Source organism: Acinonyx jubatus, chromosome B1, assembly GCF_027475565.1.
Source record: "Acinonyx jubatus isolate Ajub_Pintada_27869175 chromosome B1, VMU_Ajub_asm_v1.0, whole genome shotgun sequence".
Taxonomy (NCBI): Eukaryota; Metazoa; Chordata; class Mammalia; order Carnivora; family Felidae; genus Acinonyx; species Acinonyx jubatus.
Window position 1 is genome coordinate 163,023,194 of NC_069382.1, and position 288,358 is coordinate 163,311,551.

The window sequence follows — 288,358 nt, forward strand, 5'->3', positions numbered from 1 at the left end:
TGGCGAGGAATCTAGAGTGCCAGCACAAAATGAGAAATAAGGAATAAGGTTGGAGTAATAATCAGGGACCAGATTGCTTATAGCCTTGCTCACTGTGAATTTTGTTCTAAGAGTGACAAGATGTCATTGAGGGTTTTGGGTTGGATGTAGCAAGATCTGATTTGTGTTTAACAAATAAGATTTTTATTTGTTAGACTAGATAGCACACCATGTAGATAAGTCCTCTACTACTCTAAAGTCATATAAAAACAAACAGACTCATCACTTAGTTTTCCGAAGAACGTGTCAGTTTTTAAAAATGTTTTATTTATTTTTGAGGTGGGGTGGAGCAGAGAGTGGAGGACAGAGGAAGCAAAGTGGGCTCTGTGCTGACAACAGAAAGCCCAATGCAGGGCTCAAACTCATGAACCACAGGATCATAAACTGAGCCGAAATCAGATGCTTAACTGACTGAGCCACCCAGGCACCTCTATTGTCATTTTTAAAGACGATTATATCATTGTCAGTTGCTCTATTGTTGAGTTTTTTTTTTCCTTTCAATTGAATTGACTTAACATATATACAGAAAAGTTATATGGATCATAAATGTACAGCTTAATAATTTATTACAAGGTAATTAGAACTGCAAAGGTATTGTTGTGTCAGGAAATAGAGTATTTCCATTGTTTTAGGAAACTTCACTTGTGACTTCTCCCAATCAGACTCCTTCCCTCCTGCCAAAGGTAATATTATCCTGACTTCTAAAAGCACAAATTTGATCTGTTTTAAAAGTAGAGATGGAATCATCGCAATAATTAATTGAGACCTGGCTTCTTTTGTTCAACATTGTATTTGTAGGATTTGGCATTGGAGACCCATCTCCAATGCATCAATTTATTAATTGATCTTCTAATCTTTATTGTGTTTCTTCTACATTCCTTTGTGTTCAGTTCTCTTTTTAATGCCAGAAAGTCTATTTTTTTCTCTTTGTCCTAAAATGTGTCCTTTTGGGCCCTGAACCAAACCCCAATGTGTTTACCACAGCCTCTAATCCTTAGTGGCCTCTTGACTGGAGTTTTTGTCCTTGCTGTACATGAATCTCTCCAATGCTGTGCTCGAATTCTCAGTCTCTCAGTGATCTTCTCTATAATTGGCATTTGCCTCTCGAGAAAATATGGCCCTGTATTCTGGACTTACCTTCATGGGTTTTCCTTTTCTCCTAGATCTTTACCTTACAATTTTCTGCCTTGGGAAGGCTTGAGCATCACCAAACAGGTTCTTTTTTGTTCCAGATTTTCTCATTCTTCCTAGAGAATGCAGATATGAACAAATGGGTTCACCTTTACCAGAACATTTTGATACAGTTTTAATCATTTTTTTAAGATAGCCAATATTCTGAGCACCTTGAATTTACTGTAAGTGTTGTCATCAATTTAGGATTTTACAGACGATTTTTAAATGGAAACCTCTTCATCCACAAATGGAGAGGCTTTCCAAAACAGTTAAAAACTGAAGAGAAGGATAAATTTTTTCTCATTTTTACTAATTCTGTTCTGGAAAAAAACTCTAGGAAATCGCATATAGGACTTCTAAGTGCTGAATTTAAAATTATGTTTCCTTGAAAAGAAAGGCAAACTTTAAGCATAATCTTTACAAGTATTTCCAGTCATTCAGAAATAAGTTTAATAGTGACTATAAACCAAATTAACTTGAAGAAGAGAACATCTTATATTCTAACACCTGATAAAAGATCTTGGAGAGAACACTCATATTAAGATGAAATGTGTCTATAAAGTGATTTCGTTCCACTGTGAACTTTTTTTCTAACTTCATAGATAAGCAAGGAGAAGTAATTCCTCTATGTCACACAGCAGAGACCTAACAGGGATGGGCTTCAAACTGTCCTAACTGCTATAAATATTCTCAGATGACTCATAGCATCACCAAACCCTCTTTAAATCTTGGTCCTTGCCTAGTTGCTATGTTCTTCTTTCCCAGTGTTTCCTAATAAAATTTCTTGAAAATAAAAGAGCAAGGCCTCCGCTGTGAACTTCCTCACTTCCTCTCTTCACAGTTGAACTATTAAGGATCACTTATATTCCTAAGTTTGGGGATTTTATGAAGCTCACCAGACAAATAATAATTTAAATCAATGGGTGAAGATATTAAAGACTGGATTCTTGCTTTAGCTGTAAGGTTGGATGAAATTATTTCAAGATCACCTGCCGAGTTCAATAGTATAATGTTACAACCAACTCCCAGTTGTTTTATTATTTAAAATTAATAATTTTAAATATTTTGAAAATAACAGTTTATAAGAGTGATAGTGATTTTTTTCAAATATAAGATGCATTAATGTGCAAGTTACTTTAATCATTTTTGAAATTTGTATGGACAACATAATGCTCCAGGACTATTTTCTCTTCCTATTTTACACTTACACTTCTCTTTCTAAATATATATAGTTTGTTTTGCTACAAATAGTCTATCTTTTGAGCCCAGCCAATATGGTATCTGATAATGACTCTCTGACATCAATCAGCAGTGCATTTTTCTCCAGAGTATGGTATAGTCTATGTGTAATGTATATTGTTTTGTGGTACATAAGTATCAATGTGGTAATTAAAGCAAATAGCCAGTGCAGTCATGTGCTATTAGGGGTTGGGATTAGAATAAAAGATGATTATTATATTAATATTTCAGGTGGCAGAATACATCTACAAGATGCATATACTGTCTTTCAGATGCATATACTCATCCCAGATTTCATAACTAAAAACCTAACTACATTTATCTAACATGAATCTGCATGACTTTCCCACAGACCGCTTGAGATTTGTTGGGTTATAGAGAGAAGGGTAGAAGGCAGAGTATAATACTGTAAGGGGAGAATCAAATCAAATAAACACTGAACCCTTCCATCTATACTCAAACAACAGGTTAGATGCTACAGGTTATAGACAGGTCAGATGCCTGACCTCAGAAAGCAAGGGGGCAAGACAATGCACATGCTTTTTAATTGAACATCACAATATAATAGTGTATTAGTTTCTTGTTGCTGCTGTGACAAATTGTCATCAACAGTGGATTAAAACAACAGAAATTTATTATCTTACAGTTCTGTAGCTTTGAAGTATCACCTGGCTAAAATAAAGACATCTCTCAGCGTTTTTATCTTTCTGGAAGCTCTAAGGGGAGAAATGATTTCTTCACCTTTTCCACTTTCCAGAATCTGTCTGCATTCATCCTCTTGGGGCTCCATTACTCTATCTTCAAAGTCAGCAATATCAGAGTTCTTTCTGAACCTTCTTCTATCATTGTATCTCCATCTGATATCAGAAGAGAAAGATTCTGCACTTTCAAGAACTCATATGCTTAGACTGGTCTCACCTGGATAATCCAAGGTAACATATTTCAATATTCTTAACTTTTATCATAACTTCAAAGTCCCTTTTGCTATGTAAGGGGACATTCCAGGTTTTGAGAATTAGAGCGTGGATATCTTTGGGAGCGATTATCTTGCCTACCGTAAGTCCTGAAAAGGTAGTTTAAAAACGAAGCTTATGTTACGGTTTGGAGAAAGAGGAGAGAAAGTTAGTTGGCAGGATGTAAAGGAAGAATTTATCAAGGAAGTGGAATATGATCCTTGAAAAGTGAAGTTTGCCTTTTGATGTTTCTTTTTCTGACTCTTGGATCAATTTTACTTCAGAAAAACCAAGTATTTTATCAAGGTTTTGCAAGCATAGGTGATAACATTATTTACATTATCTCATATTATGCTCAAAACAATCCTACTAGAGAGGTATGATTATTATCCTTGTTATATAGATAAAGAAAAATCAAGTAAATTACCCCAAATCACATATCTTGTATGTATTGAAACTGAATGCAAACTTACATAATTGACACCTGTGTCCACAGTTAATCACCATACTCTACACCCCTTGTTTACATTTTCCTTTGAATTTCTATATTTGTTGCAGTATTTTCTTAAGACAAAAGGAAAATTATTTATTTTTTATTTATTTGTTTATTTATCTTGAGAGAGAGGGTGAAAGAGAACACGAGCAGGCTCTAAGCTGCCAGTGCAGAACCCCATGTGGCACTCAAACTCAGGAACTGCGGGATCATGACCTGAGCTGAAATCCAGAGTTGGATACTTAACACAGTGAGCCACCCAGGTGCCCCTGCAGTATTTTCCTTTTTTTTTTTTTTAAAGTTTATTTATTTATTTTGAGAGAGAGAGAAAACATGTGTGGAGGAGGGGCAGAGTGTGGGAGAGAGAGAGAATCCTGAGCAGGCTTCTACCCTGTCAGCCCAGAGCCCAACGGGGGGGCTCGAACTCATGAACCACAAGGTCATGATCTGCGCTGAAGACAGACACTTAACCAATTGAGCCACCCAGGCACCCCTAGTATTTTCTTTTCCTTTCTTTCTCTTTTTTAGTGTTTGTTATTATTTTATTTTATTTTATTTATTTTATTTTTGAGACAGAGAGACAGAGCTGAGCGGGAAAAGGCACAGAGAGGGAGACACAGAATCTGAAGCAGGTTTCAGGCTCCGAGCTGTCAGCACAGAGCCCAAAGTGGGGCTTGAATTCACAAACCATGAAATCATGACCTGAGCCAAAGTCTGATGCTTAACCAACTGAGCCACCCAGGTGCCCCTAGTATTTTCCTTTTCAAAACCATATTTATTTTTTAGAGAATAAAATATGACATTTGATGTTCCTTACTTGATATTTTTGTTATTTTCAAATGTATTGGTTTGTCTTTTCATGTTTATAATTTTCCTACTCCTTTTTTCTTCAAAGTTATTTTTTTTCAAACATCTGGCGTTGAATGCTTAATTATTTTCTTCAAAAAGTGTAAGGCATGAAATTAACTTCGGAGTATAAATTTTAACATATTTCAAAAATATTGACAGGCAGTATTCTCATTCTATTTATTTGAAGAAGGTTGGTAATTATATTGTTGAAGGTTTTCCCCTGTGGCAATTCATGATTATTACAGACAAATAAAAATCAAGAAAATAAATAAATAAATAAATAAATACTCTTATCGCCTAGAGATCTAGAGATCTCAAAATTATTCTGGGTAGTCATTTGGTAAGCAGGCGTCAAAGACTTTTTTTTTTCTTTGTATACATTTACAGAAGTAACGTAACATGTAAAGTGCTTATAATGCTTCACTTTCCTTACAAAAATATATGAAAGAGATGCTATTATGTCAACAAATCTATCTTTTGTCATCCCTGCTGATTGCAAGATAAGCCTTCAATGAAGATTATTATAATGTATCTAACTAATCATCCATAATGAGGCATTTTTTCCCAATTTTTCATCAGTGTAAACAGCACAGCAATGAGCATTTATGTACTTCTGTCTCTGTCTGTTTATCTTTCCTCCCCATATATGTTATTTGCCTCTCTGATTATGTGCTTTGGATATAACAGTATATAGTATATAGCTGAGTATGTGAGTCCTTGCCTCCATGTTCTTGGAATTGAATCTCTTTACTGCCCACTCAAAATGTGAGTTTAGGCTAGTCACCTAGGCTCTCTGTGACTCAGTTATCTCATGCATGTCTAAGTAATAATATTGACCTCATAGGATTTTAGTGAGAATTAAACATGACAATTCATGTTAACTACTCACAAAAGTGCCTGACAAATATTGTCAATAAATGTGAGCTGTTATCATTTGGATTTATTTCTAGAAATGAATTTCAAAAGGTCAGAAAGAATTCACACTTTATCGTGATGTAAGATTGCTAACATACCATTTGAACACAGAAGATGTTTACAAGATAGTTTCTCCTACAGTAAATAGGCCCTTTAAAAACAAAAACAAAAACAAAAACAAATCATTGAAATGGAAGCTGCTTTTTTTTTTCCTTTTCTGGTTGTAGGCATTGAACCTAAAGAACAGTTCTAAAGTAATAGAATATATCAGGGAAAAGTATCTAGAGAAAGAGATGGAAAATTCTGCCAATTTGGGAATGAAAGAAAAAGTAATAACATATAAATCTAGAAACATCATTAATATTCAATATGTATTTCTAATTGTTCTATTGTTCTCAACCCAGTTAGTGCCCATATCATAATATGTATACAAATATCATCTTAGGGAGTCATTTCATCTGTCTGTAAGAGTATTAGGAGAATTTATATTTAACAAATAAAGCTTTACTTCAAATAATAGAATTGTTGCATTTATAAAGGAGGCTTATATTAAAGAAGTGTAAAAATACCATCTGTCTTTATTTTGTTAATACTGTTAATGCACTCAGTTAGCCATGGAATGTTCTGCTGGATAGGTTTTTGTCAGAAAAAGATAGAATCATTTCTGTAGATAGGCTATGATGTTTTCCAAAAAATCACTTATAATGCATACATTATATGCCAACAGTCTTAAGTAATAATCTAAATAAACATTTTTTGGACTAAATACAATTCATTGCCAAATGGTTAATTGGTCTGTCATTGTGGGTGAACCCTAGATTACTTCAGGGGCAGAGAGATTTATTGACATCAGGAAGGCCATGTATCTAACACTCTTATATCCATATGGAGTTCTCATCAATTTCACCATGGGCTAATGATAACATGACACACAGACTTTGTGGATAGGCCAGAGTATGATTTACTTTTATGTAATTAACAATTCATAAAAAAATAAATATATTGTTAAATGAAAGACATTTAGGTTAAAAGAGCATAATCAAAGAGCATTAAAAAAAAAACCTACATTTGCTTACTAAGTAAGCACAAGTGAACCTTTCATATAGACGTTAGGCTCTTCTGTGTACTTTTCTTCTCCCTTGTGTTAATGTTAGTAAGTGAAATATAATGATCTTATGGAGATAATTGTCTCTTTTATTCCTAAGTATAAAATGAACTCTAATTACTTGCTTTTATGACCTTAAATATATTTAGGTGGGGTTAATATCCAAGGTTTACTGCTAGAGATCACTAGTATATGTAACCATCACCATGCTATATTGCCTATCTCATTTAAAAACTGGTATCATATGACTTCTGCCACCAGCTGGGATAGAGTAACAGGGACTGGATTTACCCTCTTACTTGGAACAACTGAAATACTGTATAAAATATCAGAAACAATAGTTTCATGATTGTATATCAGGTAAAAAAAAGACCATGATCCTTGAGCATGGTGAGAGCTATAGTTGGCCCAGAGTAACACTTGGAGAGAGTTTCCAGGCTGCAGTACAGAAAGTGAAAACCAGGAAAAAGCCAGTGGTCTCCTGCATTGAGGATATGGGGCTGGAAGTTAGTTTTACTTACTAAATGGGGAGCAGATAGAGTTGGCAGGACAGAGTGGTAGAGAGGAGAGATTCATGGAAAACGAGCTCTGAAAATCTGCAGAAGGTCTGGATTCTGGAGTCTTCAGCTGATATGGATCAGTGGATGTAGGTCAAGAAACTGCCCCAGGCTGGGGAAAAAAGAAAATGCCCCAAACAGTAACAAAAAACAATACCAAGAACTCACACAGACCAGGAAAAATGCGTGTTCCCAGCAGCCAAAGAGGATAAATCTCATAATTCATCGGCAATGAGTAGTAGACTCAGACAAACTTTGCTTCAGGAATGGGGCAAAATTAGCCTTAAACTAAATGCTTTTCTGATCCTGCCAAGCAAAAACTAAATGTTTTGAAGTAAATTAACTTTATCATAAAATAAATTTCAAGAATACTTATAGATAAGTGCAACAATATATTTTACATGTATATACATATATATACACACACACATACATATCTATACTATAAACATAGTCCATATATGTATGCACATATATACACACTATATGGACAACTGATATTGCATGTTTTGATGAATAATACATTTTCAAGTAGATAACCACATTATAAATGAATACTCTATTAGAAGTGTGGTGCCTTCATTTCAATTTGCTGATTAATACTATTTTAGGATTCTGACCAAAAAAGAGAAGGGCAAATATGTGAATTATACCTCTACACCAAACGATAACGTGATACATCACACAAAGGATTTACATTGTAAAATGCATTTTGGCAGAATTATACTTTCATCTGGCACACTGAAGCCAGAACACATTGAACTAGATCATTTCATATAGTGCCACCAATACAGTTTATCACACTAAATTAATAATTTGCAGGATTAATTCAACTAGGCTTGCAGTGTTCTTTGCTTTCACCCTTAAAATTTTTATAGTTTTAAAGCAGTCATAAGCATAATAAGTTTATACCTAGTTTTATTTTTCTGCATGTCAGGTAAATAATTTCACTGAGACAACATGAGATTTTTTGAAAAAAATTCACATAGTAATTAATTTAGACTTTTACAGATCTCTTGTACTATATACATGGAGAAGAAGTTCCTACCATCCCAGAGGATGGTAATCATGTCTAAACACATTGTAACTATTAACTTTGGAGGAGAGTCTTGAATTCAAAGTGGAAATATGTTATCTCTTTTTGGTCTCTTGATAATTTTCTTCTTTTCTTCTATTAAAATGCAACTGTTTGGCATTCCATTTACTTTCCATATCTGTGCTATGTAAAGTACAAAACAAACAAAAACAAAACAAAAACTTGTGCCGCGCCAGAAATTTCAACCCAATATCTGTAGGAGATGGAGGTTTGGGGGAGGGTAGACCTCTTGTTTCCTCTTGTTACTAAAATCGTGCTTCCTTGCCAGTGTATTTCACTAGTGCAGCATCAGTGCAAAGAAACACAAAATCAGCTTGCATTCATTGGTGGCACGCAAGAAAAAATAGCCGTAGGCAAGTTAAATGAAAAGACGATTTATTAGGAGTCTATGAGACGACAAAAAACCTAAAAACCTGGCTTTAGAATAGAATGAAAATGGTAGCAGCCCCAGGGATCTAGGCAGGCAGGCAGTGGAGACAATCCCTTAAGAATACCCCCTTGGAACTGAATGGGCTCCATCCATGTGCTGGCTCTTATGCCTTCATAACAAAATTATGTCCATACTTAGCAGCTTAAAACAGCCATTTTATCATGCTTATGGATCTGCAGGTCAGAAATCCAGACAGGGCCCCTCATATTGAGGCCTTAGCTAGAAAGACACAACAAAACGTCTATGTCTGGATACTGAAATGATTTCCAGGCATCCTTATTCTCAGTTGACAGTTGATGCTAGCTGTAAGTTAGGACTTCAACTGGAGCACTTTCACAAAGTCTGTCCATGTGGCGTGGGCTTCCTCACTACATAAAGGCCTCAGGGTACTTAGAAATTTTGTGTCCACTCGGGGTGTCATAAAAAATGTCCCAAATACAAGGCAAAAGTTTCACTGCTTTTTAGAACCTAGCCATAGAAGTCATATAATGTCATTCCCACCATATTCTATTGGTTGAGTTAGCCATAAGTCCGTTCAGATTCAAATGGAAAAGATAGATTCCACTTTTCAAAGTGTGTGTGGTAACACTACCTATTAACGTAGGAGGCCATGTGGGTTGAGAGATGTTGCAGTCACCTTTGGAAAATATCATCTGTCAATACCTCTTTTTTCTTTACACAGAAGCACACATTTGATTCCAGTGGACATCTCAATGGATAGGTTTTATGTCTATATTTCTGTCTAGGATTTCACCTTCTTTACCAGGAAGAAGGTGCTTTGTGGAGAAGAAGGTCTTCAGATTTCGAGGAAGGGAAACATCTGAGGGAAATGGAGGCTGGAGGAAATATCAAAGAAGAGGGTTGGAGTCCAGTGTGCCTTTTGGTATCATAAATGTCACAGCAGCAGGCAAAATAGACCAGGGGCAATGACTCTATGAACTTCATAAGATTTCTTAAAACTTTGAATTTTCCTTTGTTTGTTCTTCAGGCTGTTTCCCCAAAGGGATTTGAAGTAAAAACCTTCATATCAACAAAGCATGCATTTGTTCAAGAAAATGTTGAGCTGGAGTAAAGACAAACCACTAAGGAGAAAATGTGAGAGGGGAAGGAGCCCCAAAAGAAAGTGGGTGTACTGCTAACAATTAAAGAGGAAGGAAAAGCAAGCTGGGTCTATGGGGATCACACAGGGAAAAAAGATCGTAACAGGAAATTGGCCTTCACCTCACACATAGCCCTGCAAGTTTTATAATCTGAAATCCCAAGAAAAGTGATACAATGGCTTAAAGCAAGTCTACCATTAACTATGCCAGCCACATCAAACTAGTTACAAAAATTTAAACATGACAGATGTCTGGATGTAAACCAGGAACTGTCTGCAGTGGCTAATGTAGCATTGTGATTCTTTTCTCTTAAACCTTCCCATTGGTTCTACCTATGTTCTCCTTTTCCCTCTTTCGTTTCTATACATCCCTTTTTTGTTTATTTTAAAGTCATTTTTAGTGTTTTCTCTCCTTTTACAATTAGTGAAAGTAGAAAAAGAAATGAAAATATTAAAAATCATCTAATGCAACATCTCATTTTAACAAAAAGGAAGCAGCCTCAGAGAAGTAGCAATGTACATGCTCAGAGTCGGTGTAGATTCTTGGTAACAGCAGAGATGCGAACCAACATTGCTGTACTTACCATTCATATGTTTCCTAGTTTATGAGACTGCCTTTCCAGCCTAGCTTGAGGCTGAAGTCCCAGACAAGGAAAATTATAAAACTATCAAAAGTTCCCTATGTCAGTTTGAGCTCTCTGGGGAAGCTGATGGCAAGACAGAATTAGAAAGGCATGAGATTTATTGGGAGAGGTACCTATGAAGCATAAAGAAGAATAAGAAGAATGAAAGAAAGGGAGAGAGGCTTCAGATCACAATGCTAGTCTGACACTGTGAAGGAGAAGGGGAAGAGAGAAGAGACTCTGATTGCTGTAGAGTTCTGAGAAAGTGTCAGCTCGGTTGATGGAGTGTCCAGAGCAAAGATTAATCTTTAGAGGAGTCCCACATTGGGCAGAAATGTCTCAGCTCTAATATCACTAGCCATTGTTCAGCCATTGGCTGAGAGGAGCCAGGGGTAGTAGGAGGAAGACAGGAGGGGTGAGAACACTGCAGTGGGTCCCCAAAGTGTAGTAGCTGCAGGCTTGGTTAACTACCCTCCTTGCAGCAGATTTTCTCTTGAACTAGGTCTGAGTCATACACTCTAATGACAGTCTTGGTTTGCTTCTGTATAACTTACTTCAAACAGGTCTGTAGTGAAGTGGGTAAGTGAATTAGTTGTCTTCTGCTGTGTAACAAATTACCACAAGCATAGTGGCTTGAAACCACATACAGGTATTATTTCACAGTTTCTATTGGTTGAGTCTGAGCCTAGCTTCTCTGGGTCTTCTTGATGGTTACCATTCAAGTGTCAGCCATGATTGCATTCTCATCTGAGGCTCAACTTGGGAAAGATATAGTTCTCCAAGCTCTTATGGTTGTTGGTAGAATCCAATTCCTCACAGATCATCCATTCATAAGCTTCAGTTTCTTCTTGGCTGCTGACCAGAGACTGTCCTCCGTTCCTTGCTATGTGGCTTTCTCAATAAGGCAGCTTGCTTTTTCAAAGCCAGCAAGGGAGAGATTCTTCTAGCAAGGTGGACATTATAATCTTATGTAATATAATAATGTCCACATAATTGTTTCTATCCCATCATTTTTGTTGTATTCTATTGGCCAGAAGCAAGTCACAGGTCCCACCCCTACTCAAGGGGAGGTGAATAGAGAAGGGCAGGAATACCAGGAGACGTGGATAATTGGGGCCATCTTAGACTGTCTGCTACAGTGAGAGGTTGTGTTCACTGCACCCAAAGGGCTACTGGGCTTTTGTATACTTGAGCACTGGAATTCTCCCCTCTGAGACTAAACCTTGAAAGATTCAAATATAGGGGTGTTGGATTCATGATGTAAAATTATTTTGAACATTCATGAGTAGGACAAGTTTATTCACTTGTTGTAAGTTATATACATTATCAGAATGGGTTTGATGGGAAAGTTGGAAGACATTGAGTATGTGAGTTTTCTAATGACTGAAAATATTTTTTCCTCTGCCCATTATATTCCACACCTGCTGATACACTCTTTCACTTAGATTCATCCAAACTGGATCAAGTCACTTAATATTCTTGAGCTCCTGTTTCCATACCCATTATCTCCTGCTTCCATCTTAGGAGTCTTAGGCACCTGAAGTTATTCCTTCAGCTATGAGCGCTCTCCCCAGACTTTGCAGTCATCTTCTATAGGTCATTTCTCAAAAGGCATTTTCTCAGTGAAATCTATCCAACCAATTTATTTTAAATTGCAAGCTACCCCTTCCTTCAATGCTCTTGATTCTTTTTACCATGCTAAACTTTTACTTATGGCTTTCAAGTACACCATGTATCATTACTCACTTATTAGATTTTTTTTACTGTCTGTCTTTGCCTTTAGAATGTAAATTTTATGACAGCAGAGATTTTTGCCACTTTTGTTCACTCATGTAGCTCAAGTACCTAGAAAAACAATGTCTGGCAGATAGTAGGTGCTCAACAAAAAATACATATAGAATGAATTAATGTCTTAAAACAACTCTCCATGATAGGTGTTATTATTATTTCCTTCAGGTTACAAAGCAGCAAACAGATGAACAAAGAGGCAAGAAAATTTCTCTGATTGTTCAAATAATAATTGACAGAACCCAAGTCAAAGGCAGATAGTATGATTATAGAATCTGAGTTCAAAAAAACGTGCAATATTGCTTTGCATTGAGAGAAAGGAAAACAACATGCAAACCTTAAACTTTCACATTGCCTGTAAAAACGGATGACCCTTCTTAACAATTTTGCTTCTCTGTCCCATTACCACATCCCATTACCATGTCCCCAGTTTAAACACACATTTGCAGAATTTTTAGAAAATTACAATATAACAAGAAACAAGTCCATCACACAGACGCATATTTTACATTTAAGTATTGTTAAAATTTCCCCTCAAATAATATAAGCAATATTATCCCTCCCAGAATTCTAACATTTTTCCTTTGTAATTGAAAATATCAAGAGTATAAAGAAAGCAACTACAATTGATGTGGTTCTTTTTAGTGCATCTTTCTAGATGAATCCTTAGCAAGAAGAATGACTGAGGAGATTTAATTTAATGACTGGAGGTTTTCAAGCAATTTATAGATCTCAATATTTGGTGTAGTTGATTATTCTTCATGGCTCTTACTCCCTTTCAGTAAAATATGCCTTTACAGTCAAGTTTCACATCAAAATCTGGGTCAAAATCATCTAAGATTGACCTTGAAGGAAACTACAAAAATAGGATGATAATGGCATTATCTAATCAGGGAATTCCTGAGCAAGTTCACTGTCACCATGAATGCTTTTAATAAATATCTTTCACAGGTAGTTTTCCTAATCCCCAACTACGCTGTGAGAATCATTATAGAAAAGTTCTGGATTAGGAGTCAGGAAACCCAATGTGTAATGTTGTAACTGTTGTTGTCTTATAGTGTGGCTTCATGTAAATAATTTTTCCTCTGTGGGTCTCAAATATTTCATCAGTTGGAGGGTTATGGTGTAGCTTCTACTGTGATTTCCAGCCCTAATAAGACCTATGAATCCATGAAAAGTGAGGAAGCCATCCTTAATAGTAAGGTTACATGAAGCAACATTCCTTGCTGAGACTGTGATTTAAAGTCTGCTACACTGAAATTTAGGATCTGTGTATATCTAAGAAACTGGTGAACAGATGGCTCCAGTTATCTACTGGCTTTATTTTCTGTGAATGATGGAAGGGGTCTCAAGGAGGACAGTTTGTTATTCACTTTCTTTAGATATTGTATCAGTCAGCCATTGTCAACAACAAAACATATAAAAAAAACACCCCAAACTACAGTGGCTTGCAACAAGAAAGATTTATTCATATGCTCACAGGTCAGGACATTGACTGGTTTGCTGATCTAAGCTGGGTCCATTGAGCAGCATGCTTCAGGCTGTGTATAAGCTAAACCTAGCTCTAGGATATCAGCTGGGTTCAAGGCTCATATTTATTTCATGTGGTTTGTTCTAGGGACAAGTTGATGGGGCATCAGCTGTTATGAAAAATTATGGCAGATTTCTGAACCACAAGAGGTAAGCCAAACCATGCAAAGTCATCTTAGGCTTCTGCTTCTGTTATACATGTCGGTATCACATGGGCCAAGGCAAGTCATGTGACCAAGCCTAATATTAAGGAGCCAGAAGGTATACTCTGTCCAGCATGAGGTATATGGCATGCATATTGATGTAGGGTAGTGAAGAATTATCAATAATGGTCCAATGTATCACAGAGGCAAGATGAAGGGAAACACACGTGCTCCTGAAACTAGCCTCGTGGAACAGGTTTGAACCATATCAAAGGAAAAATAAAAAGTTTTCCCAATTTGGAAAAACCTCACAGGATTTATCGAGATTCAGGCCTTAGTAAGGACTGGAGGTACATAGTGCTGTTTTGCTCATGGGAGATCATTACAGTGTTCTGTTTAAGGTGGAGGTGTCTGGGTGGCACCACCGTGGGCTAGGAAGCAGTGCAATGTGGGGCACCAGCAGCATCAGTGACACTGGTTTGTGACCCTCAGGTGCCTCTTAAAGTGGTAGCCCTCACTGAAGAACACCAGGACTTGAGCAGATTTGTTCATAAACCAATGTCTCTTTTTCCCACGGTGGTGGTGGTGGTGGTGGTGGTAGTCGGGTCTCAAAATTAAATGGAGAAAATAACAAGTGTTAGGACTGAATCATGTTGTTCTGCAAATTCATATGCTGAAGTCCTAACCCCCCCGACCCCAGAACACTTCAAGATGTGACTGTGCTTAGAGATAGCAATTAGGTTACATTAAATCACAAGGCGGGGCCCTACTCCAACAAGACGTGTGTCCTTGTAAGAAGAGGAAGAGACACAAGGGATGGACACGCACAGAGAAAGGCCATGTGAGGACACAGCAAGAAGGTGCTGTCTGCAAGCCAGGAAGAGATGCTTCAGGAGAAACCAAAGCTCCTGACACCTTGATCTTGGACTTCCAACTCCAGAGTTCTGAAAAAAATAAATTTCTGTTGCTTAAGCCACCCAGTCTGGTGTCTATTTTGTTGAAACAGCCGTAGCAAATGAACACAGATTTTGGTATTGAAGAGCGGGACGCTGCTGTAACCAATACCTACAAATGTGGAAGTGGGATGGGAGAGGCAGGAAGAGTTTTAAGGTGAATGTAGAAAAGACTGGATTGCCTTGATGGGACTGTTGGTAGAAGTCTGAGCATTTAAAGATGATGCTCATGAGCTCCCAGATGCAAATGAGGAATGTTAATCGGAAGCTGGAGGTAAGGCAATCTATGTTATAAAGTGGCAAAGCACTTGGCTGAATTGCGCTTACTGTTTTGTGGGAAGTGGAACTTGTTTGTGGTGAACTTAGATATTTATCTGAGGAGGTTTCTAAGAAAAAAAAAATGTGGAATCTAAGACACAAAACAAACAAAAAACAAACAAGCTCCTAAATACAGAGAATAAACGGGTGGTTGCCACAGGGGAGGTGGGTGAGAGTATAGGCAAAACAGATAAAGGGGACTAAGAAGCACAAACTTTCAGTTACAAAATAAATAAGTCACAGAGATTGAAAATACAGCATAGGGAACATAGTTAATAATAACATTGTATGGTGATAGATTGTGGCTATGCTTATTGTGGTGAGCAATAAGTAATGTACAGAATTATCAAATCAGTCTATTGTACACCTGAAACTAATATAACATTGTATGTTAATTTCACTTCAATAAAAAGTTTAATGAATTTTTAAATGTTTTAAAAATAAATAAAATTAAATTAAAAGAATAATACTAGTTCCAGGGGTGACTGAGATGTTAAAGGGACATTTTTCAGCATGAGAGTTTGTGTCCACAAACGTGATGTGGAAAGGCTTGATCTTGTGTTTTTTGGAGTGAGTTGAGCAGTAACTTACATTTGGTAGAAAGAGAGGAGGCTCCCCACATCCCATTGTCAATATTTCACAAGGGTTTTAATATACAGGTACTAAGCATCGTTGGAAAATGCTGCAGATCTCTGAAATTAATTGAAAACTGAGAGGAAATTTTTTTTGTCCATAGTAAGCTCATTGACAGCTTCTAAGGAAGACATTTATTTCAGTCGGATAATAAGAAAGTTCCAGCTTAATGGAGCCATGCATTAAAAGATGGTGTACTCTTGTCAGATACTCTTTTTGTTGTTGTTTTTGAGATTTTCTGTTCTGGATTTTTATGTAAAATTGCCATTTTTAAACATCAGGAAGTAGTTAGAATTAGGTATGGCGAAAGCAAAGGACAGTGTCTATGCCCATTTGTAATCTCTGGCTTGCAAAAAGTGATGGAAATGAAAAGAATAAGCAAGTCTCATAGACCAGGTAAGGTTGTATAGCATAGCAAAAATGTGTAGTGCAGCCTTTAAGCTTGGCCATAGTTAGCAGTATGGGTTGGAGCAAAGGAAATGGATGGCTCTACCTAACATAGAGGTTTTGTTATGAGGCACCTGGGTGACTCTGTCAGTTAAGCAGCCAACTCTTGATTTCGGCTCAGGTTAAGATCTCACAGTTCCTGAGTTTGAGCCCTGTGTCAGGCTCTATACTGACAGCCTGAAGCCTGCTTGGGATTCTACCTCTCTCTCTGCCCCTCCCCTGCTCATTTGTGCTCTCTCTGTCTCTCTGAAAATAAATAAATAAACTTAAAAAAATATCTCTTAAGAAGTTCTGGTTTGTGGGTCTGGCAGGTGGTTGAGAGACAGAATGGAATCTGTGTATGAAGGGAGGGGCATTCATGAAGCCCAGGGTTGGCAAGCTAAAACAGCCTGGAAATGCACTCTTTTCTCTTTCAAGGATGAACTTATAGAAAGGATAAATAATAGATAAACTTTCAGAGCCACAGAATGAGACACGTGAGTCCCCTAGAATACAAAGTTTAAGGAGGCACTTACTCGCAGGGTCATGAAGGTTGAGGGTCAGGGTTTGCACAAACCTAGGAGTGAATGCCTGCTCACATTGTGTTCCCTGGACGCCATCAGTTGCCTCGCCTCAGACCAGTTCTGGTGCTTACATTATGTTAAAAACATATTTATTTACTCTTTTCTCATATGATATGGCCATGTTTCAGGTTTGGGAATAGCACATCTCAATGCAGAGTAGTAATAAAAGAGTATCAAAAAGGAAAAAAAAAATCAGGACACTAACGGCCCATTTTGTGATGACAAATTTGCAATGATTTGTCCCGGCAAATCAATGTTTATTTTGTACTTATAGATTTTTAATTATGCCTCCAAACTGTATTATAATTTCACTTTCCTGGTTTATATATTTATTCATTCAAAGGTGTTTATTGAGTGCCTACCTAATGTGCCCGTCCTTGTGCCTAGCGGTGATTATGCATTGGTGAATAAAACGGAAAGGTGACCTCCCCTTTGGAGTGGATAAATGAGAGAAAAGGAGGCATTTAACATGTATATAAGTAAAATAACATGTGCTTATCACTGTGGTAAGGACAATAAAAGAAAAAAAAAGATGCAGGAATATCTACTGTTGTTGGTTCATATTACATAAAACTGTTAAGGATCACCTCCAAGACCTAAATAATGAGGGAGATCAGCCATATACAAAAAGTTTGGGAGTGTGGTGTGGTTGAAGAGAATTCCTGCTGGAAGTCTTGGGACCTTTGAGAAAGTAAACCATATAACATCTTTTCTTTATTAAATTTTTAATGTTTATTTTTGAGAGAGAGAGGCAGAAAGAGACAGAGAGAGACAGAGAGACAGAGTGAGAGAGACAGAGTGGGGAAGGGCAGAGAGAGAGAGGGGGAGACACAGAATCCCAAGCAGGCTCCAGGCTCTGAGCTGTCAGCACAGACCCTAACACGGGGCTCTTGAATGCATAAACTGCAAGATCATGACCTGAACTGAAGTCAGACGCTTAACGACTGAGCCACCTGGGCGCCCCCTTTTCTTTAAATATTAAAAATAAAATTGCAGTAATTCACACATGCTTTAAAAGATAGGAAGATATTTTTTCAAGTATGTAGAATAAAAACAAAACACATATGGTCATATCAGGAAGATACTACTATTAAAGTTAGTTTTTGTTTCTTTCTCGATTTGTCCCATGCCACACTTCAGTAAAATTCATATTATTCCTTGAATATTCTTCCGCTCTTCTCTCTTCTTTCACTTCCTTCTCCTACTCTTCCTTTTTATACTTACACATTAAGGACTGATATAATTTTAATTTTAATTTCTTCTCGTTTAAAGCTACTCTTGAACGGGGCGCCTGGGTGGCTCAGTCGGTTAAACATCTGACTCTTGATTTTGGCCCAGGTCATGATCTCACGGTTCATGAGTTGTGGCCCCAGATGGGGCTCTGCTGACAGCTCAGAGCCTGGAGCCTGCCTAAGATTCTCTCTCCCTCTCTCTCTGCCCCTCCCCCACTCATGTTCTTTTGCTCTCTCTCTCTCTCTCTCTCAAAATAAATAAAAAACATTAAAAATTAAAAAAAAAATAAAGTTCCTCTTAAAAATTTAAATTTTCATTACTGTTGTGAATGAGGTCTGGTCTCTATATTTTATTTTCCTAATTTTCATAATCTACATAGTCTAAATGTTTCACTGTAGAGAAATTTTTAAAATAGAGAAAATTCTAATGCAGAAAGAAAAATCACCCACAGTATGTTATCTGGTTAATGTTTGCAGCATAATCTTCAGGGCGTATGTTTACATTTATAAAATAGAACATCTTTGTCGGTCATGGGTAATGATTATATTTTGTAACTATTATTTACTTATATAAAAGAAAGTATTCAATTTTTCTATATGTTGCTTGCATATGCCATTATCCCATTGTGCCTAATCACTAATCAAGTGCATTATCTTCATCTATTGAAGTAATCATTTTTTTAAATATTTTACCAATCGATGAATAACAGATTAAATTTATAGATTTTTTTGGAACAGTAATGACCTTGCATTCCTGGGACAGAATGATCTATCCATCATATGTTATTTCTATTTACTTTGTGTAAATTTATATAGATTACAAAACTTACTACAATTGCAGATTCCACATGCATTATATGTCAAAACTGTTCCTCTTTACTTATAAGAGAATCTTCTAGTAGAACCTAATACTTCCTCCATGTTCACCACTTTTCCTTCAAAGGCTAATATTTCTTTGACCTTTCCATATCTTACTCTAAAGTCCACTTATCTGACATCAAAAATGTAATTTTATATTTTTAGCCATTTTAATAGTGGAATTGTACAGAATTCATTATTACAAATAGTGGTGTGCTGGAAAATGTTTCTCTTCAGAAAAAAAAGTCATAATTTATAACATTTGTTACCATGGTGTGAATACTCCCACCATGGCTTTTTTTCAAGCTATCGGTGTGACCTCACTGAACACAGATTTGAGACTTTCAGCAACTTGTAGAATCCAGCTCTAGCACACTGCTGAAGCTGATGGTGAAAGAATTAGCCATTGAGATGGCTGAATATAAGCGAAATCTTAACAGTCCTAATATCTCTAAATGGAAATGGCCTTATGCAGTAAGACAGGATTGTCCATATTTTATATAAATAATTCAAGAAGCTTTTGAAGGCTTGCTCATTCAACATATTGCAGCAAAAAAGGAGACAGGAACAGAACACCTAGACATCAGTTTGAACTTAACTACTGACTAGTATTACCTAAGCAAGCAACAAAAATTTTCTAATCTACTTATGAGAGAGAGAAAGAGAGAGAGATTGTGTGTGTGTGAGTATATATATTAAATATAAGTATACGTAGATATATAAGTATGTATATTAAATCTATTTAACTCCAAGTCTTTGTGAGTGAGACATACTCATATTCATTCTTTCATAGGCTGTACAAATTGACTATTTTCCAGTTATTATAGGAATTACAACTACTGGGTGGCACCTGGGTGGCTCAGTCAGTTGAGTGTCCGACTTCGGCTCAGGTCATGATCTCAACAGTCCGTGGGTTTGAGCCTTGTGTTGGGCTCTGTGTTGACAGCTCAGAGCCTGGAGTCTGTTTGGGATTCTGTGTCTCCTTCTCCCTGCCTCTACCCCACTTGCGCTCTGTTGCTCTCTTTCTCTCAAAAATGAATACGTATTTAAAAAAAGAAAAAGAAAAAAGAAACTACAACTACCTTTCAAGATTATACTCAGGTTCCTAAGTCCTTTATCAAGCCTTTCTTGAATATATAAAATCTTCCTTTTTATTCATTTTCTTCTTTTTAATTCTTACATTCATTTTCCCTATTACACAGTGCAACATGTATATATGTATCATTTACATTATTCACAGCTTCATACATCCTGATCTTTCCATTTCAGATAGATTTAAATCCCTTAATGTTTGGAATCATAAAGCCCCTAATATTTATTATGTTGCAACACATGTAGCAATTGTCCAATTAATAACTGTAAACTAAATATGAAAATAGAATGTAACCCTACACTTGAAAGAGCAAGAAAATAAAAATTCTTATGCAAAGATAATTTAGACCTGTGTTAGTTTTTGAACTTGAATTATGGCTGTGTTTTTGTTGATTGCTTAATGTAACAGTGTCTGACAAATTATTATACTTATCATTTATTAAAGGCTTCCTACATTGCCAAGAACCCTACTAGGAGCTTTTATTATCTTCTTCATCCTTACATTAACTCCAATAAGATAGGTTGTTTCATTCCTTATTTTTGAAACAAGGAAATTGTGCCTTAGAGATATTAACATGTTCAAGGTTATAAAGCTTAAATGATAGATCCAGGAATCAAATCCAGGTGTGTCTGACTACAAAGCCCATGTCTTAAAGTACTGTATCAGAAGAAGTGCCAAAAGTATATCCCAGAAGCTGACATTGAAATTAAGAATATATTCAAACTTATGTAAAAGAGAAATAAAATGCTCTGGGTCTAAATAATACTAATGGTTGACCATATAGGAAATCATAAGAGAGCTACTTGAATTTAACCTTACCCTAGAAAGAACTCTAATTCTAGCCAGCAAAATTGAATCAGCCATTAATAATGCAAGGTGACATGCAGAGAAAGACTCTTAGCCCATAAAAGTGATTCATGCACCCTCTTTCCGGAAACAACATTCCACTGGGGCAAATCAAAGCCATAAGCTGCTACTGAGGACACTATCTACATGAGCCAAAAATCATTGAAGTTCACTTTTATTTTTTGATTGCGATTCTAAAAGGTACTTGGCAAATGTTGCAGGATGTTCTGTACAAGAAGGCAAATGGTAATAATTGGGGAAAATTGGGCATTGCACATGAATGGACTTCTGAAGGATCTCTGGCATTAATTTTCCTTTTATTCTCTTTTATAAGTTTTAATTGAGGGTTATCAATAAAACAATTGTATGGAAAAAAGGTTGTGTTGCTTTAAATTCTAACCAAAAATACCTGGAAGAAAGATAAAATAAATATTGTAATAAGATGCATATGCAAAACAAATCTTCAAACTCTAGGATTATATTAATGTTTATTTCGTTTTCATAAACAAAGATTTCTATTACACATAAAATTAGCATTGAGGTTTATTGGTTTCCAATTTTTGATACTTTGACCTAAAAGAAAAGATGGAGCTAAGTTCACATTTGTAAGTTGCTCAACTTGCCTACACACAGCTATTCAAGAAGTGTTTGTTAAATGAATAAAAAAACCTCTGCCTATGAATACATGCATGTGTGTACATATATACCTATTTCATGCATATGTATGTACATATATACCTGTTTCTAGGTTTTTGCACAGGAAGAGTTATAAACACATATTTATAGTCACATATATTCACATATAACATGTATATTCAGTGTATATGTATGTGTGTGTGTGTGTGTGCGTGTTATCGAAATACAAGACCTGAGTAAGAAAAATACCAGATCCCTAGCCATCATGTAGTCTGTGCTATAGGGGAATAATAGATATTAGAGAAACACACTTGGCTTTGAACCCTGATTTGACCATTAACCACCACTCTCTAACCTTGAGCAATCTGTGTAATGTTTCTAGGTCCCACTTGTATCTGTCAGTTCACAATAATGCTACTTTTTCAGACTTTTCAGATTTGGGGGATAAGGATTTCAAATAGGAAGTGTAAAAGAATCCAGGTGACCCCAACATTTTAATGTTATGTGGTCTTAAGTTTTCAGATTTGATTGTGAAATATTTCAGAATTTCAGCATAGCCATGTAGGGCTTCAGTTCCCAAGTATGCTGCATCTTTCAAGGATATGACGTTTGTGATTCCTCCTATAATTTTTAATGCAATAGATGTATGATTATGAGAAGAAAAAGGCAAATACTGAAACTGTAGATCAATATAGCTGAAATATTACCTTCACTTCAGATTTTCAAAATAGGTTATTATCTTATGGGTTTGGATGTATATAGTTTGTGTTGAAATACATAAGCTCACCTGCTTGGTTCTTAGGTTAGCATACAACCTAGTAAGTTCAGATACAATTTCCTTTTTTAATATTCATGGACTAATTAAGTTGTTTTCCTGCTAGAGTTTAGGCCGCCTTTATTTTATTTTATAATAGAGTGTGATTCCAGACATTCTATCAAATTAAGTAGACTTGGAGAGAAACCAAATGTATAATTCAATGAGAAAACAAATCTTTAAAAAAATCGAATGAGCTCTTAGAATTTTACAAATAAGTAGCAGAAGTTTGAAACCAATAAGCATATACCATGATTCTGCATTTATAGAAAACTGGAAATAATATGATTGAAAACTGACTCACCATATAAGTGGATAATAATAACTTTAATTTTTAATTAGATAATTTACATTGGGCAGTGCTTTTCTTAATCTTTTAATTTGAATAAAAGTAGCACTGATAAAGCTCTGGTTCTCATCACATTTAATGAATCATTTCTAGGTGTATGTGTACTTTTCTTAAGATTTCTAATTCCAAAATAGTACACTACATTCATACTTCATTTCTTCTATATCTGTCAAACTCAGAAACAATAGAACCATTATCAAAAGAAATAAGTACATATCATGCCGGAAAGTAAGAAAGGGAACTATCAATAAACAAGAACTGAAATGAATTCCCCACCAAAATAAGGAAAGTAGAAGGGAACTTGCATCTACAATTCATGACTATCATTAGAAATAGAACTAACACAGGTATTTGAGGTCAGTCACCCCATGAGGCCCATGGCTGTTTTAGAAAGGTGCAGTTAAAAAAATGTGGAAAGTGTTGCAAATATGTGTTACAATAAACTTCATCACCAGGGGCATCTGGGTGTCTCAGTCAGTTTAGCAACCGACTCTTGATTTCAGTTCTGGTCATGATCTCACGTTTCCTGAGTTCAAGTCCTGCATAGGGTTCTGTGCTGACAGCACAGAGCCTGCTTGGGATTCTCTTTCTCCCTCTCTCTGCCCCTCCCCTGCTCATGTTCTCTCTCTCTTTCTAAATAAATAAATAAATAAATAAATAAATAAATAAATACTTAAACATTAAAAACAAATAAAATAAACTCAATCATCAAATATTTAAGAAAATCCAAGCTTAGAAAAGACTACCAAACTCAACAATTAGGATTTGCACTCAAAGAAATCGTTAAGAGAATAATTAGATGCTGCCTAGCCAGTAAACATATTTAGTGTGTCAGATAAATGAAGCAAGGACTTACACCCTTGGGAATAAAAAATAGGAGATTGTAAAACATAGAGAAGTGATGCTGGTAAAGAAGTCAATTCAATGTATGTGTATAATTGTTGAAATATATTTTTATTTGTTTTGAAGGTAATGTCAGAGAAAATGGTAGTCACTGGGCTTCATTCTTTTCTTCCATCTTTTCTTTCTCCTTCCCTTTCTTTTAAATTCCAAGATCCTTTTGTTTGTCATTTTTGGTGTGGTTTATTATTATTTTTTTGCCTGAAAATGAAATCCTCTTTATTCATTCATTAGGAGATTCCATGAATTTGCACATTAACTTTGCCTCTGTGAGTTATATAGATTTTGACTCTGTTATCTTATATTCTGAATATATAAATAAACAAAGGCTAAGTATAGCAACTTAGATCCAGATGCTTCAGTTTGAACCTTCTTCTACTTCCAATGACTGCAGTACAATCATCTAACTCTTTGATGCCAGCCTCAATTTTAAATAGGTATTGCATTTCCCTATTTCCTCCAACTTGCTCTCCTGTAGACACTGCTTCCTCTGCCATCCCCTTTGGGATGTAATTGACAAAACACAGACTCCAGACTAATTCTCACCTATGAGCTTGTGAAATGCCTTTTTATTTTTCCAGCTCTACAGCACTCCAGGCTTTCCTCTGAATAGCATTAGCTCATCTTATGAAATCCACATTAGTGAAGACTTCCGTTCCTGGTCCACAGACTCCTCCAATCCTGCTGCATCTCACTGAAAGTAACGTCTTCTCCAGCATCACTCATCCATCTAATCTCACCCTCTGCAGTCACCCTAACTCTCCCATTTCCATTTGAAACATTCCATCCTCCAACCCCAACATACTACCTTCCAGAATGCTTGTATAATCATTTATTTTCTTTCTTTGGCCTTATTGAGGTTTTCCACTCACTGATATCTCATTTTTCTCATTACCCATCACTACCACCTTTCTTTACCTCCTTCTCTCTTCAGATTAGATTACATATTCCCTTGTTTCAGTCACTCCTTCAAACCTGAAACTCTTTGCCTCTATTCCAATAAGCCCGCCTGTTCTCTCTATCTCCGCCTGGGCGAGTGATCATTGCTGAAGGCAATCACACAACCAGATTGGAATAAGATCATCCACAATTTTGGTTCACTAGTATAAACACTGCTTAAATTTTAAATGACGTTTTCCTATTTGGCTAATTGTCCTACTTTCCATAATAACAATTTCAGTTCTATCCATTCTATCCAGACTCCCAGCCTCTCCTACTTCACCATACTAAGCAGTTTCAGAAATCTCTTACTTCCTGTAGAAAGTAAAAGCCAGCATTCTGGAACTCCTTCAACCTCCCACCACTAAACATAAATACCTCTCTGAATCCTCAGCCATCCTCCTTTTTCCCATGTTTAAAATAGAGAAAACATTCTTTCTCAGGAGCTGCCTAGAACTTCCATTTTCTTTACATTTCTTCACTCTTTAACCCACTCCAATCCAATTTATTGATTTGAACATGGCGGATCCACTTCAATAAAACTATAGAATCTTAATTTAATGTTACTTAATTTTTCAACAGTATGATCCTTTGTTCCATAATACACTCCTCTTGGTTTTCTTCTTACCATTTCTTTACTATTCAGCCTTGTCTCTTGGCTGTTTTTTTTAAATTTTTTTAATGTTTATTTATTTTTGAGAGAGAGAGAGACAGACAGAGCATGAGCAGGGGAGGAGCAGAGAGAGGGAGACACAGAAACCGAAGCAGGCTCCAGGCTCCAAGCCATCAGCACAGAGCCCAACGTGGGGCTCGAACTCACGAATTGTGAGATCATGACCTGAGCCGAAGTTGGACACTCAACTGACTGAGCCATCCAGGCACCCCTATCTCTTGGCTGTTTTTATCTACAAGATCTTTAAATATCATAGTTCCTAAGTATTTTCCTACTTTCTTCTCTTAGCATAACCTCCCCACACACATCCATTTCCAGAACTTCAATCAATATATATAAACTGAATGTTTTCATATTTATATATTGAGTCAAGACTTTTTTTCTGAGTTATAGATCTATATAACTATTTGCCTCCTTGACATTTACACTTGGATTTTTCAGAAGCATTTCAAATTTTACAATGCTAAAACTGAACTCATGATTCCTTATTTCCCTGAAACTTCTTGCTCTCCATAATTTCCCATACAGGAGGACTCCAAACAAGTCCTCAATAAGAAATATGGAAATCCTTCTTGACATTAATTCACCAATGTTATTATGTCTTATCTATTTTATCTACTTTTATCTTATTTATTTCTTATCACTGGAAGTCATCATTTCTCCCCACCTCTACCCTACTCATCTATCTCCTAAACTACTACAATAATCTTCCAAATAGTCTACTTTTATTCAAATATTTGTTCCATCAATGACATAATAATTGAAGGAATGAATGAGTTATTCCAATTATCACTGTTGGAACAGCTTACATCCTACCTAGAAATTAATTAATCCTCTAAGATCTGGGACAAATTTGTTTCTTTGTACACTTAACAGATAGTGTGGCTTTAGCCCCTCCTTTTCTTGATATTATGTAACTCTAGGGACTCCTATTAAATTAATTCATGAAGTTATTCCCTCTTGTCTCTTTGCACACTGTATAGTGTGAGAGATAGACCTGGACATCTGTGTAGTACTAGGATGCGGACATTTAGCATTTGCCAAGGTCCATTGCTCTAAGCTTTAGGATAACGTCTTTTTCCATTAGAGAAATCAGAGTTCTAAGACCAAGATTAGTGAAGAAGCCTAGTAGAATTGTGCAGGTAGAACACATAATATCCTTTCACATAAGTTCTGGCTCTGCTCCCATGGTCAGGGTTTCCATGGAGGTATACAGAACTGACAGGTACTTGTCCTTTCTATAGAGATCCTAATATGCTCATCTACAGCAAGATTCAGCAGTTTGATGATTTGGGATTTGGGATTTGGCTATCTCTAGCTTGCTATCTTGAGATAATTCCTGAGATGATGGCTCTGTTTGACCTGGTCCTCACTTCCCCTGAGAAATGGAGATATCTCTGAAACCCATGGTTGGTGCTTGTGTCCTTGATTCCTGCTGATACTTTTGGTACGAAGTTCCAGCTAGGTTGGTTTTATATCCCATGGTACTACCTGGTTTCTCTGCCTTTATTTATTGCTAGAAGCTTTCTCAAAACTTTTTCTGATCTTGGATATGTTAGCTGTACTGATTTTGTCATGAAGGCTATGTTCCAACATGCAGGACCCATGGAATTTTGTGTCTGTTTATTTTGATCTGATTGAGATGATACTTACCCAATATAGAAAATTTGGAAGGTCTAGTAAAGCATTCAGTCACACTCACCCAACACAAATAAACATATATACTCATAGTCACTTAGAGGATTAGTGCTGAATTAATGTCAAAATGTTAAATTCTTGGATTTTAGGAAGATTTTGAAATCACTTGATGCTTTGATAACTGAATATACTGACACAAAATCTGACACAAAACATTATTACTGCTACTTATTGACCAAATGAAATGAATATGGAAGTAATGAAGTAATTTAATCAGCTGAGGGGAAAAAGACTCACTTGGTGACCCAATTAATATGGGTTTTAAAATTATTAAAAATATTGCTCATATTTTATCCAAATATTTTTTACAATTACATATGTATTTTTATTTATTTTGTTTTATTCTTTGATTTAAATTCCAGTTATTTAACATAATATTATTTTCAGGTATAGAATTTATTTAAAAAAAAAAATTTTTTTTTTCAACGTTTATTTATTTTTTTTTTGGGACAGAGAGAGACAGAGCATGAATGGGGGAGGGGCAGAGAGAGACGGAGACACAGAATCGGAAAGAGGCTCCAGGCTCTTAGCCATCAGCCCAGAGCCTGACGCAGGGCTCGAGCTCAGGGACCGCGAGATCGTGACCTGGCTGAAGTCGGACGCTTAACCGACTGCGCCACCCAGGCGCCCCTAGAATTTAGTGATTCAACACTTCCATACAATAAAGTCCTGTGCTCATCACAAGTGCCCTCCTTGTTCCCCATCACCTATTTAACTCATCCCCCCACCCACTCCCTTCTGGTAACCATCAGTTTGTTCTTTAAAATTAACAGTCTATTTTTTGGTTTTCTTTATTTTTATTTTTGATGGAATATAAACAGTCTACACATTAAAAAGATGGGTTCTCTACTTCAAAAGAATCTAAAATTTAAAATACATATAACAGGGAATAATAAAATCCAAGTGAAATAACTTAAGCTCATGCATAAAAAACAAATTCAAATAATACAAAAGGATGTGAAAGAATCTAGTCAACAAATTGATAGTTTTGTTATTTAAAGAATGAAAGAATATTTTAATTGACTCTTATAGTGGTATTTTAGGAGGAACTTCAGGTTAAAATGGAATATTTGTTATTTGGAGAACTCCAAAGGCCAAGATTTATTTATTGAAAGAAGGTTGATCCTCCTGTCAAATACTGTCACATTCCTTAATTGACATGGCATAAAACTACAGGGTTTATTTCATGCATTTTCTTAGAGAATAGAAAGTACCTTTTTTTTTTCCCCCACAAGCTTAGATCCTAAACAGGTATCAGAATCCAAGTAATGAAGTAAGTTGGCTTCTGATGGAATTAGCACATATTTTAGCCATCTTCTTCTATTATATTTTTCTTCCAAGATCTGCTCCTTTAATATATTTTCTGGAACACTTTACTATATATCTGCTTTGCTAAAAAATGACTCACCTATTTCTTGAGGTAAATTATGTTGCCTCTCCTACTTTGCAGCTGAGATGAACTGCACAGTAAGTAAAATATCCGAAATGGAGCTTTCAACTTGAACATTGCTTTGGAATTATGCCAGCTTTTCTTGGGTATTAACCACTCTACTAATGGTTGTCTAATTCTTCAAGAAGCAGTTTGAATTACGGCCATTTAAGACCTACAGATAGAAAAATTCAGATGTTTCACGGGGATTTGGAGAATTAATTTTCCAAGCCAATAAGATTTACTATGTCCTAGAAGAGGAAATAAGTTAAATATTTTGTACGGTTTAATAAGACTTAAAGAAGGAAAATGGGGTCAATATCTATATTTTCATAGAACTATCTTTATAATAGTCTTAAAAATTATAGTTTGATTTCTAATTTTCCCAATAGTTTAATTTGCTTTATCTTTCTTCTGCTTACCAAAAACAAAGCACTATCTAATCCATTCATTGGACTTTCTCTTTGGGTCCAGTGATAGGGAGAAAAGACTAGCCTTGTCATCTTCCCTGTGATACTCAGTGCAGCTTCATTGGAATTCAGTGATGGTTCCAAGTTCATTTTATTTCTTTAAGGCACAAAGTAGGATATAAAATGGGGCCATGCCTTCCTCTCAATGGAATTTTTAATGAATAGTTTAAATACCATACTAATTTGTGTTTTCTTTCTGCCCTTGGAGCAATGACCTAAGAACAGGGAAGAATCTGTTACTTAATCTCATTAAACCCTGGAGAAGAGGCTCATCATTGATCTCATCTTTCTTTTTTTGTTGTTATTTGTTTGTTTGTTTTTAGCTCTCTGTTGATGCTCTGTGGAATAGAAATAGAGAAGTGCCAGCACTAAAATATGGTTTTAGACTTCATTTTCACTAATGGCTTAATTTCTCTATTTAAGAAAGTAACTAAGTTGCTAAAAAACAAAACAAAAAGTGCTGACCAAGATTTATAGCATGTTCAGCAAACTTTTAATTGATGTCTGATAGTCTATTAAAGATGCTGAGTACATAACCTTGAATATTTCCTTTTTTGTAACTATAAGATTAAACTTCAGACTGACACAGCATTCTCTTCCAAGAGAACTCAGCATGAACCTCGCCCTTTCCTAGCAACTCCATAGGGATAAAGTTGTTCTACCTGTATCTGTCAGGATACGTACTTAAGTAGTGTGACCATGTGATCGTTGCTCTCATAAAGACACTTTAGAGAGGAAAACAGGATGCTATTAATAATTAAGTCAGGCATAAATAGATATGTTCCAAGAAAATGAAGACATAAAATGACAGTAGAAATCAGAATAAAGTAGGTCAAATAAGTCACTGAATTTGAATTCCAACTTGAATTGAAACCCGAGTTTCATGATCACCAACCAGATCTCTCTATAGATCCTACATATATATATATATTTCAGAATTACTTAAAGCCCCAGTTTACTAGTCCATACTTCCAACAATGAAAAATATTCTCTAATGTTGTCAATGAACATACTAAGCTTTTGCTTGACTCTCATGGGTTTCTCCTTGCTCTTTTCCAATAAGATTCTCTGTTTTATTGGCTTGTGTTAAATCAAGATCATGGGGGTATACATATAGTAAAATACACTCTTTAGATATACAGTTACATGACTATTCCCACCACATCATCAAACTATTGCATATATCTATCACAATACACAGTTTCCTTAGGCTCTTTAACAAGTCACTTTCCTCTGCCCCAAGTCAGAAACTGGCAACTACTTACCTATACCTTTTCTAGAGTGTCATATAAATGAAATTATATAGTACGCAATTTTAGAGTCTGGCTTCTTTCACTTTGCATAATGCATTTGAGATTTGCCCATGCTATTGCATGGATCAGTAGTTTGTTACTTTTATTGACCTTTTTGCTAAGTGTCATTCCACTGTATAGTGGCACCACAGTTTACCCATTCACCAGTTGAAGGGCATTTGTGTTTTGGGTAATTGTGATTACAACCACTATAACTCTTGCACACAGATCTTTGGGTGAACATTGCTTTTATTATTTCAGAGAAATACTTCCAGACAGGATCTTTGAGTTGGATGGTAAATGTATACTTAATTTTACAAGATACTACCAATTTGCTTTCCACTGTGACTATTCTGCATTCCCACAAGCAATGTATGGGAATTGCTGGTGTTTTTCACTCTCACCAGCAACTGATATTGCCATTGCATTGTTTTTTTATCCATTCTTATAGTGTGCTGGTATCTTATGATAGGTCTAATGGGCATTTCCCTATTGGTAGTAATGTTGAACATCTTTGCATGTGCTTATGTATCATCCATATATCTTCTTTTGTGAAGCAGCTGTCCAAACCTTTTACCTATTTTACTCATTATCATGAAGTATGATTTACCTGTAGTTTTTGTTGTTGTTGTTTTGGTTTGGTTCAGTTTGGCTTTGATTTTATAGATGCTCATTATCAGTTTGAAGACGTTTCCTTCTATTCTTAGCTTGTGAAGATATTTTTGTCATAAATTAATTGTTGAATTGTATCACAGATATTATCTGTTTCTATTGAGGTGGCTATATGTTTTTCTTCTTCAGTTTATTAAATGTAAAATTAAATTGATTCATTTTCATATGTGAAAATGCATTCCTGTATTCTTGACATAATGCCCACTTGTCATGATGTTTCATGCCTTTCTGGATTTAGATTTATAGTATTGTTTGAGGCTTTTTTTGTCTATATTCATGAGGGATGTTGGTATGTATTTTCTTTTCTTGTAATATCTTTATCTGGTTTCTGTATCAGTGTAATAGTGGTCTTGTAAAATGTATTGGGAGTGTTCTTTACCCTCTGTTTTATGGAGGCTTGTATACTGATGTTATCTTCCTTAAATGTTTGATAAAATTCACTACTGACCTATCTGGGCCTTGAATTGTTTTTGTGGCTTATTTTTGTTTTTGTGGTAGTTGGTGGTGGAAAATTATTAACTTATGATTATATTTCCTAAATAAATATAGAATTATTCTGGAAATACAGGATTCTAGTAATATATGCATTCTTGAATAATCTTTGGTATTGTGTCATTCAAGAAATTTGTCTATTTTATCTAAAGTTCAGAATTTATTAACATCAAATTGCTTATAATACTCCCTGATTAATCTATTAATATTATGGTGACCTGCTGGTGTGTCCCCTTCTTTATTGCTAATATTATTTATTTTTACATTCTTTTTTCCCTAAGCAATACTGCTAAGGTTTAATGATTATACTGATTTTTTTTAATAATCACAATTTGGTTTCATTTATTTTATTGTTTTTTTTAATGTTATTGTTTCCACTTTTTTCTTAATTATTATCTTCCTTTTGTGTGACTTGAGTTTAATTTGCTCTTCTCATTCTAGTTTCTTAAGATGAAAGTTAATGACATTGTTTTGAAACTTATTTTCTAATATCAGCATTTGACAGTATTATTTTCCTATTCATTAGCCACATCACACAAATTTTGATATATTATTTTAATTTTCAATAAAATAATAAATCTATTTTCTAATTCTCCTTGTGACTCCTACTTCAACCCATGGGTTATTTAGAAGTGTGCTGTTTAGTTTCAGGTCTACTGAGGAGCCGAGGGCAGATACTCTGGTTCTTTGTTATCAGGTTTTTGTATTTCTTTAATTTTCACTTGATTCCTCTCTATCATTTCTAATGTTCTGAAAAAATCCTCATTTGTTCATTCTTGATATCCATTTCTCTCATGAAAACCTTTAACATATTAATCATCATTATTTTGAATTCTCTACCTGATAGTTCCAACATCTGGCCATCTTTGAGTCCTTTCCTATTGATTGATTTGTCTCTTGACAATGTTTTTTTTTTTTTTTTTTTTTTTTTTTATTGTGTGTCTTGTAATTTTTTTACATGGAACACAATATCTTTTGTAGAACAGGTGATGATGTGGTAAATATTAATAGCTGGAAAGGACATGACTTTCCTCAAGAAGTTTATATGGATGATGGACTCAATCTAATTATGAACTAAGCTTTATTGTTGTTGTGGTCATCTTCAGAGCACTACAGACTCCAAATTCCTGTGACATGATGATGTCAGCAAAAATGGCATAATAAAGAACTCCAAAAGTTTGTACTAACATAAAAACAATGGGAAAAAAAAACTGGCAAAGTCAAATTTTTCAGACTTCTGCAAATTAATCGAAGCCAATGGGACCCTGTGAGATGTTTAATCAAAAAAACCCAACTGAATCTCAGTGAAGAACAGTGAGCTTTGTGGTTTCTAACACACTCTGGCCCCATCTACTGCTTTCTAACTCATAAGTGGCCCTAAAGAAAACAGCGTATGGGTACAGGAAGAAGTAAAATAAACCTCATGGGCCAAGAAATGTAGTTAGGTTTTTGTTGCTGTTGTTTTTGTTTGTTTGTTTTTACCTCTCTGGTGGCTTCCTGAAGGACCATTGCAAAGGGCTTGCTCACCCTACTCACAATTCCTGTAGTATCAGGCAGCTACTCAGGGGACATATGTTCAAAACTTTTACAGGCAATTATGTTAGTGCCTGTTGCCTTGGGAAGTAGATAAAAGTTGGAGTAATCAATAGACTAACCTAAAGTTTGGAAGGAAAAGCTGGGTATGGAGATGCTTTGGGTCATAAGGCCATGATAAGCTCTGATACATTCCTGGCAATCTAAAAGGCCGTGCACCTACCAAGGCAATGCTATTATTCTATGATTGGAGTGACAGTTGTTCACTGGTGGAGGGTTTCTCTCAAAGTTTGTGTTCCACTCTCAGTTTCAGCCATCTTGTATGCCTGTGTTACAGTGGTGTTCTCTCACACCACTCATTTCTCCTCCAAGGCTAGACTCTTGCTTGTACTTGGTGCTTTCTCTTGTGTGACATAGTTCACCTTCAAGTCTTAGATAAGCTCTGTGTGGCCTCAGAAGTAGGTTTCTTTCAATGTTCCTGCTCATCCTTCCCATAGTAGGTAGCCAACCTGTGACTTGTGTCTGTGGTAGGTATTAAGCAGCAGAAAGTTTTGTGCTTTTCCCCAGATGTAGAAAACCTCTACTAGTATTGGTGTAAGATAATTTCTCAGAGATATTAGCTGAGTCTTCCCCTGGGGTTAAGGGCTTTTTCCCATGCCTGGTAGTGACAGAGTTGGCTGTCCCTTCTTCAGAGATTTAAGTTTTTTGAGAGAAAGTTATGGGGTTTTGTGACTTTCCTAAGGGAAAGTTCCTGCATGCCTTCAATTAAAAAGGAGACCCATTCCACCTGTCCTCAGTCTTTCTTATGAGTACCCAAAGGCAGTCCACGGATGGATACAGGTCTACCTATGGTTTCAAAGTCCCTTGTTTTCACAGTTCTAGGAGTTCTACATAGTCATATTAATCTATACCAAGCCTTAATACATTTATAAAAAATTAGCTGATTTCTCCCTACTTGCTTGTGTAGTGACACTATCTGTTCTCATAGTCTGTTGGTCTGTGATAAGCCAGTCTTGTTTTTATCTTGGCAGAACCTGTCTCTTCTTGGATTTCAGGCTTCTTGTGTGATTTGGGAATTCAGCTCCCTGATGTGCTAAGGACAATTTATTTTGTGGTTTATCTATCTGGTTGTTTCTTGTTGCTATCCAGGTAGTGGCAACACTTTCTCCAGAACTTCACATTCTAGGTATAAAGGGAACCTCCAGTGAATTTTTTAATATTAAAAACATATGAAACTATTAAACAAAGGTATGGAGAAACTAACTCTTCTACATTATAGTTGCTGTTTCTCAACTGTGGAAATTTATAGAGAAGGTGTCTTCATGCCTTAATGATATATTTTTCTAGAATATTCCTCATGGACAAGACATCTGTGACACAGTAATTTCTTTCATGTGTCTTAAGTCACTGCTAAATTTATCTAAATTTAGTTACTCTTTACCACAGGGTATTTTTATTTTTATGATTCTATCAAATCATACTTCTTGCCTTAAGAACGGCTCTTACATTTTTTTTTTTATTTTTTAACATTTATTTATTTTTGAAAGAGAGAGAGAGAGAGAGAGAGAGCAGGGGAGGAGGAGAGACAGGGAGACACAGAATCCAAAGCAGGCTCCAGGCTACGAGCTGTCAACACAGAGCCTGACATGGGGCTCAAACCCACAAACCATAAGATCATGACCCGAGCCAAAGTCGGATGCTCAACTGACAGAACCACCCAGGTGCCTCTGTTCTTAAAATGTTTGTTATGCTTACAAAAGACATTTGGAGAGTAGAGGGAGGATCTGTGTGTCCGCATGCATTTTTAAATTAATGTAAAAAGCCTGGGTGGCTCAGCTGGTTGAGTGTCTGACTCTTGGTTTTCAGCTTAGGTCATGGTTGCAGGGTTGTGGGATTGGACCCCACATCAAGCTCCATGCTTTCACTCTCACCCTCTCCCCCCCGCCCATTTGCGATCTGTGTCTCTAAAAAATAAAAAATATATATATTTTTTTAAATACTAAAATTTCAAAATAACAGACTTTCACACATTGAATTGACTTGTCCACATTCTTCTCACTTGATGGTTTTGGATAATTTTCACCTCCAACAAAATAGAAACATTTTTATAGTGAAGCAGCAAGGCTTTTTAAAATTATATGCCAGACTATCTGCACATAAAACTCAGATCATCACCCTCAATTATTTTCCTTATTATTATGTTACCATTTGTTGAATTATTTCTTGATTCATGTCCTTTACTGTATCTAAGCATGTGTTTGAATATTCACCTTTACAGAAGGTTATTCCTGTCTTATACAATCTAAAATAATAGCCATCCTCCTAAATATCATCTATTCTGCTACATAGTCCTCCCATTTTCCTCAGAATATTACAACATGACATTATGTGTTTTTTCACCCAAGATATGGAACCTTTATGTTTACATAATTACTGTATGTCAGAAGTATGCAAGTGATCTTTCTTATAAATGGAAATGATTACCAGAAGAAACAATGGCAAAAACAACTGATACTTTATGTGAACCCATAGGAGCTTAAGTTTCAACCCCAGCCAAAAAGTTCGTTATAATGTCTTTCAGTTTTGCCTCTGACGGTTCTGAGATCTTTCCTTTAGTCCTGAAGTTGCCCAGCAGGCTTGGTGTTGGCCGACAGCATGAGCTAAGAGAGCATTCTCAAACATCATTATTTTGCCAGACGCCAATTTATCAAGATACCTGTTTACACCAGCATAGATGACAGCCACTTGTTCTTGGCCAGCCATGAGAGAACACTGTGCCTTTTTCAAGAGCTCAGTCACACACACACTATGAATCAAGAATGGTGCGTAGCAGCGTCAAGATCAGAACTGAACTGGGCAAAAGTAGTGACCGCATGATGATGAAGCAATTCGTCATAACTTCTACCTGGTTCCTAACCCTGGCCTGGGCAGCAGACCCAATGCAGAGAATAGACTCACCGACATTAACGGAAGGTGGATACACTTGAAGAACAATTCTGTCGCACAAGAATGAAAGTACAAGAGAGTTAGGATGTGTTGTGAACATTGACATATCTTGATGTTGCAAGAATGCCTGGTAGACAGGCAGATGTTTTGAGCAGATGCTTAAAAAGTATTCATTGGATGAATGAGTGAAATAATGTACAAATTCTTAGCAAAACTCATTTTTGTCTGTGTATCTTGATATGAAAATGGCTGAGAAGCATCACTCATTCTACATTTCCAGCACATTTTTAAGGTGAGTATAAGGCACTGGAGAAGCAAAATCTGGCTACAGAGTACATACTAATAGATAATAAGAGAAGAGATAGGTTGCAGGCATAACATAATTAGAGCAAGTATATATTTCAGAGATGCAAAGAAGGTAGATGTCAGAGAGCAACAAATATACACAGTGAGCAGAGAGGTCTGGAATGAAGAGGAAGTGAGAAATCTGGGACAAACATTTATTTAAGGATCTGGTAACAATAATAGTGTTTGGGGCAGGGATATTTTAGCTAACCTGTAACTGACATCAGGATCCCTAATTTCTATGTGCACATTACTATTCTAAGTGTTAAACATATGCATTAACACCTTTTTACACTATTAATTTGCCTTGCAGCATTTCCACCATATATATATACAATAGAAAACATTGCTATTACACATTTCAGATGATGATGTCACAAATGAAGGAATGAAAGGAAATATTAATTTTTCTAATGAAAAGCTATTCTTTCCATATCAGTTCAGGCCTCCTTATCATACTCTGGCCTCCAGTGATACAGAGAAGACAGTCTCTAGGGAATTTTATAGTATAGTCTTTGTACTATTAACAATTCTTTTGTTCCCTTTTCAGTTTTTTTCTTTAAATTCTAGTTAGTTAACATACAGTGCAATATTGGTTTCCAGAGTAGAATTCAATGATTCATCACTTACATACATCACTCAGTGCTCATCACAACAAGTACCCTCCTTAATATCCATCACCCATCTAGCCCATCTCCTACCCACCTCCCTTCCATCAACCCTCAGTTTGTTCTCTATCTTTAAGAGTCTCTCATGGTTTGTTGTCTTTCTCTCTCTCTCTTTTTTATTCCCCCCTCCCCATGTTCATCTGTTTTGTTGCTTAAGTTCCACATATGAATGAAATCATTTAGTATTCATCTTTTCTCTGACCGACTTATCTTGCTTGGCATGATACACTCCAGCTGCATCCATGTTGTTACAAATGTCAAGATTTCATCCTTTTAAAAACAATTTCTTTTTAATGTTTTTATTTTTGAGAGACAGAGAGACAGCATGAGTGGGGGAGGGGCAAAGAGAGAGGGAGACACAGAATCCGAAGCAGGCTCCAGGCTCTGAGCTGTCAGCACAGAGCCCAATGAGGGGCTTGAACCCACAAACTGTGAAATCATGACCTGAGCTGAAGTCAGACCCTTAACCAACTGAGTCACCCATGCGCCCCAAGATTCCATTCTTTTTGATGGCTGAGTAACATTCCAGTGTGTGTGTGTGTGTGTGTGTGTGTGTCCCATCTTCTTTATCCATTCATCAATTGATGCACATTTGGACTCTCTCCATAGTTTGGCTATTGTTGATACATTAACAGTTCTTAATGTCTATCTCACGGCATTGTGTGGGGAAGCAGTTTTCTATGCTACATAAATGGCAAGAAGTATTGTTGGTGGTATTCTTGAAGGGGTCATAAATGGCTCATTGTCCAAAATCATCTCTATCACCAACACAACCAAACATAATTACTTCTACATTATTCTCTCTTTTCTAACTTCATATAAATGCATTGGGAGACCAAAGAATATAAAAGCACATTTGCTTACTTCACAGCTTTATCTAGGCCTGACTTTAATAATCACAATGAAATGTTCTTTATTCAGAGAGTAAAGGACTCAAAACAGTCGATTCTGTGATCTTAGGTAGTCTCATGACACTTTGGGAATAGTAAAAGGCAGAGTATAATTTCCCCAATCTACAAATGGAGCCTTGGATAAAGTTATTAGTTTTCAAAGTCACAATATAGGGTGAGGGCCAGGTAGGTACTAGGACAACTGTCTCCTAGTGTTTTACTGACTGTTCCTAGGACTTTCCTGTACCAGTAATGTCTCCATAACAAAAACATAAACAAAACCCAGGCCTATAAAAGGTACATGAAATCAGGAGAATCATGGTCAAGTGGTCACATCTGCACATAAAAAACTGAGCACCAACCTATTATAAGTACCCTTGCATCCTTTCTTACATACATAATTCTTATAAAGCTGTTACTTTTGAAACTCCTTTTGGTGAACCAACTTATCCTTAGGAAGGTTCAGCCTGAAACAAATGGTTTTGTATTTTTACTGTATTTTTTAATGTTTATTTATTTTTGACAGAGAGAGGGGAGAGGGATAAAGAGAGAGGGAGACACAGAATCCAAAGCAGGCTTCAGCTCTGAGCTGTCAGCACAGAGCCTGAGGCAGGACTCAAACTCCTTAGACGGGAGATCATGGCCTGAGCCGAAGCTGGATGCTTAACCAATTGAGCCACCCAGGCGCCCCTACTGTACTTTTAGTAATTTGTTCTAAAAGCTATTACATGCATAATAATGCATTGGCAACACTAATAAGATTCAGTCTCACTAAATTAAGGGATTACAAGTTGTTTGGAGAGATCATATTAATATATATGAAATAAGATCAGAATGTTTAAAATAAACATACAAAATGTGATAACACTTACTAGTACTCCATGAATTCATAAAAGAAGTAAATCAGTGTGCCCTGGAAAAGACAGTGAACAGTGCACCAGGGAGCTGCTTTGAAGGAGTAGACCCAGGGTCTGATTTAGATCTCACTTCCTCTCCATGGTAGCATGCCTCACAACTTCCCTGTAGCAGCTTTTGAACATTGCTGTTGACCAATCCCTGTCATATGCTGCTTCTTTTTTCCTTTCTAAATTTGAATACTTACTAGTATTTTTATGTCCCCCTACTACCATAGGGTATGTTGTGGGCATATTTTAGTTCATAAATATATAAATCAAGAGGAACCATATCTTGACCTGATGTAGATACAGAATATCATAAGATTAGAGTGTTGATCTTGTGTGTTGAATGTTGAATTACCATTCTTGAAGAGGAAGTAAGTATATTTTGTGGGCAGACAAAAGTAAATATTTGTGACAAAGAGAGTAAACTGTAATAGACTTGATAAATTTTCAAAATACTAGCTGCTCCTCTTTATGGAAGTATTATACATCCCAGTTCTGTTGACACCAGGCTTAGCCATGGGATTTTCTGTGCCTCTTCATGTGAAAAGGCATCCTTTTCATGTTGTAATATGCACACATCAAAACCCTTCAGTTGTAGTCCAGATTACTGACATCCTATGGATACCAAGCTTCACCAAATGACTTACTTTGTCCAGAGAAATGTGAACGGATATAAAATGTTACACTTTGAGCAAAAGCTTTAATAACCCATGTTGCTTTTTGTACCCTCTGCAAGAAGAATGTCATTGTCCCACATGAGACTGCTCTGTCAGGTTGAGACTAGCATAAAGATTATGTAGAGAGAATCTCAGAGCAATTGAGATTAGCACAGCATGCGTGAGAAATAAACTTTTGTTTTTGTAAACCACTAAGAACTAGGAACTGTGTATTACAATAGTATAACTTACACAAGCTGACATTACCACAAGAGTGGTAGAGTTTGCCCTGGTGGAAAGAAAGATACATTCTCATATAACAATAGCTGATATGGTTAAAGAATGCAGCAAAATGTTTTTGAGGAGAAATGAAGAGGTAAGCCTGGGTAGAACAGAAGTGTTACAAAGAAGTGAGGTATGAACACATGTATATAGGTCTTCTTTAGGCAGTGGGGAATCTGAAAACCAGGCACAGGAGTTTAGACTTGAAATAGTAACACTGATGGACATTTAGGCTTTCAGTCAGGGGCTCACAAGATGAAAACCCATGTAATGATAACTAATTTGGCTGTTAATTATAAAAACTGGGTAACAAAGCAACGGAAATTCTGGAAAAGCTAAAGAAAGAGCTGTAATTATCATTTGATTATGAGTAAAATGTGGCCCATAACAGTGGAAATAGGAAGGTGAAGACCGAAATAATTCTCTATCAGTAAAACTATGGATTTCTCTATCTTTACAGAATATAGAGAATAGAGATAAGGAGTGAGTCAAAGATAACTTTATAGTTTCAAATCTAAGGAGCTGGGACAATGAAAACACCAGGAATAGGGACAGGTAAATTGGAAGACAAGGCTAATTTTGAGTGAAAACTTTGTGTTTGGAGTAAATATGTTATTTTTATTTATTATTTGAGATAAACCCTTCAGTGGAAAGTTGAGTAGCCTACTGCCTGGAACGGAGATAGGGTCCCATGATAGAAATATGATATGTGAGTCATCTTCATAGGGATTATCACTAAAGCCAAGAAAATGAATGAGTTACCTTGAATGAAAGAGTACAAAAATAAAATAAGTTTAAGAAAGAAGTTACAGTTGGGGGGGGGGGTGGAAGGAGGCAGAGAAGTTACAGAAGCATGAAATTAGATACACATGTATCCGACATACATGTATTAGCACAGAATTAACTTTTCCCCCAAAGATAGTTTAATTAGGATTATCCGAGCCATGATAGAGAACAATAGAGAGGATAGAAAAAAATTCATTAGAAGTATCAATTCTCAGAGTCTATTGAAAGAGTCATTTAGTAATGAAGAATTGAGAACCTCATGAGGTTTAAAGATAGCAAGCATACAATAAGCATTGAAAATCAAAGGTTCTCAGAAAAGAGAAAAGGAGAGAAGCATAGGAAGAAGCAGGGTCTTTTAAGAATGAAACATGGATGGGCTGGGGGACACAGGTGGGAGGATCAATTTGCCTTTAGGTGGGATAAGTGTTTTTACTTTATTTGACTATGTCATCTGGTGTGCAAATAATGAAAATAGCCAACATGTATTGGTCCCAACACGTATGTGTGAAGCGTTGTACTGAGAACTTGACATATATTATGTCATTGAATCCTCTAAATAACCTTATTGGTTAAGTAGTGTTATTACTATCCCATTTATAGAGAAGAAAACATAAGGCAGTGAAAAGTAAAATGAATTAACATAGGTCACTACTAAGTGGCAGAAGTGAGAGTCCAACTCATGAGTTTGGATTCAGAACCAGTACCCTAAACCACTATATTTAGAATGGAAGTGATAAATGTTGAATTTGAAACAAGGAAAAAGGGAGGTGTGGCCATTATAAGAAGCAAATTGAGGGGTAGCATTTTAAACAAAATGTCACTATATATATATATATATATATATATATATATATATATATATATATCTGTTCTAGTTCCTACCATTTCAAATACTGGAACGTCTCACAATAAAATAAATACTTCCAAAAATCCAGTAAGTGATTCAGCATAACTCTTCATCATTTATGATTCATCTATAGTATTTCATATGATTCTTACAGCAAAACTATGTAAAAAGTAATATTGGATTCTTCCCCCCCACAAATGAGATAAACTGAAGAGGAGAGGGGGAAGAGTTAATTTTGTCAAAGTTGCAGTAATAGAATGTGGCATAGCCCAAGCTCAAACCAAATCAATTCTCTTACTCCGAACTTGGGGTTCTTTCCACTTTGCTAACTGATTTTCTACCAAGCATCCATTCTTTTGAAAATAACAGCATATATACATTCTCATCATTTTCTAAGTCCTCTAAGTTTCTCTAATTATTCCTGAAGAAAGCATAATGTAAGAATCAGAGAAATCTAACTCTTCAAGAGATAACTTCCACTCTGGACTGACTTCCTGACTTCCCCCTTCTCTGCACAAAGTCCACTTACTATATTGAACAGAAACGCTGATCGTTTGTTCACAGGGAATGCTTCAGACTTATTTCTCTATTACTTTTGAGAACCAGTTCCCTGAGACAATAACAAAGCTCCTGTGCACCCCTTTCTTCACCCAATCCAAAATATAAAGTATATTGTAGCTTTGAAATTGAGCATCACTAGGGCTGGAAAGGCATAATTTATCCCATGTTCCTATGAGTCACATATTTTAACAAAGCTCGACTTGTAATCTTTTGTCACAATGTTGTAAAAGCTTTTCTCCAGTGTTATTCCTGTTCTTGCTTAAGTTATTAGGAATAATTTAAGCTATAATTAAAAATAACATTTTAGCTTCCATTCTTCCAGTAGGCCTTTGCAAATTATTTTTGTTTACTTCAATCCAGCACTGTGAAATTACCAGCAAATGTTTGGATTTTGGTCAAAACATAATACATTATTTATTAGGTACAAAATAAAGAAACATGAAATTTATTGCCGTTGTTCTTAGTTGTTTTCTTTTCCCCAAGATTGCCTAAATAATTTAGCTTCATAAACTATCATACTTCACTTTGGAAAAGCAGACCTAAAGAGTTTGTTTGTTTAACTGAACCTAGAAATTAGGTTTCCTGATTAACAATACATGAAAGTGAACATACATAAGCAGACGTTGCTTCATATCTTGTGCAGGGGTCTTCTGTGCTGCTGATCCAGTTCTCCAGACTCTAGCTGACCCCCAAGGAGATGCCAAATGAAACTCCAGCAATTTCCTATTGACACAGCTGACTGGAACCCCAAACACTCCATACATGCATAGCATAACCCCTGGGAGAATAAAATAATCTAGGAAGAGCTGAATTTAAGAAGAGCTTACAAAGCCTGGAATTATCTCAGTATGTTTAGAGCCAGCTGTGATAAGAAAATGTGGTGTGTGTGGTTCTTAGGCTTCTGGATCAATAACTTGGGAGTATGGAGGAAGATGGGCCATTTCATTTCTTCTGCACGGTAGGAGATATCTCTATCCCCAAAATAGCTCCTTCACTTAAATGGCAAAGTCATACCAACTGAAACTCCTCTTCCAGCTTCATTTGGATCAGTAGGTCATCTTTTAAAATGCAGATATCCTGGACAAATTAAGGAGTTAATACATTAGTGGAAAAAATCCTTCAGATCACTTTTTTCTCCCCAACATTGAAAAAAAATCCGTCCACTCTGAAGGACAGTTAAAGACCAAATTTCTGAGGATCTTGAAAGTCAAGAATCCTTTGTCTGAGTTGTGTTAGGCAATGCTGCACTTTCTTATACTTCTGCAAGAGTGAAGACATACTGTTTAAGCAAAATTAGTCAATAAGATGTTTGGATATGGGTTAGATAATTACAAAATAATAGACAAGCATAATTTCAGACCCATGAGTCCATGGACTTTCCCTATTCTCTGCTCTGTAACAAACCTACTATGTGATCATCAACAATCCATCTTATGTTTCTTAGTTTCAGTTTTACCACTTCTAAAAAGAGAGTGTTACAAAAAAAAGCAGACACCAACCCATAAATATAGAGAACAAATTGATGGTTGTCAACTGGTAAGGAAGGTGGAGGGATGGGCGAAATGGGTGAAGGGGAGTGGGAGGTACAGGTTTCCAAGTATAGAATGAATTAAGTCATGGGGAGGAAAGACTCAGCGTAGGGAATATAGTTAATAGTATCGTAATAGCATTGTATGGTGACAGATGCTGACTATACTTGTGGGGAGCATAGCATCGAGTATAGAATTGTCAAATCACTATGTTGTATGCCCGAAAGTAATGTACCATTGTGTGTCAACTATACTTCAATAAAAAAATAATAATCCTATCGATTCCCTGAAAATTACTGATTGAATTGCATTTCACAAGAAAAAAAATTTTAAATAAAATGAGGGTGTTTTTTATGTTTGTATCTATGCATTGATTATTTTACAGAGATTAACCTTCCTAAGGTCACTTAGCTAGTGAGCAGGGATTCACACTCAGAAAGGCATAACCCTAGAGCTCCAATGGTCAACCATGGAGCTATATCTACATTGTTAACTAGAGTCACAATAATTATTACCTATAGTCACCATGCTCCCCACAATGAGATACCACCTCATACCTATTAGAATGGCTATTGTAAAAAAAAAAAAAAAAAAAAGACAAGAAATAACTAGTGTTGAAAGGATGCGGAAAAAAATTAGATTATTTTAAGATTCCTTCTGGCCCAGATTAAAAATGAAAGTGATCATCACAGTAGAATCATAAAGCCATGGGCACTTAAAGTTAGAACATACCTCAGCAATCTCTTTACCTCCTATACAATTCATTTAGCAGATGGGTGGGAGAGGTCCATGGTTGACAGTTGGTTAACCTCTGTAAGCCTCAATGTTATCATTTATTTAAAAAGATGATATTATGACTATCATTAGTATTACTATTTTTGACAAAGACTCTCTCTTTGACTAAATTTTAGTTAGGCTTCTTTGAGCCCTCTTCTCAACTAGGTTTCTTGTCCATCTGTGCTAAGTCCAGTTGCAGCAAGAATTCTGTCAAGTCAGTTTATCGAGAATTCCCCACCCTTGGTAAACGTCACCCTGATAGCTGATGAAATCCCTCATCCCCACCCTTTATATCTAATCCCTCTGGTCCGCCTTCTGTAAGAATCCTATTAAGTAAGTTTAATAAGCATGTCTCCTCTTAGCAGTTTTCCAAATACTGACCCCCTCACTCTTCTTTTTGGTTATAAATCCCCAATTGTCTTTGTTGTATGTGGAGTTGAGCCTAATCTCTCTCCCCTGTTCAATACCTGCTTTGCAGTAGTCTTGACAGAAGTCTTCCTTACCATTTTAACAAGTGCCAAGATAATTTTTCTTTAACATTATATCCAATTATCAGAAAGTTCTCCGTCATGTTGAGCTGAGAACTTATCTATTATCACTTCCTCCCCACTGGTCCTAGCACTTTCCTTTCAGAAACATAAATAACATTTCTATTCCTTCTTTCACATGAACATCCTTCAAATACATGAAGGAAGAGATCACATGTAGCAAATCTTCTTTATTTTGGGTTAAATATGTCTACTTTCTTCAGAGTTCCAGATCATTACCATTTTGGTCCTTCTTCTATGAACATGTTTGAATTGTGACAGTCATAATACTTCAAAAGTGAGCATACAATCTGAGGACACAATGACACCATTATCTTTCTTGGTCTAAGCCCTACAATTCTATGAAGTTGACCTGAGATGTAGCTCAGAGACTCATTAAATGCTGGCAGCTGCGTCACACCTTGGCACACAGATACTGATATGAATCTGGTTTTCTCTAACCTTGACTTTTTTTTTAAACTAAGTATTGGATTTAAAAATAAGATGGAATTATTCAGGATAGGCTTCCCAAAAAAGGCATTTCTATTCATCTGATGACACAATGATGGACATGTGTCTTGTGAACTGAGGCTTGAAAAAGATGATGGACAGTAATGATGAAGTGTGAATATTTTCTAATAGTAGGGTACAATACAGAAAGGCATAGAGAAGGAAATTAAAGAAGGTAACATCTCAGTTAAAGCTGATTTATCATGATTCACTGCTTTGCTTTCTTCTTACCCTTCTTAGCCATTGGCTAATTCCTATCTCCATGCCTTTCACCCCTTTCTTCAATAGGGGGGAATTTGTCTCCAAAACACCTTAGACTCTGATTATGCCAGTTTTAAAACTGTGGTTTTTCAATATGTACTACTGTTTTTCTGGAACAAAAAAGCAATTTAGTAGAGAAAATTTGGAAGTATAGAAAAACATCTTTGATATGAATTACAAATATAGCCTTATATATATATGTGTGTGTGCGTGTGTGTGTGTGTGTGTGTGACTAAATTACATATAAAGACATACATATATATATTTATTTTACTATCTCTCTCTATATAGAGATGATAGATATAGATATGGAAATAGATATAGATAGATAAGTTATCTATCTATAATATATGCCTTATAGATTCCACTTCTCAGAGATAGCTATTGTGATTTATTTATCTGGGTCCATCCTCCTTTTAAGCTCTTAATTCCTTAAATATGTAAACGGAATTCAAGGTTGTTAAACCCACGATCAAAGATAAAGTCTTTATGAAGATGAGATATATTAAGTAGTAACTCCTCTTAGGCAAAATTTCAATATGCAATCAGTACTGCATATTACACATTATATGGAAGTAATACATAAGGGAGAGAAGGAGAATTCTCTACCTTATAACACAATTACCAGGTAAGTGAGAATATATTTTTACTTGAAAAAAACTTGGCACAAGCTAAGCATTCTTGATACCATTTCAACTTTGAAAAATTACTCTGGGAAAAGAGCTTAAGTTGCACCCTGGTAGAGGAATTTTGCCTGAAGACACAGTGTTGTTACCCTTTTGTGCATCTCAGCAGCATGCAACCGCACTAAAAATGAGAATTGGATTTAACTATAGCAACAAACATTGTCACATAGGGTAGACAGAACAAAAGTAACCAGGAGAACAAGCGTTAGAGATGATGAAAGCTCAGTATCTTGGCAACCTTTTGTGTTGCGTTATTTTTAAAAAATGGGTAATATTGTGCTCTATTTCTAATTTATTCAGCCACTTGCTGAGTGATAGGAACGTTATAATTACAGAAACTGTATGTCATCTTGACATTATAAGTCTTTCTTAAATACAGTAATGCTTGTTTTATTTGTTCTTGTTTAGTTTTGCTTTGGTGGGAAGAAATCTTTAAAGTAGCACTTAACTTGATTAACTCAATGATGCTGCCTGACAAGTCACTATTTTGTCCAATTTTTTTTTTAATTTTGGGAAATATTTCTTAATGTTTCCATTGGAGAAAGATCGGAGAAAATAGAACTTCAGCTTCCTCTTGTTAGCTAGAAATATGTTCCCAGAGTGTTCTGGGGTTTAATTTATTAGCCTAGGCATACCCGTGAAAAACGTTTACAAAGTGTATGGTGTAAAGGCATAAGTAAACAGGGTCACTGAAAGACAAACAAGTACTCAAGTTCAACCAATACTAAATGCCATGTCTGTGCAGGGCACTGTGCTGGGAGCTAGCTGTGTAGGTACAGATAAATATGAAAAAGCCTGGCCCTTGCGTAGTTCATGGACCAGTAGCAAATAATAATCTCTTATAATTTTTATAATTTAGATCTTTCAAAGATCTCTTATATCTACCGTGGGTGAATAGTTTCAAGTTTATTTATGCGTGATTCATACCTAGCTGACCTCTTAGACGTTGTTCGGAAGCAGCGCTAACCATCGTTACATTCATACATTTCTGCTCCTTCTCTTCCATCAAAGCTATGAACTCTGGGTGTTCAAAGCAGCTCAAAGGCAAACCAAAAACCTCTGTGAAGCATGCCTCCCTCTCTATTCCCCAAGTGCGAGTTGCGGGTTGAGTCAGACCAACTAAAATATTCTCCCAAATTTGTGAAAATCCGACCAGGGATTTCACACGAGGCTGTCATACATGTAGTGCCCTAAATTTCTTTTTCCTTCCTTTCTTTTTTTTTTTTTTTATAAAGGCATGAACACCTTTTCATTTTTTAAAGTAAATTCTACACCCAGCGTGGGGCTCAAAACTCAAGACCCTGAGACCAAAAGTTGCATGCTCTACGGACTGAGGCAACCAGGCGCCCTGTAAATTTCTTGATGAAGATTCTTATCCTCCTATAATCGGCATCTCATGTATCGTGATTTAATTAATGCGAACACATGTGTGTGTGCTCTTAATCTCCTTTTTGAATGTAATTTCTTTTCTCAGTTATTTCTTTTAACTATTTCAGCATGGTTAGCACAGTAAATATTTGTCAAATCTATAAGTGAATGAATGAACACACGAATGAAGGAATGAATAATAATTTTTTCTTTCTGCTCTTTGCTATTCTCTTTGAATATTGCCCCCATCAACACTGTAGTTGCCATTGAGAGTTTTCCACTCCCCCAGCCTCCCCCTGCCCAACCACCCCTGCTTAAAGGAGTGTCTCCAAAAGCCTTCTTATGTTGTTTCATTGTCTCCTCACGTTTCTCATGCGTGGGAGGTGTTTCTGTGTTTTTTGTTTTTGTTTTATGCAAAACATTCCACATCACCATGATTTCCAGGACCTACCTAAAAACATTTCTAAACCTCTCAACATTAAATTCTTCAATTTGTTTTATTATTTCAATGCTGTCTTCCCATGCAACCCCCCTTTCTGAGTCTTCAGATTTTCAAATTCTACCTCTCTGAAAATCTACCGACATATTTGAGCACTTTGCATATATTACCTCATTTAATGCTCACCGTAACTTCAGGATGCAGACACACTAGAGCTGTGAGTTAAGTAGCCCAGCCCTGCAACTGAGATTGTAAAACCTGACGTCAAAGGGGCTTTGCGCCTGACAAAGTGGGTGCTTTCCCACCGTGCTGTGCATCATCATCTGGCCCACTTTTTGCCACCTTCTGCCTTCACGTATTTGAAAGACAAAAACATGGACTGATAAAATACTTTGACATTGATCATCTTCTCATGAGACATACAAAACCTCCTCTTAAGTTTTCTTGCCCCCGTTGTGCTATGAGAACTTTAAATGATGGGCACTGAGGAGGGCACCTGTGGGGATGAGCACTGGGTGTTGTATGGAAACCAATTTGACAATAAATTTCATATTTAAAAAATTAAATAAATAAATAAAAATAAATAAAATGACTGTTTAATGAAGGAGCTGCACACAGTGGTGGGAACAGTGATGTGGAAACACGAATTGGCACTTGGCAGTGCTTAATTATATGTATCCGGCTTCCAAATAACGTTCAAATCCCCTCTGTTTATTTTCATCGTCTGTTCTCTTATTTTCATTGCACTAATGCCAGTTTGCGTCTTTTCCCTCTCCAAAGCAAGTCAAGAATCGCCAGTGGCCCAGCCTGCACTCTGAGGTTTTCAGTATCATCTCCCTCTGTCTCATTTGATAGCACTGTGCCTCTTGCCCCAGCTCTCCTGGGCTTTATCGATGTTAAATATTCACGTCTCGGGTTTGTCTGCTATTGTCAAAATGATGTTATCTGCATAAGGCACCTAGGCTTATTAACTAACCTCGGATAGCATCTCTTTTTTTAATCATTCCCATTTGTTTTCTCTCAGATTTGTTATTTATTTTCTTTTGAGAGGGTCTGCAAAACACACATGAAAAGAAAGGCCTGTGTGGGTAGACTTGCCTCACTCTCTTTGGCACATTAATTTATTTCTTCCTCCACCCATTGAGCATTAGAATGTGGGTCACTTTGATATATAACATCCTTGCTTATTTTAGCAGCTTATCTGGCAAACACTATTTTGGTTTGGGATTTAAGGGAAGAATTATTATAGTTAATCATCAAAGCCATATTTTTGAATAAGCTAATTAATAACTTTTCCCACCTCCCTATTTTGTCCTGTTTCAGATCTCCTCTGAAATTCACAATGAGCTATTTTTGGATCTCTGTGGCACATCATTTGCCCCGTGTGTCATGCCTTCTGCCGAGCCAACCTTTGCAATGAGATGTCTACATAAGTCTTGTGACCAGTGTTCATTCAGTTATGTTAGTGGTCTCTAGGTTCTAATGTTTCTACCCTCTCTTTCATAAGTATTATTGGTAATTTTCCTGTACTGACCTTTTATTAATATACCTTTAATCCAAAGGTTTTTTAGAACGCCTTTTGTTTAAAGAGCTGAAAGACTCAGCAGAGAACCCAAGAGAAACAAATATCAAATATCAAACCCAAGAGGAACACCAAACTCTACCTTAATTATTCTGTGCAATTTTTAAGTTGATATGTTTGCTGTAGAATAATTTTTGACTTCTTGATTAATTCCTTGGCATTGGCACACGTTGCTTTTCTTTCTTAAGGAACATTTCCTTCATTTCTGATCTCTCTTTCTCTTCCATCTTATTGTCCATTTTTTAATATGTTAAAACTAATTCTAACTTTCTCTTCTTTGCCTATTCTGTGTTTTCTGTCTGATATTTTATTCTTGTCTGACATTTTCTTTGTACTTTCTACCTTAATGATATAGACAAATTCTCTGACCTGAATTTAGATTTTTGCTATTTTACGTTTAACTGATTTTCTCTCTTTTTGCTGTTCTGTTATTACTGTCTCCATCAAATGCTTCTGCAGTCTTAGAGAATATTGACTTTCTTCTTGAGAGCCTTTCCTTTACTCAGCTCCTTTTAAAATCATTCCTCATATCACTTTTAACTTTTTCACTCACTCTGACATCTAAAAAGGGCATCCAAACTCCACTCTCTTAATCATCCTCCTAGAAGTTCTTCCTGTTCTAGCCCCGAATGGTTTTGCTTGGCAGGGTAGCGGCCCATTGAAATATGCATGCGCTTTTTATTACAAGTGGAGCTCTGGAGGGCGAGTCAGACATCACCTCTTTGGACAGACCTGTAAGAGAAGAATTGGGTCTGCAGCTCTAGCATCCTGACTTTGTTTTCTTAAATCTTTGGGCTCATCCTCGTCATCTCTCCCCTTCAGGTCCAATCAACTTTACTTCATTTCTCAAACGGACCAGATCTTATTTCCCCTTACCTTGGGGACTTCGTGTTGTTTCCTCTTCCTGGAACATTTTGGCTTCCCATCCTGACATCCAATTATTATACTTCATACATCAGGCTTCAGTTTAGATAGGGTCTTTTCTGTTCTCATTCTTTAGGTTGGATACTTAGTATATGTGTTCTCATAATACCTTAAATATACCCCAACATAGTTTTTGTCATGTTTTATTGTAACTATTTGGTTCCTTGTGCCTGTCTATAAGTTTTCTGAGAGCATATATATGCTCATCAGAGGCATCTTCAACATGGTGGCTAGAGGTATAGACTAGAGTTATGCCCCCTATGACATCTACTGGCTTATGGACTTGGGGGAGTTACCTCTCTGTGACTCATTTCTTCACCTATAAATCAGGGATATTATCATACTTGTCTTGACATTTTTTGTTTATGATAATCAAATGCTTAGAAAAATTCCCAACAGGACTCATAGTAAGTGCTCTGTAAAGTTTCTATAAAGTTTACCATAATAATAATTATTACATATAATTATATATTGTTATACATTATTGTATATGGTATATATTATATGATGTTATTATTATTATTATTTATCACAGACACATTCTCAGGATATCTAGCACAATATTTGCCATAGAATAGTGCTAAATCAATACTTATTGAATAAATAAACTATTGAAAGAATGAAGGATATTAAAATAATGCATTCAGATAAACAACCTGGCAACACAAGAGAATGTATATAACCTAGAATATGTAAGGGAGCAGACCTTCCAGGGGAAACTTCACCTAAAAATAGCTGGGCATTGATAATTAGTATGTGCTTTAGTGATATCCTTTGTTATCTCAAGAAACTTCCTTTCTGGCCTCTTTCCAAATAACACTTCTGCCAAATTTCTCAGCTTATGGGAAATTTCTGCTTTTCCTATGGCATTGTAAGAAAAGGGAACTTCTTTTATATTTTACAATCCTATGTTCTTTCAAGTTTCTAGATAATTTTTGTATAGGCTATTAGTTGTTGCTATTATTGTTTTCATTCCTATTGCCTTTATGAATAAGCAACCAAAATCTTCTCAGTTGGTTGTATGCATAAAAAAGCAGGATGCTAGGGCACCTGGGTGGCTCAGTTGGTTGAGTGTCCAACTCTTGATTTCGGCTCAGGTCATGATCTCACTGTTCATGAGTTTGAGCCCCATGTTGGGCTCTGTGCAGACAGTGCTGGGCCTGGTTAGAATTCTCTCTTTCCCTTTTTCTCTCTGCCCCTCACACGCTCGTGCTCCCTCTTAAAGAAATAAACTTTTAAAAAAGCAGGGTGCTTATATATTCCTCATTCTTCCTGTTTTTTTTTTTTTGACATACATATACATTCACACGTCCAATCACACATCAAATTTTCCCTGAAATTACTGTGTCCAAATCTCAATTTTCCACAATGCGCTTTTCCATTTTGCATTCATTGACTTGATATCTGTTGAAAACTTACCATGTAGTATAAGGAAGGTATAAAAGAAGTGTATTGTCTTTTGTAATGTTAATTTTATGGTGCTTTGCATATATAATAATAAATGATAATAGTAACAAACATTCTAGTAAAAATAATATTTATTTAGCCTTTTCTTGTGCCAAGCATTGTTCCAAGAATTTTACATACATAAACTCTGTTTTCACAAAAAGGCTGTAAGTACTATATTTATTCCACTTTATAAATGAGGAAACTGAGTAGCAGACCCTAACAATTGCTTGTTATTATACATACATTGAATAAAAATATGTAAAAAATAAATATTAAGGGGTACCTGGGTGGCTCAGTTGGTTGAGCATCCAACTTCAGCTCAGGTCATTATCTCACGGTCCATGGGTTCAAGCCCCACACCGACCTCCACATTGACAGCTTAGATTCTGGAGCCTAAATACTTAGGAAAAGTAGGCATAAAAACAAAATTGTCATAGTACTTTCTTGAACATTTGGGATTTAAGATACTTTTTAGTTTTTAATACTTGCTTCTATTTTCTAAAATTTCCACAATGAATAGATATTATGGCCATGTTTGGGGAAAATTGGAAAAATTAATAAAAATAAAAGTAACTCATATGTACAATTGCTAAGAATATTCTTACATGAGTAGTTGCAAATAGCTGCCTTCTCTCTGGAGGCCTCCAGCCTAGCACAAGAGATGAGAGAATCATCACTAAGATAGGGCCCTGGCTTCCTTTCCAATCTCCTCGCCCAGCCCTCTCCCCCTTGTTCAGGTTTCTAGCCACACTCCCCTTCTCTCCTTGCAAATAAACCAAACTCATTCTGTCATCATGGCCTCTACATTTGCTTCTCCCTAGAGAGCCCCTCCTCCAGATTCTCACATGGCTGACAACTTTGTCATTCAGATCTTAGCACAAATGTCACCTCATGAGAGATCTCTTCTGACTCCTCTGTGTAATGTTGTACACTATCACAGTCAGTTTCTATAACATTTTCCTGTTTTCTTTTCTCTTTGCACATACCACTATCTGCTTTATTTCATCTATTTATATTCTTATTGTCTGTGAGAAGTAAAAATCCATGAATGCAGACTACTTATCAGTCTTCTATCACTGCTCTATCTTGGAACATTAGACAATGAATAACAAAGGATATATATAGAATGAAGTGTGTATATGTGTGTGTGTATATATACACACACACACACACACACACACACACACACACACTAAATGAATAATAATTGTTTCAATTATAACATCAATGTGTAATGTTATGTCCACATTGACACCTTGAAGAATCCCAATAAAAAACCAATTCCTTCTGGAAAAAGCCTCTTTAGTTAGCAGAATCCCTAACGTTGTGTTATCTACTGACAATTGAATTTTAAATTTAACTGTGCCAGTGATGGAGAAAGTCCATTATATCTGACATATTAATATTGCCTGTGAAAGCAAAATATGCAACTCTAAGCAAATTTAGTGCAAATAATTAAGAAGAATTTCTTTGAAAAATCATAAACAGTGATTTCATTGTTCACTAACAATGTTCTAATTTTCTGACCACATGCTGATGATTGGACAAAATGTACGAATGTGTACCTAACCAACATCAACAACATACATTTATTAGATATCTGATTTGTAAAAAGATACATGAGAAATGTTGCCATTTTCAAGAACAAAGAAAATGAGGGAGAGAGATCTGTGTAATCAGGTTGTAAAGATGAAATATAAAAATAAAATGCATTGCCAATATAAACGTAATATACTATAATAGCCAAATTTATGTTATGAGAATCATATCCCCAAGTCTTAACTGCTAATGGGAGAAAGCTAAATATTCTTGAAAATCAAAATGAAACTAAGTTTTTGCAACTTAATCTTTTGCCTATGGCATCTGAACTTTGCTTTTAGAGGAGGACAGATAAGTGTCATAGATTCTGGGTCTGGAGTTCTCTCTTGTCCAGCAAGTGAGTGGGATGCAGGATTGAAAATACGAGAGAGGCTAATGTCCAGGAAGAGACAAGAGCCACGAGTAAGGGTCCTTGCTCCTTTTTTATTAGGATCAGAAGGCTTACAAGCATGATGGGTGTGCACAGAGAGACAATGAAACTGTGAACATTAACTCATGGGTGGGGAAAAGTGGGTTTTGGAGATATGTGGTTTTAGCGGTTTGGATCAATACAAAACAAGATTCTGGTGCTGGGTGGAAGGTTGTTTACAGCAAACATGAGGCCCCACCTCTGTTTACCTAAACTGGCCTAAGGGACAAGAAAGATAGAGCAAGCCACCTCATGGTCAACAAGGCATCTTTCTTTTGCTAATCAGCTCTCCTCTGGGCAACTTCGCCCTGCTGAAGCCTATAGCCCTATTTACCTGTTTACCTAATTTGGTCCTTCCTTCCTGTGAAAGCAGATTTCTGCTTTTGTCCTATACTATACTGGGGGCCTTTGCCCCATTTACCTAATCTTATTTAGCTAATCTTTACCCAAACTCAAGTGTGTACATCCTATGGCTTCCTAATTTTTCATGCCTTGTTAACCCATTGGTGCCAGCTCAGGGAATTCCAAAATTTATTCCCCACAGATAAGTTTCCATGGCTTAACCAAAAAAAAATTTCTTACAATCTATTATTCTTCAGGACTAAGACCTGATTCTCTTCTTCAAGTTAGAGTCTTGGGAATGTTGTCTCTGATTCCTCCTTTTTTTTTTTTTTTTGTATAATCGATGTTCATATAATATCATTCAAAATACGTAAAACCAGCTATTGTCAAAAATTAATTTACTGGATTTAAGGCATTCAAAAAGCTAAAAATGTACAGGAAGAAGCAAATTTCATAGATTTAGGGCAGCTATAGAATTTTACCCTTTTTCTAAAAGTCTTTATCTGTCACATGCCCTTCCGTTTCTTTCAACTCTTCACAGTTCTTATCTCTTTTTTTTTTTTTTTTGCATACATCCACTTAGATTCAATATCAATCTCCTTTTTGAAGGGTCCATTCTTAAGGATTAAAATTTAGGATTAGTGTTAATTAAATGAAATTCCCATGAAATGCAATGGGTGGAGGAGCAGTGCACTCCATGTCCAGAAGCAGGACCACCCAACTTTGTGGTCCCAGAAGGTTATTTACAGTCCTATCATTACTACTTTGACAGATAAGATGTTTCTGTGTATACTTGTGGTAATGTCTCTCAAAAACAGCATTCACAATACAATTTACTGTAAGGATTCTCTTTTAATTTTTAAAATTGTGTTTGTTTTGGAGAGAAAGAGAGAGAGTACACACAGGAAAGGGGGGGTAGAGACTGAAAATCTTAAGCAGCCTTCACACTTAGTGAATTTTTAGAAACCAAATGCTACATTTTCTCTTCCAACACTGCCACAAAGTCAGTTATGCCCATTAAAATCTGTTTCTGGGGCGCCTGGGTGGCTTAGTTGCTTAAGCGTCCAACTCTTGATTTCGGCTTAGGTCATGATCTCACAGTTATGAGATCAAGCCCCATGCTGGGCTAAGCGTGAAGCCTTCTTGGGATTCTTCTCTCTCTGTCTCTGCTCCTCCCCTGCTCATGCTCATTCTCTCTCTCTCTCTCTCTCTCTCTCTCTCTCTCAAAATAAAATAAACATTAAATTTTTTTTAAAAAATTAAAAAAAAAATCTATTTCCAATCCTTCCTGTGGATAAAATGAACAACGCTACTGTATTCCCTGTCCCCCCTGTAGTCATCTGGAGCTGTGTGACCTATCAATGTCAGGTGAATGAAAATTATGTGTGCCCCTTCAAGGCCTGGACCATAAGCACTTTTACCCTTCCGAATGCCAACTGAATGTCGACCCAGGCTGCAGAAGGTTGCTATTTTCAATGCATTGCTCCCAAACTACCCAGTCCGTGCATGAGATGTGAAGCAAAGGAACCCCCAATCCTCCCACTGCCTATAAATTCACCCAACTGTGAAAAACGAACTACTTATTCCTTTAAGCCACTGAAATTTCATGGATTGTGTTTTATCTTTGTGACTAATGATAGTAAATAATACGTAAGTCTACAACAATATGTCTAACAGTATTGATCGCCAGCTTTTCTTCATGGCCATCATTAACTCTCTTACATTCTTTAGCCATTTGCCCAAATGAATTTGGAGCAGTGTAATAGAGAAGAAAGAAGATCTGTTCATCTCTTCAGTAAATACTCATTGGCTATCTCCCTCATGCTAAGCATTGCGTCTCCCGGACACACGAAGATGAACTACATAGTGCTGGTGCGTATTGTAGCCGAGGCTGCGTGGTTCTGGGCCACTAATTGTGATACCAGTTTGCTGACTCCATGGGCAGCACTCGTATGATGTCACAGCAGCAGCAGCAGCAGCAGCAACTTTGGCTTCTATTTCTGTAGCATCTTTGGGAATTGTTCTTACTGAGATATAGTTCTTTTGACCTCCCAGTGACTTTGAACATTTAATAATTCTCTGTACTAAATTGTTTTCTGCTTAAACTAGCTTCAGTGGCTTCTATTCTCTGCAACTGAAACCTGCACCCCAAGTATTCAGCATTCCAAGAACGCGTTTTCAGATGCCTCAGTCTCTGAACTCCAGTTTGAGAAGCATTGAAATTAATGTTAAATGCCATTATTTTAGAGTTGGTAAAGGACATGTTATTGCAAATCCCAATTCCAAAGCAGGAATGAAAACTTTTCAGCATTCAATTATAAGATGATCATTCAGATAATTCAGAATAAGTTCATGTTTTGTACTAATAACATGAAATAGAAAATTAAAAAAAAAAAAAGTAACGTGTAAATTTGCATACACCTGGGGGGCTCCTGATCCAAGATGGAAAAATCCAGGTTGAAAGCATATAGCTCTGTGGTGCTTGGCACATTCAGGAGAAAGCACTCAGTCGGTTGTTCACAATTTTAAACATGATGTTATTGCTAAATATCAAATGCGATAATAATGTAGAAGTTACTTTGTAAGGCAGTTAAGTGCTGTACCCATTGTTGAGAGTATCATCTACATAAATGTTTCACATTTCCATAGTGCCATAGTGACAATCGTCCAGTGTCCCGTTATTGTAACTGAAGGATAATACACTGTATATTTTATCTATTGAAGGCATGGATAGAAATTACATAAAGGACCCTTTGCTCTACAGACAAGATTGAAGTTAAGGAGCATTAGTATAAACAAAAGAGGAATTCAATAACTGAATGACCACAGCGATTCTCTAGGTCAAGATAGAGCCCTACGTGGAGAACAGTTTAAATTACTGCTTCTCATGTTCTAATTTACCTGGGGGATCTCAAGCTGCCATTATCACACCTTTCACCAGACCGAACTTGCAATTGAAAATAAATCAATCTTGAGGTGATTGAAATTACTGTTGCCTGACTTGTCTTACTTTGTCATTCCACAGGAAGCCAGTATCGGCAGTGGATAGAGAATGAACTGGCATTTTTGTTGCATCACAGGCTTCAGGAAAAATTAATCAAAATGTTATTTTTTCTATGACCACTAACACATGAATTACAAATTTTAGTATATGTTTCCCATCTTTATTTTAAATGTATTTTCCTCAGCAAATGTTCTCTGAACTCAGTATTAAAATCTCCTTTGTGGGGTGCCTGGGTGCCTCATCGATTAAGTGTCCAACTCTTGATTTTAGCTCAGGTCCTGATCTCAAGGTCATTGAACCCACATCAGGCTCTGTGCTCACAGCAAGGAGCGTGCTTGGGATTCTCTCTCTACTTCTTCTCTGTCTCTCATTCTGCACCTTTCTCACTCCCATGCACTCTCTCTCACTCAAAAATAAACAAAATAAACATTTAAAATCTCCTTGAGTTCCAGACTTTACAACTCAAAAACAAAAAAAAACCTAACATAATATTTATATGTATGTACCAATATATAACATTGATAGGGTAGATTTATATATATGTAAATAGTGCAGATATATAAATATTAATATCACGGGTGACCTAAATTTCATAGATTATTTTCTTGATTAATGTACTAGTTAACTATCTTCCATTTTCTTTGAATTCCTTAATCCTACTTTTATTCTGCATAGAATCTACACATTCACCATAGAACTTCGTTTTTGTCCTCACTGACTTCTTTAAGCCCTTTTCTGCCTTTTTAAAGCTTATATATATATATGTACTTATTTTTACAGTTTATTTATCTTTGAGAGAGAAAGAGAGAGCAGGGGAGGGGCTGACAGTGCAAAGCCCGGATGCAGGGCTGGGACCCAGGAACCTGGAGATCATGACTGAGCCAGTCAAGAGTCAGACACTTAACTGCCTGGGCCACCCAGGTGCCCTGAACTCTTTCTGCTTTTTAAAGACAATAAAGAGAAAAAGGCTAGTTAAGTGGCTTTCACTAACTCATGGCTGTTTTTGTCCCTCCCTTTTGTTCGTTCCTTTATATCTAAGCAACCAATATGTTCTTTTCATTTGATTCATTGTCTCAATGCTTCATTGTCTCTCAGACTGCACCCCTTCTTATTTCCTCTATGCCATGCAGGTCTCATCCTGACACCTGAAGGAAGGATTTAGCCACCTTGCCAATTTTCTGACATGATTCTCTCTTCCCCTCTCCACCTCCATAGATTTCTTTCACCAGGTTCCAGCCTTCCCTCCCAAAGATGATATTTACCAGGTTGCAAAATTGTTCAAGAATCTGTACTCATTCTCACTACCTCTTGCAAATGTTACCAAACCCTAAAATGGTTACTCTTATGAAAAAGAGCTCCGGGACTAAAGTGAACAAATGTAAAGATGTTTCTTTGCTCTACAATGGCAGAGGAACTAAGATATGCTAATACTTGTAAATTGCCAGGAGGGTACAGAGTAGGTAGCAGTTCCCAAATAGAATATATTATTTTGGAGGGGAAGTGAGATAGCATTAATATCTAACAGAACGCCAATGTGTTTCAAATCACCATGAGGGTAACTGGGTGGCTCGGTCGTTTGAACGTCTGGGTCCTGATTTCAGCTCAGGGCATGATCTCACCGTTAGTGGGATTGTGTCCCACTGTACTGACAGCATGGAGCCTATTTGGAATTTTCTCTCTCCCTTTCTCTCTGGCACCTCCCCCTAACACTCCATCTCTGTCTGTCTGTCTCTCTCTCTCTTTCACTCTCTCTCTCAAAATAAATGAACATTAAAAAAAAAAAACAAACACCATGAAAGGAAAGCTAATGTTTGAAAATCATTTTGAAAAAGCCTACTGTTTAAATCTATCAGCTCCCCCATTTTTAAAATCTCAACAAGTGTCATGAGCCATAGTCTAGGTGGTCCTGTGATATGGTCTACACAAGGCTTATTCATTTCCATTTCTGCGACTTTGTGCATGAATCATTTCCAGAAAAGGTCATCTTCCTTTTCCCCTCCCCTAATTATTGCCAGGATTGCTACGATTTAGGTCAAAATCCCCCTGTCGCCAAAGGCCTTTCTTGATGATCTCCATTCTAGGCTATTATGCTTCATTTTAGAGCCATAGTAGTTATGCAAATTTTTACTCTTCCGTCTAAGATTTATATCCTTTTATATATCAATATTTCTGTTTGCAATGTATGCTCCTTTTTGAAGGATGAAATTTCTAACTTTTTGTCTTAATCCTTACTGTTGATTCATGCTTCTAAAATGAGTGCAGTCATAATTTTTTTATGTGATATTTTCCTCTTATATTATTTGTTTGTATCTACGAATGTAAAATATCCTTCTAGCTGCTATACGGAGTAAGCACCCTGTCAATACCGCTGGGTACATTTCAAAGGGATTGACGGTAGCAGCATGGTAAGCTAACAGCTGACAGTGACAGGATGGCAACAGACATTCAGTACTTTCATGTAAGTGAACATTATTCCTGACAGCTTATGCATGATGCAAGAAAACAACTTGCAATATGCTATAAAAGAAGGGGCTAAATGGTTTTCAACAGGCACTTCATCAATGTTTTATAAGCTAAGGCACAATATATGCACATATCATATGTACAATATATATGTATAGTATGTATGTATCATATGTATAAATTATGTGAATTAAGTGTGAATGGATTAATGCATTTAAGAATGAAATATATTACACTTGTAACATTTGTTCATTCTGAGTGATAGATATATGAAGGAGTATTGTGTTCTTTGTAAGTTTCCATACCTTTATATCCATCAAAATGAAAACCATTCTACATAATTAACAAGTTGTGTGTGTGTGTGTGTGTGTGTGTGTGTGTGTGTGTGAAATCAATACCAATGTATAACTTGATGCTACTTTATTTGAATTCTATAGATCATTTTGTTTTGAGACTGTATTTTTCAGGCAGCTTTCTGATTCTGTCTCCCTTAGTGATCTAAGTGTACTTCTTTGCATGAGTTATAGTTTTCCTTTTAATTAACACTTTAGCATTTTGTTACATACAGTTGAACGTGATGATTAAGGGTGCTAACCCTTACTGACCCAGGTGGTTGAATCTGCATATAACTCTTGACTCCCCCAAAACTTTACTACTAATTGCCTATTGTTGACCAGAAGCCTTACTGATAGCATAAAGAGTTGATTAGCACATATTTTATATGTTATACATATGTATAATATGCTATACTCTTCCAATAAAGTATGGTAAAAATGTTATTAAGAAAATCGTAAGAAAATGAAATACATTTACAGTACGGCACTGTATTGAAAAGAGTCTGCACATGAGTGGACCCACAGAATTCAAACTTGTATTGTTTGTTCAAGGGTCAACTATACATTTCTCTCTGTGCACATGAGTCTGCTCCAGACAGAGAGATCCATTCTTGACGTACTTAAAATTTTTCCAGCTTTGTGAGTCTGTAAGGATGTGAGTCAGACTCTTTAGCAGTGTTTCTCAAAGTTTGGTCAAGGACAACCTACAGCAGAATCAACTGGGCAAGGGTCTGGCTTTTAGGTCTGGTAAGTGGGAGTATTCATGCGTGAATCCCAGGCATCTCTGTCCATATTCTCACTCATGTGTGAAGTAACATTGTCCCTAGATCACTGAGTAAAGGCCCCTTGTAAGTCTTCTTACTGTAAGGATAAGGCTTCTCTTGGTAACACTTCAATCTTAGCAAATTATTTTTTATTGCAACTACATTAAAACTTTCTACTCCATGGACACATTGATGCAAAATTTCCTGTACAACTCTTATTATCAAATATTAAAAATAGAAAACTCTTCTATTAAGAGCAGAATTCTGTAATTATAAATCATTATTTTACACGAAAAACATCACTTTATTATTATACTTGTGGTATCATAATTTCTTTATAATTTTTAAGCTTAAGCAAATTACCATATTCACTGTACAAAATTTTTCTATATTAGTATGTCATCTCACTAAAATTTTACGAAGGCACAGTTAACATTTTTTTTAAAGGAGACAATAAAAGTAATACAATTACCTAAGGATTAAAACATATATAACTTTATTTCAGTGCCTTGGACTTCATGTATTTATCCAGACATTAGTTTAAATTTGACTCTTCCCTGAAAATGCATTGGCACAGTGTAAAATTGTATGATTTAAAAAATATTTTCAAGGCATATCATTCAAGGTACGTTCTGAAAGAACAAAGGTACACTCTGAAAGAGGATATTTAAGATTTCATTTTGACTAACATGTGAGAACCAATTAGCATTGCTCTGTGTTCTAAGTGTCTTGTCTCTTAGAGGCTCCGTGCTAAAAGAGCAGCATAGAAAAAGCTACAATGGAAACTTTTCTCAGGAATAGTCTACTATTGTTCCTGTATATATAATCCTTTTCTGCTGAAGGGCAAACCTTAAATAATTTTAAGTAGAGTAGAAATCTAGAAAGTTTATTTTTATAAAGGTAATAAATGAGGTAAGTTTTATCAATATGAGAATGTAGATCATAGATGTTTGGCTTTAAAAATTTCCTCATAAGGGAGCCTGGGTGGCTCAGTCGGTTAAGCATCCAACTCTTGGTCATGGTCTCCTGGTCGTGGAATCGAGCCCCATGTCGAGCTCCATGCGGGGTGTGGAGCCTACTTGGGAATCTCTCTATCCCTCTGCCCCATGCACTCTCACTCTCTTGTTTCTCTCTTTCTCAAAATAAAGAAATACACTTAAAAACATCTCCTCATAAAGATACGAAATACCATCATTATTATATTTTACATAAAATGCATTCTTTTTTTGGTTCAAAATCATTTTAGCTCAGTGTCCACACCACTCTGACGGCCTGATATCTTGCTTTCTCCATGATAAGGAAATTTCACTGAGAATTTTGAGTTAAGTCTTCAAAGGAAAATACTTCCAGTCTTAAAGTCACGTTAGGATTTTAAAATATTTTATGTAAGTATCAATTCTTTTTTGTGATGAAATCTATTACATTTCATTCTGAAGCTTCAAGTCCATCTTTAGAGGACATGATTTTTTTTTTTCCTCAATAACATTGATGTACATGTTTCGAGGAGGCTGAGGTAAGGCTTGCAAGTCTGTCTTTCCCTTTGTGGGGAAAGGGGGAAGGGAAATGTCAAGCCGGAAGCACCCGTGCAAATTAAAGAAGATCATGATATGAATGTCATGAATCACTCACCTCCAGCAATGACATGAACCACTAGAAAGCTGGGTGGTTAGGTAGCTAACTACTCTGATACCTAGACAGCTAGACAGCTAGCTAGCCAGTTAGTTACATAAATAGCAGAGAGACTATATAAACACTATAAACACATGGACTTACTATCTTTACTCACATTGGGATATATAACGTTTGTTTATTATTCTTCGCGCCTGCCAACGAAATGAATGCATTGTTGGTTTTTGTTGTTGTTTGTTGCTTTTCCCTTTCCCTCCCCAGTCTCTTAGGAGCAGAGGTTAATTTAATCCTAAGGCCTAGGTGCACTGTTGTTGTAGGTCGGTACAAGGTCCCTCTCCTGTTTGCCACCCCCTCCACCCCAGATCCTCATCTACGTCCTTCTCTTTCTTTCCAGAGTACCTTCTACAATGCATTTGATATATTTTCCCGAATATATCAGGTGAAGAAAATTTATTTTCGTGTTTTAAAGTCTAATTTTATTTTTTTATCATTCTTTTTTTAGTGTGTGTGTGTGTGTGTGACATAGAGAGAGAGAGAAACATAGTGTGAGTGGGGGAGGGGCAGAAAGTGAGAAATACAGAATCTGAAGCAGGCTCCAGGCTGCCCTGTCTGTCAGCACAGAGCCTGACGCAGGGCTCGAACTCACCAACTGTGAGATCATGCCCTGAGCCGAAGTCAGATACTTAACTGACTGAGCCATCCAGGAGCCCCTAAAGTCTAATTTTATTAAGGACTTAAAGAAGTGAATGGTTACATCTAAACAGATAATTTCTTTGACCAGTTTGATGGAACTAATCAGTTGTTAACATTCGGTTCAGCATTTACCCAGGTCTTACCCAAGGAAATGCAGGAATGCATATGTGCTGAGAATCTTCCAGGCTGTGTTTTAGGCCTCTTCCAGAAATTTTTTCATTTAATTTTCGCCGTAATTATAATTCACTTTGCTAGGCCACATATTAGACATGAGAAAACTAAAGCTTGGGGTAGCTAAGTGACTTTTTCTAATTTCAAGTAGGAAAAAGCTGTGGTAGTTTCATGGTAATAAATCCCTTTTGAATGAATGAAATAATGCCCGCATGCACAAGTAAGTGAATTAATATGAAACATCCTGCCTCTAATGAGCTTATATTTACCATCTGGGGAATATTTACTATCTGAGGAAAGAAAAGCAATTGGGATACAATTGGGAAATTCAAATCTGACTGATAGTAAAGACCAAATGTATTATTTAGATGAAATGGGTTATATGAAATCAGGGGAGGTGAGATCAATGTGAGGCATTTTGCAAGTCACAAACATATGCACAGTTGTGGATTTGTGAACGAAGCCTTTAAGGCGAGGTTGGAAGAGCACAAAAAGTATTAAGGAAAAGTAATGTTATTTTCTTGTTTGCTTTTTGCTTTGTTCAACGTGCACAAAGCAAATATCTGCTGATTGAAGCTCACTTATGCCTAAGTCAATAAAATGGATGGCAGGACAGCAAGCAAAGCCTTTATGGTTCACAATGCCAATTTCATAATCAATAGCAGCAGCGAAAGCTGCAGTGATTGGTATTGACTATTAAGATGCACAGAAATGACCCATGTGTGTTATTTTCCATACTTAATCTTATTTTCCCTCCCTCACATAAATATGTCCTCATGAAGTGGGTTCATTTACTATGAGTCTGGCTGGGCCTTAACCTTTATTAACCACCCAATTTTCAAAAATTTCTATGAAGTGATTTACAGAGACTAAACTCTGTGCACTCAGTTCTGTTATAGATAAAATTTAGTCCATTTATAAACTTTCCAACAACAAGCTTCCTACACAACTTCTGTACATTACTATGTTTGTATGAGCCTTTGTGTAAAAAATAAAATCATAATATTGGTTTTGCTACATTCGAATTGAGCGAATTGTTTGGACAATTTATATACAGTAGGAATATGCAGTGATTAAACTAATATTATATAAATACATGATTGTTTATAGATGAACCTTCACATACATGTTTGAACCACTGTAGACAGGACATGCTTTTATATCATTCCTCTCACCTAGATTTTAATTGTTATTAATGACCTGTTGAGAGGGGAAATTTTTTTCTCTGCCCTTAAAGATTCTTCTGGCTGATATAAGACTCAAATTGACACGAGACAGATTAACAGAAGAAAATCAAATTTAATTACATTATATCTGCACAGGGAATGCATATAAACATGTGAGCTTCTGAAAACAGTCAGGCAAAATGAGGTGTATATGTCCTCCTGAACCAAGGAGAAGAGGTAGGGGTCTGAGACTTCAAAGGGAAGGAAAACAACTTATAGGAAGATGAAAAGAGGAAACGCTTGGTAAACATATGTTTGCTGTATCATACAGAAATAATGGGACACAGAGAGGAATTTTAACAAACTGTGCTAAGCTCCTCACTGTCGACCATTCCTAGCTCATATTGTACTATAGCTATCTCTGGTGATAGCTCCTGTCCTGGAGCAGGTGCTCTATCTAAATTCTTTTAGGTAGTTGGGGGAAAGTTTAAAGCATCTTCCTGAGTTTTTCAGACCTTGATTGTTTTCAGCTTGAAAAATATGTATGCCAAAATGGAACATCTTGGGGTCACTGCTTTTGTATGCCTACAGACCTACAACCTTTGTTAAACTGAAATAATTCTTTCTTAGACATGCTGAATAGTACAATAGGTCAGAGAAGAAATCTGGCATCAGACAAACCTGGAACTGAATCTTGACAATGTTATTTATTAGCTTTGTGCAATACACTATACTATTTTTTTTTCACCTGAAACAAACAAACAAAAAAGAAGAAGATAATAAGAAATTCATATATGTTTCTTTTAGGTTCAAAAGAGTTAATGCATGTAGTCACTTACCAAAGTACCTGGCATAAGGAAACACTCAAAAGTTATAGCTTTAGAGCTGTCTGTATTATTTTTCTTATTTACTAGAAGCTGGCTCATTCACAACTAATAATCAAGTCACAATTTATAAAAAGATGTTTGAAATTGAAACAAACTATCTGGACAATTCAGATTTTACAATTTGGATATGAAATACAATGAAATTGAAGTACTGACAAAAAAATCAATTACCTATTTAAATTCTGGCCAAGACATGACCTAACTTTGTTAAAATGCAGTCAGACAGACAGACAAAATATGTGCATTTATAGAACAGTTATCACTTTGGTGTTGCATTATTCATTCTCCCTCATTTGTTCTCTAGCACTTGACAAGCTTTTAATGCATTTTTAGTTTGGGCATTTTATTAATTGAAATTTCAATTAATCTAAAGTTATCCAGGAAGACTGGAAGCTGCCAAATTTGTTTTTTTTCTTTGAAAACTTCATTGTGCAGTAATATTCATAGCTACACCCACTCTCCAGCAATTTTGAGTTGTGTGGAATGAGTCATGCAGACATATGCATGTGTATTTTTATCTGGCTAGAAAATGTCATGCCCACCGAATTCTCAGTCTCCCAAATACATGCACTTCTGGGCTTCAATTCTCTTTCTCACATGCATGGAATGCAAGATAGGGAATGCTGTTCTATAATGTATGTAAGTTATTTTTTAAGTCACCCAATGGAAACTATTTGGTGCTTTGAAATGTTCTTTTAATGAGAACTACCATTGTGTTTATAATTTTTTAATAAATAATTTTTTAAAAACTAAGAGAAAACTACATGCAGGTCATTATTTGAGAGGCTGCCTAATAATTAATATAACTTACTATTTTTATTTGATTTCACATACTGCATAAAACAACAGAAAATGTGTAAAGATGGACATTTTACGTTTGGATATTTCTAAGAAAGTTGAATGAAGACATGATCAAATTGATCAAAAGCATTTTTGAATGATAAGAATTTTTAAGTTAAATTTCCACACTGATTAATGAAATACCTGCTATTATTTACTATCATAGTATATATCCTATAATAGATTGGTTTGGCTATCTTATTTCATCAAAACAATGACTTCTATTTATTACTTTCACCTTTTGAAAGTAATTAAAAATGTTTTCCCTAAGTTTTATTTATTTACTTTGAGAAAGAGAAAGCACGAGTTGGGTAGGGGCAGAGAGAGAGGGAGACAGAATTCCGAGCAGTCTCCACACTGTCAGTGCACAACTCCATGTGGGGCTACAACTCACCAACCATGAGATCACGACCTCAGCTGAGATCAAGAGTCAGATGCTCAACCAACTGAGCCACCCAGGTGCCCCCAAAATAATTTTATATTATTAGCTTTGCTTAAAGGTCTTTGACATTTCCCTCACCCTGACACTTCTTAAAATCTTGAGAAAATCAAAAACCTTGGTTCAAGATTATCTTACAGTCCACATTAACCATTTAGTTATTTGAAGCAACCTAGTCTTGCTGATCTTACATTCTAATTTCTTTAATCATGCTCATACAAACCAAAAATAAAGATAGCTTGTTTTTTAGACACAAACCATCAAAACATTGCAAAAAATAGAGACTTTTCCCCCCAACACATGCAGAGCCCACCTAGGCACCCCCACCTCTACCAAAAGTCAAACTGATTTGACTCCAGGCCAGAAGTTAAACTTACTCTCATGAGACTCAAATTTTTCTGCATTCTGGCCACAATCACCTTTCTAGCTTAGTCCCCACTACCCTGCAGGTAGCCCTCCCCTGTCCTCAAACACTCGACACTTCCCAGCTTCTGTACATGCATAGTCGTCAGAGGAAATGCGACATTGTAAATTGACTGGAGTACTGGTTACATGCCTCGAAATGGGGGGAGATAGCACTGGAGAGGTGAATTGGATCCAAAGTATGAAAGGTTTAGCTATATATTTTGAGTTGCTTTTATTAAGCAGTGGAAATATTTATGACCGTATAGTAAGAAAGTGCTGGAGAAAGGTAGCTAGACAGCAGTCTACCAAAAGTTTAAAAGGCCCAAAAAAGTGATAAAATCCTGAATGAGGAGAATGCATCTCTATAGAAAGGAGATGGACTACAGCATATTGGTAGGAGCATAAATTCATATTCTTGTTGCACTCCTTACCAGCAGCATTGATTTGTAGAAGTTACTCAGTTGCTCTAGTCTTTACCTCATTTTACAAATGAGGATAATGTAGCCACTACATATGGATTTGTATGAGGATGGGGATTGAATGAAAAATACAAAGCGTTTAGCACAGAGTCTAGCTCACAGTAGGTCCTCAAGAAATATTGCCTATTTCATTATTGTCATTGTAAAGTCAAATGAGTTTGATATCATATTGGCTATGAATACCAAGACAAAAGAACGAATAGAAAATCATTCTAAAATTTCTAGCTTGAGTGCCTGGAATAAGAATGACGTCAACAGAATTTGAGAATGCAGGAGGCAAAAGACCTATAGAAGAGAAGATAATAACCACATTTTTTGTTACATCTTTTCTTTGAAAGGGTTGGTGGGATGTCCAGATAGGACTTATTCAGTAGGCAGTTAGAACTAATGGCCCTAATAGTTAGGAATGAGCTGCCAACTCACCATGTTGTAAGAAGTTAGGCTATGACAAGATCCAAACAGATAACCATATTTTTAATTGTGCCTTTGATTTTTATCCAGTGAATTAGTTTTCATTAAGCTGATCATCACGATCATGCAGGAATCAAACTCGGTCTGGAATGAAATCTAAGCAAAGAGATAAACTCTTTCACAATCAAGCCTTATAGTCTCATGGATACAGACTTTGAGTCATTTCCTACACTTACATAATCGCATTGTATGTTTTTATTTTCAGAAGAAGAATGCAGGCATAATTTTGGACATTGTCATCTACAAAAAAAAAATGTTTCTATTACCTCAGGAACAGTAAAGATGACTCAGGGAATCTCCCCATAATCAATTCAGGGAATTTTCTCAATGTTGATGACTCCAAGAATTGAGCTGTGCTGTTTGGCTCTAGCTGGGTTCTCAATGAAAATAACATTATTCATATCTTGATGGTTTGCCAACACATTCACTGTAACAATTATTCTAAAATATCCCTTCCTTCTTTCACCTCTCCATTCCATTCCTTTACCTGTCCCTTTCAGATTATCACATTTCCTTCTTCCTTTGAAAATTAAGTTTGATGTCTCAATATTGTCTATTTTATGTAGAAAAATTGGTATGATCTCTGTCATCTTCTCCAATCTCTACCTCGCTTTAAGATTCTCACGTTATGACTTTTCTCTTCTGCCCATTTATAAGGTACATGTTTTGAAAATGTGACCTTTCAGAACAACTTCAAGATCTGGCCCCCTAGTGATTTGTTTCATTTTAGCACCTTCAATCTCACTGCCTCTGCCCTGAAACATATCTGGTCTATAGTTTCTGAATCATTGCTCAGTGCATATGTATCTCATAACAGGAAACAGCAAAACCACTTCCCCCAAAGATTGGAATGCCCAGGATAACTTTAATAATGAAGAAGTGCAAATAAGAAGTTATTCATATTTACTTTCATCCCCACTCATAGAAAAAAAAAAGTGTTTCTTCTCCCCACTAAGCGTTTTTAGTTCCTCTTTTCTGCATACCTCGTAAGATGCTGGTCCTACAATGCCTTGTGTTGGACTTATTTCTATGCTGTCTTGCTACATAGCAAGCACCTTGAAACCTGGCTAAATTTGTTATATATCCTTGTATAAGTATTGATCATGATATAATGATTGAAGATGATTTATTTGAAGCAGGTTGCATTATTATCCTTATTTTTAAGAGAAAGCTTTTAAAAGCGAAGGTTATATACATAGGGGGTAATAGCTTGGCTTTTATGTGAACAAAGAACACAGTAACTCCTATCATCACGATATTTTCAGGCATGCTAGGGGAAGGGAAAAGGAAATAACTATATTGTCTTCATTATTCTTTTTGAGTCCTATCACCTGATTATACATGCCATCTGATTTAGTCATTTCATAAACACATTAAGATGGGGCTGAGAAGTTGTCCTTCCTTCCTATCTCCTTCATAGACTGACTTTTTGTCATTAAAAATAATTTCTTTCTGAGGGTATAAGAAGATGAGGGGACTGCTGTGAAATGGGTACAGAGCTTCCCCAGATGGAAACATTCTAGAGACTGTTGTATGACACTAGGCTTATACTTAACAATACTGGACTCTGCACTTAAATGTTTGTTAAGAGAGTAGATTTCCTGTTACGTGTTTTTTACCAGAATAAGAAAAATAATTTCTCTGAAATTATTTAAGGCCTTTCAAGTCTTCACCAACTCACGTATAAAATGCAAATGTCTCTAGAAAAATCATACATTCCATCTCCAGTGGTCTATAATAGTGCTGCACAAAGTGTGGACCAATTAACTGGTGCTGGTCTGTGAACTAATGTTACTGATATGTAATTAGTACAAACAATTGAGAGCATGCACTTAGAAATTTTTACACAAGTTTGACATTGCTGCATTTCAAAATTTTATTTTTCGACTGCGTCTCTTTACAACAGACCAGGGAGAAATAGGAGGAGAAGGTCTTTCTTCACAGATAATTTGCTTCTCACTGGGGACTTGTTCCCAAGATCCTATAAAACTAGAACTTATGGGATATAGCTTGATGCTTGAAGGATTTTTAGCACAAGAAAATGGAAATAATTACTTTCTATAATGGACAGTAGCCTTGTGCAATTCAATGCCCAGAATATACCATAAGCTAAAAACCTAAGTAAGTGTAATAGATATGTAAATAAATTTAAAGTTGGTGAAAAATTATGCTATATCCACAGTTGTGGTAAAGGATGGCCCAGAATTATGATTAATTTTTAAAGCAAATTTGGGGCCTCATAGACCCCTTTGAGAATCTAATGAAAAACATTGTTCTTAAGGAAAAATAAAGTTTAGAAGGTACATATGAACAGACATTTGCATATAATTTTGGGATATTTGCAGTTGAGTTGGAACTAGTATAAGTATTATACATATACTAGGAGAGTAGATCTTAAAAGTTCTCATCACAAGGAAAGAAACTGTAACTTTGTATGGTGATAGATGTTAACTAGAATTATTGTGGTGATCATTTCTCAATATTTACAACCATTATGTTGTACACCTGAAACTAATATAATGTTATATGTCACTTATACCTCAATAATAAAAAAAAAGAAATACATAGGAAGACTTTGGGCATTCAGGTGTCTACCCAATGGGAGTTTGGTTTAACTTTGAATGGGAATTGCTTTCTCACCACACAGTGAATATGGCAAATCATGCTTTAGGTGCCACAGCATGGCACAGAAATTGGTGCTTGGGGATGAGGAAACACTAAGATAAGGCAGAGGAAACAACAGGCTTCAAATTGAGAGAAAATACTGCTGCAGCAAAAATTCATTAGTAACAGATGTCGTTGAAAGAACTGTCTTCCATAAGCTCTGCTCTTAATTTCCCCCATCCTTACCCATGAATTAGACCCTCTCTTTCACCCTCCCCTCCTTACTGCTTCAGTTCTTTGATGACCCTTACTCATTGTTCATGACTCGGAATAAGAATGATGGTAATGATACTATAGTAATAACAATGATGATAATTGATAACATTCATTGAGTGGTTTATTAGGTAAAGGTCATTATATACACACACACATCACAGGTATATGAAATTTGCTCTTTATAATAGCCCCATAAAGGAGGTACCATTTTATAGATAAAGAAAGTGATACACAGAGGGAACAATTAATTAATTGTTCAAGATAACATAGCTATTAAGCGACAGAAATAGAATAGAGATATCATTTTTGCTGGGAACATTTCTGAGATAGGCTTATTCCCTTTCCTGTGTGCTCTCAGGTAGCCTGTGTTGATTGCATTATAAACCTTATCACTGTTACAGTTTATGATAGCCTCAAGTTCATGGGATACCTCCCTAACTAGACTATGAATTCCAGAGGGGAAAGAGGCTATCTTGTTTATGTTTTTAAGTACCTCCAGTAATGAGCACAGAAAAGCTAGCACAGAAGAGGCAATCAATAAATATTTGTTGAAATAAGTATGAATGAATGGAATAAGTTCTTGGATGAATGAATAAATGCTTGGATGAATAAGTGAACCTAATAATTAAAGACTGTATAATCAGAGACTGAATAAATGAATCTCATAATTAAGGACTGTAAGTAGTAACAAAAATCCAGTTAGGAAGAAGTGACATCTTTGTTTTCCAACTTGGTTAATGAAGGTTATTTCTGTTGTTTATGGAACAATGGAGCTGCATTTCCCTTGACTACTCTGGGCAGATCCTACAACCACAAATTAACAGCAACAATGGAATGAAGGACCAAATGCCATGGATCTGCATTTCTCTTTCTGTATCAACTGGAGACTCCCATACTGAACAAGAAGCTCTATTACAATAATGGTAATTTTCCAGAGAGAAAAATCAATCAATATATTGCTTATTAATCAACATGATATCAAATACCTTGCACTTGGTTTTCTTCTTTTACTGAATTGTCAATCTCCTTCAAGTCAATTTAGTTCTATTTAGTGACAACCTTGCTTAATGATGTGAATTATGAGCTTAGCTTTTGCTCAAGAGAACAGATTTTTGCAACAGCTTATTCACTGCATCCTGCTTCCAATTCTTCCCTTCCAATCCTTCACACAGACATCAGATTTTTCTTTCAGGTAGATTGTTTTCAGTATTGTATTTCCCTGTTCAAAATCTCCAATTACTTTTTCACCTATAGGATCAGGGTCAGACTTCTTGCTCTGATGTCCAATGGTTCCAGAATTAATCTACACTTGTGTGCTTCTCTTATTTCTGACTCCTTTCTTATATCATCCTTGTTTTATGTTCCTGTGAACATACCTGGTACAGTTGCTGAATAAACTGGGGAGACCCTGGATCCTGGGATCTCGACACAGCCAGAAGGTGTCACTGAAAGTTTGATCTTGTCACTAGAATTTAAGGACAGAAACACTGCACAGTGGATGAGTAACACAAGTGGGAAAGTTTATTGAAGGGAAAAGTACACTCCAGAGATACGAGAGAAGGTGAGCTCAAGAGAGAGAGCTGTGTGCCCTGGGGGTTGGGTTTCTATCCTGTCCTAGTTGTTAATCGGGAGTTGGAGTATTTACTATTGGGGGCAGAGTTGAGGGTTTTGTACTTTTTTCTTGCTAATTTGGTCAGGGGTTTTCTGTCAAGGCATCTGCCATCTGGGGCTGTCTGGTTTTATCCAGCTGCTTGTGGAGTACGGCCAGGACAGGCCTCTGATCTTCCTGATAGCTGGCCATGCTTTTTCAGTGCTGGCCTCCAGGTATCCTATTAGAACCTAACTACCTGCCTCCTCTAACAGTTCCATGCAGAGTTAAAGAATAACACTGAAAAATCTTTTCTCTTCCTTTCTGAATCTCCCTATTCTACTTGTCTAATAGGCCTACTATAAACTCCATCATCGCTGAGTGCGCTAGATTATGTATTTTTTCTCTTTTCAGTTTGTAGGATATATTTCTGACACCATTTATTTAGCACTTGGTTTTATGCCATCTATGATATTCTTTTCATGTATATATGAAATTTATTTTTTTATGCTTTCTTCTGTTAACTTGATGGTCAGCATCATAAGGGCAGAGATCATGTTTTAGACTTATGCTATATTCTGTATGATTCCTAGTTTCTTTTTTTTTATTGTTTTTATTTATTTTTGAGAGAGAGAGAGAGAGAGAGAGAGAGAGAGAGAGCGAGCAAGCAGCGAAGAGGCAGAGTAAGAGGGAGACACGGAATCCAAAGCAGGCACCAGGTTCCAGGCTGTCAGCACAGCCCGACGCAGGGCTCAAACTAACGAACCATGAGATCGTGACCTGAGCTGAAGTCAGACGCCCAACCAAACTGAGCCACCCAGGTGCCCGGACTCCTAGGTTTAAGAATGAGTGTCTAATAAATATCTGCTGAATGCATGTACTTATGCTCCTGGGATAAATGTTTGATGAGTGGTGCTCAGAGCAGCCCATAGTTCCAGACAGGAAACTCACCAGGCTGAGTCATTGAGTAAGCTGCAAACATGTTTGCAATCTATTTCCTTATCTGGGTATGAGAATTAGGAATAAAGGAATCTCAGTTTGAAGTGTAGTGAATAAACGTGCATTTTGTGGCTTCGTGTAATTTAATTATGCATCTTAAAAATTATTTCTATTTATGATTCTTCCCCCTGATTTTCTATAATGGAGTTTTGGCTGCAAGTAACAAAATAGCATCAATAATGAGGAAAGAATCACACCAAAAGAAAGAAAAAACAAAGAAAAAGTTCAAGATAGAATGGTTTCAGATTTGGTTAATTTTGTAAACCAGTGATGTCATCTGGGGCAAGGTTTTTTCCATCTTTCTGTTCTCATGCCTCCTACTAGTGTAGTACCCCCAGGCTGAGTCTCTTTTTAATTGCAAAATGGCTGTTACAGATTCATCGCTTCTTTGAAAATGTCACAGTGTTTAGTGGGAGAAACAGAATCATTTCTTCTTTGGTGACTCTATTTAGGCATGAAGAAGCATGTTCCAGGAGCCCCTAGGAGACTTCCTATGTCTTATTAGTTGAAATTGGATTACTTCCAATAGATGGAAGTAAGAATACTACTACTATGTTTCTTAGTTCTGGACGAATTCTGGCCACATGGGGTGAGCAGATGGATATTAGGACAAAACCGAAGCTTTTCAGTGTGTTAGAATGTCTACTAGTAAAGCAGCCAACAGTGGGGCTCAGATTCAAGCATTACTGGCCCTTCTCAAAACCAATGGCCCTTCTCAAAAAGGTGAATAGTGTTCTTCCTTCTCAAGTTGGTTTTCAGAGGATTGCGGAGGCCAATGCATATCCTGAGTCAGGGAGATACTATCCAGATGATCAGTGGCTGGAATCCTCTGCCAGAACATTTTAATTGTCTTAATGACCATACATTACATATATTGTTTGCATTAAAATATTGGCTATGACTAAGCTTAAAGTTCTCTAAGTCACCTTTTTAAGTAATAAATTTTAGACTAGATAACTTCCTAAGCCAATTTGTAAATTAGAGAGATCTTACACTCAGTTATCCTCACCTCTCTGTTTCTTTCACTTAACCTTCTTAATCTGTCTTCTATCCTTCCTCCAGAGGCCCAAAGCTATGTCAGAATCTGTTTATTGGAAATTTTCTGTTGCCAGTCAGTTATGCTGGAGGGTGAATTTGAAATGTGTGCCTCCATCTGAATTATGTGATTTAAAAACTTATCTTTATGTGATTTAAAAATTTAATTAATCCTAAAAAGGATGTTTTGTTTTTATGTGCCAAAAATTGTAGATAGTAGCTAAGAGTGGGTACCATAACTTAAGAGAATTTAGGAGTTTTCTGGCACCCCAAGCGACTCATTGTAAGTTAAAACTTGTTGAAAACGTATTTCAATTAACCAGGTAAAATCTGTGTGTTTGCGTGCATGCACATGTGCACGTGTATGTGTGTGTTGGAAATAGAATGGAGGAAACAATGTTGAGATGCATGTTTTATATTGTGATCCTAATTAGTTTCATATATGCTATTTCCATCAGTTTATAGAAATTTTACTTTAAATGCATAGACAAAGTAATTAAGCTGAATATATAGGAAAAAATATATATAGTATAGTATATATAGTATGGTGTTTTTAAGCCACTTGGAAATAATTTTGTTTCTTGTCAACTGCTTCTAAAAAATACTTCTCAAGGATTATAAAAAAGCAATGTCATTAAAATATTTCCACTCTATATTTCTTTCTTTTTAAAGTCTGTTTCAACCTATATCATCTGCTTAGTTGAGCTGAATGCTACACATAAAACAGCCAAAGTCATCAAAGTGTTCAGATTTGCCTAGTGAATTTTGTGTAAACATTAAAAAAAGAACAAAAACTGAAACTCTGGTAATGTAAGATATCTGACATGTATTCTGCCTCACTAACTACATTGTATTTTTTCTACATTTCCTTTGGATAGACTGATAAGAAAACTACTTGTCTCTAATCTTTTGAGAAGGAATACTAAGTTGAATGAAGTTTTCAACAGAATAAATTATAATTTCTGAGAATAAATTATGATTTCTTTATCAAGCCAATTTATAAGAAGTTAAAAGACATACATTATATACAGAATTTTAGCTAAAAGATTAATTTGGCACAAGAATCCTTTGTGAAGTCTTCCGCAACTCAGCTCCATCGAGCATAGTATGAGCCCTTCCCGATTTGGGTTCCACGAAATACATACAGGGTATGTACACACATCTATTTTACTTACCACAGTGCACTATATTTATTTCAGTGTTTTCCTCCACTTCAAACCTTTGAAACTCAAGGAGCATTTCTTTTTTCTTTTTTCTTGCTTTCTTGCTTTCTTAGAGTGAGAGAGAGAGAGCAGGAGAGGAGGCAGAGGGAGAGAGATAATCTTAAGCAGTCTCCACAGGTGACCCAGGGACCATCTCTAAATCATCTCTGAGTGTTCAATACTCAGCCAAGTACCCAGCTTACACTAGGTGCTCAATTCCCATTAAAAATGCATCACTTAGGGCACCTGGGTGGCTCAGTCGGTTAAGTGTCCAACCCTTGGTTTCTGCTGGGGTCATAAATCCAGAGTGGTGGGTCCAGCCCCACATCAGGCTCCATACTTGGCATGGAGCCTGTTTGGGATTCTCTCTCTCCCTCTGTTTCTCTCCCCTGTGCATGCTCTCTCAATCTCTCTTTCTAAAAATAAAAATTAAATTAAATTAAATTATTAAATTAAATTAAAAATTAAAAAAAAAAGAGATGCATCACTGATGTTTGGCTCCTTACTTTGTTTTTTATATATATAATTTATTGTCAAGCTAATATATAGTGTACAGTGTGCTCTTGGCTTGGGGAGTAGATTCCCGTGATACATCACTTACATACAATACCCACTCCTCATCCCAACAAGTGCCTTTCTCATTGCCCATCACTCATTTTCCCCACTCCCTTTCTCCTCTACCCCCATCAACCCTCAGTTTGTTCCCTGTATTTAAGAGTCTCTGGGGCTCCTGGGTGGCGCAGTCGGTTAAGCGTCCAACTTCAGCCAGGTCACGATCTCGCGGTCTGTGAGTTCGAGCCCTGCGTCGGGCTCTGGGCTGATGGCCCAGAGCCTGGAGCCTGTTTCCGATTCTGTGTCTCCCTCTCTCTCTGCCCCTCCCCCGTTCATGCTCTGTCTCTCTCTGTCCCAAAAATAAATAAACGTTGAATAAGAGTCTCTTATGGTTTGCCTCCCTCTCTGTTTTTAGTTACTTTTTTTTCCCTTCCCTTCCCCCATGGTCTTCTGTTAAGTTTCTCAAATTCCACATATGAGTGAAAACATATGATATCTGTCTTTCTCTGATTGACTTATTTCACGTAGCAGAATACCTCCAGTTCCATCCACATTGTTGCAAATGGCAGGATTCCATTCTTTCTCATTGCTGAGGAGTATTCCATTGTATACACACACACACACACACACACACACACACACACACACATATATATATATATATATATATATATATATATATACCACATCTTTATCCATTCATCAGTGGGCATTTGGGCTCTTTCCACAATTTGGCTATTGTTGATAGTGCTGCTATAAACATTAGGGTGCCCCTATGAATCAGCACTCCTGTATTCTCTGATAAATTCCTAGTAGTGCTATTGCTGGGTTGTAGGGTAACCCTATTTTTAATTTTTTGAGGAAGCTCCACACTGTTTTCCAGAGCGGCTGCACCAGGTTGCATTCCCACCAACAGTGCAAGAGGGTTCCCATTTCTCCACATCTTCGCCAACATCTGTTGTTTCCTGAGTTGTTCATTTTAGCCACTCTGACTGGTTTGAGGTGGTATCTCAATGTGGTTTTGATGTGTATTTCCCTTATGATGAGAAATATTGAACATCTTTTCATGTGTCTGTTAGTCATTTGCATGTCTTCTTTGGAAAAGTGTCTATTCGTGTCTTCTGCTCATTTCTTCACTGGATTATTTATTTTTTCGGTTTTGAGTTTGGTAAGTTCTTTATAGAGTTGGATAGTAACCCTTTATCTGATATGTCATTTACAAACATATTCTCCCATTCAATCGGTTGCCTTTTAGTCTTGTTGATTGTTTCCTTTCTTATGCAGAAGCTTTTTATCTTGATGAGGTCCCAATAGTTCATTTTCCCTTGCCTCTGGAGACATGTCAAGTAAGAAGTTGCTGTGGCCAAGGTCAAAGAGGTTACTTCCTGTTTTCTCCTGGAGGATTTTGATGGTTTCCTACCTCACATTTAGGTCTTTCCTCCATTTTGAGTTTATTTTTGTCTATGTTGTAAGAAAGTGGTCCAGTTTCATTCTTCTGCATGTTGCTGTCCAGTTTTCCTAGCACCATTTGCTGAAGAGACTGCCTTTTTTCCATTGGATACTCTTTCCTGCTTTGTTGAAGATTAGTTGGCCATAAACCATAAAAGACTTTTAAATACAGAGAACAAACTGAGGGTTGCTGGAGGGGAAAGGGGGTGGGGATGGTTTAAATGGGTGATGGGCATTAAGAATGGCACTTTTCAGGATGAGCACTGGGTGTCGTACGTAAGAGATGAATCACTGGGTTCTATTCCTAAAGCCAAGACTACACTGTATATTAACTAACTTGAATTTAAATTGAAAAAAAAAATGCACTGACTAATAACAATAGTTGCCAATTGCTCCCACACATAGGCTTCTCTCTACAATGTCTGTGCTCTTCTACTCCCTCTAGGATTAGGATGTTTCTCAAGACTGTCTTTGTTCCCAATCCGTATCTGCCAATTGTACTTATCAAGGCAATACTTAACTTGATGAGATATTCATAAACTGATATTACATGAAAACAATGTAGTGCACTGTTAAGTGTGGATGACTAAGGGTTGCTAAAATAAGTCTGAGGATTTGGTGTTGGAGAGATAACTAAAAACTAGGATGGAATTATAAAGATTAATGAAGGATTATAACCAAGTCCTGAGTTGTAATCAAGTTTGGAATCCAGATTGTTTCACCTGACTTTTCAAGCTCTCATTAAACTGGAAAGAGTGGAGGGAGGAGGTCCAAAAGGAGGAATGGAAGGTTGCAAACAGAAATCTGTGAAGAAAGTGAAAAAAAAAAAAGAAAGAAAAAAACAAAAAAGAAGCAAATTGGAACAAAAAATGATGTATTTGGGATGTGATTCATGTAAGAGGGACAATGTAAAACTTTAATTAAATCCAGAGAAAATGCCATATTTCTGCATCTCTATATCAAATATTCACCAATAAATGCACATGTATGTTTTCAAAGTTAAAACTAAAATGTTTAAGAATTGTCTGTATCATTTTTATTGGATGCACTGTAAAACTAACTTTTATACCTACCACTGATTTTCTTATTGTATTCGTATTTATGTGTATGTATTTATTTCTGGCTTAGAATGACTGATTAGTGTTTTTTCAGTAGGCTCCACACTCAATGTGGGGCTCAAACTCACAACTCTGAGAATAAGGGTCTCAGGCTTTTTCTACTGAGCCAGCCAGGCACCCTAATAACAGATTAGTTTTATTTTAAAGGGTCCAATGTTGCTGCAAAACAACTCAGGCAAAAATAGTTTATGATGAAAGAATTTAAGAATCAGTTGACCTGCGTCTTAGAACCTTTCATCCTATTCTTTTCATTGCATATGCATTTATTCTTGTCATTATATATTCATGTAAATAAAGTTTAAATTTAAATTTGAAATATGTGAGGTACTCTTTACAAATTTGGCTTTAACAGTATAAAATCATCAAGATTTATCAGTTTCTTATTTGTTAATTTTGAAAAACATTACATAAATAATATAATTGAAAATGCTTATTTGGAAAACATGTAGTAAAACAGTTGAGTCTTCCAAAAAATAAAAGGCGAGAAAATTGATTCAGAAGAAGAAATGGAAGAACTACAAAGAAAACATGCTTCCTGTGTCATTTTCGAATTCTCAGAGTAGAATGCATTTGTGTCTAGTTGGGTAGAGAATTGTGCAGACTTTCATGATTTTTTCTAATTTGCAAATCTGTGTTAACCAACTTTTATGTGATTTAGTAAAGAAAGAATAGCCCAGTTCCAAGCTTAGTTTTATTGTGAGTCCCCTTTGAGATAGCTCCCATTTTCGAGTATTTACTCTAAGTCAGGCACTATAAGTAACCCATTTAATCCTTCTAACAATCCTTCCAGATAAATATTGTCATCATTTTCTACATGAGAATTAGAGGCTTGGAAAGAGGCAAAACACACAATCAATGGCCAAATAGGGGTGTGAGCTAACCTCTGCCTGATAACAAAGCCTGCCTATTTCACCACACCCCGAACTGTCTCATTTCATCTGTTCAGGTCTCAATATCATCTTCTATAAATTTGTGGGTAAAATCATCTGCCTTCCCCAGAGTAGGTCAAATGAAATGAAAGATGAAAAAAAAAATTATTGGTGTTTTGCAAATGTCAGGTAATGTGTATTATGATTATGATCTCTCAAAGAAAGCTGGAAAACAGTTGGAGAAAACAGAGTGGAGGGGCTTGTCTTAGCGTGTTTAGCTCTCAGTCTTGGCTAGTGCTTCCAATCTGCCCTGGCTTGTCACCCCTATGCTCCCAGCAAGGGCTCTGTTGGGCTGGACCCTGCATTTTTTCTGCTACCTATCAATGGTTCAGGGAGTTGTCAGATTAACTCCCCCAACAACTTCCTTTCATAACAAGGAAGAACTGGAGGTTGTGTAAGTCCCAGTTTCCTTTTTTTTTTTTAAGTTTATTTATTTATTTTGAGAGAGAGAGAGAGTGCTCAAGCAAGCATGAGTGGGGGAGGGGTGGAGAGAGACAGAAAGAGAATCTCAAGCAGACTCCACATTACCTGCACAGAGTCCAATGTGGGGCTCAATCTCATGAACCATGAGACCATGCTCTGAGCCGAAACCAAGAATCTGATGCTTAAACAACTGAGCCACCCAGGCACCGCCCCCCCGCAAGTTCCCTTTTTAACAGGAGTCAGTGACCAGCTTTCAGCAAGGGTGGCTGCTCCCGATGAAAAGAAATGATAAAATGAACACTGCAGAGAGTTATTTTACTGTCTGTTGAGTAAAAGTTATGAATACTAATTTTAGAATACATTTGAACACATGCCTGGCTTTATTAAAATGTGCCCTCAATGATGACATCTTTGTAATCTTCCTAAAAACACAAGCAAAAACAAAAATTCCCCCTTGAATTACTTAGGAAACAAAAAATTCTGAGAGATGACAAAAATTTAGTGTCTTTTTCAATGTAGTTTAATAAATCAGTTTTTAAAAATTTGTCAGTGAAATACATGGTTCTTGATTATATCAGCAGAAAAAAAACGTTAACAAAGCAAAAAACAAAACAAAACAAAACAAAACAACCATCCAGGGATTACAAGTTAAAATGAATGGCCAGATAGAAGTGGCGTGGGGGTAATTATAATTGAGATTTTACTGAACAGGGTTTAAGACGATGTACCCCAGGAGTGAGTTTTAGGTCAGACAGTGTGAACAATATAGTGTTTAGGTGATAGTATTATGTAAAGTATTTTCAGTAGCATGTCCTTTCAGAAACTCTTCATTATTTTTTTGAACATAATGTATTAGTTTTGACTTGACACCTCAGGAAGCAGAGGGGCTAGAAGGCGGCGAAGGGAGGGTTAAGATATATATTAAGTAAATAATAAAAAACAGAAAAGAGAACTGTTCAAATTCCCATCCTTGGGGGCCTGATTTCACGGTATCAACAGATGGTGTTTCTTCTAGTTTCCCACCGTGTCCTAAATGGGAAAGTTTTCAAGATACTTAGCTGAAAAAAAAAATCGGAGTTTTCCATCTAAAATTCAAGTCAAATCACCAAAGAAAATAGAAACAATATTTACAGGTGAACTTTTTTTTATGTGCTTGACACATAAGGACTGTGATACGATTGTGAAAGAAAATGCTCTACTTGTCAAATTCTCAAATGGCAATGTTCTGTCAGATTTTAGTGGGAGTACATGTCAGTGATCAGACACGCTTAGGAATTTGTATTTTTGTTTTATTTTGGTGATTCACAGTGCATGAGAAGTTGTTCTGTAAAGAAATCAGTCTAGCTTTGTTAGTACCTCTATTTTCTATTTTATTTCCCTGCAGTACACTTAAAAAAAATTTCTACATAAAACACTAAATAACAGCTTCCTGAATACCTACAGATATGGTTGTCATGCATTGGAACTCATTCATCGTATCTCTCCCTGCATTCTTCCCTGTAGGTGTTGTATGGCAGGGAATGCCTTCTATCTCCTCATATATGTTTACCACCTAGTACAGTGCTTAGCATATAACAGATGCTCAAGGAATATCTGTTGAATTGACTTGAACAAGGCAGGGTATTCCTTGATTGATATTTAGTCAGGCATGTGGTCCTAATGATGAAATATTCACACTTCACGCACACGCACATGCATACTCACACATGGAGCTCACATTTTAATCACAGGTTGGAGTTTACACAATAGTTTAAGGTGTATTATCAGCTTTTATGTCCATAAACATCTGTGAAAGAATGCAGAGAAGATGGCTAGCTGCCCACGAAATTTCTATTTCTTCATCTGTAACATAAAGTAGTTGCTGAAAAGTGACTATCTACACAGGACCCCCTTCGCTCTCATTTGGCTGGGACTATTTTTCAATAGTTACCCTGACGAAATAAAAACAGCTATTTCTACTCTAGTATGTTATAGAAGGTGAAATGTGGAAAAGTTAAATGACTTAATTAAAGTCAATTCATGAAAAACCCGTTTCCAACCCAGGTCTTTTCAATACAAAGGCTGTGCTCCTTTGAATAGTCTATGCTGCCTCCCAGCTAAACAGCTAACTGGTGTTGGCTAGGCAGGGTTACTGGTAGAGGAGCCCCTTCTTTCTGACGTCTTGAACTTAGTATCTTGCATTCATGAAGTTGATTTGACAACTCAACATGAGAATGGTAATTTTAATAATGATAATAATAAAGGGGCGCCTGGATGGCTCAGTCAGTTAAGTGTCTGACTTTGGCTCAGGTCATGATCTCACAGTTTGTGGGTCTGAGCCCCGTGTCAGTCTCTGTGCTGACAGCTCAGAGCCTGGAGCCTGCTTGGGATTCTGTGGCTCCCTCTCTCTCTGCCCCTCCCCCACTTGAACGCGCATGCATGAGTATTTTCTCTCTCTCTCTCTCTCTCTCAAAAATAAGTAAATAAACATTAAAAAATAATAATACCATCATGTATTTTTAGTGGTTTATAGTCGATCAGGTGTTTTCTTATATTTAAGCTTCATAATAACTATACACGGTATATAGAAGATTTTTCCTATCTCTGTGTTATATGTAATCAAATGAATCTTAACTAAATATTTTTGTTGCAAATTTTATTATTCAGTTTAGGAGAATGACGACTCCAGCAAGAAGGTCCTTACGAGGGAAAGGAAGAAGAGAGAGTCTCAGTAGAATACCTGACATCATTGAGTGTTTGAGGCAACATTTGAGGATATAGCCAGCAAAGTGAAAAATAATTAAAACTTTAGGGAAAAAGAAAATACTGTGAAAGAAAGAAAATGGAATAAGAATTACCCTACTTGGCTCTCTAGAGCAAAATATTTACGTAGCCATAATCGTGTATGTACTATTTATTCATTCAACTAGATATAGTGATAAAACCAAATAGGGCCTGTGAGATAGAAAGGTGAGGCTGAGTTGTAAGAAGTCTAAATCTTCACAGCAGGAACTCTGTGGATAATGCTTGAAACCAAACAATCAGAAAACATCAGTCTGGGCATGTTGCTTGTATGAAGAGAAACAGCTGCCAGAGGAAACCAGTGGGAAGGGTTAAACCTTGTTGCCTCTGACGTGGTGCAACTTATGAGTGGGAAGCAGGGTTTAGATTCTCAGTATACATCTCTGTAATACTGGAAGTTTTAATCACACATATATATTACTCGAATTAGAAATAACATTTATTTTAAGTGATTTAAGAAATGAGAAATACTTAATACTAGTCAGAATGATACATATTTATAGATCTGGCATCCACTTCTTCTCCCAGGAGGACAGGTGGTACAGTTGGCTTCGATCCCATGGCTGGGGCTAGAAGTGGTGAAAGCACTTCTTATACAGAAATGCAGACATATAGGGACTAGGCTGTAGGGAGGCATGAAGAGATGCTGAGAGAACATTCAGCAGTGACTTTCATAGTGTAAGCAACAGAGTTTAAGCCTCGACTAAACAATAGAATCAGTGAGCATGGGAAGGACTCTAGTTTCAAAGGCAGAAACAACAGACTTGCAGATGGACTGGATATTGACTCTGAGAAAAAGAGGGGAATCAACAAGGACTTTACAGTTTGGATCTGTACAACATAAATAATTTAATTGCCATTTATGGAGAAGACTGTATGAGGAACATATCTGGGGGATTAAAACCAGCGGTTCTGCATTGGACATGAGAAACGTGCTGGACCTACCAAACATCTCAGCAGAAATGTCAAGTAAGTCTTCAGACATAGGAGTCTGGAATTTGGGAATAGTTCTAAGATAGAGATACAGACTGGAGAGACAGTGTATAGATGGTATTTAAAGCCATGAATGAATGAGGTCACCTAAGGAGTGAGCATAGAGAGTAAAGATATACTGTCTGAGGGTGGAGTCCTAGTCACTCTGAAGTTTAGAGAGAGGTAGGGATGGTGAGAAGGATCTAGCACAGGAGACAAAGTAATGGCTTAGTGGTACATGGGACATAACAGAAAAAAGGGCCCCAGTTTCTGAGGACTACAGGCAATTTAGCCCTCCGTGCATAGACAGATTTCAGACTGCCTCCCAAGAAAAAGAGTGCCAATTTATCCTAGTTTCTAATTTTTAAAAAGTGTGCTATACTATATGTATATCTCCTGTAGAAATAAGGACTTGTAATATTTTCTAATAATGTAAAGTAGACAAAGTGTAACTTATATGTGTATCTTTATGCATTTGTTCTCTGTTATGTTACAAGAATAAAAGGAAAACAAAACAGGTTTCAAGAAACATTAATCTATTACGCACACCATTACTTGACTGTCAGGCTACTTTCTTTGAATTTTGTTAACTTATATCTTCTACGTTAGCTCAAGTTTAAATATTCTTTTTGTCACTTAATTATTCGCCACTCAGCGCTTTGCAAACGACTTCAGCGTATTTTGTTAGCAATAACTGCCTTTGGCTCCTTTGCCAAGTAGTTGATATCCAGATGCTCGTAAGCACAATGATGTGTTGGCATAAACTAATTATCTGCCATGTGCAACTATTTATACATCCTCACTACATTGGTAAGATATGAAAGCGATTTACAATTCACTTTAAATAGCCACATGCACCTGCAGGCAGTTCAATAATACAGAGATGAATGATAAAGATAGGTTAGGCGTCTTTGTTCTTTATGGCTTTAAGAGTTCAAACGATTATGAACAAAACATTTTCCTTTCACTTTGCAGCACTGCAAACACTGTGACAACTTTCTTTGTAAATTCTTGAATTAATTCTGGAGTGTTGTTCTTTGGAAGCAAAGAAACCAGAGTTCTACCTCTCATAAAATTCAGGCAGATGAGTTTGTTATATTATTATTATTTTTTAATTTGGGAGAAGTGGGAAAAAATGTGAGATTGGTGATTTGATGGTCAAACTGAGAAAAGTAAGTGGAAGAACATGGCTTCTGAATTCACTTCATAGGACTGAGTTTGAATCCTGTGGCTGTATGCCCAGCATACCTCTGAGGCACTGTAGGCATGGTACTTGGGCCCATGCTTTTTTTATTTATTTTTTTTATTTTTAGTGATTCACAAAATATTTTGATTTTAGTTTCTCTTAAAAATATTTTTAATGTTTATTTATTTTTGAGAGACAGAGAGAGGCAGAGCACAAGCAGGGGAGGGGCAGAGAGAGAGAGGGAGACACAGAATCCGAAGCAGGCTCCAGACTTTGAGCTGTCAGCACAGAGCCGGATGCAAGGCTCAAACCCACAAATTGTGAGATCATGACCTGAGCCAAAGTCGAATGCTTAGCAGACTGAGTCACCCAGGCACCCCGATTTTAGTTTTTCTTAAAAACAGAAATAAAATCAGACCTAGCCTGGATAATAAGTCTTTATACTTAGGCAATTAACAAAATATTGCTTTTATTTTCTATCTATCTATCTATCTATCTATCTATCTATCTATCTATCATTTATTTACAGAGGAAGGGGTCCACAAAGGTAAAACAGCCTGGGGCTTATGAAGTTATAATATGTATCTGAGTGGCTCTATCACCGTGAATGAATAGCTTAACCAGGTTGAACCTTATTTTCCTAATCTTTAAGGCAGAGCTAACATCTGAGAGGGCTATTACAAGAAACTGGTGAGATGCTATATATAAAGTTCTTCATATAGTGTCATGCACAGTGTTGATGCTCAGTAAGTGTGAAATAGTATTGTTTTAGTAAAAACGGGGCATTTGCCTCCATAGTAAAATGGCTAAAGAGCTCCATTTCTCTGTCTCCATTTCTTCCTTTTAACACTACATTGCTGCTGGATGAAGCTGATTGAGAGGGTAAGTAAACTCAATCAGAAGAGTTCTTTATAAAGATAACTGATGGCATTAAACTGAAATGTCTTGTGCTACACAATCAGGTTCCTTAGCTTATATGAAGCCCATGTACTTTATGAACTGTGTGTCAATTTACATTATTTTTTTATTTTGATGATTGATAAATGAGTGAAAAAATAAATTTTCGACCAAATTCCTAAAAAAAGTGACTACAGACAATTTATTTTAATTTGAAAAAGGATTGTGTATAAACCTTACATCTACCATATGAAGTATGCTAGAATTCTTGTGAAAAGGAATTGAAGAAAATAAAATCATAGTATATCTTTCCTTCCCTGGCAGCCAGAGTTTTGGCCAAATAGAAAAAAACCGAAACATTCCTAATTTTATTTGCTGCTTTTTTGATAAAAAGATGATGGAAAGTGAAGGGAAAGAGTGACCTGAACATTAATCTTCTCCAAACAGACTCTGATATAAATGTCAATCTGCACATGGGGACAATGTAGACCTTCTCAAGGTCAGATGGTTTAAGACTCTGTGTAGTTTCTGTTCCTGCAATTTCTGTTCCTGTTTCTAACCTTCCCAATTCTGGTTACTAACTCATTAATCATGCCCTCCCCCAAGTAGAGAATCTAATACTAATAGTATCAAATGGTTTCTTGGCCAGCAGCTTAGACTTACTAACTTTTCATCGTTTTCTTGAGCTCTGATTTGTGGCTATAAATCTGTTATCTTTTGATTTCAATCCTACTCATGCTAGCATGTGCCATGGTGAGGCTTCTTTGGGGAAAGATACTAAGACTTAAAATATCTTTGGCTCTGACTTATGTACCAACCACCATGTTCAAGAGTTGCTTTCCATATTATCTGCAAGTGTTCTAGAAATAAAACACCTTTTCTGCCCCAAACTCTCCTACTTATGTTGTAAGTTTCTTTCCCCAGGGAAGCCCTGTCCAAATTTAAGAGCCTAGGCTCAGATGTGAGTAAGCCTTCCCTTTCTGTACCCACTCCAGCCAACTTGTGTCACTATTGCTACCTTTAGCCCTATGCCAACTATAAAGCCCTGGCAACATTTTCTTAAACACCAGCTGCTCACTCCTTGTTTTCTCATTTTCAAACTCTACAGTTCCTTTGAACAGTTCCAAATTACTCAAGTGTGCCAAAACCAATTCAGTCCTTCAGTGAATGTCAGGTTTTCTAGGTAAACATCAGTAACCACCTCTGGTTAGAGGCAATCCCCACCCTGCAACCTCTCTGGCAGATGTTAATCACAGTGAAAACAAATCTTAGGCCAAAATCTGCCTGCCCTATAAAAGACATTCATTAACAAGCAGACATAATCACAGAACTTTTTAAGCTTAATTAAGAAAGGTTTGTTCTTTTGCCCCCTCAGGTTCACAGATGAGCATCGTCCATGAAAAACACTCACTCTGAGTAAGGCACAAGAGGTTCTAATGGCAGGATATGCAGGCTTTGTAACTGGAACCAGTGGCAAAACGTCTCTGGGTAAAACATCCTACAGATGGAGTGTTGCACTCTGGGTGTTGATTGTTATTGAGCTCAGTTTTCTCATACTTTATTCATGCAAGGATCTTAAACTCCTCTTTACTTTTCATATATACCAAATCCCATTACTATCACCAACAAAAGGTTATTTCCTATAGGTCTCATGTAAATTAATTAACCCAAAGGGGTTGATTGATAGTGAGACATTTCTTTGGCTAATTAACTCTCTCTAGAGTGTTAGTTAAATTTAATTTGTCCATACACATGTCATACTACTTATACTGAAATATTTAAAGTTAATCACACCCAGAAAATAAAGTGAACAAACTAGCTGGTGAGAGGATTCTTCAGTAATGTCCTCCATGACTTAATAAATAAAGTCAATGGAATTTGAGGTTATTCAGCTTTATAGATCAGACATACTCCTAGGTAGAAGAGGTTAGTAGAATAGGTATAGGTTTCTTGCAACACTTAAGTCTATGATTCTCTAAAGTCAGTGTTTTTCTTTATCCATTAGGCTTTGTCAGCCTTTTCTAGGATTGTGCTATTTTATGGGCCAGACCCTTTTTCACTGTTACATAAAACCCTAAGAAAAGGCAAAGGAACAGAATAAACAACGACAAAAAAAATAGGAACAGAGCTAGGGAGACACACAGTTCAAGACTGTGATTTGAGCTCCCAGAGGACAAAAAAGAACAAAATGGTAACTGATTCTTTAAAGAGAGGGGATATTAAAGAAGGATCCAAAGCCAGAGTCAGGTGTGAAGTAATAAAGTGGGATCCTGCTTACCAGAACCAAGTATTAGTTGGGAATTAATCTCAACCGAAGAACTCTATTACTTACTACAACTATAAGGACAGATCAGAATGGAACCCCAAGTAGGTTGACTTGAGGTCTGGTCATCAAATTCTAGTTCCAGGATATTCTACATTATTTTGCTCTAGTTATTTTCTGAGCCTAGGGTGGGATCCATCCTTGGGAGCAGTTAAATGACCTACAAAAATTTTACAGGAACAAAATAGCACCTCCTTGCTTTCCCCCCAAAGTTCTGTCTATTCTTAACTTTGTCTATGTTAAGAATAGTTAGGTCATTACACTAATATTTTCATGTAGTCATCCAATGTTCCTACTGTATATTTGAAGGAAATCTCTCTCTCTATTGCTGCCTCCATGTTTTATTTAGATATCTATAACTTCCACCAAATAATGGTAGAAAAGTCAAAGCTCGAGAGTTCATATTCATCTGTAGAAAGACCAGCATACTAGAATTTGATTTTGAAAAGAATCAATTGTTTGACAATTGGCAGGAAATGATACCTGAATAAAGAATTCAATCTGCTCTTGTTTATTCAATTTAGTTTTATCTCTGCTTTCAGGTACTTTGGTAAAACTTCAGTCCATGTGAATGATGGTTGTTGTTCTGTTGACTGCATTTGGTAAGTTAAATAGTAGAAATGTTTTAGGACAATTCTGTGACAAAAGAAAAACTGTGCTAAAACACCAGGAAATTCCTACATTGAGTGCAGGTAACAATGCACAGCTGACATCAACACAAGTATTTATAGAATTATCAGGTAGGAAGATGTTTATCTGTACAAAACATATTTTCCACCTCTTCAGGCCAACTTGTTTCAGGATATGACTGATGGCTGGCATAATCATACAGAATATCAATGTTCATTTGACCTAGTCATCCATCCATATACCCATTTATCCATTTTTTCAACAAATTTTTATTGAGAACTCATTACTATGCTATACAGAAGGGGACACAGAAATAAATCATTCCACTTGGGGAGATGGGTGAACATATTTTGCCAATGTAGTGTGATGATTTGAGCAGAGGGTGGTATGGACACAGAGGGGAAGGGCATGCACCAATATGGAGGATGTATACAGACCTTTTAGTTTTTGGTACAAATCACATATTCTTTCATCAAACTGTTTGTTGAAGAGGTGGTGACTGTTTTTTTTTTCTGTTTTTAATTTAAAATAAGGCCTACCATAGTGCTTTACATTTTATAAATTGTACACAAAAATATTTTTCAATTCTTCTTTTGAAAAACAAAAAGATAATTACTTAATTATCCAAATCATTTTTTTGATACTGATTGAACAATATTTCCATAGGAGCTAGCTAGAAAGAAGCCTTTTAAATAGTAATTGTCAAAGGAAGATATAAAAGAACCATCTTGTTATGCAGTTCAACGTACAACTCTTTCACTTAGTTCACTTAGTTCAGAGGCTGGAAAATTTTTTGTCTTAAAGGATCAGATAGAAATGTTTTAGGCTTTGTGGGCACATGGATTCTATTGCAACTACTGGGTTCTGCCATTATAGCACAAAGGAGCTATTAGATAATACATAAATAAATGCGCTTGGCTATGACCCAGTAAGCTTTCATACACAAAAGCAGGTGGCAGAACATATTTGTGCAACAGCTATTTACTGGCTCCTGTCTTAACTAACTAGTACTATGGTAATTACTATAGTACTTATCATGCTATAAATGTGTGCATATACAGACATATAAATATTCCTTTAGTTATATATTTAAGTAGAAAACATTTCTCTGAACATACACTTGGATTTATAGGGATAAAGAACAGATGAACAGTTCATTTGACTGAAGACCTTAAGATATAGCAATAAGTGATTCGAAAGGATAATTATCATTTGTAATAAAATTCTTAAGAAAATTAGTCTCTTAGCAGATAAGGAGAATTTTTCTAAAATAAGAATATATAAGTGATAAAAGGCATCTTATAGTTCATCCACTGCAACTCCTTCATGACAAAGATCTTATAGAATAATTGTTGATTTTGCATCCACATGGTTCAGCTATAGGGCAGCTAATTAGTCCTATATCCCAGCTAAATAAGAATGCATCATCCCATTCTAGGCAGAGAATACTAAGGCAAGGTTTACTGGAATTCTCTATTCTTGAACACTGGAAAATACATGTATATGGTCTTATCCTTTGAAGTCGAGAATCCATTGACCTCTATAATTACCAAATACACCACTGGATAAGCAGAAACAGCCTTCCGTGTTGTGAACCAATATATTGTTAACTTTCTTATCATTTTCTTTTGCTGGTCTACCTTGATCAAACTACTTTCCAGCACCTTGCTATCAATAACATGTACTTTCTTCTCATTTCTCATGACATGTCTTCAGCCATTAATTCTCCATAGACTCTATGAATGTGGCAACAATCCAAGTGACTGAATTGCAGTATTTATTTTCAGGGATATGAAAAATTTTTAAATGTTTTTATTTATTTTTGAAGGAGAGAGAGAGAGAGAGAGAGAGAGAGAGAGAGAGAGAGAGAGAGAATGAGCAGGGGAGGAGCAGAGAGAGAGGGAGACACAGAATTCGAAGCAGGCTCCAGGTTCTGAGCTGTCAGCACAGAGCCTCATGCAGGGCTCGAACTACTGAACTGTGAGATCATGACCTGAGCCGAAGTCGGACGCTTAACCGACTGAGCCACCCAGGCACCCCTGAAATGTTTTAAAAGTAACATTACACATTTAAACCTATGTGTGCTATACATTCATTTATTCCTTCATTTTTTTTTCACAACAGCTATTTATTGAGTGCTTACTCTAAGTCAGGCAGTGCACTAATTGCAGGGGATACAATGTTAAGTAAAAATAAGCATGGTCTCTGAACTCCTGTAACATATAGCATAGTTGGTTAACAGATGTTAATAATCACACACAATGATAAACAGAGACATGAAAGACAGAGACAAATCCCCAACAGAAAGTACATATAATAAAAGAATCTAATGGAGACTGGTGGGTAGAGGATATGTCAGGGAGACTTCTTGAGTAAGTGCTTCCTAATTTTTTATATAAAGGATGAACAGGTGTGTAGATGGGCCAGGAGCTTTCCAGCAGAGAGAACTTGCGCTACAATGCCTTATGGCAGGAGAAGAAATGTCAGTAGGAAGCCAAGTACATTCCAGGAACTGAAAGGCTGGTGTTTATGGAGCAAAGAAAACAACGGTTCAAGGCCAGGCAGGAGTCAAGGTATCCAGGACAAAGGCCATGATAAGGATCTTCATCTTGACCTTACAAGAAATAGGAAATACCAGAAGGATTTTAAGTTTTGCAGTGATATGAACAGGTCTGTATTTTGGAAAGATCACTCAGACCACTGCATGGAGGCCAGCCTGGAACATCAACATGAATAAGGGGAGAACAGGAGCTACAGTGAACATTTACGAACTCTTTGACACATACTTGCGGTAATTTATTAATTTATTCAATTATTTATCCATTCATTTATTCTTCTATTAACACTTACTGAACCCCTACAATATGAGAAGCGTGGTAAGGGATAGAAAAAAAAAGAGAGACAAATCATAGTCCCGTCTCTAGTCCCTCAAGAGCTTATTAAAAACTTATATAGTTTTCTTCTCACAATGTGAATGTTAAATTGTTTTAGTGGTTTGTATTTGAATGATGTTGATGGACTATCTAAAAGCAGTTTGAACCTAGAAATTTTTGGTCCAGTGAGTTGTGTAATGACAATAGCATAATTCGTATTAAAATCCATGACTAACTAGCCTTTCCTACCTTGTTGAAAAAATCTCTGAAAATGCTTTGAAATTTGCGCACTCTATATTTAGGTCAGAGTCAATTTCTTTTGTTTTTCATTATGAAATAGAGATAGGGAAATATATTCCTAACATGAATTTCTATTCAGAACCAGTCTTCTTACCCATCTCTCTTCAACTTGAACATCTAGCACTTGCTGGGCCGGTTAGATATCTTTTTTCACCCCTTCACTTTTTATAATTTTTCATTCCATTTATAGGACCTGTTGGATGTTTGGCAATGTGAGTTCCTGTTGGAATTTAATGAATACTACCATCCCTTTCTCCTGCCACCACCCCTCTCCCCCCAAAGTCCCATTGCCACCACTTTCAATGTCTGGCCACCATGGGGATAATGAACTATTTTGAACTATTTGTCAAAAATAACCTCAGACTTTGTCTCAATCCCTCTGAGTGCTTAGATACAGAAAGACAGCAAAGGACCATTAAGAGATGGAAACAAATCACAGATATTACTGAAGATCAGTTGGTTCAGACTTAAGCAAGTGACCATTTATATGCTGTGATTTCAAGATCTTTAAGAAAGTCTCCTCTGCCTGAAAATATTTTATGTGCCACTCCATCATTCCATAGTTGGTATTTTAAAAAGATACATAGGGGCACCTAAGTTGCTCAGTTGGTTAAGCATCCAACTCATGGTTTAGAATCAGGTCATGAGCTCATGGTTTGTGGGATCAAGCCCCACATCAGGCTCTGCACTGACAGCATGAAGTCTGCTTGGGATTCTCTCTCTCTCTCTCTCTCTCTCTCTCTGCTCTTCCCCTGCTTGCTCTCTCTCTCTCTCTCAAAATAAATAAATGGACAATTCAAAAAGAAGAAGTAAAAAAACACACAACGAAATTTCCTTTTCATCTTTCAAAAGTCAGACCAAGTTATTTTGTGATTACATATCACCCCAAATTTTAGAGACTTAAAACAAATGTTTATTTGTAGTTCACACTATAATCCAATGAAGGTCAGCTAGGCCTCTGATCTTTGTTGTCCTCACTCAAGGTCCCACTGAGTGACCGACATACAGAGTTCTCACTGGCCACAAGCAGACAGTAGGGCAGGAGGCAGCACGGTGAATCTGACACTGGCTCATTCAGCCTTCATCTAGAAATGCCCCATGTCTCTTGCTTTTCATTGATCAGAGAAGCAAGTTTCATTGCCACCTGTAATTTCAAGGAGAGTGAAGTAATTCAATCTGTTCATACACCTAGGCTGCAAAATGGCACTGTTTGCTGGGTGGCACTAATGTCTGTCGTAAGTCTCTTTGAAAATATCTCTCTTCAAAAGGAAATCATTTTAAGTATTAATTTGTTATCTCCTAACTCATAATGCCGAGTTCCTTTATTTATTGCTTCCAAATGAGTAGCATAAGGATACAGATACCGAGAAGTTACACATACACAAAAAGGAAGAGCAGCTTGTAACCATATTTTAATCGAGGGTATGACTAGGACAATAGCAGGAAGCTTCTATGTTGATTACTGACTATGGCTCTCTGCATATTACAGATATGGATCTCTTTTAAACTGAAGATTCAACATATAGCAATTTCTTTGTTGCAGGCAAACCAGGAGCCAATTCAAAAGAGAAAGTCACCTGACTTTTCTATTCAATTCATACAGCGAATCAATAAAATACACTTGAGCAGATTTGATACATGACTTACACAGAGACCTACACACCAAAACACAGACAGGGATGCCCATGCCTTGGCAGGGCCGGCATTCACATTTCTATGCCTAAAGAGACACTTCCTTATCCATATCTATTCTTCTAACACACCTTCTTCCATATGCCAAAAGACAAGTGTACACGCAAATGCAGACGTATGCTGTGCATGAATCTTACTGAGAAACGGAGAGGAAAAGGGAACGATAGAGAACTAATAAAAGAGGGATGTGCAGGCCAAGCTGGAATGAAAAGGAGGGCATGGTATACTAAAAAGAGGATGAGGAAAAAAGCGCAGGGAAAAAAAAGAGAGAGAGAGAATGAGGGAAATAATGCATTCATGAGAAAATAAAAGACACCATAAGAGAATGTGGGGAGATGAGGGTTTTGACTGACTGCTCTGCAAAGGTGGGCACGTGAATGTCACTGGGAAAGAGCGGACGGGAACAGATGGAAAAAGATGAGTCAGAAGATTCAATAAATTTAATAGCATCTCATCTCATCTACTACACGTCGAGGCAGTGAACTAACAGCTTTCAAATACTTCAGTAACATCAGCAAACACTGTGTAGTATTGTCTATGATCCAGATGCTGTCCTGTGCACAAATATTAACTTGCAGAGTATTCACAAAGATCATGTGAGGTGGACTCACAATTACTCTTATTCTACAGGTAAGAAAACTAAGGCGTAGCAAAGTGAAGGAATTAATCCAAGGTTGCATGGTGAGTAAGTAGTAGATCTAGGATGTGAACTAGGATGTGAACCTCGCACCAGAATCAGAATTCTTAACGATAACTGCTTTTTTGTACTGCATCTCATTTCCTTGGAAGAAAGTACCATGGTTCTCATGTCCATATGAAGGCACCGATGCTCACGTAGGCACTTATTTATTCATTCGGTTGTTCACTCATTCATTGATTCCTCAAGAATCTCTTGAGAGATGACATATGCCCAGTTCTGTGCTAGACACTTGGTAGGTAAAGATAATTGAGATGAGTTCATTGCTTTAAAAGGGCTTACAGGCTAATAGGGTAAGATAGAAAAGTTAGTAAATAAGTTCAATGGGGTGGTCTTTAGGTTTCATGTTAAATGCCTGTACAAAGTCCAGCAGGAGTACAAAGGCTGGGATGGGCAATTTTATCTGGAAGGGTAAGAAATAGTTTGTAGGGCTGAGGTCTGAAGTGTCACCATGCAGACAGTGGCATATTCCAGTTGAAAGCGGGAATGGGAAACAAGAGCATAGAGGCATGAAATATTTAGTTGTTGAGAGAAACACAGACATTTTCCTTTGCAGGAAGCAAAGAGGACAGAGTGATGTTGAAAAATTAATGCTGGGGTGCCTGGGGGGCTCCGTCGAGTGCCTGGCTTCAGCTCAGGTCACGATCTCGCAGTTTGTGAGTTCGAGTCCCGCATCGGGCTCTGTGCTAACAGCTCAGAGCCTGGAGCCTGCTTGGGATTCCGTGTCTCCCTCTCTCTCTCTGTCCCTCCCCTGCTTGCACTCTGTCTTTCTCTCTCAAAAATAATAAACATTAAAAATTTTTTTAAAAAAAGAAAAAAATAATGATGATTATGGAGGGTGTATGTGTATACACACGTGCACATGTCTGACAAGATGTGTGCAGAAAGAGCAGAGTTGAGGCTGGAGATATAAACAGTACACTGGTGATATGCAAAGGAGCTCACACCTTATACTTTTATCAAGAAAGGATTTTAGATGATCAAATGACACTATCAAATTGGTTTAGGAAGACTCATGTTGGCCCTATAGAAAGCCAATTAGAGAAAGCAGAGATTGGAGGAGAGAAACTAGTTAGCAAGCTACTGCTTACTTGTAATGCAGTAGTTCAAGCAAGGAAGGGGCTAAGGCTATGGAATTGGTAATAAAGGGAATGGATCAGAGACAATGGATAGATAGGAGGCATTTTCTCAACAGCAGCAAATGAGTGGTGGTGGTGGTGGTGGCTGTGTGTGTGTGTGTGTGTGTGTGTGTGTGTGTGTGTGTCTGTTACAAAAAAGAGTCTAGAATGACTCTCAGTTTTCAGGATTTTGGTGGCAGGATGGTGCTAAGATAGAGAATACCAGTGGAGATTCTTTTTGAGAAAAAAAATGTCTATTGGTGATGCATAGTGAGCTTTTAGAGATAGAGAGCTTTGAGACTTTTCAGTAGATATTATAGCCGAGGCTACCCAAGGTCATGCCTCTGGTACTAAGACTCTCAATTTGTATTCTAAAGTGCTTAACTCTACAAAGAAATCAGCAATTATTTATTGTGCATCTATGAGCAAGTCCCTTTGGCAAATACAAAGAGGTTTGTAGCAAGGAGAAATGATCTCCATATTATTATTTAAAATCACTTGATATCCATAATTAATTTGCCATGGCATTATTCACTTTTTCTTAGAAGTAATTGGTTTCTATTTTCTCTTTCATGTCTTTTTAACTGACCACTAAATACTCATAGCCTGATTATATTTTTAATTTATTTCTTTGTAATTCATATACTCTCTCTTCCTCTCAAGATGGAATACTTTTGATGCTAAAAATAATGATATTGAAATAATCCTTCATTTGGGACCAATCTTAGCCCACTTGAAATGTATGTAAATGGGCTCAAATAGGGTCCTGGATTCCTTCTATCCTCTGATTTTGTTGTTTTTGTTATTAGCTTCTTCTGCATAATTTTGGCTGATGAGGTATTATTCAGAAAATATCCATATCATACAGGGGCCCCCCGGTTGGCTCAGTCAGTTGAGCTTCTGACTTTGGCTCAGGTCATGAACTTGTGGTTTGTCACTTTGAGACCAGTTCTATGCTGACAGCTCTGAGCCTGGAGCCTACTTTGGGTTTTGTGTCTCCCTCTATCTCTGTTCTTCCCTCTCTCACACTCTGTCTCTCTCTCTCTCAAAAATAAAGATTAAAAAACTAAAAAAAAAGAAAAGAAAAGAAAACATCCATATAAAATGGGAATTGTTTTCATTCTGGACATGAACTTTCCCAGTCCTGGGAGTTCTTAAGTGTCCTAGAAAATGCTTACTTATGTTCTTAGTAATCATCCATTTATTATTATATGGGAACAACTAAATTTGTAAATCATTAATTAAATGTAAAGCCTCTTTTTCTCGCATTCTTTTTCTTAAGCTGCATGTTACTCCTTAGTGAAGATAGTGTGAGTTTTTAGAGTATATGTGGAAGCCTTGGTCTTATGTTACTTCATGCTTTTCAATTTGCTGTAAGCTCTCTGAGGGTAGAGACCATGCCTTAATCATTATTATATCCAGAGTGGTACAGAATAGAGTGTCTGGTAAATTGCAGATACTCAGCAAGAATTGTTGAATGAATATTTGGCTATTATTCACAGACTTACACTGCCTTCATAACACCACCATGTTAACAGTTAAATATCTTGCCCAAAGCTTCAATGGTATGATAGTTAAGCATGGAGACTATGGAGCCGTATTACTGGACTCTACCAGGAGGAGACTTTCAGCCAGATTAAGCTTTCTGTGCCTCAATTTTTCATCAGTGAAATGGGAATAATAAAAACCTAATCCTTACTAGTTAAGATTAAATAAGTAAATACACGCAAAATATTTGGAATGGGATCTATTTATTATACAAGTGAAGATATTTTAAGTTTATTTTTATTATTCATTACTGTAATTTTATAAAACATGCCTCAGAGGGAAAAGCTGCCAATCACATAGCTTCATGAAAGGCACAGTAAATTTTTGTTTTGCGTTACTGTGTTATCTTTGTTTTAGGAAGTAGTTGAATAACTTGAGAATAAATTTTATCTATAATTTCACAAAATGAAGGTAAAAGGATTTCCTTACAAATTACTCTTTATAAGTGTTTGATGTAAATAGTTTTCAAAGTCTCAGAAACCACCAGGATGTCCTGAATGAATTATATATTTGATTTGCAACTTAGGTAAGGATCTGCAAACTTACTTTATTAACAGAGTTACTCTGTTTGAAGAAGGTGATATGCATACTATATCCAAGCTAGTATACATGATATATTTAGTTCGAATGAAATGTGATCTAAATGCATTGGTGTAAGAGAGTAGTTTTGGAATTATTTGTTTATAAGGCTGGTTACTCCCCCTTTCCAGCTGTTTCTTCTTTCAGAAGCTTGGAGTCTAGTGCACACATTAGAACCGTTCATCTAAATTCAACTTACAGGGAAAAAATGGAGCTTGACCAAACCACAGTTTTGACCTAAGAATTACCAAATTGGTATTCGCTCTAGCTTTTGTTTGTTTGTCTGCTTGTTTTGTTTTTAATGATAATGTGGCCAATATATGAGAACAGACTAGTACTCCAAGCAAACTTTGAAATTAGTAAAGCATTCTGGGGAAAAGTACAGGATAGTATTTAATTCTGTGAAAACAGGAAAATTTATGCTTTAGTTCTTAATTTTTCACAAATTTATATTCTCATTCAAATGGATGACACAGATGGGAAGGTGTAGTTAAAGTGTACATAAATTTATTAGAATACATGCTTAGAATAGAATAAATTTATTGTGGAATACATGCTTATATTTTAAAATTTGTAAATATAGTGAGAGGCTATTCTTGCTGAATTCTGGTACTTCTTTTCAAAGTATGTAAAAATCACCCTGATTAAGTTATGTTAGTGAGACTAAATGCATTTTGTAGAAATGCATTATATAAATGCTATTCTCATTAAAATGCTTATGCCTATTTTTATGAGTTTAGATACCTATCTTCTTACAGATAAATATCTGTATATCTGTATGCATGTATTTGTGTATATTACATATATGTGTGCGTGCATTATATATAATATACACATATTACCTTATGTAACTTAAAGATTTATGAGGTCGCCTAGGGCATAGAGAGTGGTAGTTCCCTGGAACAGTAGTGCAAAGTCTATATAGCTGGGCCCTAAAAGGGAAAACTCTACAAAATGTCTGTTCAAGAGCACAAACGGTTTTATAATGAATTTTAAAACTGTACAATATTGTAAGATATCAGGAAAGAAAAATCAAACAAAACCAAGATCTCGCTAATTCCTTGCCTTTCTTTTATTCTTATTCCTCATGTGGAAATCCTCTTTCAGATTTGGGAGTTAAAGATGAGGAATATCTAAGAAGTGACCCATACCTCCCAATCTAATCTGTAGGAGGGTAATTCAAACAAATTCAAACAGGAGGTTTTGCACTGCCCTAGCCTGGGCAGGAACAAATTTAGATTTACTGGCAACCAATTAGTTGTCAATTCTTCTACAGGATTGGTTGCCTTAAGACATGCTCCAGAAGGAGTGGGTAGGAAGAGCTTAGTCACGACCTACCCAGGCTAGCTCTCAAATCACAGTTCACTGTGCTCCATCACAGAGAGGAGAAAAAAATCAGACTGGATTTATTAGATATTTGTGGGACAATCCTAGAAGATATTCAGCTGGACTAGCAACACAGTGAAATACCAGTAAAGATACAGCAGTAAAAGTAGAGGTCCACTGCCTGCAATCAGCTTTTCTGATTTTCATGTCCTTTAAGGTGCTTTGAAGTTTAAATCACAGCTACCCAACTTCAGTAAAATTGCAAAACATTTTGTGGGGAAGAACTAAAAATTATGGTTTATTTTGTATTTTAATTTTTAAAATATTTATTTATTTTTGAAAGAGAGAGAGAGAGAGTGCCAGAGGGGTAGGGGCAGACAGAGAGGGAGACACAGAATCCCAAGCAGGCTCCAGGCTCTGAGCTGTCAGCACACAGCCTGGGCTGGAAGTCATGAACCACGAGATCACAACCTGGGCCGAAGTCAGGTGCTTAACCGACTGAGCCACCTAGGCATCCCTAAAAATTTCGGTTTATAATGAAATTTTGGAATCTAGTTTCTACTGAGTCTGTCTCAAGTAAGTGCATAGTCAAATCTATAGCCAGTTCTAACATACAGTTAAAAAAGTAAACAAATGGTGAAAATCATCCCAAATAGCACGAACTTTGTCAAGTTCCATGTAAATGGGTCATATGGCAATGAGATTACAAATTTATTAAGGGCGCTAAAGGGAAAGCCTAATTTTTTAGGACAAATCATTCAAATAGATACAGATTTTGAGATAAAACAAACCTAAATATTGTAACTCAGCATTAGAATCCGGGGGTTGGGGGGGAATACTACAGCGGTAAATATGAAAATAATCTATGAAGGTATTTGTAAAAATTGTGACATTGATAAAAGAGAAGTTTTGTTGGAGCATAGCAATTAAGGTCAGGAAGAAACCATGAGCTGTTCAACTTCCATTATCAAAATATAAACAATTTAGTAGTAATGTAAATGGCAAAGTGATAGAGATCTTAATGAAGACTGACTTATAGAAATGGAAAATGGGAAAATACAGCAGGAAGTAAGGTGTTCACACCAAGTAGATGTTTAGATTCCCTAGTTGCAAGGTTTTAAATGGCAAGCTTTTTATCTTTGTGAATTTCAATTAGATTCTGCAACGGGCAAGTCAGGAAGGGAATATTAATGATGGAGAAAAAAGCTGGGTGGTGTTCCATTCTCCACAGAGCCAGCTACATAAGAGAGCAAATGTTTGTTTAGGCGGTAGCATATTCAGCGCTCATTCAGAAAGTGGTGATTAATAGGTTAAAGAGAACAGCTTGAAATATTTACAAGGTAAAGGTTTTACTCTCCTCACATATCTTCAAGGCAAAGCTAAAACTGACTGTAGATTAGCAGTGCCCGTTGTTAAGAAAACTGCACCATCTAGGAAAAACGTCTGAATTTCTGGTTCATAACTAACGAAATTGAAGTGTTTGGCACATATTGACTCCAAATGTAATATGAGAAAAACGTATCAGCATACTTCTCTTTTCTGCCCTTTTAAAGTGTCTAACGTTTATAACAACTTCTTGAAGAGATAAACACCCGCTCTGTTTTGCCTTAGTAAGATACAAGCATAACATTGTTATGTGCAGTACAAAAAGGAAAATGTCTTTCTCTCTCTGTCTCTCTCTTTTTTTTTTTTTTTTTTTTTCTGGTTTTTGGTTCAAGTTGCACGTTTGGATTTTATCGCCTCAGATAAAACAGAAGAGAAAGGAGACAGATCAAACACGACGCTCAAAGTGCACTGTAGGACTGGAATTACAACAGGTCCCTCCATCACCAAAAAGCCCTACAGGGGGAAAAACTCAAACCCCACTACACCACATCTCCTTCCCGCCCCCTTACTCCTCCCCCCCCCCCCCCCAAAGAATTGCAGACGTAGTAGAAGCACAACAGGTACCTTTTTGCTTGGGGTGGTGGTGGTGCGGGGTTGCAGAATGTAAACTTTTTTAGAGCTGTGGATTGAATTTGATCACCACGAAGGGAGGACGCCTGTGAATAGACGTTGGGGAAAAGAATGGTTGAGAGTGAGCGGGAGGTTTCCCCAGGTGCATTATCTGCAGACGGACTTTCCCGACCGGCTGGAGGGAGGTCTCCAGCCCTCAGGGCTTTGTAGGGAAACTGGTCCTGACTGCAGGAGTGTGAAGGAATGAGTGGTGTATCAAGACGGCTCAGGAAATCAAAGAAACTTCCTGCTGTCTGATTCCACGCAACATGCGTTGAACTTGCTCCTGCGTGGATGCGCTGATGACTAAGTACAGGCTGATTAGAGTCCCCTCGCCCTCCAGCGGGAGTGGTATCTCTTTACCTCTCCTCAGCAGCCACGTCGCTCCAGAGCCAGGGGATGTTGGGGGGCGGGCGGCAGGGCGAGGCCCCGGGGATCTAGGGCCGCGCAGACACATTGCGTTCCCGACTCTGCACCAACACCCACCGGCAGCCACCCCCCCCCCCCAGGAACCCCTGGGCCTCGGGGGGAGCCCCAGCGGGCTGCCGCCGGGAGCAGTCCCGGGTGGAGCGTGGGCTCCGTTCCTCCGGCGCGGCGTGGGCGCGGGCAGCAGCGCTCGGGGCGCACCGGGGAGCTCGCCGCCGCCCCGGGCTGTACCGCTGCAGGTGCCCGGCGGGCGACGGGGCGGTTACCTTGGACTGGGGCGGGAGTGGGGAGGGGGGGTCCCTGCGTTCCCGGGAACCTCGCTAGCCTTCCTCCCGGGCCTGGCTCCTCCTCCTCCAGGCGTGGGGCTCGTGCCCGCCACTGCCGGCGCGCACCGCGCCTGGGCTCGCGTCCCCCCCCCCCCCCCCCGCCCGCTCCTGCCAATGCTTCCCCTCCTCCTCTTCCTCCTCCTCCGCCCATCACCGCCACTACGGACGCCTTCGCCTCCATCTACTCCCCGCGCCGCGGCCGTCGCTCTCCGCGCTCGCTCCGGCTTCCACCAGCCCATCGCTGCCCGCTCGCTCGGCTGCTGCAGTCGCTCTCTCTTCTCTCTCTCTCACTCGCGCTCTCTGTCGCTCTCCCTCAAGTTTCCCGTCTCCTCAGATCAGGGCAAAGGGAGGAAAACACCCGATTCTGCCTGCTGTCTCAGGTAAGGTCGCGCACGTTGGCCCCAGCAGGGACCCCTTGGCGCCTGCCTTTGCCTCGCGTGCCTGCCCCGTCTCCCCCACCCCACTCTCCGATGCTCCCTGCAATCCGAGGCGGTTCAGCTCGCCTCCTCCTCCCCAACACGTTTAAAACATAATTTCGATACTCATCACCAGAAGCGCATCTGCAACTACAATAAGATCCTAGACGCCGGCCCGCCCGCCCGCCCGGCAGGCAGCGCGTTAGCCTGGCTCTTTTATAGTCTGCAACTTTGCACACTGTGATTGCCGCTGCCTGCCTGCCGGTGCTGGATCCGGGAGCCTCACGCTCCGATTATGGTCTCGGCTCCGGAACAGCTGTCCAACGCGTCGTTTCGCAGCAGTTGAGCCGAACCCGGCTGCCTCCGAGACGTGGTCTCGGGCAACTGTGCACGGGCGGGGAGGGAGCTTCTTTTATTTTATTTTCTATTATTTTAGAGGGAGCGAAGAAGTGAAGACGCGAGGGCTGCAGTTCCCTGTAACGAAAAGAATAATCGAAAAAAGTGGGCTGCCTGCCCCTTGCTTTTCCCGTTGGGGTTGCGGGGGTGGTCTTGGCTGAGGGGGCTGTGGCACGGGGGACCCATCTCTCCTCCCCCTTTTCACTCCCCCCCCCCCGGACCCGTTCTCTTCTCTAGCTCCTATGTCAGTCAGTTCAGGGTCCCGTGTGTTGTTGTTACGTGTGTGTGTGTGTGTGTGTGTGTGTGTGTTTGTGTGTGTGCGAGCACAAAACAGTGTTTGCTGACGATGGGGCTGGGGGAAGTTCCTGGCAGAGCAGTCTGATTATTTGGTCATCTTACTGCCAAGATAAAAAAAAAAAAGAAAAAAAAGAAAGAAAAGACTCTCGCCCCCCCCCCCCCAACCCATTCATCACACCCCACACTGCTCCAGTGGAATAATTCAATAGCTTTAACTCCAGTTCTCACACCAATTGACATTCTTTTGGGCTTTCTGGGACTGAATGTAATTTTAAGTGTATTTTTTTTTCCATGGCTTTCCAAAGAGCGACAATGAAGACGAAATTAAACACCTACAACATGCATTTGCTTCTTCTTGTTTTCTTGGTGTCGGACCCAGCCAGGTGAGACATTTATTTATTGTATTTGACTTTTTAGATTCAGGGTAAAGGTGTGTTTCTTGAATGTCATCAATGCAGGGCTGGCCTTTGAGAAGCTGAAGTATTTTGAAGAATCAATTCTAATGAAGGGGAGAAAAAAAAAAGCTTGTATCAAGAAATTGAACTATGAAGTGGGAGAGACTATCAAAAGTTCACTGCTTCTGGATTTTAGTGATAAAATACGCAAGTGATCAGGAACATTTTCTTACAAAAAGAAAAGAAAATCACCAAGGAAAAGAATATCTTTTGGATGGCATATTCTTGCAAGTTTTGAAGTGGTTAAGTTGTATGCGTTTATAATGACACCAACATTCAGTAAAGAAGCCAACAGTGTTTCTTTAAGCCAAACAGAAAAGCAGAAGCTAAAATGGTTTGGTTGTTACGTTGATTTTTTTTTCCTTCCTTCCTTCCTTCCTTCCTTCCTTCCTTCCTTCCTTCCTTCCTTTTTTTCTTTTCTTTCTTCCTTTTTCTTCTTTTTTTTTTTTTTAGTGGTCTATGCTCTTCAGTCAACATAGAAAACCTAAAGGATGTGTGAGTCTTTAACCTCTAGGTAGAAGTAGTATACAACTTCACAATTACAAACAATAAAACAAAGCTTGATTTATTCTTCAACTTTTCATATTACTGATTTAGAGATCTTTTATTGCTAAAGTGGTCACTGTCATAAACAGTACTTATTTTAAACATGTAACTAATTTTGCTTTGCCTGTGTTCTACAAACATAAAATTAATTCTTATTGCTTTCCATAACATCATCTTAGTTGCAGTCTTTTCTGATTTTGTATTATCAATGGACATTTTTTATTTTGTCTGAACTTAGGATATGATTTTCAAAATATTAGAGGGCTTGAAATATAAATGATAAGAATGTTCATCTAATCATTCCTTTTAAAAAATAGTATCTTTATTATGTCTTTATTTGCCTTTTAATTTTTCATTTTCCTGTCAAGTAATTGTCAAAGAATGAAAATATTTTGTGGAATTGAGAAGAAATCTCTTCATAAAGGCTTATTTTTAGTTTGAAAGTAGCTCCTCATTTAACATCTTAATACTGAATTTTGAAAAAGAATTTGACATATGATTAAATACCACTTTTCAGTGAAAACCTCTGTGTGGAACTTTACAATTATTGTAGTGATTGGTTTTAGAATTAGCTTAAGGTAACATAGAAACTTTTGATGCTGGAGTTTTGATAAACTCGTTTGCTGATATAATTTTTAAATGTTTACCTGTATATCGGTGTTTCAGTATTTTCTGTGCTCTCAAGACGATATTTGTTTGAAGTTGGTTACCAATTTTTTAATGTGTTATGACTGTTTCTAGCTGTGTAATCATTTAAATACAAATTGACTCTGTCAATGATACTTTACACGGTACACCTTGATCAGACAGCTCTCACATATAGTCTTTGATTTTGAAGGAGTGAACCTACCATGGTCAATTAGTGATCACTGAAGGTCCTCAGTGCTTAACCATTATTTCCCTCTACTAGTTTTCTGTTCTATATTTGACCAGTAATGCTCATGCCAGTATTTTATTCCATTATATAAATGATTCTTTTTTGGGGCCAGTAATTTAAATCTCTGAATCATTCTAGGGGAAAAAAAATGGCAGTGAAAAGGGACATTCTGTTTTATGCGCCAAATTGCTGGATGTCACAAAATCAGGTCTCTGGCTTTCTGATGGAGAAATAATGGAGAAAATCACTGTTTCTAACCCTTTTCTGGTGATATTTTAAGACCATTTGTTTTCTCTGCAAATTTATCACACACACACACACACGCACACACACAAGTAGCAAGATTTTTAATCTTTAGGTAACCCTTAGCGCTCTCCTCAGAGACCAGACAGGAGGGGTATGCCTCCAGGGTTGTCTGTACCCCTGTATGTGCCCCTGCTCCTTTCAGAGCCCACTTCCACCACCTGGCTACAGTGGAGCCTGGAACACAGCCATGGAGTTTCCCTGATGTCTATATTGCACTTGGCCATTGGGTGGCGGTATACCCAAAGTAAGGAAATAATCTCTGAAAGAGAAAAACGACATAAAGAAAAAAGGAAAGGCACTTATGAGGAAGATTGAGAAATTTTCTGCCTCCAAGGAGGCAATTTATTCTCCAATTAATATTCAAATCGCTGCAGTAGTATTTCAGGAGTCGTTTTGTTATTGTACCTTTCTTAATGCAGAGTCACATTACTAACAGTGTCAGCATGTGGCCATCTACAATCATAATATATTCTAGGGGACGGATTCTAGAAAATGAATATTCCACACTGGGTGCTAAGTGGCAGAAACCTGAAATAAGTTTGACGTCAATCTTTCTGATAATCTAGTATTTAGTATCCATTTTCAACAACATATTTATCTTCTCCATAGACATACTGGTATTTATAGAAGTGACCAAAGAAGGAAAATGGGTGGTCCTAATAGCTTAGAGAGACTTAAAATTCAAATCAAGGAAGTAGAGCATGTTGGTACTGGTACAACACACATACGTATATATATGTATATATATATGTACATATATATATATATATATCAGCTTCTAAAATTATCTGTTTAGGTTGGTGCTGGCTAACATCCAAGAAGATGAAGCTAAAAATAACATTACCATCTTTACAAGAATTCTAGACAGACTTCTGGATGGTTACGATAATCGGCTTAGACCAGGACTGGGAGGTAAAAGTAGTTTTACTTTTTTTAAACTCTTACAAAATAATGCTTCTAAAAGTTAAGAATAATATACATATTTTAATACACTCTATATATGAATGCATGTATTAAATAACTGAATAATAGAAAGTAAGGTATATGAAATAAACATTATTTGTGTTTCTTTTCTACACACACAATGTGTTTAACATATTTTTGTAGAATGCCTGAAGTCATATAGAGCCCAGACTTTCTGCATCAGGTTTTTAAATTAGTTTATATATAATGGCTAAGTTTTTAAAACTTAAAGTATATTAAAATGAAACATTGTCGGGCAGACATGCTCGTGTAGTATCTTCACATTTTACAGACGTTTATTTTCACAGCAGTACAGATATGAAGAAATGAGGTACATAATAAAAAGTATGTTAGGGTTATATTTTAACAAATACACAACTTAGGATTCTATGATGATATTTCTTTATCCATGCTTATGGTATTTCTAAAGTACAGCACAGGTTTGGTGTTCTTGAAACTCTCAAAGACATTTCAGGTATACATTGGCTGTAGGCCTAAGTTTATTGGACTGGCATAGTTTGATTTCAGATTTAAACATTAACTTTCAATTGAGAAAAACAAATCTGTTTTAATCCATAAAGATAAAGGAAATTAGGCTTGGCTAATATATTAATTTTTTAAAATATGTTAAATTTTAATTAACTTCTATTTATCCTTAGGTGATACTAAGGAAATTAGCTAAAAGTAAAGTAGGTGTGTAATTTCTAAAGGATTCTGACTCAAAATATTGTTACTTTTCAATTATACATACACACATTTCACACGTGTATGTTATACTTATTTGGATGTTCAGGTTAACCGTTAATTAAAAATAAACGAAAATTAGTTGGACAATTGGTACTAATCAAAGATTTATATAGTCATATAGTTAGCTAGTTTATTATGAGGCTGACAACTTTGTAATATTAAATTGCTTGTAAAGATGCATATTGATTAATGCCTAGGTGTTTACATAAATACTTTCTTTGAAAAATCTAGGTTGTTGTTAATTCTATATATATTTGCAGGTGTATGGTTTGGATTGTCCAAGAGTCAGAAAAAGTCAGGAAAGACCCAACTTGTTGTTAAGTAGTATACTATTTAATGCAGTTAATTTTTCTTGGAATCCCTGAGAGGTACCTCTCATTTTAGGAGAAGTACAGGGAGGAATAATGTTCAGAAATAAGGCCTATTGTATTTTTCAGAGCAAACTCAGTTGTTTATTATACACTTGGTTTTCTAAAAGGAAAAAAAAAACTAAAAGGAAAATAATGCTTCTTTAGTAATTAATATCTCTAATGAGCATGAATATAAGGAATCAGTCTCCATGTTAGCGTATGAAAATGAACTATTGCCAAGCGTAAGGGTATCCTAATTCAGGATGGTGGTTTATGAGGAAGATTACACTAAGGCAGACGTTTGTCCTAAATCATAGATTTTATTTTTTAAAATAAATTATGTGCTGTCAAAAATCTCAATATTTGAGCAAGACCTTGAGTTTTGTCTCTGTGAGTTCTTAGGGGAAATATCTACCTTGTGGGTGTGTGGTTGGGGAGTAGAAACTACCTGTTTCAGGACGTGGCTATTGCCACTTAGCTCTTCATATTTTTTTCTGTAATATCTCTTACATTCTTTTTTTACTTCCATTGTCACCACTGAAGCATAGATCCTTGTCACTGTATTATTTGCATTATTGCAATAGACTAAGCAGCTCTTCTTGTCTAGGGTCTTCCTCAATCCTTCTCTGATATTGGGCATATGCTAATATTTCCCATTCAGATAGTTTTCTTTTATTCTTACAATGCTTTCCACATATCCCTCTCTTTTCTTGATCATCTTTTCTTGATCCCCCATGTTTTCTGCACCAGATCAACTGTTTTTCATCTAAAAGGGCCATAACACAACTACCTTTCTGCCTTACAGGATTGTTGAGAGAATTCTATAAACAAAAAGTACATACAAAGCCGGGGCCCCATAGTAGGAATTCAACAAAGATCTAGTTCGTCCCTCCTCCCTTAGATTCCTAGTTTGCCAAGTAAGGTTTTCTACATTCTACTTCCTGGCTTCGTTTGTATTTTGCCTCCTTTTCATCCTGCACTTCAGATGCATTTGTTCATCTTCTCTTGATAATCCATTCACATCTGTTCCCTTGGCCTTTGGTCGTATTATTTCCTCTCACTGGAAGTGTTTTTCTCATCATCTTTGATGATCGAAACCCTTTTTCTATAAAGACCACCTCAACACTGGTCCTCTAGTAAAGATCTTTCTTAAGTGAATTGAAACACCCAGATTCAATTTTCTCTCTGTTGAATTTCTTTAGCAGTTGTTGGCTCTATATCTCATCTGGAACTTATTATGTGCTATCTTGGATTATTTATTACCTTTTTGTGTGCCTCTTGTTACCTTAACAAGATTGTAAGCTCGTTGAGGCAAGACATTGTATCATAAATCCTCTATGCTCTCAGCAACTAAATATTGATTTGCATATTGTGGCCATCAAATAAATGTTGATTGCTTGACTAACTTTTCTACGACCAGTTCATCATCTGTAAAATGGGGTTATCCATACTGGCCGACCTTTTGGTTAGGAATGTTGAGTAATATGTTGGGCAGCATGCTACAGGAAGGTAACGAGGCTTAGTTAAGACCTAGCTTTAGATTTTGGAGATTTAGGTAAAATCCCAGCTCTGGTCCTGAGCGGTCCAATGACCTTTCAATACTTTGCCTCTTTAGGTCCACATCTGTCATCTATAGAGTGTGATTACTCATACTGTTCTTAGAGCATTTGATGAATATTAAGTACGATGATATATGCTAAGAAGTTAGCACAGTGCCTGGCATATGGTAGAGAATTAATAAATAACAGTACCTAAAAGACTTTCAGAAACTTTCTAAATGTACTGTTGTAAATTTACATCATTATTGTGATTACTTCTGCATCCAAAATTCTTCTCCTGCTTGTTCATATGTCATTTCACATAGAAAGTCCAAGGAAATTACTTGTGTCATTATGTCCCAGAAATTAATAAGAAGGAAAATATGGGTTTGATTCAATTTTAATATATCAAACAGAACATCTCTATTGATGAAAAATTGGATAATTAATTTCAATTATCATTTCTTTCCTTTATAACTAATACAAATCGCTATATAGGAAAGCACACTCGGTTTTGGACTGCGAGTTAAAAAAAAATTGTTCTTTTCACTTGGCTTGACCACTTACTAGATTTTACCCTGGCCAAGTTCCTTAGACATTCTGAGCCTTGGGATTTCCCTTGGGAAAATGGAAATAATGGTTTTTTATGCTGAAAGGAGGAAGGTAAATTGAGATTCATATATATGATGAAGATCATACAATCCATTGAGTGAATGAAAGAGGCACCTGGGTGCTTCAGTCGGTTAAGTGTCTGGCTCTTGATTTCGGCTCAGGTCATGCATGATCTGGTGGTTCATGAGATCGAGCCCCACATGGGGCTCTGCACTGACAGAGTGGTGCCTGCTTGGGATTCTCTCTCTCTCTGTCTCTCTCCCTCTCTCTCTGTCTCTTCCCTGCTTGTGCTGTCTCTCTCTCTCTCTCTCAAAATAAATAAACATGATAAAAAATTAAAAATACATTGCGTGATAAAATTTTAAGATATTTTATGATTAATCATGGAGTTTCTTTAAAATTTAAGTTGTATCATGCCATTCAACTGCTCAAAATTCTGCTATCTTTTCTACTTCATTCAGAATAAAAATTGGGTTTCTTGTGGTGGTCTCCAAGGCCGTGCATGATGATCTGTCTCCTTATTCTTTCTTTGACCTCACAACCACTCACCTTCTTGCTCATCCTGCTGCAGTCACATTGGCTTCCTTTCTGTTCTTTGAACACACCAGGATACTCTTTGGAGCTTTTCCTCTGACTATTCTCTCTTCCCTGGGTATCCCTTGATCTCTCCTCCTCAATGAGGCCTACCCTGACCAAACAAATAAATACTGTAAACTGGATACCTCTTAATAATTCTAATCTCCCTTAACCAGCTTATTTTCCCCCCTTATTTTAATATATAGAATAATTTATTTCTTTATTACTTTAGTGGCAATTGCTTATTTTTGTCTCTTTTGCTAGAATGTAGGCTCATTGAGGTCAGGGATTCTTGTCTATTTTGTTGCTTTATTCACTGGTGCATCATCTGTTCCCAGCATCTAGAACAGGACCTGGCATATGGTAAGCACTGAAATATTTCTTGAAGGATTTTAATTTTATTCATGTATGTTATTATCATTATTATCATCATCATCATCATCATCATCATTATTATTATTTACTGTGTTGCCATGAAAAGAATCAACTATAGAACTCACCTTATCCTTAAAATTGGTGGAGGAGTTATCATTTAATTCACACACTGACCTTCCACTATTAGCATCAGCATATTTTGGGATGACATCTTGGTGAATTAGAGCTATTATAACCCCAGTTACTCAAATCCTGACTTGTGTTAGTTGTGATTCTGCCTTTGAACTGTGTGATTTGGGGTGATTCATTTATCCCACATGTGACTTAATTCACTCATCTATGAAATGGCAAGAGAGGATCCACTTATTCTGTTTATATCTCACAGAAATATGATGTGGTTCAAGTAAATTAAAATTCTTAAGAGAGCGTAATGTGACACACAATTGATAAGTGTTAGTGTTGCTAGGAGTACGAGGAGAACTCTTCAAGAAAAACATCTTAGGAGGTAGTGTTCTTTGAAAACGTGCCAAGGCAATATTGGTAGTTCTTGTACATTTGGTAGGCTTACTTCTTTGTGAGCCTGTAAACCTGAGATGGGTTTGCCTTGATATGTTATCTGTTGAGACCATGCATTTAGCGTAGCTAGAACTAGTAACTGAATCAGTTTTTCCTCTTCATTTTAGTCATTAGAGCCAACAACTTGGAGTATAACACATATATTTTTGTATTCCATAAGAAGCTTTCAAACTGTTAACTAAATAAAAGGCAGCATTTGTGTTTTGGACCAGTTTTATGGGGTCATTGGAAAAATGAATGTGTAGACAGGCCTTGGACATTTATGACAGCTAGCATCCACAATGCTCAACAGTGACAACTATCCGAAATGACAAGGCTTGGTATCTAAATTATGGATCCAATCTGGAAAATCTAGATTGAGTACCATGCTTAACTGCATTTTGAAAAGCTCTTTCGAAGAGGTCGTCTAGATAGATTTTTTCTTTCCATGTTCTTGTTTTATACTCTGAAACCTTGAAGAAACTTTATGCTTAAAGCTATGAAAAATATGATGTCAGATCGTAGGCTTAGGGTCTGAGGGTCGGTTTCCAGCTTTGCTCACGGATATTTACTTCAGGTTGTAGACAGGTGGATGACAACATGTTTCTATGGATTTTACTACTCTCCAATTTATAAAAAATAAAATATAGGCTATTCAGTGGGAGAAATTAATAAATAAAAATCTGATCTGTCCCAGAACCTAAGAGGGATTCTGTCCTCAAAACAGCATGGTATTACTTTATAAAGTAGTGCTTAAGATCAATGTCTCTAGAGACCAACACCTTTGGATTTGAATTCTGTTGCCACTGTAAAATAACTACAAAACTTTCAGGATGCTACTCAATCTCTCCTTGCTTTGGTTTCTTTATTTGTAAAATAGGAGTAAAAATATGTGACTTTTCGTTTTGTTAGAGACTTTTTTTTTTTTAACATTTAAATCCTTTGGACAGTATATGGCAAGCAGAGTAGCAACTCAATACTTGTAAGTGTTATTGCTGCTGTTGTTATAATAGAATGCGATACAGGGCATCACTCTGTTTCACTTAATCTATAAAAGCTATGGCTTCATAAAAAAATGATAAGTTTGTGGCACACATAACCCAGTTTTAAAGTCAGGAGAGGTTGTATATTTCTTATGTGATTAGTTTCATTTTTGTAGACACACCTTTGTATATGTACAGAATCTCTGAAAACAAAACCACTCACAGAAGAGGTATGACATATGTATTGCTCTTTATAATTTATTATCATGACATGTAATAATTTGGCATCATCAATTCATGGTGATGAATTTGCCTGTAGGAGAAAAAGATATATTTTACAGAGTAAAACTTGGCTATATAACATTAATGATGATTTTAGGGACATAAAACTGAAAGCATGCCCATCAATCTAACCTGGGATGTGCTAGGTACTTGGATGGCAATTGCTCTGGAGTGGGTCTTGCAGCCACAGAGTATATGTCTGATGCTTGACAGTGTCTTAGGAAGTGACGGGCGGTGGAACCACTGGGACTGAAAGAACGCACGAAGAATAGTCTGCAATCTCTAGGTAGAATTGGAAGTGGGGGGAGGGGGAAAAGTGGATTGTGAGATGAGCAGGAAAAGAGAGATTGCCTGTTAAGAAGTTCTTGTCTCAGATGGAGACAGAGTAAACACCATTACTGGGGTCTCTGCTCTCTGTAAAGCTGTGATGTTTGGCATTCTCCTCATTCAGCGGCTGTGGTTGGGACCGACGTTCCCAAAGAGGCCTGAGGCAGCTGAGAATCTTATCTCTCTTCCCTTCTAACTCAGGCTCCTGGGGTTCCCTGCAGTGCTGGAGTAGGACATCCTTCAGAATAAGCTGTAGGCAAAAGAAGATTTAAGTCTTTCAGTGCTCTCGGCTACGGCTACTGTCTTCTCCACTCACTTAAGTTTGCCTAAAGGTCACAGGGAACAGTGCATTTGATTATTTCATGAATGAGAAAATAGAAATAAGTTGGGGAGATTTCACACAAGTGTGGAAAAGAATTTTTGCTAAAAGTGCAGAGGGCCATTATCAATTGTCATTTCCTGTGTAAAGTTATCGGAGGCACGAAACACAAAAAAGCAGAAAGGTACTCGGCTGCCTGAAGTGGGGTGCTATTGGGAGGCTGGAAACTCCGGGTCTGACTTCCAAAATCAGTTCCTTCAGTTTTGTCTGGGGTCTGTTTGTAGTGTTCTCCTTCTGGTGTGGACATAGTATGGGCTTTGCCACAATGCATGCTACCTTAAACTGGAAGCATGGTAATGTTATGTACAGGTTTCTGTATTCTTCTCAGTATTTCGAGGCAAGACCGAGGAACATCTTAGCATTTCTGCACACCCTCCCTAACGCTGTGCTGCTTGTCCACTCCCCGGCAGAGAATGCTACCAAGACAGGCTTCTTCAGAAATGGTTAGGTTGAGGTAGTTTTGCAGAACTCTTTCTTGGTCCGTTATTTGAACTAGGTACACAGCTTGTGATTTATTTGATAGGAAAGGCAAACTGGATACACGGCAGCAGAGGTATGCGTTGGATTAGATGGTGGCATTTTCTTCCCAAACAGCGTCTCTCCAGCAAAACTCATGGTGACATCACTGAAGTACATGACCAAGAGAATATATTGCTCATGTTTTCGCAAACTAAGGCTTTGTTTTCAACTTAAAACGTACTTGGTTAATAGCAGTTTGTTCTCTCAACCATCACTGCTGGAAAAGCATTGCTCTCAGTCATAATTTTGAGGGACTGTTATTTTTGCTTTTTCAGGCACAAGCGTGCCTCTCACTAGCATTTAAGCTCAGGTGCAATCAGTGTTTCTCTTTGTACCCCCTTAACACAGTGGATAAATTGGACCATAAGCATGACCGATCCATTTGTTTTGGTGTTATTTTTTGATTGCTACAGCTCAATCATATTGTAGAAATCTATATTGGTAGTGGAGGTGGCCAAGTGAACAGCTTGGCCAGTCAGCAAATCATTACTTTCCAGTGTGTTAACATGGAAAGAGTCAAATTAAATTATTCTAGTATTCTGTTTCTTAATCCATGTCTATTGAAGGCTGATGATGTGTCAGACATTCTGCAGAATATAAAGATGTACAGGGTGAGGTATTGGTCTCCGGTGGTTGAAGTCCCTTGGAGGACAGATAAGGTAGATATACTATGATTCTTGAAATAGCTTGAAATAGTACAACATATGTTTCATTATAAGAACATGCTATTGAAATTTAGAGATGTAAGAAATCACTTTTCTTGTACTATAACTGGAGTTGGCCAAGTTCTATGTCTATAACATGATTCATGCATTCAACTATTTCTTGCTAACGGCCAAGTATTTTCTGGGTTTTATTTGAAATGCTGGAAATATTTTGATGAATAAGACCTAGACTTTGCGGAAATTCATTTCACACCATATTTGGGGGCTTTCTGCCTTTCAAGTGTTGTAGACATTGGTTTCTTCTTTCCCTGCCTAATTAAAAATACTGTATAACTACCCTGTGTTTTCTTTATTGGACATTATTGTCTTTTCTCATAGTGGCAAGAGTGATTTGGGGTATATTTACTGTCAGACTGAGAATTTTATCTGTAGAAGAGTATAACATCCAGAGAGCATGCCTTTCTGCGTATGTAGCAGAGGTGTTGAGGGTATCTATGTTAAGAAAAGCTTTCTCAGAGGTAGTAAGGTAAGTGTTAATTCCAGTTGAAATTTCTGGACAATTGTCAGTTCTCTTTCTTTTTTTTTTTTTTTTTTAATGTCTATTTATTTTTGAGAGAGAGAGAAACAGTACAAGTGGGGGAGAGGCAGAAAGAGAGGGAGACACAGTATCCAAAGCAGTCTCCAGGCTCTGAGCTGTCAGCACAGAGCCTGATGTGGGGTTCGAACCCACGAACTATGAGATAATGAGCTGAGCCGAAGTCGGATGCTTTTAACCAACTGAGCCACCCAGGGGTCTCTTCTCAGTTCTCTTTGTAAAGAAAACTTTTCTTTCTGCCTTATTTTAATTTCTTTTGAGCTAGAGATGAGTTAAATAATAACTAGACATTTCCTGTGAAATAAAAAAATAAATTACATGATGTGTAATGTGATGAGTATTCAGTTTATTTCTTTTGAATTTTTAATGGTCCCGACCCAACACAGAATTCTGAAAACTTGTTTTTAACTTGAAATACCCTCATCCCTTGAGGTACAGAACTTATCATTTAAACGGAATGTGTAAGAATACAATTAATGTTTAAATCTAAAAGTATTTCATATAGAAGCTCGTAAAATTAAGGATATCACTTACCATAAAATGTAGATCTCTCCAATTTCCACTAGTTTATTGCATTTTTAGTAACTTCGATTAAGTAGTAATTTGATATCTTTGTATGTTTTCATTTTACCTTTTTAATAAACTGAAAAACTAGTATGTAGAAAAATATGAGTTCATATGAGGTCTTAACTTGACCTAAGTTGTGATGTTGGTTTTTGTTTTATCCTTTTATGTTCCTTCTTGTTTATTTCAATATTTAAAGTATGTCAAAACAAAACAAAAAAAAGTTTTCACATAAAATTAAAAAAATAGTACTCTTATAAAAGCATCATTTTCAAAAGTATCTTTATTAACATTTGGGATCTTAGTTCTTTTTTAGGGGAATGAATGCAAAATGTAGTACAGAGATTGTTCCAGGAACATGTGTGGTGACATTCTTTCTGCATAAAAGTATTTCAGCATTCTTCAAGGATATGTTCAGTTAGGGCATTGTTAATTTGATTTAAAACACAGTAAAAGAAAAAGTATGGTTCTTCTTTTGATATAGTAGCCATAGGAAAAATATATGTCAAAAAGAAGATAATTGCTATTTCAACTATTTTGTGGAGGTGGTTAGTGAATTGTAATCGATTTGGGGGATATTTCATGATTATGATATAGTGAGTAGTACAGTTGAATTTTGTGTCTGAATAGAAGAGTGGAGTTATGTCACAAGGTTAAGGAAGGTTGAAGAAAGGATAAAAATTATAAACGTTGGGGCGCCAGGGTGGCTCAGTCAGTTGAGCATCTGACTCTTGATTTTGGCCTACGTCATGATCTCAAGGCCATGTTGGGCTCTGCACTGAGTGTAGAGCCTGCTTAAGGTTCTCTCTCTGTCTCCCTCTGTCCCTCTCCTGGCGCATGCTCTCTCACTCTCTCTCTCATAAAGTAGTAAATTACAAAAAATATATGAATTTATATATATATACACATATACAGTATCTTTTAATAGCATCCCCAAGCCCATATTTAGATTATGTTTTTTGGGATGCCTATGGTATTTTAGCAAGTATGTGGGAACCATTTGATTTTCATTAAGAAGGTAAAAGGATCAGGTGGTTTTAGAAGGGTATATGTTAAAAAGTTTTCTGGGACCTAAAAGATCTCCAGACTTGAACTGGAGGAGTGGTTTGAAGAGGAAGAGGGTGTCACTGGGGGGCTTTTAGAAAAAGATGAAAAGTCCATTTTACCTCTAATTCCTCATAAGAAGATTTCAGCATTTGAAGCAAGATGCTGACTTCCTACTCATATATTTGGGTTGGAGAGTCCAAATATATTCAATTATATGAATTCTTTAGAAGCCTTTACAGTGGAAATTAAGCAAATCAGCCATAGTCAGAAAATTAGGGTACATAGAAAAAATTCATTTTTGTTACCAAGATTACATAAACTCTCCAATTTCTCAAGAAGGGACAGAGTGGGCTAAAATGCCAGCTAGGTTTACAAGGAAGATTAAAGTTTGGATACCAAGAGAGAGGAAGTCTTAATTAAAAGAAAATGGAATCACATGGCTGGTGTTCAGGTCGGGTAGAGGGGAATATGGGAGGGTAGATTTAATTAGTTATCTAGGGCATGTGAGAAGATAATCATTGAAGCAAAAAATGTGAGGCTGATGATCGTGCTTTGTAGAACAGCAAAAGAATCCGTCCAGCAGATAACAGAAGAAGAGAAACTTTACACTCTTAGGAGAGTAAGTGGGCTGGTTTCGGGTGGTGAAAATGTTATAAAAGAATGGGGGTGAATGTAGACCCATTTAAAAAGAAGTCATCATTAGGGCATTGCTGGGAGATACTAAGTCCCTCGATACTAAGAATTAAAACTAAGCTATCCTTTCATCATTTTGAGTAGCTTTTGCCTTAATAAGGATAACAGAATTGTAGGATCAAAGATAACTAACAAGAAAGCTATATTTAGAACCATATGATTAGCAGTGCTTATGTTAGAGTATGTCACCCTTTAAAATAGTTTAAATATAAAAAAAAAATGGACTCATTATCCTTGAAACAGATAAATTCGAGTAACAGTGTCTGAATTCTTAAAGGAGAGGACCAGGCAGATAAAGGAGTGAGGGGACTGTGGGTGCAGCCGACTTCTTTTCAACTTTCCTTGTTTCAAGGTTCCCAGATAATCTGAAGGGCTCTTGGAGGTATTTTTGGCTGCCACCAAGCTGATGGAATGACTCATAACTCTAGCAGGCAGGGTGGGTCATTTAAGATTTACATTACTCTCCGTGAAATACGGGGGTGATGGCAAGTCCCCTGGGACCCAGCTGCTGACTCAGAAATGCATACATTTCGATGCAGTTCTGTGTGTTACACTGCTGTTGCCCGCCTTTGTCACTCCTCTTTGACTGCTGCCACACCCAATCTAGACCTTGCCATTTTTGGTGACAGCTTCTAATACGGGCATCTTCCTCTCAGACATCTGATTGCCACCAGGTGCAGAGGGCAGCTGCAATTTCTGCTGCTGTTGCTGTTGCCTTGGACCAGCTGGGAGGTTAAGCAAAGTGGGCAGGTGCGTGTTTAAGTGAGTGGATATGAAAGCTAGTGGAGTGGAAAGCACATGTCTCTTCATCACATCCCTTCCTTTTAGGGAACTGTTTTATGGCCTGTCGTTTCTATCATTTCCCCCACCCGGTCAGAGAGGATGGATGACACTTTACGTGCTTCTGCTTGAAGACGTTAGAGGAGGATATAGTAATTCCGAGTGGCTTTTTAGGGTGCAGATTTAATGCCAGTTGGAAATAAAGGAAACCTTGCTTCCTAGTGTTGGAATAAAACAATAAAATATAGGTGAAACAATATTATTATGGCCTTTATCAGTTAGGGATGTGTTTGCCGGAAACTAACAGAAAACTCTATCTATGGTGATTTCAGTGGCAGTCAGTTTTTCCTCACAAAGGTCTGTAAGTAGGTGGCTCCAAATGAAGACTGAGTTCTTAAGTGATGGCGTCAAGAGCCTCAAGAACCCAGATTGTTTTTATTTTACCACTTCCTCTTCCTTAGGGTTGGCTTCTGTCCTTATGCTGTCACCTCGTGATCCCAAGATGGCTGCTGCAGCTCCAGCTATCATATCCATGGTAAAGGCTGGAATAAAAGGAGGGGATGGCACTATCTCTGTTAGTTCCTTTCATTAGAAAAGGAAAGCTTCCCAGGTCTTGCAGCTGATTTCCACATTTATCTCATTGCTATTTCAAGCTAGGAGAGCGTCTGGGAAAATTGGAGATTTATTAGAAAGATGCGTTGGATATTCAGTATGTATCTAGCAATGGCTGTCACATCTACTGATGCTAATAGAAAAATTAATCTCTTTGTGCCTCAATTTCCTGCTCTGTAAAATGGAAAACATGAGTTCCAATGAGTTGATTTTCCTGAAGTATTTAAAAACTTTAATTTGCATATGAATAACTTGGATAGTGATTGTTAAAAATGCAGATTTTGATTCCATATGTCCCTGTGGAGCTCAAGATGCTGCATTTGTAACAAGCTCCTAAATGATACCAATGCTGCTGGTCCCTGGGGTGCACTTTGAGTAGCCAGGAGGTACTCATTTATGGCTACCGTGTTGTACAACATTAGGGGCATTCATAAAGAATATAATGCAAGGTGGAGATTCTTTAAGTGCTCATTAAATGTTGTTTTGTTGTTATTATTATTATTACTACTATTACTATTTTCATGCTTCACTCTGACAATTAGAAATTCATAATTTCTGTTTCTAAAGGTTGTGGTGATAAACCTTATTTTTATCAAAAGTATAATCATAGACCGATTTATTCCTTATCATATGCTTTCATAAGATTCCTAGTAAATTATTAGATTGACCACTGATTTCTGTGAATATGCTGCATAATATTAAGTGAAGTTTCTTTATCAGCTATGAGTATACCTTAATTCTACCATAGTCTATAAGTAAGAACGTATCCTTATATTTATTGAAAAATTAACACTAATCTCTGGTAATGCCATGATGATATTTGAACTCTGCTTCATTAAAATGTGTTGGATATTGCCGCACTCACTAGTTGTGGAAAAAATATTATTAACATGAAGGTTGTAAACTAAGGTAGTGTAAATAAGTGATTATAAAAGAACTAATTTAATCCTTAATATAGAATTGTGGTAAATAAAATTTTACTACGTGTGTAATCTCCAGGGTAAAAATACAATAGAACCCTCTCCTTGTTGTACATTCTATTTAAGATGCTTCAAAATTTTCTCTTTGGACAGATAAAAAGTGAGATTTCCTTTAAAAAATATTATACATGGTTTGTATTCTAGTGCCTGACAGAGACAAGGTTATAAACCTGGAGGATCCTAAATTCTTAAATAACTGTTTATATTTTAATTTTAAAGACACTGAGAGGGAAAGGGCCTCTGCCTTGATCAGAAGAGGCTGTGATGGCAAAGCAGTGTATAAAAGCATAAAAACCACTATTTATATATGAAAAGCCCCATTTTCTAAAATAAAAGCTCTATGACCTTGAGCAAGCCAGTCATCATCTCTGTGTCTCAGTTTCCCCAACATGAAGAGGGAGAGACTGTAGCTGAGAACGGCACTGGCCCCGCCATCTGAAATTTGTCTCATCTTTTGTGGCTTGTTTCAAGGCAAATAGAGTAGAAAATAAGGTTCTTGGAACAGAAATCTAAAACCAATTGTTTTCTTTATTGTAGAGAAATAGAGTACGAGCCCGCATACAAGCTAGCCCAATAAGGCTGCTAAACGGCTCCAGTCTGGCCTGCCAAGGAAAGTACAAAGGCTGTTGGGTTTTCCCACTGCCAGCAATTAGGAGTTTGCACAAAACTAGGTAGTTCCATTGCATGAAAATTTCAATCAAGAGCTTCTCTTAAAGCTGGGTACGGTTTGGTGAGGAAGTGACTGCCACAGTGAGGTAGCAATAAGTGTACAAAATTATATTTACCGATACTGGTGTTTACGTTCCTACACATTGCTCTGCACGCTTTGTGTCAGTGATACGAACCGCGGCTCCTTTTCAGAGCTCACCCTCTGTGACTTCTGTGCTCTGCTTGATATCATAGATCTGCCCTCTCTTGAAACTCTTTCCTCTTGGTCTCTTTACCCTTCTGGATCTGTCTCATTCTTTGGTTTCTCTTTATTCTCTTCTTAAATGTGCTCCCCGAGGTTCTTTACTTTCAACACCTACTGATTAGCACTTTTAATGATTTTCTCAGAACATTCTCATTAAATTCCATATCCTCAAATATTGACCCATATGTAGATTTTTCTCTGGTTCTGACGCTGTTTTCTGACGTGGATTTGCTTGTCATTGTCCAGATGGACTCCCATCTGTGTCCACCCACCACTTTCAGGAGCAAGTCTAGAGCACGTAGGGTAGTCAGTCCCTCCAGACTCTGGCCTCTGATCACCTTTCTGTCCTCATTTCTCACTACTAATCACTACCTTTCACAAAGTGGTTTAGATTCACTCTCCTTGTTTCAGTTTTTATGTTTTAATACATTTGGCTTTCCTGAGTCTGTGGACCCTTACACAGGCTGTTACTTCTCTTGGGGCATACATTTTCCTTTCTTCAGGCTCTAACGTAGATGTCACTACTTACATGACTCACCCTGTCATACAACACATATCTATGGAACAAGTCATCCATTACTATATTTGGCACAACATGAATGTACTGTTTTGTAACTCGGTGCCCCACCTATTAGAATCTAAGATCTCTACAGGCAAAGATTTGTGACCCCTTGCCTCTTGTTCTAGCCCCAGTACCACATGTAAAGCTTCGAGGAGGGAGATAGTAATCATAGTACCTGTTGCATAGATGATGAATTAATGAGGAACTGATAAACTGTGTCCTTTTGTATGAATTTCTTAAACTTCCAGAAACGAAATGCGAAATTTTGTCACCTAAAACTGGTTTTCATCCTGTAGTTCTTCATGGAGTCCATATTTGTCAATCTACAAGGGCTAAAAATCCATTGAGAACAATTTTTCAAATTCTCTTGACTTCTTTCCAGTCTCCCGGCTCCAATTCTGCTGTCCCCTAATACATAGATATAAACCCAATTGATTGGCGTATTTTTTTGTTTAAAATAAATAATCAACTTAAAGCATTTAGAAATCAGGACATTTCCAATAAAAATGTGGATTTCTGTCTTCTCTTTTAATAATCGCAGAGCTGCTGAGCCCAGGCTGAAATTCCTGATGACAGAAACTGAAATAGAAATTGAACTGATGATAGCAATTGAAACTAAGTAACAGCTTTGCAAATGGAGGAGGTATGTCCTTCACGTTTAGCCAGAGATCTCATTTAGTCCATGTCACTGAGTCAGGTCACCTGCCTGGCCAGTAAATCATGTGCTGTCCCCCCAGCCCCAAACACTTGAGTGTGTAAACCTAGCCCTAGTCTTATCTTCTATATTTCCAGCTTTTTATTTTTTAGTTAAATTTGATTATGGAATTCTTTTGCTCAACATTCTTCAGTGATTTTCCTCTTTCTCACTTTCCGGAATACAATTTCCAATCTATAAACACAGCAGTCAGAAATCAGAATAAAGGGACCAAACTCCATTATTCCCTGGGGCAGGTCAAATAAAAGAATGAGTTGACATTATGAGCCGAGAACTGAGAGAACTGAGGCACGAGCATGTCTTATGCAAAGGTGGCTGAGTTTTACGTAAGTGTTTTAGATAAGAGCTGCCGGATATTCTAATTAGTTTTCGAAAGCTGGAAATACCAGTTTTTTGAGAAGTTTCTTAACACTTAAAGGCCAACCAGTTCTAATTCAAATCAAAACAAATAAAATCTTGGTGCATCGCAAACAAAACGCACCTGAGCATTATTAGTTTACAGCCTCGGGCCACACACCAGGATTTTTTATAAAGGTTATGAAGGAATCAGTTGGGGAATTTGTTAAATACCAATTTAGCAAATCCTCAAAGATTTAATCAGCTTTGGCTTGGGTCCAGGAATCTGCATTTCATGAAATGTTCTTGATTCTGACGCAAGTGGTCTGTGTGGACTCACTGGACTGAATCATGCGTCTTCAAGTGTCTGTTAAAAAATGATGGTATCTCTTTCTTTTCTCTCATAGTACTTTTTTGTGCCCTCTTAGTGAAAAGTGAGAAGTCAACGTGTATAGGAGGATCAGTCTGTTACCAGCATTTTCCTCAATAACTTTCAAGAGGGGCTTTTTTGCACGACTCTTCTGAGCCAGCTCTGTTTTATAGGGTCAGAGACCTCCTTTTGTTTCCTAAGTGTATGAGTCTGAATTAACTGGCTTAGGCGTCATTAACAACGCTTAGCTTAAAACATCAGGTGTTATTCCTCTCCCATTTACTTTGCTCAGGACCTACTGCTGTTCACTGAGGGTGGATGGGTGTGTAGGGCCTGAGCCCTCCGAGACATCAGCCTCACTTAAGGTCTCAGGCTGCTGGACTTACGCCACCTAAAATATTGCTGGACGCTGTGTCAGGGAAAGGACGTGTGGTCCATATTGTTACTTAGAGGTTGTGCCCAGATGTGACACTGTGTCACCTCTGCTCAGATCCTTTGCTCAAAGGCAGGCATATAGATATGCTTAACTTCAAGGAGGAGGGGAAGTACAACTCAGAAGTAGAATCGAAGATCCTTGGCAGCTTCATATTTACCATAACTTGCAAGAAGTACCCATTTCTCAGGGCGCAGCTATCTTCAGTCGTGACACACAATACACCATTTGGTGGCACAGGTCATATCTTCTTTCAAGATGTATAATTTATGAACTGTGTTTTGTGTATAACATACACAGTATGTTTATTAGTTAATTGTTAATACTTTTTTGAGATATTGACTTGATATGCCTTCAGGGCCCCTGCCAGATCCCAGGAATAAAGAGTTTTGCCACTTGGGCTGTAAAACCATAACCTGAATTGCAGGTGTTTAAGAGGAGCTAGTCATTGAAGTGTTAGCCTGAATTCTCAAACCTCTGTGACAGTAACTGCCAGGGAGAGTGCAATTAAATGGGCAAGGAGCAGAGGCCACGTCATTCCAGTTCATTACTAGGTCCTCAGGGGCTGGCATAGTACCTAGAATTCATTATTTGCCAATGATTATGTATGGGAATCCAACACTCATATATATAAAAATACATAGACACATCCTTAGGACAGTTACTTATTTTGGGTTCCCATATACGTTGTAGGCATTTAACAGTCAGTTTTATCTTTAAATTTTAGTGACTTAGACTTCTGACATCCCTTACAATGAGTCATCTTTCTCAGAAACAATGTTGATTGATAAATGGGTTCGGTGGCTATGCCGAACTTTGAATTCAGTAGCACATGAAGTTAGAACCATTAGGATGAGCTTGTACTTAATACGGTAAAGTAGACTAATGTAGTGGCCCTTGCTGTTACTGAATTGGGGACCATATGAGCGATTGTCATGGACAGAAGACGGCGTGGGTTCTGTTTTCTGTAGTGCTTGGGGCGCTGCATTCTAAGTCTGAAACCAAAGCTCTGGAAGAGCCACTAGTTCCATAAGAAAGAAACAGAAACAAAACTGCAGAAATGTATTTCAAAAACCTGGGTAGCCTAAGTCTAAAACATTTTTTTGTGTTAAGATTATGCAACAACCATTATTAACATTATGCAGTCTGTTCAGATTTCTCAATTGTCTTGTGGAGGTTAATTAAATATTATAAAATATTGCTAATCATAATAAATTACTACTAATATCTAACATGTTCTGGGTAATAGGTAATATGCTAAGCACTTTACCTGTGATTTAATGCTTGTTATTAGTCCCACGAGGTAGGTAATTTGGTGACCCTTACCTTCCTAGTAAGAAAAAGAGAACCAGAGGCCAAATGTTTGCCCTTTGTCACATAATTATGTTGAGATAGTGTGGACATTCCAATGGATACATCTTTCTCCACAGCCTTTGATAAATCAGAAATCAAGCACTCCCAAATCCTGGGGCGCCTGGGTGGCTCAGTCCATTAAGCATCCAACTTTGGCCCAGGTCATGATCTCACAGTTTGTGAGTTCAAGCCCTGTGTCGGGCTCTGTGCTGACAGCTCGGAGCCTAGAGCCTACTTCAGATTCTGTGCCTCCCTCTCTCTCTGCTCATCTCCCACTCATGCTCTGTCGCTCTGTCTCTCAAAAATAAATAAATGTTAAAAAAAAATTAAAAAAAAAGAACTCCCTAATCCAACAAAGGTGCCGAATAGCAATGAGAATATCTCTGCTCTGGAAGTCGGGAGGTCATTGTTTATTACAATCATGTAACCATTAGCTTCTGGATAAGTACCTCTGGAAAGAGAAGGATGGTTTGCAACACTACTCATCTATTTGCTTGGGGGTTCTTATTATCACATTTCTTAGTCAGCCTTGACATTGACATACGTCCTGGACTTGGATTTGGCTTTAGATACGAAGAGACAGAAAGAACATTTATTAGTAGAAAATCTCTTAGGGCATTGGTGAATTAAAGCCAGAATCTTTGATTTTCACTCTGCTGCTTTTACCCCTTACTTGATGTGAGTCAGAATTTTTCCTGTTTCTGTGCTCAAGAGTAGCTAATGATGACATGAGAAAAACATGTGGTTTAGGTAGATAATTCAAACATTATCTGATACATAGTATAGTGGTACTTAGATTATTTGTGGAATTAGTGCAATCATTCATACAAATTTCCACTTTAATTGGCTTATTGTAAGTTAAATTTAAAGAATATGACATGGGAAGAAGGTGTAAGTCTATGAAAGCCAAAGGAATGAAGGATTATTACATGCAAGAAGCCTTTTCCTTAGATGCATTTTCTTTTGCCACTATTTGACTCATGTTAATCTTATGAGGCAGTGCAGCGTACTTTGGAAAGAGATCAGGCTTTGGAGTCTGATAAACCTAGATTTCTATTCTGGCTTTAGAATGTTCTATTTATGTGGTTTTTGTACACATTAGTTACCTTCTCCGAGCCCTAGTTTCTTCATGGGTAAAATAGGTATTAAAATAGGTGCCCTACCATTGGGTGGCTTAGTGATTCAGTCGGTTAAACGTCTGATCTTGAGATCAACTAAGGTCATGATTTCAGTTCATGAGATGGAGCCCAAGGTCCGGCTCTTGCGCTGACCGCGTGGACCGGACACAATCTGCTTGGTATTCTGTCTCTGCTCCTCTCCCACTCGTGCTCTCCCTCTATCTCTCTCTCAAAATAAATCAGTTACCTTAAAAAAAAAAAAAAAACTACCATTCACAGCAATGTTAAAAGGATTAAATGAAATTATGTGTGTAATGTTCCCATAAGAGTGTCTGGCGTGAGGTAGGTAGGTGTTCCTTGGTGGCCAACTTCCCAGTTGCCCTTTGGTTTTTGCTAATATGTCATCCCATGGAGATTTGTTCACAGTTTAGGAAATAACAAATTTAAATGAGAGATCCTTTAAAAATAGGGCATGAGTAGCTATTTTTTAAAGAGAATTCATGAAGTTGGATGATCTTTAACTAGTTACCCTAGGGTTACTTGTGATTAAACTTTTCCTTTATGGTATACCTTTCCAGTAAAAGTTTGTTACAGAATTAAACTTTAGAAGTTTGTCAGAATCTGTGAATCACATGGTATTTCTTGCCACACATTGGAACCTAATGAAAAGGAATTTCTGGCTTTCAAGATTATGTCTATGGAAGTGTAGAACAAAACAGGAGAAGAAGGTGTTTCTGGGAAAACATGAGCTGGCAGGTAAAAGGTAGTTTCTTCTGGATTTTCTTTAGAAATTCAAACTCCCATAAATATGTTGTATCTCCTGTGTATAAATATACGTAAACATTAAATTGGTATGACAACCTAAGGGGCTTTATTAGGCTTCTCACCCTAATTACCTATTTCTTCGAAACTTAAAGAAAGGTAACTTTTTAAAAAGATTGAAAGTGTTATCCAATAGACAGTTATTAGGACTGTTACCACAACTATGGTGGTAGATACAATTCTAAGGTGTCCCTCATTATTCCCGTAGCATGTTTTACAAGTCCTTTAAAATCCCTGGGACTGTGATCTTATCAGTCTCATGAGTAGACTTTGTTATATGGCACTTTACCTTTAAGAAAAGACAGATTATTCGGGTGGACTTGACCTAATTTTATAAGCCCTTTAAATCAGGTTCTGGAGGCCAGAGGTGCAGAAGTCAGGGAGAATTCAAACTGGATAGGGAGTTAATGTGAAGGAGATTCTCCACTGAAGGAGTGGAGCACACAGCAAGGAGCATGGACAGCCACTAGGGGATGAGACATGGCAGCCGGCGAGGATATGGGGACCTTAATTTTACAACTGCAAGGAACTGAATTTGGTGAACAATTTGAATGAGCTTGTAAGCTGATCTGTCTGTCCCCCAACTCCAGAAAGGAACACAGCCCAGCTTGATTTCCGCTCCATACACTGAGCAGAGAACACAATTACACCAAGCTGGGCTACTGACCTACACAGCTAAGAAATGTGTGTTGTTTCAAGCTGGAATAATTTGTTATGCAATATAAAATTAATACAATTCCTATTGCTAATTAAAATATACCATTTTTAAGAATTGTTTAAACTGTGCTAGACGGTATACTTTACAAACACCACTTCAGTTAATTCTTATAAAAACACGGTGAGGTTAGCATTCTAAAACCTATCTGTAAGAAAATTGTTAACACGTACAATTTAAGTAATGTGCACAGGTCTACAAAATTATTAGTATATAACTCTGATTTGAACTTAGATTTCTCTGATTCTAAGTTTTAGGATACTATATGTCCACTTATTGTGTAGGAATGGACATTTCATGGAGGTGGTAACATGCCATGGATAGGATGAGATACGGCATTGATGTGATACATGATCTTCAAAATATCTTCTTTATGAAGCCTTAGCAAGAGATAAAGAAATTCCATTTTATTTTTCTATGTGACAAGATTACCAGCTGTAGGTGTTGTAGTTTTAAGCCATTATATGTAATGCATTTTTCTCTTAAAATTGTTCTGGAAAAGTTGAATTAGGTTTAATAATGTTTTTTAGATGTCTGTTGTTGCTCACAATTGACATTCATCTGAATAAAATGACATCTTCTGAAATGACTGAGTTTTAAAGTGCATTATTGATAATTCATAGTAATTATTTTTATTTTTATCACCCTTGCCTATATTGAATAAATGTCTTTGGAAACCATTTTAAGATTGTTAATGGTTTTGCATCTTTATTAAATATTTTATGAAATCTCAGAATATTAATTTTATAGTTGAAAGGCTAAACTAATGCACATTAGAAATTCTATATAATAAAGTGCATTTTTTTCTTTAAGCATTCCATTGCTAAATTGATCTTTAAATTAGTTAAAAGTCATTATATATTCTCCAGTAGGCCATTATCTTGTCGTGTTATTATCCGTGCGTTTCTTCCTCTTTTCTCTCTGATGACCACTTACTTCTCTTTCTCCTTCCATCCATGTAGATATTTCTTGCTCTCATTTTCATTCTTGACGGTGGTCTCGTCTATTCCCAGGGACTTAGCTGCTCTTGTGTGTTCATGTTTCTAAAGTCTTTTCTTAACTTGGAGGCTTCATGCCTTCTGCACCTCTGCAGGTGTAAACATCTCCTAGCTCTGCCCATTAATGCTTACCTATTAGCTATCTCCACTAATTTTTAACACTCTCCTTGCCACCTGTCTCCTTTCTGGCCTTTTGAAATACTTTATTCTTTAATTCCTTATATTCATTATCCATGCTTTATCATTTATCGTATCCATTGCTGCTTCACCCATTTTCAAAAACACCTGATTATGGATGTGTCTTGCAGTTAGTGCATCTATAACTTGTTAGACTAGACGAGCCAAGGATGGCTCAAAGGATTTTGACTTAGGCAAATTTGGTGGAAAAAAACTGCTGACTTTTACTTAAATAGGGAAGATCTGAATTACTGTTATTTTTGTACATGCCTTAGCTTCCTGAGAAGGTTATGAATTTCTTGACTGTAGGAGCTAAGTCTTCTTGATTGTTTCATCCTTACAGCACTGAGCACAACACCCTGCATAGAGTGTCACTCAGTAAATGTTTAATAATTGAATAAGCCGGTGTAACTTCATCATCTTTGTCTGTTGGCAAACCATAGCTTTGCTGCATGTGAGTCTGCTAAGACTTGAATTTCTCTCTTCTTCAACGTTTATTTATTTTTGGGACAGAGAGAGACAGAGCATGAACGGGGGAGGGGCAGAGAGAGAGGGAGACACAGAATCGGAAGCAGGCTCCAGGCTCTGAGCCGTCAGCCCAGAGTCTGACGCGGGGCTCGAACTCACGGACCGCGAGATCGTGACCTGGCTGAAGTTGGACGCTTAACCGACTGTGCCACCCAGGCGCCCCGAATTTCTCTCTTCTTAATAATGACCAGCAACCATATGGTAGATGCTTATGACCAGTCATTAAAACTTTAGAAAGAATCCCAAGTCATTTGCTTAGTAGCTTTTTATGGTTTTGTTGTGATGATACCATCTAAAGATTTTTGAATCTAGTTCTGCTTCTAAACTGTGTTTTCTTGTTGGATGGAATAGAAGTTAACCTTTGCCATACAAAACCTTTTTTACTTTTAATGAAGTTTCTTTTTTCGAGCTTCAAGGAATGCCATCTTTATTATTGTTGGATTTCCTGAATGTATCGCATTCCCAAAGAGCTCTGAGGCACTGTATCTAGTTTCATTGCTCCAGTTTCATTCATTCACAACTGGTAGCACAGGAGAGGGCACTCTTGTTTTCCCCAGTTTTTCTTCTTTCCACCCCTATCTTTTCAGGGATGTGAATGGAGATCCTCCTGCTCTTGAGGTCATTTAGCATTGCATTGTAACGTAAAAATAAAAGTCACTGTGTGAGGAGTCCTTTCATGCTGAAAGTAATTACTTTAAAAAAAAAAAAAAAAAGAATTCCCAACGGCAGAAAGCTCATCAAATGTTTTCCAAATATTTCTTGGTTTATTAAAAATATATTAGAAACAGGCAGCTGTAGATACGCTGTTTAACATATAGAACACATAACCAAGTAGAGGATGGGACACTTATCGGTTGGTTATATGTGACAGGACTGCTACTTTGGGTCCTACAGAGCTAAGAATAATGAATATCATGAGTGGCCACTATAAAAAGTGGGCTCTAAAGTGTCAGAAATGTTAAGTCCCATTAAGCGGTAGTTTACGAATGTCTCCTTAAACTTGAAGTGTAAGTGGAGACAACGTATAAAAAGAATGTCAGGTATCGTAAGGAATTTGTTCCACAATACCTTATTCAGTTTTCAGTGAATGATTTTCATTAGATTTTAAAACATGAATGGCCAGCCTTTGACAAAACTCTTCAGCCCAGCGTCTGTACTTTGATAGACTTCGAGTCAGGAGGAACATATTTTAGTGAATGTGTCAGCCACTCATCATCTTTATGACCCCATGTACACTACAAGATTCAAGTTCTCCAAGTTTTGATTTCCTGTTTAAAAATGAAGACAAAATTGCAGATCACAACATTTGGAAATAACAACACGGGTCTTGGTGGTTGAACGGATGGATGAAGAAATGAGCTGTGTTTGATAGTTAATCCATTACCTGTGAAAACAATCCATCAGTCCTTCTGTATAGAACATTAGTGTGGCTGATAAATAGGTCTGTCACAGATGGTTAAACAGGAATCCAAATGGACGAATTCTAACAAGTAACCAAGCTACTACATAAGATCCTCATAACTGTCATGGCGTGTAGATAAAAGGATTCGGAGAGAAAAGTACGCAGAGAGTTCCACCTGAGACAAATCTAGACCAGTTGCATGGGAGAACATGGCTGTACGTGGACCTAAGGTCAGGAGTGTGTTAGTGTAGCCATTTCTATACCAGAACCAACCCAGCATATATGTAAGTCTGGAATCCCTCACTGGCCAATGTGTGTAACTGAGATAATAATTAGAATACTCTTAAAGAAATGCCAGTTCCGTGTGCAAAAGTGCTGGGCGGGGTGGCGGGAGGCCCAGGGGCTGCTGAGCTCTGTGATTGGGATGAAGCTTGTGAGAAGGAAGAGGAGAAAATCCATTGAAGCCTAATGACCTGTCTCTGCAATGGCAAAAACAACTTGAATGGGCCAGTAATTGTACAAAGGCCTCTGAGATCTTCACCACCCCCCACCCACCAAACATCTTCCTTCTCTCTCTCCTTTCCCTTCCCTTCCTCTCCCCTCCTTCTTTCTCTGCACTTCTGCCTGGTTCCTTTGACAGTTAAATAAAATCCTAGATCATGAGTGTAAAAAAAAAATGCCAGCTCTGTTTGTCAACATCCGCGTTGACTGCATGGTTGTGTGTTTATTTAGCAGTGCCCTACTGTCCTAAGGAGACTATGAGAGAATAATTTCTTCAATATTGCCACCACAATCCAATTAAAAGTATAATATACAGAGGATGTTTTACTTGAATGTTGCAAAACAAAACACATGCCAAATGAAAGTCCTGTATTTTCAAAGTCAGAAAAATATTTCCCCTGACCCAGCATGGTATATTAATCAACAGTGTTCTCTAAGGAGCCAAGCATAGGGTTTGCAAGTGTAGTTGAGAAATCAGGAGTGAGAAGATATTTTCACCTGAGAAGCATCATTACATCCTGGGGCTCTGAAACTCAGAGATAATCACAGAGAAAGAAGAATGCATTAGTAGCCAGAATTGCTCAGTTAGGGTTGGCATTGCTTCCCTAACTGGAGGAAAGAATATCATCATCATCAAAGAAGAATCCCAAGCAGGCTCCACGGGGTCAGTGCAGAGACCAATATGGGGCTCGATCTCACCAGCCATGAGATCATGACCTGAGCCAAAATGGAGAGTCAGAAGCATGACTGACTGAGCCACCCAGGTGCCCCCTGTAGGTGCATCTTACATACTAACCCAGTTAATCCTCATACCGACCATAAGTCATACGGCTATTTCCATTTTACAGAACGAAAGCTCTGTGAATGCAGACATTTTAGTCTGGTGGTTCATTGTTTGTGCTCAGACCCTAAAACCGTGCCTGGCACTTGTTATGTGTTCGTTAAATATTAGTTGAATGCACAATTGAGGAAACTGAGGCACTAATTAAGTGAAGTTTCACATTTGGGGTGAAAAGTACATGTAATTGCTCCTTGCCAGCTGTTGAGGGTTTGTAAGGCCAGTATGAAGACTCTTTTTTTCCCCATCCTAAATCCCAACTCAAAACCGAGACATAAAGAGCACAAAATATCAGTTTTGTTACCGGCAAGTCTAGATTGGAGAATATCGCTTAGGTGTTGGTCATCCTCAGTCTCCCTAATACTCCACCCTAAGGAGTATTTGGGCCTGAGGAGGCACACACATACCCCGGTCACCGTTCCAGGTGTGTAGAACGACCGAAAGTAGAACCAGAAGGGGACACTGTCAGCTGTGTCTCTAGACGACAGGCTTATGCCTGATGTACGCTTGTCATGGGAAGAAAAAAAGAACACAGGATGTGGCTGTCCCGGGGCAGGTAGATGGTAAAGCAGAGAAGGTGGCAGAGCTGATATCTTCAGTTCTTGCTCCCAACCTCACTTGCCATAAAAGTTACTTGTCTCTCAGGGAGGTATGAACACGTAGTGAATGGGGCTGGAAATGTTATTTCCTTCCCTGCCCAGTATGCTTCTTTGGATATCGTCATCATCATCATATTTGAGTATAGAAGACACCCATGTTATATTAGTTTCAGGTATAGAGCATAGTGATTCAGCATCTCTACCCTGCTATCCTCACCAGAAGTGGAGCTAAAAGTGGTATTTCAATATTACTCCCACTTGGGAGGGGAACGTCCATGAAAATGTGAGGCATGAGGGATAGGGGTTCCGTCTAACACTAGATCAAACCACCGCAGGGCAGCAGTTTTGTCTTGATCCTCCTGCCTCCCTAGGAAATTAGAATATGCTAATTCAGAAACCATTAGATTTGTCCCTGATTGTCCTGTGACAATCTCTGCAGACCCAGGGTTCGCGTAAATCTTGGTGATTTGGATATGCAGATTCCAGATCCCTCAAAGGCATACTTAACTCTGATACAGCTGCCACCAGCCCCTGTGACTGCCTGATAAACATCAAGGAGAGGAGCTGGTCGATTTCATAAATTTGGGAAGCTGGAAAGCAGTGGCCACTTTCTGCTCAGCGGGTTTGGTCGTATCCCCCAGGTAACTGTGAGGATGCTTTGTACCTGGGCAAGCATGTAAAGAATCTGTAGCAAACAGATTCTTGAATGGGAGATTTCAAGAAAGTCACAAAATTGACTAGCTGCCTGGCTTTGGCAGATTCATAGAGAAGGACTGGACAAGATAAAATCAGAAACCAGAGGTCTTGGGAAAAGAGATTACAACTGAGCAAAGGAAAGCAGATTTTGATTTTTAGAGAACTCCAGAATTGTTAACGTTTTGCGAGAAGCATAGTAGAACAGTGGTCGAGGAAATCGATTTTAGGAGCTTCAAAGGTGAATTTGGAAGTAAGTGGTATACTTTCATGAGGATTGATGTGGTCTGGAGCACTGGGAGGTGTGGTCCAGCCAGCAGCGAACAGGGACATGACGTTGGAGATTTACAGGAAGCAAGAGATGTTACATTCGAGCAGTTTCAATGAAGCTGGAGAGAAGTGCTCATGACTCTTGGAATAGACAATGCATCGGTGCCATTATGAGAATAATGGAAGAGCGACGTAAACAAAAGTGTAACCACATTTAGTTCCAAGTGGTCTAATAAGCTGATGAAGCATATATTTAGAAAGAGCCGTAATGAGTCTTACTGTTGAACTGCCATTCTTGATTGACCTAGTTATATTTTAAAGTGATGCAGAAAATTATAAAGAAATGAAAACAAGGCAGAAAACGTGTAGCATATTAGACTGTGATGTAGTTTCTTCCGGTGGTGTTCTGGTAGTGCTGTGCCGAACATAGTCCTGATTGTTGGAGGGCTCTTATGCTCAAGGGGGCATGTTTGGCAGTGGGAAAATCAGGAATCCTGCATATTTAAATGAGCCACCCTGCAGGAAGTGCTGTCGTGAATGCTTTGTACATGTAGCAATTCATCTCTTATTTTCTTTAATTTAATAATAACTTTGATTTAAAAAGAAATTTGAGAATCCATTTAAGAAAAGTTATTTGCAATTAAAGGGTCTACTGGGGAGAAAATGGAGCATAGCCTGACCCCAAAGGATGTATTATCTCTTCACTGAGCTTGCGAAGGAAGGGACAACTGCTGTTTAAGGCACCATTTAGAAAGACAATCTGTTGAAGTATTTTTAAAGCATGATGGATGTTTAATCCTAAAAAAAATATTGTTTAGCGCATTGAAAATAGTAGGAGTCTATTGACTGCCATACATTCCTCCCTGTTTCTACTGTAGGAAGTGAACAATTGCAGTTATAAGGACTATTCAAGTTAAGGAAATACTGGCAAAAAAAAGAAAGCAAGAAATTGGGATTGAAGCATTTAATATAAATTGCCAGCACTGATATGACTCACCAGGCAAATGAGAAAGAAAGTGAAGTGTTGGTGTGGGTGGAGGGTGCCTCCGAAGGGAGTAGACCAGGATATTTTTATCAGAATGCACATATTAAGAATCTGCTCCGTTGATGGCTGCCTGTAAGGGATATATCAAGTGAGTTAGTGTGCATAGTTATAGTTAGGCCTCTCCTCCTCCAAGGAATTTTGGGATCTAAGACACAAGTGGTGCCAGGTCTGGCATGGATGGGGCGAAACTGGATGGCAGATTCAAATCTGAAATGAGATCATGTGCACAAGAAGAGGGAAGGTATAGATAGGTATGGGATTCACTGAAGGTCAAGAGCAGAGGTCAAGCATTAGAGAAAGTTAGGAATAATTCCCAGGAGAAAACTGAGAATCAAGATATAAGGAAATGAATTAAAAGGATAACAAATTAAAAATAATTCATGTTCCCAGTGTTTTTCTTGCCTTTTTCTATGAAACATTGTGAGCCAGTGTCTTGTTTTGAAAATTGTTGTAAATTAGGATTAGACTCTGGGAATAACCTATCTCTTGATAATTACTTTCCACTTCCCAGTCTACAAAGCTTAAATCCTTTCCTAATCTAACAGAGTTTATGATTATGCAGAGCTGAGTAGTGAATCAAGTGCTATTTTCAGCATGTCACAGTGCTAACATCCAAAGTCTCAGAGTTGGGCATGAGTTTCAATCCCGGCTCTGCCACTTACCTGCTGTGTAACCTTGGACAAGTAACAAACCTTTTTTTTTTTTTAATTTTTAAAAAAAATGTTTAAAGTTTACTTATTTTTGAGGGAGAGAGAGAGAGTGGGGAGGGGCAGAGAGAGAAGGAGACACAGAATCCGAAGCAGGCTCCGGGCTCTGAGCTGACAGCACAGAGCCTGATGCGGGGCTCAAACCCACAGACCATGAGATCATGACCTGAGGCAAAGTTGGATGCCCAACCAACTGAGCCACCCAGGTGCCCCAAGTAACAGACTTTTCTACATGTCAGTTTCTGCATTTGCCAAGAGGAGGAATAGTACCTACCTCACGGGGTTTTATGAGAGGAGGCAAGATAATGTATGCAAAATACTAAGCAGAGCACTGGCATAGAGTATGCATTCAGTAAAAGCTATTTTTATTCATTCTTTCATAAATTTAGTCATTCAGTTAATAAGTATTTATTGGGTGCCTAGTATTTATTACCAGCAGTTGTTTTAATCCATTGGCATACATCAGTGGCAAAACAGATTCCTGCGCCTGCTTACATCTTTGTGAATTGAGCAGAAATAAATAAACATAGAAAATAAGTACAATATATAGTCTGGCTATAAGTGATGAATACTATGGAGAAAATTAAAAACGAATACAAAGTAGAGCAGGGACATGAATAGTGAGAGAAAAGTGGGAGTAAGAGAGCGTTTTCCAGTTTATACAGAGTCAATATGGGCCACATTGAGATACTGACATTTCCATGAGGGTATCAAGAAGGTCAAAGAAGTCATCTATGTGTACAGCTGGGAAAAGAGCAACTTTAGGATGAGGAAGGGTGCAGTCAGTTCAAAGCCTGTAAGGTGAAAGTGTGCCTAGAGCAAGGAGGCCAAGTTGATAAAGGGGGAAATTACTAGGAGACAAAGTTAGATATGTAATGGGGAGGATGGCTCACATCACTTAGGGCTTTGTTGGCCATCATATGAGCCTTGGCATTTACTCTAAGTGAAATGGGTAATAAATCTCAGAGTTCCAGGAGAAACATGGCAAGATTCCATTTTCTTATGTTTTATAAGATCTACTCAGTGTGATGTGATGAAAGGAGACTCTATGAGGGCAAAGATGGAAGCTGGGGGACCGGTTAAGAGGGCATTATCGTTATCAAGGTGAGAGACAATGATGGGGTGGATCACAGGTGGACAGGTGGTAGGATTTGGGATATATTTTGATGACAGAGCCAACAGATTTCCTCATGGCTGGATGTGGGTATGGAAAATGAAAGTCAAGGATAATTACAAGGTCTTGGCCTAAGCATCTGGAATGGTTACAATAAATACAATGATTATTATTATCTTAAAATTTGTAGCTTCTCGTTTTACACACTTAAAAAACAAACAGTGAACTCACCTGTGCTTCTTTGCATCTTCTTTGCTGCATTTCACAGCACCATGAAAATGATATGCACAAAGTTGGTGCTGAATAATTGTTGAACCCTTGAGATGTATGGGGGCAGCTCTGTTACTCAGAGAAAGCAGTATGCATGAAAAAATAACAAGGCCTTTTGGAGAAAATTTCTTTATAGCTTGATCTAGGTCCAGCCCTGCCTATTCATCCCCCATCAAGTTGTCTGATCCAGGCACTTGCTACAGACATTCTCCAAAATCAATATGGATGCCCACAGCCTTCTTGATTGCAGAAAATAGTCTCCCTTGTTAAGAGCCTTGGTAGTGATCTGGCCTCATTTTTTTATGGCCACATAGAGGCAAGTACTATGCAGTCAATGGAAATGGACAATGGATGAAATTACCTGACTAAATAAGTCCTAAAAAAGTCTATCTAAATTTCCTCCTACATGGGCAAAAGGGGACCTTAGCTCTTCTCTTTATGTGGTGATACATCCTTAGGAACTAAAGAGAACTGCCCCAATATTTTCTGGAAATGATGTATTTTCTCTCTGCATTGGATTTATATTCTTGTGAATACTTACAGATGGGATACATAAAAACTTTCACACTGAGAGGAGAAGCAAACATTATTTCTGGGAGGACCAAAGGAAAAATAAATTCTGTAGCTCACTTACTAGTTCTGTTTTTTCATCGTAATCAGTGAGTCACAAATATAAGCAGAATGTTGAAGCTTAACAGTTGTAAATAGAGTTCAGAGATGTAGTGTCCGTTCCGACCAGCAGAGCTGTGGGTGAAGAAGCATATCAGGGCACAAATGAAATACCTTGATTTAGCTGTAACTGTCCCTGTGAAAATAAACCGGCTGTGTTTTTATTGCATGAGGTGCAAAGGCTCATTTGTCAGTGATTCTCTGCCCTTCCAGCAAAGGGCTGAGAGTCCTACATTCTGAGCTCAGTGAAGGCAAACATGGGGTGAATATCTTTGATCTGTTAGCTGGGGTTGTACCACAGCTGCCTTTTAAAACTGTCTGGAGAGTTGAAACAGCAGTTTAAAAGACTACCAGGAATGACTGGAATAAGTAAGGGGGAACAGGGAGAATGATTTTCTGGGAAAACCCCAAATGTATCAACTGACAAATTTATGTAACAAATACTTTTAGTGCTGGAGTCTGACTTTAGGGTGGGGTGGGGATCTCCTGTTGATAACATTGTATCAGAGCACAGAAGGAAAAAGGATAAAATTTAAGTGCAAATACAAAAGGTATAAAGCAACTGGAATATTTACATTGAAATATTTTATGTGAGACATATGATCAGAGCTGAGAAACTAAAAGTATGCTGTAGACTAATAAATCACTATTTTAAAATGTCAGTTTTTCATACATAAGTCTTACATGTTATTACATATGTATATCTTCCCAAGTATTCTGACTTTAAAAAATTTTGGTTGTAAAAAAAATTCTGGCATCTCTACATTGCAGTTGTCTAAAATAAAAATATTTTGCTTGTTCTGAAAAATATGCAGATGTAATTAGTATTCAAGGATAGATCTAGGACAGATCAAAGTAAAATAGTGTTGCGAATCACAAAGAATGATGAATTTGGGAGCTTGAATTAAATGAAAATGAGCATTCCTGACCACATCTAGGTGCAGCATCCAAAACAGTTATAAAGACCACCAGAAAGTTCTAGATCACTTTAATTTCATAGTTAATTTTTAAAAAATCCTCCCATTTCTCTCTTGCATCTAATGAATCATTTGAGCTTCTTCTACTACAGGTTTTTGCACTCATTTTTGAGGCACAAATTCTATAATTCCATAATCTACTTGCCTAATATTTTCTTCCTCGGGAAAAATCCAGGTCTCCTAAAATTTCACCCAAAGGGCCTATCACAAGTATAAATATTTTAGTAAAGGTAATAGGTACCCCTCCCCTTTCTTCTTAGCTTGCAGCTGTGAAGCCCTGTAATCAAATGAGGTGAAGTGATAGAGGGAAAGGCTCTGAGACCAAAAGAAAAAAAAATGAGTAAAAAGAAGCATGCTTTGTAGATAGAAGGATGGCTGGGGCGCCTGGGTGGCTCAGTCGGTTAAGCATCTGACTTCAGCTCAGATCATGATCTCACTATTCAAAGTTCGAGCCCTCTATCAGGCTCTGTGACAGCTCAGAGCCTGGAGCCTGCTTCCAATTCTGTGTCTCCCTCTCCCTCTGCCCCTCCCCAGCCCCCCCCCCTCAAAAATAAGCATTAAAAAATTAAAAGATGAAAAAGGATAGCTTAAGAAGCCTCCTCTGACTCCCCAGCTCTGACTGCACTGCGTCCTGTCTCCTCACCATCACGTTTCCCACATCCTCACGCCGCACCTTAGCATGTTTGACCATCTTTACCGTTTGTGCACACTTCATGGACAATAATCTGTTTATTTGATTCTTTTCCCTCCAAGATCACAGTGGCCACATACTGTTCCTGGTCTTTTATCTAAGAGAATTACATAGTGTAACAGGCACTCAATTATGTTTTATTTTGAAGGAAGAAAAATAGGAAGAAAGAAACAAGGCAAGAAAGAAAATTCATGTATCCATTTCTCTGTGGCTTTCTACATATAGCTGTCTTCAGAAGTTCCAGATTTAAGCTGGAATGATATGTGTTTTGATTTCAATATGGGGGCAGTTCAGCACCAAAAGTTATATATTGGTATGTGTACACACAAAGGTACATATAACACATGTTAATATATATATATATGTATATATATGTATATAATTATATATACACCAACATGTATATGTTATACCTACCATTATATAACACACGCATATAGCATGTATTGTGTATATACATGATAAGATACATATATCATATATACGATAAGATGAAAAACTTATGTGTGTGTCCTATGCATATCCATATAAACTTTTCATATTGAACTTTAAATGACATTATGTTTTGCATAAAGCTAGCACTGATTACTGAATTGGACGGCAGGTTTCTTTACTGTTATTTCTATATTATTATATCTTTCTATATATGTATACCCTGAGGCTCATGTTTGACAGATGTGTAGTAAATGTATATGGTTTGATTATACTGGCACTACCCATGATACCAAACAGTCTGAAACTAAATGAAAAATCTTTGAATTTTTGAATGACATTTTATTATTGAGTAGTTATGAGCATAAGATTTAAGCTAGAGAAAAATGTTTTAGTGCAGCTCTGTGTCTTATTAGCTATTGAATTTAGATGAAGAATAAATTGAATATAATTATGTATAGTTCATAGGGTGATCCTGAAAATAAATTTTAATCAACTATATATAAAAATTTAACCTAGTCCAGGCATACAGTAAATGCTTAATAGACAGTAAGTTCCTTTTATTATCACACAATGAGAATTCAACAGATAGGACAAGTATTTAAGAGTTGCTATGGAAGTTTCTAAAAGTTTCTAATTATAGGTTAAATGTAGAGTAATCATAATATTTTTCAATGCACATGCCATCAGGAAATAGCATCCAGTAATGGGTGATAAAGTTAATTACTTCAAAAGATTTCTTTTTCCTTCCATTCTACTTTAAGCCAAATTTAGTTTTAAGAAGAAAAGTGATACTATCATCAAATTAGAATATCAATAAGCTCTATGTTATAAGTACAGTTTCTTTTGAGGCTGATCCAGGAGATTCAGGGAAAGATAGCAAGGGTTTGTAATATTGCCAACAAGGCTCCCCATGCATTTAACTCTGGAATGTTGTAGATGGAAAATGTTGGATTTTTGAATGTGAGAACTGCATTCTACTTGAAAAGAAAAGAAGAAAATGAACTGTTTTTAGCATCTAAATCCAAAAGTTTGCCTTAAAATTTTTTCCAAATATGATTAATGTAATTCAGCAATTTTAGCATCATCATAATACTCCTTCCTATGTGTAATTTATTTCAGAAAAAAGTTATCTAAGTTATAAGATATTCCTTGATTTATTTCATATTTAAGTGTGTCAGGATTGGTACTGGCCTTATCCTTGATCATAATCTGCTATCCACTTAGAGTTGAACAGGAAGATCAAAATGAATTTCCTACTTAAGCCGTATCTCTAAAGAAAACGTAAATTGCATGATAGAAAACAGTGAATGATAAATGACTTAAATGACTGTTGTTAGGATGTTGCTTTATATCATTCTATGATTATCGATGACACTCTATGGTACTCCTATAAAACAAAGTTCTGGGAGTTGTAGAGTGGTGAATTAGAGTATGGAACACAGGACGATCTGATAACTTCTCATGCATTAAAAGTTGCAAGGTGATTTGATTACTTCATTTGAAGGAGTAAAAACTCCTGGAACCAAGAGAAAGACTAATTAAATACCCCAGGGATGGTAAGGGCAGCTTCACTTGAACTGTTATCTGAGCTCAATTTTTAAGAACAAGCATTAATTGAGAGGACATTTTATATAGAGGAAATCGCAAGTGTAAAAAAAAAAAAAAACAAAAGAAATGAAGGAGAATGACATGGAGTGTTGTATGGTTAAGGTACTCATTATAGAACAGCAATGGGTGAGAATGGAAATGTGGACAAAGATCATGAATGGTCTTTTGTGCCATGCTATAATCTTCAAACTTGACCCTTAGGTAAAGGAGAGTCATTGAGAAAAAGATTGATCAGATGGTCAGAGAAGAAACATCACAATTTCTACTTGGGCGAGAATACTCTACCAGTATCACGGAGGGTTGATAGGAGTTGGCAAAATGCCCAAGCGGCCATTCCGGAGGTCATTGCCAGTGAGATGTGGATGAAAGGAAAATTCAAGAAATCTGTAGGAAATGTAACTGACAGAGGCTGGTGAATGATGAAGATGTAGAATATGTGTAAGAAGGTCAGACTGAGTCTAAGAGAGTGACAATTGACATGGTACCTTTCACCAAGACTGGAAATAGAGGAGGCAGAATTTTGAATATTTGAAAGCCATGTTCAATATAAGCTTTTGAAATTGTTCGGATTGTATTTTTCAATAGTTATACTTGTATTACATTTAAACGCTTCCCTTTTACAAAATAGTGAAGAAAGAACAGAAAAGTTATTTTTCAAGGTGAATGTTATTTTGCTGTTGACAGCAGTATTCTACGGGGATGGTGAAAAGATCTTTAAAAAAAACTGTCAGCATTTTATAATAAAGAAAATGAATATAGTAAGATTTTTTCAATTCCATGATGTTAGTAATATATATGAATTATATTTCTTAGTGCATTAAGAATTTTCAATTCATTTTGGCTTATAAAATAATTCACTCTTAAAAAGATGAAAGTTTATCCTTAGTGTATATTGAATATGAGAGTCCTTATTAATGTGTATTTGGGGAGCAAAGTATAAATTTATATGAGCACAGTTTTTATTTTTAAATTCTCACAGCTTAGTTGTTAATCTCGTTTCTATCAGTACTTAGAAAACAACTAAAAAGCTCCAGGTCACTAACTCAGGAATACTAGATTTGTAACATCCTGTGCCCAGACTCTTTATTTTATGGACTCTTTATTTTATTTCATTTTTTTTATTTTACAGAGAGCTGCGAGAGAGGGGCAGAAGGAGAGAGAGAAAGAGAGAGAGAGGGGGAGAGAGAGAGAGAGAGAGAGAGAGAGAGAGAGAGAGAGAGAGAATGAACCCAAGCAGACTCTGTGGTCAGCAGGGAGCCTGGAATGGGGTTCAATCCCACAACCCTGAGATCATGAGCTGAGCCAAAATCAAGAGTCTGATGCTTAACCAACTGAGCCACCCAGGTGCCCCTGGAATATGGACATCCCATGTGCTGTGTATGTCATCTTTTACAATCTGAAAGGATGGGGGTCACTAAATTTTTTTCACAAGGGAATAAGTGGGAGTAGTAGTAGTGATATTTTGGAGCACATCTTCTGTCTTTTGCTTGTCAGGGTTCCAGGCTGAGAATGTAGCAATTGCTTGATGAAACATTACCTTGAGGAATGTAAATTGCTTCTGGTGCCACATACAACTTCCCTTCGGAAACATTCTCTCACTTGTCTGTCAGGCTGTGGATGTCTCTGAACTGTAGTTAGTAAACCCTTAGTAGCTGTTTGTTAGTTGGACCAAATGGCACCACTAAACTGATGGGAATCAGGTGTCTTCAGTGTCTCCTTCCCTTTCCTATGTGATTTCTTTTAGTAGTGCTTTGGGGAGAGAGGTGTGGCTTCAGCTTCCTCACCAGAGTAAGCGGGATCATTAAGTATTAAAGAAAAGACATTTCAAAGATGGAGAAGGCACTACAAATGTTCTACCTGGCCAGAAGAGTCCCAAACTCTGTTGGGGACAGACCGTACCTACAGGGATCTTAATTCAGGTTCATTTGTAACCCATAATCAGTGACTGTCATGATTGGATGTATTTAGTTTATTTCTTAAGGACTTTTTGTGTCCTCTTCATAAGCATATAGTCATCTTGCTTCTTGTTCAGGATTCTTAAATAGGTAATTTAAAAATTACCTATTAAACTAATACATTTTCATTAGTAGGAAAAGATCACAGTAAACAAAACTACAAAAACAAACAGAATATATAAAGAAGCAACAGTTAAAAAGCACCAGGGATCTTAACACTGAGAGGAAATTTTATATATTTAATATATGTTGATAATTTAAAATTTCCAAATCCTCACAAAGAATCAAAGACCAAAATGTAAAGCTATAGTGAAAAATGATTGTATTGAAACAGTACATACTGGTTTTATTATTGTTCTTAATCTTCCTGCTTTTAAAGGCATTTTTGCTGACCATTTAAATGCAGCACTGTACTGGTCATCATTCCTTTTTTAAAAAATTTTTATTAATTTTGTTAATGTTTATTTATTTTTGAGAGAGAGAGATAGATAGAGCATGAGTGGGGAAGGGGCAGAGAGAGAGGGAAACACGGAATCCAAAGCAGGCCCCAGGCCCTGAGCTGTCAGCACAGAGCCCGACATGGGGCTCAAACTCTTGAGCTATGAGATCATGACCTGAGTTGAAGTCAGATACTTAACCAACTGAGCCACCTAGGTGCCCCACTTTTTTTAATGTTTATTTCTTTATTTTGAGAGAGAGAACAAGCGAGCAGGGGAGGTGCAGAGAGGGAGAGAGAGAGAGAGAGAGAGAGAATGAATCCCAAACAGGTTCCTTGTTTTCAGTGCAGAGCCTGATGCAGGACTTGAACCCAAAAAACCATGAGATCATGACCTGAGCCAAAACCAAGAGTTGGAGTCTTAACCGAGTGAGCCACCCAGGCACCGCATGTACGGGTCATCATTCCTTTTTAAAAAACATGTATTGAGTGTCTACTGGGAGGAAGATGTTGGACAAGGTGCAAAAATTCCTTTGTGGTAGAATGGCAACATATTGTATTAACAAATGCAAAGTTTACAGCTTTTAATAGAGAACGCTAAATGCCTTATACCCAAGTTACTTAGTATTTGTTGACTTTAAGCAAATTGAATGATGACAAATGGCACATGTAGGTGTGATGAGAATCATCCCAGGAAGCAAAGTGTCTTTGTTGTTGCTGAGAGAGTTAAAGTAAAACACAGCAGTGACTAACTTGTTTTAAAATATATGTGTGACATTCTATTTGTGATGCATGGTAAGCAAAATTATTAGTATGATCTAATTTCATCCACAGTTTGATTTTTCTGCCAGTATTGTAAGTTAGTGTCCTTATTAATATCACTATTAATATCCAAACTACAGACGTAAAGACAGTATAGCTTATTGTTTGGATGGTTAGCTCCAGTGAATACAATTAAGATCTTTCCCATGTCTTTCATTATTATCATTTTTTTCTTCTTAGAATAACTGAATAATTTTGCATTTAGCTTTGGTTTCTCTCAGAAGCAGACTCTCAGATAAGCATTAACTTTGGAATTAATATCAGGAGGTACTAGAAGAGGAGACAGCTAAGCAACACAGGGAAGAGAAAGGACCCCAAACAGGGTATGCTACTGAGCAGGTTACTGCTGAGGGCAACTGGGGTTTAATTCCCTCTCGCCCGCTGAGTTTTCTAGGAAATGGTGTGGGACAGGACTGAGAGTTGTCTCCAGTGAGGAGGAGTGAAAGCTGCGTTCTATGTCCTCCCACTGCCATCAATCAGTGATTGATGGTTGTTCCCAACTTCCCTGCAATTCCAGTCTGGCCTGCACAGCCAGGGAGAGCCGTGAGGCAGAGAATCAAAGGTGCTTGCGTCAGAATACCTTAGCTCTTAGGAGAATTGTCATTGTCAAGGGAGTATGGACAAAGAACTGGCAGCAGACATCACTGTGGTCTTCAATGCATAGGTACTGTTTTAAATGTTGTTACTATAATTGCTGAAATATCAAACTTTTTGCTGGAATCTTTATCTATTATACTGAGAATGAGGTACAGATATTTTGCACATAACATTTCTCTTTTATCCAGTAACTTACTTTACCCTTCTGCCACCAGACCTAAAAACCTACTTCCATTTATTTCCACACTCTGTTCACTCCCAGTGTAATCAAGGATATTCCCTCCTCCTTCTTTCTGTGTATGCGTTGTCAGTCTCTTTTAATGCATGCACTGCCTGCTTACTCAGAAATGTTCCTCTATCACTGATCTTTTCTCTCTACCTCAGTCCCTCCATCTGTATTGCCATCTGCTCAAACATCTTCCACCTTAAACAAGCAAACAAAGAACTGTCTCTTCCCTCTGCACCTTCCTCTGTTGCTAGAGTTCTCTTCCCTTTACAGTCAAACGTCTTAAGAGTTGTTTAAAATCACTCCAGCTCTTTCTTCTTCTCTCCCATTTCTCCTACTCCATGTTGGCCTCTGTGCATATTCTTTCCTCCATGAATGGCCCCCATGTCTCCAAATGCAGTGAAAATTCTAGACCTCAGATTGCTTCGTCTTTCACCAACAGTGACTGTCTATCACTCCCTTCTTCATAGGGGTGTAAATTGCCTAACACTCCTATCTCTAATCTTTCAGACACCATATTCTTCTCTACTTTTGATTCCATTGCTTCTCTGGATTCTCCTTCCTGGCTAATCATTTTCTTTTAGGAGGAGTGTTTTGTTCCTGTTGTGGGATTTTTTTTTTTTTTGGTGCCTCTTAATCTCCTTTTTCTATATTGCTTATCCTTCCACCCACCGTTCCCCCAGAAAACTACCAGTTTGTTCTTTGTATTTGAAAGTCTGTTTGTTTTCTCCGTTTGTTCATTTTGTTTTTAGATTCCACATATAAATGAAATCGTAAGGAATTTGTTTTTTTCCTCTCTGACCTATTTCACTTAGCGTAATACCCTCTAGGCCCATCCATGTTGTTGCAAATGGCAAGATCTTTCTTTTTTACGGATGAGTAATATTCCATTCTTTATATACACCACATCTTCTTTCTCCATTCATCAGTCATTGGGCACTTGGGTTGCTTTCATATCTTGGCTGTTGTAAATAATGCTTCAATGATCTTACAAAAATACTCTAGGGGGATATATTTGTATTGCATTTATAGGACATGAAATTAAATAACCTAGATGAATTGGACAAATTCCTAGAAAGATTCAAACTACCAACACTCACTCAAAAAAATTGAAAATCTGAATAGACCTAAATAAAGAAAGAGATAGAATTAATAATAATAATATACAGCTTCTGTCTTAGCAAATTACAGGTTTATATGGCTTCACTGATGAATCTTGCTAAACATTTATAGGAACATTAACACCAATATTTCATAAATTCTCCTTTAAAAATAAGAGAATACTTATCAGCTCATTCTTTTACTCCAGTATTACTCTGATACTAAAGTAAGACAAAGGCATTACATGAAAAGAAAACTACAGACCAGTATCCGTTATGAACATAGACATTGAAATGCTCAACAAAATAGTAGCAAATTAAATCCAGCAACATATAAAAAATTATGCACCCAAACCAAGTGAAACTTATTCCAGGAATATAAATTTGCTTTAATACATGAGAATAAATTGGTGTAATATGCCATATTAATAGAATAAAAAGGGCAAATAATTTATCTGCATATTCCATAAAAAGTATTTGGCAAAATCCAACACCGTTTCTTCAGTTTAAAAAAAAAAACAAAACCTTTCTATGAACTAGGAATAGGAATAGAAGGGATTCTGTTCATATGATATGTCCAGAATAGGCAAATCAATAGAAACTGAAACTGAATTATTAGTTTTGAGAGCCTGGAGGAAGTAGGATAGGGGATGTGTGCAAGGCTTCTTTATGATGATAAAAATGTTCTAAGGTTAAGCATGATCAAAAGATCATGGATTTTCAGACACCAGGTGAATTGGGTATTTCCAGGAGTCTCATATGCTCTTATAGCATATTATCATGTCAGTAATTGTATATTTATTTGATTTTGCATAGTATCTCTCCTCAATAGGCTATTGCATTATGATAGCAGATGCAATGTCTGCTTTAAATGACTCTGAACTAAGAATGATAATTCATGTATTAATTTATTTGAGAAAAATTTATTAAGAAAATGCACTATGCCAGGGGTTGTTCTGTGCTACGGCTTTACTTTTCTAAACAAGCAGAAGTCCCTGTCTTCATGGAGTTTAGCTTCTAGTGGGAGGATGTAAACCAGTATTATCTGATAGAACTTCCTGCAACAATAGAAATGTTCATCTGGGCTGTGCAATGTGGTAGCAATAGTTATTAATGGATATAGACAGTAAACAGTGAACATAAGTCGGTGAACATGTAAAGCCAGGGAGAAACATTGTGGAGCACTTGCACTTTAAAATAGGATGGTAAGAGGGACCTCATTGAGGATGTAATGATTTCCAGTCCTCTCTCATTTGTTTTATGCCCTACAATTCTATGGCAACTGCTCATTTTCAGGTTCTACAGGTCCTTTGTACCAAACAAAAGGTCCTATTTCAGCATCTTTTAACAATACTACTGGGGCACCTGGGTGGCTTAGTCGGTGAGCATGTGACTTCTGCTCAGGTCATGGTCTTGCGGTTCTTGAGTTCTAGCCCCACATCAGGCACAATGCTGTCAGCACAGAGCCTGCTTCAGATCCTCTGTCCCCCTCTCTCTGCCCCTCCCCTGATTGCACTCTCTCAAAAATAAAGATTAAAAAACAACAACAAAAAAAACAGTACTACTTTACAAAACCCAAACTTTATTCTCTTGATTTCTTCTACACTTTCCTTTTCTCAATGTCATGTTTTGTTTTGCTTTGTTTTGTTTTTTCTCTCTTTAGCTACTGCAACATCTCCCAAACTGGATACATTGTCTTCAATCTCCATTGATTCAGGAGAACCACATTAAAAATGTAACATAACATTTCCAGTATAATAGCCTTGCAACTAACATTCTCCCAGAGTCCTTCAGTGAATTCCCTGCTGCCATATATGTAGAGAGAATATTCTCATCTTTGTGACACGTTGTATCTCTTTTGATACAACATCTGTCTTTCTTTACAACTGATGCCCCACATTCCTACACATGTTAACTGTCTTCAGGAACCAAACTTAGCTATTTGCAAAGGATTTTAAAAAAGTGAGTTTGGTTTTTATTGTATGCTGCATTACTCAATGAAGAACAGTTTTATCAATGAATTTAAGCCCTTCTTAAAACTATTGATATGTTCATTTTGGATAGCCTTCAGGGCCATTTTTGCTATTTTTTATGAAGTATTTCAAACATTCAGTAGAGTATAGAGAATAGTATCATTTATTTCATGTCAAGCTTTATCAAATCTTAGAATTTGCCAAAATTAAGATGAATTTTAAAAGAAGGAAAACAACAGAATATATTAGAAACCCCCTCTGTAACCTTGTGCAGATTATTCCCTTCTCTCTCCCCAGTGATAGGTGCCTTTCAAATCCTGAATTTGATGATTGTTCCTAAGGATCACACCTTTGTTAACGTTTACTGCGTGCATTCATTATTTCTCCTCAAGTACCTAATATTAACCTCATGTTGTTTTGCCTTTGGAAAAATCTATATAGAAGATCCTCTTTGGCATATTATGCTGTTGGCATTTCTAAAGCCAAGAATTTAGCTTATAAATAATTATTTTGAGGTAACTCATGGTATACATTTCTGTTAAAAGTCGCTTACTGATCAGCAGTTAAGTCTTTGTTTCCACTAAAATAGTGCTTTCTCTAGGTCTATTCTTCCCTTTTCCTAGATTTAAATTTTCTTCACTGGGATGCAATTTCATATGCTTTCAACCTCCCTCTGTCAGTGGATAGTTTGGGCTCTGTCTTCACTAATGACAGTGCCCATTTAGCTATTCATGGCCATTTGTAATGTTGATGAGATATTTGGGAGAAGGTGTATAATCTACATGAACTATAATTAGAAATTATTTGTTAGTTCAAACATAAAGCACCTAATATGTGACAGGCATTGTGCTAAGCACTGGTGATAGAACAGTGGACAGAAATGACATAGTCCTTGTCTTTTTGTGAATCTGAATTGGGTTGGGGAGATAAACCAACCAACCAACCAAACAAACAGAAACCCTAAAAAATGAATACAAAAATTAAGGAATAAAAATAATGACAAATTCTAAAATATCTTATGAAAAAATGAAGTGTAAGAGGAAAAAAATGAGGGAAGTAGACTTACCTTATACAGGGGGCAGAGTGGACCTCTCTCGGAGGAGAGAACATTTAAATAGAGACTTAGAGGCAGATAAGCAATCAACTAAGAAGGGAAGAGAAAGAGATAATAGTCAATGTGAAAGCAGTGAGTCAGGAGAGTCAAGGTGGGTCCACTCAATTTGATCAGGACTTGAGAAGGTCTTCATAGTCCTTAAACTGAAGAGACAGGGGTTGCCACCAGATTTTCAGTTCATTTGTTTACTCTAGTAGACATCTGTCCATGTGAATCAGAATATTATAGCAGGTATTAACCACACAATTCAACCCTGTTCTAAATCCATATGGGGAAACAAAAATTAACCAGAAGATACTATGGACCTTGACATATTAGTGTCACAAGATACCAAACTAACTTATACTCACAAAATCTCATTTCTTCGCTCCTCCTCTCCCCTCCCCTTCCTTCCTTTCCCTTCTCTTCTCTTATGGAAAGGCAAATTATAATCAACAACAGCATTTTGAATGTAGAACCTTAGAAAGCTGTGTTAGATGTATTAGATATCTGTAGTCATCACAGCAAAATGTTTTACTTTTTCACGTTTGTTGTTTACAACTCTTTTCCCACAACCAAGAATCACGTTCTCGATCTCAGACAGCTCTTGGGTATTCATGGTCCGTGTTTGCCTTGCTGATATTCCTTCTTTTGAAATTCCCTAGCAGGAGAATATTCCCTGCAATGCATACGTTCTTTAACTCTGCTTATGAAGTTAATAAACCATGAAATCATTTATTTAAGGTAATTTTGCATATCTGTGTCTTTAGGTGTTGCTCTTACTGCTTAGAGCTTTGAGGGTAATCTTATTTTTCTCTCTTTGGATTCTTAGCTGGCACTTTCCTGCAGCCACGAGGTACTGATAACACTCTTCTGTACTCTTTTCTTGCCATTTGGCATATAGGGGATATTCCTCATATCCTTAGCATGAATATATTCACACATTTTGTCATCTCTCTTCTCTAACTTTACTACTCCAGACTAAGGAGAGTAATTTCATTTGGCTCTATTTGGCTGAAGACTACCACAGCATTTACGTTTTTCTTCTCTGGAACATTTTAAATCGATATCTATAGTGACTAAAGTTGTATTCAATTGCTTATTGAATAAATGTGACAGTATTGATTTGGTATGAATAAGAGGAAAAAGCAAAGAAACCTGAGTCTCATTTCCGTAAGTTCTTTCTAATAGCACATATAATTCACGTCTAGGACCAGCTACGTAATTTGTGCAGCCTAGTCCAAGATGAAAATGAAGGGCCCTTTATTCAAAAGATGAGTAAGAAATTTCAGGAGAGCAAAAACAGGACATTAAACCCAAGTGGGCTTTTCTGAGCACAGGGCTGTATGACACTGTAGGAGCTGCATGCCCATGAACTTGACCCTGTTCAGGTCTTTAGGGTATCTGGTGGCTAAGAATTAACTTTATAAATATATTTGTGTCTCATGTGAGTTTTATGGTAAAATTTCATGAAAACAGTTTTGGGAATCAACTAGGATAGAAAAATAATAAAGCTGAATAAATGCCTTTATTTAGAACACTACATGTTTTTTGGTGCAGAGTATTACAACGAACAGAAAGTTAATGAGAAAACATTTTTAGTTTCAAATGTATTATTGACTGTGGTTAGTGCTTTGGTTTATTTACCCTGACGGCTTAGGAGCCTGATTGCTTGGGTTCTAAAACCTGGCTGTTTTCCCTCTACCATGTGTGGTCACTGGGCACATTTCCTTACCTTTATGTATGCACATCAGAGTACATGTATAGTGAGATGACAACAGAGATACTACCTCGTAGGTCTGTCATGCAGGTTATTATCTTTCAAGCCTTTGAAGCATAAACATTCAAAGCCTCCTCTGTTACTTCAAAATCCTTTTTACTATTAATTTTTGCCTCAGTAGAAACAATACCCCAAACTTCATTTACTCTCTCTTTCATGGTGGTGACTTAGTGTCCAGCATAATATTAAAAATAGTCTGTGATATTGTTTGCGTGGAATTACAGATTTGACAGGAGAGGAGACACTCAATTCATGATAATAAAAATTAGGGATTTATTGTTTTTTTTTAATATAAGTACCTTGGAAGAATTTTTCTTTTGAAATCTTTTCTTTGAGCCTTTCCCCCATCACCATTTGGCTTATTTAAAACCAAAGATCTAAATCACCTGGTTAAAAGAACAATCTAGTTAAATGTGGTATAGTTAATAAGTTGCATAACTTTTGAATCTAATTCAATTCAATCTTAGCATTTCATACATTCCTAAGGACATGTAAAGGCAAGTTTGTTTGGAAGTAATCCATTGTGATTAATGTGTTATTTGCTTTTGTTTTTAAGGCACTGAATAATTATGCTTTTTATATTAATTTGAACTACTTCTAATGATTAATAATCCATTTTTATGCTTTATTGAGAAGATATACTAGTTTACAATCTACAAACTAAACCTGTACCATCATGAAATACCATCTGAAATATTTACTTTAAAAATAAAATTTAGGACTATATCAAACAGTAACCATACGAACCATACTTTATTTTTAGCACTGATAGTAAATTTATTGTAAACTAGTTCATCGAAGATAGATTCTAAGACATTACTAATTCTCAGAACTATGTTTAAAACGAAATGCTCTAAATCCAGTGTAGTTTCCAAGTAAGAATGTCATAATACTTCTAGGCGTTTAGCATTTATGATTGTGAGAACCTATAAAATAATTGAGCAATGTAGAAATGTTTGTTGTTTGTGAAGGTTGAAAAGAAAGTAAAGACCAATATTCCTAAGTATCACACAGCCTTCTAATCATTCCATGTACTTGACCCCTTCTCTTTCCGTGGCTCTCATTATGTATTATCTATGTTTAATCTCTTTTTCTCATGCCAGACAGTATTACTGAAGTCTTCACTAACATCTACGTGACCAGTTTTGGCCCTGTCTCAGATACAGATATGGTGAGTTTTTCATTAAATAGTATTTTTACTTCATAGAAATAGTATTTCTATGTATATTTATGTACTAGAAATAGTATTTTTACTTCATAGAATGTTCCCGTTATATGGGGGGAAGTTAAAATAAACAGGCAATTTTAGTGTTGTAGAATTATGTGTCTGCCTATTTAGTCTATCCCAATACTTGGAGAATTAAAGATACTTGTTTATATCAATACACTACCCCTGCTTGAGTGTTTATATTAACACTTTGTATTTCATATTCTTTTCATAGCTTGTACCTAGCTACAGTGTGGTAAACAATTAGTTAAATAAAAATAATTATATTACTGAGGACCATTTTCTAGGATTCAAGGACCTGCTTGGAGTTTGATAAGTAAAATCTGGACAGTTTTGTAGACCACTGTCTATTTATTTATTTTTAATGAGATGAGTGTAAGAGGGAAATTGTTAAGTTGGGTTACAAACTGGTGGGCTAGACACATCGTAGATAATTATTGATTAAGCATAAATATTTTAGTATTAACTCTTCCATTTCTACTGCTAACTATAGTGCTCAGTTACAGAAATTTTTGTTGAAATACTTTTCATCCACCTTCCTTATGGCCCAGGAAGTGAGAATTAGAGGAAATGCCCTTATCCTTTCTTTGTCTGGTTACCCTCCACCATGTCACCCTTCCCTGACTTCTTTCTCTGATAACCCATGGGGAGGGATGCCAAATGTGGAGGTTTTTCATTAGAATAAACAAAAAAACCAAGTTTTCCTTTAATGCGGACAATTATAAACGTTAGCCAATTCGTTGGGACCTCTCTACCTTTCCTTCAGGAAGCAAATATGCTACTTCTATCCTTTAAGAAATTTGCTTTGTCTTCCACCAGAATCACTTGTTTGACCTCACAGTACTTTTTAAAATTTTTAATGTTTATTTACTTTTGAGAGAGAAAGAGCACGCACTCTCACCCACATGCACTTGGGGGAGGGTCATAGAGAGGATCCAAAGTGGGCTCTACCCTGACAGCAGAGAGCCCTGGGGCTGGAACTCAGGAACTGTGAGATCAAGATCATAACCTGAGCTGAAGTGAGACGCTTAGCTGACTGAGCCACCCAGGTACCGCTCATGGGCCTTTTCATAAATTGACTTGGACACCTGAAAATGAAAGGTGGCAGAGGGGTAATGATCCCCAGCTTTGGGGATGGGCTTGATACCGAACACTGGCAAGTCTCTGAAGTTCTTTCGTATTATAATGTGCAGATTTAAGTGCTTTTTTCCCTCTTAACTCCAGGCCTTAGCCACAATTGTACAACAACAGAAAAAAATACTACTCTTCAACATAATCCTCCTCCCTCCCTTGCAGTATCTCTATTGTGATCTGAAATATTAATCTGCCTCTTTCTACAGGTCAATTTTAAGTGTACAGGAACTTGAAAAGATGGCAGAGACCTATTTAGCCTGAATACATCTTCCAAACATTACTGGTTGGCTATAAAGACAATATATCTGTACACTTGGTCTCGGTAGATGTTCTCAAATATTAGAAAGAGAGAGAATGAGCACCTGACCTCTATGTGGAATCAGAGTCAGAATTTCGTCAAGCACTACACTGAAAAACTAGCAGGATAGTATATAAATGGAAGTTCTTTTAATGTTACTTTTGATGTCTTATTATCAGCCAAATCAGAAAGGCAAATAAGATAGGACCCCAAATATCAAATTTTCAATGTTGTGGATTTTTTGTTGTGAATATTGGTGCTTACAGTTACTTTTAATGTTTTTGCTTTTTTGTGTTTTTATTTTTGCAAAGTTTATTATTCTAACTAAAAAAATCAAAAATAGAAAAATATGTACTTCTTTTAGACATATGAAATGTTTATTTTCTGGAGGTTTTATAAATTTTTTTTAATGTTTATTTACTCTTGAGACAGAGACAGAGCGTGAACAGGGGAGGGGCAGAGAGAGAGGGAAGACACAGAATCTGAAACAGGCTCCAGGCTCTGAGCTGTCAGCACAGAGCCCGAAGCGGGGCTTGAACCCACGAACTGTGAGATCATGACCTGAGCCGAAGTCAGACACTTAACCGACTGAGCCACCCCAAGCGCCCCTATTTCCTGGAGGTTTTAGACACACTCACTCATATATTTTTGGCAAAATGTTTAAGTTGACTTTTTTCCAGTGGTGACAATGGATTAGACTAATCCTCCTTCTTTTTCTTCTGACCATACTGTGGGATACATTTAGAAAGCAGGGAGCTCCAACTCAAAATGGATTAAAGACTTGAACAGAACACCTGAAACCATAATGCCCCTAGAAGAAAACATGGGAGAGAAGCCCTTTGACATCAGTCTTGGTAATGTTTTTTTGGATCTAACAACAAAAGCAAAACTTAGCAAGTGGGACTACATCAAACTACAAAGTTTCTGCATAGCAAGAGAAGCTGTCGACAGAATGGAAAGGCAGCTCTACACAATGGGAGAAAATACCTGCAAATCATATATCTGATAAGGTGTTAATAGCCAAAATAACTGACACAACTCAATAGAAAAGAAGACAAACAGTCCAAATTATAAAGGAAGACCGAATAGACATTTTTATAAAGAAGACATACAAATGACCAACTGGTACATGACAAGTGCCCGACATCACTGAGCATTAGGAAAATGCAAATCAATACCACCTCACACCTGTTAGTATGGCTGTCATTAAAAAGACAAGAGATAAGGGTTGTTTATGATGTGGAGGAAAGGGAACCCTTGTGCACCGTTGGTGGAAATGTATATTGCTGCAGCCACTGTGGAAAACTGTAAGAGGGTTTCTCAAAATTTGAAAAGAGAACTATTGTATGATTCAGCAATTCCCCCTCTGGGTATATATGCAAAGGTCATGAAAACAGGATTTCAAAGAGATTTCTGCACTCCCATGTTCATTGCAACATTATTCACAAGAGCCAAGATAGGGAAACATTATATATATTATACACACATATGTAATTCATATAGATTTGTATGTGAATAATATTTGGCCATGGGGAAAAAACAAAAATCTGGATTTTCAGCAACAATCTGTACCTTGAGGGTATTATGCTAAGTGAAATAAGCCAGACAGAAGAAGACCAATACCGCATGCTATCTCTTGTATGTGGAATACATTTAAAAAAAATCTCAGGGGCGCCTGGGTGGCTCAGTCGGTTGAGCGTCCGACTTCGGCTCAGGTCATGATCTCGTGGTTTGCAGGTTCAAGCCCCGCGTCAGGCTCTGTGCTAACAGCTCAGAACCTGGAGTCTGCTTCAAATTCTGTGTCTCCTCTCTCTCTCTGTCCCTCCCCGACTTGTGCTCTGTCTTTCTCTGTCTCTCAAAAGTAAATAAATGTAAAAAAAAATTTAAATAAAAATATTTCAACCTCAGAAACAGAGGATAGATAAGTAGTTGCTAGGGGCTAGGGGTGGAGGAAATAGGGAGAGGTTGGCGAAAGAGTACAGATTTTCAGCTACAAGATGAATAAGGTCTGAAGATCCAATGTAAAACATGGTGACTGTAGTTAATAACACTATATTTTATAATTGAAATTAGCTAAGAGAGTAGTGCTTGAATGTTTTCTCTCTCTCACACACACACACAAAGAGAAATATAAGTTGATAGATGTGTTAATTAACCACATGGGGGAAGCCTTTCACAATGTATATGTATATCAGTCATTACTTTGTACCCTTAATTGTCTTATAATTTTATTGTCAATTATACCTTACGTAAGCTGAAATTTAGAGGAAAAAAAGAAAAAAGGAAAAGAAATTGTGATCATTTGGTGTTTCATGCAGGAATTCCTTGCAGGCATTTGTTGGGAAATTTATGTTTTTTCTTTTTGTTTTTTTTTGTTTTTAATTTTTGTTTTAACGTTTATTTATTTTTGAGACAGAGAGAGACAGAGCATGAACGGGGGAGGGTCAGAGAGAGGGAGACACAGAATCCGAAACAGGCTCCAGGCTCCGAGCTGTCAGCACAGAGCCCGACGCGGGGCTCGAACTCACAGACCGTGAGATCATGACCTGAGCCGAAGTCGGCCGCTCAACCGACTGAGCCACCCAGGCGCCCCTGTTTTTAATTTTTAAATGTTTATTCATTTTTGAGAGAGAGAGGGAAGGAGAGAGAGGGAGAGAGGCAGAGCATGCATGAGGGAGGGGCAGAGAGAGGGAGACACAGGATCGGAAGCAGGCTCCAGCCTCTGAGCTGTCAGCACAGAGCCTGACGCGGGGCTCGAACCCACAAACCGCAAGATCATGACCTGAGCCGAAGCCGGACACTCAACCGACTGAGCCACCCAGGTGCCCTGGGAAATTTATATTTTTTTTTACAAATCCTAAATTCTGGTTCAAGTCAAGTAAGAAAAAAAAAAATGGAAAAAAGCATTACGATTCTCCTGCAAGAATTAAAGCTTAGCATTCGACATTAGGAATCCACGGATGTCAAGTTGAAACCAAGAGCAGGGAGTGCTGACATGTGAAGTTGAAGACTGAAAGGTTAAGGTCAACATGCCCCAGAACTGGGCAGGACCATGTGTGAGTAAAGCAGTCATTATCTGGGAATCCTAATCCTAGCAGTTACATGCCTTTGGTTCTGTTTGCTGCAGTCATTCTTAACAATAAGGTACATATTAACAAGCTGATGCACAAAAGTTAAAAGTAAAAAGCTGGTAGCTGTTGTTAGGTGTGCAGTCATTAGCAACAGAACAAATTTAAGCTCCTTCATCTGAATTGAATTAAAAATTTTGCCCTCTTCAGTGAATCTAGCTCAGGAACTTTAAAACAATTCTAGCCGGCTCCAAATACGCTTCATATATGGGGGGCCCTGCCACGCTTTGTATTAAACATTAAAATGCACTCAGGATCCATATGATATAGGTTAAATTGAGTTGAGTGGAATTGAAGTTGGCAACATTTAAACAAAATTACTTATTTTGATTTTTTTACTTTCCCTTTTCTATTTTGGAGTGTGTATGTGTGTGTGTACATGTGCACTTTTATACGGAGATATTCCCTAAACTGAAGTACATATTTAACATCTTAGTAGGCTCTTGAGACACTTGAAGGCCCTAGACCTTTTTCCTAATGATACATTTTCCTTGAATTACCTAGCCTATTACGGTCTATAGAATTATTTTGGTTATGTCAGATTTTCTACATTATTTCCATCTTTATTCACCTTGCTTACTTAATCTTACCAATAGTTGGCTTGGAAGAAGTCTGATGAATTGCAAGACCACTGAGTGGATACATTCTTATTCTGTCATCAGACCAGTTCAGTCAAACCAAAGGAGCTATAACAGAACTTGAACACACAAAATCTAATAAAATGAATTATTAGCTAGAACAGGTGCTTTAATAATAGAACAGGGTAGGGGTGCCTGGGTGGCTCAGTCAATTGAGCATCCAACTCTTGGTTTTGGCTCAGGTCATGATCTCATGGTTGTGGGATCGAGCTGTGTGTTGGGCTCTGCACTGGGCATAGATCCTGCTTAAGATTCCCTCTCTCTCTTTCTCAAGGAAAAAAAAAAAAATATATATATATATATAATAAAACAGGGTAAAAGAAGACTCTAAGCAACACAGAACTAGCAAATTCAGAAAGCAGCATCTACTTCTAGGAGTGAACCATCATGAACAGGCAAGGAACACCCCCCCCCACACACACACACATGTGCACAGATACACACATACTTTCTCACAAAAAAGGGGAGCCTGGATGGAAGCTGAGAGTTGATACACTGATAATTGGTGTACATAATAATGTGTGATATGGGAAGGATTCTGAGTGAGAGTCAAGAGGTATTTTTGTCAGTCATCAGGTGCTGTTTGATATTAGTTCAAATCTAAAGAAAGAAGGTGGGAAAAATTACAGTTGAGTGACCTCTATATACATATAACACATGCACGTGCACACACACACACACACACACACACACGCATATTGTAAACCTATTAGGAAAGACAGAATTCAAAAACATATACACATTTTATGAAAAGGAATTATTTGGTCTTCATGATAACCAAATGGAATTATTTTCAGTATTGATATTACTTTTCCTGAGAAGCAATATATAATGAGGAAGATTTTGAATTTGTGTTAGTATAGGTGGCCAAGAAATGAAACTTACATGTGACACTCTAAAGAGGAAGACATTTATTATATATGGAAGATGCACTTATATTACTATTACTCATATATACAGGTAGATATGAAGATATTTAAATCATATCTTATAGGAGCAACTTGGTAATGAGAAAAAAAAGTAAAGAATAAGTCTAATTTCACTTATAGTAGCTTAGCTGATACACTCATTTATTTCTATGTAGTGTGCATAGACCCAAACCCTTACGTCCTGTTCAGGTCAGTGATGCAGATTTGTTGTGACATTAGCCTGAGAGGAAAAAGCAGCATAGCAAAAAGAATTAAGAACCAAAAGAACAAACACACATGCACACACACACACATACACATATACACACTGCTAGCTCAGAATCATTAACTAGTGTAATTGTGCAAAGAAAGTTGCATATCTAAATTATAATTAAAGATTCTAATTACAGTGTCTGCAATTAAGTTTAAAAATCTTTTATTTCAACATTTAAAAAATTCATGAGTAAGAAGGTAATTAAAGTTGGGAATGTACTAGTAACTGACAGTTGACAAAGTTTGTAGTAGGCATGTGCATTTTAGCAATTTGTAACTCACTCCTCTGTGTTTTGTTTTTCTTTTCTTCTTGGTTTCTATATAGGTCTTTTTTCATATTAGTAAACATTTTCTCTATATGTGCATATTCTTCAGCTTGAGCTACCAATTACTGCACTAAAAGCTAGACTAGAACCTCAGCCCAAACGATAATCTCTTGCAGTGCTAAGTGTTAGGGTTAGAAATCGAACAGTACAAACTTTGAAGTCACCTCCAGGTTTCTGAGCCAAAGTTTCCCATTAGGCTGTTAAGCAGCAAGCAGTCAGGTAAGCTTTGACCTTGATTTGTTGATCATTTCAGTCCTTTGGTTGATACTTTTCTGTCTCTATGAAAACAGACTGCATTATCTCTTAGACTCCCCAGAAGCTAGTGAGATATAAAGTATTCTGGTAGTTAACATCATAGGGAGGTTGAGAGTTATTAGATCTTGACATTTGGTCAAAAATTGACACCAGACTTAGGTGATAACCCTTATCAACTTGTTATTTGTCAATGTAGCTGGATAAGGAGACCTGTTATAAACGTGGTGAATTCTGTATACCGTATCACAAGTAAAGTAATCATCTTTTCTCACTTCAAAGCTAGCATGTAGAATTTGGTTACTGGAAGGGTATTGATATTTGGAAGGATAGAAATTAGACTTTGAGAGCATTCATTCAGTCAGTCAATATTTTTCAGTATCGTCTTAAAGGTTTGTTTGTGTGATGTTTGTTTTTGAGAGAGAGAGAGGGAGAGAGGGAGTGTGTGTGTGTGTGTGTGTGTGTGTATGTGTGTGACAGAGAGAGCAGGGGAAAGGGGCAGAGGGAGAGGGGCAGCGAGAGAGAGAAAGAGAGAATCTCAAACAGGCTCCAGGCCCAGCACGGAGCCAGACAAAGGGGCTCAATCCCACAACCTTGGGATCATGACCTGAGTCAAAATAGTCAAACGCTCAACCGACTGAGCCACCCAGGTGCCCCTCCTCTTAGAGTTTTTAATAATGTTCCTTAAAATGTTATTCAATAGGCACTTGGATTGGATTGTTTCCTGGGATCCTTCTACAATCTGTGCGATCATAATTGCTAGTTGTGTGGGATGCCAGTCTGCATTTTAACAGTTTAAGGTATTTGATTTTATGCTGAAGGCAGCAAAAAGTCATTTTTAGGTTGGGGGGGTTGGGGTAATACAGAAGGCATGTGATGGAGTCAGATTTTCTTCAATCCAGTAATTTGTATTAGAGGATAGGGAAAGGAAATGATAGTTTGAAAGCTGTTTTATTCCACTCAAGAATGACTCTGGACTGGGCCTGAATTGTGGTCCCAAAGATGGAAAACCTGAAAAGATTTATTAGATCTCCACATGATAGGATCTGTAAGACTGGGTGATCAGTTGGATGTAGGAGTTGAAGGAAAAGCACAGGATGAAGTCCTGGGGCATTGGGTTGATGGTACCACTCACTGGGCTATGACAAACAGCAGGAAAAATTTTAGTTTGCTTTTGTTTTGGTGTTTGGGGAATGAGAACTTATGCCTTGGGTCACCGAGTTAGGGTCTCTGTGAGAAATGTAATTGGAGATGTCTAAGTGCAGGCATATATCCAGAGCTCAGAAGAAGGGCTGGAGTGCAGATAGTTTGGGAAGCCATTTGATGGTAATTGAAACCATGAGCATGCATAACATTGGGCAAGGAAAGAGATTTCAAGTGAAATGGTCATCATGCTTTCACAGAAACTCTAGAATACAATAATATAAATAAGATTTTGGGGGGGGGGCAGAGGGAGATGGAGAGAGAGACTCTTAAGCAGATCCCACTTCCAGTGTGGAGTTTGACATGGGAGTCAATCTCACGACGGTGAATCATGATCTGAGCCGAAATCAGGAGGTGGATGCTTAACTGACTGAGCCACCCTGGCACCCCAGAGAATAAAAAAAAAAAAAATTAAAGGAGACTGAGAAGCAGCCATGGATATCTGTCAACATGAAGGGGGAATTCTCTTCTCTGAAACAGACTATGTTTTGATCCTTAACAGCAGAAGTTAGAAACTACTGCCTTTTATTCCTCCTCAGATGCAGTGATGTGCAATAGTCATATATTTGTATCACTTACAGGCTTCTGTCAAGGTAGGATTCTGTATACTGAAGGTGGTATTGTTTGTTCCGTAATGAGAAGAACCCAAGGGTGTTGCTCAGAGTAAAACCTCGGGGGTGTGGCAAAAGTTTCAGAAAAGAGGGCAAATAAAGACGGTGTGACTAGTTTGACTCCATCCTACCTTCTTGCAAGAGGGAGGTTTCAGGAGCCAAATACATCAAGTCGCAGGTGTCTTGGCTTCCTAAGTAGACGGGTATTGCTTAATATTTGCCCATTCCTTTTATAAACCAAATAATAAACAGCTATGATTGTTGAAAATGAGTGATTTTTTTTTTCAATTAAAATCGCTGAGGTCGCGTATTCTTTCCTCAGGTTTCAAGAGTGGAATCTGTCTTTTGGGGAGAGCCACGTAGAACTTGTTTGCCTTGGTCAAGAATAATGGATATTATCTATTGGGGCTACTCCCATACATTTTCCCGGGGTTACCGTTGCATGTAGATTGTTGGCAGACACAGAAGGTCTCGGATCCCATGGTGAAGATTTTCCCAATGGTTTCCTACACCACCAGGAGAAAATAGTTTAATACCAAATGCAAAGGATCAGTGCAAAAGTAGGGAGAGAACAACAGTGTCATGTGTTGTGGTAAAGCCAAGAAAAGGATTCAAATGTGTCATTAGATTAGGAACAAGGAGGTATTTGCTGATCGTGGTAAAAGCAACCAGATTGCAGTGGGTTGAGCATGTGGGAGGTGAGGAAATTCAGAAATTGTGGAGGCAACATTTTTAAGCAACATGGTTGAGGAGAGGAGGCGAGACAGAGGGCAGTAGCTTGTAAGGCATTATAACTATCGGTGAGGATTTTATTTTTAAAGACTACATTGAACTTCTCACTGTTTTCTGAACATGCCATTATCTTTAACAACTCCGTGGAGATGTTTTTCACTTTTCTTGTTAGGCTTCCCTTCTCCTTTGCCAACTGGAGATCTTTCATTTATTCAAGGCCAAGCTCAAATTTCATCTTCTCTGGTGTCTCTGTCGGCTACTCCAAGTAGGGTCAGTCCTTTTTGTCCTTGTGTTCTATCACAGGGTGTTCACACGTTTTTATGTCTTTATATACTGGAATATAAAAATCTTTACATGCCTTTCTTCTTTACCACCATCAGAGTGACTACAAGGCATGAGTTGTGTTTGTTCATTTCAGCAAGATTTACTAAGTACATGCTCTGTGTCTGTCACAGTGTGGGAGCTGAAATACCTAAGTATAACCAGTGCTTATCCTCAAGTTGTTCACAGTGATGTGGGGAAACAGCTCAGAAAAGTTATCAACTCTAGAACAGTGGGATCACGCTTTTATTGAAGTACTTATGGATTAATATAGAGCAGAGGGGATGTGGGTATAGGATATCTCTATCTGAGGTTTCCAGGAAAAGAACATAACCAAAGAGGACAAATGAGGGGAGAGTTTTAGCATAAATTGGAAGAGCCGATTGAATTTAGTAAAATGCAAAAATTCAGTGTGACTAGAGCTTGGAATGCTTCAAGGGATTTGGGGTGAGATGAGGCTAGAAAAGAACTCAGAGCCAGATCACGAAGGCCTTATAGCCAATTGCCCAAAAAATAAAGCTGCAAAACCATCCACAAACGAAACTTTAAAACATAGTAGATCGCTTTTCCCAGAGCATTTGTTATGGCATGGCTTTTTTGAGATGTGCCAACATAACTAAATGTAACTATTGTACACAATGAAGAACTACTGTGGTTATTTTAATATAGTTACACAGACACACACATGTAAACATGCACACTTCACACTTGTGAAATTAAGGATTGGGGTATTGCATGCAGGTAACTGGTTGCTGCAAGATATCTGAGAGCTTTTCTACCATCTGTCTGCTGATGACTTTCTCTTTATAGATTTAGAGTTGTTTTTGCCCAGAATCCTTGTTGCTACGTTTAATTTCTTTTTATTCTTATTTTTATTTTTTACTTATTTACTTATTTTGAGTGAAAGAGAGAGATACAGACAGACAGACCGTCCCAGGCAGGCTCTGCGCTCCAACCCATGAACCATGAGGTCATGACCTGAGCCAAAATTAAGAGTTGGACATTTCACTGACTGAGCCATCCAGGTGCCTCAACTACATATCATTTCTAATGATGTCTCTCATTCACTCATTCATGGACTAATTGTTGTTTATTTCCTATGTTCCAGGCAGTTTGTTAGATGCTGGTGATACAGCATTGAAGAATGTGTTCATAGTCCTTGTTCTCAGTGTGGAATAAAAGTTGGCCAAATGTAGGGACTGGCAGGGAAAAGCCGCTGCAGCAGACATCAGTGAGTTTGGGTAGTAAGGTGGAACATGGCACATCAGAGGCAGTATCCAGCATTGCTACAGGCGGAGTGCAGTTGGAGGAGCGACTGCTTAACACCAGGCTAGAGAGGAGAGGGAGGGAGAAATCATGCTGGGACTTGGATGCTGTGAAGAAAGTATCTGGACATCCCCCCCAAGGGCTTTAGAGATTCAACCGACCAAACTCACCAACACTTCATTTTTGGATCTCCTTTTCCCACATCATGACAATATCTTGAGCGTACCCTGTAGCTCTCCATTCACTCAAATATCAAAGGGTCCAAGACAGTCCGATTTAAACATCAGTCTTTTATGCTAGTTAGATCATCTCCCCTTTTCTCAGCCATGTTCACAGCTAAGGCATGTGCCGTGGACAAAAGGCTCTTCCTCTCTTCTTTCTGAGTCTTCCAGAGTTGGGGCAAGGGAAAGAGAGATTATACAAAGGAGGAAAATATGTTTCACTTATAGCTTACTCTGTTGGTTGTTCTCTCTTGGCAATTAGTGCCATTTGTGTGGGTGACATATGCAGGTTCTCTCATGGGACACAGTTGTGATTTCTTTGCAGTTACTTCTTTATTGCCCCCCACACCAAAACACAGGTAGCTTATTCTTTAGTGGGCTTTTTGTGACCTTTCGTGGCTCAGCCTGTGCCCCTGGCACTTTACTTCGTGATCTTTTGTTGCTGAGTGTCTCTTACTTGTCCCACTGCCCTTTTGTTGAGTCTGGGGAATGGGGGGAGAAATAGATTTTGAAGGTGATTCATATCAGGCTACCCCTCCTGATGTCCAAACTGTTTCTAAGAACTTCACACATATTATTTAACTTGATCCTTGTAAGAAGTAGGTTTTATTATTATCACCATTTTATAGATAAGTCAACTGAAATAGTAAGATTAAATAAACTGGTCAAGGTCAAGAACCCTAATCAATCTGACTTCAGAGCCCATGCTCTTAACATCTATTTTATATTACCTAACTTATTATTTTTGTTGTCTTTTTATCTAATGTTTAAGTCAGTTTTGAATGTGGAAAGAAGACTTTGGCAGAGATTCTAAAGCTTCATTTTCAGCTCTGCAACTAAATTCTCCCTATAATCTCCCATAATCCGTGACTCTCATCTGTTTATTGGTCTAAAAAGACGGAAATTTCACTCTGACGTCCTGCCTCCAGTGATTATTTTTATATATGGTATAACAAAAGAGCATGGTATTAGAAAGCATAATTGAGTGCAAAGATTGGCATTCTCTCTTTTTTAATGAGTATGGCTTCTGAAGTATTTTCCACTGTGAAATGGGGATATTTAGCATATTTAATAAGGTTATTGTGAAGTTTAAATAAACCATTATATTAAAGTGAATTGCAATTAACTATTATAACTATTAATCATTTTGAATATTTCAATTAGATAGATTTTAACAATCCGCTATCAGATTCTGAATCTTCATTATCAGTTTTTAATTTTTTCATGAAACTTACCCGACCTCTGGTTCCAAGTAGAAATCCCAGACATCTATCTTCCTTGCACAGTGGTCAGAAGATGCGGTAGCTGTGGTATTCTGCAATCTCTGTTTGTGTGAGCTTGCATAGTAGAGTTTTATGGTCTTGTATTAATGGGGTTGATTGGCACTCTGCTGCTCTGTTCTTAAGCTTCTCTGTTTTTGTGTGTGTGTGTGTTTTTTTTGTTTGTTTTGTTTTGCTTTTGCATTTTTTGCAATGCTAATAGTGGGCTACATGTGTTGTTCACACCCTTTTGAGTACCAGCTTGAAGTGTTTGAGCTTAACCATTCCATATATTCCAAGGGTATCGTTTCTTTAATAGCTATATACCTGCTTCATAAACCACATTTTTCTTTGTTACAGAAGAAATACACTGGTTGGATTTACTCAGAAGACACTAGTCTTTATTAGCAAAAAGGGTAAAACAAAATTAATTTTGCTACTTTAAAATACGTTCACTAAATCAAAGTAAATGAGAAATCACCCCAAGAGCAGCCTTGCAATTTGGTTATATTTCAGTGAGTAGATATAATTCTTCAGAAATTGGCTACATGCATTGACTTATAATTAATGTAGTCAGGCACTAAAAAATATGCTGCCTCCGCTGACTTAACATGGTCTTGAAATCATGTTTATACAATGAACTGCAATAAAGAGTGACTTCCTTGTTTGCAATACAAATTATGGAAGCCATACTTATTGGTAGTTAAAATATTGGATTGGAAATTATATCCTTGTCTACATTCTGCCCCTACCAAGCATGGAAACAGGAAATTGACTCAATTTATCTATAACTGCATCTCTAAGAAAAAGAATTTGGATTAAGTTTCCTGTAAAGAATTTTTCAATACTTGAAGTGTGTGGATTCTTCAACTCCTCAGTCTCACCTCACAGTCAGACTCACGTCTCCTGAGCATAGGCCATGGGACAGCTGCATGCTGCTACATCTTTGTGAATTGTTTGTTTTTTTCTAAATTTGCTTCTTAGTTATTTGTTTATTGAGGGATTTTGTAGTTGATCTTGTTATTGTTTATTTCTTTCAGAATCTCAATTCATGGGTCTGAGTCTTAGGATGTATGAAGAAATTGCATTTTTCTGTACTTCTGGCAATATTCTTGTACACACAAATCAAGCAATTATTTACTCTGTTAGCACATACTCATGGCAAACCTGAAGTTTATTTTAAGGAATCTTTCAAGAATTTTTTTTCATATATTGAGAATGTGCATTTTATATGCATATTCAAATGCAAATAATTTGGAAATCCTTTTTTTCTTAGTGGATATGCAATAAATATTATTTGATTGAAATATTTACTGGGGTGCCTGGGTGGCTTAGTTAGTTAAACATCCGACTTTGGCTTAGGTCATGATCTCAAGGTTCGTGGATTTGAGCCCCATGTCAGTTCTGTGCTGACAGCTCAGAGCCTGGAGCCTACTTCAGATTCTGTGTCTCCTTCTCTCTCTGCCCCTCCCCAGCTCTCTCTCTCTCTCTCTCTCTCAAAAACAAATAAACATTAAGAAAATTAAAAAAAAAGAAATATCTCCTTACTCTGCCTTTTTAATTTAGAAAACAAAACCACAAAAACTAGTGAATCAATTGTTTTTATTTATATATTTATATATCTTTATGCTTTTATATTAACATATGAAATATTGTGAGATAAGCACTAAAGTAGAAATTGGAATAATATAAAGTTAAAATATATATTATTTCAGAAATAGTTATATTTATTAATAAAATAGATTCATTTTTGCTCTCATTTAAGATTGCTGTTTATAATATTTTAGCAATCTGTTTAAATGGACTTTATTATTTTTAAGTATCTTTCTTAAGTATTTTAAAATAATAGCAATCAAAGTCTGATTCTAAATTTATATTTTAATATATATTTTGATAACTCATGAATGAAAAAGATACATAAATTCAAACTTAAGAAGTACATCATTAGCTATTAGTTACTGAACCATTATGACAATTTTTAAAAAGTCATCCAGAAATTCTAGATGCTTGTCCTTATGTTCTGGATGTTTAGTTTTTAAAACAACTTGCTGTTTGCAACCTTATGGCACAGTAACCAGTATTTCAGGGTACAGCATGTGCTTAAGATGAATGTTAGCATTAAAAATAGTGGGTATACCATAAGAAACTCTTAAAAACTGAGAACAATCTGAGGGTTGATGGGGGGTTGGGGGGTGGGTGATGGGTATTGAGGAAGGCACCTGTTGGGATGAGCACTGGGTGTTGTATGGAAACCAGTTAGACAATAAACTTTATATTAACAAAAATAGTGGCTATAAACTCATAGTTTAAATAGCCTCATTGATAATTATAAATTTGCTTTTGCAGATTTCTTTTTAGAATTGATTTGTTCATCAGTCTTTATGTGACTACTGAAGAGCTCAGGTTAAGCATAGAACTGACCCCTGATTTTGTTGTTGTCACTTGTGCTCGTGTGATTATTTGTCTCTTCTTCAATCCATGGCATCCTGTAGCAATACTTTTTGAAGCCACTTGTCTATTTTTATTAGACTTAGTTTAATCAAAACTAGATATTGTAACTTGCAAATTCACCCAGTTCCAAATCACAGTGCACTACAAGCAAATGAATGAGACATCACTTGACCATTTTCTGTGCCTTCTTTTCCCATAGAATGGCTTATGGGTGCACTGAGAGTGCCAATATCATTCCTTATATTATCTATTAGCTATTATCTATGTGAACTATTAACAAAGTTTCATTTACTTCTTAGATTTGGATAAGAATTTTATACAAAAAAAGTATTCTCTATTTTCTTCTTACACCTAAAAGAATGTACATATGCCACTTGGTAAACCACTGCTCTAAGCTGAATATCCTGTTTCTGCTCACAGTCTCTCTCTTCATTTATTACAATACAGCTGATTGTATTATATTTACTGACTTAAAACCAAACTGCCTCCCTGATATTAGGCCCATGTAACTTTCTTTAGAGTCCCTAATGAAGTAAAGTCTCAGATTTTCTCAAACTCTTCATTCATGCACAAAAACCTTTAATTTTCTCCCACATGGGCTGGTGTGATAGGTTGCAGTCATAGCCCCCACTCTTTACTCCTTTTTATGTACACATCTTTTTCCATTTAACTGTATAATGCCTTTCCACTGAGACTGGACCTACTATAACAGGGTGACCTGCTATAACACTTGTCACTGAATTCAACCATGTGACTTGCTTTGGCCAATGGGATGTTAACAGACATTACTTACGTAAGTAAAGACTTGAAATGGCATTGGGTTTTGCCGTTTTGTACTTCTGCCACTGTCATGAGAAAGATGTGCCCGAGGTAGCCCTGTGGCCCCTACAGGAGGATTAGAGGCACATGGAGCAGAGCTGAGTTGCCCCCGTGGCCCTACACAGTGGCAGCCTAGATCAGCCAATGGCTGCTACCACAGGAGCAGAAACAGCTGAGATCAGCAGAGCCCAGGTGACATCAACTGATTCCCGGTCTCATGTCTTCTGAGGTAATAATACATAGGTGCTGTTATAAACTACTGCATTTTAGGTGTTTCTTACACAGCAGTAGCCAATTGCTCTTAAGTAGTCTCTAGATTTTATGGTTAAACTGATTTCCCTTAATGGCATTTACAAACTCAGGAGTAGGGAGAGTACTTTAAGCTTCCCCCATTTGTATCTTCTGTTCATTTCTCAACCCATTGCATTCTGGCTTCTGAACTCTTTTCTAAACTAAGATATGCTGAAACATATCTTAAGTTATATGTCACATGAAATAAAGTGGTTCTTTAAGTTTTCTTTTCTCTTAGTTTGGTATTTTCTTTTCTTCTACGTGTGTGTGTGTGTGTGTGTGTGTATTCTTTTATGGTTAATTTTCTAGAGTTTGTTTTTCCTTATTTATTTTCATCAATCATGAAAAATATCTATATTAGGGGTGCCATCATAATTATCATTTTGTCACTGCTCAAAACAGTATAGCCTGGGGACATGTCTGATATATTAATAATCACATGATATGTAAATGAGCTCAATTACCATTAAAAGACAGAGATGGTCAGATTCAATAATAAAAGATCTCCCAAGATGTTGTTAATAAATTGGAAATGGTATCTTCAGAACATAGTTTCCTGTTACAAATGCAGTAAAATTAAACATCAATGACAAAAAATATAAATAAAAGAAACCGACACATTTGGAAACATAAAAACACTTCACATTATCTCCTACATATAGAAAAAGGAAAGACATAATGGAAATTATAAAATGTCTTTGAATAATAATGAAAATACTATTAATTATGCTTACTAGATAGCTATAGCAATCATGGCTTTGGAATTGATGCTTGGATAGACAAACAATAGAAAAGAAGAGAAATCTCAGTAACATTTTCATACCTATATGCACACTATATACATGAGAGAAATGCCATTGCAGATCTATAGGGAAAGATGGACCAGTCACTAAATGAACTAGAAAGTTGTTTTCTATTTGAAAACAAACAAACAGAGTAGAATCTTTGTTTCATGTGACACATAATAATTCCAGGACCTAAATTTTAAAAAGCAGGACTTTTATCTTTAGAGGAAATGTACAGGGATATATTTGTGATACTTGTATATCTTTATAATCTTAGTATAATTCTTACTGAGTAGTATATTTAATAAAATATATAATATATATATAATGTAAATAATTTCTATAACTCAATAAGAAAAAGATAACCTAAAAGGAAATTGAGTAAATGAAATGAACACTTCATAAAAGAGAAAACTAGAGTACTTAATAAACATACGAAAATGTGGTAAATTTCATTATTAATAGAGAATGGTAGCACTATGAACCATTCACACGAATCTTAATGGCTAAAATGAAACATTCTGTTTATACCGGGTTGTACAGAAACAAGACTTCTAGGATTTCAACTTGAAAATATCTTGTTGAGGATGCACATATAGTACATTCTAGTAATACTACTTGTAGATTTATTCTAGAATAGTGGTGGCGTACCATGGTCCATGGGTCAAATTCTGTCAGTTACTTATTTTTATATATAAAGACTTACTGGAATATAGCCACACTGACTCATTTAAGTACTATTTGTGAGGACTTTCACACTACAATAGCAAAGTTGGGTGGTTGTGATACCATATATAAAGCCTATAATGTTTACTTACTGGCCCCTTATGGAAAAGTTTGCTAACCTCTGGCTTAGAGTAACTCTGGGGCCTTTGTCCTAAAAGCATTGTATAATAAGGCTCTTTGCAGTATTGCTTTGCAATAGTTACAGTTTGGAAATAGAAAAAAAAAAGAATATAGAAACAGGATGAATATTGTGAAGTATTCTTAAAAAGTCATGCTATGTAGCAATGAAAATGAGTCCAAGTACAAGATACATTGCCATGAATGGATTTCAGTAATATGACTAAAAAGTCAGTGTCAGAAATGTATGCACTGTATAATACCATTTACATAAGTGTTAAAAATGTGATACAGAAACATATACTTATGTAATAAAATTTTAAGCACGTGTAGGAGAATGATAAACACCAAATCCAAGATAATTATTTCCTCAGAGAGTAGGGGAATGTGATTGAGGAGGAATAAACGAGAAAGAAGGCTTCAATAATATTTGTGATGGCATTTCTGCTGGTGATGGTTCCAAGATGTTTATGATATTCTTTATACTCTTGCATATGTCTGAAGACAAGCTAAGATAATACACAAAAGAAAGCCATGGTGCCTTTTGTGAAGATTTGCAAGCTTGTTGGGAGGAACAAACATACAGTTGCAGTATGGGATCTGAAAGTAATGGAAAGCTTTAGGAGTAATGAAGATACACAGATAGCTGACTGGGTATTTTCCAGGTGTTCAAGGGACTGGGAATGTGGTTGTGAGTAGTTCCCCACTCAGGCAGGTAGGAAACTTGCTTTAGGTGAGGCCTGGTAGTGTGGATTATTAAAATTGCCTACAATATAACACGAATGCCTGGTTAGGGTGGGGCGGGGGAGAAAGAGTCAGAGATTACTCTCTGTAAGAGGTTGGCAGGCACACCTGGGACACCATGAATGCTTAGGAACAAACAGTATTCCCGAAAGCAGTTTTTAAAAAGAACTCACCTGAAACTTACTGTGTATAAAGCCTACATATCTCCTATGTGTTAGATCTGCAGGAAATGATTGCCATAGAAATAGCTTCTGAAACAGATAAAACCTATCCTAGTTTTACAGAAATGGAAAATCTGAATTTGATGTTTTATAAAAAGTTACAAAATGCATTCAGTTTGCCTGGACAAGTAAATATCCTATGTATTCACGTTAGGCTTGGATTTGATGGAACCGTGGTTGGAAAGAAACACGTGCATAAAAACTTAAGATAACAAAGACTCATCTCTTAATCTAGATCTTTCTTTAAAAAATTGGGTTACACCTATATGAAATTAAACATTTTTAAGAAAGGACTCACTGAGAGCATCAATTCAACCGTGAGATTTTCTCCTAAGGATCAGGGACACAGCCCAGAGCCTCTCCTTATTTTCCGTTCGTATGTCATGACCTATGGCTGATACTTACTGTCTTCATCCATTCAGTTTTTGAGAGTTCACTGAGAATCATTTGTTTGATTAAGGTTTGTGCAAATGATTTGATATTTTCATACGTAGATGGTCTTTTTCATCTATCCTTTTTTACACGCATAATTGTAGTTGAGTGAAACTGCCAATTGCTAAGGTGTTAATTTCAAATGTGATGACTGTGGCTTTGGGCTCAAAAGACAGTTTCTGATTTTCCAGTCTCGGCTGTGTAATTGAACATTTTGGTGATCTATCATGTGAGTTTGCACAAACATATATTGACAAAAGTTTTAATATCTAAAGATTGTCAGTATTAATCACAATTGTGAATTGTACCTCTTGTCTAAAATGCATACATTCTCTTCTGAGAGAGAGAGAGAGAGGAAGTCAGGGAGTGACTTCTTAAGTCAGGGAGCTTAAGAAAGAGATTGATTAAGCTAACTTAAAGTGTTAGAGAATCATAATATAGGAATTGATCACTAGCTGTCTGTATGAATATTTAAAAGTATGTTTTAACCTGAGGGAGTTTATCTGCAAAATATTTGTATTTTAAGTATTCAATAACTTGTCAAGTATGTTTTTTATGACTAATTTTATAAAATAAATTCTGTTGAAATAATCATCCCCTAATACTTCTTGCTAATGGTATCTCACCATTTTTCAAGATTAAAAAAGAAATATGATATTTTATAGTTCCTTTGGCAACAGCAGATGATGACTCATACAGATTTGACAGTGTGTTTAATAGTTATTTCTTTTTTCCTTCTTTTTTTGGGGGGCGGGGGAGCTACTAAGAAGGCCACCTGCTTTTTCTTGAGATACTTAGAATAATCACCCAGACCCTGGCCAAACATGCCCCCTTTCCTATACTTGGAAACTATAGGATTCAGTAATCCCATTTAAAACCTTGTTCAGTTTAAAGAAGCCAGATAGATTTATTCTTTTCTTTTAATAGTAATATGTAGCTAATTATATAAACACAATACTTATCCCATTGTTAAGTGTCAACATTTATTGATAAAGAAATAACCTTTCAAAACTTCTGTCAGTATAGTGTTCCCTCTTTATAAACTATTGATATTATTTTTGGTAGAATTTTATAGTGTCCTTGTATCTGAAACATTTATTATTCTCAAAAGAATTATATTTTATATTTCAGGAATATACAATTGATGTTTTCTTTCGACAAAAATGGAAAGATGAACGGTTAAAATTTAAAGGCCCAATGAACATTCTTCGACTCAACAATTTAATGGCTAGCAAAATCTGGACTCCTGATACCTTCTTTCATAATGGGAAAAAATCAGTAGCTCATAATATGACAATGCCAAATAAGCTTCTTCGAATCCAGGATGATGGGACTCTGCTGTACACAATGAGGTATGTTTTTAAGTTTGATATGTTGCATTTAGGGGTGCCTGGGTGGCTCAGTCGGTTGAGCCTCTGATTTCAGCTCAGGTCATGATCTCGCAGTTGGTGGGTTCAAACCCCGCATCAGGCTCTGGGCTCACAGCTCAGAGCCTGGAGCCTGCTTCGGATTCTGTGTCTCCTTCTCTCTCTGTTCCTCCCCAACTCATACTCTCTCTCTCTCTCTCTCTCTCTCTCTCTCTCTCAAAAATAAATGAGCATCAAAAAAAATTTAAATACTAAGAAATCCATATATTAACAACCAACCAACCTAGTCATCAAGTATTAACACAAGTTGAACATTTTTATAACAGATTATGGAAGTACTCATAGTATGCTTTGTAAATCTCTGGATATTAAAATAAGGTAAAATAGTATTTATGAGATTGATTCTCATCTTAGTGTTAAAGCTTAAACATTACCTTAATTATTAAGAATTGATTATTTTTGGGGTGCCTGGGTGGCTCAGTCAGTTAAATGTCAGACTTGGTTTCAACTCAGGTCACGATCTTATGGTTATGAGATCGAGCCCTGGGTCAGGCTCCTCACTAGACATGGAGCCTGCTTGAGACTCTCTTTCTCCCTCTCCTGCGCCTCTCCAGCATGCACCAAAATTAATTAATTAATTAATTAATTAATTAATTAATTAATTATAAAATAAAAATAAAAAAGAAGATGACGAATTGATTCTTTTTGGCTATTTCTTTTTGACACTACATTTTAATTAAGTGGAGTTTAAATATCGTGATTTAAAATTTCCTTTATACCAACCTGTAATTTTATTTTTAATATTTCATCAGATATGCCATCAAAATTTTAAGTGATTTTTTAAGCTAACTTTTACTTAATATTTTGGTCCTCCTTATAGAAGTTACTCTAAAGAAAAAAATATTTTTTAAAGAGGTAGTTTTTATTCAATAAGGCTTACAGGTACCATAATCACATACATTAAGTAATCTGAATTGCCATTTTGTAAATCAAATAATATCGTGTAGTGTCAATTTTATGTGATTCAACCTTTCAAAAATCATATAAAGAAATATATAGCTGTTGACTTTAGCAAGTATTCCATTAAACTCTTCTCATGAATTAATCTTTTAAAATAAGTTACTTATATAACAAAACAATCACAAATCTAATTAAGTGGTGTATAATCTAAAATGTAAATGTTTAATAAAGGCTTTGAAGCATTGGTAACTATCAGCATTAAATACAGATTAGTCATGGGTGCCTGGGTGGCTCAGTCGGTCAAGCATCTGACTCTTGATTTTGGCTCAGGTCACGATCTCATAATTCGTGAGTTCGAGCCCCGTGTCAGGCTCTGTGTTGACCGTGCAGAGCCTGCTTAGGATTCTGTCTTTCTCCCTCTCTCTTTGCCCCTCCCCAACTTGCACTCTTTCTCAAAATAAATAAACTTAACTAAATAAATATAGATTTATCATATATTTGAGACATTTGATGTAAGATTATTTCATATGAAATGTTAAGTGGTGGATTTCGGTTGTGTAAATTATTTAAGAAGGGGCAATCATAGAGTCCTCATCTTTAAAGAAGAAACTCTTAAGGACTCACTAAATGACCATTGCCTAACACAGAGATGCTAGCTATTCTCTGCCTCTCTCTCTGAATCCTCCAATACAGATGCATTACCCCTGTTGAACGTATACTTTGATCATTCCTGTGGGTTAATCCAATGACTGGAAATTTTGGCTTTAAACAAATAATTGGCAGAGAACACAGTTTTGGAAAATATTACATGGAGTTCTACTTAAATACTCTCTTAGAAGTATATAAGCTATAATTAAATTGTTGGCCACATTTTTTTATTGTGATAAGAGTCTTCTATAAGTTCAATTTAATACCTTTTCTATACACTTTACCTATGTGAGACATGGAATAATTGATAGTCTTCTTTATAGCAAGTTTGCTGTGATTACTCTTTAATGTGATCATGTAGATGCAGAAAAAAATATTTGTTTAACAATATGTGTCCATAATTTAGCAAATAGTCTAATTTCAACAAGATATTTCTAGGAGGCACAGTTATATATGTACCTCTTTCTACTTCTACATTTAAATTCATGTACCTAAATGTAGTATGTGATACTCATTTTACATATTTTTGAAGGGAGCTCCTGTGAGCCGATATTGAATTCTTGTATCAGTTTTGCTCTGTGGTTGCTGAGGAGCTGATGGGTGAAAGTCGTGTTCTTTTTATAATACAGATTCTTTTCTTTTTTTTCTCTAGGATTTCAAATGTTAATAGTGAATGTTATTGTGCAAATAGCCCTTCAAACATATATATATATATATATATATATATATATATATATATATGTATATGTAACTTCTTCTTAACAAATCACAGAGTACAAATTGGTTAAGAATATTTATTTGTAAATAAATATTGTTATTTGAGCTCAGATTTTGTATATGCTAATGTCTTCTGAAGGATCACCTAAAAGTGAAAGAACAAAAACATTTCAATGTGAATTAGCCTAATACAATGCTCTAATGAAGATCCCACCTCATCACTGATGCTGTTCCCAACAGTAGGGAATGATTTGTCGTCACTTACCAATTTACTTAAACAAAGAGTGAAATTTTCGCTTTTAGGCTTACAGTTCAAGCTGAATGTCCAATGCACTTGGAAGATTTTCCTATGGATGCTCATTCGTGTCCTCTGAAATTTGGCAGCTGTAAGTATGGGGATGGAGGTACATATTTTGGGTCTGTATAATCAAGGAGAGCTTGCTGCAATGCTCAACTATAGATTTTCTTCTAGTATTGTGAAATGCTTAATATTTACCCAAAAAGATATAGAAGTAAAAGACTTGCTGATTTCCCTCAAGGAACTAATTTGCTAGCCCTGTTGTACTCTCAAATATCATTATATTTTAATCATGGTGTTTAAGTTATCCCTTGTTTTACTGCTGATAAAGAACATCATGTGTTTTTATACATGGGAAAAGGTAGTCTAGTAGCTCCTTGTCAAGGTCCAGACCATGTCATTTACCTTCTTTTCCAAGTTCTAGCACACTAAAAATGCAAAAATAATTTTTTTTGATAACTAGGAATGAATTGTAAGGGTTAGATTCTGTTGTTTATTAAAGCAATAATCAGCGTGTTGCAAATGGCAGGCACAGAAGCTGGATCTGTGCAATTATCTTCCTACTTTTCAACTAAATGGAAGTGATTTTTTTTAATTTCCTAAAATAAATTTGAAGGGGATGATGCAGTTGGATTGCTGCATGCAGGCACCTTCTGTGTACATGAAATATTTCAGAAAAGGCTCTGTGTATTTGGCTATTCTCTGGGTCACTGAGGTTATATCTTGTATGTCAAGCAGAAACATCCACTCTGCTGGAATAATTGAAAAGAGGGAAGGTCAAATCATCTCCCAAGGCCCACAAAGCATTTAGGGCAGGTTTGGGAAAAATTCATGGAGAGGACTGTCACAGCTTCTCTCTTGTGTTAGCCTGTCCCATTACCTAAGCTTTTCAGAAACCTACCTTGCTCTTTCAGGTATCCCCATCTTTGTCCATTCAGGGCACCTTTTGAATTTTCATTCCCTTGAATAGAAATGAAGTGCTCTCACCTGGTTAAAAAGATGCATGATTGAATAAGTGCCTTTACCCTACAGACTGTATCAAATGAAAGAAAAGGGAAGAAAGATAGCTAATATGAATGCAAACTCCTCTAAGTATTTTGATGACCACAGTCTTGTGGACTGAGAAGTTCAATCTCGTTTGTTCTGTTCATTCTGACAAAAGGTGTCAGCTCTCAATTTTCTTTGAGACTCTCTTCTTTAAGTACAAAGCCTTCTTTTATTGTCATGGAAACCATCACTTCAATACTGGCATTTTTTCCAAAATTATTTAAGATAGTCAATCATGTTATACAACATAAACATGATGCTGAAAAAACTACAGCAGATGCAGCAGAGAAAACCTCATTTGCATTACATAAATGGCATTAAAGAGAAAATTGAAAAGGCTTGATACCAAGGAAAGGATTTATTCAAAATGCAGCAACGGCTCAAGAAAGGAAGGAATTTTTCACTGGGCAAGTCAGTACCATTAAGGCACCAAATATAAATGATTTGATGCCTCCATTTTGAATATGCAATAAATATGCTTAAAAATATGTTAAATGAAATTTAAAAATCCCCTGTAGTGTGTCCACAGAGTAGTGAAATATTGCATGCTTGAGAACATGGCTTTCTCCATCTCTAAGTGATACTGACAACATGCAAAGTTTATTGTTAGGCATTCTCTAAGTAATTGCTTTTGGATTTCATTTTCTTCATGTTTGTTTTCTGACACTTTGAATGAACAATTTGTATATTCTTTTACTGATCCTTGACGATAGTAGGTGCCTGATCCATAAGTGTTAAAAGTATGGACATTAAGCATGGTATAAAAAAACCAACCCAAACCTTAAAATGTTGGCACAACAGATTTTGGCAGAAACAGCCATTTGTTTATTCCTCTTCTGCTTACAAGCCCCCTTTTCTCCCCTAAAGTGATAGAATTTATGGAAACTTATCATTGTCCTCGAATTAAAGAAGCATCTTTTGTATAAATGTACAATTTTGAATTCATTTTTGTTTGGCTTTATTTCTGTTGCCTTACCTCTTTATATATTTTCTTGCTATTTAAAAGTTCCTGAATGGGAGTCTGGATATATTCTGTCCATTAGTCCAAAGGAGATTGTAAATCATCTTCTGGGATAAAAGTTAATAATTAAAAATAATTTGGGGATTTTTTTCTGGTTATCAAATATTCAGAATCAAGTCAAGGTGCATTTGATGTTTAGTGCAGATTAGGACTCAAAAATGGGCTAGTTACCAGAATTAAATGTAATTATTTAATGAAAATCCAATTTAGAGATAGAGTTTATAGTAAAATGTGTAAAACAAGCTATGTTTCTCTCCTTTTTTACACTTTACTGATAAACACTGCAATGGTCTCCTGGTTTATATGTGTGTTTGTGGGCCAAGAATGCCTTTCTGGTCTTTCATAACTTTCTGCTTTGTCTTCTCTCACCAGTCTCTAAAAACCATATTCCTGTCTGACTAATGAAATGCTATCATTGCTTTTTCATGAAACACATGGAAAGTATCAGTCACTTTCTTTAACAGATTCTTGGGCTCCTATGCAGATTTCCATCTTCTGTAAAATTAAATAACATAAGAAAATATTACGAGTTTATTGATCAATCTAGCAAGAATGAACCAAGAACTTTTTCTGGGTGACAGCCTCTGTGCCAGGTGCAAGCAGTATAGACATGAGCAAGATAGAGTCCCTGCCCTTCAGGGTCTCACTAGCTCCTCAAAAGTGTCACTTCACTTGTAGGGTGTTATTTTCTCTTATCGATGTTTAAATGTTAAACATCACAATTCAAAAGTAGAATGATTACATGTAAGAAAACTTCATAATTTATTAATATTCACAACTATTGATGTATATTCATGGGGAAAACAAAACAAGCCATTTGATGATCTGCAAATGGATTGCTAGTTATCCACATTACCAATGTTACTTATTTAATCATAATAGCAGAATCATCAGTGATTAACTAATTGAAATTAATACAGACTTAGACTTTAGAGTAACTGGAATTCATATGCTAACTATGGGAATATAACTGCTATTAAATGTGTATACACACACATACAAAGATATACATACATATATATATATATATATATATATATATATATATATATATATATATATTTAGAATCCTATTTCAAATATTGGTTCACAGAATATAATATAATTATGGATATAGGTGAATATGGAAACAGTGAAAAGAGTATTTCACTGATACTAACATTTAGTAGTAACACTCAGAAACCAGGCAACATTGTAGTATGCTATTAAAGACCACACAGAAAATAAGATGCAAACTCATAAACATTCACTTTATTGTTACTGATGCTTAAGTGTGAATTTATTTGTGATCTCAGACCTTGGATCAACGTAGGTAGCAGGGTCATCCCAGAACAATGTTATCGAACTAGAAACCTTGTCAATGGCATGTAAATGAATTTTCCAGAATCCCAGAGAGCTAGGGGCAAGGATATTGCTGGAGACAGCTAATCCTTTCTCTCTTCTAATTGACAACGTAACTCTAATGCTGAGGTTTGCTCAAGAACCAGGAGTAACTAATGCTTCTAAAACATTCCCATGAGCAAAAGTACATAGAAGGTCTTCAACAGGTCAGTAGTATAACAAGAATTATCTGTTAATTCAACTGCTGGAGAGACTATCTTCATGGAGAGGTCATAACAGCTACAGGGGAAATGCCGGGGCCAGAGAAAGGCTAAGACAAGATATGCTGCCTGCCCTCCAGCACTAGAATCATCTAACTTCTGCTAAGTTCTGTATCTTTGGCCAAATAAATCAGAAGGTTATACCGGGTCTGTATATGTTTTGTCTATTGCCAGTCCATAAATTAACTGGGATGCTATAAAAGTATAGTCCAGTGAGATCTATGTGCATTGATTTTAAAATGAACATCTTTTAAGGAGTACATATATCTTGATGAGATTATGGAATTCTGATTTATTTTACATGTTCTGCAATAACTAGTTCTCATTCTTCTAATGAAATGCATTGAATCATGAGAGCCAAGTCATTTAGTTCTTAACCAGGGAAAGGTTTTGAAGAAAAACTTACAAAACTAACTACAAAAACAGTCCTTAAACTAAAAACAATGCAATTCATCAGTATTCTCATATGGTAATAAGTTACCTTTATGTCCAGAGAGTGCTATCATTTTGAATTATAAACGTTATTTCATAAGAGATTGCTATTGCTATTTCGAAGCAAGCCATTTAAATGGACTTTGGGTATTTAAAAGCTATTTATTACAATGTCTTCATCTACTACCTTGGAATTATGGAAGATATTTTAACCATCTCAGGGCTCAGTGATTTTTGTAAGCTCTGAAGAGATATTTGCTGTTCACTTCTCAAAGTGATTGCAATGAAAATACTCTGCGGTCATGATTTTCTCTCTTGATCTGCTTCAACATTCTTCATATTGAAAGTTGTAAAATTTCAAAGACTTTTTTTTACTCTATAAAATATTATCTATAAATATCAAGTTTTATAATAGTGTTTCTATGTAATATATAACTTTTGATGTTGCAGTATGTTGATGGTTCTTAACTAAAGTGCTTAATTTTTTTTTTTTTCTACAGATGCATATACCACTTCAGAGGTCACTTATATTTGGACTTACAATGCATCTGATTCAGTGCAAGTTGCTCCTGATGGTTCCAGGTTAAATCAATATGATCTGCTGGGCCAATCAATTGGGAAGGAGACAATTAAATCCAGTACAGGTTAGTAAAATAAGCCTAAAAAGGAGCAACTTTTTTTTTAATGTTTATTTATTTTTGAGACAGAGAGAGACAGAGCATGAGTGGGGGAGGGGCAGAGAGAAAGGGAGACACAGAATCCAAAGCAGGCTCCAGGCTCTGAGCTGTCAGCACAGAGCCCGACACAGCGCTGGAACTCACAAATTGTGAGATCATGACCTGAGCCGAAGTTGGACGCTTAACCAACTGAGCCACCCAGGTGCCCCCTGCAAAAAAGCACGTTTATAATAAAATTGATGGGTTGAAGTCATTGGAAATACGTTAGTTTGCTTAATAACTTTTGCTCCTGGGCTCAAGAAGTAGCAGCACAGATTGTAGGAGCTTGTTAGATATTTACAGTCTCAGACCTGACTTCCTACTAAGTCTGGATCTGCATTTTAACAAGATTCCAAGGAGATTCCAAGGAGGTGTGCATAAAGTTTAGAAACAGTGGTCTAAAATATACTGCCAATTCAAAGAGTGCATGTCTTTTCAGACAAGACAATTTTACCCTCAAACAGTGTTACAATTTCCCCAGTTTTCTAATTATTTTCCTCCTATTTTGGGTAATTTATGACTATTCAACTCTTGATTTCTGGATAATTACTACTGGCCTGCACGGGAAAGCTGATGCCTTTTCTTTCTTAAAAAAGAAAAAAATATTTTTTACCGTTTATTCAGTTTTGAGAGAGAGAGAGACAGAGCGTGAGCAGAGTAGGGTTAGAGAGAGAGGGAGACACGGAATCTGAAGCAGTCTCCAGGCTCTGAGCTGTCAGCACAGAGCCTGATGCGGGCTTGAACTCACAAACCATGAGATCATGACTTGAGCCGAAGTCAGACACTTAACTGACTGAGCCACCCAAGGCACCCCAAGCTGATGCCTTTTCTAAGGGCCACACTCATCTAAGAAAAAGCAGCCACATTGAACTAATGATTGTATAACTGTCAGGTGTAATCTCAGAGACCAGAAAGGAAGGTAGCTCTCAGGACTGGATAGAAATAATGGTAGTGAATTAGAGTACACATACAACATTGAGACAATCAGAATGGGTGACAGGGTCAAAAGTGGAAAATTTGGGCCAAAAGACCGGGTCAGTTTTGGAGATGTGACCAGAGACTGGCACTTTAAAAAAGCCGGAGAGTTAGAATAATCAGAGCAGAGACTGGAAGTTGGTATCAGTGGGGATAAGAGACCTGAGCAAGTAAGATAATTCATGATCAGAGAGCATTTGTGCATCCTGTATCCCCTTGGTCAACAAGCATGACCTGGAGAGAAAGAGAAATGCCGTACCTCAGGCATGTAGTGCAAGTTTCTTGGTAATATTAAAGTTCACTTTAAAAAATCCTTGCTATGCTAAAGAGGCATTTAAAGGTTTATACTTTTCATGGCGTATATGTGATAAATTCTTTTTTTTTTTTTTTAAATCAGGGACTGTTCTTTCTCAAATCCGTTCCATTTCCAAAATGTTCAAACTATTGACTATTACAGTTCCTTAAGCTTCTTAAATTTTTCTTCTAGGTGAATATACCGTAATGACAGCTCATTTCCACTTGAAAAGAAAAATTGGGTATTTTGTGATTCAGACTTATCTGCCTTGCATCATGACTGTCATTCTCTCCCAAGTGTCATTCTGGCTTAACAGAGAATCTGTTCCTGCAAGAACTGTGTTTGGTGAGTGAATAACTACACACTTTCTTGTACAGCACATTATGTTTTGTAGCAAACTTTCAAAGGCATTATCTCTCTTGATACTCACACCAGTAATTTGTGGTGTGTGGGGCTGGGCATATCGGCTCCTTTTAGAGGTGAGGAAGCTGAGGCTCAGAGAGTTAAATACAGAGTCAGTGCCACCCTGTTAATAAGAGATATAAACACTACTCAGATTTTCTGGAAATATATTCAGTCTTTTTTCTGTTTTGCTCTTCTTTTATTGTCAGATTGGTTTCCATACAACACCCAGTGCTCATCCCAACAGGTGCCCTCCTCAATGCCCATCACCCACTTTCCCCTCTCCCCCACCCCCCATCAACCCTCAGTTTGTTCTCAGTATTTAAGAGTCTCTTATTGTTTGCTTCCTTCCCTCTCTGTTTGCTCTTCTTTTCATTTTGCTTTCATCATTTGTTTCCATGTTAGCATAAAGAGAATATTCTTAGAGGCTTTGACTTGGAGTATAACAGTACCATATTTCTGGGTTTTCTATGTTTATTTCTGCTTTGTTCTCTTTTTAGATGGACAAAGATGATTTTTGTATTTCAGGTTAGACAGAGAAAGGGAAGAAGAGAAAGAGAAACAGACCCCTCATTCACTACGACTAGTGTGTTTAATAAAGTAATTTTCTTGATTTTAACGATGCGGGGAATTACTGCTTTTTGGATGAATCGAAGTAGGCTGAACACATTTTGTGCAAAGTAGATTACCTTTGTGTGTTTGTTCCCCTCGTTCATTTAACGTTTTATTGAGGATACACTCTGTTGGATATTGTATCAGGCCTTAGAGCTCAAATACATATAACATATAGTCCCTGCATTCAACTAGTTCAGTAATAGCGGAGGGCAACAGAATAAGCAGAAGAGGTAACGGTGATACAAGATTAAGACATTATAAAAGAGGTATATAAAAGTTACTACAAGAAAGCAGCAAGGATCCTCTCTAAAAGAACTGGTTAAGTAGTTTAGTTAACACTTGAGCTAAGTCTTGAAGGATGATGGGAGCTTCCCAGACAGATGGAATTAGGCAGGAATCCTACCAGAAAGGGAGACTGTGACATATCATCAAGGGATGGAAGCACATAGTGTGTTCAGTTGCCATGAACTTCTTCAGTGTTAGTGTAGATACATACAGATAGAAGTATTGTTTGAGGCCTAGATGACAAGAGCCTTGTAACCCAGGCTAGCACAAGGTATCTCTATCTTAACAGGCTACAGCAACTCATTTTAGTATTTTGAAGGCATGTAAAATGTTTAGAACAATGACTGACATTTAATACGTGCTATATGATGTTAGCTATTCTTATTATCAATGCACAAAAATTGGTTTGATTTTCAACACCAGCAATTAATCATTCAAAAGGAAATTAAGGCAATGATTCTATTTACAATGCATTGAAAAAGAATAAAATACCTAGGGATAAATTTAACCAAGTAGGTGAGGGACTTGTCCACTGAAAAACTAAAAAAACTTTGCTGAGAGAAATTAAAGAATACCTAATTAAATGGAAAGACATGTACATGGATTAGACATGTACATGGAAAGACATGATCATGGATTAGAAGACAGTACTGTTAAAATGGGAATAATCCCCAAAGTGGTCTATAGATTCAATTCAATACCTGTCAGAAGTCCAATGGCCTTTTACAGAAATGGCAAAAGGCAATCCTCAAATTCATAGGAAATTATAAGAGGCTCCAAATAATCAATATAATATGGAAAAAGAAAAACAAAGTTGGCTACTACACATTTCCCAGTTTCAAAACAGTACAAAGAAAGCTACATTAATCAAAACAGTGTGGTAGTGGCATAAGGATAGACATATAGATCAATAGAATAAAATCAAGAGAGAAACAAACATTCACGGTGAATTGAGTGTATTAACACCACTCTAGGGACTTTTGGCAAGGGTACCTGCAGCTAGAAGACCACCACATACAAAGAAATGAAGTTGGACTCCTCCCTCACTCCAGATACAGCAGTGAACTCAAATGGATATAAAACTTTAATATAAAATCTAAAACCATAAAGCTATTGAAAGAAAGCATATGATAAATCTTTATGATCTTAGGCCTAGCAATGGATTCTTAGATTTGACACCAAAGGCATGAGTGACAAAGAAAAAATAAATAAATTGGATTTGTGAAATTTGAAAACTTTTGTGCCTCAAGGAACATTATCAAGAATGTGAAAAGACAACTTACATGTGGGAGAAAATACTTTCAAATTGTATATCTGATAAGGATTTAATATCCTGAATTAATAAAGAACTCTAAGACTCCAAAAACAAAAAACCAAAACACAAAAACAACCCCTAAAACCAGACTTAAAAAATGGACAAAGAACTTGAATAGACTTTTTTCTAAAGAAAGTATACAAATGGCAAACAAGAACATGAAATGCTGTGAAACAACATTGGACATTAAAGAAATACAATTCAAAACCACAATAAAATACATTTCACACACATTGGGATGGTAATAATAATAATACTATCAAAACAAAACAAAACAAAACCACAAGAAATAAGTGTTGGTGATGTTGTGGAGAAATAGAAACCCTTATGTATTGCTGGTGGGAATGTAAAATGATGTAACCTCAGTGGGCAGTAGTTTGGCATTTCCTTAAAAAGTTCAATATAGAATTTTTTCCCATATGACCTATGGTTCCACCTTGAGGTATATACCTAAGATTAGTGAAAACATATGTTCCCATGGAAACTTGTATGCAAATGTTTATAGCAGCATCGTTTGTAATAATCAAAAGGTAGAAACAACACAGATTTCCTCCAGCAGGTGAGTGGATAGCCAAAATGTGCTTTACACTTACAATGGGACATTATTCACCGATAAAAGTGACTAAACACTGATAGAATGCTACCACATGGGTGAACTTGAAAAACGTGCTAAGTGAAAGAACGTGGCCACAAAACGTCTTTGTATGATTCCTTTCATAAGAATTATCCAAATAGGTAAATTCATAGAGATGGACGGCATTTAGTGGTTGCCAGTAAATGGAGGCAGGGAAAATGGGGGGTTGGTTGTTCCTTAATAGGAACAGGATGTTCCTCTAGGGTAATGAAAGGGTTTGAAACTAGAGAGAGGTGGTGGTTTGCAGAACACTGTGAATGCATATATGCCGCTGAATTGTATACTTTAAAATGGTTAATTATATATATATATATATATATATATATATATATACACACACACACATATATATGTATATATATATATATATATATATATACACACACACACATATATATGTATATATATATATATATATATATATATATATATATGAATTTCATCTTAGTAAAATACTTTTTAAAAGTCACGGATTAAAAAAAAAACCAGCAAGGAATGATCACATCAAAGATTTCCCAGGATTTAGACTCAGAACTATCTTCTCAGATACCTATTTCAAAAATTGCAAATTTTTGAGGCAAAAGCAGAAAAAAAAATGATGTGGCAAAAAATAAGAGAAAACTTCCATTCAGATAGTTTAAACAATAAAGGTGCATGATTTTCAGAGCATAAGTAATACAGAAAAAAATTTAGGATAAAATTACATAATTGTTACTGAATTAATATTCCAGAAGGATCTAAATTTATATGTAAATATGTGTCAGATAAAATAGAATGATGAAGTATTTGTTTAATAGAGGTTGTGAAGAAAATAAATTGAGGCAAATAAAGACAGATTTCATAGTATAAATGACATAGATGTATACATTAAAAGAGGCCAACAGGACTCTAATTAAATATACAGGAGAGATATATACATGAATAAATATTTAACTTTGAATCAATGGAATGTGTTAGAGTCAAGGCTGCTAGGTTGGAGTATAACAAATGTACCAAAGCTTTTAAAGATTGGTTGTAAAAGTTAACATGTATAAAATTAAGAATCCAGGCTATATTTGAATGTGTACACTTTATGTGAATTATTTGCACTAAAGATGTAGGGATCCATCCAAAAGTCAGATGTTCGTATCAATTAAAAACATTAGGTGGTAAGAACATTTTTAGTATTATCTCTACAAATTATTCTGTGTAAAGTTTTGTAATAAATGTAATCCTGTGTGAGTGTATGTGTTATGTGCGTGTGCACAAGTAGAAGATAAACAAAAATCTGATGTCTTGCCTCAGTGGAACTTGAAAGCTGCGTAGCCATCCTATTCCACCTTCATTCCACCATTGCCTGTTTTCTGCCTCTATCTGTATCTGAACATCATCATCTGACTGATACAGAGCAGATACCTAAGCCAAACTCTAACCTCTTCAGATCTCTGTCTCTGAATTCATAGTCGGGTTTACAAGCTAGTGAGAGATCATTAAATCATCTGCCCTCCTCATGCTTGTAAGGCCTTCTGTGATGGATAACCCACTCAGGTTAAAAACTATCACAGTTAAGAAATTAATATGCCCTGAGAGACAGAAGTCAAATTTTTCAACCTTTGAGATCTGGCTTCATGCTATGAATAGAATAAGAACAGAGTCTGGAGCCTGATTCAGATCTGTGTCTCCCTCTGTGCCCCCCCCCCGCCCCCCCCCCCGCCCGCCAAATAAATAAACATTAAAACAAAAAAGAAAAGAAAAAAAAAGAAAATAGAGCAAACAAGATAGTAGGCATAGGAATAGAAATTACAATATGGGGGGCGCCTGGGTGGCTCAGTCAGTAAAGCATCTTCTGACTTCTGCTCAGGTCATGATCTCACGGTGAGTTCGAGTCCCGCGTTGGGCTCTGTGCTGACGGCTCAGAGCCTGGAGCCCACTTCAGATTCTGTGTCTCCCCCTCTCTCTGCGCACCCCCCCATGCTCATGCTCTGCCTGTCTCTGTCTTTCAATAATAAATAAATGTTAAAAAAAAAAAGAAAGTATAATATGTATCCCTTGGTATTAGAGACTTTGTTCCATTATATTGGGCTTTATCTGTTCAGGTTTTTGTCTATTGCATTCATTTTGTGACTGTAGAGCCAGCTTGATATTTTTCAAAGATCTTTTTTCAAAGGAACTGCCCGTGTATCTTGCGATGACAAAAGCCTTCTTTGATATTTCTCTGAGTGTTCATGCCCAATTCATTCAACACCAGCGAAATACTTACTGAGCATCTATTTATCAGCACTGTTCTAGATCTTTGGGGGATGTACCTTAATAAAAATCAAACACAGCTCCCTTCCTGATGAGGTAACTGCCCCCTGTTGCCAATAGAATAAGAAAGCACTTGGGTGATTTTAACCTTACATCTCAGGCTTTGTGCTTTCAAAGCTCCTGTGAGTAGACAGTACATTTGCAACATACCAACCTCGTTTTGTGTTTGTATAAACATATCTATACATTTCTTTATTTTGTGAAATTGTGGCCCTGGTCCTTTCAGCTGCTTAACATCCTTCAGAACTTTATATAAATGAGAAATAATCATAACAGATTGGTCAATTATTACCTTTATATTTGAATTCAAATCACTTTTCAGATTTATTGATAAGTTTATGCCTATATGACTAAGTTTATATAAAAGTTTATATATGAACATATAAATATATGAATAAGATTATATATAAGAAATATATATTGGTATTTTTGTCTTAATATTATATTCAGCATGGAAAAGAGGGCTTTCTCTATTAAAAACTAAAATCCAATAACAAACATCTGTTAGGGTGTAAGTTTGTCGGGTAAAAAAGTACAGGGAGGTCAAATGCTTTATATTTCATGCTTCATTCATGGCATATACAAGGGCCTTAGCTGCTTGTCTTATATGGTGAATTAGGAAATAATTAAAATTCCAAACAAGATATATTTGGATTGCTCATTTTTCTTCTTAGTTCTACAGATTTCTATGATTCAGTTTGACTGTATATACCAGGGAATCCAAAATATAGTGACTGCATATATGAGGGTCTTTTTTTTTCCCATATAAAAGTCTACAAGTAGATGGTCCAAGGCAAGTATGGCCATACTATGGGCATCAGGGACTCAGTTCCTTTCTGTCTTTCTTCTTTGATATCCTTAGCATGGAGTTTTGCTTCATGGGCCAAAAAGGCTGTTGGTGCTACAGCCATCACATTCATATCCAGGAAACAGGAAGAAATAACCAAAAAGGGCAAAAGACCTCTTCATAAGGTTTCCCAGTAGTCCCACCCAATAATCTCTATTTATATATCATTAGCCCAACTAGGTCTCATAACTGAGAATCTGAGAAATTGCCATGTGGAATAAATTCAGTGTTCAAATATTATACTCTGACTAAATATTGGATTGGTAGCTAGTAGTTTCTGCTACCATAAGAAAAATATGGTAGTTTGCTATAAAGGCCATAAAATTATTAAGAGCACATATTCTGGAACCATGGTTTCTTGGTTCAAAATCTGGTTCTGTTACTATCAATTTAGGTCACTTCTGGCCAGTTTATTTTTTTTTCAATTTCTTTGCACCTTAGTTTCACCCCTCTGTAAAATTAGGATTATGAAAACTCCATCATGACATAGTTTAAGGAATAAACACATACATACACATATTTGTACACACATGGAACACTTAGAACAATTCTGGCACATAATAAGTGCTATGCAATTATTTGCATTATTGTTACTATTTATTATCTATGACTTAATTCTCTCCTTCTTGTCAGGATATACATAAAGGATGGTCAGATCTTGCTTTAGTTTTAGTAGCAGTAATCACTTCCCAAGTGGCATATTTCGAGAGTTATGAACTCCGTAAACCTCTGGGGAAGACAGATCTGGGCAGGAATCCAGCTTCTTTGACATCATATCATCAGTGTTTTGTTTGTCTGAAGGGAATTTCAGAATCTTTCATATATGCTAGTGTGTATTCAATGTTAGTCAAGGCTCTTTTAATTACAATGACGTGAAACACAAGTCAAGCTGGCTTATACCCCTTAGTTAACTTCATTTGTAATTAACCATGAGCTTGTGTAAGTGTAGACAAAAAACACATCTTAGATGTGCATTCCATCTCAAAATTCCATAACTGAGTCTCATTGGTTTAACACAGTTCACATTCTTGTCCTAATGCATAATCGTGGGCAGGTACACAATTATTAGCGGGACTTGGGTTACAAGCCACCCTTTGAACCAGTGGGTATTGTCAGATCCACTGTGCAAATGGAGAAGGACTAGTTCCTACAGGAAAGAAGAATTGTGGGTTCCTATTAGAAAAAGTAATTCCTCACACATCCTCACACTGCTGTTTGTATCACATTTATATCTCACTTAGCTCTGTGATGATGACCTTTATTTCTACTTCACTGAGAAAACTGAAGCAATTGGAAAGAACCTCCCTAGAATCCCAAAGCCTCATCTATTCAAGCGCCTACACTCACAAACTGTGCTTGACTATGTTTCTATACAATGCTGACCCTTTCACCTGTGCACTATAACTCATCCCTTCTCAGCTGCTTCAAGGACATTATTCCAACAATACCTGCCCATTCTCTCTAACATCAGCAGTGTCTGTGATCCTTTATAATCTCAACAGAAATACATATAATATGTTATTTACCTCATCCTCAAACCAAATTCCCATGACTCTACTAACCCTCTCTCTGCCACCTCATTTCATTTCTCTTCTTTTCAGTAGTTTTACTTGGAAGTTTATTTAATTAAATATTAAATGTTTATTTTAAACATTTAATTAAATATTAAATGTTTATTTTAAACATGTTAATTAAATATTAAATGTTTATTTAATATCTTCCATTTTTCTTCTCCCATGATCTCTCAGACCCACTCAACTCAAGCTTGTCTCTACTGTTTCACCAAAACTATTCCTGTCAAAATCCTCATCATTGCTAAATCCAGTGGCCAATTCACAGATCAATTTACTTGATCTAATAGCAGCGTTTGAAAGGGTACTTTCTTCCCACTAAATGAGAAGACATTTGTTGGAAATAATTTCTTCATTTGGTTTCCAAGATAGGCATATGGTCTTGAGCTTTCCCTTACTTTTCATGCTTTCTGAGTCTCCTTTGCTCCATACTCTTTTCCAGACCACTTAGATATCAGAGGGCTCGAGGGATCAATATTTAGGCATTCTCTTCTCTATATTTTCTACTTTGGGTAACTTCATCCTTTATCATGATATGCTACAATTTTGATGGGATAATTACCAAATTTATATCTCTGTCCAGACCTCCTCCCTCCAACTGTCTTCCTTACATCTCCCCTTGGATTTTCAGTATACATCTCAAACTCAGTATGCACAAAATTGAACTTTCATTCCTCCTCTCCTTAAAACCTATAACCTTGCTTATACCCTAGACTGAACCACCATCATATCTCTCCTTGATCACTGAATGTCTTAGTCTGCTTGGGATGCCACAACATAATGCCACAGACTGGGAGGCTTGAATAACAGAAATTTATTTTGTCACAATCCTGGAGGCTAAATATCCATCATCAAGGCCCAGCAGGGTTGGCTTCTGGTGAGAGTTTTCTTTCTGGCTTACAGATGGCTACCTTCTCATATGTCCTCACCTGGCCTTCACATGGGGTTGAGGGGGGACAAGGGAAAGACAGGGAGGACATTAATCCTATTGAGTCCTATTGAATCAGAACCCCATCCTTATGACCTCAATTAATATCAGTTACTTCCTTAGAGACTCCATCCCTAAATACAGCCACACTAAGCATTGAGGCTTCAACATATGAATTTTGGAAGAATGTAAACATTCAATCCATAACACTGCACTAGACTTTTTGCTGTTTCTTGTTTCCACTCTTGTGGGACTTTGTTCCCAACATGGTAGCCAGAGGGATACTTTCAAAACGTAAGTCAGATCATGTCACGCCTGTTCTCTAAACCCACTGGCTCACCAATATAGTCAGAGTAAAAATGAAAGGCCCTTCAGAAGTCAGTAAGTCTTAATGCAGTATGAACTCGCCCCACCTCCAAGCTCTACTTCTGCTACCCTTCCTATCTCTTACGCTTAGCCTAACATCCAGACTGGCCTCCTCCTTATTCCATGAACATGCCACTCATTCACTTATGAGCTTTGTCTCTTCTTACTGCCCAGACCTCTCTTACCGCAGATACCTGTGTGGCTCATTCCTTCCATTTCCTTAGGGCTTTTCTAAACTGTCTTTTTCTCAAAGAGAACCACCTAACAGTCTACCTGAACTTTGTAAACAACTTCCCAATCTTATTTCTGTTCCTCCAGCCTGCTCTACTTTTTTTCTCCATTGCATATATCATCTTTTGGTATGTTACAGAAAAATATTTTTTATGTTATTTGTCTCCCCCTCTGGAATTTAAATTTAAGGAGTGCAGTTATTTTTGTTTCTTTCTAAATGGATAGGAAATAAGTTGAATTAAGACAATAAGTAAATGAAAACTGATTTTAAATAGGTAGATGGTAGATATAGGTAGACAGACAAGCATATACATTTGTGAGTTCAAAAAGAGGTAGACTGGCAAAACTAAAATCATATAAACTAAAAGGTAGTTTCTTAATTCTTTAAATTTTGAAGTCAGAGGGCTACTTCCAAAAGAAGATTGAATGACTATTGGGAAAGCAATTAATAAAAATTATCCATTGCAATTGATCAGCTAATTATGTTTAGAAGGAACACAGTGCAGAGGGCTGCAATCACTCTGACACTAACTGTAAGGTCAAGGGGTTCCCAAGACTAGCCTCAAGTTTGATAACCCGCTAGAACTTATAAAATACACTGAACGCTGTTATACTCAGGGTTATGGTTTATTACAGGGAAAAGGTACAGACTAAAATCAGCCAGGGGAAGAAACGCATAGAGTCTGAGCAAAGTTCAGATGCAGAGCTTTGTCCTTTCCACATGGAGCCATGGGCAGCATTGCTTTCCTGGCATTGATATGTGACCATACATACAGAACATTGCCCACGAGGAAGGCTCACCTACACCTGAATGTCCAGAGTCTTTGTTGGGGCTCTGTCACATGGGTGTGGTTGACTGGTCTTATGGCTGATCTCAGTTTCCATTGCCTAGAAGGACAAGCTAATGTGGCATAGTAAAAACAAACAAACAAACAAACAAACAAACAACAACAAAATGCCACCCTGGGGCGCCTGGGTGGCTCATTTGTTTAAACATCTGACTCTTGATTTTGGTTCAGATCATGATCTCACGGTTCGTGAGTTCAAGCCCCATGTCAGGCTCTGTGCTGACAGCATGGAGCCTGCTTTGGATTCTCTCTCTCTCTCTCTCTCTCTCTCTCTCTCTCTCTCTCTCTCTCTCCCCCCCAAGTAAATAAGTGAACATTAAAAAAACATAAAAAACAACCTGCCACCTTAAATCCAGTTGTTACTGGCTGACTGGCCCATAGCCCTCAGGCAAACAAAGCCACTCCTCTCAGGTGTGTTATTCCAAGGCCTAGAGATTTCCTCCCAGAAGCTGAAGGCAAAGGCCAAACCTCTATTTGGGTAAGGTTAAAATTCTTTACTCAACATACACTATACATTATGAAACCAAATGTTAAATATCTAATTATTAGATTTTCATTTTGAGTTATCAATATACCTGCTTTCTTCATACTTTTATCAATGTTGTCTCTAGTCTTCTTCCTCCCTTCCCCATTCTTACCTTCCCTTTATCCTGTTTCCCTCATCATTGGCTGATTCTCTCAACATTTAGTCCTACTCTGGGGCATTCCTTTCCCCTCAGCAGCATGTCCAGCAAGTTATTTAATATTAGAAACATCTTGTTTACAGTGGAATTGGTTAGTGAAAAACCTGTTTCTTCCTTTAGTTCTAAAAAGCTATACACAAAATGGGCTCTGTGCACCTGGTATGTGAACATATGAGCTACATACTGTAGGTGGTCATAAAATTGGTACATAAGAAGAACATTCCACTAAAACTTTGGGGAGAACAGTCATCTGTCTGGCAGAAAGTTCCTTAATTATGAGGTGTCTGGTGTTCAGTAAATAGAGAATTGTGATCTGAAATAATGAATATAGATCTTTTTCTTTAATTATAAAGCAGCTAATACTATTGAGTGCTTACTACATGTTTGAAAAAATACTGCACCAGGAGCAAAGAGAGCTTAGCTTCTGTCTCCTGTCAGGTCCTGTCTCCACTTCTAGATTAAACAAGTGTGTAACCTCTCTAAACACGATTTTCTCCACTGTAAATGGATGTAAAATGTGTGTCATCTACCTCATAGAGGTGCTGAGAGGATCCATGAAACAGTATGTGCACAGGGTTTATTAAGTCTTAAAGTAAACGGATACTTTTATTGCTTTATATATTTAACAAAGAGCAACTTTGATTATTTCCTGAGAACCAAGGATACTGTAGAATGTTCTGTGAATCCAAGTGGGGTGTGTGTGTGTGTGTGTGTGTGTGTGTGTGTGTGTGTGTGTGTGTTTCTTTCTTGAATTCAAGTTCTTTTACCTAGAGTTTATAATCTCCGGTTCTGCAGTTTCAACTACTTCCCATATTCATATACAAGACCATTTCTTTCACTTTATCTGAACCGGTTGCTGAATACCATAGAGTTACATAGGATAGAAAAGATAGTAGATAGATGGTAAATAGACATATTTTACATATAATATATCTTTTATTATCTTAATATATGCATATATAATTATGGGAACATATGTATATGTGTAGATGCTAGTCGTTTCCATTGTTTAAAAAAGGGTGATTGTAAAAAATCCGAAAATTTGGTAAAACAGGGACTCGTATTCTTGCATGGCAACACTGAACAGGAACTGAGTAGCAACAACCCCTTTGGACATGCAGTCTCTGGTCTGCCACAGCCCCTACTACTCCTCACTGTTGCCCACCTTACCTATGTATTTTCTCTGCCTAGTTCCTATGGACATAGGAATTTGCAGCCAATGATTAAGCCACGAAGAGATAGGAGAAAGCATTCCGTAAGAACTGGACAAAAAATCAAAAGCAAAGAGAGAGACAGTTGAACTCACAGAAACAGTGGAATGGTGCCTGGCAAGGGCTGGAGGGTGAGGAAAATAGGAAAAGGCTGGTAAAAGGGCACAAACTTTCAGTTATAAGACGAATAAGGTTTGAAGATCTAATGTATAGCATGGTAACTGTGGTTGATAATACTGTATTGTATCGAAAATTTCTAAGGGACTAGAACTCAAATGTTTTTGCCAAAAGAAGGGGGGAAAGGTAAATATGTGAGGTGATGGGTCTATTAATTAACTATGGTGGGGATTTGACAATGTATAGCAATTCATCACATGGTACACTTTAAATATGTTACGATTTTATCTGTTAATTTGTACCTCAATAAAGGTGAAAAAAAATTTTTAATTAAAAGCAAAAAAGAGAAACTCAGAAAGTCACTTGGAGCAGCCTTAGAAGGAGACGTACATGGTTTTAAATGGAAAGCAGCAAGAAGCTGGCCAAGGGAGTAGAATGCCTGGGTGGTAACAGGAATTGAAACCAACAAAAGGAAAGCCCGCGCAGGGCAGAAGCAGTCTCTGCAACACACATTCCAGATCCCCGTCTTCCACAAGGCTTGGGCTGCAGAGTGCTAACAGGAGGCACACCTGGCATCCCAGAATTGACTTTGGCACAAGGCAGCACATGCTAATCAGCAAGCTGCCAGCCCACCAGCCGCCCTCCTTCTCGCTGTCGGCGACGAATCCCAGTCAGCCACTGCCAATTAGGAAAGTGACTGAGGCAAAATACATTAATAAACCATGGCAAGGAAAATTAGAAAGCCTTGCTAGTTCTAGTCTGGAGGCAGATTTAGAAGCTGTTTCGGGAATATAGGTGGCCTGGTTAAGCTTGATTGATGAGAATGACTTATTAGTAAGGGCACGGGAAAAGAGTTAAAAGTGTATCCTATGATTTTGTCAAGGATGTACAAGTATCACTTCAATAGAGTTATAACCATTCAAATCATGAGGGCAGGTTATCCTATCCCATTGTCTATACCGAAATCTGTGTAATCATAATGATAATGACATATCATTATGATATATATGATATATATGATATCATTATGATAATCATAATGATAATGAGGAAAAAAATACAATAGCATTAATTGTGCACCTTCTGGTCCTCATATACTCTCTTAGACACTTCAGATTTACTCATGATTTAATTCTGAAAAGAAAACAAAAACCAGAACTCCAGTTAGGAAAGTAATTATCCCCCTTTTCAGGCAAGAACATTGAAACCTGGAGATATAAGCAACTATTTCATTATCAGACAGCAGGTCAGTAACAAAGAATTTGACCTTACAGCTCTTTGATTCCAATGCTTTCACATTTTCTATGGCACTGTTATGCTGTGAAACTACTTTTTCCTTTTTTTCCCTTTTTCTTTTAGAGCCTGAAGTCAGAAATATCCTGGGTGATTTCTTCATACAGGGCTAATTTCTGTTTGAGAGTCAGGCTTACTAAACATAGATCAGAACTTGAGGTGAACCTTCAGATTTGAGTTTGCTAGTTAACTGTTAGTATCAGTAGTTACTTATTAAGGTATTTCAGATTCCTTGCTTGCCCTATTCCTTGCCCCAAAGTTGATGCAATCTGATTATGGTTCAGCATCTAATATATTAAATGGCTTTTCAAAGTTCAGTCCTTCTAGGTGTCATATTCTGCGTTTTTAAGCAAAATTAACTGGGTTAACCCAGGTCTTTAAAAGTATAGCACCATGAAATAACATCACTGTAGTCATTAGAAACTTCTGTTTAGTCCTAGGTGAAGAATTTGATTACTGCTTTTGACTGCAGTCTATAAAGTCATTTCTCTATAATTTACTTTGTTTTGGAACTCATCCGTGAAAGCTGATACCCTTATAGCATATATGAGGGAGAATTCAGGTGTTTCAAAAGGAGGGCGTTTTGCTTCAATTTTTTTGTAAATATAATTTTTGTTTTCTTCCTTTTAAGCTTTGCAATAACAAAATGGAAAATAATGTCTTTTATAGTCTGAGTATTTCACTGTTCATACAGGTTTAGGTCATTAAATATTTAGTTTCACTAGAGCAAAATTTTGACTACATACTTATCCTTAGTTTTTAAACTGCCAAAAAAAAAAAAGCTATTATTTATTTTCAAAAATCCTGGTCTTTCAAGGAAATGATTTCCACTTGGGCGACTTTTTTGTGATAAAAATTTTTTTTTAATAATGTATTATTCATCACAAATAACATACTATCTCCCAGCTAAATCACCTCAGGGAGCTATAAGAAGTCACCAAAACTATTAACATTTGAACAGTCACTCTGCATTTTATGGCAATGCAATTACAAAGCTGAAATAGTAAAAGGATTTGAAAACAATGGAGAGTTTATACAGATGGTGTTTTATGCAGTCTCCTGTTCTTTCATTGTCTTATTGTCATCATACTGGATATATTATTTTTTTAAACTCATGAAATCTGAATATTACTGTTTTAATTCAAGCTGCTTCAATGAAGTACATAGACTGCGTGGCTTGCAGACAAGAGAAATTTATCTCACACGGTTTGGGAGAATGGAAGTCTGGGATCCGGATGCTAGCATGATGGGGTTCTGGTGAGGGCCTCTCCTCAGGTGTGGACTCTTGATCTCTCATTATGTCCTCACATGGCTGAAAGAGAGTTAGCTTTCTGGCCTCTTCGTAGAAGGGCAGTAGTCCCATTCATGAGGGCTCCACCTATATGACCAAATCACCTCCCAAAGGCTCCACCTCCCTAACACTGGGGATTAGATTTCAACATATGAATTTGGGGGAACATAGACATATGAATTGTGCTGTCCAAAACAATTACTGTGACATTTATAGTAACACCAGACTAGATTCTTAAGTAATGAAATAGAGGTTCAGGGATCTCACAGTGCTCCTCCTGACCGGCTGTATTCAACCATTTTTACATCCAGCCTTACTTTCATCCAGAACGTCTACCTCTTTCCTGTTATTATTTGAGCTTAGATGTGAACCATGCTAGGTTACTTATAAGTCACCTCTCAAATATAATAAATTATGGTTGATGGGCAATTCTTACAAGACATTGGTCTTAAGTCACATGACACTTCTAAACCCATGTGACAGCAAAAGGCTATCAAAATATGCGTAATCAAAGCTGAATCATAACCTTTTAGAAATCAAGGAAGAAAGTAGTTCAGTCATGAAGATGATAGGTTAACAAGACCAGAAATTTGTGGATCCACTCTGAAAAGACCTGAGGGCTTTCTTGGAACAATGGAAGAATGGAGGGTAATCTCAAAGCTTTACTTTCTCTTCACTTGTAAGCCCCATGGTTTCTCAAGATAGGAAATGAATAACTAAAGTAAAATAGCCCAAGGCTTTCTAGAGATCCATTTAAGCAGTGTAATCCTGTGTCTTTTGATTTTACTTAAACCACCACTAGATGGGACTCTTGCATCCTTGGTTTAGATTCTTAGCCTCTTTATCCAAACTTTGGGGGCCTTAATAAACTCAGAAATAACAGAGAAGCTAGTACTCTTTGTCTTACGGGTTCTAAAAGGGACATTCGCTAATATCATTTAATGTTCAGGCATATAAAATATATAATTCCCATTTTAGAGATAAAGTCACTGAGGCTGAGAGAGAGAGCAAAAAGGGAGAATCTAATATTTGTTGAGCAATTCTGTGTACCAGGCATATATGATGCTTCTAAAATCCTCCCAAATCCATTAAAAATACCATTTCCATTTTGCAGATGGGGGAGGGACTGAAGCTTAGGAATGTCACCTAACTGCTCTGGCAGAAGCAGAATCCAAACTCTTGCCTGATTTTAGTGCACATTTCTCTGTGCATAGCCACTGCTCAAGCAATGTAAACACTTTAATGCATGATATAACTTTAAAATTTCTTAAGATATTACGGGCTTTAGCAAGAAAATGCAAGGGTTAGAATTCATGATCTTGAAAAATACATGATATGGTCATACAACTGACTTTGAAAGAGGATTCTATTTATAGATTAGGCAGGGTAATGTAGTAGTGTGGGTTTTTGAGATTGACTGCTCGTTTTGTATCCCACTTCCCCTACTTGGTAACAGTATGAACTTCAGTAAGGTAGTCAACTCACTTAGCCTCAGTTTCCTCAACAGCAAATGAGTATGATGATAGTACTTATAGTAGGTGCTTCTAAGTGACACATTTTATTGTCGTATCTGGAGTAATATAAGAATATGAGACTTGTGAGCAACAGATTTATACTATCTTTACATCACATTTATATTACAATGTTCTGATTAAACTTACTTTATTTTAAAGCTTACTAAATTCTTAACTTGTATTTTCCTTCGTATAGAATTACAAATATGGTCCACCGCTGTTACTGTTCAGTTTTTAAAATTAGTTCCTTCAATCAGTGAACCAACAGATAATGAGTATTCACTGTTGCCAGAATCTGAGTTAGGTGGCAGCATTTTCAAAAGACGCAATGAGCCACATGCCCACAAGCCGCTCAGAGTGTGGAGGAGTGAAACAGAAGTAAAGAATTATGGGTGCCAAGAGAGAAGTATATTAAAATAAGGTAAGAGCAAAAAGAAGAAACAATTATATCTGAAGAAGAAGACTTCAGAGAATCCCAAAGGGAAGAAGAATCAAGTCAAGCCTTGCAAATTAGTATGCTGGAAAAGGACATATTCTAAGCAGAGGGTACATAGTTATCAAAAGCAACATGAAGCTTACAGAGAACAACCAATTATTGATGGGTGTGCCTTAGGCGTGGGATTCATTTATTTGTAACGATAGTTAGACAGATGGAGGCCAGTTCCTCTACAGCCTTACATCCCATGCTAAAGCCATGGAAACTGCTTGAAGCGTGTTTTAGCAAAGGAGTAAGATCGATATATTTGAGCTTGGCGAAGAGTCTTATACGGAATATCAGATAAAAAGACTGAAACAGCATGAATGATAACAGGGTGATTATTAAGAGGTAATTGACATCAGCTGGGTGAGAAATAATAAAAGCGTAAAATAGGACAATGGATATTGGTGGAGAGGGAGTTACAGACTTGAGATGTCGACACTAGGGAGGGAGAATATGCAGGACCTGGTGAGTCTGAAGGGTTTGAGAAATGCAGGCATTGCAGAATACCCCTAGATTTCCAACTGAATGACTAGATAAATGTACTGTTCTCCCCTACAATAGAGAATTATGGAAGACATCGTAGGTTTTGGTTCAGTTGTGACAGTTTAAAATTTGAGATTTCTGTGGGACTCCTTTGTGTTGGATTACTATAAAAGTTTTCTCTGCTCTCCCTGTCCCTAATCTTACCTTCCTCTGTTCCATTCTACGCAGTACAGCAAAATTGATCTTTCTGAAGCTCAAATTTAGTTATATAACCCTCTCCTGCATGAGCCCTTTCTGTGGCTTTACAATGCAACCACTGACTGAAATTTTTACCATGATTACAACTTTGTGAGGCATCCCTAGCCTAACCCACTCTATTAGCCCCCATTTGCTATGTTGACCTGCATCAGACCTAGTACCATGTTTTTCCTTCAATAAACATATTTCCCAGACTTTACAAATCTCCTTTTATGTCTTGCTTCTTCCTGGAAACCTCCTCTTACTCCAAAATGTGAATAGATATCCATAGGGAGTCTTAGAAGACCCTATACTTTTCCATCATTTGCTATACTGTCTGTGTAACATGTCTACAATTATCTGCATCTTCTGGTAGATTATATTCTCCTCGAACATTTCATTCATGTTTTTATATAAGGCATGTCTAACAAAGTGACAGGTATGTAGGAGACTGAATACATCTTTAATGAGGAAATGAATGTCATATAGGAGATTCAGTAAATTTTGTGGAGATATTCAGGAGATGTTCAAATATTTGGGACTGGAGCTCATGAGATATATCCTTGAAGATCTTCATGATATGGAAGGAGGTTAGGACATGGGAATAAATGATACTGTCAAGAGAGAACAGTAACATAAGAAGACTAGAAAAGCAGCGTGTTGCTTTGTGGAATGTGAACGATTAAGTGATCAGTGGTGAAGGACAGCCCACAAAGAGAATGGAAGAAGAGTAGTTAAAAGACAGAATGTGCATCGAATACTGGTAGCTGTGAAGTCTCTACTTAATGGGACTGCACTGTTTAGAAGTGGGCCTTGGGGCTGTCTTAAGCTGCATTTGCACAGCCATTACATTGGCATGAGTAGCCAGAGGCCAGTGTGTGTCTGTTCAGTTTAGATGTATTTATCAGGTAGTTGGGCACGTTAGAGGGTCAATACAAAACATTCCTTTCTTCCTTTCCTAAATTTTCATAGGAAAATTTCTGGATAGTCCCAAGTGTACATTTGTTAGATGATTAATTGTCTTTTCATAACTTACAGAATACTAGAAATCTTGAGTCCACCAGTGGACTCCCAATCAGGACTACCTTTCTTTGCCTCTCTTATTGCTCGATGTAGTTGTATGACTAGTTCTCAAAGACATAGGAGCAAAAATTAAGTATAATTTTCCATTTGTAGCCTTAGGCTCAGAAACTTGCCCTTAAAGTGAGTGGATGTGGCTCTCCTCCTTCCCCTTTTGTTTGCTGAAATGCAGATCAGGTGTTGGCAAGCCCTCTTGAACCTCCAGAATATGGGCAACACCTTAAAAATGGAAAAGAAATAAGAAAGAGGAAGCCTAAGTCTTTGGTACCAAGGCCATCATGTCCTTGGATGTCTTATACCAAAATTGCCAAAGGAAAGTTGGGAGGTGGTGGCTTTCAGTGTATTTTGTCCACTTTCCTACCTGTTCCAGTCAATAGTCTTTACCTGGTGCTTAGCTTAATAACTTTCTAAAGCTTAACTAACTGTAACATTATATATGTGTAATATGTATATATACATATATATCTCCACATTATGTACTAAATATTCTCTATATTCCATATACACACTGTTATATATACAATATTTTGAATGAGGTTATTGAACACATAAAATGTTTCTATAAAAACTCTGTTGCAATGATCATACATACTCTCTAATCTTAAATATTACAAGGCATCCATTTCCTTGGAAATTGAATTCTGGAAAAAATAGCTGGCATTAGGCTATTTTTTTTTAAATTTCTTTTTAACATTTATTTATTTTTGAGACAGAGAGAGACAGAGCATGAACGGGGGAGGGTCAGAGAGAGAGGGAGACACAGAATCCGAAACAGGCTCCAGGCTCCGAGCTGTCAGCACAGAGCCCGACGCGGGGCTCGAGCTCACGGACCGCGAGATCATGACCTGAGCTGAAGTCGGACGCTTAACTGACTGAGCCACCCAGGCGCCCCTGCATTAGGCTATTTTTATGTATTTATGTATTTAACTTCAAACACACACAAATATAGGCACTCATTTCTGTTTCTGTACCTCAACAAATAGGTGTACTTGCTTCATAAACTATATTTATTCATTCATTCAATGCAAAAATATGTTCCAGGCACTATGCTACACCTTTCAGATACAAGGTAAACAAGAAAGATATAATTCCTACTCTTTGCAGAGGTTACAGTCTGTCTGAGGAGCTAGGAGGGTAAACAATATATATAACATATATTATGATATGTTGTGTTCTGGGAATATGCAGGGTGCTCTCTGATAACATGAAAGGGGCACTTAACCCAGATTTGGAATAGTAACTGATCCTCATAGCTTGAGGCTGTGTTACTGATTCTCTAGAGTCTCTGAATATTCATATACATTTTCATGTATGTACTTTCACATTCATCATGATTGCAAATAAATTTTAGTCTGTAGCCATGAGCTTTTAACATAGTGCTAATTTAACAGTGTATATAGATGTTAAATTAGGGTTAGTAACATTACTGTATGAAGTTCTTACTTTCAATCTTAAAATATAATTTTGATTTTGCTTATGGGGAAAGAATTAAATAATTGGCCAGATTTCATACATAACATTTTTTCCAAAAATACAATCAAGGCAGTTAATGCGTGTGTTTGGTGGGGGGTTGGGGGGGTGGAATATTAGGTAAGCTAATTGAATAAATTAAGTGCATAGGATTAAAAACTTGGTTTTTCTTGAATTTTCCTATTTTCCACAAGTTATTTTAATATGATGTAAATACAGCAATATTATAGCAAACTCTCATAATTCATTTTGATTCATGTTTATATGCTTTCAAAGTCCCCCTTTTAACATTCAGTTAGCAGGAACACAGTGAACTGTCAGAGCATCTATGTTTCAAATTTAATTATGCTGGCCGAATTCAGAGATTTCCGAATTTGCCTTATGACTATCAGTCATCTGCTGACATCAGTTCCAGAAGGTTGCCTATATTGTATTGATTGCTAAATGTTCCCCAGTGTTTCTGATTATCTGTCAAGCTCAACTACCCAGAACACAACCAGAAATTCAGAAGTAGAAAAAATAGACATCTGACTAATAACATGGGAAGTTATACAAAATAATGCATTAAAATCAAAGCACTGGGCTTCAGGCTTCAGCACCGACATGTGAAGAGCTTGCAAGTTGTCACTCTTATCCTTGCCACAAGAAAAAGCTGAGCAAACTGAAAATTAAAGACTTTTGTTGCATTTGTAAGAGAATCGAGGTGACAGGCAAAGTGCCATCCCATACTGTGAAGAGGCAGACACATTGAGAGAGATGCAGCTAAGTTGTTTGTTTTTTTTTTAACCTGAAAGGGATGCTACTAAAGCATCATGCACTGCAATGATACACTGAGAGCCTTATCTATAACTGAAGCCATGTCCAGAAGGGACTGGGCAGAACCTCATCCCAACCAACAGGAGGGCAATCCTCCCACTCCAGCCCCTCTGGCCTGGCTCCCTCATCTAAGGGGTGTGAACTCATGAAAACTCAACAGAGATCAGAACTTCAAGGAAATGGATTGGGCATGCGGCAGCCAGGGAAGGGAGTAAGAATGGGGAATAAAACGTACCAGAGGAGACACAGTTGTGAAGATTACAGCCTAAGACACAGGCCCACCGGAAGACTGAGGTTCAATCAGAAGATTATAGAACAGCCCCCCTCCCTTACACCTTCCTGCCACACCAGCAAAGCTCCAAGAGTGACCTAGCAATAGCTTTTAGCAGAAAGATCTGAAGTCTGGGAGGAAGAGTGCTTTGGGAAGTCCAAAGTCAAGAGGGTAAACCGCAAAAAGAAAATGAAAGGAACTTGGATCCTGTGGCACCTATAATGATAGCAAACACTAACCCTATAGCCAACACTAAACACTAGTGTTTAGCAAACACTAAACACAGCCACCCTATAGCCAGACTGACATAAATCCTGCACTAAACGTCTGTTTATCTCAGTTTCCATTACCCAAATGAACATGGTCAAAGTTCAACGAAACAGTATCGGGGATGTGTGTCAATTATATCTCAATAAAACTTGGGGGTGGGAGGGCAGATGAAGAAAAATTAGAAGGCATGCCAAAAGGAAAAAATACAAATCAAACCAGTTGGAAGAGGAAAAGCAGACCGCAGAACCAGACTCAGTTATGACAGAGATGTTGGAATGATTAAACAAGGAATTAAAAATAACTAAGATGAACCTGTTAAGTCTGTTAATGTCCCTAATGGAAAAAATAAACAACACGCAAGAAGAGATCAGTCATGTAAGTAAAAAATTGGAAGCTCTAAGAATCAAAAGGAGTGATCTTACATAAGAAGTGATCATGCCATTATCCTGCTTAAAATAAACAGTATAATGGTTTCCCATTGCTCTTGATGAGAAGTTAGATTACCTTAACACCATCCAACAGGTTCTGAATGATCTGGCTCCTACCTCCTGCTCTGGCCTCATCTTCATGAAACTCTAATCTGTCTTCCTGCCTTCCAGGCTTCTTTTCATTTCTCTTAAATGCTTTCCTTATGTCCCTGGCTTCCTATGCATGCTATTTCCCCAGTCTAGCATTATCTTCCCTTGCCTGGTGACCGCTTTAACTTTCCCCCTTATTTCCTTAGCGAAGCCTAACTCAAATTCCCAGTCTAGGTAGATCACTTGATTACAGTCCATCATGGACCTTGCCCAGTTGTGATGTTAGGTTACTTTGTGCTCTTTTAAAAATATATATATTTTAACTTTTATCTTTTTGTGGCTTTGCTCACATTCCATTCACAGCTCTACCATGTGTAGCACAAAATGAGGACTAAATGTTTATGTGCGTTATAAAAGAAGGAATAGATTTCTTGCAGGTATCCTAATGAAGTTAATGCTTATCAGTTGCAGATCATTGGAGACGTAGTTTCAATAAATATATATTAATTCATTTAGAAACTATTTGATGGCCTCCTACTCTCTGCTGAGCACCCTTTTACCTTTGGGGGAGAAGACAACGAACAAGGCTCTACTCCATGTAGTTCACTGGAAGGATACAGTCATGTAAACCAACAGAAAATTCAAGGACACAACGTGATGGAGGTAGCCATAGGACCGGGTCACAGGTGCCTTTAGGGGTGAAATCCTGCGGAATGCATCAGCGGAGTGTGCGCTCTGAAGTGCAGGAATCTTTGCACTCGTGTTCGTTGCTGTGTTCCCAGTGCCTGCAAAAATAACTGGCATTGAGTAGGCACTCAGTAATGTATTTAGGGAAGGAGTGATAGTTAGGTATTCTTAAAAAAGAGGGGGAAAGATCCTAGGTAGAGGAAATAATATGTTGCCTAGACTGACAAATTGCTCAAACTGAGAAAACATTCATGTCACTGCAGCTTCAACCTCAAATATGAAAATGGCTTCCTTTAGGTCATAGGGGTCTTTCTCCGAGAAAAATGGCTTCAGGAAGAAAAGGATTGGGTAGAGGGATGTGAGTTTTAAATGTATTAAGTCCAGGATACATTCAGGTAAGCAAAAAAAAAAAAAAAAAAAAAAAAAAAAAGTTATAATCTTTCACAATACTGTGCACACTAAAAGTGTCCTTTCAGACATGTTCTTCTAGATTATAGTTGATGGTTTCTAAATTCTCACAAATTTTAATTTAATAGAGTTTGAGTTCATTAGGCTTTATGACAAGATATGTTATCTAAGTTCTCATTTATGCACCTAACACAAAATTTCAGTGTTTTTATCCTTCAGATGTAGGACAGTCACGAGTTAAAATTGCAACCTTAAAAATAAAATAAGTGCATTTATTACTCTATTTGTAAGTGCTAAAAAAAAACAAATCTAGCACTTTTGTTTTCAGAATGTCTGTTGTTTTTTTTTTCTGCCATTTCTGCCAGTAACCAGCAGGTGGTGTCACACAATTTTACATTTGTGTCCTATTGCGGTTGTGCCGTTTGGTTTTCAAGACTTCCACCCCACACCCCAACCACAAACACTCACACACAACATCTGATGGGGATGAAAGTCTAAAGGAGGACTGTATCGTATCGTATCGTATCGTATCGTATCGTATCGTATCGTATCGATTTTGTTTCATTTCATCTTGTTTCATTTCATTTCATTTCATTTCATTTCATTTCATTTCATTTCATTTCATTTCATTTCATTTCATTTCTCTGACTTAAATCTGTCTTCACTTTGCTTTCAGGGTAATATTTTTCTGCACATGCACTGAGGCACCATTTTATAATAGAGACACCGGTTCACATGCAGTAACTCTTTGGTCACTGTATCAACATTATGGGAAAACACTATTCATAATCTTCACTTAACAAATGAGGATACTGTGGAACAAAGGGGCTGGGGAATGTCCCCCAAGGTCACAAGATAAAGATTTAGGCATCTGGCTGTGGAGCTCACAGTGTCAGTCTCTGTGCTGAAATCATCCCCCCGCCCCCGCGACCCCCCCCCCCCCCGAATTGATTTTATACTCTCAGCACATATTTGCAGCCAACACTTGGTGTTCCTTTACTTTGATGCTATTTGTTCAGCTCCTGAGTTCAGGTCTTGGCACTTAACCTTACATAAGAAATGTTAACATAGAATGAAACCTGAATATCAAAGAACTGTATGTCAGATATTGTCTGTGTGTGGGGAATGATGACACATTTCACATATATGCATCGAATTTTAGTGCTAAAACACTGTAAGTTATTTGCTTTTCGTTTTACTGAGAAAGAAACTTAGGCCTCCCAAGGAAGCATTGAGTTATGGTAGTCACACAGAGGAGATAAAGAAAGACCGTCTGGTAAAAAATGTGGGAACATTCATTTTTGGAGGCCCTAGTAGGTATAGAAAAATGCCCATTGTTGGCAGACAGGCATGTGGAAGGTCTGAGCTTACCAAGTAAGTGCACCTCTTTTTTTAATGCCAGATCTTCTATTTATAGTGTCATGGGAACAGGCGAGGCTGAACTAGCAGGCAGGAAAGCTAGCATATGAGAACCACACCCTTCCAGTGAAAAGAAAAAAAGGGGAAGGGGGGGAAAGGTAGAAACTCATAGTCAGTGTTACCAATTTTATTGTCAAGTTTACACAGTCAGATGAAGGAAAAAAATTAGATATAGGGAAGATTTGAATATGGTGAAAAATAACCTCATAGTAGACTCATTGAATTGCTAGAATGTTTTAGTAGTTTGAATGACTAGACTCAGATCTAATTTTAAACTAGCAGTGTAGAATTAGAATCATAGTTAAATTTGTGGTTTGCCATAATTTGAACTTTGCATTTTTTGATTAACCTACTTTAAATTAGTCAGCATTCATGTAATGATCAGTCATTCCCAGAAATCCACACTTGAATTATAAATGATAAATGTCATCAGGTATCCCTTCTTTAAATTAAAAATCTTGTAATTTTTTTTTGTCTCATCGCAAAAACAAAGCAAGTTCACTGCAAGAAAAAAGGAAAAAATAAAAAAATGAATTGCCTCCAATGTTAATTCCCCAAGTAACTAATATTACCATCTTAGATTATATCCTTACAGATTGTATTCTTTCATGCTTGTCTAGTAAAATACCAAAGAAATGAAACAACAAAAAATCAGTCACAAGTCCATTTTCTATTTTATCCATCCAGACCACATAACACTTTCTTCCCCAAAGTGGTAACTGAAGTGTCCTTTTTCATTTTATGTTCTATTTACTAAGCTCATACAGGTGTATCTATATTGATACACAAATCCAAGTGCATATATTTTCATGAAAATTGAATCATGAACTATTTTTAAGCAAAATGTATGGTAGATACATTTGCAATGAATTAACAGCCCTGCTTTACTCTTTGTAATATTGTTGTGGTATTACTAGTGTAGGTAATCAACGATTTATTAAACTACTTCCCAATCAATGAATATGCCAATGGTTGCCACCTTTTTACTTTTACAAGGTGTGTTCATGTGAAGAACCTTGTGGATCATTTATTGCTTTATATTTTCCTGCTGTCATTTCAGTAAGAGACATTTCTAATAGCAGTAGTGATAACAAAAAAGAATTAAAGTAGCTGACATTTCCTGCACACTTATGATGTGCCAGATTTTATGCCAAATTCATACTAAACTGTCACAGCGTACCTCTAAAGAAGGTAGAGTTTATAATTCTGTTTTGTCTTTGAAGAAAGTAATAGTTGAGGAGCTTGCTGTAAGTCACAGAAAAACAGCGAGTATTGGAGCCAGGATTCAAACCCAGGCCATGTGACTGGGAGGCCATCGGAGGATATAACAGTACAGTTCACCGGTATTTTATACTGCCCCGCCCCATCTAGAAGAATTGCTGGGGATCAGGGTAGATACCAGCAAACATGGTGGAGTATGAAATTCCAAATAAAAGCCTCCTGGTATTAGGGTGAGGAAATGGGGCTCATTCAGAAAGTATTATCAGCACTTTATGGTGCCTCCCTGGAAGACATTTGCAAAAAGCTTGTCTTTGTATGTTACCTGACTCAGAATTCTCCTGGTACAAAAGTTGCTACCAGGGAGATGTCACTGAAAGTATTTATAGGCAGATGTTTTAGTTGCTTCTGCCTGAGGTGACGGATAACATTTGGGACAAACAATGGTCTAACCAAAGAGTTTGAGAGGAAGGGCTAAGGAAGAATTGTACAAAAGTAGTTTCAAAAGCACTGACATGTATTTTGGAATCTAAAAGTCCACGTGTATGCACAGAGCTTTGTGAACACTCAATAAAGACCCGAGACAGTCGGTTAAGCGTCCGACTTCAGCCAGGTCACGATCTCACGGTCCGTGCGTTCGAGCCCCGCGTCAGGCTCTGTGCTGACAGCTCGGAGCCTGGAGCCTGCTTCCGATTCTGTGTCTCCCTCTCTCTCTGCCCCTCCCCTGTTCATGCTCTGTCTCTCTCTGTCTCAAAAATAAATAAACATTAAAAAAAAATTTAAAAAAAAAGACCCGAGAAAGCCCTAAACTTTCACCTCTTGAGGCCCTACAGAAGCAGAAGGTGTATGTATGCTAAAGCAAGTTTGTAAACTGCCTGGCTGAAAGTTGAAGCCATATCCCAACCTGCACACAGAGCCACTTGGCAAAGACTGAGGAAATTTTTTGTTCCAGGTATTTAAGGAAAACTGTCTAATCATCAGATAGCCACTACGCTAAAACAAACAAACAAAATCCCAAAGAACTCAGTGGCCCCAAACAAAAAGAATCAGACTTTACAGAATAAGTTAAGAAAAGTCACTAGGGGTGCCTGGGTGGCTCAGTCGGTTGAGCGTACAACTCTTTATTTCGGCTCAGGTCATGATCTCGCAGTTCACAAGTTGAAGTCCTGCATCTGGCTCTGCCCTGACAGTTCAGTGCCTGGAACCTGCTTCGGATTCTGTGTCTCCCTCTCTCTCTGCCCCTCCCCCTCTTGTACTCTGTCTCTCTCTCAAAAATAAATAAAACATTAAAAAAATTAAAATAGTAAAAATAAAATACCTATAAATACATTTAAATAAAAAAAATTTAATGCTTATTTTTGAGAGAAGGAGAGACAGAGCGTGAGTGGGGGAGGGGCAGAGAGAGGGAGACACAGAATCCAAAGCAGGCTCCAGGCTCTGAGCTGTCAGCACAGAGCCCAATGCAGGGATTGAACCCACGAACCACAAGATCATGACCTGAGATGAAGTCAGATGCTTAACCGACTGAGCCACCCAGGCGTCCCTAAATCTTTATGACCTTGAATTAGGTAACAATTTCTTAGGTATGACACCGATTTGTAATCCCTATTCAGAAAGGATGCCCATTGCCGACATTCTCTTCAACACTAGTGTGGTATAAATCTTTTGAAGTTTGCTAACATTTTGGTGACTATTTTGTTTTAAAAAGGCATCTTGGGGCACGTGGGTGGCTCAGTCAGTTAAGCATCCAACTTCGGCTCAGGTTATGATCTCACAGTTCGTGGGTTCGAGCCCTGCGTCGGGCTCTGTGCTGATCACTTGCTCAGAGCCTGGAGCCTGCTTCAGATTCTGTGTCTCCTTCTCTCTCTGCCCCTCCCCCGCTCACACTTGGTCTCACTTTGTTTTTCAAAAATAAATAAATGTAAAAAAAAAAGAAAATTAAAAAAGGCATCTCATTATCACTTTGTTTATATTTCCTTAACTGCTAAGGAAGTTAAATATATTTTCCTATATTGATTTGTCATTTGCATTGCTATATTTTGCATGTGTGTGTGTACATGTGTGCGCATGCATGCGTTTGTGCAAGCACATGCGTTGGGGAAGATGTGGTTTTGCTTGTGGATATGTGTGGTTTTATCTGTCTTGTTTTCTGTTTAAGTATTCTCCTGTACCCAGTTCTCAAAAGAATACATCTTCACAGTCGTCTAAAACCTTGCACTTTGAGACATGAAAGGGCAGTGCGTTTCTGTAAATGTGTTTTTTAATATTGACTTAGTAGCAGGTGAAGTAAATTTACTTTTCTACCTTTTATTCCTACTACTACCATCATATTCCTACATGCATTCACTCATGATGAAAGACTCACTGCTATTTTGAATTCCTAACTCTATTGCAAATGAGAAGAAAAAGCTGCTTTATTTATCCTCAGGGAAAGCAAAAAATACAATAGTATACAACTTTAACATATGAATGAACATCTTTAACATTTTAACTCTTTTAATTTAATGTGTCCCCTATGTACGAAATTAAACTTCTATTGGATCTCTGATAAAACAGGTAATTGCAGACATTTGACTGCTGATGTTACAGCTTACCTCCTGAGTTATTGCTTTCTTTTTACCTAATCATTATGACTTCCCTGACTACTGGCAGAAAAGCTCTGCAGTGAAAGAAACTAAATTATTTTTTAAATGAACAGAGTATAAAATATTCCTTAAAATGTAGTGATTTGCATTTTATAAGATTTAGGGTTTAGTTGCTTGTTTTATTTTCTATAGATTCTAAGCTTCGTTATGAAAGAAATTATGTCCTCATGACGCTAAGCGATCCAGAATTAATTTCATATTTAGGTAGCTATACTTAGAATGAAGAACTTCTTAATCATAGTTCCATTGTGATCACTGGTGTGGATGATTGGTCCATTGCTTAGCGTGTTTTAAATAAACGATGAATAAATGCATGTGAGGCTTTGTGTGGGATTTTTTAAAAATAATGTTAATGCACAATGGATCAATTTAAAGTACCTACTTTCCTCATAGGAAATTCTACTTCAGTTATCACCACCTTTGTGCCCTTAACAGTATTCAAAAGAGAAAAAGGAGATTCATAGCAACAAAAATGAAAACTTAAAGCATTTCAGAGTTATTACTTCAAGAATTATAACAGCCATTTGTGATAATTAACTTTGCTCTGTTCTTCCAGTTTTTTTTAAGTGGATACAGTGGCAGTGAAAGTAACTTTGAAAAAAGAATATTTCCAATGCTGTCTTGTATCTGTTGATGTTTTTGGTTCCTGTCTTTCTGCAGGAGTCACAACTGTTCTAACAATGACAACTCTAAGCATCAGTGCTCGGAACTCCCTCCCCAAAGTGGCTTATGCAACCGCCATGGACTGGTTTATTGCTGTTTGTTATGCATTTGTGTTCTCTGCCCTAATTGAATTTGCAACTGTTAACTACTTCACCAAAAGAGGATGGGCTTGGGATGGGAAGAGTGTAGTCAATGACAAGGTAAGTGAGAATCCCCTAACAGATTTAGTTTATAACAGACATGTTCCTAAAAATTGACATTTAAAACATTCAAATGTAAATTGTGTGTGTGTGTGTGTGTGTGTGTGTGTGTGTGTGTGTGTGTGTGAATCATATTTCTTTTAAAGTATGCTTTTGCCTGAAATCCTTTAGGAGTGCTTGTTAGAGTATGACTTCTGTTGAAACCACTCCCTAGCATCTGCTTAGCTCTGACTGTGTGTCAGGCACTGTGCTAAGTTGTTTACACATGTTCTGTCACGTAATCTTTACAACTTTATGACTAGAGTCTCTTTTTAATTGTCATTTTTCTGATGAAGGAGCTAAGGCTTAGTGAAGTCATTTACTTGCCCAAGCTCACACAACAAGTTAGTAGCTATATGTGATGGCAGATCTGACCATGAAGTTCATGCTCTTAAATACCACACTGCTTTATAATAAAGAGATTTGAAAAGAAAGTGGACTTTAATTTACCTGTTGTAGAATCTCAGGCTCTATCAGCAGTTGAGTTACCCTTCACCTACCCTCATCGCTGTTGCTTGGATAGAAAGGTTCAAGCGACATTGTTATCTCTTCCACGTTGTATGGAATAAGTACTTAGGTGCTGCAATGCTCAGAAAGTTTAAGTTGCTCATGTAGTCTATGAGACTCATTTGTTTTTAAGATTAATTTCTTTGGGAATTGTTGGTGTCCATTTTTAGGTTTCAAGTACTGAAGCTAGTGGAAGTTTTGAGCATTAATGTAACATCTGTTCCCTTTCTTATTTAATGGATTATTATTCATCTGCATTAAGAGGAAGCTTTGGCTGTATCACAGTGAGATATAAAGTATTCTTAATACTTAAGTTCTACTTGGAAGGCTCCTTTTTAACAATATATCTATTAAAATGCTTCTTCCATTAAATTTGGGATAACACACTTGGTGATTTTACTTCTTTGTCAGTTATTTAAATATAATTTTTTCTCATTTCTAGAACCATATTGCAGTTTAAGCATACAAATGATTGATGTTATAATTTAAAAGTCTTGCTCTTTTTCCTAATTTTGTAAACTGTAAGTTTTAATAAGTGCTGGTTTATTTCATTTTATAAGCAACGTTTTGCATACTAACAGCCACTGAGTAAATATTAAAGGGAATCCAATTAGCTTTCTATGCTTAACTTCTAGGTTATTTCAGCATTTCCATTACATTTTATTATTGATTTATGTTTTCATTTTCCATATAATGTACTGCTTTTTCATTGCTATCTATGCAGTTACTTCTTTTTAGTTATATTAGTTACACATGCGCTTTCATACTAACTTTTTTTGAAGGTGAAATGCCAGATGTATTTATAAATGCCAGACATGTTTATAAATATGTCACAAAAGATAAATAGTGGTTTGTGGTAAATTCTCCATATAGATATTCATTGATATATCACTTTTTAATGCTATGAGGGTACCAATCAAATTGACATTGTGATTTAGCATATCAAATTGACATTGTGATTTGGCATATCAAATAAAATACCTTCTCCCTGTACTTGGAAAATAAAAGTACCTATAAATGCAAAAAACCCATTCATGATGATGCATTCTAAAAGCAATTACCTAGTACTGAGGAATGCTGGAATTAAGTCAAACCACATATCAAATCACACAGAGCAAAGATAAATCCAGGACAAAATCATTGATGTTCCGATCTCATCTGCAAGAAAACAGCTAACAAATGTTGTATTATTTCAGTTCTAAGTGGTTGGAATTCAGTGGTTAATTTAAAGGGAACATTGTATTAGGCACGTTGCTTGTTCTTACTGTTCCATAGCTAGGCCTTTGAGAATTTTTGTTGAATAAAGAATCTAAGAGTTTCTTTTATGAAGTCTGCACATGTAACACCAAGGAAAAACTTCATTGCCTTCACAGAAAGAATGTTCAGTCTTTACAATGGTGAATTTATCAGTGGGTACTCAACCCAATTTCATGATTCAAATGAATTTTGGGAGGTGCTCCCTAAACTTAGCTTGGAAATAACCACATTCTTAGGACTGAAAGGAAATCGAGTGCCCCAAACTAGCACATCTGCCTGAAAAAATATTTCAGTGCAGTCTACTTTCAGGCTTCTCTGCTTTAGTTTCCCTTAAGAAGAAATTTTTTTAAGTGGAAAATGATAATTTGCTTGAATTATAGAATTTTTGTCCACTGCCCATATTGGTGTCCTTCCAGTTTTATCAGACTGGAAAAAGTCCTCAGCTTTCGGAAGTTGGTATCATAAGTCAATGCAGTTCAGTCATCTGTCAATAGAAAGAGCATATGAAAAGTTCTTAAACATTTGTAAACTGGCAAGTATTAATTTGCATCATAAGAATAATAACGACTCAAAGATGCATACCACTAGCATATGTTTGAAAAAGGAAATACGCATTTAACATACAATTTATATGTAGATTGCACTCTGCTGATCTTGAAAGTTAGTTTTTGCAAATACATAAATCCACTCCATTCATATTCAAGCTACATTTGAGCCCTCTGTGAGAAGACAGAGCCTACCTACTGTGCTCTGTGATCTTGGACAAGATGTTTTACTACTTTTAGCCTCAGGTGTGACACTAGATTACAAAACCTTATCACTCTAAAAGTGTAGTGCTGGATCAAATGTTCCATCTCCAGTTGTTATTCCTTTCCATATACAGAAAGTATCTTATTATGAAATTCCCCAAGTTCTTCTGGAAGCTTCCCTCACAACCAACATTCTTCCACTTGCCCAAGACTAATTCTTCCACTGCAGCTCTCGATCTCTTTCTCTCTTGTTCTTTTCTCAGCCTTGAAGCATCAGTTATTGTTTTCTTCTCATTGCATCAAGGCCATCTTCTCCTTTCCAGCTGCCTCCTTCCTTTCAGTGAGGAGTATGCTTACTCTGTTTCATCTACCATGGAGGCAAGAACTCTCTCTAGATCCTATGTCACCCATTCCCCCATCTTCAGATCCATTCTTCTTCTCCATTCAAGCTTTTTGAAAACCATGCGACGATGTCTGTGTTCTCACTTTCAATTTAATTCTCAGCCTGTAATCTGTAATCTGTATCTGTAAACTGTAATCTGATTTCCTTTTCATGTATTGTCCTGTAACTGACGAACACCAATAACCTCCACGTTTTCAGATCAGATAATAATTTTTCATTTTTCTCAAGGGATCCCCATTCAACCCATTGAATATTGTTGGGCTTCAGAACTCCATTCAGGTGCAAGTCAGCAGCATTTCTTTACAAGAAGCCTTCAAATAGCAACTTCCTGCCCTCAAATCCTGGCCTGGCAGCTGCCTTTATTCATTCTATTCTGAGAGTCCCTGCCCGAGTTCACAGTAGATCCTGTCTCCCTAACATCTGCTCTTGTTTACCCCCAAAGACAGTCATTTGGCTTTATTTTATTGTTTTTGGCTTTACTATTCACTATGTGATTCTCACTTTAAGGGTTTGGTAGATAGTATTTGTGGGAATGTCTACAACACTAAACAGTGTCCACCCATTTACTGTCCCCAAATAGATAATCCTACTCATCCTGAGAACAAATGTCAATCTTCAGGAAATTTCTGAATCCTGCACCCCCGAAATGATTCAGTCCCATTTAAGTGTGTCTAGCACCCTGATTTTTTACATTAAATCCTTTATTACAGTTTGTAATTGTATATAATGCCTCATCTCCTTCACTGATCATTATAACATGTCCATGTTTATTTCAGTAAATCATTCACTGTTGGCCTTTTGCACTGGGTCTTGTGTGTATTAGTTGCTCAGTAAATATGGTCTGAATGGATAAAGTACAGCCCAATCAAATCTACAGCTCATGCTTTTATAGTATCTATAACTGTACCCCATACCTTTCTTTTAAGTTCTAGGATCATATATCTATCCTATTCCCTAGGCATTTCTATATGACTCTACTATCTCAATCTTTACATATCTTTTTTTAAATAAAAATACAACAAACAAAGATAAAAGCTTCTAAATTGATTTTGTATATTTCCCCTGCCCACATTTCCTTTTTTAAATCTAGGGCAAAACCTAATCTCACATACCAACAATTTGGAAATACCCCTTAACATCTAACCTGTCATCACATGGTGCCTATTTTCTTGTCCTTGTCATGGACTATGCCCTTGCTCAGTGTTCTCTGAGAACACTGTCTCTAATCATGTCTCCCTCCAGTCCATCCTCTACATTAGTGCTAGGGTCATTTTTCAGCTCTTCAGTGAGTTGTTGAAATCTTAATGCTAATTATTGAACTCTTTAATGAATTCTTCAAGTTGGTCAGCTGATATCGTCCAAGTACATAACTTTCTCATAAGTTTGTTTCGCATGTTGAGTTACTTGTTGTTTTACAGATGTCTCTATTTTAGCAAGAGTGTTTGCTCAAGCTATTACTATTATTATTCATTGTGCATTACCACCATGTACCTAGGAATATCTCTGTGTTAGAAATGAGAAACTGCAGGGACATGTGGGTGGCTCAGTTGGTTAAGCATCTGACTCTTGGTTTTGGCTTCAGTCATTATCTCACTGATTCCTGAATTTCAGCCCCACGTCGACTCTGTGCTGATGGAGCAGAGCCTGCTGGGATTCTCCTTACCTCTGTTTCTGCCCCTCCCCCACTCATGCTCTATCCCTCTCTCAAATAAACAAACAAATAAATAAATAAAAACCTTAAGGAAAAAAAAAAAGAGATGAGAAACCATAGATTTGTTCCCATAAAGTTACTTACTCAGGATCACATCTAATAAGTGGTACATCCAAGATTGAACACAGATCTGAAGTCCATGCTTGTGTTCTTCCTCTAGCCATTAAACCATCCCCCAATATCCATGCTGCTACACATCTCCATGACATTAGATTCCTCTTACCAAAATGCCCCCTCCTTCCTTCTGTAACTGATGAATTCCTACTTCTTTCTTAATACCCATCTGATTTTACTTAACACTGAAACTTTCTCAGTGAATCCAATTACTGCCCTCTATTATCTTTCTGCAGTACCTGACACAAATTCATTTTATGTGACCTTAGTAAATTAGACTTTTATCATAAATTTGTGTTTCTAACAGTAGGTTACATGGTCTAAGAAGTTAGTAGTATTGTCACACTCATCATTTTCTCTGCTATAACCTGGAATAATAGCACATAATTTATTTGAATTAAATTTAAAAAATAAATAACTCTAATCTCTTGAGACTGATTCCATTTCTAAATCTGAGTCAGTGGTTCTACACTGGCCAAGAAAAGCATATTCTCTGCAAACACATCATATATTAAATTACTTAAAACACAGACTTAGTTGGGGCACCTGGGTGGCTCAGTCGGTTAAGTGACCGACTTTAGCTCAGGTCATGATCTCACAGTGCATGGATTCGAGCCCCGCGTCGGGCTCTGTGCTGACAGTTCAGAGCCTGGAGCCTGCTTCTGATTCTATGTTTCCTTCTATGTCTGCCCTTTACCAGATCCAATTCTGTCTCTCTTTCTCTCTCAAAAATAAATAAACACTAAAAAATAAAAAAAAAAGATTTAGCAACATAATATGCAAACTAACATGAAATGTGCCATTGTTTTGTGATTCACTCCATGCAATCCATAGAAAACATCACATTTCAAGTGTTTTCTTCATTTATTTGCATTTTTCAACATCCTGCCTTGTTCCAAAAGCATTTCAGGCAGTTTACCAAAAGAATGCATGCACTTAACTATTATAAAATAAAATATAAATAGAAGTAAGATATCAGGATGAAGGAAAATACAATGCAAATGTGTCCACCGTTTGGGCCAGAACATTAGCTATAGTCCATAGCTAGAGGAGTTGAGCTTTAAATTCTGAGCTTCTTGGCTGCCAAAGTAAACCATGGGGTGGGGGGCGGGAGTTACTCTTATTTGTAATCAAAAAATGGAAGCATAGATTTTCTTAGAGAAAATATTTTCCTACATTGAATTCTTTAAAACAATATCATATGGGTTTTATATTAGGGAAAGCTGGGTACTATTGAAAGTAATGTCAACATTTTCCCAATAAACTCAGTAATGAATTTCATATTGATGTCTCTTGTAGTCCCCTTCAATAAAAGCTGAAGGCATTACATTAACATACAACTCAGTGAAGGCAATTCTTCAAGGAGCTAAGCTAATATGGTCCAAGTATATAGCTTTCTCATGGCCCAATTTAATCCAAGGAAAGACTTTAGAGTACTTAGAGAAGTGGATGGACTGTATAACCTTCAAACAATCTTCTGTAAGTATCACTTTTCTCAGTCAGGATGGTTAGCAGACAGTTAACAATAGCATTATCTGACCCAGGAGCATGTTGTTGCTTTACAAGAAATGGGCTGGCTAGTAGCCACAATGACTGTAAAAAAAAACAACATGGTATATAGAAAGAGCATAGATTTGCCACTCTGGCAACCTTGGGTTTTTTCCAAAGTCTGTCTTATCTAGTGTTACATTTATGAGCGCTCCCTTTCCTTATTCTAAGGACAATATCTGCGATTCTTTCCAATTCTGCAACCATGTGATTATTATTTTTATTCATATCCCAGGTCACTATGCTAACAGATGTCTATATTTTAGCAAGAGCATTTGCTCAAGTTATTAACACGTTATTTTATCTACTACTCTAAGGAAGCTGAAACTGGCTTGCCCCATGGTGTAAGACATTTTGATTTCTACAATCATGAATTTTCCAGACTTGAAATTTTACATGTGTTCAGACATTCTAATGAAGTAATAAACTCAGAATATTCTGAATCCTATAAAACATTGTTTAAAAAATAGAAAATGTAATTAGTATGTGCTGTATTTACTTTTCATTCCACTTCAGCTACAGCATCAACAAATTCTATAGTAGCGTATTTTCCTCTTTTTTCCCCAATTAATGTGTAAAAACACATAATCTCTTGATTTTGTGATTAGCCGTATTTTCCCCTTCCCACTTAATATGAGTCTCAATTACAAGCAAAACAACTTCCACAAACATGTGGAATGGTAAAATTGTGGACTATCAGGATAATTACATAATAGAATTACAGAACAGACTATGGGAATCTAAATTTTATGAATCTCATAAACACTATACTCTACAAAATAGCTTTATATGTTTGTATATATCATATACTTTCTAAATATATATATTTTTTGTCCCAGTGATCATTCTAGTACATGTCATTCATGATAAAGCAAACATTTTTTGAGCCTCTTCTGTGCAGGAACTATGCTAGCAGCTCTGCATTGCACAGTCTGTGCTCTCAAGGCGCTTACAGTCAAGTGGAAGAAAAAAAATAAGTGAGAGAAGTATACATGCCACTATAGAGACAGACACTAGGGTGTCGTGGAAGCCCATGGAAAGAGTAATTATTGCAGTAAGAAGTAATGTTTCAATACATGTGATTTTGAGCTGAGTTTGTATAAAATGGATCTAACTAGGGGAACAGCATGGGTTGGTAATCAGTTCCTGGCTCAATTGTGGTATCATGCACAGGTTAAGGAATAAAGGAAAGTGTATAGAATTAGGTTGGGAGTGAAAGTAACCTGTAATCATTTCTGGATATTTTGCGTTTTGATTACCTATGGACTATGTAGATAGAGAAGTCTAATGAAACATAATGGGTGATAATTCTGGTGAGAGGTATTAGGTCAGTCATCTGCACATTGGTAACAGAGCCATTCAAGAGTCACTTAAAATTATTAGAAAATAGCAGTGGGTAGAAGTTAGCAGTGAATACGGCAAGGTGATATCTTCTGTAATGGCCTAGCGTACTAATATTTTTAGTACGATCAGTAGTAGATCTATGAATTACAAAGAATAGTAATAGAATATATTATGATGACTTAATCTGTATACTCTGCTTTAGCAGATCTAAGAAATGTAAGTCAGCTATCAATTCAATAGTATTTTTTCTCTAGATACATGATTTTGATTTTAAATAGATAGGAGCAATTTGCTTTACTGTATATTTGTGATAATTACTTTCAAATGGACTGAGGGGAGTTATTTTATAACTTTGTAAGACTTTGTAAGATCTACGCCAGAAAGGCTTTACTGGGCTATGGCTAAGAATTGAGAAGTTTTAGTACCATGAGAGTGCCCTGCGCTTCATTCAGTGAATTGGTAAGAAATCACAAGTGCCAACCACTGGGTTTTGACTAAACATAGTACTCGGGACTCTTGCACTTTCGCTTGCTATTGGTTCTGAAAATAATCAAGTTTCCGAGTTCCTAGAGAGCATTCTGAAGCCAAGCCATCATCTTGTCAGGTACTAAGCTTGCCTCCGAAGTTCACACTTATATTCAGAAATTGAAGCCATTCTTTGAACAATGAAGAAAAAATAAGATGAAATTTTATTCTTAGTAGTTAAGTCAATAAAAGTTACAAATACACATTAAAATTATTTTCAACACTGCTTATGATAATATCCACAGTATTGGGATGGAAAAAAAAACCCAGCAACATACAAAAATGTTCAAGGGTGATATTTGGCTGGTACATTCTGGCACAGCCCTTCTGGGTATTTACAGCCAATGTTTGTTTGGGTTGACCAGAGTATCTGTTTTGTTTTGTTAGTGCCCCTGCTTCAGAGTTTGTTAAATAATTTAGCATCACCTGTGGGTTTGTATACAGTTGAAGGGTGTTGAGTCAGGCAGGAAGGGTGCTGGTGAGAGTACGAAGTCTATCTGTACACGCTTCTTGCAACAAAGGACATTTACATTTATGTTTCTTTGTCAAAATGTCTAAACCTTGCACCATAAATCCTGACCTAACTTAATGTCCCTCTTCCAAGATACCTTTTTTGGGTTCCTCCATGCAATGTTTATGTCTTCTTTCAAAGATATAAAATGGATCTTGTAAGCCAGTAATCAAGATTTTGTAACTGAGTTATACCCATTCCTACTCTCCGCTAAGAGACTGTGCTTTTCAATGTGGTTTGAGTATTCATTTGCGCACTAAATTCTCACAGTGGTTCATTATGGCTTTGGTATAATTATCTCCCTGTTTTCAAACTAGAAGCTGAAGCAGGTAGAGGTTAAAGAATATTCTCATGGTCAGTCCAAATTCTCTATAAGTGCCATTTGAGATTACTTTAAATGATATCTAGGTGTATTCGAAATAATGATAATATAAACCCTATATGTTACATACTTTATGGTTTAAAGGGTCTTTTTAGAAGATTGACCTAGTGATATAAACTAGGAATTTAGGAAAGAGTGTACTCCCAAGTTTCAAACACCTTCTCCAAAGAGTAATATCACATAGTATGATATTTAAAGCAGAGGTTTAAAGTCACACACATGGGAGTTTTTGTGCTTTTTCAGCCACTTAACAGACAGGAGACCTGGTTATATCACGAAACCTCTTTAGCCTCTAGTTTGAAATTTGTAACATGGGTAAGTATCGAACTTACCTCCTACCCAGTAGTGATGTTTTTTTTACAAATAATACTGTCAGTCTTAACCCTCCACCTGACACATCCTAGTGTTCAGCACGTGTTACCATCTCGCTGTCAGTTACATACTTGGAAATTCCCCTGCATTTGTAACATGGGAACTTTGTGTGCCATTGCAGAAGAAAAGCTGTTTTATAGCTTTCATAGTGGTAGACCCTCAACCCCTTTCCTTTTATACTCCAGCCACATCTGGAAGAATGCCTCATCAGCTAGGGAAAGAGAGGAGGGAGAAACCTGATGTCAGTAAAGGACAAGAAAACCAGGCCCGTTTTTAGATCTTCTGGGCTCCCTGAGGACCTTTCTTATCTCATTTTACCTGAACATTTTGAGAATTCTTTAAAAAAATTTTTTTTAGTGTTTATTTATGAGAGAGAGAGAGAGAGAGAGAGAGAGAGAACATGAGTAGGGAGGGGCAGAGAGAGAGGGAGACACAGAATCTGAAGCAGGCTCCAGGCTCCAAGCTATCAGCACAGAACCTGATGCAGGGCTCGAACCCACGAACCGCAAGACCATGACCTGAGCCAAAGTCAGACACTTAACTGACTGAGCCACCCAGGCACCCCGAACATTTTGAGAATTCTTAATTGAAAATAATTGATATTTGAAATTCTGTTCTAGGCCAATTCGTCCTCTAAATCTGTTGATTTGCACTCTTCACTATTTTGGATAATTCATAGCTGGCTCAATTTTGTTTGCATTTAGATAACTAAGAAGACATTTATGTGAGATAGAAATGCAGATAAATGTTATTTATGTTTCCAGGTTCATTAATTCAGCTGCATATTATGTGCCTACCAGGTTGAAGGCACCATGCTAAATGTAAGTTTATAATGGTAAACAAGACAGACGTAGCACCAGCCTTAATTGAACTTAGATTCTAATGAGAAAAGAAGACGTCAATCAAATAATCTCACTAGAAAGAATTTATACATTTTGAAAAATGCCACGATGGAAGTAAACTGAGTGCTGTGAAGCATGCATATGGGCAAAAAGACTGTGCTGCATAGAGTGGCTGGGAAGGTCTTTTTGAGGACAAAGACTAAACCAAGACCAAATTATGAGAGGGGATTGATAACAGGAAATGCAGGATGGAGAGAGGCAATTCAAGTAAGGAAGTGGCATGGCCAAAGGTACCAAACAAGGAAATATTCTGAAAACTGAAGTTATTTCCTGGGACTGGTATATAACAAAGAAAAGAAGCCATGGTAAGAGGTATTGATTTTATTCTCAGGACCTTGAGAGTGTATTTAAGGGATTTAAGCTGAGGAGTGACGTGATCCCATTTGTGTCTTGAAAAAAATCCCTGTGACTACAGTGTGTCTAATGATTGGACAAGGTCAAGCCAAGCTGGGAGAGCACAAAACATTTAATTTGGTCCAGGCAGGAGATAATTGTGAGCCAGATTAGAGTGGGTGGGAACTGAACTGGGGATTAGGAGGAGAAACAGCTTGTGGTTGAGCTAGGCAAAAAGCAGAATTTGTATTTTATCTTTGTCCTATGTTTTTAGTATTTATTTCACTGCCACCCGTATATGGTTAGTTTATCACCATATGAATAAAGCATTTGACACCAGGGAGAGAAATACTGTTATCTAGTTCAAGAAGATAAATTTCTTTGTTCAGAAATTGAGGTCATATGTTGTAGATGATCATTTCTCTTGTTAAAATATCTCTACATTCCATTTATTCATTCACTCATTCATTCAACAAATATTTGAATAACTACTTGTAAGAGTCAAAATGTTGCATCGTTTATTACATTTATGGTTTTGATTGTTTTCCATGTAAACAACAAAAAAACATGGTTCTTCAGGTATATGGTATCATTGATTTTTACACTGGGGATTTCCTCATGGTTTTAGGACTCCTTTTATTTATTTTCCTAAATTTCACCTTTCTAATTGATAATGATGTTTTTATCAAGATGCTTTTCTGCAGAATTTGAACTGGAGTTTGGAAAATGTTAAGTGGCAGGCTCAACCCACATTCTGTTAATTCTTGTATTTTTCAATAGAAAAAAGAAAAAGCTTCTGTCATGATACAGAACAATGCTTACGCCGTGGCTGTTGCCAATTACGCCCCGAATCTTTCAAAAGACCCAGTTCTCTCCACCATCTCCAAGAGTGCAACCACACCAGAACCCAACAAGAAGCCGGAAAACAAGCCAGCAGAAGCCAAGAAAACCTTCAACAGTGTTAGCAAAATTGACAGAATGTCTAGAATAGTTTTCCCAGTTTTGTTTGGTACATTTAATTTAGTTTACTGGGCTACGTATTTAAACAGAGAACCTGTATTAGGGGTCAGTCCTTGAATCTAGACACAGGTGATCTTTGGGATGTATAGGAACATACGACTTTGTTTGTTTTGCTATGTACAGTCTGACTAATAACTGCTAATCTGTGAACCAACATGTACAGTATGTATATAGCTATATAGCTTACCAGTAGACCTCTAATGGAGACACGCATTTGCTAACTTGCGGAACCGCAGGCAGAAAGCACCCCGTGCCCAAAGAGCCATTGCCTTTTTTAAAGATTTACCCTAGGAACTCGTTCAAAGTGGATTTCACGTGACCTGATTCATTTCCTACTGTTCTAATTGTGATGAAAATGGGGATCCTATACCACACTTTATGAACTCTTTTGATTTAAGTCTTAAATAGAACTATTTTGTACTGTTGCCTAACGATAACGTAAGATAACGTTTTCATTCCAAGGGGAATTCTTCTAAATCACAGAACTCGTTGTATCTGCCACATCAGTGCCCTTCATGAGTGCTCAGAATCCCTGCTAGTGTAATTGGAAGCTTAGCACACATCAGAAGAAAAACTAGAGATCTGAAATCAGCTTTTAATTACTCTGTATAGCATCTATAGCACATATTACAGCATGACAAGCTCAAATAGTTAAGAGTCACTCCTGACAGAATGTTAATTATGCCTAGAATTTAATAACTATCAGAATGTCATGGCCATTACATTTTAGCATCAGAGTTCATTTGAAAGTAAAATTCAAATCCTACAGAGTATTATAATCATTGGAAACTACCTTAAATTAAAACAATAAAAATAAAAAAAAAGACAAATGTGTCTTACTCGTTCCAGGTATATGTTGTATTGAAATTGATCAGCTAAATTTTCTTGGTGCTGGAGACTGGAAAAAGCATCCAGTTTGGCTGCTGTGGAACAACATTCACATTGGATTAGAAAATTGTGCCAAAAACTCCCACTGATGAGAATTCATAGGTGTCACAGTATCTAGATGAGCACTTATACGATTCTCTTCTTTCCTGTTTACTGCAAATTCTGCCTTAAGGCTTCTTTTCATCAGGACTCAGAAGCCACTAATTACAAAGGAAAGGGCAGTGAATTGGCACATTTTTCTGTCTTGAAGCAGTGCTTTCAGATAAGAATTATGTAAATCTGCTTTTGTAAATTGCAACTTTAAATTTCATTGACTCAAATTTACAACAGCTTTGTATACCAGAAGAGGTTTTGGTAAGAGTTGAACATTTTTAAACAGAAACTTTAAAGCATCACCAACAGATTGTGGATTAGTTCACATGCACAAATATAAACACGCACACACGTATCCACACACACACACACACACACACACACACACACTAACTAAATTAGAGTCCACACACATAGCTAAATTAGAAACCACAATTTTCAATTTTATATAATTACTAAATATTAATGGGTAAAATTCATTTTTCTTTTAATATTTAAAATATACTCTCTATGCCCCTGAAATATGTTAATAGAAGTTAACAATTGTGTCTCATGCCTAGATTTAAGATTTTTGGCAAACCCAAAATCCTTTTGACTCACATCTACATTAGCAGTTATTAGTTGACTTTTACTAATAGATACACCTTTATGATGGTGTTTTTGTAGAAACATAAGTAGTCAAATAGTGGCATTTCTTGCAGTTTTGTACAGTATTTCAGTATAGTGCATAAATAAGTATGTTCATAAAATCAATAAAAGAAGTATCTTATGGAAATAAGCAAAATCACAACAAAAATTGCTATTCCTTTGCCTCGTTTAAATTTATTTTTTTCATTTTCTTTGTTTTAGTGTGATTCTATTATGTGCTTTGCATGACTGTATTAATACCAAGGTCACAAATGCATCTTATTAACAGAATTTGCCGTGAAGACAGGCTTGACATTAAAAGTTCCCTCACAAAAGGTAATCCATAATCCTTAATAAAATAAAATTGTTAACATGAGCTAATAAATGTATTTCTTTAATTCCCTTCCAATTACAGCTTATTTGTCATCTAAATAGTTTTAACACATACAATTTATTTATACATTGAAATGGAAGATACCCTATTTTCCTACACACTTAAATATAACATAGATCTGTAGAGTTTAGGGAAGTGTGTAAGAGTCTGAGAACATGCACCTTGCTTGAAGGCAAGCAATAAAAATGCTTTGTACGGTATACATTACTTTACACTTTAAAAACATTGTGCTTGTAAGTTCTACATTTCCCCCTTAATATCTGACTCTAAATTATAAATTTATAAATATGTACATATGTAAAAATAGTTGTAAATAGCAGTTTCTGTAAGACAACAGAAGAGACTCCTCTTTACCTTTGACAAAGGGCTGCGCCTACATCGATGACACCAGTTTCATTAAAATTTAAGGTAGAGTGGCCAGAAAAGTTATTCTTGTTATTCTTATTTTTAGTTTGAATTGCCAAAATCTTATTTGAACCTAATAACATCCTGACAGTTCAGATTTTCTGATGATGTGGATTGGGATTTTTGATTATTTCTCTCATGTTGGTGTATTTTTTTACACATTTCTCCAACTTTTAAAATTTATACATCAAAGGGAACTTTTGGTGTTTCTGGAGAGAGGGAGGATGCTGCATGGAAAATTATTTTAAATCATAGAACCGTAGTGTTTAAAATTATTCTGCTTTCCATAAACCATTGTAAAGATGCAAAAGAAAAGTGACACAAATTTATTAAAATAAGACCAAATTTTCAAGAATTGCATTTTTAATACACTATCAGAGGTCTCTTTGGCCCACATTATGCCTATTTTATGCAGTTGCACATTGACATAAAGAGTTATGGTATGTACAAAATGTAGATAAGTACATGTATATATATTAGAGATAAAGTCTCATTTTTGTATAGCTGCTGCTCTGATTCAGCTAATATTTATTCAACAAATATTTTTTTTTACCTCGTACTGTGTGTCACATCATGATGGTGTTAATAACACTCATATTGCACCCTCAGAATTTAGATGAAAATTAAAGTGCATCTCCTTCTTCTAAAGACTGAAAATCAAAGACGAAATGGAACACGTGAATTAATTTAGCACTGAGAGTTGTTTTAATAAGTTATAAGATCATGAGTGTGCTAAGATAGTGTCTGTTTTGTTTTTTCCTCCTATTCGTGTTCCTATGTTTTAAATACAAAAACGGAACAAATATAACCGGTTAGTAATTATTTTAAACTTCCGTGATTTTTAAAATGCCAGTGTTACTGCTTAGCAATCTTCAGGGATCTCTCTCTTTCGAATTTATCTCAGGTTTGAATAAGTGATCCCCTTGAGCGACATTTCCAATTTTTTTCTTAAATATTTCATAGTTTATCTTATAAAGGACACAGATGCTGTTATTTCACTCATATTTTTCTTTGGTGTGTGTGTGTACATATATATATACCTATATATATATGTACACATGTGTATGTATATATACACACATATATGTATATATATGTATACATACGTACGTGTGTGTGTGTGTGTATCTCATGTGTTTATGATGTGGTTCTTTTTATAGTCCTGGCTGAGGCTAAGGGAACTGAACTCTGCCATGATATCGTAGATTGTAGAGGGACACCAAAGCTCTATGGAATCTGTTTCTACTGTATTTGTCTCTACTATATTTGGCATAGCTTATCATTTCAGTGGGAGGACAAAGGAAGTAAATCAAGTCACCTTCTGCAAAATCATGTTTCTTCAGCATCAAGACTTTTTTCAAATGCTTCCTTCTTGATGCCTTAGACAATACCTATGAAGCACTGAAATGTTTATTATTTAATTTGCGATCCAAGACCATATCAATAGGTTGATTAGTATTAATAACTTTACCAAACACAAAATATTAATAACTTTACCAAACATCAAACTGTATAGGTTGATCCTGTTCTTCGTCTTGTAACAGTCTTACAACCATCTGCATATTTTTGAAACAACTTCCAGGATTTTTTTTTTCATATAAAAAGGTTTGGAATTTTAAGGGAATCAAGCTAACTCATTGTTACCCTGTAGTGCATTTTTCCGTGTAATTGAGGTCTCATGGGAACCGTGGGTTTCCCTCTTATTAATCCAGAGTATACAGAAGCATAACATTTAAACTGGGAAGGACTGTGGTTATTTTTAATATCCATGCTTGGAAGCCAGAGACACTTTATAAAAATCACTCATAACAGTGTGGACAAGACAAATTATAATCTTTTTCTTTATTGAATTCATGCTTAAAAGATGAAGTTCAGTATTTAATGAAATTTTTAATATCCATCTTTCATAATCAACATTTGTATAAAAGATAATAATGTTTTCCATTAGTGTAAGCACTCATATTTTCATCAAGTTCAGAACAAATTCAGGACCTCAAAAATAGTGAAAGAAATATCAAAGAGAAAAACTTCCTGGAAAAAATGAGTCTGTTACTAATTAAACCCAGTGAAGCATTTTCCCTTTTAACGCCCAAGAAAAGGGAGAAATTAAATATGCATCAATATATACAGAAACATTTAACAGTTATGATTCTATCATGGTAAGCACCATGATTAAAATGCTAAAGTAGATGGAGTTCTTGTGAAGTCATGTGGGAATGGTAATCAAAAAATTATTCAAAATCTATCTGTTTCTTATCAGAATTTTGTATCCTCATGTTTTTCTTGAAAATTCTTAATCATCCAACATATTTGGACCACCGTTTTCAACTTTATTTAGTTGAAGTATTCTGTATTTGTCTGTATATGTAAAGAACATTTTCTTATATACATACTAATATACCCCACTTCAAATCACTGTCTCTATGTTGCAGTTTATACATAACATCACTTAATATGTTGCCTGATGGGAAGAACCACTGATAGATGTTTCAGTTTATAGTAGTCTTCCCCAAGAACCCTTAATAAGTTCTTAGCTTTGATTAGAAGAGTGTGTGTATGTGAGTGTGTGTGTGTGTGTGTGTGTGTGTGTGTGTGTGTGTGTGTATTTGCAGGTATGAAAGAACATTTTGAGGAATTCAAACAAATTTATACAATTTATTTTATTAATGGGCCCAATCCCAAATGTAGCTCTTATTACTAGCAATTAACTTAGTCAATAGAATAGTTTTTTCAGTAGATCCATAACAAACATACTAATTGGAATTTAGTCTTGAGCCATACATATGGTTACATATATCCTTCCTATAAAAGTTGTTAACATTTTTCTGATGTACTTCTAGTTGGCCCAGATGATTTCACAATTCTGCTTGTAAGGCAGGAAAGAAAATCTTTCAATTCCAAGTTTCTCAATGGAGGTTTGTAAAAGCTTTCATTAAATTATATATCTGGTTGATCGTATGCAGATGCCAAGTCCTCTCTATATGCATTACTGGTTAGTTTCATACCTTTTTGAATTGAAATGGTTCTGAGTTCATTCTAAGCCCTTCACATAGATTACCTCATTCAGTCCTCGCAACAACCGTAAATCACTGTGTGATTCTTGAAGTTCTGGACAACAACATGCCAACCCAACACATATTTTAGACGAAGTAAAAAAAAAAAAGCTGTATTTTTCTTTGCTTTAATTCAAATTTATATTCATACATTTTGGGGAGCACCAATCCAATAAAAAGACCACTATCTGGTTTTCTATATGACAAAACCAAGCAAACAGCAAACACTAAACTGTACAGCAACCAAGAATCCATTTTTGTGAAACTAGTTATTCATTAATATCAGTCACAATTTAGTTTCTAGGAATATGTTGCATTTTTGTTTTTTGATCCATAGGTAGTGATAATATATAAAAATGCTTAAAGTTGATTAAGAACACTATTTTGTTTTCTTCTTTATTTTCTTCTCTCTCTCTCTCTCTCTCTCTCTTTTTTTTTTTTTTTTTTTGCCAGTTTTGTTGGGGTCAGAGAGGTTTTGTTTTTGTTTACCATATCGTTGGTTTCATGACATTTAAACTCATTGGACTACAAGGATTATGTATTGACTTCATCAGTTTGTTGCAAGTTACTATTTATAGAAAGAAGTCTACAGTGGCCACAAATAAATGCCAGAATTGGGATTGTCAGTGTTGAATTAGCTCAGTTTGTGTGAAAATTTCAGTTCTTCATGCTTTGTTTTAGAAGACTTACTTTACCTATAGCATACTGTCAAATTCCAGCCTATGTTATTGAATAAATAGGAGTGTCTCCAACAAAGTTTATTTGTGAGAACAAATCATATTAGGAAAGCAAAACAAAGAAGTTAGGTATAGAATTAGTTTAGACATAATGGGTGATAGATTTGTTCCCATTTATTTATTTATTTTAAAAAATCTTCCACATAGTAATTGAAGCATTTGACTGTTTTAAACTCTACATAATGTGTGAAATTTGATATATGATTAGAATGGTCTAAATGAAACTGAACTTTGAGCCCCAGTTTTTACAAATTAAACTTTACCATCCATGGATAAATCCTCGATTACTTATTGATCTTAGATGCCTGCTCCATAATTGATTTCACGTTTATTGGGATCCAAATTTTTTTCAAGATTCTTCTGAGCATATACAAATTCAGGTTTTGGTGGGCTCTAAAATGAGGAATGTGACCTTTCATGAAATATTCCCTTTGGAGTTGACATGCATGAAAACTTATGAAAGCTTCATATTTGTTGCTAAATTTGAAAAAAAAACAGAAATGAAATGTTTTTCCCTTGCTACACATTAATAATAAAATTACATGCATAGGGAATGCTTGATAAAGCTCCAACATTAAACTTTAAATATTCACATTAGGTGAAATTTGAAATTTTCTGGGTGACAATACACTTGTATGGTAGTTTTTCTCATTTGAGAAAATCATTTGAGAGCTAATAATATTTGTAATTTGTGACCTTGTTGTAATTGGGAAAAGTCACTATTTTTCACATGTGTAAGATAATTTGACCTTTATTGAATGTCATTCAATATGCTGTGTCATTATGCTTGCTGTTTAAAAAAAGATACTAATCAGTCCCATGCAAATTAATGCTAAACATTATCTTTTTGTACTTATTAAAATTAATTTAAATATATTTGATCTGAAAATTGTGTTTTTTGTACTCTGGTCATTCACTACATGTTTGCTTATAAGAATTGAACTTATTGTAAATGTGACCTTTTTTACATTGGGATATAACACTGATATTTTGTAATAGTGATTTTAAATGTTGTTAGTTTCTTAACTTTCTTTTTAAAATAAAAAATTACAGGGTGACAAATTTTAGGAGGGGTTCATAAATTGCAATTGTCAATTCCTTTAACACTTTAAGAAAGTGGTGCTATGGAAAACCTAAGTTCACCCAGAAAATTGACTGCCCTCTATCATAAAAAGTTCACATTTACATAAAAGTATTCAACAAAATAAGATTTTCTTTTTGTTAGATAGACTCAAGTTCATCATTCTGTTTGTAAATGGAAAATATTACAGCTTTCTTATTCTTTCAATAATGCAATATTATTTAAATGAGTTCTTTTTATTATTATTGCAAGTAGCACTGATATGATATACTTTTAAAAGTCAAAAAGAGGGGCGCCTGGGTGGCGCAGTCGGTTAAGCGTCCGACTTCAGCCAGGTCACGATCTCGCGGTCCGGGAGTTCGAGCCCCACGTAAAGGCTCTGGGCTGATGGCTCAGAGCCTGGAGCCTGTTTCCGATTCTGTGTCTCCCTCTCTCTCTGCCCCTCCCCCGTTCATGCTGTGCCTCTCTCTGTCCCAAAAATAAATAAACGTTGAAAAAAAAATTAAAAAAAAAAGTCAAAAAGATATAAGAGCAGAGCAATTTTTATCAACATGGTAAGTTCTCATGCAAGATTTCTCAACTCTACCCACATTTTAAAATCACTTGAAGTTAAAAAAAAAAAATTGGTCCTACACTGCTTGTCTATAGCTTTTAGTTTAGTCACTATTAGTAAAGAAAAAAAAAAAAGAACCATAAAATGAAATGAATGTTACGAGTTAATTTTTCACATCATATAGTGACCTTAAGTGACAGTTTCAAACCTTATATAACAAAGTATGCATTCTGGAAATTTAATAATTAATTAAAATCACTCTTACTCTTAATTTAAATATTTTAAAAAAGTCATTTAGACTAACATGTTTTTGCTACTATTTTCCTGAGGGGAAAGTGTGCTAAATTTAAATACTGAGGTAAGTATTTACATCCTCAAATTCACATCTCCGTAAAATTATAGCCAGCAAAATGCTACATTCTTCAACAGCATTCAGCTCATTTCCCCAGTATCAATAGATAGTCTCAGCGCTGTCAAATTCTTGTAGATGAAAGCATGCTATAAATGGAAGCATTTCTGTCACGTTTGCTCTGAAGAATTCAGGAAAGGAGCAACTGAAGTTTTGTAGGGCTTTCTATGGAGTTAGAAGTTTTGTCCCCCCTTTAAAATGTAAATCCAAAGAAACTGCTGAGAAAGCAGTAAGACTCAAATAATAGTCATACCTGAAGATTGTTAAACTACAACACGGAAAAAGGTTTATATTCTCAGGTCTGTAGTCCATACTAACTCTTGAAGGTTTTCCAGTGCAGATAGGAAACTAGAAAAGTGGAATAACCAGAAGCAAAGAGTAAAAATAGCACTGAATCCCTCAATTGCCCCTTGAGAAAACGTTGAATGATAATATCCAGTGTCTTTGGTCTAAGAAATCAAGGAAATGAATATTTTTAAAAATTTTAACCTTTCGTTAGTGCACATTAAGGAGTTTAATTACTTGGTGTCCATTTACCAAACTCACTCCTGTGGAACACTTTATTCCATTAATGGTTTAAGATTTTATACCTTTCTACCATGAATCAATAGTCTTATAGAGAATTTCTAAATTATGTCTTAATATGTGGAATAATAAAAACATCTGAACTAATAACTGACGGGTGCCTGGGTGGCTCAGTCGGTTAAGTGACCAGCTGTTGATCTCGGCTCAGGTGGTGAACTCACGGTTCTTGAGACTGAGCCCCAGGTCAGTGCAGAGCCTGCCTGGGATTCTCTCTCTCCCACTCTATTTCTGCCCCTCCCCCGCTCATGTGCATGCTCCTCTCATCTATCTCTTTCCCTCAAAATAAATCAAATAAACTTAAAAAAAATGAAGTAACTGAAACATACCAGTTTTGAGTTGCTTTTATACTTACTGTTTAAAAGCTAACTTTAATTCCAAACTAAAATGCACATGAAAGGTCAGATAAATGTAAAAATGAAAGCCAACCACTATGAGCACAAAAGGAACCCAGCAAAAGGATATATGACATCTCAGAGTAAGCATTAAAGCCCCTGAAGTCAGGGAAGGTAGAACTGGGTTTTTATGGACTTTATTGACGCGTTAGAGTAACAACTCAGTGCTTGTGTAGCTTGATTCAAATTTTTGAGTAAAATAATCTCAATCAGCTGCATCATCTAAAGTAAAGAAGATAAACACAGCCACTCTTCCCCTCTCCCCGCCTACAGAGAGAGAGGCAGTGCCCATTGAAGAGGGGCGACGCTCAGCCTACACCTCAAACATTGGCCGTTACACTCAAAGACGATTATTTTTCCTTTGGAAAACTCCAAAAAGGAAAACACAATTCAAAAATATGTAAAAAAGGGAGACAAATAAAAATACTATTGTTCTCAATGCTCGTATACATATCTTTGTACTTTCCAAATGATACAAATCAACTACTTAAGGATGACATAGTTTATATTTGAGCTGTTAATATGTGTATGTCTGCATAATGTATGTAACGTAGAAATACAACTAATTAACGTGTAGGAGAGCAGACAACACATGCAAATCATAGATTTTGTCACATATGTCTCCGTTACCAAAGTCACCCATGCTTAGTCTACACTGGGATGACAAGCCGTCTACTGTATGATACTGACAACTGCCCATCTCAACACGGTCCCTCAAGAAGTATAGAGGTGAGTGGTGACTCAGGTAAGTGGGTTGTGATTTAGATGTCAGGTCCCCCTAGAGTACACATTTTTTTCATCACCAAAGAAATTTACTAGAAATTACATTCTGATAGAAAAAAATTTGCTGTTGTTGGAAGAGTGAAAAAGAATTATGTTTTCATCACAAAAATGTAGGAGAGAAATATTCCATAAGTGTTCTTTCCAGTTTTTTTGATTGTGGTAAATATATATCACATTACATGTACTACCTTAATCATTTTAAGTGTACAGTCAGTGGTGTTAAGTATACTTACATTGTTGTGCCATCACCACCATCCACCTCCACAACTCTTTTCATCTTGCAAAACCGAAACTCTGTATCCATTAAACAATTATTCCCCATGACCCTCTTTCCTTTAGCCCCTGGCAACTACCACCCTACCTTTCCACCACATCCCTGCCTCTGATAACTCCCATTCTACTGTTACTATGAATTCAGGTTTTGGTTTTTTACCTCTTTTAAAATTCTTTTTTTATTTTTATTTTTTTATTTTTTATTTGTTTAAGTTTACATACAAATTAGGCAGCATATAGTGCAACAATGATTTCCAGAGTAGATTCCTTAGTGCCCCTTACCCATTTAGCCCATCCCCCCTCCCACAACCCCTCCCATAACCCTCAGTTTGTTCTCCATGAGTCTCTTCTCTTTTGTCCCCCTCCCTGTTTTTATATTATTTTTGTTTCCCTTCCCTTATGTTCATCTGTTTTGTCTCATATAAGTGAAGTCATATGATTTTTGTCTCTCTGACTAATTTCACTTAGCATAATACCCTCCAGTTCCATTCACGTGGTTGCAAATGGCAAGATTTCATTCTTTTTGATTGCCGAGTAATACTCCAATGTATATATATACCACATCTTCTTTATCCATTCATCCATCGATGGACATTTGAGCTCTTTCCATTCTTTGGTTATTGTTGATAGTGCTGCTATAAACATGGGGGTGCATGTGTCCCTTCAAAACAGCACACCTCTATCCTTTGGATAAATGCCTAGCAGTGCAATTGCTGGGTCGTAGGGTAGTTCTATTTTTAGTTTTTGAAGAACCTCCATACTGTTTTCTAGAGTGGCTGCACCAGCTTGCATACCCATGAATTCAGGTTTTTTAATTAAATTAAATTTTGGAGCACCTGGGTGGCTCAGTCAAATGACCAACTTCAGCTCAGGTCATGATCTCATGGTTTGTGAGTTCAAGCCCCACATCAGGCTCTGTGTGGACAACTCAGAGCCTGGAGTCTGCTTTGCATTCTGTGTCTCCCTCTCTCTCTGCCCCTCCCACACTCACACTCTCTCTCTCTCAAAAATAAACATTTTTTAAAATTTTTAATTAAATTAACTTTTTAGATTCCATATATAAAAGGACAACATTTTTATTTTGCTCAGTAGTTTTCAGAAAGGGAGGAACTGAGGTATCAAAGTGTTTTCTATGCAGTTAGAAGTTTGGCCTTCTGTTTCCTTTCCTAAAATTTCCAGAACTAAATAGAGACTAAAGCTGAATGTCAAATGGAAATTATTCCGGCAAGAAATATTATAGAACAATTACAAACAACACATTTCAACTGCAGGAACAATGCCACAACTAGGGGGCTAAGAGATGAGCGGAATGGAATTGGAACATGTGTTGTAAGTGGAGTCCATATTGATGACCAAGAATGAGCTAGAAAACCTTGTTTTCATCACCCCAGAATGTATGCTGGGTAACACTAATATTACATAAAATAGGTAAGACGAAATAAAAGTTTTAAGAAGAGAATACAATGTTATTTCAATTAGTGGCAGAAACAGAGACTAAATAATTAGTCTTAGAATTTCAGTAAAGGGAAGTAGCCATCAAGATTTGAAGACTTCGTCTTCTCTGTTTCCACACACTCAAATTTGCCATTTACTGGTACTTAAATATTAAATTTTACAGTTAAAATGTGCATGGAGTACATTGCTGCTTCTTTATTCAAACATAATTACTTAGGGCACTTTTTATACCACTTGAGAAATTTTGATACAGATCTAATGGTTGCACCTAAAATTTAATATGTACTTAACTTCTTTGATTAGCATTTTTCAAGGTAGTGCAGTACTAATTTCTGAAGGCACGATTTTACCATTTCACTTTCTACTCAGAAAAATGAAGTTTTGTTTATACAAGGTGTCACTATCAATGACTTGTTAAGCATATATCATTATTAAGCTTAGGTCTTTATAATTTCTATAATACTGAATCCCAGTTAGTACTTTAAATTTGATGGAGCTATAGCTGATATTTTAATAGCAATAGAACTGAAACACTAGATAACAATTTATAATTTTTTTGATTTGAGCACACCATCAACAAACTTTTATAACACTTCTTAAGCTTACATTAAGTAAAATTAGGCTCCACATCATTTTTTTTTTGTTTGCATTTCTCAGCAATTTCACAAATAGGCATTGCATTGGAGTGGGGGAGTTCTGTTTGTGTATGAAGCTCCTACTATTTCCACGCCCTTCCCACTGACCTGGACTGTGCATGAAGCATAAGTCACCTTTGTGGAAAACTTATGCTTGCATGGCCCAGTGCTTATCAGTGGGCTCCTATGTTGCCCACATTTACTAATATATGTTTTCCCTATTAATGTATAATGTTCGTTTTTTAATATAATTTATTGTCATATTAGCTAACATACAGTGTGTACAGTGTGCTCCTGGCCTCTGGAGCAGATTCCTGTGATTCATCACTTACATATTACACCCAGGGCTCATCCCAACAAGTGGTTCCTCAACACCCGTCACCCATTTTCTCTGCCCCCCTTCCCCTCCACTCCCATCAACCCTCAGTTTTGTCTCTGTATTTAAGAGTCACGGTTTGCCTCGCTCTCTGTTTGTAACTACTTTTTTTTTTCCTTCCCTTCCCCCATGGTCTTCTGTTAAGTTTCTCAAATTCCACATATGAGTGAAAACATATGATACCTGTATTTCTCTGACTGATTTATTTCCCTTAGCATCATACCCTTCAGTTCCACCCACATTGTTGCAAATGGCAAGGTTTCATTCTTTTCCACTGCCAAGCAGTATTCCAGTACTCCTAGTAGTATTATTTATCCATTCATCAGTTGATGGTCATTTGGGCTCTTTCTATAATTTGGCTGTTGTGAACACTGGGCTACATGTGCCCCTGTGAATTAGCACTCTTGTATCCTTTGTGTAAATTCCTAATAGTGCTATTGCTGGGTTGTAGGGTAGTTCTATTTTTAATTTTTTGAGGAAGCTCCACACTGTTTTCTAGAGTGGCTGCACCAGTTTGCATTCTCACCAACAGTGCAAGAGGGTTCCTGTTTCTCCACATCCTCTCCAACATCTGTTGTTTCCTAAGTTGTTAATTTTAGCCATTCTGACATGTGTGAAGTGGTTTCTCAATGTACTTTTGATTTGTTTTTCCCTGATAATGAGCAATGTTGAGCATCTTTTCATGTGTCTGTTAGCCATTTGGATATCTTCTTTGGAAAAATGTCTATTCGTGTCTTCTGCCCATTTCTTCACTGGATTGTTTTTCAGGTGTTGAGTTTGGTGAGTTCTTTATAGAGTTTGGATAATAACCCTTTATCCAATATGTCAATTGCAAATATTTTCTCCCATTCCATCGCTTGCCTTTTAGTCTTTGATTGTTTCCTTTGCTGTGCAGAAGGTTTTTATCTTGATGAAGTCCTAATAGTTCATTTTTACTTTTAATTCCTTTGCTTTCAGAGACATAAGTAATTAGTTGCTGCATCCGAGGACGAAGAAGTTGTTGCCTGTCTTCTCTTCTAGAACTTGAATGGCTTCCTGTCTCACATTTAGGTATTTCATCCATTTTGAGTTTATTTTTGTGTATGGTGTAAGAAAGTAGTCTAATTTCATTCTTCTGCATATTGCTATCCAGTTTTCACAGCACCATTTGCTAAAGAGACTGTTTTTTTTCCATTGGATACTCTTCCCTGTTTTGTCGAAGATTAGTTGGCCACACATTTGTGGGTCCAGCTCTGGGTTCCTTATTCTATTCCTTTGGTCTATTTGTCTGTTTTTGCAGCAATACCATACTGTCTTGATGATTACAGCTTTGTTATCCAGGTGAAAGTCTGGTATTGTGATGTCTTCAGCTTTAGTTTTCTTTTCCAACATTATTTGGCTATCCAGGGTCTTTTGTGGTTCCATTCAAATTTTGGGATCATTTGTTCTAGCTCTGAGAAGAATTCTGGTACTATTTTGATTGGGATTGCATTGAATGTATAGATTGCTTTGGGTAGTATCGACATTTTAACAATATTTGTTCTTTCAATCAATGAGCATGGAATGTTTCTCCATTTCTTTGTGTCTTCCTCAATTTCCTTCATAAGCTTTCTATAGTTTTCAGCATACAGATCTTTTTACCTCTTTGGTTAGGTTTATTCCTAGGCATTTTATGGTTATGGTGCAGTTTTAAATGGGGTCGGTTACTTGATATCTCTGTTGCTTCATTATTGGTGTGTAGAAATACAACCAATTTCTGTATACTGACTTTCTATATCCTCTTTCTATATCCTGCGACTTTGCTGAATTCATTTATCAGTTCTGGAAGTTTTTTTGGTGGTGGCCTTCAGGTTTTCCATGTAGAGTATCATGTCATCTGCAAAAAGTGAAAGTCTGACTTCTTCTTTGCCAGTTTGGATCCTTTTATTTCATTCTGTTGTCTGATTGCTGAGTCTAGGACTTCCAGCACTATGTTAAACAACAGTGGTGAGAGTGGACATTCCTGTCATATAATATTCTTAATGGCAAGCAGTAAGGCCATCTGACATCAAAGTGTTTGAAATTCAGTGAGAGTCTTTGAACCTGTGGGTTGTTTCTTTTATCAGCTCTGGAAAATTGTCATCCATTGTATCTTTAATAATCCTTCTTTCTCCTTTCTCCCAACCCTTTCTGGAATATTCATTATGTTAACTCTTATAGTTGTATCCCCCATGTTCCTTAAACGTTCTACTTTTGTTTTCCATGTCTTTAATTCTATGTGCTGCATTCTGGATAGTTTGTTTTGAGCTAAGGTTAAATGACTTGCCTAAAACCACACTTTTAATATTTTGAACTTCAAATTCCCTGGTCTTGCCATTAAATTATGCAGTCATTCTGTAAGTCTCTTGGCTTGAAAGGAATTAATATGAATATAAACACCTTACATATTTAATAGTATTTCACAAAAATCATATTAGCCCATGAAGAACCTCCAGGCTGAAACTCTGTGATCTGTGACAGAGTACTAGGAAAGGTATTCAAGGAAACCAGCTCAGTTGGTTGCCCTCAGATCCTAGCCCTGAGAGTTTTGTTTGTTTCTCTTTCTGCAAGTAGTTTCAGGCATGGGTAACTAAATGTCATCATTTCAAAATGATGCTTTGTCTATTGTTTTTCCTATGCTCTATTGCAGACTTCAGTTCCTTGTATATACTAAATATTCAATAAACGTGAACAGATTTCCTGACTGAGTAATTCTCTAAAAAGAAATTCTGGTGATTGACTTAGCCACATTTTACTTGAAATCTCAAAGGGAAGTGACTTTATCTTAATGATGCGGAAACATTCGATCTTTCATCATTGTCTGTGATAGCTGTGCCTTCTATTATTCAATTGAATAACAAAGTAGGCTCATATTATTAAAGAGATAAATGTCTAGAAAACATCTTCAGATTGCATACATCAGGATGCAGCTGGGGCCATCGTGTTAGTATTTGCTGTTAAAAAAGCCACTTCATTTGTAATTAACAGCTCATAGAAAAACTGCAAGTATCTCCATAAACACTGAAATATGAAATTACTTAAAAATTCAGTGCCTGGAGGGGACAATTACTCAAAGCAGTAAAATCGAACTGAATTGATTTTGATTTTAGGTTTGAAGGAGTCAGAACTATTGGATATAATTTTAGAAAAAAAACTATAGGAACTTGAAGTATATTCTTATAAGAGCTCTGTCATAGTTTGTAGGGCATTAAAGATATATACCTCATTAAAAATAAATATTTTTATAGAGTAAACCTATGGCACTATATTAATCATACCTCACTTGCCAAAAATAGTCTACCGAGGTATTTTAAGCAGGAACTAACTTATTACAGAGTTTTAAAAATAGCCCATGGGCTTGTTAGGAAGGCTAATAAAACAGAACTTGGGATGAATTTTCAGAAAAATTTATAATATCTACACTGGAGGACTGGGCCAAGAAGGCTGTTATCTGTTCTATGATTAAGAGATCACTGATCCGAATCCATATACACTACAGCCACAGTCAAGAAAACCCCTAATCAGAAAGCTAGTATGACATTGCTTGGTCCAGATCCACCTTGTGCTTCCAGTTTTTAGCAACTAAATTCTTACTCTGTGTTCTGCCTCTTAACATCTGTCATGTTAGGGAAAAGAGACGCACAGTCTTCATCTTGCGTAAGTCTCCCAAATCTCAGAGAATTGCTTCTGATTGGTCATACATACATCATCCAGAACTTGGCTTATATAATATTTAATAGCTGTCAAACTCCCAAAATGTACGAAGTCACTCTACCATCAGTTTGCCATGTTAACCACAGTTTGCCCATTTGGCTATTCTATTTCGACTAGTACCGTTCCCATACTTAAATTTAGAAAATAAAATAAAATAAAAATAACAATAAGCATATCTGAATCATAATGAAACCATCACCGAACAGCAAAAAATATATTCGACAATGCTCCAAAAGGAAAAAAAAAATATTCTAGAAGCCTTTGAATTTTTCTTTGGAAGCTGTTTAATTTCAATCCTTCATTTGTACAGTCATAATTCTGTGTTGATATTCATAATTATATAAACCTATCTCCACAACTATAGGCTATGTGAAATATGGACCAAAGTGGGAGAGAAACAAAAAGAAAGCTATAAGAGTAGGGCAAGAGAAATTACGACTAAATACTTCTGTTCGTTGTTTTTTTTTCCAACTGATGACGAAATATGCTTCATAATTGTAACTTCCCTCCTCTTCTGGCCATTTCATGTTTATTTTGTCCTCAGCCACATTGGAAGCACTGTCATCCTGTGCTTCTCTCAACTTATATAGGTCCCAGCTGGAGATCTCTGACAATTGCAAATAACACTTTTTTCCCCAAGGGTATCCCGGGTGCTCCAGGAGTACATTTTTGCATGGAAACTAGGCACAAACTTTCTTTTCTCCTTAAAACATGGTAAATTGTACTTTAGAGACCTTCAAGTATTTAAGGAAACATTGCCTGCCAGTAGGTCATTTAGACTTCAGACCGCAGAACTCTTTCCAAAATGAGGTTATCCTTGATTATTCAAAGGGGCTTCCTGGAGAGATAACTGACTCATTATTTATATGCATCCTGAGGGCAGTTTATCCCTATAATTAGAGTCATCCAATTAGAAAAGGTAGTAGGACATTTGTTTCCTGACTTTATCTGAAGTGATCAATGACACCACCTTGACCCATAAAGACATTCAGCTCACCCTCAACTCACTGGCTGGGGTTATTAGGGATGATAGAATAGTCCTAAGACTTCCTTCTTGAGGGCCAGGGCAGAGTCTGTGATTGTTAGTGCATTCTTTTCTACATGGATTAATGTGTCAGGACAAGTGGAAAGGTTTATATGAAAGCTTACAGAGAAGATTTCCTGGCTTCCTAAAATAAGCCCTGATGATTTATGGGATTTTCTCAGCTGGTTGGGTTTGAGAACCTGGGGGACCACTGTTGTGGTCAATACTGCAGGTTTGCTTCATCCTGTTTCTTAAAGTTGCCTTGATAATAGGCTTAGTTAAATGCTATAGGAGATAAAGTGAACAGATATAATCCAAGCCTCTATCAGTCTGACTTATCAGAGGAATCACTAAGGTGGCATATACCCATGGAAAAATTCACCGGAAGCCAAGGCAGTATACAAGTAAGAGGGAGATCTTTTTGAAACAGTTCTCTATGAGTCTTTAATGTTTCTGCACATATGTAAAGGCACTGGCTGCCTTTGTTTCAAATGATCTTTTCAAACATGTTTGTATAGTAAACAGCCCTAGAAGATAAAGACAATAGCAAAATCAAGTTGTTTTCGGTGCAGCATGATAAAGGTAATGTCTCTCTCTGGGGCACAAGTCAGGCTTATTCTCCATACAAAAAAACCCACAAAAACGTAGTTTCCCTGAACTGGAAGATCTTCTCTTATAATATAACCCATTGTGTGTGTGCAGGTGCCTCCTGAATTTCTTCTTGTTGCTCTGTAAGAAATGGACTCAGGAAATGGATGCAAACTTAACGTTATGCTGGCTATTGTTATTGCTTTGAGTATAGAACTGATTTTTGTCTCTGATCCAGGAATCTCATATCTTCTGCCAGTATTCAGAAAATTGTGGCTAGTTCACTTGTGAACAAGACTTCACAGTTCTTGACAAAAACAACCACCACAGCAATAATAGTAACAACAATGATAACAATACTTAAAAAAATAATAACAAAACCACTCCTGCCAGACATCTTTTTAGGCACTTTAAATATATGATTTTATTTATCTTTCTAACAAAGCCACCAATTTGTACTATTATACAGATGAGGAAATTGAGGCAGGTAATTTAAATTAAGTAACTTGGCAAAGATCACACTACAACTCAGAATTCGAGCAACTTCTTTACCAGAGACTACCTGTGGCCTATCTCATGTTGGTAACTGCACTGCCTTTTTAAAACTGAACCAGATCCCTTGATCAACTCCAAATTCTCATTTCTTTAAGAATCTATTATTTTCAAACGCTTTTGCCACCAGCTGTTTTACCAATCGTTGTGAAGGTGTAGACCCCCCCCCCCAAAAAAAAAAGAATGGATTTCGTATAGGATATAAATTGTAGAGAGACTCTTTGGAAGACTATGGAAAGAAGGTCTAGGTTAGGAAAGTCTCTCAAAGATGTGCTACAGAACAGCTACCAAGAAAACTAGTACCTCCTCTATAATCAGGAAGCCACAGGTTCCAGAACTAACCCCACTGCCACAATCAAACATCATAACCAAGGAAGCGCTGTTATGTAACTGCTGTTATGTCCAGATGCAGAAGAGTGCTGTTCTCCACAATCCAAGTTAGGAGAAGGTCTGTGCCCTGCTTCCAAGTCCTGTGAAGTTAGAAGAGCTATTTGCTATGGCTAATATTGATGGAGAAACTTCCAAATCTTCTAGACCATGCTTTACTAGAATAAACAGAAGCAGGAGATGCCCTTCATTCTTCCAGCTTTCACTTTTCAGGTCTTGTGTAAGTTTATCTGTTTGGCTGAATCTAGATCAAATCTGGACCTCTTGCCACACAGGAGTCTGAAAAATGAAGATGCCAGCCTGGCTTCTCAGAGTGTGATGTCATGGATATTAAGAACTATCCCATCAAACTACTCACAAAACATCGATTTCTAATGTGTTAGAAATAAACTCTGCTGCAAGTCAACCGCAGCATTTAAAAAAAATCACAATGATATGCAAATAGGTTTTGGTTTTCCTTCTTTTTTTTTTTTTTTTGAAAATTACAACCTAGTAAAAGCAGAGAAAGGATTGCATGTAGCTCTCATTTTCTGATGCCTTCCTGCTACTCCTAATGTAGGTAGATGGATTTAGAGCTACCCTTTGATCTCATTAACGTAAACTAGTATGAAAAACAAAGGGATCTGAGCCGATTAATGCTCTTTCTTTAAGGCAGAACTTTCATCTGGCACATTGCAGAAAGACGAGGAAAAGAGGAATAATTGTGGGAAGAGGAATCTATATGGTGAGAAAGAAAATTATGTATCAGACACTAAAATATGATAATGTCAGAAGCCAATAGTTTTTCAAATTGGTTTGTTCATCAGCAGTTATATAGGCCTAGAATAAGGCAACTGAGAAGTCTGGGTCAGAATTTTTTTTTTAATGTTTTTATTCATTTTTCAGACAGAGAGAGACAGAGCATGAGCAGGGGAGGGGCAGAGAGAGAGGGAGACACAGAATCCAAAGCAGGCTCCAGGTTCTGAGCTGTCAGCACTGAGCCTGACATGGGGCTCAAACTCACGGACTGCGAGATCATGACCTGAGCTGAAGTCGGACACTTAACCTACTGAGCCACCCAGGCACCCCTGGGTCAGAATTTTTTTTTAATGTAATTTGTATACAGACCACAATTGAATCTCTATAAGACTCTTGAAATTGTAGAAATGTTTAGAGAACAAAATGATGAAATGCTTTAGAAATGTACACTAGGCAAATGTGGCAGGAAAATACCCTAAAATTACAGCATTCCTCAAGCTAAAATGACATCAGCGATGAAGTGCTGTACTGGATAAATTTCCGTTGCTGTTATGTGATAATTTTGTGGGTAGTGAAGGGAGAAATTAAGAGCATGGTACAATCTGTCCCTCAGAAGATGCACGGTGAAGTGCTTTCAGGAGAATGAAAAGGGAATGACTGAATGCATGAAAAGAGAGCAGTTTGTGAACCAAAATACCGATGAATAACGACGGGGCAACTCTTGGGAAAGAAACAAAGCCAGGGAAGACAAGTGGATATTAAACTTCCAGTTCAGTTTCTTCCTGAATTATCGGAGAGTATGAATGTGAGGCAACTCCAAAATTATAATTAGAGGGAAATCTATAACAATCACTCTCGCAAACACTTCTAAAAGTGACAGTGGGAAAGATTTTTAAACAAATAATTTTCAGGGCAATTGAAAAGATAATGAAGTGTGTCGTTCTCTCTTGGCACACACACCAGCTCGCTCTGTCCAGAAAATTATAGGGCAAGCAATACAGGACACTTGGGCTTCATTAAGAAGAGCAGAGTGCTCTGGAGACAGGGAAACAAGGAGATACTGGCACAGAAAGCCAGGAAAGGCATCCACGTCGTGCCTATTTGCCACTTCATTGTTGTAAATGTTTTAAATTATTCTCTCATCTCATTCTCTGCAGAAGAGAAAGAAAGTTCTGTTTCCGTAATGAATCCAGCTGTTCACGCAGGTTAAGAATAATGGGATGAGTGGGTATGCATATTTAAAGCTAATGTACAAAGAAAGGGAAGTTATTTATGGTATAACAATTGCAGACTGAAAGTCAGGGAGAATGGGATTTGTCTTGCAGAGGTTCTGAGCAAGCAGATCACGACGGCATGTGTTCTCACTTTTTATGTGGTTCCAATTATTATTCTTAGGCTATTCTAAGAATTACATAGTAAACTCGCATATGGCACGCTGAACATTTCGGTAGGGAGAAATTTGGCTAATCAGAAACTTGACCTAAAATTTTAGAATCAGAATTTTTTTTACATAATTCAAAATTTAAGGGCTCAATTAGGTATGCACCCCAACATCTCAAAATGCAGGAAATCAAAGAATTAAATTTGGTCTCAGAGCGTTGAACACAAAAGTCAAAAAAGAAGTTTCAAATTCGCATTTAAGTGACAAAATATCTTCCAGGTTTTATGGACTGGAATATAACCTGATTCCAAGTTTCAACATTTCAAAATAGAAAATTTAAATCGCCAAGTGTTGTTAGTCAGCTGCAGAAGCCTAACAAAGATCCTTGGAAGCAAATGTCTGCAGTGCCCATGTAAGCTCTACCAGAGGAGGAAGAGACTTAGCAAACACATTATTAGAATATCCTGGTCCTTGAATATGGGTAAAATCATCCTTATTGGCAGATGGTTGCATCAGGCAAAGTAAGCCTAATTTAAACTAATATTCAATTTATCATATTTCTTTGTTCTGATTACTTACACACTGAGCTAACTCTTCACCAGTATCTGATTTCTCATTTAGATCTGCCTACAGTGAGATAATGTGTTAAGACATATGGAGTATGTCCTTGCTTCTTTTTTTTTTTTTTAAATGATTTTTTAATGGTTTTGGTTTTGGGCTTTTTTTTTTTTTATATATTTGTTTGTTTTTGAGAGAGAGAGACAGAGACAGAGCATGAGCAGAGGAGGGGCAGAGACAGAGGGAGACACAGACTCTGAAGCAGGCTCCAGGCCCTAACCTGTCAGCACTAGAGCCCGGCATGGGACTTGAACTCACGAACTGTGAGATCATGACCTGAGTCAAAGTTGGACACTTAACTGACTGAGCCACCCAGGAACGCCGGAATGTTCTTGCTTCTTTAATAGTTTTTTGTTATTATTATAGATTAGCATCATAATTGTTCTGATTTTATACATTACCTTCACATTTTTATTATTATGGGTCTGTCACCAAGAGAAGAACTGTCAGTAGTCTGTTGACAGTGTCTTATTTCTGAATCAGATATTAGATATTAGGAACAGGTAATTAGGTAAAATTACCAATGTCACAGGTGGACTCCTGAGAGTCTTTTTGAAGGGAAGCCTGTGTTCCCCATCTCTCTAGCACTGTGCTAGGAAGAAAAAAGTCACACACTAATATTTCCCCAGGTCATAGCTTATTGCTATAGTTAACCATAACACAATCACTTCCTTATTATATTTCCTCCATATCTTTAATGCTGTTTATATTCATTATCAGATACTCCCTGAATTAGATAACATACCGTGCCCAGTACAAGTGGATTGTTCCGTAAATATTAGAAATCATTGGCATTCTTCTAGTCATTATTATTATTCTAAATCCAATCACCAGAAGACACTGTTGCCACAGATCTTTATCTCTTCATCCGAGCACTTAAGTTTTGGGAATTAAGCTTTTCATGGTACAATGTTCAAACGTCATTTCCAATTCCCAGGTCCCAATCAACTAGATCAAGAGTTGTTATTAGAATGAATAGCATTGGGGCTCCTGGGTGGCACAGTCGGTTAAGCGTCCGACTTCAGCCAAGTCACGATCTCGCGGTCCGTGAGTTCGAGCCCCGTGTCAGACTCTGGGCTAATGGCTCAGAGCCTGGAGCCTGTTTCCGATTCTGTGTCTCCCTCTCTCTCTGCCCCTCCCCCGTTCATGCTCTCTCTCTGTCCCCCAAAAAATAAATAAACGTTGAAAAAAAATTAAAAAAAAAGAATGAATAGCATTAATATATACTATTAGTATTAATTAGTGGGTCTGGTATATAGTATTATAGGACTTTCTATTTCAGAGGATATATAGATGGTAGAAAAAAGAATTGTCCTGCTCAACTTTCAGGTGGCAGATATGAATAAATGATCCATGTTTTGTTTTAAATAAAGTTTCCATCATTCTTGTAATTAGCAAAAAAATGTCTTATGGGAACTAGCAGTAGGTTAACTGTTAGAACTTTTGATTGTAATAGTTTGAACTTTAAAATTTTTACGTGTGTGTATGTATAGACGTTTAAATTAAAAAGGGAGAAGTGTGTTGGACCCCACAAATCAGAACCCTGTGTAACAGAGATAATATGTCTACTGCTGACCTTACTCACAGGGAAATCTCTATCTGCTCATCTCCAGTCTTACCTTGATCATAGGGTGAAACTGACCCAATGTTCCATGATCCCCCATGCAGTCGCCATGTCCACATGTTCAGAGGTATTTGGGATTATCTTCCATTGTCAGCTGGTTTCCAGACTCTATCTTGGGAATGAACTCTTCAAGCAACTCGGCCTTGAACCTGCTTCCAGGTTCCCTTGTTGGAGAGGTCCTCATTCTTATCAGCCTCACCATAGAGTCTACCAGGATCCAGATTTATTTACTTCTTTATTTGCCTTTTAAGTTGTCTCATTTTCTCTTCCTTTCTGCACAGTTCAATTCTTACCAATAATAATTAACATTTAGGGGCGCCTGGGTGGCTTAGTCTGTTGAGCATCTGACTTTGGCTCGGGTCATGATCTCTGGTCTGAGTTCAAGCCCCATGTCGGGCTCTGTGCTGACAGCTCAGAGCCTGAAGCCTGCTTCGGATTCTGTGTTTCCTTCTCTGTCTTTCCCCACCCTTCCACTCTCTGTCTCTGTCTCTCTTTCTCTCAAAAATAAATTAAAACATTAAAAATTTTTAAAGAAAATAATAACTAACATTTATTGAGCTAGGTTTCCTTTGGTAGGCACTACACACATAATATTTCATAAATCCACTTATTTAAGGATCATAGAAAATACAAGGCAAGTACTAATACTATGGCAATTTTACCAGTGGGAAGCCTGAGGCACAGTGGAGTTAAGTCACTTGCCCAGTGTCACACAACCAGGAAAAGGTGGAAGAAGGGACATAAGCACCAGCTTTATTATTATGCAGCACCGGTGACTTATTATTTTCTGAGGGTGGAAAATCTTGCTTATATACATGTATGATAACATTTCTGTCTATTTATAGTCTTTGTGATTGCTCATGAAGTGAATATCTGAAGCCTAGTGAATTATAAATGGAACAAGGGAAAAATGCCCAGGAGGAGGGATATACGAAAATCACGTAGATGAATACTTCAGGTTAACTCAGCCACAACTTACACTACCAGATTCTTACAACCACAAATTGTACTGGATTCTTTGTTGCATAGTTTTGATATATAAATTAAAATACCCTGAATTTTATTGATTTGTCCAAGTCCTGAGTAAGATTTAATCTTTGCATCACGTTTCTTTTTACTAAAATCTCGACAAATTGCTCATGTTCAATGGAGTTAACTCATTTAGCCGTGTTTTGGAAGCTGTCTTAAAATACAGTGATACTCTTAAAATGCTTTCCCTTGGAAATAGTTTTTTTTAGGAGATGCTCAAGATTTAATTGCATAGATGTATGGTAGTCAAGGTAACCTGGGACAAATGCAAATATGATCATTTAATTTTTGGTTTATATTCACTAATGTCATTTACAGTGTAAAGGGAAAAACGTTTTTAGTACACAATAAACATAATTGTTAAGTGCAGAGACACAACTGCTTACAAAGAAGTGACAAATAAGGGCATTTGTGGTTGCCGTGAGGTACATGATTCATCCATTTAACATCTCCTTCTCAAGGGATATTTGCATAACCTTGTAGCACCATCATTTTGGTAATTTCCAGAGTTCCTGTGATGAATGAAGGGCATAACATAAAATGAATTAATCTCTGTTTTTGTGAGGATGGTGGTAATAATGGGTCTGTCACCCTTATTTCAGACTGATAAACTTTGATTTGGATTTCATGAGGCTTTTTATTTACGAATCAATCCCCAAAGGCCCATCTCCAAGCAGCCACTAGTAAAGGCGTGTTGATAATGCAGGACTCACCAAGGAGAACTATTTCAGAGAGGTGATGTTCCTTCATAAAGCTTTGTACCTTGGTAGTCTCTGAAAGATGTGGTCTGTGTAACTTGTGTGACCAATCTGCAACACTTCATATATAGGTGAATGCTTTAGTAATATTTTTTTTTTGTGGATAAATAATAGTGGTGGCACTTAGGGAAAATGTATATTAAAAGTATCTATATTTATTGTCGTCAATGCCTCATTTTAACAAAGTGGATTTGCCCGAGGAACATACAGTTGACTGCCAGGGTTCTATAGTGAATGTGAAGTGACATTCACCTTTTTTTCTCAATTAGTTACACGGGTTTTTGTTTTGTTTCATCTTGTTTTCTGTGAAGAAGAAATTTCAAAGAGAATGGTATCTGAAAGCCTTTGTGGAAACATATTATTAAGACTTTCATGTGTATGTATGAAAATTCTCCCAACCACCACCCTGTGAATATCTGAGTGGTGGAACCATGCACTCAGAAAGGTCATCCTAGTACTGACCATGTTGGCGACTATCTATTTCAAAAAGAATGCTTATCATCACTGTTGTCTCTGGTTTTTGTTTCCACTCTCATGTTCAATCCCTCATCAGCTCTTGTGTCCAGTTGAAAAAAAGAAATTGTTGCTTCTTTCCCTGAAACATCTCTTTTATTTCTCTCCTTTTCTTGATCGCAATGCTTCTGCCTTCACTCAACCTCTGTTTCTCTCCTTTGGCTTCTTGAATGACTTCCTCACCTTGTCTCTCTCCATTCCTGTTCATCTTCCATCTCTCTAGTAGAGTTTCCGGCTAAAATCCAGATCTCATCATGTCACGGTACTATTTCATAGCTAATCATTAGACAAGGATAAAATTCAAACTAAATAGAGATAGTTTTTCATAATATAACTGACCATATCCTAAATTATAGAGCCTAGTTGTCTTTGTCTTTTCCTTTGAGTACTTTATCCGCTATCCTCAATGGATGACCTGCAAATGGGTTGTATGTATTTATTCCTTCTTTGTGACTTTGTGTTTCCCTTTTCCTAGGTGTATACCTTATCTTCCCTCCATTTCTGCTTGTTGAAAATTCTTCGAGATACAGTTTTACCTGGGAATTATTCTTATTCTTCTCTTTCTATGAATCACTTTTGTATTTCCCAGAGTTAGTTTTTATACTTAAGCCTCATTAGAACTTTAAATTAAAGACATCATTATGTTTCAAGAGTAAGAATAATGCCTGTTGAAGCAAAGTATATTCATTTTGTGTCTGACAGTCTCTTTTTTAGGCTCTGTTCAATGTGTCTGAGGCTAATAGCCTATGGAAGCCTGTAAGTTCCACAGATCATTTTAAATCATGCCTTTCATAAATTCTCAAAGTCCGTAATTCTTCACCATCTATACATTATATTGATACGGAATTTTTTTTCTATTTCTCTCTTTAATGGAAATAACAAGGAGGTTAAAGCTTATGTCTGTTTCAAGAATCCTCATTCCCCTAGGAATGAAATTGACTCCCACAATCATATATTACAATTTATGACCTTTCTTTGTCTGCAGACTTCCAAGCATCCAAAATTATGCTCATAACCTATCCAATTTAAATCACTTGGCGATGCTAATGAACTGTACTATTATGCTATTTCCCCCACCTGGGAAACACAAAAGAGATGTGAATACCCATTAGCGGCAGCAATCTCAGCCAAGCCTGACCACCTCTGTACATTGAACACCACTCTTTGAAAATAGCTTCTGACATACACAGCTGTTTGAAATCTTATAAGCCATTTAGCATGAAAAAGTTTCAGAAACATAGTTTTTTTTAATGTATTTTTTTATGTTTTTGTCAAGATTGTCTTTTAAAACATAGCCAAATGAAAAACCTAAGTAAAATGGTTTAAAAACCTCTGAGGAAGCAGAAAACTTTTAAGACTGAAGCCAGCAGGATATCATTGAAGCGTCAGATTTATTAAGTGGAGATGTGAAGAAAAATGTGAAGAGCAGCATTAAAATATTTTACTAAGGTTTATTAATAATATAGCACAAAAATTTGAAATTGAAAATTTATTTAGTTTGAAGATATGAAGAAAATTGTAACATATATACCTAAATGTATTCTCTTACTGCAAAAAATACATTTGATTCCCTGTTTCAAATATCAAAGAGAGTTCAGATCTAAGAATTTAGATATAGGGAAGGATAGAGTTTCCTCCACAAGAATCTATGAAACAATATGATTCTATTAGGTTTGTCAGTTCACATGAGTTCGAATGGTGAGGGATGCCCATATTTTTATTAGCATTGTACGTTTACCTTAGTTGCTAAAATAATCCTTTGGGCAATAGTAGTTCTACACTTCAAGAAAACCTTCTGTGTAGCCCTTGGGATCGTGTCTCTCTGAAGATCATTTTATTTCTTTTTTTGAAATGTTTAAAATTTTTTCATTAAGAACTTTAATTTTATTTGCAATACAGAAGACAACTTGTCCCAATTTTTTGTTCAGTCCTGTTTTCACCAGGACAGGGGGAAAAATTATTAGAAAGAGAAGATAGAAAATCTTGAACTCAATTTCAATAATCATACTTTCTCAGACAACAATCTTCGAATTGTCCACATCTCTTCCCACGTATCTACAAAGTTCTTGAACTTCATTAAGACCTACAACCTACCGACCTCATCATTTCCTCACTTCTTTTCCTTTGGACTGGTCTCAGTCTTGTGCACCATTTATGATAATAAGTACCTGGCAAACACTCTCAACTTTTTGGCATACTTTCTCTCCTTAATACTTTCCCAGTAAAACCTGTATCTGGTTGTTTCCAACTATCTGCCTTCCCTATACTTCAACCCAAACAACTAAACCAGGCTGGAGAAAAGTTATACCACTTGGCAAATTGGTGCAATTTTAAATCACTGTCACGATTGTCAGGGGCCCCTGAAAACTCCCTGTTAATACTAGCTTGTTCCCTAATGTATTTACTTTCTGAAATGATTGTGATTATTTTATTTTTTTAATATGAAATTTATTGTAAAATTGGTTTCCATACAACACCCAGTGTTCATCCCAACAGTGCCCTCATGAATACCCATCACCCGCTTTCCCCTCCTTCCCACCCCCCATCAATCCTCAGTTTGTTCTCTTTTTGAGTCTCTTATGTTTTGGCTCCCTCCCTCTCTAACCGTTTTTTTTTTTTTTTTCTTCCCCTCCCCCACGGTCTTCTGTTAAGTTTCTCAGGATCCACATAAGAGTGAAAACATATGGTATCTGTCTTCCTCTGTATGACTTATTTCACTTAGCATAACACTCTCCAGTTCCATCCATGTTGCTACAAAAGGCCGTATTTCATTCTTTCTCATTGCCAAGTAGTATTCCAGATTGTGATTATTTTATATCTCGTCTCTCTTTAAAGCTTCATCTCTTCCTCACTCCCCAATTAATTCTCAATTTATGAGTCACCTTTTATTTTTTTAATTGAAAAAAATAGAAGCTATCTCTTGTTTTTTTTTTTTATTTTTTTTTTATTTTTGAAGGAGAGAGTGAGACAGAGCATGAGTGGGGGAGGAGCAGAGAGAGAGGGAGACACAGAATCTGAAGCAGGCTCCAGGCTCTGACCTGTCAGCACAGAGCCCGATGCGGGGCTCAAACTCACAAACTGTGAGATCATGACCTGAGCCGAAGCCAGAAGCTCAAACGGCTGAGGCACCCAGGCGCCCCGAAGCTATCTCTTGTGATAGTCTTTTCCTTCTACATTTTATCTATATCAGGATTAGGTTTGGATGCAAGTTAATAGTGACTAAAAATAACAGTGGCTTAAGTAAGGTAGAAATACATTACTTTTAAAAAAATTTTTTAATGTTTATTGATGTTTTGGGGGAGAGAGTGCAAGCAAGGGACAGAGAGAGAGGGAGACACAGAATCCAAAGCAGGGTCCAGGCCCTGAACTGTCAGCACAGAGCTCCCCATGTGGGGCTAGAACTCACCAACTGCAAGATCATGACCTGAGCTGAAGTCAGACACTCAATCGACTGAGCCACTGGGTGCCCCGAAATACATTACTTTTGTTTAGGTCTGAGGGCGGGCAGTCCAGGGCTGATATAGGGCTTTGCTTTACAGATTTATGGGGTTTCATCTTGTTCTAGCCTATTCAATATTTCAGAGCCTCTACTCCCAAAATCACTTCCTGCCTTAACATGGCTAGTCATTCTCAGCCATCATATTTGTATAAGTAAGAAGGAAGGCAAAAAGGACAAAGCAAAAGGGACATGTGGTATGTGCCAGCTATTTTTCAAGGAACATTCTGCTTTCAAGGAAGCATTCTTCATGCTTCTTTTCAAGGAACATTCTTAAGTTCTTACTGTTCAGAACTTTATCACATAGGCAAACCAGCTACCAGAGATGCTAAAGAGTGTAGCAATTATTTGGGTGACCAAGTGCCTAGCCAATAATAGGGATTCTATTACTATAGAAATCTAATGGGAAGTTTGCTAATTTTATTAATATTTTACAAGAAAACATGACTTTTGGCTTTGGTGAAAATTTCCCTAATAGGCATATATTTCTTTTTTTGTTAATTTCTGTGATCTTCATTATTTCTCTTTAGATTCTCAGGTTTCATTCTTGTGTTTTTTTGCTACTTTTTTCATTTAATCATTGGAATCTTGTCATGTTTTGGGGCACCTGGGTGGCTCAGTTAGTTAAGCATCCAACTCTTGATTTCAGCTCAGGTCATGGTCTCATGGTCAAAAGATTCTCTTTCTCCTTCTTCCTCTTCCACCCGTCCTCTCTCCATGCTTGTGTGTGCACAGGAGCTCTCTCTCTTTCTTTCTCAAAAAAAAAAAAAAAAAATGTCAGGTTTTCTGTTTTTTGTTTTTTTTTTTAAGTTTATTTTCTTTGAGAATGGGGAAGGGACAGAGAGGCAAGGAGAGAGAATCCCAAGCAGGCCCCACGCTGTCAGCACAGAGCACAGAGCCCGATCTCACCCACCATGAGCTCATAACCTGAGTTGAAATCAAGAACCAGAGGCTTAACTGACTGAGCCGCCCAGGTGCCCCAAGAAAAGTCTACTCTTCTAATATAAACATTGATAGCTACGTATTATTTTCAAAATATTGCTTTAACTGTATTTCACAAATTTTCTGTGTAATAGTTTTCATTACTCCATTATATTTAATTTTAAATTTCCTTCAAAATTTCTTTCTTAGTTATAGTTATGAAGAAGTATGCTTTAAAAATTTCCAGAATAAAGGGGAATTTTTATTTATTTCTTTTTTGTTGATTTCTTTTTTTTCAATTTTTTTTAATGTTTTTATTTATTTTTGAAAGAGAGAGACAGAGCATGAGTGGGGGAGGAGCAGAGAGAGAAGGAGACACAGAATTTGAAGCAGGCTCCAGGCTCTGAGCCGTCAGCACAGAGCCCGATGCGGGGCTCGAACTCACAAACTGTGAGATCATGACCTGAGCTGAAGCCAGATGCTCAACCGACTGAGTCACCCAGGCGCCCCTCTTTTTTGTTGATTTCTAATAAGTTCAGGAAAGAGGTGCTGTTTGATACAGATTTCTTTTTAATTTGTTGACATTAGCTTACTGTGTGAGGAGAATGTTTATTCTTCAAATCCTGCGTTGAGAGTTCTAAATATAACTTTTCAAACAAAATTGTTACTTGTATTATTTAAAAATATTTTCCACTTCTTCCTTTTTATTTTATCTTATTTTAGTTTTGACTGAGATATAATTAACATAGTAGTTTCTAAGTGCACAACATAATGATTCAACAATTCTATACATTATTCAGTAATAAGTGTAGTGGCCTTTTCTCACCAAACAACATTATTGCAATCTTCTTGACTATATATTTCCCATGATGTACTTTTCATTTCCATGACTTATTTATTTTTTAACTGGAAGTTTGTCCCTCCTAATCTCTATTATCTGTTTCATTCATCCCCCCATGCACCTCCCCTCTAGCAACCACCAGTTTGTTTTCTGTATTTGAGAGTCTGTTTTTTTGTTTGTCTCTCTTTCCCTTTTTTTTTTTAGTTTTTTTCATTTGTTTTGTTCTTTAAATTTAACATATGAGTGAAAGTGTAAGATATTTGTTTTTCTCTCTCTGATTTATTTTACTTAGCATTATACCCTCTAAGTCCATCCATGTTGTCACAAATGGCATATCACATTTTTTTTATGGCTGATATTTCATTGTGTGTATATACACCACATCTTATCTATCCATTCATCTATTAATGAGCACTTAGGTTGCTTCCATATCTTGGCTATTGTAAATAATGATGCAATAAACATAGCGGTGCATATATCTTTTTGAATTACTGTTCTCACTTTCTTTGGGTAAATACCCAGTAGTATAATTACTGGATAATATGGCATTTCTGTTTTCAATTTTTTTGAGGAATCCCTGTACTGTTTTCTACCCTGGTTTCAATTCACATTCCTATCTACAGCGCAGGAGGGTTCCCTTTTCCCCACATCCTCACCAAAAAAGTATTTTGTCATGTCTTATCTTTTTGATTCTAGCTATTTTGACTCATGGAGGTGAAATCTCATTGTGGTTTTGATTTTTAGTTCTCTGATGATTAGTGGTGGTTGAACATCTTTTCACGTATCTGTTGGTCATCTGTGTGTCTTTTTTTGGAAAAGAAATGCCTATTTACATCCTCTGTCGTTTTTTAATAAAATTATTTGGGTTTTTTTTGGTGTCAAGTTGTGGAAGTTCTTTATACATTCTGGATATTAACCACTTATTGAATATGTCATTCACAAATATCTTCTCCCATTCAGTATGTTGCCTTTTCATTTTGTTGATGGTTTCCTTCACTATGCAAAAGTTTTAAAATTATTTTTTATTATTCAAAATTTAGAAATATTTATAAAAATTTTCTGTCTTATCAATCAATAACTGAGAAAATTATGAGTGTCACTTTATCATGTTTTCCTGTAGTTTTTATCAATTTTCACTTTCTATGGTTGAGACAATTTTATTAGGAGCATATGGATTTAGAATTATTGTATCTTCTTGGTGAAATAAGTATCTTGTAATTTTGTAGTGATCCTACTTACTTTGAATAAATCTTCTTATCTTAAAAATATGTTATCTAAATTTAATGTAATTTTTATTTGTGTGAACATTTTTCCTGATTTAACATTTTCTCATCTTTTTGCTTCACACCTTTAACTATTCATATACTTTAAATGAGTTTCATTTTAAAAACAATTTTTTTAATGTTTTTTTAAATTTATTTTGAGAGAGAGAGTGTGTGTGAGTTAGGGATGGGCAAAAAAGAGAGGAAGAGAGAGAGAATCCCACGCTGACAGTGTGGAGCCTGATGCAGGGCTCGATCTCATAAACACTGAGATCATAACCTCAGCCAAAATCAAAGGTCACACGCTTAACTGACTGAGCCACCCAAGGTGTCCCATGAGTTGCTTTTAAATAGCATATAGCTGGATATTTTCAACCTGCATTGTCAATTTATCCTTAAATATTAAGTTTAATTTATTTTTATCAAGATTTTTTAAAACTATGTTTGGATTAATTTCTACTTTCATATTTTCTTGATTCCTATTTGTCCTTTCCTTTTTGTGCTTTCTATTTTCTTTTCTACCCTCTTTTTTTTTTTTTTTTTTGCAATACTTGACATTTTCTTCCTTCATACTCTACTTTTTCCTTTTTGTATGTTTAGAGGTTATACCTTTAGTTTTCTTATGCATTCTAGTTTTGTTTTTTAGTTGGTACCTGTCCTGTTTGTAATCTCACATCTTCTCCAAATTCACTTTCTCATTTCCCCTTTTTCTACATTTTGTAGGAAGCACTTTCATATAATTCTACACATAGTCACTTTTCCAAAAATATACTAATATCAATCTTACTCTACTAGTACATGTTTTTCTTAAAAAAAAATCCTCAAACTTTTTATAATGATCCCTGTGTTCTCTGGCTTAGACTGCTTCTGTTACGAGGTCTGATTTCAATATTATTGATTTTTTTTAGGGTCAACCCTTTGTGTTCAAATGTTTTCAATTTATATAGATTGTTTTTTCATCCTGCTTAGTATAGCCTGTGATTTTATGTCTGTGGATTTGTGTCCTTCACCATTGTAGAGTTTACTCAGTGATTTTTTTTTCCAATGTCAGATTTCTCCCATTTTCTCTAAACTCCTTTATAATAGTTCAATTAAATATTAGAATATCATCTTCTATCCTTTACATTGATTCATTTTTGTCCTTCATAATTTCTTCTCTTTGTCTCTCTGAATTGCATTCTGGGTAATTTCCTCAAGTCCTTCAGTTCACTAGAGATTTCTTCAACTGTATCCAACCTGTTATTCATCCATTGATGTGTTTATATCAATATTATGTATATGTTTCTAAAATTCTCTTGCTTCATTTTTATATCTATGGGAATTTTTTATATTCACTGATTTCCTACTCATTTTTTATGATTTTGTCTTTTATTTTAAAAATGATTTCTCAATAATTATTTTTATTTTCTATTTTCTCTTCTATGATCTAAATGTTTTAGGGGATTTAAGTTAATTAGGAATGTTTCATCAATATGTTTGTTTCTCTGACCCTAATAGTTCCATATTCTCTTATATGCTCAATGATTTTTGCTTATGAATTCAACATTTTTCATTTTAATATATGGGAATCTAGAGAATCCATGTTGGGTATCTTTTAGTCCAGATAAAATTTGTATTTGTTCTTACATGGCTCCAAGGTTACTATTTTTCTGAGATGCCTTGTCCCTTGTAAATACAAGGTACACAGGTTTAGTGTTATCACTTTAACCCAGATTCAAGATTGAGTCTCTGAGTTATTATTAGTATTTCCTTCAGTCTTCCACACTTTTTAGCTTACTGGTATTTGTTTGTGTTTGCTTTTTTGAGAAGAGGAAATGTTCCACAGAGATTTTTCTTCCTTCTTTGAATTTCAGATATTAATAATCATGTTTTATGTAGGATCTAGTTATATTAAGATTCTTTTCAGATTTCCTGGTTTATTATATCCCCAGACAATGTTGTCCCATAGTATTTTGTTGTCTTTTGTTTGTGAATGATTTCTTTTTTCAAGTTTCTTATTACTACTTGGACAAAGTTTATAGTTTTAGCTTCTAAAAACACTCAACAATAACTTAAAATATATTATCACTTATAGCATAGTCTGCAGTATATATAATATATATATGTATATATATATATATATAATGAATAACCTCTAATGTGCAAAATATTGAATAGTTTTTGCTTATTTATTAAATTGTAAATGGCAGTTTCAAGCTAAAATACATGTGTTCTTTAGTGCTCATTGACAGAATGACACGTAAATCTTCATATTAGGAAGAATGTTTTTCTAATTGGGGAAATTATTTTTGAAACAAATCTTTAATTGAGAAGATACACTCTCAGTTTGCTACAATTCATAGTATATTTCATTTAATCTTTTTTAAATGTTTATTTATGTATGGTGGGTGTGTGTTTGTGTGTGTGTGTGTGAGAGAGAGAGAGAGAGAGAGAGGAGAGAGAAAGAGAGAGAGAGAGAATGAGTGGGACAGGAGCAGAGAGAGAAAGAGAGAATCCCAAGCAGACTCCATGCTGTCAGCCCAGACCCTGATGTGGGGCTTAAATTCATGAACCATAAGATCATGACCTAAGCTGAAATCAAGAGTCAGACACTTAACCAACTGAACTACCCAGGCACCCCAGTTAATCTTATATATTACAATCAAGCTGTTGAAATATTTAATAATGCAGAATGATTATATCATAAGTGTGCATATATAAAGCTCTGCAAAATTAGTTTCCACAGCAAATTTGTAGATAGAATTAATATTGTGATTTTATAGATGAGGATACTTATACTCAGAAAATTTAAGTAACTTTCCAAGCTCAAACACATGCTGAATCCAGACTAACTTATTTTTCTGTTCCAAGTTGAGTGTACAAATCACTGAATCAGAAAAACTATTTTTTTGTCTATAAAACATTAATTTGTCTCAACACCAATCAAAATAGATCATTAACTTTCATTTTCCTGCATTATCTGTATTGCCTATACCATTTGTTTTTTTTTTCTGATTTTTCAGAAAGGTTTACATTAAAAAAAAGAAAATTATGTGAAGTCTTTTTCAATTTTTTCTGAGCCAGTAATCTGTCAAATGAAGTAAGACATGCGAATATTGTTGCTGATTGAAAATGAATCATCCTTTTTCATATTTGTCCATATTTGTGTCAACTGGGATTTCATGAAATAATTTAAACTGAGTATGCTGTTGGTAAATTACTCAAGTGCATTCAGTATTAGATATCCAGATTAAGTGACAAGAATCATTTCTTGATGAAAGTTAATTTTAATTAACTCAAAAGCTGTTTCTATATGTCAGATTGCAAGTGACAATATATTTTCTTTCTGTCTCTAAGGAGCAAGTGTAATTGGCCTATGTACTGAAGATAAGAAAATGTAATAGTTTTTATTTCCCATTTATTTTAGCTTATTCAAATGAATGTAAACTTTCTTCATAGTTTAGCAAAATGTAAATTACATAAATATTTTAAGAGTAACTGTGAAAATGAAGCTCTATGAAGTAGTTAAAAGAAGAAAAAATGCACAACACACTAATTGTACTAAGAAGTACATATATGTGTTATGTAGCTATATTTGAAAATATCATCTCTTATTTTCTTTTCTCCTTTAAAAATCCACAGGACAACTTTTGCAGCTGTTCAAATTGGAGCAACAGGGATGTGATTTGCTGTTACATCTGAAAGTTCCAAAAAAATCAGGCAAAATAGATAAAGCAACATTTTTTTTTAAACATTAGATATCAGGCGATGAAAGACAGTGATCCCTGAGAGACAGGAAACAGATGAAGTGAGGCCCACAGCTTTGAGAGAGTTTAGAATCCACAGCATGGGTGGGGCAACTAAAGCTGAGCCTGGAGGATTTCATAAATTGAGGAGATGAAGCTAACAAAACCAATCCAGTTATAGTTCATTGGACAGACCGCTAGAAATGAGAGAGCTTCACAAAAGGAGAGAACTCTGGAAATCTGCAGAGGGTACCATAAGCATTCTGAAAAATTACTCATTAGAACAAATGTATGAGGAATCAATGTTAGAAGAATAACCATCCAAAGAGACAGAGACACTCACACAACACTCACACAGGCTGATATCAATGCCTCATCTCATGAGCTGGATTAGAGAAATTCACAATTCACAAGGCATTGAATAGAGGGCTCGGGGTGATCTGGCCTCAATACTCGGGGATAATTAGCCATAGACTGAGCCCTGCTCAGGGCCTACCTACCAAATCAGAAGTAAGACTTGAAAGGATCAAATCATTTAGAACTAAATTTACTACATCCCAGAACAAAGATTAAGAAGATTTATAAGAGTGCAAAAATATCCAGCACCCAAGAAGGTAAAACTCATAATGTCTGATATTCAATCAGCTATTACTCAAGGTAGTAAAACACAGCCCACCATGGAGAGAATAATCAATCAATAAAAACTGAGCTGTATTTTAGAATTAGCAGAAAAGGATATTGTAACTGTATTACATTTGGTCAAATAGTTACATAGAAACACAAAAGATATAAATAAGACACAAATCAAGCATCTAGCAATAAAAACTACAAGAACTGAGATGAAAAATACACTGGGTGGGATTAATGATATTAATGGGTAAAAATGGGTAATTAGGCATGACAAAAGAAAAGTTAGTGAAATTGAAGACATCGGAATTGAAACTATCCAAAATAAAGAGAGGAATAAAAATTAACTGAAAGAGCAGGAATGAGTTGTAGACAACTTCAAACAGAGGGGTGAGACAAAATTTTGAAGGTGTATGGCTTTAAACTTTCCAAACTTGATGGAAATTATAAATTCACAGGTCGAAATTTTAGACATGAACATTTCCACAATCTTTGCAGCACTATTCACAATATCTAAGATGTGGAAACAACCTAAATATCCATTGACAGCTGAATGGATAAAGAAAAAGTGGTAGATATATACAATGCAATATTATCTGGTCCTTAAAAGGAAGGAAATTCTGCAATATGTGACAACAAGAATGAACCTTGAAGATATTATGCTAAGTGAAATAAACTAGTGAAATAACTAAATACTGCATAATTCCAGTTAGATGAGGTATTAAGAATAGTTGAATTCACAGAATCAAAGAGTGGAATGATGGTTTCCAGGGGATGAGAGAAGGAAATGGCTAAGCTCTAGACATCTGCTGCACAACATTGTACCTATAGTCAACAATAACATATACACTGAAAAAAATTTGTTGGGAGTAGGTCTATTGGTAAGTGTTCTTACGATCATAAGGTAAATAAAAGAATAATTTTTTAAAAGAATGACTTAAGTATGATTTTTTAAAATCTGAGCTAATGAAAGAATTTCTCTTATCTGACATGGGAATTAAGGAGGATAAAAGAGGAGGGGTTTTGTTGTTGTTTTGTTTGTTTTTAGTTGTAGATACCTTGAATTTGAAAAGATATCAGATGTCTAGGTAGAGATATCAAGTATGAAGTTATGAAGTTATATATGATCTAATGTCCAGGGCAGAGGTCTAGGATGGAAGTATTAAGCTGAGTATTAAACTGAGTAAGTCAGTGTATAGATGATGAGACTGGGTGGATATCCAAGGGATAGAATCTGGATAGAAAAGATAAACGTTCCAAACTGAATCCTGGGGTATTAACTTATTAAGCAATTGATGAGGAGAACATACAACAACAACAAAATAATTAGAAGAAATAATGTTGGGGGAAATAGAAAAATCAAGAGTGTGGTATATCCTGAAAACCAAGTGTATATAGAAAATGTATAGAGGGGCGCCTGGGTGGTTCAGTATGTTAAGCGACTGGCTTTGGCTGAGGTCATGATCTTGGGGTTTGTGAGTTCAAGCCCTGCATCGAGCTCTGCGCTGGTGGTGCAGAGCCTGCTTAGAATTCTCTCTCTCTGCCCCTTCCCCACTTGCTCTCTCTCTCTGTCTCTCTGTTTCTCTCTCTCAAAAATAAATAAACTAAAAAAAAAAAAAGAAAAGAAAACGAATGTATGGGGAAAAATAAGCAGTTGTTTCTATTAAATGCTACAATTTGCTATAACATGGTGACAACTTGAAGTTTACCCCTGATTTTAGCCAAGTGAAGGTCATTGACAATCTGGACAAGAGTAGTTTTTGAAAAGCAGAAAAATCAAAGCCAGATGAATGAATTTAAGAGAGAAACATTAAGGAAGAAATTGGATAGAAGGAGTATAAACACTTTGCAGAATTTCATTCAAAAGAAGTGTCGATAAATGGGACAGGAACTAGTAGGAAAAGAAAAGGCAAGTTTTTTAATGATGGGGGAAATTTCACCATGTTGTACACTGTTAGGAATTATGTGTTGAGCTGCACAGAGTCAGAAGTAGAGTAGGTGGCATTTAACTAGGCTGTGAATTTTCAAGGAAGTGTGATAAAGGAATAAGGAACAAGAGGACCATTCTTTAATTGTGAAGTTGTATTTTCTTCCTTCGTATGCTTCCCTATTTTGGAATTGTCATCTACCAGAGTTGTTAGCAACTTAAACCTTTTTTTTTGTTCCCCCAGATAGTTCTTGGTTTGAATCTATATTCTATTTCTGAAGTGTCTAATGTTGAACAAATTAATTATCTCTGTTCCTCAGATTCCTCTTTGACAAAATAGAGTTAATAGTAATATCTATCTTCACAGGATTATTGGAAGAATTAAATGAGACAATGTGTGTAAAGTATAATGCACAGTGTCTCAAATACAGCACATGGCAAAAACCCAATTATTGCTGGCTATTTAATATATTAAATATATTTCTGGTTGTTTACTTATTCATTTCTGATGTAATTATATTGTTCTTGCTAATCTGAATGACACATTTATGACTTAAAAATTGACCTTTCACCTTCCACTTGTGTTGTAAATATTTTTTCTTTTTATTTGTTTCAAATTTTTGTTTTACATTACTCTGTATCTACTAAGTTTTAAGTTGTATGTAGTTTAACCTACTGATCTTAATTTTATGTCTTCTTTCTGCTTTTAAGTTTAGAAACAATTGTCTTATTGAAGAATTAAATAATATTTACGAATATATATTTTTTGCTATCTTACCATTTAATCCTTCCTTCTCTATCTTACCATTTAATCAGTTCGGGTGTTCTTTCATAATGAAAAACATCTGTGATGTCTTTAACAGCATGCAAAAGACCATCTATTTTTGGCTATCACCAACCGTGCCTCCTTTTCTTGTATTCAGAAGAAATCACATTAGCTTATGTGTGAATTTGTTCACTGACAGGTTTTTATTGAGCACATGCTAGATATTAGGTAACATTCCAGATGCTGGAGATAAAGCAGTGAATGACTCAAAGGCTGACTCATACTTTCCTTTGTGGAGTTTAACTTCCATACAGAAAGAAAAACTCTAACAGAAAGTGTTAAAATTGCAATTGAAATAGCATGAAGAAAACAAAAGGTAGAGAATAGGAAAATATGGGAATAATAGGAGGAGGGAACTGCTTCCTAAAATTTGGTCAAAATCATATTCTATAGGGTGATCTTGAAAAGGAAGCAGGAAAGATGAGAAGAAATTTTGCAGCAGTAAGGGCACTGCTCACAGAACAGTCACCAGGTACAAACTGGGGGAGGGGTTGAGGTTATTAAAGAAAAGGGAAGAAAACATTATGGTTAAAACAGGGAAAGATGGCAGAAGATGAAGTCATAGTCAGGGGTCAGATCCTTCACAGTATGGTAAGAAAACATCATAATTACAGCTCATAATAAATACTTAATAAATAGATGAACAGTTAGAATGTGCAATTAAGCTTTTGGGATTTGTATCACATAACTGAACAGATTTTATGAAATATTATTGAAGCTTTAGCTGGCATGTTAAAAATCACTTTTATATTAAATAAGAATAACCTTTTGATTTTGTAACCATTCCACTTAAAGCTAATGTTTCTCAGATGTACTGACATTATTGTTATGGTGAAAAAAAGTGTCTTTCAAATCTAATACCATAATTTTGTACAATAAAAAAAAGTGTCATTTTGGAGACAATAAATGATTCAATTCAAAATACAAGTTGAATGAAATTCTCAAATACTTTATTTCTTGTAGCAAGAAATAAAAACTACTTAAAAATGAGAAATAGAGACCACTTAACAATGAGAATTAGCCTCATTTGTAATATTGAAGGGCCTTTTCTGAAAGGGATGGCTTATACGATTGTTCATTTTTGGCTCAAGAAAACATTTGTCCAGAGATAATGAATTTTCTTCATTTATAAAAACATTGAATGTTCTAAAATGCACTTATTTACAGGTATTTACTCCTCTTAAAAACTACTGACAACACTATTACTACTATTAACATTTATTCGATCAACACTATGTACCAGGCACTGTTATAAGAACTATTTTGTGTGTTTTAACTTATTTAATTATTTAAACATTTTTTTAATGTTCATTTTTGAGAGAGAGAGAGAGAGAGAGAGCACACAGCAGAGAAGGGGCAGAGAGAGAGGGAGACAGAATCTGAAGCAGGCTCCAGGCTCTGAGCTGTCAGCACACAGCCCAACTCGGGGCTCAAACTCATAAGCTGTGAGATCATGACCTGAGCTGAAGTCAGATGCTCTACTGACTGAGCCACCCAGTCGCCTCTTATTTAATTATTATAACAACTCTATGAGATGAAATTTTTATCACTTGTTTTCAAGCAAAGACACTGAAATTCAAACTAATTAAGTTACATCCCACATTTGTAGAGCTAGTAAATGTTAAAGTGGGGATCTAAACCTAAGCAATTTGGCAATAACAGAGCGTAACCTCTCTGCTAAAATGTTTATGTGTGTTTTTCATTTTTCCTCCTCAATTTGGCCTTGTTGATATTAGATTCATTTTAAATAATCATACAACAGTACTGTTATCTGGTGTAGTGAAAACGAATGGTGACTCCTATCTGTTAAAATCATCCTTAATGATAAAGCATAATTTAAGTTGCAGAAAGATTTTTCTTCTCTTCAGTCATATTAAATTAACAGTAAATTTAGGCGGCCTTTTATCACTTTTTCACCACAGAAGTCTTGTAATGAACATAGTGTGTTAAGACTTTCTCGCTCTGCCCTCATACACTGATTTTGGGGCCAACAGTGGTGAACAGTGTTCAGGGAGGGGTTTCTAGAGGCAGGGATTGCTAAACTAAGAGTTGAATGATGAGTAGGAAAGTAACCAGAGGATGCTTCAGAATGATGGTATGTAAAGCATGTGAATTTAAAGAAAAAAAGAGAGAACCATGTAGCTGGAATTATACATTGATAAAGTAATGGGATTTTATGTTCAACAAATAAGGAAAAGCAAGTCATAAAGAGTCTTATAAGCTAAGGAGAAGTTTGGATTTAATTCTATGTACTTTGAGGAGATATTGAAGGTTTATGTATGGTAATAAGAGGCCAATATTTTTTTCAAATTTTTTAATGTTTATTTTTGAAGGAGAGAGAGTGTGAGCAGGGAGGGGAAAAGAGAGAGGGGGACACAGAATCTGAAGCAGGCTTTAAGCTGTCAGCACAGAGGCCAAGGGGCTCGAACTCATGAGTCATGAGATCATGATCTCAGCCAAAGTCAGATGCTTAACCGACTGAGCCACCCAGGTGTTGCAATAGGTCAATATTTTCATTCTAGAGGCACTCTGGCTACAGTGAAGACAATGGAAAAAGGAGATGGAGGAAGACTGAATGCGGGGATATCACTTAAAAGATTTTTATAGTGATCTTAATAGAGGATGGTGTTTCTTCAAGTAGATTCAGGAAATGTGGGCATATATATATATATATATATATATATATATATATATATATATATATTTTAAGATCCAATTAGGAGGTTGAAGAGATCTAAGTAACTGATTAGATATAGGTTGTAAAGGGAGAAACAAGATCTAAGATTAATTGTGTTTCTGGCTTTCAAAACTGGATGAATAATAAGAATGGCACCACTTACTAAAATGAAGAGAGCATTGGAGGACACACATTTAGTTGGAGTGGTGAGTAAGTTGGGAAAGGAAGATAATGAGTTTGGTTTTTTTGAGTTTGCAGTCCTTGAGGATCTGAAGGAACTTACAGCAAACTGAACCAGAGCTAGAGATTTGGAAATAATAGCAAAGTTAGTATTCCCTGAAGCAATGGCTGTGGATGACATCAGGAAAAAATGTGTCTGAAACAGAGAACTGAATTTTTAAGGCCTAACATGATGGAGGAACATTGTCATTTACAAAAGAAACATAAATATAAAAGCCTCCAGATAATACCGAAAAAAAAAAAAAGGCTGAGAGGGTCACTATGTCTTTTACAAATGTACTTTTCAATAGAAAAATTTTAAGATATTAAAGTTATTCCACTTCACCAACCTTCTTGAGTTGACCTTCCCCCTTAGGTAGATGGACTTGGTCTAGAGTTATACCATACAAATATGCTAACTTGGTAGTCTCAGGAAGACAGACAGAAAATGGAATTTTCTGTTCTTTGGGTTCAACCCCAAAGAATCCAGATCTAGAACAAGTTTAGGAACAAGAGTCCCATTTGTCTGAAATCACAGATCAGATTGGATCCCTGTTACATTAGACACTCAAATTCCTGTATTTTGATATCCATGGTGTTTCAATCATAAGATACCTAAAGAACAATTATGTTTGGTACTAAACACATCAAGGAAATGATATGTTGTGGTATAGACGTAAAGATTCCTCATTAGTAAAAAACTTTAGAAACCTGAGACTCCAAAAGCTATTCTTGCTCTTTTTTTCCTTCTCTTTCAGCAATACACTAGCTACAGTTTTAGAAAATAAAAAAGAAAAATTGTGTTCTGTTTCTGTTTGAAAAAAGTGAATATTTAGAAGAGGTTTTTTGATATAATTTAATATTATTAACTGTCTTTTCCCTTACAATAAGTAATCAACAAATAATTTTGTATATGACATTTCCAGCAATGTATTATAAAAAAATTTCAGATGTTTATCTATTTCTGAGACAGAGAGAGAGACAGACGGAACATAAGCAGGGGAGGGACAGAAAGAGAGGGAGACACAGAATCAGAAGGAGACTCCAGGTTCTGAGCTGTCAGCACAAAGCCTGATGTGGGGCTCGAACTCACAGACCATGAGATCATGACCTGAGATGAAGTTGGACGCCCAACCGATTGAGCCACCTAGGCACCCCTCCAACAATGTATTTTTAAAAGTCAACAGCCTTATTGTAGAACAAGTAAGTACCATGCTTCTTGGAATTTTGATTATTTTTTTGGCTCTGTCCAAATCATATGTTTTACAATGGTTACAACTATCAGCAAAGAAAATAATGGAAGATGAAATGATATTTTCGATCGTGTTTTTCTGAAATGGAAACAATTTAATCCTTGTGATTACAAGGTATTGTTTGAATTTTATTTTAATCCAGTCTCATAATGTTTATAAATCTTACCCACCTGAGTTACATCCTTCTCTTCAGTTGAGTGTAACGATAATTCTTGCTGTGATGGAGAAACTGTCAGGTACAGAACGTGTCATGTTTTATTTGTGCAGTAGACTTCATTCGTGTTAAGATCCCACACTGTATGCTTTTCTGTTGGTTTGTTGGGCAGGAGTGTAGAATAAAATGTGACATGTTTTGGTGTGATGAGTCATTTTGTCTCTCTACTTCTAATCTAACACCTTGAACAATGGTTATTTTACCCTTGTCAAGCGACTGTAGGCTATTAAAAAAAACGTCCCGCTCAAGTATCAAAAAAAATGGAATAAGTAAAGGAGGTTCATATTTATTGGAAGTTTTGTATATACCTCCTGGAGCATGCCACTGATCGTATCACTGAATCCCTGGAACAATACTTCAAGGTAGGATTAACTGCGCCCATTTTACAGATAAGGAAATTGAAGCCCAGGTGGCTTAGGTAATAACTTGAAGCTCCATAGCTGTTAAAGAGTGGAGGTAGAAGTCAAAAACCTTCCCGTTTCCAAGAACACATTTTGATTTTCTTTTAGTTTGGAATTTCACAGTTAATAGTTATATATTATATTTTAGAAGCATTTGATAATAATTATAATAATAATAATCAGTGCATATATGGTTCTAATTATGTGCCAGGCACTGCCTTTCATAAATTAACTCACAACAACCCTATGGAATATATCCCATTATTCTTTCCATTTCATAAGTAAGGAAGAGAGCATTATCAGTCAAATGTCATCCAACAAATAAATGGTAAAATTGTGATTCAGTCCCCATAGGTTATTTCGGGATTATGAGTATCTTTAATAATACATTTGCTGCAATATTTTGAAAAACGTTCCAGGAGTTTCTTGATTCTTGGAGTCTACCAAGAACTAAACACTCACAGGAGTCCATCGATCCTGGAATTGGGAGGTAGGTCTTAAAGTAACTTTAAAAAACAATGAATATATTTATGATAGAACTTAAACCGTGTTATGTAGTTTTTAAACATAAAGAATGACAACGAAGTAATGCAATAAAGGAAGCAAAAAATAAAAATGATAATTTAAAACTACCACTGATGGGATCAGCTTGCACCACTAGTGGAGAGTGTTATTTCCTTTTAAGTTAAATGTACTTTTGTTTAAGCAAAATACTTTCATGGGCTCAGTTTGGCCTAAAAGAAGAGACACGTGGGGCCAGAGGTGATGAGAAGAAAAATAGTTTCTCTGACTCAGCCTGCACCAGGCAGCCAGGCATCTGAAGATACAAGAAGGGTCTTAGATGTCCAACTGAGTGGATGAAGAGATATTCATTTTATTTGAATTATAAAGGAAAAGTAATCTCAGCAGGCTGGAACACTTGGGCCATTTCAACGTACATTTGCGCTTTTATCGAGAACAATAATATGGACCTTCTAATTCAGAGGCAGTGCATCTGGTCGGAAGTCCCCATCTGATTGAACATCATTGGCAGGCGGCCAAAGAATAGCCTGGATAACATGGAGGGGTTGCCTTATTCCTTGTCACATGTATTTAAGGATTTAACTGTTCAATTTCTCTTTAATCATGATGCATGATCTTGGATTCTTTACAATCCCTCAGGGCAAAGGAAACTAATTCTGCACATATCATGAATAATATAGCATCTCTGAATAAGATGTCAGAATAAGCCCTTTAATGGTCAAGCAATTTCTAAGTTGAATATGTTGAAGAAGTTTTACATTTGTTGAAAGTTTGAAATAGAAGATTGTACAATAGAACACTGACTCCCACATGTCAGAATATTGATATGCCAAGACTCATTCCACTATTTGCAATAGATTGTTTGCACCGCATAGTTTTTCAACTGTACATGAGGTTTTTCATAGTGTCTTTTAAAGTACTCACAAATATGTTTTAAACATTTAAAAAATATTTTAAAAACTCAGAACTATTGGGAATAATTAGCTAGTGGTCCAACATGCTCACTACTCAAATATGCATCCAGAGTAGATTGGATAAAATAATTATATAGTATTATAATATATTTTTTGTATATATATACATGTATATATATTTTGTATATATATATAGTACACATGTAAAATACATATATAGTCATTTACAGATTGGGAATAATAATGTACAGTAGTGTATGGACTAAGAATAAAAAAATTACATCCAATATTATGGATGAATATGTGTGATTTCACTAGTTAAAAAACTGATTAAACTAATCTGTTACGTTGAAAGCACTTAATACTCGTGAAGTTGTAAATTGGAAGGTGGTAGGAGGGAGTCTTCTTGGATTCAGATCATATTCTTTTTGACTTGGCTAGTGGCTACATATGCATGTTTAATTTGTGAGAATTTATTGATTTGCACACTTGTGATTTATGCGTTTCTGTATGTGTATTCTACTTCATAAAAAGTTTAAAGAAATATACACACATATGTATTCATTACATATAAATTCAACATCCTGAATGTATTGATCTTATTTGAAAAATAGGCAAAACTAATTATTTTGATGTGTTTTGAGAAACATGCTTGCAAATAAGTCATTCTCACCCAAGCTAAAATCACTGGTAGGCTATTTTGTTTTTTATACATATTATAACACTAAGCACTAGCTCATTTTATAAACTTGATCACTTTTATTAGTTGTTCCAGAAATGAGAAAGTGTACATGGCATCACTTTTAGTTGAAGAGACATTTAGAATTTGTAACAATAGATATCTCTGAAATATTTCATGTGTGAATATTAACAATATTTTAATATGTAGTCAGTTTATCACTTTAGATTATTTTTCCAAAGACTATTTTTTAAGTTTATTTATTTATTTTGAGAGAGAGAGAGGGATAGAGAGAGAGAGAGAGAGAGAGTGGGGGAGGAACAGAGAGAGAATCCCAAGCAGGGTCCACGCTGTTACCACAGTGCCCAACGCAGGGCTCAGTCTCATGAACCGGGAGACCATGACCTGAACTGAAATCAAGAGTTGGATGCGGAACCTACTAAGCCAGCCAAGCACCATGCCAAAGACTATTTTTTTTAAATGTTATTACACACCAGTATAGGATAAATAAATCACAGATATAAAAGGCACAGCATAAGGAAACAGTCAATAATATTGTGATACTGTGGTAATGGGGCCAGATGGTAGTTACACTTGCCGTGAACATAGCATAATGTATAAACTTGTCAAATCACTATGTTGTACACATGAAACTAATGTAACATTGTGTGCCAACTATACTCAAATAAAAAATTTTGATGTTATTACATAATATGTATCTTAAGAGTCACATCAATTATTTGTGGCATAAAATGGGGTAAAAATAAACAGAGATGTGGAGTTCTGAAACTACATAGTAACAGGCCGGAAATTTGCCTCAGTTTGTTTCTGAGGTCCTTAAGGAATGGAAAGTTTCCTCATTTTGGAATCACCTACTGTATCTAGCAATATACTCTATGCTTGATAGCTGTCAATAAATAATCGACAGTGAATTAACACTTTTGATCCTTCAATTTGTCTGTAGATGCATATCATGATATAAATCAAGGTTCCATAATTGCTGTGATATTCATGTTCTACAGTGATTAGATGGAAGGGATTGAGTGAAGATACAAAGGAAATATAGAGCAGAAAGAGTGTCTGATCTGAAAAAGCATACTCACTAATTGGTGCTGAATGAACAACACGATTACCCAGATGGTAGAACTTTATATTTATACAGATAGAGAAAGTTTAAAATTACTTTCACTTTTTTCAACATCCTTGGATTACCTCAAGAAAGTTGTCAGGAGCTTTTATTCCTAATATGATTAATTCCTAATTTCATATCATCAGATAGAAATGAGCACAATTTTGGTTTTGTTTCTAGTCCATTCTGTTAGAGAAACTATAGGCTTGGAGAATGCAAGTGAAAAAAAAAACAAAACTATATATCCAGATAATCCAAGACAATATGAAATAAAAGTATTTATACACTAATAGTTTATAGTTTTCCAGTATATTTTTAGCCTAACAAATCACCTAAAAATTATAATCATCTTATTCACTATCCTGACAGGTACTTGATTGTAGTACTTTAAAATATGTAAATTAAGAAAAAAATCTACTTTCATACGTTATTATAAGGCTGTTAAGAGTTGAATTGTGTCCTTCAAAAAGATAGGCTGAAGTCCCAATCCTCAGTTCCTCAGCAAGTGACCTTATTTGGAAAAAGAGTCCTTGCAGATGTAATTAGTTAAATTGAGGTCACATCGGACTAGGATGGGCCCTTAGCCCAATGAACTATTTTCTTTATAAGAAGAGGAGAGAGAAACATGCAAGGAGAATACCATATGAAGAAGCAGGCACAGAGGTAAGTCAGCCATGTAAAGACCAAGGCAGCTTGAAGTTATGCAGCCACAGGTAGCAAATGCCTGGGTCTACCCGTAGCTAGAAAGAGGCAAGAAATGATCCTCCCCTACAGCTTTCAGAGGGAGTGTGGCACCACCAACATCTTAATTTCAGACTTCTATACTCCAGAGCCTTGAGAGAATAAATTTATGTTGCTTTAAGCCATCTTGTTGGTGATACTTTGTTCTGGCAACCCCAAGAAACTAATATAAAGAATATGTTAAAAATCATAATAAACAATCTGACCAAAACAAGTACCGGTAAGACATATCCTGAATATAACAATGCTTACTTCTGGTCAGGGGGTTTATGGGTGGGCAGTGAGATTTCTGGGTAGTGGAATCGTGGAGGACCCTTGTGTAGTATGACACTTAAAAGTTCACACTTGGAAATCATTTTAATTTATCTTAACTCTGGTCCTATGATCTTGATTAGTTTACTTCATCTTTTCTGAGCCTAAGTTTTCTCTTTGATAGAAAACTGGATTGCTTTTAAAGGTTACAAGAGTTAAACGTAGAAAATTCTTTAAAGGGAGTCTAGCAACTTGAAAATGTTCAACAAGGATTTGTTCCTATCATTTTATTGTGTTTCTATGTATTCCCTATTTTGTATGAAGTTTTGCGTGTTACTTCATAATTAGGGGGGGAAAGAATAATGAAGGTTATTAGAAAAGATGTTTAACATTTATTGGAAGCTGGTCATGTGCCAAACACTGTGTTAAATATCATGAACATATCATATTATTTAAATCTCACGTGTATTGTATGTATTATTTCTAGTCATATTACATATGAGGCTAGCAAAGTTCAAAGATGTGAAATAAAATGGCCAAAGACTCACAGTTGGCAAAGGACAGAATAAATCTAGACCATTCAAACTTCAAAACTTTGTTGATTACTATGCTGTACAACCTTTTGGGTCCGTCATCAATCTCTCCCCACCACCAAATAATACAATCTTGTGTGAACTGATTATGCTCTGTGTGGTGTAAATAATGTTGATGTAGTGAAATTACTTTTCAACTTACTTTACTGTTCTTTTAAATTGTGACATGCAAGTTAGAAAAGAGTAACCATATCACTTCTGTATGTTACCAGAAAGCCCAATTGTGTGCATTTGCAACCTCAGGAGTTTTCTGGGTGAAAACTGAAACTGGTCCTTGCACACACGGGTGAAGAGAGACCACAGGAGGTGGGACATTGCAGATTGGTAAGTGGCGGGTTTAATAAGCAAGGGAGCCTACATAAGAGGCTTGTCTTTGGCAGTCACCAGTAGAGCAGATCTCTAGCCCCATCCACTAGCATCTTAAAAGTTTACATAGAGGTCTTACCTGGGTTCAGTCACATGTTCAGTCCAGATGGTCTCAACAACACCTTACTCTTTCAAGGCCACATCTTTGAAACAGCTGCTAGTATGGGAGGTACATTCCAAGGCCAGGGGAGAGGGTAAGGAGCCTCTGATTACCCAGGTCTAGCTCACCAGCCAATCAGTAGTCACATCCTCTCAATGACCAATTCCAACACTAATCTAGAGCCTATTGTTTTAGCCTCCCTTGTAACCCTTATTCTCTTTATTGACTTCTCATACCATTTCATAGCTTTTATGTAAGTTGCCACCTTTTAGATAGGACTGTATATGGGCTATATTGGGAATAAATGTCAATCTAAAGACCAAATAAGAGGAGCATGTAATGCCCCCAACCAAACCATAAACACCCCTTGCAAAACCTAACTGTAATACTGCATGCAGATCTTTTATTGAATATAAGCAGAAATGAACATGACAATCTTCTCTTATTATTCCAACATGTGACATGAGTGTCCCAAGAGTGTAGAAGTAGGTTAAAAGTAAAACATAATTTTCTTAGTTATGTGAACATATTTCTTACTCCAACAAATGTTATTAATAATTTGTTCTCCTTTTTATTTTCCGATAATCCAATTTTATCTGTCCTTGTTAAATCTCTCTGGCAGTCAATGGTCTGATAATTATAAGAGGGCTGTGTAGCTAGTGCGAAAAGATTTATTTTTCCTAAAGGAAGACTTTCCTTGAAGGGTTGTGTGTCTGAACACTCAGATGTTTCAGATCCTCTTAGAAATACTTTATGACTTTGTTAACATCACTTTGGTATTTCAGGAAAGAACCAGCTTTTCCAAATTTTCTTTTTCTGAATTAAAATAAAACACTTATTTTATCCTCAAGACAATAATTGTTAAAATAAATGCATCAAAAAATGGCTTACACACATGAAAATTGGATTTCTTACATAAAGTGCCAAATGGGCATTCCTGATGAATGTGGCTTTCCACTGAACGATTGGGGATTGAGGTTTCTTCACCTGTGGCTCCACCATCTTCTCTACCTTGCTTTTAGGTTTGCAGTGTTTGTCTTCATCAATCTGACGGGTGAGGCAATAATGTGATCATTTGCACCTGGGCATACTTAGGGTTCAGAAAATGATAGAGTCCTCTTTTGCACATCTTATGTTGACTAGCAATAGATAAATCACTAAATCTGTCTGCAGTGTTAGACAGGAAATGTAGCCTCACAATACGCATGGAAAAAGGAGTAAAAGTTTGCTTAATAGATTTGCCAGTCACTCTCACACTCTTGAACTCCCATTACGGTGTAAATGGTCAAGGGCAAAGAATTAGAAGAGGATTAACTCATGCTCTCCTACTCTCACCAGAGAAAGAAAACTTATCCATGTATAGCAAGCCAATGAACGGGGAGATTAGCAACCATCAAAACATGGTCCAAATGAGTCACACCCACAGAAACTGTTGCCAGTTAAAGCCATTATGGGGGAAATGCTCTTTTCTCGAGAGGCTTTTGCCTTGGGAGATTGGGAGAAATATGGGGAGGGAAAAAATCAGTCTGCTATTTCCTTGTTTTTCCTCAACATTTAAATGAATGGTCCCTTGCCTTAGTGCTGTGATACTCAGTGCTTACTTTGAAACTCACATATGAGTGAATCAGGAAAGAGAATGAAGGAATGATGTCTTATTTCTATATTCCTCCAGTTATTCCTAGGGCATTCCATAAAAATCAATTGTTCCTTAAAGAGTTAAACAGAAGATTTAGGACTTGTTAAAGAAATATTTTAATCCCTAATATGGGAGAGAATAGTGTAATACATTATTTTTAATATCATTTTTATTGCATAATCATGTGGTACTTAAAGGGAACAAAATAAACTTTCTTCCTTTTAGCCTCTTAAAAGAAATTATTCATCCACAAAATTAGTTTAAGATGATTAATACTTAGTTATTGGATTTTGAGATAATGGGCTTTGCTTAGAACAAAGTGTAAGCAAAGCAAAATACCTGACACCTTTAAACCAGTTGTCGCAGCAGTCAAGAAACAAAGTCTTCGATTCAAGTGGGTGCATGTGATCACAGTTGATTTGAGGAAGTCTCATCCCTACAGCACTCCTGGATCACAGCCAACATGGGGTTCCCCAGATACTGCTAACCCCATTAACAGGAAGTAACAAACTGTTCGCATAGCTGTTCCGAAACTAAGGAGAGTTAACCTTCAGGCTTAACCAGATATACAAGACAATAAAGGATCTGGCCATTGTTTACCGCTACAATCTCACCTTACTCCATTCTCAATCTCATAAATGATGGTCATGGTATCTCTTTCTGCTTGCAATTTCCATTCCTCTGGTCTTTTCATGCATCTTTCCTTTTTGTCATGCAAATCTCATTTCCAATCCAATAACATTAGAGAGGTCTTCCTCGACTATCCTGTGTAATATTTTGCCTTTTTTCCCTGTTCCTGAGTCACTCTATCAAATCACTGTTTTGTTTTCTTCATGGTGCTTAACCTACCCAAAATGACTTTACTTATATATTTATTTCTTATTTTTCTCTTTGTATTCTAAGCTTGACCAGAAAAGTAAATTTGTCTATCTTGTTCATTATTGATGTGTTTCTAGACCTGAGAACAGTGATTGACCTATAGTAAGGATACAGTCAATATTTGTTGAAAGAAAAAGACAGTCGGTTAGAGAAGTTGATATTTGTCCTTCTTAGTATGTAGGGGGGTTCTGAGACTGACCAATGAATTGCACATTTTCCCTGAAATATTATTTGGGCAAAAGATTCTTTTCATCAAAGCTAAGTGAATATGCAAGGCATTCACCATCTTTTTATGGTTGCTTACCAAGAGAACTGCCCTCTAATATTTTTACTAATTGATCTTGGTAGAATTATGTTTGTATGTCAGACATCTCTGAATTATTTTGTTAATGTTGTTTTATAAAATAACCTAGTCAGGGTAATAATGCACAAAATTATTCCTTATGAAGATCAATATGTCACATAGGATAATTAGGCCTTGTAATTCTCAAAGATAGCAGTAATAATTAATAATTTATAATTCTCAATAATCTAATTAATAATGAATAGCAATCATTATTAGTTTGACAAACTTTGTGGGTATTTTTTAAGTTTATTTATTTTATTTTTGAGAGAGAGAGAGAGAGAGGCAGAGAGGGAAAGAGAGAGACATTCCCAAGTAGGCTCTGATCTGTCAGCACAGAGTCCAATGTGGGGCTCGAATTCATGAACCATGAGATCATGACCTGAGCCACAATCAAGAGTCAGATGCTCAACCAACTAAGCCACCCAGATGCCACCGACAGACTTTGTAAACAAAGTTTTATATTTCTTTTACACATGAAAATGCTGAGGGTTAGAGAGGTTCAGTAGTCTGTAGATGGTCATAAATGCAATGATAATGAGGCCACTTTTCCAACGCAAGTTGTATTCATGCTAAAGTTTGCACACCTTAACCATTTCGCCTAATTGTCATTACTAGCAAATGTCTTATTATGTCATACAGAGTTTGGATATGAACCCAAATAGTTTGATTTCAGAGTCGTGTTTGTAACCAGTATTCTAAGCTATTCCTATCTTGTTTTAAATGTTTCCTCTGGTCTTTAACAGAAATGTTTTGTTCTTTTAAAAAGTTATTTCATGTTACATGATATATTTTTAAGGGCTATCTGGCCAGGAAGTTTCAAAATGAACTAAAATAAATTTTGAAAACTTATAACAGTTATAGATTGGGGATTATAAATCCCATGCATGCTTATTGCAGAAAAATGAAAAAAGAAACGAGGAAAAGTCGTCTATAATCCTCTCCTTACAGAAATAACTACTGTCAAGAAATCGTTAGATCAGAAAACAAAATTGCACTTAGTAGTAAAAGAGACGAAATTTTAGAGAATATAAAACACTTTAAACTCTCCAAACAGTCAAAAAGTGTTCTGATCCTTAGACAACCCATTAAAACTTTCAGTTTTCACATGGTGTTATAGATAGAAACCACCAAAATATGCACACATATTGTCATGTAACATGGTCACTTAACCTTTTTACATTCAGGTACTCCTTTGAAATACAAAAATAGTGAGCCCTAGCTTATCTGTCTTGTGGATGTTAAGGATAAAATTAGATTATAAATGTGGCAGTTCTTTGAAATATCTTCTCTTGCTGAGCACCTCCCCATAACTGTGTTCTATTACTCTGCCCTCTGACCTTCATTCTCACTTGAGAATCACTGTGTCTAAGTCGGGGCTCTCTTTGCTTCCTTTAACACAGCATGGAGAATCACTGGACTACATACTTTCTAGGCTAATTTCTGATTCAGTGCTATGATTCTGGGAAGACTTAAGTGACAAAGTTGCTAGGGCGGGGGGGGGAGGGGGAAGACACATAGAAAAATGTTGGAAAATAGTTTTAAGATGTGCCCAAAGTCCAATCTGTCCAGGTGTGTGAATCTTCCCTGAGTAGTAAGCTGATTGCCAAATGGGGCACCTGAGTGCCTCAGTCAGTTAAGCAGCCTAATCTTGATTTTGGCTCAGGTCATGATCTCAAGGTCGTAAGATCAAGCCCTGAGTCAGTCTCTGTACCCTGCAAGAGGCCTGCTTCAGATTTTTTTTTCTCTCTCTCTCACTGCCCGCTCCCACACTCTTTCCCTTTCTCTCTCTCTTAAAAAAAAAAAAAAAGGTGGGGGGACTCCTGAAGGCTCCGTCGGTTAAGCATCTGACCTCAGCTCAGGTCCGACTTGGCTCAGTTCATGGTCTCACAGTTCGTGGCTCTGTACTGACAGCTCACAGCCTGAAGCCTGCTTTGGATTCTGTGTATCCCTCTCTCTCTCTGCCCCTCTCCCACTCATGCTCTCTCTCTCAAAAATGAATAAATGCTAACAACAACAACAAAAGACTAGTTGCCAAGTGATGAAGCATTGAGTTATTTTCATAACCACTACTTTATTTCTTCATTCTTGGGACTCTCATTCTACCATTTGCCATTCTGTTTTATTTTCAAACTCTCTTTATTCCTGTGTCTTTTCTGCCAGCATTTAAATATCTAATTTCTGTGTCACTGTGCCTTGTCTAATATCTTATTTTTATGGATAGTCTCTCCACACTTGTCGGTTTGCACTGATCTACTTACTTCCCTCCTCAAGTATACTTTCTTAAAATCAGTTATGAAAGTAATAGATGCAATAATAAACATTTCAAGGTAAAAGAATGTATAATTACAATCCAGAGTCTCTCAGTCTCATTTCCCAAAGTAATATGTTCAAAGTCCATCTCAGGTCCTGGAGGCTACCCATTGTCCCCCACCTCATGGCCCTTTCACAGTCCCTCTTATACAAGAGGGCTGGAATCTTCAAGATGGGGAGGACAAATTCTGGTGCTTTGTCTGTTCTTTCAAGGAAGGTCTGTATCTTTTTTAAAAATGGCTCACCCCTTAGATCAGGACAGACTCAAAACCCTTTTTGGTTAACTCAAAGTTGACCATCTGGACCTTAATGAAATTTGTAAAATCCATTCACCTTTGCCATATTCTATCAGAAGCAAGTCACAAATTCCTCCTACATTTAAGAGAAAAGAATTTACACTCCTATGTTTTTCAGAGGCTAGAAATCTTGTGGGCCATATTAAAATTCTGCCTACCATAGATTCCTCAGTGCAATGTTTGCTTTTATGATACATATAACCATTTATGATGGTTTTTCTATAAATGTGTTAAAATTTTATGTAAACTCTATTTTTATCAGTCTTTTTTTCTATCTTTTGGGTTTATGCCTTATTAGTAAATCTTTCCCATCCTAATATTATGAAATGGCATATATGATTTTTTTTCAAGTGCTTTTAAAGCTTTATTTCTTTGTTTTTGTGTTGCATTTTTTGTATTAATTCTTTGATATATCCAGATGTTTCCTTTTCTTCCTTTCTTCCTCCCTCCCTTCCTTCCTCCCTCCCTCCTTCCCTCCTTCCATCCCTCTTTGTCTCTCTTTTTTTCTTTCCTTCTATTGTTTTTTTGGTTTGTTTGTTTTTAATGCTGTTGCTTAAAGATCTTTCCAGTTGCCTCAGTGCTATTTATGGATTAATGCATTTTTTTTACTTGCTGCCTTTAAATGCTACCTTTATCATAATAAATGTTGTGAGCAGTTCATTCTCTTGCTAAAGTCCCAATTCTATTTCATGAGTCTATTTTTTTCTGTCCCTAAACCAAATACTTTTTATTTCTGTGGCGTTACACATGTATCTACTCTCTTGGAGAAATACTATCCACTGTTTCCTTTTCTTTTACTCAGAATTTTCTTGGATATTTCCACATGTTTATTTTTCCAAGTATATTGCAGAAACAGTTTCCCTAAATAAAAATAGTATTGGTAAGTTTGATAGGGTCATGATATGCCGTATTAATTTAGGAGTAATTTATACTATAACGATATTGCATGTTATAGTGATGAAAAATGGATTTGGTTTAGTTAATTTTTTTACGTCCTTTAACAGTTTTACTTTCAGATATCTTTATGATTTGGTCCTGCACTCTACTTTCATGTGTGATTTTATAAATGGAATATTTTTTCTTACACTTTTAACAAAAGTTGTTTATTTCCACTGATTCTTATAAAATGACTGGTGTCAAGAATCATTTTTAAATATTTTATTTTTAATAGTTTTTCACTATTTTGAATTTTCCAATTATATAATCAAATAAATTGAAGGTGTTGATATTTTGCCTCTTTGTTTTCAAATATAGTCCTCTATTTTTCCCCCTCTATAAATAACGTTGGAAAATGCAGCCCTCAAAATATTAAATAATGATAATCATAGTGAGTTTTCTTGACTTTTTTTTTTTAACCATGTTACTTGTTAGAAATTAAGCATTATGGGGGCAACTAGGTGGCTCAATTGGTTAAATTCAGACTCCTGATTTCAGCTCATGTCATGATCTCACAGTTCATGGGTTCAAGCCCCCTGTTGGGCTCTGTGCTGGCAGTGCAGAGTCTGCTTGGGATCCTCTCTCTCCCTCTGCCTCTGCCCCTCCCCTACTTGTGCTCTCTCTCTCAAAATAAATAAATAAACTTAAAAAAATTAAGCATTATGCTAGAATTTTGATATCTCTCTATATATGTATGTGTGTGTGTGTGTGTGTGTGTGTGTATATACACACACACACACACACATATATATATATACATACATATTATAAAACCCAAATAAATAATCATCTTATTTAAAAAATTTTTTTTCAATGTTTTTATTTTTTTATTTTTGAACATCAGATTGCAAGTGGAGGAGAGACAGAGACAGAGGGGAACAGAAGATCTGAAGTGGCTGTACACAGCAGCAAGCCTGATGCGGGGGCTCAAACGCACAAACTGTGAGATCATGATCTGAGCTGATGTTGGACGCTCAACTAACTGAGCCTCCCAGGGACGCCAATCATTTGACTTATTTTAATGAGCACTTTCTTTTTTCCTTTTTGTAGTTCATCATTTTTCTTATTTTATTTTATTTTTAAATTTTTATTATTGGATTATAGTTCTATACATTACAGAATGGTCACCAGGTAAGTGTAGTTACCATCTGTCACCATACAGTGTTATTATAATATTATTGACTATGTTCCCTATGTTGTACTTTCCATCTCCATGACTTATTTATTTTATAACTGTAAGTTTGTACCTCTTAATCCCCTTCACCTATTTCACCAACTTGCCTACCGCCTTCTCCTCCACCAGTTTGTTCTCTGTATTTATGAGTATTTTTATTTTGTTTTGCTTTTAGTAAGTTTTTTTGTTTTTTAGATTCCACATATGAGTGAAATCATATGATATTTATCTTTCTCTGTCTGACTTATGTCACTTAGCACAGTATCCTCTAGGACTATCCATTGTCACAAATGGCAAGATTACATACTATTTTATTTATGGTTGAGAAACATTCAATGTATATCTATCTATCTATCTATCTATCTATCTATCTCACTTCATCCATTCATGGACTGATGGACACTTCCATATATGGCTATTGTAAATATGCTGTAATAAATATCGGGGCACATATGTCTTTTCAAATTAGTGTTTTTGTTTTCTTTGGGTAAATATCTAGTAGTGGAATCACTGGATCATATGGCAATTCTATTTTTAGGTTTTTGAGCAATCTCTTTATTATTTTCAACCCGGATTGTACCAATTTACATTCCCACCACTGTGGAAGCCTTTTCTCCACATCCTCACCGACACTTGTTATTTCTTGTCTTTTTGATTCTAGTCATTTTGCCTGGTGTGAGGTGATATCTTAATGTGGCTTTTTTTTTTTTTTTTTGCATTTCTCTGATGATTAGTGATGCTGAGCATCTTTTCCTGTGTCCCTTGGTCATTTGTTTGTCTTCTTCAGAAAAATGGCTGTTTGTCATTTGTTTATCATTTCAGAAAAATGGCTATTCAAGTCCTCTGTCCATATTTTAATCATATTGTTTTTTTTTTTGATGTTGAGTTGTATAAATTCTTTACACATTTTAGTTGTTAATGTTTTAATATTTTAACTCTTTGTTGATGTTGCATATATCTTCTCCCATTCAGTAGGTTGCTTTTTGTTTTGTTAATGGCTACTTTTGCTGCAGAAAATATTTTTATTTTGGGGTAATCCCAATAGTTTATTTTGCTTTTGTTTCCCTTTCCTGAGGAGGCATATTCTTATATAAACCTGTTACTAAGGCTAATATCCAAGAGATTCCTGCCTGTCTTCTTCCAGAAATTTAATGTTTCCAAAACTCATATTTAGGTCTTTAATGAATTTTGAGTTTATTGTGTTGTGTTTTTTTTTTAATTTTTTTTTAACGTTTATTTATTTTTGAGACAGAGAGAGACAGAGCATGAATGGGGGAGGGGCAGAGAGAGGGAGACACAGAATCTGAAACAGGCTCCAGGCTCTGAGCCATGAGCCCACAGCCCGATGCGGGGCTCAAACTCACGGACCGCGAGATTGTGACCTGAGCTGAAGTCGGACACTTAACCGGCTGAGCCACCCAGGCGCCCCAATTCAACGTCATTCTTTTGCATGCAGCTGTCCAGGTTTCCAACACCAATACCATCTTCCTGTATATATATACTTGCCTCCTTGTTGTAGATTAATTGGCCATATAAGCATGGCTTATTTCTAGGTTTTCAATCTTATTCCATTGATATATGTGCCAGTACAACACATTTTGATTACTATAGCTTTGTAGTATATCTTGAAATGTGGGATGGTGATATCTCCAGTTCTGTACTTCTTTCTCAAGATGGCTTTGGCTATTCGAGATCTTTTGTGCTTCAAAACAAATTTTAGAATTCTTGTTGTAGTTCTGTGAACAAGACTATGGATACTTTGATAGGGATTGCATTGAATGTATACATTGCTTTGGGTAGTAACATTTTAATAATATTATTTCTTCTAAATCATGAGCATGGTACATCTTCCTATTTGTGTTGTCTTCAATGTCTTATGTTTTCAGAGTATAGGTCTTCTACCTCTTCGGTTAAATTTATTACTAGGTATTTTATTCTTTTTGATGCAATTGTAAATGGGATTGTTCTCTTAATTTCCCTTTCTGCTGCTTGTCGTAAGTGTATAGAAATGCAACAGATTTATATATATTAATTTTATGTCCTGCAACTTCACTGAATTTATTTATAAGTTCCAATAGTTCTTTGGTGCAGTCTTTAGGGTTTTCCATATATATTATTATGTCACCTGCTAATAGTAATGATTTTATTTCTTTACCAATTTAGATGCCTTTCATTTTTTCTTGTCTGATTGCTGAGGCTAGGATTTCCAGTACTATGTTGTGGGGAGATTGGACATCCTTGTCTTGTTGCCAATTTTAAATGTAAAGCTTTCAGTTTTTCACCATAATAAGCATTTTCTTTTCTTTTTTAAAGTTTATTTTTTTTTAAGTTTATTTATTTATTTATTTATTTATTTATTTAAATTTATTTATTTTGAGAGAGAGAGACAGAGAGAGAGAGAGAGATAGTGCTTGAGTCGGGGAGGGACAGAGACAGACGGAGAGAGAGAATCCCAAGGAGGCTGTGTACTGTCAGCATGGAGCCCAATGTGGGGCTTGATCTCACCAACTGTAAAATCATGACCTGAGCCAAAATCAAGAGTTGGACATGTAACCGAGTGAATCACCCAGAAACCCCAATAAACATTTTCTTAAAGTATAATTTGATATTGTGCTTTAGAAATTCCATTTTAAAATTCTATCAAGTTGATCATATGTTTATTTTAGCATATTAGTATAGTGAATATTTTATAATATCATTAAACTTCTGTGCTTCACAGTGTAATATTTTTAAAATGCTACTGCTTTATAATAATATAGTGAAGTTTTACATTAGGATATATAAGAAAGATTAGGCCTTTTTTTTTGTTTAAATACATAATTCTTTCTCAGTTTGGCCCTTATTAGTGAAATTTTATAGCATACAATACATAGAGACTTTTTTTAATGTTTATTTATTTTTGAGAGAGAGAGCACAAGTGGGAGAGGGGCAGAGAGAGAGAGAGAGACAGACAGAGAATCTGAAAGCAGGCTCTGTGCTGTCAGAGTAAAGCCCTATGTGGAGCTCGAATCCACAAACCGTGAGATCATGACCTGAGCTGAAGTCAGACGCTTAACCAACTGAGCCACCCAGGAGCCCCTGAAATTAGGCTATTTCTTATTATCCTTCCTATTTTCATATGAAAGTTATGCTGCTTTTAAAAATAGTTTTCCATAGAATTCCATAACTTAGAAGCTTTCATTATCTCCTTATGCTCCAAAATACTTAAATGACACTAGAATGATCTTCTCCTGGAATGTTTGATACAAGTCACTTCTGAAGTATTTTCACCTCTAGAACAATATATACTGAACTTCATAGTGAATACGAGTTACTGAAGATTTTGTTAATGTACAGACTGAGTTAGTAAGTGTAAAGATTCTGAGGCCAAGATTATGAATTTTTTTTAATGTGTATTTATTTTCAAGAGAAAGAGAGAGCGCAAGTAGGGTGGGGACAGAGAGAGAGGAAGGCACAGAATCCGAAGCAGCTTCCAGTCTCTGAACTGTCAGCACAGAGCCCGATGCGGGGTTCAAACCCACAAACTGTGAGATCATGACCTGAGCCGAAGTCAAACGCTGAGCCACCAAGTGTCCCAAGGTTTTGAATTTCTAACAAGCTCCCAGGTGATGCTGATGAAGCTTGTCTTCAGAACACCTCTGAAGTGTCAATATCTAGAGTTTGTTCATGTTGAATTTTCTCTGTTATTTTCATGACAATTCAGTGCAGTTGCAGGTTTTCCTTTTTTAATTTTTAAGGTTAAACTTAGAAATTGTATTCTCTAAAAAGTTTTCCTTCCATACCAGATTTTCTCATCTATAAGAAAAATATTGGGCAAATTCTTGAAATTCTAAAAAATATTTTGCATCGCTGTGGATTTACAGACTCCTTTCTATAATTTTGTGACTTTGAGCTTTCTCTTTTATATTCATCTACTTTATTTTTTAAAAATGAAATGTCTCTAAGATTACTTGTGTTGGCTGGTTTTATTCATCTAATTGATTAATTTATGCTTTTATATTTATTATTTTCCAGTTGAGTGTGTTTTATTTTTTTTGTTTTTATTTATATATTTATTTATTTATTTATTTATTTATTTATTTATTTAATTTTGCTATTTTCTAATTTCTGGAGTTGGACTTTTAACTCAAAGAGTATTAATTAATAATAATCATGTTATTATCTTATCATAACATTACTCTTTTACAATTTTATTGAAGTATATTTTACATACACAATTCACACATTTCAAGTGTAATATTTTCAACAGTTATCGATTTTACCACATTGTGCTTCCATTACCATAGATCAGTTTTAGCATATTTCACAATCACAATATAATACTACTTTTTGATAAAAAAATAGGAGTGTTTGGCTGCCAATTTTCCACTGTACTCTTTAACCTTATCATACAATTTTTTTCTTAATGTTTTGTTAGGACTTTCTACTTATTTTATAATTTTAATCTTTATTTTTCATTGACCAATTTTTTTTAATTAAGAAAGAAGATATACTTAATACCTCCATATTACATACTTGGAATTTTGTTTCATATTCATTAAATTAACTTCTATTTTCATTGTATTTATTGTATTTCCCAGGCTTCTAGAACATCACAGTCTTCCGGTATTGTCTACCTCTCTGTGCTATTTCTGGGTTCCTCTAGTATTCTCCTTCCTCTGATCTTCTCTTACATAGTTTGTTTCTTGATGAATTTATTCTTTTCCGTACAATCTTTCTCTCTTTCAAAACATTTTGCCCGGATATCATTCATCCACATGACTTAAGTACTATGCTTTTGCTAATAACCTCATGGCAACATATTCACCTTACGCCCTTTACCAAGCCACACATTTGTGCAACTGTACAGGAACATCTCCCTTGGAATAACACACAGGCACTTAACATAAAATGTTCCGAATAGAGTTTACCGAGTTCTACCTCTTATCCCCTAAGTTTTGCCCATTTGGTGCCAAATAAATCATAAGCTACTAACTCTGTTACCGGCTTTGGAATAAGGCTTTTTGTTCTGTACTTTGGGTATACTGGTTTAGAATGTTTAGAACGTACTCTACTCCCCTTCCTTCTTCGTTCATTTCCCGTTTCCTGCTATCCTGCTGTCAATAATCTTTGTTTACATAGCTTACAGAAAGACATTTCAGTGTGTGGTTAAAGACATGGCCTCGAGCACCAGACTGCCTTCTTTTAAATCTGATTCAGTCACTCAGCTATGTGACTTTAAGTCTCTCAGTGAACTTAATCTCTCTCTGCCTCATAAAATAGTACATCCATTACAGGGCTGTAATAATGATTTAATCATAAGCATATACAGTAACCTTGCCCAACAAAATGTAAGAACCCAGTAAATGTTTGCTCTTATTTTAGGTTCAAGATCATCTGTTTCCTATTTCAAAACCCAAAAAGCTCTGGAAACAAGAAGAGTCTTGGAATTTATTTGGCAAGAAACTTGGACCTAACCTGACCTGTGCTTATTTGGAAACAAGATCTGACTTGAACTAATGTGATGTTATTATTTACTAATTAAAGTGAACATTTCCATTTCTCTGCTGAAATAGAAATATATTAATACTGGAGTGCTACCATTCCCCGTTAGGGATATTACATGACCTAGTATATAATCACCATATTTACCTTACTAAAATGTAAAAAATTCTGAAGTTGGAAACACATCCGGCTCCAGGATTTCTGAAAAGGAAGGGATCGTGGAATATATCACACTTTGGACCTTAGATTCAGTATCACCTTCTTGTCAAAGCCTCCCCTGAATTCCAAAACTGATTCAGAAATACCTCTTACTTGTGACTTAAGCTTACCTCCTCATAGCAATTTTGAACTATTTTATTTGCTTGTAAAGTGTGTAGTCTTTTATCCAAAATAGCACTTGGTACCTGGTAGGTATTCTGTAATTATTTATTAGAGATTATCTGAATAAATGTGTTGGTGTATCCCTACACCAAAACAGTCATGTTAACATTTATTTCATGCCTGTTGGGGATTAAATTTGATGCTAGGATTGTAGCAGTGAATGAGACACAGAATCTTCCTTTGAGTAAGTTGTAACATAGTGGTTGAAACAAGAATTTTGACATATGATTCTCTATAAACATATTTATGCTTTGATGACGGGTGCTTTAACCCACAGATGCTTTGGGAACTTTGAGGAGCATCTTTGGGATCGTGGCAATATTTCCTAGGGAAAAAAAAGCACATTTGAGCTCAGGGTGAAGGAGGAAAAGTTGTTTGCCCTACAAAGAGAGAGAACTGAGCAGTGAGAGCTAATGAGAAAAACTCGAAAGCCTGACACTGCTGGATGAGCTTGAGGAATCAGAAGCAATATGATTTCCTGGAGACAAGGAAGGGTAGGAGAGGAAATTAATAAGAGTCAGCATCAATTGATATATATCCTGAAGATTAATTAGTAATAATTTGTAAACAGGAAAGCCCAAGGACAACTGAAACTCTGCCTGAGAAGAATAAACTGTGAATCTGTACTAATTGACTGACTCTTCCAGTGAGGGTCTCAGAACCTGAGATTTTCTTCAAATTTAACATTTAACTAACTATGATTATTTGATGATCAGGTTCTATAAACTTTGGTTTTCTTACCTGGACATTTTACGACTCAATTTCTGCCTCTCACAAGAATGACATGAGAAGAAGTGCAAAATGATTTCTGTCTAAATATGTGACTCTGAAAAATCTAGGGTCCAATAAATATCGAAATCGTTATCAAGACTACTAAAGATTAGAACATCGTCCATTGAGGGGTGCCTGGGTGGCACAGTCTGTTAAACGACTGACTCTTGGCTTTGGCTTAGGTCATGATCTCACAGTTTGGGAGATCTAGCCCCACTTTGGGCTCTCTGCTGACAGCATAGAGTCTGCTTGGGATTCTCTCTCCCTTTCTCTGCCCCTCCCCCACTCAATCTCTGCCCTTCCCTCTTTCTCACCATAAATAAATAAACTTTTAAAAAAATAGTAAAAAAAGAACATCATCCGTAGCAATAATTTTGCTAGCAATATTCTCATATGATATTCAAAAGTTCAAATTACTGTTCTGAGGAAGGTTAAGATTAAGACTCACTAGATAAGCTTTAATATGAACAGCTGGAGTAGCAACTTGTTGCAATAAGAAAGGAAATATGATCAGATTTAGAGTTATAGAGTAACCCTCTATGTTGTTGGCTTTTGTAACCCCTGTATATAGTGTTCAACCTTATCCTATGAAAAATAGTTATTTTAACAATATTGGCAATGGGGTATTTGAGTTAAAGTAGAAAAAAGGAATGACAAATACAGAGGCTAGCCATTGGCCCCCATTATAACTTCTGGCCTCAAACTTCTATTCTAGAATTGTAGGCCTTTGGCTCATTAATTCAAAATTGAGTAGTGAAAACACGGATTTTTTTCCTGGAATATTTGGAAATTAATTTCTTTTTGTAAAGACAACAGTGAATTGTGTTTTGCTATTTGATTCCTAAGCATAATGGTAGCTTTTAGGATTTCTTTTTCTTTCTTTCTTTCTTTCTTTCTTTCTTTCTTTCTTTCTTTCTTTCTCTTTCTCTTTCTCCCTCTCTTTCCTTTTGAAAGAGAAAGAGAGTACAAGCAGGCAAGGGGCAGAAAGCGAGGAAAACAGGGAGTCCCAAGAAGGCTCTGCACTGTCAGCATGAAACCCTATGCGGGGCTTGAACTCATGAACTGAAAGCTCATGATCTGAGCCAAAATCAAGAGTCAGATGCTTAACCAACAGAGCCACCCAGGTGCCCCAACTTTTAGGATTTAAAAAGAACCACAGTCAGAGGCTATGTCTAGGGGATATCAAAGATAACCAATGGAAAACTGGCTGTATTGAACAATAAGAGAACAAAACCGTGGACAAATGTAGGAACTTCCCTTTTCTGTATTTTTTTTTTTTTACAATATCTTTTTTGGATGCTTGGGCACTACTCAATATTAAAATATTAAAATGAGGTTATAAGTATAAGATTATGAAAGGCAGAAGGTAAATAGGGTAATTATTTCATTGAAACAGCAAAGGAAGGGTCATTTATTTAGACATTACCTTCAAAGAATTAGTCACCAAAAGTGTGGAGTAAAAATCAGGAAATCAAAAGTTTCATAAATGATTTTTTTCTTTTTAAGTGTACAGAGTTAATAAAATATGAGTTCCACAAGGGCAGTACTTTGAATGTGTTTTATTACACAAAGAATCCCCAGTGTCTGCATGGTACTTGGAAACTGACATGTGTTAAAAAATAAAATAAGATGCTGAATGAATGAACAAAAAATGACCATAAAATGGGACATTTAATAGACGCAGGAGGAGAGTATTTGCATGTTGACAATTACCTTACTTAATCCTCATAGTAAGTCAGTGAGGTAGATGTTAGTGCCCTCATTTTATAAATAAGAAAATTCAAGCACAGGTGTAATGTACAGCACCCAAGTTTGTATATATGAATTTATATACATATAATATTTATATACATATTATATTATGTATATTACACAGGTGTGTGTGTATATATGCAGCACCTGTCTATCAGCTATCTTACCTCTTCCCTACCTGTCCATATGCCTACCATCATGTCTAAAAGACAGTAGGTGCTCAATGGATGTAAATCTGCTTTTCCATTTATTTTATTAAGGCTCTATATTTAATATGCAGATTAAATAAAATCTTACAATGAGTTAATATTTAGCTCTGTATAATACTATAAGTTCACAAGGTGATTTAAACCGCAAAACTTTCTTTCTCTCCTTCTCCTTCTCATATATATAATAATTTGATTTGTCTAGCTTTCTTTCCCAATGACTTAGAAAAAGATTTTTGTGTCTCAAAAATTATAGCCACCTTACTTGTTCAGAACTTTTATTCGTTTCCATGAAAACCTTGACATTTTTCTATATTTCACACAAATTACAACGTAATATACTTTTCACATTATTTGAATTTGTGTCTAGGGATGTCAAAAGGCCAAGAGCTTAAAAGATAGATACAGTGAATCAGGGAGCTAAAGGGATATAAAATTTAAAGTAATATATTCATTTTGATTGTGCTAACCTTTCCCCACAGACTTGAAGTAAAATTACTTCTGGAAAGGAAGTAGTGTTCACAGGCTTTAAGTTATTGAGAAAATGAGGTCAGTACATAAACAGTGGTTAAATGCATCCATAAAAACGACAACTTGAAATTCTGGTACACTTGAAGGAAGTATTTATCAAGTCATACAGAAGATTTTCTTATAAAACTCAGGCAACTTAACATTGCTCATTTGGGGATTATTTAGAAAAGCGTATTTAAATATCTCAATGTGTGATTTTCAGAACTTATTCTTTATAAATAATCCAACTACCTCATTGTGATTTGTAGTCATTTGGAAGAGATTTTGGGTCTTTTTGCCAAATATTGGGCCAAAGGTAGAATCTGATTCATCTTTATTTTTCCAATAAAAAATATTACAGATTTTTAAGAAGAGAAACAGATTCATTAGATAAAGTATGTTGCTCAGACTGATCACAAACTGCCAGAAAATATAGAAATTTTGTTTTTTATATAATACAATGTTTTCAAATATTTTTATAATGTTAAATTTAAGTTACTGCAAATTATTTTTAGCTACTCCCACACACAAACATTTTTAGGTCAAGTTGAAGAATTATCTTACATATCTTGGGGCTCCTGGGTGGCTCAGTCGGTTGAATGTCCAACTTTGGCTCAGGTCATGATCTCACGGTTCCTGGGTTTGAGCCCCATGTCGGGCTCTGCGCTGACAGCTAAGAGCCTGGAGCCTGCTTCAGGTTCTGTGTCTTCCTCTCTCTCTCCCCTCCTCTACTCATGCTCTGTCTCTCTATCAACAATAAATAAGCATTAAAAAAAAAGACTTTTTGAATAAAAAAAAAGAAAAATTCTCTTACACATCTTTGTTG

General features: G+C 36.5%; 1 protein-coding gene and 1 long non-coding RNA gene across 4 annotated transcripts; one reads left to right on the forward strand and one right to left on the reverse strand.

Moving 5' to 3' along the window:
- Positions 1 to 81,188: 81,188 nt before the first annotated feature.
- LOC128314554 (uncharacterized) lies at positions 81,189 to 101,921 on the reverse strand. Its single transcript, XR_008296333.1, has 3 exons — positions 101,359 to 101,921; positions 100,951 to 101,042; positions 81,189 to 91,481 (listed from the first exon to the last, which is right to left on the reverse strand). It is a non-coding gene; the product is annotated as an uncharacterized LOC128314554 (long non-coding RNA).
- On the forward strand, positions 101,442 to 228,577 carry GABRA2 (gamma-aminobutyric acid type A receptor subunit alpha2). Of its 3 annotated transcripts, XM_053217404.1 has the most exons (11): positions 101,442 to 102,127; positions 103,162 to 103,239; positions 105,837 to 105,952; positions 151,127 to 151,194; positions 171,539 to 171,759; positions 174,403 to 174,485; positions 178,999 to 179,142; positions 180,677 to 180,829; positions 209,585 to 209,787; positions 215,867 to 216,046; positions 221,265 to 228,577. In XM_053217404.1, exons 1-11 carry the CDS (start codon positions 101,862 to 101,864, stop codon positions 221,559 to 221,561), a joined length of 1,809 nt encoding a protein of 602 aa, XP_053073379.1. In that variant the 5' UTR covers positions 101,442 to 101,861; the 3' UTR covers positions 221,562 to 228,577. The 3 variants fall into 3 exon arrangements, with proteins under 3 accessions (XP_053073379.1, XP_053073380.1, XP_053073381.1); XM_053217405.1 differs by lacking the exon at positions 215,867 to 216,046 and having other exon boundaries at positions 101,488 to 102,127; XM_053217406.1 differs by lacking the exons at positions 101,442 to 102,127; positions 105,837 to 105,952 and having other exon boundaries at positions 103,218 to 103,239.
- Positions 228,578 to 288,358: the final 59,781 nt, after the last annotated feature.

Excerpts from the sequence above, each read along its gene's own strand:
- GABRA2 (XM_053217404.1), top strand. The coding sequence starts at position 101,862 with ATGCTTCCCCTCCTCCTCTTCCTCCTCCTCCGCCCATCACCGCCACTA. Across the intron at positions 174,486-178,998 it reads TCCTCTGAAATTTGGCAGCT|ATGCATATACCACTTCAGAG; the intron begins GTAAGTATGGGG and ends TTTTTTCTACAG. Across the intron at positions 180,830-209,584 it reads TCCTGCAAGAACTGTGTTTG|GAGTCACAACTGTTCTAACA; the intron begins GTGAGTGAATAA and ends GTCTTTCTGCAG.